General features: G+C 44.1%; 2 protein-coding genes across 9 annotated transcripts; one reads left to right on the forward strand and one right to left on the reverse strand.

Annotated features, from left to right (window-relative positions):
* The first annotated feature begins 43,057 nt into the window (after positions 1-43,057).
* Positions 43,058-124,288, forward strand: HIC2 (HIC ZBTB transcriptional repressor 2). 8 transcript variants are annotated; one of them, XM_083803564.1, is made up of 5 exons: positions 43,058-43,517; positions 84,602-84,671; positions 108,586-108,724; positions 111,600-111,692; positions 114,937-124,288. In XM_083803564.1, exon 5 carries the CDS (start codon positions 114,973-114,975, stop codon positions 116,683-116,685), a length of 1,713 nt encoding a protein of 570 aa, XP_083659690.1. In that variant the 5' UTR covers positions 43,058-43,517; positions 84,602-84,671; positions 108,586-108,724; positions 111,600-111,692; positions 114,937-114,972; the 3' UTR covers positions 116,686-124,288. The 8 variants fall into 8 exon arrangements, with proteins under 8 accessions (XP_083659690.1, XP_083659691.1, XP_083659686.1 ...); XM_083803560.1 differs by lacking the exon at positions 111,600-111,692 and adding an exon at positions 62,422-65,089 and having other exon boundaries at positions 43,059-43,517; XM_083803561.1 differs by lacking the exon at positions 111,600-111,692 and having other exon boundaries at positions 43,059-43,517.
* On the reverse strand, positions 45,944-183,402 carry LOC310883384 (uncharacterized protein). Its single transcript, XM_083803585.1, has 7 exons — positions 183,366-183,402; positions 177,099-178,327; positions 133,268-133,429; positions 131,107-131,264; positions 101,252-101,354; positions 71,267-71,354; positions 45,944-62,504 (listed from the first exon to the last, which is right to left on the reverse strand). Exons 3-7 carry the CDS (start codon positions 133,338-133,340, stop codon positions 62,489-62,491), a joined length of 438 nt encoding a protein of 145 aa, XP_083659711.1. The 5' UTR covers positions 133,341-133,429; positions 177,099-178,327; positions 183,366-183,402; the 3' UTR covers positions 45,944-62,488.
* Positions 183,403-208,136: the final 24,734 nt, after the last annotated feature.

Here is a 208,136-nt window from a genome sequence, read left to right on the forward strand (position 1 = left end):
AAAATGCTTAGGAGAAGGGAACAAGGGAATGACAAAACAACAAGGTCAGAGCAGTCCATAGTGGAGCAGGCACACCCCTGAAGGGACTGCAACCTGTGGAGCTCCACAATAAGCTCCAGGATGTCCTCAGCAAGCTCTGCTGGGACACCAATGATAGCCAGGCCACCCATGGTCACCAGTCCAAAACAGCTGCAGCTGGAGTGTCCTCAAACACATCCTGGCATGGTTGGAGGGCGAGCTGCCTGTCTACCATGAGGGCCGGGGGAAGGTGAGCAAGCAGCTGGGGGAAGGCCTGGCTGCTGGCCACAGCCAGCCCACCACAGGTGGACAGAGGGGCCTTGACCCTTCTGACTTCCTAAAAGCCTTCTCACAGTAGTAAGACAGTAATTTTAAAAATATAATTGTAACAAAGAGGGACACAGCTTAAAAGAAAAGCAAAAACAAGTGTTTGGATAGAGATTAAAAATGTGATCACTACAGAAAACTAGTATGATTGGTATCCATGAAAAGACTTCAGCCAATCTGTACATTTAACACTACATGCGGCAGAAGAGACCACAATGAAAATCAATTTCACTTCAACTTTTAAACATTAAGGTAATATTGCTTTTCTTTTCTTGTTTCTTTTTTAAATAAAAAAAGAGAGGAAGACGTTAGTCCTAAAAAAAAGGAAAAAAGGAGTTTTCATCTCTTATTAGCCATATGCATACCATCTAAATTGTTGTTGCCTCCACACCAGGTAGAAGTTGTAGCAACAGACATGAACTACTACTTCTCAGGTCTTCTGCAAGATTACACTCGCAGTTGCCTGTTTCCTCTCCCTCTGATTCTAAGCAGTTCCACAACCAGCAGCAAGCAGAATATTGCAGCAGGAGACAAGCCACAGAGGCACATAAGTTAGTACAGAGCCCTTTCATAGTAGAATCCATGTGACTTAGACTCATGACATTTTCATACAAATCCTGTTCATCTGAGATCTTCATATGAAGAAAGACACTGCTTTCTTCAACCAGTAAAAGAAAATCCCACACAGTTGTTCTCACTAAACTGTTTATCTGGAGTGAACTTAGGAAATGTGTATTTATTTTATTTTAAAAATAATGTATACAGTGTCTCTATTTTTATATGTAGAAGCCCAAAAAATGAACATATCTTGTTCCAATTGAACTGAGTAGTTTTTTTCAGCAACTTCCAAAGTATACAATTAATGCACAAATTCTTGTCCATCTCTAGATAGAAACACAGACTCTGTACCAGAAATGTCTTAATTGATACCTCACAGAGGAGTGACTGGCAGAGACAGTCTTCTAAGACGTGAATGAAATACCCATGCACACCATAAATGCTCCCATACTCAAAAAAAGTTATCCTTAGCTCAGATTTCAAAATGCAGGGTTCTGTTCAATTAGCACTGAGGTATCCAGTTTTACAATGAGTCCATCCATATGGACAAGTCCAAGTTACATCCAGAATCAGGGTTACCTTTTGTGCACTCAATATAAAATGTTCCCTCCCCTGTCGCATAACTGATTAAAGCATTTTTTCTGTAGATAATTGTTTGCTTGAAACATTACATTATTTTACTTGTTAAGGCTTAAAAATGCACTAGAAATAAGGCAAGTATTTATATATGAAAGAAGTATGACTGGATCTGGCTATATATGTTGTAAAGGGTGACTCAGCTAAATTACATTTAGGATATTTAAAATATGTAAGTATTAACATATTTAAAGAAAATTCTTTATATTTAAGATAATTTATTTAGAACAGTGGAAGGCTTACAAACATACTGTTTAAAAAAAAAAGTCTCTTCCCATATTTCACTTTTTAAGATACAAATTTGTTTAGTTTTTGGATGTTGGAGATGGCTTGTTTTTAAGTAAGCCTTTATAACAACAAAGCACTCTTTTCAGCATTTGCTCTTGTCCTTCACTGAATGGCATTTTCAAAATTATAACTTTACTAAAGTTATTTAGCCCTTCTGTTGTATTTCATTCCACGACTAACTGATAAATTAATCTCTTTGACGAGCTGGGGATCCTGTGATTGGGGGGAGAAGAAAAAACCCACAGTATTCCTTTCCAACATTCAGTCATTTCCTAGACTTCTGTAACTGAAAAACAAATGATAATGAAACACTTGCTTCTAAAGCAGAATTAGCCATGCAGAAAGCAATTTAAAATGACTGACTTCAGAAATAGCGATTAAAGCCATGAGATGGCAGCAGAGCCCAAGAAACAAGTACCTATGGACAGCGTTACAGTGGGGATGTCTGCATTATCACTTGTCCTAAATGACTTTCCTAAATGGCTCTGCTGTTACTTACAATAAGAAGTCGAGAGAACGCTAATCAAAACACCTTCATTCATGCGTTACATTACTTCTTGTATTTCTCACAGCTGCAATAATTTGATCAGTGACCAGATCTTTATTTTAAGTAAATGACTTCTCCCCCCTTCCCCAAATTTATGCACATCCTTATATCTGCCTCCACTTCGGAAAAGCCTGTTTAAAAAACAAGGGTGAATTTTTAACCAAATCTGAATTTCTAGCGTTCATTGCTCTGGCACAAATGAGTTTAGGAATACTCCATTACAGAAATGTAATTGTACTTAAAAGCATATATTTTTTAAAGATATGCAATATTACAAAGAAAGGTCTAAATTTGAACATAATGGAAGGGAGCAGATTGCAAGACTCAAGGCACTTAAAGGAAAAGTTAAGAAGCTCTTTTACATCAAATAAACTGCAGAGATTGTTTCCAACTCTTAAAATACTTTAAATTAAAGTATTAAAATACTTTAATACTTCCTCCCATATCCTGTCACTCTAAAGTATGTTTCATAGCGACTGAAAAAGGTTTAAATACCACTGCCCTATATGGGGAAAAAAAGGGGCAGATAGATAATCTTTTATCACAGTAACTGTTAGTAAAGATAGTATGAAATCAAGCAACATAGAACGGGCTGAGGGAGCTATCAGAAGTCTGTCTCTCTAGTTATATAGCTACAAGTTTGGGAAACAACAGAAAAATTAATAATCCAGTGGTCTAGAACAAGCACAGGTCCCAGAGATTGGGCCTGATGAAGTCAGGGGTGCAGGACAAGATCAGGGACAGTTTGTGGATGGATTCTGTCTCGTTTGCAGGGAAGCCATGGGTGTAGCAGGACGCAGTGTATTTAACAGCACCTGCTGGGAAGGAGGGAGGACATCGTACAGTTGCTGAAAGCCTGGATCAGCCATACCCTTATGGATCACCAGCCACAGGTCAGGTTAGCTCTCAGCTTGCAACAGCCAGCAGGAAAGTGAGTCGGGCACTACTGCTGAGTAGTAGCTATGAACTGGGCTGCCTGCCATCGTGGGGGGCACAGCCTGGGTCCTTAGATGGAGCTCACACTGAGCGGTGCTGAGCCAGGCTGAAACAGAGAGCAAAATGCAGCAATAGGTATAGCACTGGGTTTTCCTGGGGCGTCATGAATACCACTAGGTACAGCTGTCCTAGATATCACCACCTGCACGTGACTTGCAAATTCACTGAAATATTAGACAGCTGAAGGACAAAGGTGATGTGTATCATTTGGCAATGGACTTTGAAGGTGCTGAAAGGTTGACTGGCAGGTCTTATGCCCTAGAAGGTGTTGTTTTAATTAAAATAGCTGAAATTTCTACGAGATGCACAAAGCCAGACTAGTCAAAAGGACTGAAGATACTATAAAAACAACTGCACATTCACAGGGAGATGGCATTAGATGACTGATTATTATTTTAATGTCCAATTTCTATGTTTAAGTAGGCCCATGCACACCTAATTTAATATTAAATATATATTCATTCACATCCAGGGTTTAATTTGAAGAACTATTGAGGGGTAACATTTAAGTGAACCATCCTCCAGAAGCAGAACTTAGATTTTAATAAAACAGCATTGAAAGAAGGTGTCATCTCTCAGCAACCACGTTTTCCAACAACAAAAAAAATCAGAGGTAATGGTCCAGACTCCTAAGTTGAGGCTTTGCCTATACTTGTGCCCCCAAAACTAGATTCCTTTACTGCCCAGGCTGTGAGCTTCTGAGTGCAGGGTCAGGCATGGGTGAAATTCAGCCCTACAGGCACACAGGTATGCAACATGACTGGTGGATGAGTGGCACTGGCAGACACGCACAGAAGCCCACAGAGTGGTTCACATGTCAATCCTGTAAAATGCAGCCAAAAACATGATGCATCACTCCAGAAGTATTTCCTCTAAGAAATACTTTTTTAGAGCAAAGCTGACACAGGCTGGGCACAAACACTTGCCCTTCACAAGAAACGCTTACAACATTCATATATTCTCAGCTCAGTTACTTCTGCACATATTTGATGGAACAGATCCTGTAGAACAATGCCACGAGGCCAAGTCTAGTTTTATTAGATTTCAGTATTTCAAAATAAAACAACACCCTAATATTATTTTAAGCAATGAAGAGCAGGAGTGGCATCCACTTTAAGGGGATATATTTTGCTACGACTTTTACCCCTGACCTTTTCCTGCACAACATGTTTCACCCTCATGGCCCAAACACAACTGGTGCTAGCGACTCAAGCTGTCACATCCATGTGAAAGGAGGAAGCAGAGCTGGCATTATGCAACTTGCTGCTTATTCACAGAGTGAATGTGACTGAAGACAAATCCATAAAGTATGTGGCAGCCTCAAGGACTGCATCCTTCAAAACACACTAGTTGATTAGTTCCCCTCCATATGACCAAAAGCATGCTCTTAGTGTTAAATAATCAGCACAGTACGGTTTTTAACAACTTATCTGTGAAATATGGGGACCAAAAAGTTGTCTTTTTTTTTAAAATCTAACGTTATTCATCCCATAAGAAAATTCTTAATGGTTTGAAAAATCAAATCACAAAGTAGGAAGACTGAGTTTTAAATTAAACTTACCACACATTACTTATCATCTCTAAAAAGGCAGGCAGATGAAAAGAAGTATGGCAAATGCAAAAATACATATTTTCAGCAGCATTTCTTTACATGTTGTATTGCAAAATAGCCCTCCAAATTCTAACAGAAATCACCATGACTTACCTTACCCTAGTAAAGAAAAATAGAGTCTAGAGAAAACACTGCTTCCATGGCTTATAGCTTTTAGAAATTACCTGCCAAGTGTGTAATTTTAAAGTGATTGTCTTCCATTAGAGCTACAATAAACAGCATGGTGGAAAATTCAATCTGATTAGCTTTTCTAATGAGCTGCAGGAGGTTGCAGAGGCCAGAGGAGAAGAATCTTAAACATTTCATCACTGATTACAAACCTGCCTCTGAATTAATCAGATAATGAAGTGCATGGATTTAAGGAACCTAATGCTGATCAACAAATTATCAGTGATCCTTGTAGATTTTTGGCAGGCTAAACTCCATTTTTTCCCTAAGATTTCCTAAATCACTAAGGTTATAAAAAGTACGTGCTCTGTATGTAGCTTTTTCTGCAGTGACCAGCAGATGTAAACTTTGTAATTTACAAAGCTATTTCATTTACTCACAACCTGTTCAATTTCCTTTTGGTCTCCAGGAGGGCTGTTGGTATCACAGGTGAAATTTAATTGAGACAGCAGCACTTAAAAAGATAAGATAAATCCCAAGCACTTTTAAGTACAGTTTCACTGGAAAAAGGGAGCTCTTACTCTGTAAAAGAGAGCAGAAAGGGTTTTAGGTATTGCTACTACACATTGTGCAAATCCAGATTTCTAAACAGAGACTAGCCCTGTCAGTAGAACTACTCACCACAGCGAGCATTCAAACTATGCTCATGCTGACCTGCTGTTGTCTGCTCTGCATTCTTCTCCAGCCATTTCTTTCCCCTCCATGTTGCTGGAGTTTAATCGTGCACTTCCATTTTGCAACAGAAAAACTGGCTGTAGTACCCCAAAGCAGTTGTATCTAGTGAGGCAAAAGAACACAACAAATCAGTGCCATTGGTACTCAGTGGTTAAATTTCAGGAACCCCAGTGCTCCCTGTAAGCACGTGTTAACACCTCATGGTACGTACTTCTTGTGAGAAGGGGACCTTGAGCTAGGTCTGAGGCACAGGGAGAAACGGATTCACCTGCTGTTTCTTCTGAGTTGTGGAATACTCTGCTCTTGGGATTTCTTTTCGTTTTCTGCTTAGTCACCAACTTAATACTCACTGAAAGATCAAAGCCATTACCGTTAAAATCTAATATACTGCTCTTGGCTACTGCCAAAATCAGGGTATGGACTAGATAGACCTTTGCTCTGATCCACTATGGCAGGTCTTATGTTCTTATTATGACTTAAAATTTACTTTCCCCAAAGGGATGTGCTTGTAGAAGTCCATCTGTCAAGTGATTCATGAGAAGTGGACATAAAAGAGAACTGAATATGACTAACTGAATGCATTAAAAAATTTAAACAAGTATTCCTGGCAAATGAATACTTGAAAGATCTTACATAAAAACACTGAGCAAGAACTTGAATTTGTCACTGCTCTAGTATCTGTTTTGCATTTTAAATAGTTGCACCTTTAATGAAACATGTTTTTAACATTATGTATTGCCCTTTTCTTATATAAACATATGTGGCTTTTCTTTTCTGTCTCAGTTGTTTTGGATTAAAGAAGAAGAGGCAATTACAGGAATATCAAAGAAAGAGACAGAAGCAATCGCATGGATCAAATTATTATCTCATTGAAATCCAGGGGCCTGTTACTTTGCGAGTTCAGTCAGACCAGGATTAATCCTCGTTGCTCGGAACAGTGGCAAATTTGTTTTAATTTCTGCGCATCACTCATCTGTGCCCAATATGACCTATCCTGCAAGGTTAGATTTTTGGTATTTTTCTGAATAGCTTTTAACATTGCTAGCTCTGGAAAACAAAGATAACCTGTATAAAAATGCCAAAACTCTTTTGTAAAGTAGATTTTATAAGAAATTTCATTTCTTATTTCAGACTTCAAATGTTCAGAGTTACTGTGAAAGTAGAGGTGATTGATCGATTACTTCTTGAAAGTACGTTTTACTATAACACTTGTTATTGAGGAGTAGGAATAAGCTCAGTTTTATGGGAATAACCATTTTATACATTATTCCTCACATCAGTGTGTATGCTTTCAAGTAGTGTTGTAAATAGGTGTTGCACGTGTTGTCAATTAGGTGTCTCTATGATTCTGATAGGGCATAATCCAAACAGGTCAGCCAAGCCAATAGAAATGGGACTGCATCTAGAGATGGAATGGCATAACACTGACACTCATATTAAACAATCTCATTTTTCTTCCAACAGCAGACAAGGCATTGCTCAGTGTGGTTTTGAGGGTGACACGTTGTCTCTAAAATGTCTTTTTCTAAGCACAATTTTGAACATCAACTGTCTCATTGCTTTGGAGTTTTCATGACAGGCTTCATTTATAATGTTAGAAAACAGGATGCTGGAGCACCAGCAAGCTTTTAAAAACATCTAAACCAACAGGAATTCTGTTGGGTGCCATCTTAAGTGAAATGGAAAGATGGCAACATCTAAAAATAAAGATGAAAACTATCTTTAAGCTATGATCAGTGGTGATTCTTGAGACATAAGAAAGGGTTTTCCATATCCCACCTACCTGTACGAGCAGACAACAAAACAGAGTTGGGGAAACAGGGGAATAAAAATAACAATTATCTCATACCTGGCAAATAACTAGTTTAGTTTAAAAATGTTCCCCCTCTGGGATTCCACATCCTCCCTAGATAACCTGTTCCATTGCTTCGCTGTCCATATACTCAGAAAGGAAGCCCTACTATTTGACCTAATGTACCTGCTGAAAATTAGCCAAGTATCTTTTGTTTTGTGTTAGTAACCTAAACAGTGACTGATTGACACTTTAAGATATCAAATTAAAATGCCATTTACATTTTTGGACAATTGTGGTTTCCCTCATCACTTTCTAAACTCAGAAAATACATTTCTTTCAACCTTGCCTCCTGGGTCATGCTTCTTAAACCTCTTATCACTTTAGCTCTCCCTCTCTCTCTCCTCTCTCCCCAGTTTTGCTCTTTTCAAACTGCAGAGTCCAGAACTAGAAACAGCAACCGGGCTGAACTCTCACAAGCGCTAAACCAGGCAGAGCAAGCACCCTTTATTTCCATATGTGCCTTTTTGTAGACACATTCAGTCTGTGATAGATGACAACCCTTCATGCCATCCAGCTACCTATGCACTACACTCCTGTTCATTTATCTCACAGAGAACTAAAGTATTGCCACAAGTAACCAAGAGGAAAAATCATTCTAGATTTTAAACTTAAATGTCTGAGAGCTAGCACATCACCATGTGTCCTGACCTTGAGCAAGCTCAGCATTATGCCAGCTGTACACTACAGTAAGCGTAAGAAAGCCGTCCAGAGAAGTCTGTTTACTAGAGCAGTATGATGGGTCAAAGAAAGTTCTTGGCAGGCTACATAAGCTCACGGGTCAGATACTATGCAGTCCTGTTTTATGTCTTGTCTTTTTTGTAGGAAATTCTTGGAAAGTTCTTCAATAACAAAATTTCTGCTGCTCTTCTACATGTTGTTCCAATCTCTGAAGACCTACAGACCGAAAATCTAAGGTGCATGCTTTTGTTTACAAATGCTTGAAAATTCATGCATTTGCTATTGAAAATTACTGCCAGTAATTCCCATTTATTTAACAAAATATAACATTTCCACATGGCTCCCAAATTCCTGTACCTCAAGGTCCTTCATGGCAAACAGTAAAAATTGGATAGAAAGTCTGTAAATTATGGACACATACAGAGTGTACCTGTAAGGGTACCTTTAAATGATAGAAGATAGGCAGAACCCTAGTGGGGTTCAATGTAGATTCTCTATATGATTCTTTATATGAAGCTCAGGATGAAGGTAAGTCTTTAAATTAATTTTTCTTTTAAACTTTCTCCATTTTTGTAAAGACCTGTAAAAAGCAACATTGTAAGTAGTAGTTGCTAGTAGGAGAAAACCAAAGTTTTAAACTGTACAGGAGCAGGAATAACTTTCAGGTCAGCAGTGTATTCTAATGATTTTTTTTTTAATGTCCATATACTTTTAAAGTTGTGCAAACTTTTTTTTTTTTTTTGGGGGGGGGGTGGGGGGAGAAGAAAATGACTTTTGCATTTTCAAATACATGGCAGCAGCTATATGAGGTTAGAGCAATGCAATGTAAGGCCAGCTCCAGCAGTCCTTACTCAGCTCCTGCTCGTTGAAGCAAGATCCACTGATCCTGAACGAATGTAAACCGGACAATGACTTCAGGCCATGGCATTCACACAGGGCTTCATCCAGAGGCTTCAAACATCAACACATCTGTTAAGGCTATCAAAGAATGAGTCTTTGGTATGAATTTCCTTCATTAAGAATCTAAGAGTGCCCCTAATAAAATTAGTGGAAATTTGCCTTCTGTCTTTAGAGAAAGCATTTTGGGGCATTCAGCTGAAATTCACAAGCAAAAGTTATTGCCACACAAGCGGGTTAGAACTTGGGTGAAGCTTTAAATATGCAATGAGAAGAAACTGGGATGCTCTTTGGACAATGTAAGAGCAGTTTTTCATAACAATAAATGCATGGAGATGGCCAAATTCACTGCTGTCATCAACTGCTCTGACTGTCTTCATTTAAATGAATTTCTCTCCCTTTACTCCAAACTGACTACATCGCCTGGCCAAACACTTTTGAAAGCTTCCAGACTATCTAGTGACACAGCTAGACTCGCTAGATTAACTGCACGTACAAATTTGAGTGACCCAACTGCCACATGTTCACTAATCACTCGTGCCTGCTGGCAGCCCGGACCTGTGGCTGCTTTTTCAGTCCTGCAGAACAGTGAAGGCTGCAAGTCAAATCCGCTTTAGCTGAGCAAAGTGACTCGTATGCCATTTTTTGAATATATAGCTCTATAAATCTCAGTATGGCCTTTTGAACTGTATATTACTATAGAACTGTGGGAAACCCCTTTTGGGAGAGAAGTGGCACAGTTGATATTTATCACTACAAAGTCTATTGCAACACACTGTCTCTTTCCTTTGAAATAAAAGCTTTTGAATTACAGATGATCAAATATATTCACACCCCAAGCGAAACCAGAATATTTCTGGCTTTTTGCCAGTATCGGCTAGGGCGTGAAATATTTGACATTTTGCATTATTTTTTTGCAGTAATAAAAGCACTTTCTCAGCTGAAATCTCCTCTGCCATCTAGCAAGTGCCACTGGGCTGCAGCTAGTTTAGATGCATGAGAGTGAATCTGTCGGTCCCATGACTGCAGAGAACAGCAATCCCAGGCACTGTGCTACATGACTGCTTATAGATGCCACCACGGTACTATCATTGACCACATCTAGAAGTTGACAGATTAGCAACATGCAATACATTGGGATATCAATTAATAAAGGTAATTACATTAATCTCTGCATGTGACCAGTGAAACAAGGCCGCTGTGCTGTCTATGTGGAATGTGGCTGAGCTGGCGCTGAGAGAGGCATCTTACCTCAGCATTTCCAAAATCTCTAGCTCTGTAACCTGAATGTTGCATTAACTTATCTTCCCCTTTCATGTATTGACATTTCTTTCCTTTGGGGAAGGAGGCACAAGATTTTAACAAACTGAGAAAGAGGATGTTAACCTTTTAGAGGGATCAGTCGCAGAGTGAGTTCTCAGTTCACGTCTAACGCTCAGTGATTTCAGTGTTGCTGCTAATGTGTGTTTTTGTTTCAGTTCAATGGTGCTAAAGAGGAGTAAGTATTCCTCTCGACAGAAAGGAGGTGTCCCCTTATTAAAACCTGCTTGCACCGTCAGGGGAAGAGAGGCTGGCAAATCAGTGAGGCCTCGCGGCACAGAGCCTGACAGATTTCAGCCTGCTCAGCTGCCCAGCTCCTGCTGAGCTGCAGCGAGGGAGCGGCTCGCACCGCCTCTGCAGGACCTAGAGGAGAAAGCAGAGCTGTCAGTACTGCCTCCAATGTCTCAACCCAATTGTCTTCGCTGTAATTAAACAGAAATAGAGAAGAACAAAAATTGCTTTTTCCTGCTACAGCAGTCACTTCTAACAGTCGATTTGTCTCTGAGCAGAGATCTCTTACTTGGGGCTTCATGTGACAGACAGGATCCTGCCGCCTCTGAGTCTTCATTTCCAACAGAGAATGCGTCCAGGTACAAGGCTTAGACTCTCACTTGGGGCTCATTTGAGGGCTGCCACCTTGGGCCTGATATAGAAAGGTATCAAGGCCCCTCATGATGCAGACAGGAATCCAAGACCCTTAAGTCATTTAAGCCTCTAAAGCCATGATCTGGAGTTTTGTGCTTAAACTGCTTAGAAGTTTATTAATCCCTTCTGGACAGCTATCCTCTTCCATTGGTACTTAAATGCCATTGTGAATCAGGAATGGTTTCATTCCTCAAATTCCCTCTTTCTTGAAAGGAGAAAATAACTTTTTTTTTTTTTTTTAACCAGTTGCCACCTCCAGCCATCGATGTTTGGCACAGCCTCAGGATGCTATGGGAGCTCTCCAGTGTGCACAGTGCCCGTGTGCATGTGACGCACAAGCGGGAACAAAAGGCCTGGTGAAGCCTGTACGCACCCCACACTGCCTCAAATGCTAAAAGCCACTTTTAGGAGACAATTTACAGAAAAATAAAAAAGTTTACAAACTGCTTTACGAGACAGTTAAATGGTTCTTGAGGGGGGGTCTTTATAATTGAATTATGAGAACAAAAGGAATCTGAAGAGCAGGCAGAGGCCTTAAGGCCCAACATGCTTGACCTCATTTGGTTTAATTGCACTGCTGGCTCTCTCACTACAACCTTCACTTGGAGAACAGTCTCTGGAAATCATTTAAACTCTTTGCTTCAGTTGCCTTTGTTAGTGATTTAGTCAATAATTTTATTACCTCTTCGGTAAGATAGCTCTGAGTGCCCCAGTCTTTAATTAAAAGCCTCTTAGGTTTGACTCTTAGCAATATGACCGTATCTATCCGAGATCTTTATCAGAACCTCCTATAAATTTTATAACTTCCTCCGAGTCATCCTGGAGATGCTGTTTTCCATTGTGAATAAACCTGGCTCCCCCTGCGCTGCCCATGTGTCCAGAGCGTGGCGCGGAGCTGAGGGCGAGCTGAGCCCTGTGGGTCCCCTCTGGCAGCAGAGCAGCGCCAGTGGGAGGGTGGCCAGGGCCACGCACGTCACTTGGCATGGAGATCGAAGAAGTGTCTGCAACCGGGGCCAAGTGGGGCCAGCAGAGGTACTGCAGCACTGCTGAATCGGGATTTGGTCCTTCCCCTGCCACCTCTCTCCTTTCCTGCTGGTGGTTATGACAGTATCGATGCCACAGTCCCCGAGATTCTTCCCTCTCTTTGTACATCATGATTGTTAAATTTTGAGCAAGCCCTTCCTGGAAGCCTTAGCCTTCAGACTGACTTTTTGTTTCTATCCACCCTCCACTAACTTCTTTATTTTTAATACTGAGGTTATTTTTTAAAATGAGTTCCTGTTTTTCAGGGTGGTTTCTGTTCATACGGTGATTCTCCTGAATCACAAACTCGGTGCAACATTTCCAACTCCAAGTGATCTGAAGTGAACGCTTGCAAAACTGGAAGCAGTCATTACCCCTCTGAACATGACCACAGTGGTGTTCAGTTCACTGGGAGCAGAGCAAGGGGCAGTAATGATTACTGAACCACTAAAACTCCAGGTAACCTGATTCTGTCAAGGCTCGGTCCTGCTGTGGCAGGGCTGTGGAGGGTGGCCTCCCTGGGAGCACGTTTTGGAAACACGTGGGTCTGATCCTGGCCAGTGTCATGCTCTGAATCTTTGTACAAAGTGGGTCGACTGTGCTCCTTAGCAGATCTGTTCAGCCCCAACTGTAAGAATGGAGAGAGTTAGACAGAGACAGCAGCAGTGGGTCCATCCCAGCCATCTCAGGTAAAGCTGCCGCGGAGAATATGCCAGGAGGTGGCACTTTTTCCCCCCGTCCAGAGGATGCTTCCAGCCTCCTTCCAGTGCAGGACTGGTCTTGGCAGACCCGCAGAAGGGCTCACGCATGCTGCAGCTCTCAACAGCTCACTCCTTTGGCTTCTTGCTGCTTGCTCAGCAGTTCCCTATGCAGGTTCTCTAGGGCTGGGGGAAGGCTTCCTGAACCTCCTACCCCACAGAGAATTTGAGAACAATCTGCTTTATAACGACCCAAGTTCAGCCAGCCCTCCCATAAAGAAATGCCTGAGCGTTGGTGCCAGCTGTAGTGCTGTCCTCTAGCTCCAGGCTCAGTCGCAACCTTCCTGCCTCAGTTTCCCTTTCTGCAAAATTAGGGTAATTGTGCTGGACACCTCACGGGGGAGCAGAGGGGGCTCAAAGAGATTAATGAGCTCTTTGTAAAGTGCTTTGAATATGGATACAGCTATGGATAGTAAGTGCTAACTATCAATTATTAAGTGGGAGTCGGGTTTCAGGAGCTTTATAACAGGGAAAGGTTAAGCAAGTGTAATAGCAGAAGACATGTAATGAAGCTCAGCACTGCCCTGTAGCACCGGCTATGAAAAGCTAATATCCACAGGAAAAATTCCAGTTCTGCGGCCTATGCAGAGTATTTTGCTCTGCTGCTATAATGATGACACTTAGAATTAGACCGACATAACCTAGAGAGCTCTGGGGACTCATCATCTCTGAGATTTCACTTAATTATTGGCAAACTCTGTCATTTAGTATCCCGAGCAGGCTGCGCTATGTATAACCAACACATCTAATTTGATTTCATCTTGAATTGCTCCTATGAGTGGTCTTGAATGGAACCGCATCTGGTATCTTGGCAACGTCTCTTCTTCTCTTGGAGAGCGCTGTCCTTGAATCTATAAAATGGATCTCTTACGGCGGGGGGTGCACGTGTGTGTGCGTGTGTGCGTGTGTTGGGGGGGATAAACCCTTTGAGAGCACACAAAGGGAGGCTTTGCTTACATGCACATTTGATGTGTTCAGGTTTTTAATATTTTTTTTCCAGATAAATTATATCCATGAATCTTTGTGTGAATCTTTTTCGAACTAGGGTCGTGGATTTAAGAAGCACTCAGGTTACTTCATCCTTAACTGTGGCTTTCAAGAAGGAATTGGTTGTTGGTTAAATGCACAAAACACTATTACTTTCCCCTATTTGCAATACACGATTATTGGGGAGGGTGGGGGGATCAAGTGTACATTTCAAGGAGGAAGAAATAGCCAGCATAAAAGTCTAGTCAGAAACGGATTTTTCTGTGCGCTGAGGCTCAGGATTTTGCCATGTGGGACACGAGGACCACTCGAGGATTCTCACTGCCTCAGGATTTCTCTGTCCAGTCTGCTCTTCCCCCTGGCAGCTGGCTTGTGGGGAAGAAAACTCACCCCAACTTCCACATGCAGCAGAAAAATGGGAAACAACTCACAACTCATTACCTTCTTCAGCGTTTCAGGTCTTGGGGAAAGCTCAGGTAAATAGCCTTTGGGTAAACGGCAATGGTAATGGGTAAGTGGTATTGAGAAAGTGAAGATGTGCCTTCCACTACTCTTGTTCTACATGGGGGAAATGTGCAAACAGAGCATACACATTTATGTGTGACTTTATTTCAGTAACTTCTCTCAGTTTCTATTATTCCTTGATAAAATGCCATTTTTTATGAACCACTGGAACTTCACCTGCCACTTAAAACTTGTCCTCCTCTCTGCCATACTATACTTAAATCACTGGAGTTATTCCAGACACTGCAGTATCCTACTCATCAATAAGAATCAATTCTGCAAAGCTGAAGTCACAAGACTTTTTTCCATTTGTTTCCAGATATGGAGGATTTTATCACATTTGCAATCTAAACAGCTATGGGGAATCCTCTCCCTTTGTGTCATAAATTGAACATATTTAGGATCATACTTTGGAAGTAGTATGGCACTTTCAGCTCTGAAAAACAGAGTACATCAGGGAAGCTCAGGTTCTTGTTATTTCAGGTATGAAATAATTCAGGTTTATTTTTATGCTCTACAACTCAGAAACTATCTGACTACTTTTTTTTCAGTCTTCTCTTGGTCTTTCCCAGGCTATCAAATTAAAGTTTTAGTTGGACTAAAATTTAGATTGGAATCATGAACATTATCAGCTACTTGGTAACTTGATGAAGTACTTGCATACTTGATAAACTGATATTCTTTAAACTTTTTTTTTTTTTAACAGAAGGATCTTTTTCTATTCCAAAGAAAGCTGTAGTTATTTCTTGCATTAAAGACAGAATTTTATCAGAATCTAGGATGGCACAAACTGCCTATGTGCAACAGATACTAACTATTTACCCCTCTATCCTTCTTTGTCAATTCTTTTTAGCAGAGTAAGAATGCATTAACACACGCATTTGTGAATACACTGTGTTTGAGTGGTCAGTGTGCATTCATCAGCTCTAATAAAATGCTCAGTGCTTCCTGGATGTACAGGATATGAATCAGTTAATGTGAAGAAGATGACCACATAGCATCATCATTACAGAACCGTATTAGCATTCTGCTGCCTGTGGAGCAGCTGTGGCAGTGTGTTACTACTCTGCACATTTCAACAGACTCAGCCAAAAAGAGGTAGACGAATACAATCCTCTGCTCAGGCACATAGAAGCTGATCGTGAAAAGGTGTGATCTTTGTTTGGCATTTTCTTCTGGAATTATATCCCTTACTTACAGGGCTTCTTTCTGACTGTTCTTCCTAACAGCAACATGCTTTGAAGCACAGAGCAATTGCTATTGTTATTTGCATTGCAGGTTTGATTGGATAGAGGAACTTTGTATGACATTCCAAATAAACGGAGAAAATAAAAAAAAAATAGAATAAAAAATAAATAAAAGAAAATAAAAATGATAGTGACATCATGATGTTCCGGGTGATTAATAAGGGAAGCAATGTTTGGAATCAGGGTGGAGTTGGTAATATTGCTGGGCGATCTGTAAGTAAGCCCTGCTGCAGCACAGTTCCTGCAGCCTGAGAGCTGTGTGGGGGACACTTCCTCTGGTGCATTGATCCCACTACATTTCAACAAAGTTGAATTAACTGGTAAAGAAAATGTTTATAAGCATCTATGAAAATAAACGATGTCAAGATAAAACTAATCAGAACAAGTGGACTTGCACCTATTTTGAAGATGTGGCTTTAAATTTTCTTTGATAACATTTGCTCAACGTTGGCCTTTCTTCAATTTAAAGAATAAAATCCAATTTTTGGTTGTTTTTGTATTTAAACCATTCTGCTGGCACTCTGCAATGGTATAGGTTGAAAAAAAAAAAAGCCAGGGCAGTCTTTTGATTAAAAAAATTGATGACTGCCAGACTAGACAATTTCTCAAGGTCTCTGCCAGCCTTATGTTTCTCTCATTTGTCATCAGGTCTGGAAAAGTCTCTGCTCTCACTCGTATCCATGTAGCTGCACCTCTTCCTTTTAGCCAAAGCAGTGGTGGTTCACAGAAGCAGCTTGCCAAGAGTCAAAAAAGGAATTAGTGATCACGTCTGCACAGAAATCAGACTTCTGGTTTTCCACTGCATAACCAGAGAGCCTGGCCTCCGATGGATCTGCTCAGCTGTCAGATCTGTCCCCCAGGGAGATACAGTCTCTGCAGACCTCAGCACCTGAGCCTTCCAGTCAAACGTTGAATTTGCAAACAATGTTTTTTAGGAATTCCTTTAAAATTCCTTCAGCTTCCTTCCAGTCTCTTTCTCACTCCTGTCTGTTCACACAGCCACGCATCCCTTGCACACTTTCCAGCCTCATAGGAAAGCTGCTCTGCTCTCCAGGCCAGCGTTCACATCCCTTCCTTCCAAACAGCTTCTGGAGGCACAGCAGAAGTGAGCACATGTGCAGAGGTGGGGTGAAGAACCGGAGACAGGTTGTGCTTGTGGGAAGAGCAAACTGCCTGAAGAAGGGGACCCAGATTGTGCTGGCTTTGCCATAAAGCAGAGCATTAACGGGAGTCTGTGAAAGCTCTCTGAGTAGAATTTAACACAGAATGACCACAAAAGGCCAGGAATGTTTCAGACACCCTCCTGCCTGCCATCAGCAGGTGTTAAATGCCAGGGCATGTGAGACACTTATGGCCATGAGACTGCAGAGTTCCCTTCGCTATTTAAATCAAACCTGCAATGACCCCTCAGGATCTGCATTCCACAGAAAACGAGGCTTTTGCAGTCATGTTGTCTGCCTGTTCCTTGTCCCAGTAATGTTTGGAATGGATGACAAGTTTCAAGGAGAACTGTTTCAAAGATATTAAGTGCCTACATTTCATGAAAGTGAGTGTCTGGACAGAATTTGAAAGTTTTTGCCATAAAAAGTTCCTGTGCCTCATAACGAAGATCTGGAAGAAGATGTGTGGTTGCCCATCCTGCTCTGAGTTTCATTCAAATTTATCTACATTCTCCTCTGTGAGTAGTTTTTAAGTCTGAATCTGTTCTTGAAAACCTCTAGCAAGGGGATGCCTCAGCATCCCCTGGCAAACCCAGAGCTGCCACCCAAGGCTTTGCCTTCTTCCACACGCTGCTGCCTCATCAGCTTGCTATGAAAGACAGTTTTAGAGAAAGTGAAATGAAGAAGCTTAAAAGGATGTAGAAAAAGGAAAATACTCCTGAGAAACAACACTAGATATCAGCTCTGTATACTGAGACAACTGCTACAGACCACAGCAGCTGCCTATAGAGGCAGTCCCTTCCAAAACTTAACAGAATATTTGGAGAAACCAGTCCCAATAGTCCCGTAAGCACAGGCCAAAACACAGCAGTGCCAGATGTTGCCTATTTGTTGCAGACAACGTTTTGTATCACAACTCTCACTTAGGAGCAGGGGATGGAAAATGCAGCCCTACTACTTATCTTTGGTAGCCTCCGCTCCTTGTGTCACTTCATTTTTGGTACAAGACTACTCTACATACCATATGCTCTTGTGAGAGGCAGGGACCTGGAGCTAAATGTATATAAATACCACCAAGACACATCCCTTAGCCTTGAAAATGAGTGAGGAGGTATTACTCCATTTTGAAGTGCAGCGAGGTAAGAGCACACAGCCAAATGCCAGCTCCATTAACAGCTCAGCAGAAAGCACACGAGTGCGCGCAGCACAAAGGCACTCAGCCTGCCGTGCAGCCACCTCCCGCGCACTCGCAGCGCACAAGACCCCAGCCCTGCAGAAGCTCAGCGTGTTGCTGACCCATACATTTGCCTCGAGTCCCAGGCCAGCCCCAGCTCAGTTTGGGAACCCAGCAGAGGGCAGTCCTAAACAAGAGCCAGGAGGAGATGTCCTGGGCGGCTGCGGTAAACCTGCGTTGGGATCCTCTTCTTGCTGTTTTTCATGCAAAGACCAGCCAGCTTCCTTTCTATTCATGCAGGGGCATTCAGCAAGGGAGGAAATCCTGACAGAAAATGAGCTTTCTGGGAAAAAAAGCAGAGACATTCATTGGCACATTGCTCCTCTGATGCGTGTTTGGTTTGCCAGGGGAAAAAGTGACAGCTTTCCGCGTCCTCCAGCTCACGGCCGTGGCTCCAGCTGCAGTATTTCTGCCAGGTTTGCTGGCAGTGCCTGAGAGCTGGGGATTATATTTCAGTATTTATTAGAAATAAAGCCAGAATATAGGGAATGGTAAAAAATCTTGTAATTGGGAGAGGGCAAATGAGGAATCTGCAGATTTTGCTTTCCTTCACACCTCTGTGCGATCTCAGCGTTGCTGGTCCATCTTCCCTTCTCTCTGCCACACTGCCAGCCCAGCTCCCATTGCCCTTTCACCCCTGCCATAGCGCAAAGGAGGGTTACAAATCCATCACTGCTCACGGAAAGCATTCAGCAGGGCTGCTCAGTCACCCTCTGCTTGGGTTGCTCTGTCTCTCAGCAATAGCTCGTGCATTTTGATTGCAAGCTCCATGGGCCATAGCTGCCCATAAATAATTAGGAAATACTGAGGGATTTAGTTCTGGCTTTCCCATTTTCAAAGCTGTCCTTTTCTCTGCTTTCAGTATCATATTTTATTTACTCTACGCTGAATATTCTGTCCCTGGACCTTCCACGTTTCCAGGAAAGTTACTTCAGGGTTTTGCCAAACACGCTGGGGTCGGACAGACAGGACAGGGAGGCAGTCGGGCATTTACACCTTCCCAGCACCTATCACGGCTCTGGAGTGTGCCAGCTCACAATAAATCTTCCCGCTGCTTGCCAGGGAGCTAACTGCTTCTCCGCATGCAAAATTGCAACAATGATGTAAGGAAGACTTAGTCAAACATTTTGGGAAAAAGGCCACCGTTTAGAAGGTAATCACAAAGAATCAGGGAGGGTAGGAGCTGGCAGATGGGTGTGGGACAGTGGGTGGGAGCAAGCGCTGACTTCTGAACCCCTTCTGAACAACGCCACAGCCCAGCCCTGTGCAGGTTGTGCTGCAGGATGGCGGACGCAGGCACAATCTCTGTTCTGCCCTGATGATATAACGCCTGCAAGAAGAGATGAAAAACTCCTCTTGCCCTCACTCACAGGAGGGAAGTGACAAGTATGAAACAAACCCCCGACTTTGGGAAATAAAGGCACTAAAATCAGCTCTACATGGGCTCCTTTGCTTCGGGTTTCAGCCAAACCCACCTCTTTCTATCAATAGGCTCAGTTCCCGTGTAAGTGACAGAAATGTCTGTTGGACCAGGAGCTCGGGTCACGGCTCAGCCTCAAACACAAAAGCTTGTCCATCTATCGCGGGGTGTTTAAGTTCTCAGGTTTTGAATTCTTGTGGGTGACTCAAGGAAATAAATCTGATTTAGTGGCATTTAAAAAAATTATTGCTTGTAAGAGACACAGACAGATCGCAAACAAAGGGCTGGTTCCTGCTCCTGGTGCAGACATGGAGCTGAGGCACCAGAGTTCACTCCTGACTGCTGCAGGACAAAGAACGAAGTAAGAGCCAGCTGGAAGGCCAAAAGCGAGCACCGACTTGCTACCAGACCCTTGTGATTACCTCTGAGGGGAGAAACGCAGCTTGTAAAAAAAATTATAAGAGGATAACTGCACCTTCTCCTTCATGAAAATGAGCGAATTCCAGAGTGTTTCTTCCTCTGCCTGCTATGCGATTTGCTTCAGCTTCATTTCACGTGCTGTCTCACACAATAGCCTCCGGGGATTCTCAGGAAAAAAAAAATTTAGCTGCCTCACCTTCTATGCCCAACTCCTGCCTTCCTTCAAGAAAATTATTTGCTGCTTTCCTAACAAACCAGCTTCGGTTGTCACTGTAGTTAAGGTTATGTCAACACTTCTATTATAAACTCCTCTTGTCAGGAATTTACAAGTCGGCTGTAAAAATTCCCTTTGCACTTAATTCTGGCGTAGATGAAAAAGCCCCAGGAGCACATTAAAAAAAATCAACATTTATGTATTAGATTTTAACACATTCCAAGAAATGAAAATTTCCATGTTAGTGCAGACACCATATCATCAGACAAAGATGTACACCAATGGCTCCAGTCAGCATGTGAATCCTCTGCTGAAATAAGTCACCTTGGAACGCGCTGCATGCCAGGGTTGCAAATGCAGAAATGTCGCTTTGAGAGGTACCACTGGAACAAGAAGACAAGTCCCTCCCAAAAAAGTCACCTAATTATACTGCAGTAACTGAAATGCAATCCATTCCATTTATTGAGGGATATATACTGTCTCTCGTACTGAGGAGCCGAGTTTAATGTATGAAGGTTTCACAGGAGTTGAGGAAGGATTATTTTCATCTGTCTAAAATATTTATCTCACCTTCATCCGCATCTGAGTTCCTCATAATCACCAGCACATTTAGCTTTTCTGGTGCATTACTGCCGTTTATTTTCATTTCAGAGACCGAACAGCGATATGGAGCGAGGTTAAATGATGTGCCCAAGGTCGCAGAGGACAAGCCTCTGAACTGGGAAAGGAACTCACATCCATGACTGGGATCCACTCTGGTAGACTCTCCATCCTCTCGTGTCTTACAAAGAAGTAAGAGCAATTTATTGTCCTTAATACAGCTCTGAGCCTGCAGTTTCTTCCGTCTTCCCTGGCTACTGCTTGGCGGGATTTAATAGCAGCTAGCTTCTCCCTCTCCCTCCGCTTCCACCCTTGATTTTTAGGGTTTAAAGAAAAGCCTTGAAAAGATCTGGATTTGGCTATGGGGATGTCTAGAGCTCACGCATGGGCTCTGCAAATCTTTTGCCTATTGGAAGTTTTGTTGTTTACAGGTTGAAAGGGAGACAGGCCAGGATTTGCTGTGTTCAGAGGTATGTACTTTCACATTTTATCCACTCCCATGTAGAAACGGAGGATTACATGGCACTAAACTAAACTCTGTATGTCTTGAGGAAAAAAAAGGGGAAGGTCAGGAGAAGGAATAATAAGATAAATGTGTTGCCAGCGCAGTCTTCAGTCAATTTTCAAATGTTAGAGGAAATCAGCAACCAAAAGGGGTTATAAACAATCCAGTCAGAACTAGTACACCTTCAGTACAACCACATTTTAAAAGTATGATTCCATCTCTGTAAACTATTTTACATATTTAATTTATGCAAATACCGACTCCCATGAATATGACTTACCTTTGCAAAGTTATGCTCACGTTTGCAGCATTGCAAGCCACAGTTTAAACAAAGGCTCAGATCTCTATCTTTTACCTTCTTTTAACAGCATTGATACATGCACAAGGATCACTGCTTACTACAGTGACAACCAAGGAGGACAAGAAGTAACCCTGTGACAAAAGTCCAGTTTTGAGCTTGTGATGGTGTAAGTCTGGAGGGAAAATCACTGAATTTTGTGTAACAGAATCAATCCCAAGAAGCGCAAAAGGCATTTACAAAGCAAGATTTTCTGTAATATGGTCCATTGGCTTTTGATAATAAAAAACACATTGTAAATGGCCAAGAAATTAATCTTTAAAAGGCAGCTGTAACCCATGTGTATTAACTATTTTTTCAAAGACATTTCCTCTGGATTTTTGTTACCTTCTTTAATACATGTTTCCAGCCAGCAGAGATGTTATGCTCTGTGGGTGAAATATAATATGCATTTTTAAAACATTTATAAATATGTATACACCCTATGGACTCACATGGCACTGTAGGAGCTGGGTTCTGGTCTGCCTTGAAATGAAGGCAGTCTTTAAAAAATAATTACAAGTATAGTAAGGTGTACGTTCAACACAATGCATGGGGATTTAGCCAAATAAATTTCATTAGCACTAATGAGAGGTGTGCAGCTAAAGCCCTGCATATCAAGACATAATGCATAAAGAAAAGCCTGTCTAATGATGTAGTTACTTATTAAACCAGAACAGCTCTGAAGGGCATGCATGTTTATCTATTTTTATTTATTCATTTTCGAAAGAAATGAAATGCATACACACACATACACACACACAAGCGCATCAATATTCTATGCAACAGAGTATTTCTAAATTTTGATATATTATTATATTGAAAAATCATTTAAGTGATTCTTCAGCCATTATTATTTTCTGCAACAGTCATGATTAAAATGTCCCTTGAGGACATAAACCAGAAACATGCAAATAATTTGACTATGTGCTATGGCACTTTTGTGCTAGAATAAACAGGTGTGATAATAAAGGCGTTGGTGGCATATTTTAGTTGAGTTGAGACTGTGACACGTACTACTCAAAGCTGGGAAATTCTCAGTTCACCTACCTTGTTTTCTCAGCTATCACTTTCGTCTTTATAAAACTTCTTTCCTTTTCTCAACAGCAGGGCATGCAGAGGGCACACAGTCTGTGTTAAGGGAAAGCCTCGTATTTAGTGCATGTATGTAGGTCAGTAACTGGGTATTTTTCATCAGAGTTTTGTTAATTTCTCGACATGAAAAGATGTGTTTTTATTTTGGTTGTACTATCTGAAGTAATTGTTTATTTTCTTCTCTAGATGGCAGGTAGGTTCCTTTGCTGAATAGATACAACGTGCATTTGCTGCCAAGTTCAGGGTCCGAAGATGCTGCTCTGATGTATCATTTCAACACTTCGATGCCATCTACTAGATCATTGTGTTATGGGGCCAAGTTAGGGCCAGCAGGGTAAAGGCAATTTATAACCCACATAGTGACATCAATCTAACCTAGCAACCTCCCTAGCAACACTGCCAAAGCATCACAATGTGGCCCCTATAGCTCAGATGATATGAAGATAGTAGCATTGTTAGGGTGGGAGGTTGCCGCTTTGGCCTAGCAACAAATAACAGCCTGACCTTGGGATCTATTGAAAGCTGAGAAGCCAAGCAGAACAGAGGGAGAACCACCAAATGAAAACCCACGGGTCCCTGCCTGTTTCTTTTATGTAACCTAAACAAATTCTTCAGAGAAAAATATGGCTATGCTTCCAGACATGGTGCATGCATATATATTCAACATTGCTTTTCCACATGGCTGCTTACGAGCTGTACAGCTTTTACGCTGTGGTTTGGAAATCATAAAATCCGGGTGCAGGCAAATGACAAGTATAGAAATCACTACAGCCAGTTCAAAGTGGTGGCAAATGGGTTGCATGTTGCTGTTGAAGTGCACTGATGTGTGAGGGCTCAATGCACGCAGGTATGGCACATGGTAATCCATGGGCTACAAGCACACCAGGGTTTAGGCTCACTCAAGAAACCTAGCTGGAGCCAGCTTATATGCAGTGTTTTGTCACTGAAAATAATGAAATGGATATAAATCACATCCCCCCCCTTCTCTTTCTTCTTGTTACTCATTCAGATGAGCCCCCTATACATATCATTGTGCCAGTTCACCACAAGCAGCTGCTGAAGCAAGGTAACATTTCTCTCCCTTATCCATATCAAGTGCAGGGCATCCTCTAAATACACTCTGGAGCTATAAGGAGTTGCACCTGACCTGCTTGATGTTTCCAGTTCCTAACCATAATCGTATACTTCTGGTGTTTGTAATTGAATACCACTTACAGCATCTTGACAGTTACAGCGATTCAAAGGCAACTGAGAGAAACAAATGGAAAGTGTAGAAAAAGTAAGTGATGTGTTCGTTTCTGTGCAGGTGGCACTGAATCAGTATATGGTGATGGAGGTTAACTCGTGCTGAGCCTCCAGCCACTGTTTGGTCTTGCTTAAAAAAATCTGTAATAATATTAGCCCAACAGTTCCTGTGAATCATAAACTATGTCATTTCAAAGCTATCCTGTACAGTGACTGCTTCTAAGACCAACCAGTGGGGATAATTCACCTCCCCCTCCCGGTTTGCTGGCTTTAAGCTACCAGCTGGCCAGTGCAGAGAAGCTCAAATTGCAAGCTGCCTTCACCCTGTTTAGCATTCAAGATAAACAGATGACTTTGGTTTTCAGCAAGAAAATATTGCAGTGGAACTATTTTATTTTCAAAAATGTAATTTCTTTTGTTAAATTAAACGTTTGCACACATGCATGCGTCTATGTGCATGCGTGTATGCATTAGACACGCACGTATTTATATATAATTATATATATTTAAAAGGGGATTTTTTTAGTTTTTTAATACCTTCTCTTTTGTGATTTGTTTCCCCATTGTATAACACTTGGTATCACTTTCAGTTTATAACTTCTCTTGAGAGAGTAGCCACAAGCCACAAATAGTCAATTGTATACCAGCAGCAGACTTTAACAAAGGGACTGATAGAGCTGAACTGGAAATGGTATGTCTATACTGCAGTCACTGCTACAGTAACCTCAACCATCATTTTGGTAACACGAAATTGGGCAATTTATCTTACAAAAACATAGTGTAAGTTTCATAATAAAACATAGCATCTATTAAATCCTTTTTTATTTTCTGTTGAGACCATGACAAATTCAGACATTGTACAAAATGCATGGAAGTTTGTTCCTTACGCACGTTTCTTAAATTGAAAGGTCTATGTGCATTGAAAAATAGTGGGCACTAGAAGAAACCTCTCATGTTTTAGTGCCACTTCATCCATTCCATACTTCTTCAGACTGAAACTGGCCAGCTGGATTTTTCAAATACCTTGAATTTCCCCTAACTGCCCTTGTTGCAGATGTGTGTATGCAAACGGTAAAGCAGAAAGGGTGCAGTGGTAAACAAAGCAGTATGCCTACCTCCCCATGGTGCAGTGCTGCTGGGATTCCCACAGACACAGAGCAAAATGAAATTTCAGCTCCCTGAAGGGCTTCCCAGCCCGTCTGCTCTGCCTCCTCCCGCTGCCGTCCCTGCGGCATGGTCTCCTCAGAGGGCAACTTCCAGGCTGTGAGAGAATGGGAGAGGAGAATGGGAACATGGATGAATTCTTACAGACCGACCATATGACTTTCTCCATGTGTTTCCCACTAAGCTTCTTGGTAAACAGTGGTAATCTCTCCCTAGCCCTAATGCTGGCCACAGCTTTCCCCATGGGTCTAGTGGCAGCTCCCCAGCAGTAAATGAGCCTTCCCCCCGCCCTTTTCCATCCCATTTCCTTCCCCTCTTTGAACCACACTTCCTGAGGCAGGGCAGGGTCACGTGTGGAAGTTTCTCCTCCATGCAGGGCTGCCAGAGGGTGAACGGTCACTCCTGGCTGTGTGTCTTTTCCTTGGTACAGTGTTTTGCCACTTTGAGGAACACCGTGTGAAGTACACTTGCACAAATAATGGAAGAGCAGCTCATTTCCTCCTCCTCCTGCGCCACACCAGCACCTGCTTTAAACCCCCTGACGTGGCACCCTGACCTCTCGCCAGTCCCAGCCACAGTATTCAAAAGCTCCCGCTCCGAGCCTCCTCTGCCCTGCCATGGCGAATTCAGCCAGAGCAAGAGCCCGGTGTAACGAGGAACCAGGAGGAGATTCGACAGGACCCAAAGCCAGGAAAACAGCTTGATCCCTGCTTAAAAAATTCATTGTGATTTGTCTTTTTTCCGGTTCTGAGACTGAGTAATTGAGGCAAGTCCAGAGTCAGTCCCAGGTACTTAGAGGATGAGACAAAAGGCTCTTCATGAATGTTTCACGAACAGGCAATGCTTTCAGATGACAGAGGTTAGGACTGCCTTGCATGGCTTTGTGGATGTGTGTACACTTAACATTCTTAATAGCCATGTTATTTAAAAATAAAATCAATCATTAAAAATAAATACACCTTACTAAATACTTACAATTCCTGTCCTTTCCCCTACAGCTCATGCATAACTAGCATTGAAGCTGGGCCACCGCAACTGAGAGAAGTGAATGATTCTTCAGACAAGATACAAACACGCTCTGCTAAAAGCAGACAGATCTGAGCATTAATGCGCACGTGGGGCTGGGGGGAGATGATAGCAAACTTGGGTTTGGATCCGGGCTTCATTTCACCTGCAAAAGGGAGGATGATGGATGCAGAATCTGGGACCCAGTTTACATAGAGTTATCTGTGTTTGATGCAAATTTAGGGTCCTCTTTGGTGTAAATCATGGTAAACCTCATACACAAGCACTTGAGAAAGCACAGGCTCACTCAAACCCATTCATTCTTGCACAGGAGGGAAAAAGAAGTGGCCCTGCATTTGTGAGAGGAATGTAGCTATATATAAGGATCTCCAGTGCCTGTGGTTAATGCCAAGGTCAGCTCCAGCTGACACCCGTGCCTGAGGCTGTGGGGGAAGGGGCTGCTGTACTCCGCAGCGGAGCCACAAGATGTCAGGAGACTGCTGCTGTGCTGCTGCTGTGCTGTGCTGAGCTGAGCTGAGCTGAGCTGCTGCTGCTGCTATGCTGAGCTGCTGCTCTGTTGAGCTGCTTTGCTGCTGCTGCTGTACTGAGCTGCTGTGTTGAGCTGCTGCTACGCTGAGCTGCTGCTCTGGTGCTGTGCTGAGCTGCTGCTGCTCTGGTGCTGCACTACTCTGCTGCTGCTGCTCTGCTGCACTGCTGCTGCGCTGGCACTAGGGTCTGGGAGCAGCCTGCAAGCTCCTGCTGTCATGTTTTTGGTCGAGCTTTCTTCTCTGCTGGGCTATCCAGCCTCCTTCCTGCGCCCCTTCATTTCTTGATGAAAAGGTGTGACCAAGAAAATGAAGAACCCTCTACCTTTTGATAGCTTTTCCCAAGTCCCTATTCTACAGCTTGCTAACTCCCTCGCTGTATATCTACATGCAGCTTCCTCTGTTCTATCTGACTTTATCTGGTTGAGCGTGTTCATGTTCTCCACAGGGTTACTGGCAGTTACAGCATGCTATGAGGTCACTGATTCACCTCCTTGTTTTCAGAACCCGCCCTACAGCCCCCCGACATAAAACTGAAAGCTGGTCGTATGTGAGAAAACAGCAGTTTGCAAGTACGCTCGCAATAAAAGGGTAAACAAGATCTTACATGGGACTGTGCCTGGGCTTGCATCCGAACACATTGTGCTCTACCTTTAATAGAGAAGGATGCTTATAAAATGCATTTCATACTCGCTGCATGCGCTCCTCCAGTGAACACCCTGATAACCAGACACTAACCTGGGTGCTATGAGCAAATCCTGCAGGAAACTGCTGGAGGAATAAATCCTTTTCCTGCACTTAAAGCACACCCCCGTGCTAGTTCCTGCATGTCAGACAGCCAGACCACAGCTGCGCACACTTCTAAAGCAGCAATGCTTGTTCCACATGGTTTAGTTCAAGCAGGTGGTATTTAGGGTGTATATGACTGCTGAGAAATTGCACCTACATGCAATTCCTTAAAACATTCCTTCAGATCCAGCCTGGTGCAGAGCCAGTATCTATCTGATGGACTGACTGAGTGCTGTCCAAAGGGGAGCAAGTGATCCCCATTTTGTTGCTCCTGCCAGACCAAAACCAAAATGGTGGCCCAAGGAGAGGTGAAGCATCCCTCTCCCCCTCACAGGCACACTGCCACTTACCTGCCTATACTTGCAGAACTGAAATTCTTTTATGGAGAAGCAATTTTTTTTTTCCAAGTGCAAAACTGTTGTAAGTAGAAGGTACGTGTCGCCAAGATCTGCACAGTGTACAAACTGAACTGGGAATTTCAGGGGCCAGAGCTTTATGTGGTTGTTACTCTCATCCCCTTGCTTTGGCTGTAAGCCATTGCTCGTCTGAATTGGGAACTGTCTGTGAGCCCTTGCTGCCTGCAAGTGTAACAGAAACACAAGCCACTTACCTGCAGGGAAGAGTCAGTCCCTTCTTCCACACTAGAAACTTTATCTCCCTGTATGGTAACTGCTGCAAAAGCTCAATTGCTTTAGACAATCTCCACTGTTAAGATAACTTTCTAGTACACCTTACGTCTGATTACCCAAATGGTAATCACACACCAGTGTACCTCCAGTGACTTCAAGGAGACCTGCTAGCCTATGTTATATGGTAGCACTGCTGGTGCCAGGAAAGGATGAATCAGTGTCACTGAGGTACCCCATTCCGTTCATGAGTTCATGATCTCATGATCTCAACTGTATCTGAGTCCCTCAGCTTCTGGACACTGGACAGATGCAGTGAAGTCTCTCTTTTGACACTAAGCAGCATCTCATAAGACCTAAGAAAATCAGAAGATGCTAGAGAAAAATGAAAAGTATTAATTTTGTTAGGGTGATAGCTCATTTGACAGAGCAACTTGAAGAAATACAACACAAAAACCAGCTTGACTAGCTCTGGATTGAAGAAGAGTCATTGCCAGGGATGTCAAGGTGACACGCAGAAATGGATGTTAGATAACTCGAATGCAAAGCACAGGTACTGGCCTACAAGATATTTTCATGCACTGAACACTGCAACATTCAGCTTGGTAGCGACTGGAAATTTTCATTTCACAGATTTTGACTTGCTATGTGAAATGACATGAAAACCACCAAGTTTATGTTCACATAAAAAGAAAGAAAAAAAAAACACCAAAAAACAAGCACAGATGGCACCGTGTCTTTCTGGCTGCGTCAGCAGGTTGAATAAGGATTAAGCAGGTAAGAAGGGTGAAATGCAGGCCCCATGTCTGCCACTCATACAGCTCTGCTGCTAGAACTGATTTCAGCAGCACTGCTATCCTCTCCGTCCTGTCCTGTCTGCTACACGCTCACGCTCTCTGTCAGGCCTGAAGCTCATTAGTGGAGCAGCACGGGATGCTCGCTTTGTCACTCTGCATTTGGTGCCTTGTAACTAGAAAATTTGTTTTCAGCCCTGTTAAGCAAGCAACTCACTAGCAATTCAACTAGGAACATGAGTTATTTGGGAAATAGAAAAGTTACAAGCTCTTCCTCCGCTTTCAGCCACACTGAATGCATTTGGTGCAAGGATGAGAGAAGGCAGGGAGTTAATGAGTGATGGGTGCTGAAGTTAAGTGGAGAAGGAGGATGTTTACAGGTCTGATCCTACTACCCTGCAGGTCAAGTTTTATGTTCAACTTACTGCTGTAACTGTGAATTCTGAACTGAGCACTGATGTGTGAGAATGTACAAGTTCTGCAGGACAAGGCTGTAAAATTCACAGTATTTACCAAATTCTGGATTTGTTATTGTAATTGAATAACTGTATTTTATGAAGAAGTAGAGCATGCAGACTTATTCTTACTGCTGCAAATTATAGGAACATCAGAGAAGCAAGAATTACAGCCCTCTGCCTCTTTTAGGGATGGTGCACACTTGCTTCACGTAGAGCTCGACTGTTCTGTCATAGGCATTTCTTCTGTGTGATTGCAATGTAGACCAAACTCAGTTAACAAAAATTGTATGGCATTAGTTTTGTCGCTGTGATACCAGACTGGTGACGAAAATACTAATGTATTTGGCATTTGGAGTTGGCATGCATCGGGAAATTATGGCACTTTCATTTTATCTTAACAGCTTATTTCCCAGAACTGTAGGGAGAAAGCTGCTAGATACCAAAACTGCTAGTTACTGCACTCTTGTACTTTAAAAACAATTCTTAAAGAAAGCAAAGATAATGCTAACGAGAGCTGCTAGGCAAAATTCTGGAGCATAATCTAATGGGATTTTTTTGTTGCTGTTATAAATTAAGTTTTTGATTCTGTATATCCTGACTCCCTATTCATTAAGTCTACAGTTTATATCCTGTGCTACATTTTAGTTTCTTCCAAGAGAAACTGCTTGGAGTTTTGTAAACTTACAGTTTGTTACTGAGTCAAGTAAGAAAGGTTAAATCTTAATAACCCTGACAATTAACTAACTTCCTCTATTTCACGTAAGACCTTCCTTCCACTAAGCTGAGCCCTCACCTTACCAAGCACATCCCAGGCATTGCAGTACCTTGTTATCAAGACTGTCTTTTCCATGCAAATGTCTTACAAACTGACTTCCAGCTCGAAGCAAAATTTCTTGTGACTACATGGTGGTGTTATCTTGTCTGAACTGAAAACTGCAGGCTGACTACTTGCAGGGTTGTGAGCAGGGAAAAAATTGTATTAGTTTCAGTCGAGTTTATTTCTATGTCCAGAGTAAGACAAGCAAAAGATGCAGCAGATTAGAGCAGCTGAATGAAACTTCCCTATAAATATTTGCAATTATTTTCAAGAAAAATATTTTTATTACCCAGTAATATCTTGCTTCATATATGATACCAAACATTTGAATAAGCGAACTTTCGCACTGGTTAGAATGAGTTAGCACTTTTTTACTTTCTGGGAAAGTTTTTTTTTGCAAAACCACCAGACTCAGGCTGAGCATTAGCATGACAGATCTTTTTAGAAATAAATATTAAAAGAACCTGTGTTCCACGAGCCCAGCCCTTTCGCATGGAAACAAGGACAGCAATGTATTAGGACCGCTGCATGGTGTAGTGTGGTTTTGCGCCTCGTGTTGGTGGAAAAAACAAGTCAACAGCAGCCCAATTTGTAAACCAATTACTGCTTCTGGAACTGATGGTCTCACGCTGCTAACTGGGGGTCTAACAGGATCAGGTGTTTGACTGCAGCAATGACCAGACAAGGACAAATTAAGTGCTATCCTGAACTGCAAAGGAAATATTACATTTCTTGCTCTATGTTAGCAACACCGAAGTTTTCATTTAGACTTCAAAGGCTTACACAGAGGCCAGAGTAGCATGTTGCTCTGCGGTGAGTTTACATCAAAAAGCAACAATGCTGGATTGAAAAGAAAACAAAAAGCCACTGAATTTGCTCTCGCATCGAAAAGACCACAAACTCTGTGAGCATTTGGCAGCGGTCATGTGACAGCCTTCCCCTGCCTCTGTATGGTGGATTATCGGCAAAACTATTCGGACACACACACATGACCTCACAAAAATGTGCAGTAGCGAAAATACACTTTTTCTCAAGCCAGAAAGGGAACAATCTTTTTTCGTAACAGAGACCTTGCTCTTGTGCTAGTGATTGGATTAGGTAATGACTAATTAGATGAGGTCATCACTTTCTATGTCACATATATACAGTATTTATGGAGAATTTGCTCATTCTAATTAACAAAGTAGGAATAGTTTCTCGACAAACTTCATTTTCCTGAAACTAAGAGCCTTGAATTTGTTCCACTTTTGATCTTTCTTCGGTGGCTATGTTTGCTTTACATTAAAATAACTTCTAACATTCCCATTAAGGATAATCCCTCCAGCAGCCACAGTATGACATTTCTATATTAATCTTTTAAGCATTTTAGAAAAGCAAGGTTTCATGTTTTAATAATCACAGTGTTTTTCTCCAAGGAGTTGTAAAAATTTATGGGGCCTTTCTATCCTATTTGACTTCTACATCTTTAGAGTTTGGTGCTAATGGCCCATTCAGCCTGCTTACTCTTTGACTCCTTTTTTATTTCTTTTTCATCTTCTTACAAAAGAAAAATTGCTTCCGTGCCTTACGCTGTTGCAGATGCTATTCAAGTGGTAAGTAATTTCAACCAACTAGCTGAAGAAAACCCACAGTTTACCCTCATCTCGGAATCACTTGGGGGTCTCCACTGTAGACTCGTGCATATAAACCCTTTAATTCTTAATTAAGAACAAAATATAGCCATTTGTTTAAAGCAGCAAAAGCAGAAACAGCAATATACATACATACATTTTAACAGGTTACCGACCTATTAAAAAGTTATTTTTCTGCTTTAAGATTTTATCCTATTCTTGCTTTTTTTAGCAGAAAAATAAAAGAGACAGGTGAAGTATTTATACTTATTATAATTTTAACATGGCCATAAAAGTGGCTATGCAGTGCCCCTGGAAGCATTCTTGTCCCAAACCAGTCACACTTTGTTCTACGCAGAGCCAGAAAAGCCACTGAGACTAATAAAAATCCAGCCACGCAATCACAGTAACAAAACCAGCAAATTCCTCGCCGTGTCACCTACACCTCCCTTACTGCTCACCGTTGCATGTTCTGAGAACCAACAAGTCTCAGCCCATTTGGACAAAGCAATTTTCAAAGTGGAGAGAAAACAATATGCCCTCTTTAGGTTATGTTTGCCTCTGTTGATTTCTGTTGCTGAAATCCCTGCAGAAGAGATGCAGCGTCTCAATTAGGCAAGTCTCACAGCACTGGTGGTTATGAAGAACAAAGCCAATACACTCTGTTCCAACGCAGGTGGAAGGCATTTAGCAGGATCAATTTCTTGTGAGATGCTTTGCTCAAGAAACAGGTTGATGTGCTTCACACGAATGGCATTACCATCAGAAGAGTCCCAAACAGGGTCTTAGCCTTTACTGAAGCCACCACGAGCCAGGTCTCACCTGACTGCCCCGTAGAGAACCAAGGGGATCAGGAAGCTTTGCAGCACTTTATATAGCAACAGTTTACCCATTTCATGGTGCAGTCCCACTCCGGCCATGCAAAGATACTGGGACAGAGAGGATAAAGAACAGAGCAGTCAGCAGCACTTTGGAGTGAGTTTGCTAATGAAGGAGACAGAAGTTTCATGGGCTGGGAACACTCACCAGGAAAGCTGCAGTAACTACAGAGGAGTGGGAAAATGTAGTTTCAGTTGCATATTCAGGACTGTAATCAAAGAGATAAGTGCCAAGAAAATCTGCAGCATCCAGAAACTGTCAGGGTTGTCTTGCCACAGCTTCCTCAGTGATCTTATCCTAAGACAAGTGTTTCATAACAGATTGAATGATAGCTAGAATGCACGTATAAGAATATACAAGGAAGATGCAAGTCTTTTTTGCACCAGAAAGCTCCGTGCCATCCTCAGAAAAAAGATCCTGTCAATCAGCCCTGCCAGAGTCAGCAGTGCCCCAGCGCCCCGCAGCCCAGCAGGCAGATGGGGCTTCCTGCACCACAGCCTCTGTGATTTACTGCGTGCACACAAAGCGAGTAGCAGGAGTGCGTCTGTATGATCCGCAGAGGCGCGGGTTGCTCAGCTAAGCAGGGGAGTGGGATGCAGAAATGCCTGTGCTCCAACCAGATTCTGACACGGCCTCCTGTGGCCCAAGGCATGTCATGCTGCTTCTCAGCCTCTGGGCAAGTTCCCAATTCCTAAAGCAAACCCCGAGCACTTTCAGATGTGCTGTTAGAGGCTCCAGGAGAAGGGGGGGAGCTGGCAGAAGTGCCCAGCTGTTCCACTCCAGCTCCCCTTCGTTCTGCGTGCCCCACATCCAGCCCCAGGGGGGAGCACCGCCGAGTCACTTGGTATGCAGCAAGGTGTGAGCCATCCTTTGTCTCCTGCCTCTGGGAGAGCAAATGCAGCGGATTTGCTCTGCTGGATGGAAAGGGCAGCAGCGTTGCTCATCTGTTTCACAACCACACACTTTTTCTGGTCCTTTGCTACTGCAGAATTTTCTTTTGGCTTGTGTTTGCACAAGCACTTGGAACAAAGATTTGCCACTTCATTTCTCTAATTGTACAGCTAAGACTGTGAAATTTCCTGCTCCGTATCCTTCTCTAGTGTTTGTAAAGCCGCTGAAAAATGTAATGTCCTAAATGCTGCATTTTTACTGACAATCTAAAGGTATATTTCAGCAAATAGTGTTGATGATAGATACTGTTTTGCTCTCCACATAAAATTCAATCTTCAGCGGACTTTTGGGATAAGTAGGCTATTACCAGGCAACATGTTGCACGGTTTGCAAACTTTACATCAAGGAATGGAGGCAGCAGCACAATTCAGAACATCAGATTTATCACCAGAAGTTAAGCAAAAGATGAAAATCTTTTGCTGTTATTCAGCCCAGAGTTCTGCTGGGGATCTCCTTGGCATGTTATTGCTGCATGGGTGGTACTCGGTGGCCACTGCAGAGTCTTTGGTTTTCCCAGTCCATGATATTTATAGTTCCCTGTCCCTGCACCATCCTGTCACCCATCACTGGTTAGGGCAGGCTAAAAGCCGCTGTAAATGACAGTCTGGCCCAGAGGCAATAAAATAGCACCTGCAACTCCCATTTTTATCTGGGTTTCTCGTATGTTGCTTTATACATGCATTGTCCTTAAGCTAAAATGGTGTGAGAACATTGCAGAGATAATGTGCCTTCACAGAAACAAAAGGAAAAAACAGTACAAGTAGTAAAAAGAGGAAGGAGAAGCACAGAATTTGCCTTCCAATATATAATACCTAAACTGGTATTATAGCTAGAAATCCACAAGAAACCTCACTCAGCCATTGGTGCTGATACAGATAAGAATGAAACTAAATTTCCCCAAACATTCATAACCACTTTCCTGTCTGCTCCTGAAAAAAAAAAAGAAAAGAAAACCCACCACCAATCTCTTGTTCTTTGTCCTCTGAACTGTAGTCACCTTGCATTACACGGCATGAAATGACTAGCCAGGCTCCCCATTGTCATCGGAGTTAATCACAGAAGATGAATATGAACTGACCAACAGTGTTTATAACCTTGTTTAACAATGTCAGGCACTGGGCTGGATTCTTCCCTTCCTTTCACCCATATCATTCCAGTGGCTCCAGTGTAGTTATTCCTGATTTACACCAGCACCAGTGAAGTCAGACTCTAACAGAAAGGCATTTTCAAGAAAGAAAAATCCAACAACATGTTTGAAATATAAAAAAGAATGAGAAATACCAAAATGCAGTGAATTTCTTATTTTTTTGTTTCCACTCGGGTGCACACAAAAGCCGCTTTCCATGAAAACAACATAGCATGTGCTAGAGTAAGACAGGCTGGCCTCTGAAGCAGATCCCCTGCCTGCATAAAGCAAAATATATTTCACCCATATCTTTTCACTAGCATTCATAAACACTTATGCAAAATCATAGCAAATACTGTCCACATTGGTACCAAACCAGAAAACATTTCTCTGGTGGTAGAGGAACTTTTATCTTCGATCACCAGTGCCCTGCTGGCACTGGAGCATATTTATTTTTTTAGCATTCAGTGACCTTTGGAACCAGTAACTACAGAGGGCTGCCAAGCTGCCCATGGGCTCTTCCATGCCAGTCTTTATCTGTTTGAGAAGAGGTAAACAGGGCAGGTAGCAGCACCCTGCAGGGACCATGCCCCAAGTGCACGTGTGTGTGTGTACCATGTGCGTGTGCCTGGGGGGGACACACACTGATTCTGGGGCCACTGATACTCAGTTTATATACACCCATGTGTGTGCATGTAATCAAGGGGACTGCACCAATCTATAATGGACAGGCAGAAGTAACACTTTGTCTCTCATATGTAATTGCTACTGTATAATATAAAAAGAGGTATTTGCGTGTCCATTGGCTTTAAGGAACAGTCTTCACCTGGGTACAACATATCCTAATATTCTGGTCTCCACTTTACATGGAAATGAGCCTTTTTGTTGTCTTTGTCTCTTGTCATTATCTTCTCCACCACATTAATTACAAACACTGCTGTGAACTGACCAAACGTGGAGTTCTTCCTGGCTTTACATTTTACACCAGGGCAGTGCTAGCTTTGGGGAGTTTGCATTGCCCAACTGCTTCAAAGCAATTCCATTTTTTCCTGCTAAGCTCCCAGCTGGAGAGGCACGTGTTGTCCTGAGCTTGCTACTCCCATGTAAAGTCCCAGCAGTGACAGTTCACCTAGATGTGACTCTCTGAAAAAATGCCAAGTTGGGGAGGGAGGAAAAGGTGACTTTTGGTTAGACCTCCCCCAACTAAATCAAGCTAAAACTGCCTATGCCCTTTGCTTAAGTGCCACTGCTTGAGAAACAATCTCACTACGTGTGGCAAACATGTAACCTCAGAGGCATTCGGCTAAAACCAGTCCTTCTGATGTCCCCTGGTCACCAACTGGCAACAAAGCTCCACTTCGACACCAATCTGGCAACCTGTAGAGTTTGCCCTCTATTACATTTTGCTTCTATAAGCACTGCTATTATTGGAACTGCTTACTTGACCATATTGTGTGCTTTACCTCCGTCTGACAATAAGTCATTCTTCCAGCCTGCAGCATTAATTACTTATGCATACTGTACACACTGCCATTCAAAGCACACACACAAAGAAAGAAAAAAGATTTTTTGTACAGACAAGTTTGCTGTTATGTTGTGGGCTTTTTTTTTTTTTTCTGATTTGTATCAAATGTTAGGACAAGAACAGATTTTTATGCTACCTGTACCTTGAAAATCAATACCACGAATACTTAGAAATACCATTTAACAAACACTGGCTGGCTCTGTGGGTTATTACAAACCATACAAGATATAGCTTAGTATGTCTTTGCTACCCAAAAGAAAGACCATCAAAACATCACTTAAATAGGTAATTATGAATGTGTGTGTACATGTGTATGTACACACTCACATGTATACTTATATGTAAACTCAAAAAAAATAAAGTGGGACCACAACTGGTCAAAATATACACACGCTTTTGATGATAAACACTTTCCTATCTATTCCTACTCCTATTTCCATGCTAGCTTTAGAAAGCTAGCATCTCTTATTATTACGCTGGGCATCCTGATAAATGAATACCTGTCTTAATCCCTGTGATGAGATCCTACACAACACCAGACACAAAGGTCCAGCAGCACCTTGTATAATGGCAGCGGTGCCTTTCTATTGCTGCTGGAAGAGTTTCATCTGGGATCATCACATTTATCACTTCTGTTACTGCCTCACATACCAATGGTTCACAGTCATCCACTGACAAACTAATGCATTCAGCTCCTTCCTTTTTTTTTTCTTTTTTTTTTTTCTGTAGTCAGTTTTCTTCCTTGAAGAGAATTTATTTTCTTCATCCTTCTGTATAGGATTCTTTACAGCTAATAGACTGTCACTTTCACAAAACAGTTCCTCTTATCCTAAATTAGGAACCCAGAAGACGTGGGATAGACCACCATCCCTGAGGTATCTCCCTCTCTTCTTTGAGTGCAGAAGAAACCCTGATGACCATCTTGGAGAAGATTCCTAATTTTTGATGGCTAAAGGTGAAGCACACCCCAAATGTATGTTTGTTTTTTGCATGGAATTGTATCCAATTTCCTTTGCTCGTTGCTTTCAACATCTTACAGCTCACTGTCCATGACATTATGATCCTTTTAATGTCAGTGCCTCTTGATTTCATAGCATCAGAATTTTTTTTAGCACACTCCAGCTTAAATGACAATAGATCATTATAGTAAATATTAAACAAGTTCTGTCTTGAATCACCAGTAATCTCTCTATCCCAATAGTAATCTATTGGCACCTCTCCCTCAGACAATTCCTTATGCCTTTTACTGTTCTTGTACTAATCCCCATCTTCACCATCTTAATTAATAACTTCCCGTGTGGCGTCATATCAAATACTTGACTAAAATCCATATAGATTAAATCTACTACATTTCCTCTTGCTTAGAAGATCAGTTATCTCAGCAAAGAAATAGCTCAGGATACTCCAGCAAAATCAGCTTTGTGGTTGCATTTTATCCTATTTATCATCTCTTTCGCTCTCCTGTTGTTGGGTTATTTTGTGTGTGTGTGGTTTTTTTTTTTTAGCTAATTGTATTTTCCTTCAAAACTCTTCTGAAAGTTTGAAATGGTCTCAAAGTCAAGCTAACGAGCTCAGTGGCTACTTAGTTAATTTTTTATTACTTTTTAAAATAAAAGCATTATATATATGCACTATTTTTAAAACATGCAAGAATCACCTTCATCTCAAAAATATATTTTAAAACTTTGCTATCAATCTGTTGTTTCTCTGGAATTCTGGGATGGAAATGACCTTCTCTCCCTCACTTGAATAGGTGGAGCTCTTTTATATTTACTTTCACATTTATTGTGATAATTTCTATTTTCATCCCCTCATTCCAATTAATCACGGTGGTTTTGCTCCCTTCTTGAAATCCATTCTTTCTCCTAAAAGCTATGGCAAAGCTTTCATTTAGATTATGTGTGCAAAAGTTATCTTTGCTCTTTTCCTTGTCCGCACACTTCATAGTAGCACCTGTTCTTTTTTCTGTTGTTCCCTGTTTATTTACATGGTTAAATAAATGTTTCCTTTTTCTTTTAATTTCCTTTAGACATCTACTTCAGTGTTATTTTCAGCAAATCTCCCTTTATTCTTAAGACCTATAAGTCGCGTTTTTGTTCATCAGATGTTTTCCTTATTTTTTAACACTCTCCCATAGTCTAGTGAAATTATGCCATTGCACAGACTGCCTTAACTAACAGGGTAGACACAGTTAAATACAGATGTTTTGTAGATAGGTACAAAGTGAGCATTTAGCAATGAAATTCATGGGCCAACAGAAATCAAAGATCTTGTTATAATGGAAGCAATGTTTTTATCTGATTAGAGCAGCAAAAAACCTTGCATCAGCCCCACGTATGCCAGAATGCCTAGCAAAAAGCTTCAGCTTGTAGCAATAAAAATATTGTATGTTCCTTCTCTTCCAAGGAAATTAAAACTTTCTATCACTAAGAATACAACAGAAGCAGAAGGGTACAAAATGGTACTTTGTAAAAGCACTAGATGACTAGCCTTATTTTTCAAGATGTTCCCTTCAGGGTTTTGTTATTTTTGTTTTCTTTTTTTTAAAATGGCTTTCTAACCCCATGACTTTGAAAAGAACCCTTAAAATGCAAACCAATGCAGAGCTGAGTGAATCTGTGATTAGTTGCAGCATAAAAATAGTTCAGAACTGGGGATCTTTGTAGTTATTTTTGATACTAAGATTTCAGATTACATTTAGAGATTTTGATTTGCCTTGATTATCTGTAAGTTTCCTAAAAGACTGTAGTTTGCTTTTCAGCTGCCTTAGAATAAACCTGTGGAAAAATTCATCATAGAATTTGTGTACTATTAAGTTTTGAATTAGTAACAACAGAAACAGACATGAGAAATTAAGGCATCACTATAGAAAGGTCAAAATGAAATGTTCTTTGTGTCCATCCACCAACTGCAGCCAAAAGACCAAAGAAAGCAGTGGGGGAACCAACTCACCCAGCGAACTATATAGGGGCTTCACTGAGGATAGTATATTCACACATAGAAGCATCTGCAGCTAAGGAATGAAAGATTTTCACAACACATCTCAGCATAAAATTCTAGTCTCCTCCATGGACACTTTGAAGTCTGCTGGAAAAGACTTTCCAGACCTGTATGTCAGACTGCAGAGAGATATTTCTATTGAGGAGACAGGAAAATACCTTCATTTCATGAGCTATCACCATCTGTTCTGTTACCATTCAAGCAGAAGTCAAAAACTTCTCCCAGATCACTGAAATGCCTCCAAGGACGCCTAGTTTTGGCTCCTATCTGACATTCCGGTCCCCAGCATTTTTAGGCACTGTCACAACTACCCCGCTGCAGAGGCAGTAACTGCAAACCACTGCTCAGAAGCATTTTTATTACTGGAGCTAAATCCTTTTTTATTCTTGAGGAGCAGGCTGGCTAGCCCTCGCCTTTGCTTTGCTTTGAGACATACCGCCGGGTTGCCATTCTCTGCCCCGTGTGTTTTCCCGAGTTCCCTGGATCACCGTTTTCTTCCTTTTCGCTTCAACTTTTCCGCTCAGCGTTAGCCACCGGTTTACTACTGTAAACAACTGTTTTGCCTGCTAGATGGCACTGGACATCCACTAGCGTCGGGACTGAAGGCAGGTGGCACTGAAGAGCTGTAAGGGCACACGGCCACACTTTGGTCATTACTCTATTTACTTTCTGCAGTGGAATTTTCTTTGCTCAGATTTCTTCATTCCCCATCCACAGCACTGACTTGCCACTGTATCAATTCTACCCACGTCCTCTTCCTGTTTTACGAGGAGTATAAACTTGCTATTAGCACAGCTACAAAGGACGGGAGGTGCTCCTGAATCCATCAGTTGGTCAAAAATGATTAAAAACAAACCGAAGACCTGAAATTCTTCTGGGTTTCTGCCACCGCCTTGATTTGAATCCAAGTATTTTGCCAGCAAGAACTTGGGGGTGCATAATATTAATTACACTTTTATGCCTGACAGCAGCATTACAAAGCTATTTGTGAATAGATACTGAGGGCTAACACACGAGGATGGCATGACGTTTCCGTGTTCTTTGAATTCTGTTCTGAATTCATTTTATGCTGTTACGACAAAAATCTTTTCTTTGTAGCTACCATAGACACATAGAATTCAATATATTCATCAAGGCACTGGACTGGGAAGTTGAAGCTGTTATTTGTAGCTGCAGAGCACCCAGCACAATCCACTAGTGAGTCCTGACTGTGCCCTTTTAAAATAATGTTTAAAAAAATACAGAAAAGACAATTTTGGAAACAAAAGTTAAGCACATGCATCTGGCTGGAACCAAAGTACTTTCAAACAAAGATACTTTCTTCAAAGTATCCATGAGCTCAAAACATCCTTCCTGATATGCTCGTTGTGCCACCTCGTCTACAAACAGGAGGCCACCATTGCCTTTTAGTCTGGTCTTTCACCTGTGAATGCCGTTCTCCGTGCCGCAGTAGGCATTTGCTTTTCACATACATGGGCACAGGTTTCACCCGGTGCTAGGCATGCCCACAGTGGGTGTGATTTCCTGGAACTTGAGGGTGTACCCTCTGTTTGGATGGCAAGTTCCCTGGCTGAGGTTGCTTGGAGACACTGTAGGTATCATGGTATCTCCCTTGCATGCCTGTAGATGTTTTCCAGGTAGGTGTGGTCATACTTCTACTTGGCTCATCAGATTCTCCGCAGATGTCCATGGTTCTAGTGACAGCGCCAGGTCTAGCTTTCTCATTAATTCTTTTTCAACCTTATAATTATCACGTATATATGAAGCTGAACGCAGTGTTGCATCCTACCATATCATTTCCAGGTGCCAGACACCTAATTTCTCTTTTTTTTTTTTTTTGTCTTCACTGAGACATTTCCTCCATTTCCTTAGGGATGCTCATGAATTGATTGTCCCCAAACCTTGAAAGGATTCAAATAAAAGTAAAGCTTTTTGCACACCTGCTCCGGCAAATCCTGTGGTGGGATTTTAGGATGTTTCTCCTCTTCTTCTCAACCTTCTTCACTCTGCTCACTCAGAGGTTATCATCTGCATAGCAAAGCTGGCACACAGACTGAAATGCTTATGCCTCAAGCCATTCCTGCGCAAAGCCTGGCACCTTTGTTCAGATGTCTGATGAAAGTGGGTTTGAACTAAGATGTGGGTCTGTGAACTGGCAGGGACACACAGACTGTTCTGCTGACTCTGTTTCTGGGGCGGTAAGCTTCTGGGGAAGGAAGGAAAGCTGAGGGCAGGCAGTAGCATTGTTGAGGTCTTGAAATGACACACAGATTCACAAAAGCGAGTCTTTCTAAACCCAACTGTCTAAACCAGCCTGAAATAACTCCAGGATGCATTTTGTTTCCCTGTTTAGGTAACACGGCACAAGGACTTCTGTTTATTTGCCTACCAATTCCTCTTGCACAGCATGAAGCAAATGGCTACCTACACCTCCCTGGCTATTTGCAAGGCCGCTTAGCTTTAAAATACAGCTAGGAGCAGCACCACCAATCTTAAATTAACTTTCCCGGTGGGGGAAGAGTCTTGAATTGATCCTTATCTACTTCACTGGGTCTTGTGCTGACAGTCAGGTTTGCTGTTCTCACTGCGGTTAAAGTGTTCTGCTCTTTATGGGGTGTACTGTGAACAAACCACCAGTCCAGACCTTTCTGATACGGCTGTTGTGATCTGTCTTATCTTTATTTGCTCCTCGAGCCACTTTGGTAGGGCTGAAGAAACCATCTCCTGCAAAAACACTTTGAACTCTGGATGAGCAACTAAAAAATGTCTTTATTATAGGGGAAGGAGAGGTTAGGCTGCAGCTGGGATACAGCTGAGGTGTACGCAAGCTGCAGAGATCTGCACAGGAAGTGGCCGAGAGCCGCTGGTGTTGGAGCTGTTAGGGAATTCTTAGAGCTGTGCTAAATGGTAGGCTCAGCTTCACTAATGAATCACCTTGCTCAGGCTGCAGGGAGTTTTGGTTATGCGTGGCAGGGATGGCACACAAGAAAAAAGAATGTCATTTCACACTTGCAGCTAGTACAGTGATTCTTACATGGGATGGAGGAAGAACTCTTGTGCATAATTACTATAAAAATGTTTATATGCATTGCTCCTGTATTACAGATTAACTAGCTACTGTCTTTATAACACTGAAGGGGAGAAGAGGAACAAAGGTACAGTTCAGATTTCTGCACAGTTGTACTTTGTGGCAATGGTCAGTAAGATTAAAATGATATCAGTTCACTTAACATTTTACAAAACAGCATTTTGAGCTGCCAAGCTGTGCACATGCTTGGTGTAAGCATCTGAATAGCCTGTGCTTGCTCAGTGTGATTACTGATGTGCTTAAAGTTAAGCGTGCATGAAAGTCTTTGCAGAACCAGGGATGCAAAATACAAATAACTTTTTCCCTCAATATACTTCTAATAGGTAAACTAACCAAAAACCCAAAACTTCAGATTTCTACTGATTCTATAGGTGCAAAGGCCATGTCTTCATCTGTGTCACGGATGGTACGAAACGCACTGTCAGTCCTTAACAAATAGACAGGAGTGATAAAAAGCTAATATGCAAATTGCGTTACACATGAGCATGCTTTCTTAATTTGTGCATAAAGCTCATTTAGGATTCTGATACATGTGCAAGTTATAATCTATATAATTTCCCTTAACACACACTCGAGACCTCATCGGTGATGCGGGAAATAATCTTAATAAATGCCTTTTTTCGCTGCTCAAAATCTGGGTGGGAGCCGCAGTATTTGTGCTGCCGGGAGTCAGTGGTCGGGCTCGGGGCTGGGTGTTGGGGTGTGGGTGGCAGGGAAGGGGGGCGGCTCGGGGTGGGGGAAGCCCTGGTCCCTCAGTGGGAATTACCCAGCTCCCGTCCCTCTCCCAGCCCTGCCGCTGCAACATTTATTGCAAAAGCAGGAAATTGCTTATTACTAAACTAGCTGGCAAGGGAGCGGGAGCCGATGCTGTTCCACACTGGCACAGCACTTGCTTAGCTGCTGCTTTCCCTGCCTCTCCTTGTTCCGCTCTTTCTTCTTCTTCTTCCCCCTCTTTCTCTCTCCTCTCTCTCTCTCTCCTCTTCTTTTTTTCATTTTGGCTTCTATTCAAATGTGGGTCAGGGGTGAGCGGCTCCCAACGTCACAAGCTTGCAAGATGGCGCTGGGAGGAAGGCTGTGAGATGAGGAACAGGCTGGTATAAACCGAGAGGACAGGAGAGGGAGAGGAGAGGGGCAGGGGAAGCCAAGCTGCTGCTCCAGATGCAATAAGAAGGTAACGCGGAGCGGGGCGCGGGCGCGGCCGGGGGCGCGGGGCCGCGCGTCCCGTTGGGGCCGGGGGCTGCCGGGCTCCGCGGTGCAGCCCAGCCCCGCTCCCCCGCTCTTTATCCGCCACCCTCTTTCTGTGCCCGGCTGCACCGGGGCCACCCGGCAGAGCCGCCGGGGGGTGGCCCCTCGGTCCCTTTGCCCTGCGCTAGCTGGGCGGCAGTGGCCCGAAAGCAAAAAGAGGATTTTCTGTGCTCTGTGCCGTGCCCCCCCCCCCGGCTCCCCCCGGCTCTCCCAACGCGCTGCCCCCGGAGCTTTGGGGTCGGGGCGTGCAGACGGTGCGGTGGCCGCGGCGCCTGGCTGGGGATCGCCGCTGCTGGCTATTTGGTTGGAGCGGCTGGAAACTTTCCCCCTCCTCCCGTGCCATTTGTGTGTGGGGGTGTGTGTGTGTGTGCACGGGGGTGCGCTGCCCCTTCCCCGGCGGCGGGGGGCTCGGGGCGGGGGGGCCGCAGCTGCCGCCTGCCCGCCGGGGGTGCCCGGCAGCCCCGGAGCTGCCTTTTCCCCATCCCCACTCATGCCTTGCAAGTGAGCTGTAATTTTTGTGTCTTTATTTTTTTAATTCCCCCGAAAGGAGGGAACGGAGCCTCGGGGTGCGGGGAGGGGGGGGGGCGTGTTTGTGCTGGGGATCCGGCCGTATTGTGGAGGAAAGGGCAGGGAAGGGGCTCCCGGGACTCGCATCGCCTCCTTCCCCCTCCCCTGTCCCTCGGCGGGGCTGCAAGGCGACGGAGCCAGGCCGGCATCCCCCAGCCAAACCCCCTGCCCCTGCCCCACCGGGCACCCCCTGGCCTTGCCGGCACCGCGGTGAACTTTTGCCCCGGCTCCCCCCTTTCCCCGCCGGCCCCCTCGGCCGGTCGGGGTGGCGGAGGGAAGGAGCCTCCGGCCCCGCTCTCGCTGCCCGTCGCTGCGGGTCTCTGGCTTTTGTTACGGCACCGGCTGGGATGCAATGGACGGAGCGCAGGAGCGCGCACCCTGCCCGCCCGGCTTTGTGCCCCGGAGGAAATGCACGCCCCCCGCCCCGCCAGCCAGGGCGCAGAGCTGTTCCAAAAAAATAAATTAAAAAAAATTAAAAAAAATAAATAAAAATGGTACGTCCGGGCTGGCAGCGCTGTGGCCGGGGCTCGCTCCGCGGTGACGCCGGAGCCGCGCTGCCCGGTCCCGTGTGAACGCGGCGCGGAGCGGGGCGCAGCCCGGCCAGGCTCCGCATCCCCGGGCGTGCCGGTGGCGGGGCGAGCCGGGCTTTTTGTTGGTGCTGATGTTGTTGTTGGTCTGCTGGCGTTTAAGAGAAAAGCGAAGCCTTGGGCGGGGAGACGAGGGGGGGGGGGGGGGGGGAGGGCGAGGGGTGCGCGGCCCCCTGCGCGGTGCGCGGCCCGGCTGCGAGCCCCGCGGTGCCCGCAGCGCCCTGCTCGCTCCCGGCCCCTTTTGTATGGGGCGAGAGCCGGCGGCGAGAAGTCAATAATTGACCCGGGCTTGGCCGCGGCCCAGGTGGCAGTGGGCACAGCGGCGAGCGGGCGGCTCTCGGCGCGCCCCCCGCGCCCCCCGTTATCGCGGCCGCCAGCTGCGCTCCGCCCGGCCCCGCTGCGCGATCGGGCGCGGGGCTTTGGGTGCCCTGCAAACTTTTCCGCCGCCAAACCCGCAGCTTTTGGAGAACTCGGCTCGCCCCCGGCGGGCCGCCAGGCTTGTAACTTCACGCTCGGTATCCGCGAGTCGGGAGGGTGTATGTAGCTCGGCAGCAAATTAATGAATTGTCTGAGGAAGCGAGGGGTTTAGCGGTGGGTGCTGCGACCGCCCTGGATGGTGCTTAGCTGTTAGAGTGGGTCTGAGGGAGCAGCCAGAAGGCAGAGGGAAGAGCATCAGAATTGCTTTCTGCTAATAAATTGTCCTTTGACCGAAACTGGTTTAAATTTATTGCGGAATGCTGTTTATATTTGAATGGCTTCCATGTTTTTCCACAAATTAAAGGGGAAAACAATATGCAATAGTCACTTTCGTTGGAAAATGTCAGAACTGCGAGCAGATGTTTGCTATGCTTGATAAATACAGTGTATAAACAACTAGTATTTCAGGATGACTTATTACTATTTTTTATGACTCAGAACTATTGTATATGCTACAGCAGCTCTGTAGAGAAAGCTGTAAATGGCTCCTTAGGATTTCACAGCAAATCTACATGGAGAAAATGACATATGGAAAGAAAATTGACTTATTTCCACAACTGCAAGTGGCCTCCTTTTTGCGCCTTTTCATTAGCAATCTAATCCTAAAAGCATTAGGAGCAATTATTTGCAGTGGTGCCTGACATTCTAGGTCTAATTATTTAAATCAGTTTAACTTTTGATGGTTGACCCATCAGGTCAAATCTGTGTGCCCTTTGTTATATTTATTAAAAAAAAAAAAAAAAGGAGGGGAGGGGGGTCTTCAAACTTGCCACCTGCCACTGACATATCATTTTAGCTCTGGAGGAGATCACCATTAAGAATAAGCAACCTCTTACATTTGTTACTTTCCATTCTAACACGGGTAAGGAAACCCTACATGAGCGCCGTGCTCTTTTGCATCTAAAATGCATTGCTTAATCACGGCAGACTTGTGTGGCTGGAGGGGTGCAAGCAGGAGGAATGGGAGAATCTGAGGATACAGCAGGTTTTTCTTATGTCACGCTTCCTAATCTATGTGAAATGCAGATGAGGCACAGATACATAAAAGGGATGATTTTTCAGTGTTTGGGGAAAATGCTTCTGCCAAGGAGCTGGGTGAGCTCTAAATCTTTAATGCATAAAGACATACCTCATGTTAGTATTCACATACGTTGCTGGGCAGAATGACTTATGGATGTATAGATAGTAATAAGTATGGCAAGATGCTTCAAGCACTTGGTATCACGTGGTGCGTCCTAGTGTCAGTGCTGAATTGTTTGGCAGAAGCCAATGTGTGACAAGGGGTGGGGGAGAGAGAAAGAGAGAAAGAGGAGGTTGGAGGCCTTATTCCGGAAGGGTACACGATCAGTTCACTTTGGTTAGCTGTTTAGAACGACTGGAACGGAACCTAATGTTAGTCAGTTTGGCTGTGTCATGGATTGAAACTCCCTAAAACGGCTAATGTAGCCCCAAATTGGTGGTCGCAGTACAAAATCTGAAGTTGTAAACAGTAGATCATGCAATGAGAGTTCTTATTTTCTAGCACCTTTACAGCTCACAGTAACTAAGAACTGTCAAACATAAACTGCATGTTGTGCATTCCTTTGACCTTGTATAGAAAATAGTGCACGGCTACACGGCTATTTTTTGAGCTCTCGCTACCTTCTTTGATGACAGATGTAGGGAAACAGGATAATGTTTGAAAACTGAAGTACATTTGCCTTTGTATCAGAACTCCTGTATGTGCTAACTGCAGTGTTTAACCCTCATATCCAGTCTGATTAATGCACCATAGCTTGAAAGACAGAAGGTATTGGCATTAGGAGGTTGTCATGTTTCTTCTACAGAAAACCAACCTTCCAGCCCCCTACCCAAATCATCCTGATCAAGTGTAATAACAGAGCTGCTGTCCCTGACAGTATCAGTGGAAGAATGTTGCCACAAAGTGGCATTTCAGTGTAGCAGCAAATGTGGTCTTGGAATAAAATAGAAGACATTTGTGACATAGCCACTGTATTGGCTACACGGTGACGGGCAAAGCTCAGTGGGAAGGTGAACCATTCCAGCATCAGTGGACATGCCTACCCTGCTGGGCTTGGAGAAAAATTAACAGGGCTCAGCTGTGGAATTATAACAGAATCCTGACCCAACCATAATATCTTTTAAAAATAAAGATGATTTCTCCTCTGGTTTGGTGTGGATTGAACCACTAAGGCTGCTTAAATTGGTTTTAATCTTGCTGTAGTATCAGGGACAAGGACAATGTATTGTAATAGTGATTTCAGTTTGCTGCGCTGCAGCTCACTGGCAAAGCAACTGTATTGGTTTGTTTAGTTTTTTTTTTTTTTTTTTTAATCAGCTGTTACAGTGTGCTTACTCCTCTCAAAACCAGCAGAAACAATGTAAAAAAACGTTCCTGAGAGTTGTATTTTCTTGTTCAGTTAGCATCTCCAGCTTCCAACAGAATGCCAATTTTATGCTGGGTTTCTTTCCTTGAAGTGTGTGAGTATTACAAGCTAGCTGTCCAAACATGTAAGTTACTCACACTTCTTGTTTGTAATTCCTGGAAAGAAAATTCACCCTCCAGTGCTGGCTCCCGCAAAACAAGGAAGAAACGAAATGGTGAGGTCAATCCCGAATTTTAAGCTGATATAAAAGGGATTGTTACAGTAGCTGTATGAAGGCAGCTACAACGCCGCAATAGCTGTACCTGCTGTAAGTGACAGGTGGGAGAAGTTTTGTTCTTTTTCATCTGTGTCTGGATGACGGCCCAGTGCTGGCCACAAACTGCAATCCAGGATTAATCCTCACATAGTGTTTTCTTTCTATATATCAGATTTCTCATTTTGTTAATAAGCACAGCCTAGCATGCACTTCAAGTCAGCTGTTCTGGAGTGGAAGCAACAGGGTTGTGCATTATTGAAATGACGGCTCTCAGGCTTTCCTAGAGACCGTTTTGTCTAACCAGGGCAGGGCGGAGGGTGATCCTTGTAATCACAAATCCTAAACAGGGATTCTAGTTACTGATTTTATTTAATGGAAAGGGGTGGGGAATGTAGTTTATCCAGGATTACGTATGTACTCTATCACATTTTCTTATATGCACACTGCAGGATTTGGAGAGGCTAAAGAGTGATCTTTTACACTGAAAACCTGAAGTGGACGTTCAGAAATGGACATATTGTGGGAAATGGTTGTTAGCAATAGGCTTCCTTAAGTGTGGGCTTATTGCTAATGTAGAGAGGACAAAACTGCTTGGTTCTTCTCCAGAACATACACTGCAACATGCGCAGATAGCTAAGCTGGGAGATGAAGGGTCCCAGTCTTCAGCAGACAATTGGAAGAGTTTATAGAAGTGTAGGGAGCTTCCAGCTCAAAACAGTCATCAGGGGCTGCTTTCCTAATAAAAATGGCCCTGAAAATAGAATATACTTGCTTCTTTTGTAAAACTTTCTGAGAGATCTATGCGGGAACTAGGAACAATTCCCTCCTGTCCTTGCAGTTTTAGATACTGGATGGAAAAACTTGCCAGTGGTGTTCTCACTCAGGTTCTGGATGGGAGGTAGAAAGCATTTCGCTTCAGTATGCTGGCCCGAGGCATTAGCTGTCCTTCAGTCTCTTGGGTAAAGGAAGAGGGGGTAGCTTTCAATAATATATGTTTGCCCTATCCGCTCCCTTCCCCCGCTGAACCAAACAATATGCAAGATGAAATTGTCTTCAGTTCAGTCTTTTGCCATGGGTTTTAAATGAGACACAACAAACTAACTGGGGAAGAAGCCTCAGATGGCACACAACCTTGCTACGTTCTTGACACTGGGCTAGACCCATTTATACATGGACTAGTTTAAGATGACAGAGGTGTACAGCAGATTTCTTCTGATAAATGTGTGAACATTCCCTATTGTATAAGAATGGATTCAGTGTGTGGATTCAGTTTTCTGGGAGTCACATAAAGATGCGGCCATGTAGGACTCCACTTACAGTGTTTCCATCTGCTGTCAAGATGCCAGCAGTCCGTTTGACAGTTTGGAGGTCTTCTCTTGTCCAATAAAGAACAGAATAGAGTGATTTGCATTGCCAATTTTAACTGCAAATTGACACCAGCCAACAAGAAACCTTATTTTAAAGCTTGCTTGCTTTCCTATACAGTAGATACTCTCCAGTGGAAAGACTGGATCTCACTGGTTTGTATCTATTAAAACATGTGGACATGCAACTAAACATACCATTAAAGTAAATTTGGCATTGTTTTCTGTTAAGCAGGAAGACAGGGCTTAACACATTCAAGTTATGATTTAACATGCAAATCAGAAGTGAAATTAATTTACTGTGTTATTGTTTCTGATAAATATATCAAGCAACTTCTATAGCATTGATTTTAATTAATGCTATAACTGAGTATTTTGAAGTGCTGAATTAAAAATAATATTTGGAAAATGCTTTCTTATCAAAATACTTTCTGACGACCTCCTAAGATTCCTTCCTATGTGATTTATTCTGTGATTCTTATTCAGCTCCATTTTAAATGCAAAGCAAATGAAATGTTCTTTGAGCAAAAGGGAATTCATTATTTTCTAGCTATGCGGCTTTTTTACGAGTTTAGAACTAGCAGATACTAGTCTCTAACACTTAGTTTTAATTCGGAAGGAAGCAAGCTTTCCTGCCCTTCTGCCCTTCCCCAAATCTCAATTGCTTTCTCCAGTCTGAAAGAACTAGTTATTGAACGAAAACTAAAACTGGAAGAAAACATCCCCTCTGTCCCTTTACAAGCGGGTACTGATGCAAAAGGTTAGTTAAGTGCCCAGAATTTGATGAAACAATAAAGTAGTGGCTTTCTCTTTTTGGGATTTGACTTTCCTCAGAACTTCACTAGCAAACACATACAATTGAAGACCATCATTTTTTTAAACAAGAGCTATTTAAAAGTATGTTTGAAATTATGCCAGTGTATAGTGAGACTTGAACTCGGGCTGTTTTTATATAATGTTCTTTCCTCCACCTCTGGAAGGGTGAGTTGCTTTGTTGTTTTTCTTAGTTTCTGTTCACCCTTATAAAGTATATAAAGTATTCAGAATGGTCCTCATGTGGAACTTTTTGCATCAAACTTCTTGAGTCCTTGAAAAAGGCTCTTTGTTCATTTTCTAGGCAGTTCAAATGCTCTTTGATAATGTGATATTAATGAAATGATCATGCTCAGTCTTCAAAGAAAAACGTGGATGTCCTCCTAGGCAGGAAAATATCTACCAAAGTTGTATATAGCAGGGAATCCACTAAAAAATACAAATGTGCATGTACATCTATGAAGCGTACACAGCCAGGACTGAAGTACCAAAACACTAAATAAAAGGAATTTGGGGGTGATAATGATAGCTGTCTTGTACTTCTTCAGATATCATCAGACTGGTATTTGGCTGAGAGTGTTATAAAAGCAAAGGAACTTGAGACTTGAGAAATATTTTACCCTGAAAACTTGGTTTTAGGTACTTACTGTTATGAATTGGTGCAGTGCTTGAATGTATGTACACATTTAATTCTTCTGGGTGAGCTGTGGTCTAGGGAACTCTGGGTTCAGTTTGTATCACTGATTTAAATTTTCCATGCTATGGTCATAAAGGAAGTTAAGCAACTTAAGTTTTCTGCATGTTTAAAGTATGGAGAATACAATGTTCTTGGTTTGTCTTGTGTATTTATCTTATAAATACTCATCATATTTAAACGTTTGCACAACGGGACCCTGACCTTAGCAGGGGCTGTAAATGCTGTCATCGTACACATAATTCTAATCAAGCTTCAAAACGGTAAAGTTGCCAAAGGACTAACACTACAGTATTCTGCAAAACTCATAGTGGGCAAGAAAGAATAGAAAAGATTTTGCTCTCCTGTCTTTCAGATACGCTACATTTCTTTTTCTTACTGTACTTTCTCAAACAATGTTTCAAAAATTGTTATGAAAATTGAAACATTCCAGGTATAGCATTCCCCTGCAGTGAAAACTGTTTAATTGTTTTTTTTTGTTGTTTTTTTTTTTGGGAGGTCTGTTTTGCACCGCCAGTCTCTTCCTGGAAATAAATAAGTTGCTCTAAATAATCCCTTTCAGGATGTGCTGAGCAGCAGCTTTTATTTTTTTGTCTTTCCTCCTTGGGTTGCAGGGTGCAGTGCCAGCATACAGCATGACGCAACAGTCTTGGAAATTCTTGGAAAAGCACTTCCGCTTGCTCTAGGTAAAAATTGTGTTGGCAGCAAAACTGACTCTGCTGTTTACAAGTTGGCAGCATTCTTAAGTGAACTCCAAAAAGAGCACTTTAATGTATGTGGTTCTGCATACCCATCCAAGATGCAGAGGTGTTTGAGACTGTTGGCCTGTTATTATGGGTGGTGCCTCTGGAAAGGGAATGTCTTGAGTATTTCCCCAAGTGTGGACTTCTTTTTAGTAGCTGTAGACAGCTGGCTTATCTCAGTTTTTCTGGGTCTTCCAGTTTCTGGTTGTTCATTTTAAGTGATGGGTGTAATTGCCATAGTGATATTACTTAGCTCCTAAGTGAGGGAAAAAGTCACCTGAGTGAGGGGAGAGGACTGTTAGCCATTATCTTCATTCTGACAATGAGTATTACTATGTTTAAAACAAAGACGTGAGTATGAGAACCTGTTTGGTACTGATTTGCCGTTTGATTCTGGAAAAATCATTTCATGTCTGTATGTCTCCATTGCTACTTGTGTAAGGGCATGATATTTTGAAGATGGGCTGAATTTCCATTAACATTTAATCATCGGTAAATAACAGTAGTAGCCGCTATTGTCTAATATTTCACCCTGCTAATGGTACATGAGGATATCATGCTGAATCCTGTGCTAATAATTCAGTGACTTGTAAGAGGAAGCAAATGCACAGAACACCAGCACACTTAATTGTGCTGCAGTAGTGGAAACCACGCTGTTATTTAAAAGCTGTGTGAAGGTATTACTAACAACAGAGGACAGCTATGGAAGACAAATATATTTAAGGGTCTTGCTGGAAGAGTGATCATTGGAATATGGAATTAAAGTATTTACCTAACTAGCAAAGACATCCTTTCCACCCTAGGATCTCAAAATGCTTTCCTAATTGGTAAACTATACTTTACAGTTCTACCTCTGGTATCTTCCTATAACGATGCTATGCCCAATATTTTTGAGATATTTTTTATGACTTTCTGAAAGCTGCACAAGGGTTCTCCCTTAGCAGAACAGAAGGCATGGCCATAGCCAGACAAACCAGCTTCCACTCCCAGTAGATGCAGCAAATGGCTGATTAAGCACCCCAGTTTCTCTCATTTGTAATAAACAAACAAAATCTCCCTTTCCCTTCCAAATTTTGAGGTTCACATGAAATGGGACCAGGGCTATGTGACACCAGCTGTACCATTGCAAGAGATTTATCAGTAGTTTTAAACCTAAAACCCAGAGTATCTAATACCATATGCCAGAGGCTTGGGATGTTCCCCAGCCCTGAACTGGTTGGACTAGAAAGGGGGAAAGGAGTCCAGGTGAGTCCAAGCAAATTTCCATGTGCGTCTACTCTGATATTATTCAGAATATTTGCCTATTTGTGCTTGCTTCCTCCATGGTTACACATGGACCCGTGCTACCTCTGTGTTTGTCTGCAGCAGCTTGGGTTGCATCCCCACCAAAAAGCAACCAACCAACCAACAAAACCAACAGAAAAACCCAACCAACCAAAACCCGAAGAAACAACAACAAAAGAACACAACCCACAAACAAACAAACAAACAAACCAAACCCCTCAAACAGCCCCCCTGAGCGTAGCAGGAGCACAAGGCAAACGTAGCCCTTTCGGAGGTGGAGGGGAGGCTGCTTCCCTACAGTGGCTTTGACCATCAGAAGCGGTGCGTGGGAGGGTATCTGACAGCGCTGGGGCTGTGCATTGACTGGCTGGGGTCACGTTTTTGTAAGTGAGAAGGTAGCAGCTGTCCTTTGTGGCATGCAGGACGCAGCATTTCAGGGGAAGTTGGGGATTTTTTTCCATACGAACTGCTCCGTGCTGTGCCACGCTGCTGTCCCACCCCCTCCCCCTTGTCTGCTTTCGGGGGGAAGGGGCTGGGTGCCCAGCAGGAACGCCAGCGCTGGCATGGGGAGGGAAGTCAGCCTCCAGTCGTGTGTAAGCTTAGCAGAGGCAAACCGGTCACGTTTGTTGCTTTAATTTTGGATTCCCAGTTCTTTTAAATCTTCAAGGACGAAAGGATGGCAGCATCTGAAGTGGAGTCAGTATAATGCCAGGGTGCGGGATTTCTATAATTCAGTGCTTGTCTGGTTACTTTTTAGGAAAATGCTTGAAATTAAAGAAGTGGAGAGGTAATATGAACACGGTGGTTTTGCAATAAAACAAAATAATGAACAGTGCAAACTGGTTGTTGGTCAGATCACAGTCTTCAGGGGAAACTGTCTCTAATAGATGTCATTGTAAGGGTAATGCTGCACTTGGCACCAAAAATTAGATTTAATGCCATAAATGGAGATAAAGCATGTTGCAGCTGACAATATACTTCCAGACCATGTCCCTGGCTAAGAAGCTTGCAATGCAAGGCACAAATAGGTGCAGTATAGATAACTGCCTGGGGGGGGGCAGATTCTGCAAATGCTTACTCAGGCACTTCGCTTGAACCCAGTGTGACTGCTGGGGTAAGAGCTTGCACAATTCTGCCCGAGGAGCGGGGCTGGAGCCTTATAGCTGTTGGGTAAAGCAGAACTGCTCGGGGGGGTTATTTATTTTTCAAGTGCCTGGTGAGGCTGGTGTTAAGTAAAAGCCTGCTTCCGACCCTGACTTGTATGCCTGCTTATTTGCTGATATTCTTAATCACCTGTAATCTAGAATTGCAAAACTCCCGTGGATACGCTAGTGATGCCTTTGGTAAAGGTTCTCTAGCAAAAAAAAAAAAATCAACTGGATTTAAAAATCACATGCTTCTTTCAAAACGCTTAGCTACAACGTTCAGTCCTGCCAGCCTGGTGGGCTGAGGACATTTCAGAAAAGGTCAGAGGGCCACATTGAGTACTATGGGTCCAATTTCCTAGGCTGATTTGTTGCCTGAACACTTTAAAAGGAGTGGAGCACCTGCAAATCCCCTTCTGGGGATTCCCTTAAAATGTGGGGAAGCCTCCAACAGGTGTGTGGAGCTGGCATGGCCTTGGCCCTAGGTGGGGAGAGGTGTGGCTGGGACACGTCTGAACCTGCTTCTGGGCTGCAGCAGGGAGGCAGAGGCTGCAGTGGTAGCTGCTCCCAGCTCCTCTCAGTTCCCTGTGTGTAGGGAAGGGATGCTAACCTCCACAAGGCACTTCTGGAAGCTGTTTCCCCTTTCCTGCAGCCCATTGTGGGGAAGTGGGCAGTAGGACAGCATTTGACATCAGGCAAGGCAATTGCAGCTGCTTGTTCCCCCTCAGAGCGGCAGAGGGTTGGCTGCAGGGGCAGATGCTAATTGTATCAGGAAAGAAGTGGGAGGCAATAGAGCTGATTCAGATCCCTGGTTTAAAAATCCTTAGCCTGGCTGTGTGAATGCCTGATTAATATATTTTCTTCTCAGATTCATTTGCTTTGAGGTCACAGTTCAGAGGCTTGAGAGAAATTGGCCAAAACATTACAGGTCTAGCGGGACGTATGGCACATGCTCATTGCCTAGGTGCTCCTCATGTAAAAGGCTTTGAGAAAGCTAAGTCCCAGACAGACTCCAGTACTTCTGTGCCAGAGGAGGCTTTTGGCTGGGATGTTTGCTTGGGTAGGGGTTTGAATCTTTCCTTTTGGTAGGAAGCAGTTTGTTGGCTGGCACTAAAAAGTTATTCCTTCTGATGGGTCATTGGATCTTCTTTGTAAAGCTTATTTAAAAAACTTACTGTTTAGGGGATAAACAAAGCATTTCTTTTGGTTTTGTTTAAAAAAAAAAAGCATAAGCACTTATTTTGAGTAGGAAATAAAAGAATTATTATTCATATGAAGTCAGTCTCTGCAGTGAATGAACAGAAAAAAAGCCAAATTGAGAGAGTACATCAGTTCTACTGAGGGCAACGGGCTTTTAAATTCTGTTCATCCCCAGAAGTCTTAGAGAGGAATAAGTTTTCTCCCTCCTGCTTCTTGTCAGAGGATTTGGCAGAAAGAAATCTACCTCCTTCTCAATCTAGTTTTTAGAATGCATTTGCTCTTTAAGAACAAGTCAGCATGGTAATCCTGTTTCATGTTAACTGCTATGAAATATGGTGTTAACTTTTTAGCCCTATAGTGGCAGGAAATGGGATTTAAGATTTTTTTCCTTGAGTATGGAAGAGCTTAGGAGCAGGATTTCAATAATAAAATTCCTTACAATCCTCCCTCTGAGTCTATTCCCCTAGACTAATCTTCTTTCAATTCGTATCATTTGTCTATTACGCAATTTGGTGTATGACTAACCATGATAGTCTTTAAATGCAAGCTGATGCTTTAGATCCCAGTGCTGGCTTTGACTTAAGAGTCCATAGAGCCAGCTTATTTTGATTTGTACTTTGGTTTTCTAACTTGCTGGATTCTTTACTTTCTCCAGAATTCTCAGCTGTGCACATACTTGCTTTGTCCAACCATTTCTACATATTTGCCCTATCACTGTAATCAGTTCATTCTCTGGCATGTGCCCATTCCTATCTGTTTTCTCTGTCTCTTTCCACACAGACTTTGCACCATGTTCTGGGATGTCCTTCATAAACACAACAGTCATTCCTTCACTTTAAACTACTCCAGAACTTCAGAGAGTCACCAAAATAGTCTCAGACTGCATCCACACAACTGCTGGTGTGGCGTCTGTTTGTGCGTGAAGACTCTCTTTAGAAGGAGATCTGTGTTCCAAAACTCCCTGCGAACACTACTCCTACGAGAATATTTGAAAACCGCTGGGCAGAAATATTTTTTTTCCTGACTTGCGTCAAACTGAGATCCCAGTAAATAAGAAAGCATCATGCTCTTAGGGAGATGAAAGTGAGGAATATCTATTATGACTTGCACGAAAATCTTCTTCTGGCTGTTCTGTTGAAGAAGATGCCTTTCTGCTTCCCTTAGTATACCTTTCAATGTTTGATTAATTCTTCTGGAAGAGCCATATGATAAAGTTCTAAGGAATATTCCAGAAGAGAGGAACTTTGATGTTTCGCTGCTTTGTCTTGCTAGATACCAGCGGTTACACTGAAGCCTCTGGTTGTACAATTCCCACTTGTTTTTAGGCTCAAACCTCCATCATGTGTCAGTCTTGCTTTCCAGGTCTACATGCCCTTACATCTGAGGGGAACTTGTGACTGATGGAGGGTTTGATACCAAGTGCTCTCAAATCCTATTGAAATGAGTAGGTTGAGAGTGCTCATTGCGAAGATCGGGCCCAACAGCTGAGATGCAATTTGCAGATCAGATCAGTCATTCCTGCACTTGGGTCACAGAGCTTTGGAGAGAAGCAGTGTGGTCTCATTCCCTGTCAGGGACAGCTTTGAGCCTTCTCATTACATTGATTATTACTTATTAAACACAAACATAACATATGCACTCTTTCTCTCATTTAAATATATTGGTATAATAGCAGACATGAGTGTGCCTGTGTGGACTAACTGAACACATTTATACTTGGTGCTCAGTTACAGCAGCAAAAAGTAGGTTTTGGTACTTAGTGCTGAATAGCAGAGGCCAACTCATCAAGTTTTCCAGTTGCAAATATGCTATGTCTGAATTTCTTAAATAGTGTGTGTCTATAACAGGCACAGAGACATGACAGCACATGTGGAGCACATGAAGGGGAAGACACAGGACATGAATTTTTCTGCAGGTTTTAACAAAGCCAGAATTTTCTGTGCCCTCTGCTCTGCCACTCAGAATGGAAGCCCCTGGGGATTTGTTTCTAGAGTCATCTGAGAGCTGCCAGCACAAAATGAAAGCCCCAAGGGTTTCTCCAGTCATTGAAGGGGCACCCAGTGCCTGTAAATGTGAAAACGCAACTAAGCTGCACTTTGAAAGCGAGAGGACAGCAGCCTGGCACAGTCTCTGGGGAGTCACTGAACAGTTGAGACTGATGCAATGTGGAACTCATGAACTTGTGCTTAAAGTAATTTGTTTAGCCAGTATGTGACTTCCTACATGTTGGTGGCTGTTGGGCCCCACATCCCAAATGGGGCTGTCCCTCTGCCACCTTCCCCATGTCTGTGCATAAGGCAGCTTCCCTTCAGGAGGGGCAGGACACCTGATGTGACAAAAAGCCTGCTGAAAAGTCCCTGATGTGACACAAAGTCCTCCTCCATTGCAGACTTGGGCCCGTGGGATGCCTGGCTCTAATGGAGCAATGTGGGCTTTCCTCTGCTATCTTTTTAGGGGGACTGCCACCTGTGTGTGTGTGGAGACAAAGGTCTGCATGGCCTCTGTGGGGAATTTCACCAGGAGTCTGCTCCCACTTTTGGCTCCATCAGACAGATATACAGGCCTTGGATGTGAGTGATGTTGCTGCCCTCCCCAGCCGCCTCAGCATGCGGCTCACCTTGCGTGAGTGGGGCAGAGAGCGCTGCAGGAGGGCGCTGGGGGGACCATGGGCAGTGCAGGGGGTCTGGCTCCAGCCCTGGGCTGTTGGGACCCCCGGCAGCAGGGCTGCTGCGTGGCTGCGGTCACGGACAGTTGCACCTGATGTGTGGGAGCTACCTGGCACCTTGTGGATGTAGCTGCCCATTGATTTTCGTGGAATTGATTCATAGAGCTATTTAATGGAATTGATTCTTTTTACAACTTTTTCCCCTCTTAAAGACCAACTGTTTTTCTTGAGTGATGGCTACAAGTTTGTGTTTATGTATTAATATACTCACGCACCCACGGCCCTGACTGTATTCCTTCTACTCACACTGCAAAGGAAAGTTTCAATCTCAAATGCCATCTTAAATTTTAATACTATATTTGATGTATGACCTGGAATAAATTAAACGTGCTAGAACTTGTGAGATGAAATCCTAGTGGTGGGTATAACCACAAAGCAGTGTTCTATTAAGCCAAGGACTGTTGAGAATGTCTGTTGTGGTTGTGTCTGGGTTACGAGTGGCTCCCTTTGGTTTAGTGTAGGTGGATATTTTTATTCTGCCTGGCTTGTGAACAAGGGGATGAAAATTCAAAATTTACCTATGAGAAGTGTAGGACTATGCCGAGTTTTCCTTTACAAGCCCATAGGTAGGAACCACATTTTTATCCTAAAACCAATATTTTTATTGTACTTAATCTCTTTCATTGATTGTTGCTAACTGGCTTCCATTAAGAAAATCTGGTATTATGTGCCTGGAGGAATACTATGAGAAAGACTAAATATTATCATTCTTTGTCACTGTTTTGTACCTCGTAGGTCAGTTCTGCCAGTAAGTTTAACTTGCCACAAATTTCTTTTATGTTTTTAGGATTCATTCTTTTTTCCTTCCTTTCTCTCTTTCTTCTTTCAAGAAGCACCAAAATAAATTTGGGCAAGGTCCTAGCTCTTTGTGAGAATCCTGAACGGATACTGCACCACCCAAACTTCCAGATCAGAGAGACTTAAAAATGTTGCTGAGGGGTTAGGATTCTGCTAACAACTGCCTGTCAGGATACACTGAAATACATAATCTCTGAAATAGCCAGCACCCAAGTCATACAAGGTATTAATAATCCAGAAGTATCTCCTTGAATGGCAATGCCAAACCAACAGGACATCAACAATCACAGTTGTTCCGTGTGATCCCTGTATGAAATTTAGCTAAGCAATTTGGCAGCTGTACGTACTACTAACTGCAGCCCTAAGCATAGTACATTTTGGTAATCTAGTTATCACCAGAGAAGTGACAGAGATAGTACAAGCCAACACCCTGTTTGAATAGAAAAGCTCTCAGCTTCATGACTGCATATCAAAACTTCCACCCTTGCCCAGCTATCATTTGTAGCCATCTAAAAACTGATGAGAATCCAGCAGGGCCCCCTACTGTGCATTTAACTTATACTGGGAGTTTAACAGGATGGCCAAGAATAATATCATTAGCATGCTGAATGTGCAACTGCTGTAGAAGTGGGTTGTACATGTGAACAAAGCTTAGTAGGAAAACTGTAGATGGTACGTGCATGATGCAGAGCAGATAATAGCAGTTCATCCGGTTGTCTTATATCTACAACTCTAAATCCCACATGCCATTAGTTTTGGAAAAGGACTCCAAATGTAAGCAAATTGCCTTGACCCAGATTTTAAACTGGTAAAGGGACTTGAATTCACATGCACGATGATATGGGCCTTTTTGCAAAACATGGTATTTAAATGTGGCTTGCTTAGAGAGGCTTCCAACAACAATCAACCTTAACCATGTGTCCCAGAAGACAGCTAAGACTTTATTCAACATCTTAGTGATCCTAAATGGCAGTCTTTGAGAGGGAAAACTATATCATTACTTTGTAAATTAAACCTGCAGCAGTTGAATTATGCTGTAGTTTTACAGAGGTGTTTTATATACCACAGCCACATTGTAAACTAGATTTTGTTTGCTTGGAATTATACTAGTGATTTGTAGTCTCTCTGACAGATGTGTATGTGTTTCTCTCTAACCATCATATGCCCTAAGCAATTATGCGGAGTTAACAAAACCTACAGAGAAGGCAACTGCTCTTATCTGTCTTGCCCCATGCCAAGTCTTTGCCTTCCAGTCTCTGCTGGGAAATAGTAGAAATTCCAGGCATTCTTTGGAAGGGAGAGGGTTAAGTTTAAAGAGAAGGGTATCTTGTCTTTCACCACTACTGGGGTGGAAAGTTTTTAACTGTGCCTGCTTCCTAAAGGTGCTTCGTTATGGATGTGATGATACAGGTTTGACATGTCCTTGTAGGATAGCTTAGACATTAAGGATCTATACTGCCGAGGTTTTTCCTTGTCATATGGACAGATTCTGGCATCATGACTCTCAGGGTATCAGAAGAAGCATTTACGTGAGTATATGAGATTTCATAGTTGGTGGTACATATACTCCTCTATAGCAAAGACTATAGATAAAAGCATTGTTTATTTTAGGGAATGCAAAGCCCTAAAGCTTTCACTAGGTGCAGTACAAGCACAGTCTCTTCCCTGAAGATGCCACAGTCTAAATGGATAGGATAAGCAAGGTGAGAAAGGAAGCAAAGCCATGAAGAGATGCATTTGAAGCCAAGGTAGTGTGACAGATACAGAGGACTAGGAGAGGGAGAGAACCTTGAGTTCCAGTTTACCTTGCTGCTAGAACAGACTACTGTTATCATAGCACTCTTTTTTTTTTTTTTTCATCCTTATTCTTCCAACTAAATTAACTTGCCTTGCCTCAACAACTGACACAATCCCTGCAGAGTCTTCTGGTATACTTTAGCTGTTCCAGAGAACTGGACCAGCAAGCACACTAACAAGTTACTGCACACTGACGGATCACTGCTTACACTCAATATGTGAGTCTTTAACTCATGGCAGAGGAAGGTAACCAGACAAGACAGCTTTGTGCCCAGGACAAAGGCAGCCACACAAATAGAAGTTGCTTTTGGGTTTGCACAGCTACATGTCAGTCTTGCTAGTTCTGGAGATGCTTACCTTCTGTTTTGTTTCCTGGTGCTTCCCACAAGCAGGTGTTAGACAAGACAGTGCTAACGCCACATGAATCTGCCCTAGGTGTGTTCTGGGCATGCACGTGCATCTTACCTGAGCTGTGACTGAGCTGTAGCCAGCTCTCTGATTAAGTCATAATGGTGTAAGATGTTCTTGACTATTTAACTTACAAAGTGCAACATCATTCCCCAAGACCCCGTCCAACATCTGGGCACCTACCCTCAGAACACAGAGTGGAGACAGTTTTTATGGATCTTCCTTGAGACAAAGTAACAGGAAGGTAAAACAAATACAACTTCTTACCACTCCATACTGCACAGAGTGGTTTTATCAGAAAGGTCCTGTGGTTGTCTGCTCTAATCTTGCTAGTTTAAATTTCCTTGCCAGACTCCTGTCTTACCAAGCATTTGAGGGATTGCATTTCTGCAGTGCTTGGACTTGGAAAGCTGTGAGACGGAAACAAATATTCCTGCTCCAGAACATGGTAAACTGGACCAAACAGTTACTTAGTCTTTGTGAGTTGCCTTGGTAAACTTAAAGACTTCCTTGTATTAAATGATGCAATAGCAAATTCTTCTCAAAAATAAAAATAAAATGCCTGTAATCAGATAATGGTTGCTCTGGTGCTAGTGGTAACATGGCATTGAATATCTCTTGTTTGGCTTCCACAGTTCAGGGGTGAGGGGAACTGGAATGGTGTTTACTGAGCCAATAAACTTCTCACTAAACATAATTCATGGGCTCTAGCTGGCTAATAACCAGGACCTCAATGCACTAACAGTTGGCCTCATACATTTTAAAACAAAGCTTTATTTGAAGTGAAAACTTTAAGAAAAATAAACTTTAGGATTTAGTGGCCTCTAATATTATCCGCCTCCATAGGCCATGGGAGATCTCATAACCAAGGAGTGCATTTTTAAGTATTTCTATTGCAGTCTCTTTGACCAATGCTTGCTCCAAAGATTGCCTCAGCATCATTTTTTTGTTTGTTTGTTTTGAAACTTACAGGAATCCATACAGTTCTTTTAAAACAACACTATGCAGGGATATTTTCTCCCTATTTATGTTTAAAAGGAATTTCTGCTGGCCATTTGAGTGCTCCAGGCAATCAGTGGTTCTTCAGTTAAAAGAATAAGGTGAGGAGCTGAAACAAGGCTCTCTTAAGATGGCATTTTTGAAATTATTTCCATGACCTTTCTTGTAGTATTAGATTTCCTCCAGAGAGGAGAGATCTTCATCTGAACAGGTTTATTTAAACACTTGCTAGGTTATGAAGCAGAATTTTCATTCCTCACCTCATGAATGAAAACCTGTGCTTCTGCAGGTTGATTCAAGGAGTGCTTCTACTTGGGGCACTGCAGAACTTAAGATTTGGATTGGTTTCCAATCCCCATCCTTTGCATTTATGGGGAAGAGTACTGCGTTACATATTTGTTTAGTTTCTAATGAATGTGATTTAAATTCGTAAATAATCCCTAGCAGTTCTCGGAGGAGCGTGGGTGAGTGATGGTTCTGCCCTCTGGTGCACGTCTAACTTGTACTGGGAGCAATGTAGTTCATTTTTAAGGACTGGGAATTAGTTAATTTAGATTTCTGCTAATGGTTTTACCTTGTCTGGTAGACATTGCCACTTTGTGCTTCAGCTTCTTCCTTGGATGGATGGAGAAACAACGCCTGCCTGCCTCCTGTCAGATGCTTTGAAGTCTGTAGATGAAAGATATCATATGAATGCAAAGTACTTGCCAGTTAATGTCAGTAAGTCATTTTGCTTGTACCTTGATGGAAAAAGCTTTATTGTAGGCTTACAATGAATAGATTTGCATATGCACCAGCAGTTCTTTCCCTTTTACTTAAGTCTTTTGGAGAATTATATTGACTACCTCTCAGAAAGATAAAGGGAGGTTAAATAACAAGCAATAAAAGATTATTAGAGGAAATATCTTGTCATGTGATACCTTAAAGATAATACTTGTTAATATTTTGAAAAAGAAAGAAAATAACAACTATGCACCTAGTCCACCAAGAGTTCCTGCTAAATACTATCTCCTCTTTCACGGATTATTTTCTGATGCAGAGCCAAACCTAGTTCCATCAATGCAGAGAGAAGTTCTATTATTGTACACTGATTTGATAAGATAATATAATTAGTGTCTTGGACCATTGATGCAGACCTCTACTGTCCAAAAACAACATTAGGTTATTAAATCAATTCTCCTATTTGTTACAGTAATAAGCTAAAATAGCATTATTTAGATACCACTTGTCTAAACTTAGATAAGTCATTCAACTGTATCTGTGTTTGCTTATCCACATTCTTCTAGTGCTTTTAAAAACCAACACAAATTCAATAGGTAGGTGTAGGCTTTGGATTTCCTGGTTTTTATTATTTGGTGTGGCAAGGTCTTTGCTGTCGTCTATTTGTATCTTGTCTGTTTAGCTCTGCCTCCCCATGAGCAGATGGGCAGTAAGGAAACGAGGGCTCCAGTGGATAAATGCATCATCAGCTGCTTTCAAGAGTACCCATGAAGCAGGCTACAAGTGAGATAGTGCCTGGGCAGCCAATCTGAACAGGTACCTACCAGCAATTTCTGCTAACACACAGACTGGGAGACCTGGGTTTGACGGTTAAACTGGCAGAGAGCCAAAATCAACAGATTGAAGAATATTCAGGTAGAAAGGCAGGGCTAAGTTTCCCCAGACTACAGTTGGCTTGAGGGACTTGGAAGCCCTCTGGCTCCTAGACATTCTAGGAAGAATGGGCCTTGCAAAATGCCCATTTCAAGTATAAATGCTATCCCAAAACTCCTAGTTCATAAGCTGCTACAAGTATTTATAATTCTACAGGAGATGTGCTGTCTTATTCAGAGGTTGCAGAGAATAGGTTTTGTAGGTAAATTTTGATGGGCTCTTTTTAGCTGTAGAGACACAGATTATACAAGACAGTCTGATCTAGCCTGATGTTGAGGGACTATTGTGTCTAGTGAGATGTCTGTTTTTTTGTTTTTTTTTTTAATATTGCATTCTATATTAACTTGGGCTGCAGACCACAATTTTGCTGTGGCCCCCTGTTCTGTAACACATTTATTTGCATGGGAACATCCTGCTTCTTGTATGTGTGAGGACTTCCAGGGTGAGAGCCGAACCCTGATCAGCTTTGATCCCAGTTCTGCAGTGGAACACAGAATTCTTTGAAAATGTAAAGAGCCAAGCTCTGCTGCTGTGTGCTCCCAGCATGCTGCTGGCAGGAGAGCGCAGGGCCAGATGGAGAAGGAAGGCTATTTAACGGGCCGTGTGTTATTGGAACTTGCCATCTAACATTCCTCGCTTTCCCCAGTGTGTTCTCCCCCTTCCAGGGTGGAATGCAGTAATTGCCATACCAGAAAGAAGCCATGATCTGTCTGTCTAGTCTGGCATCCTCTCTCCAAGAGAGGCAAACACCAGATGCTTGAGGGAAAGGTACAAGAACTCCTAAAACAAACAACTAAGCAATAACTTGCCTATAGAGGAAGTTAGTGGTTGGCTTATGCCCGAAGGCGAGAGAGTTCCTAGCCTTTCCATGAGTGTTCTGTGTAGCTGGGTATTCTTCTTCACGTACAACACACTTGCAGTTAATCCTTTCTTGCTGACTCCATGCCTGTTTGGACTGGGGACCAAGGCACATCGCAGGTCAGCTGCACTGCTGTGCACTGTGCTGCAGTGGTTCTCAGTCTTCAACTTTCTGTGGGACAGGGAAAGCGAGATGTGATGTTGTTCCTTGGTGCATCACTGACATCATTGCCTACAGAGCAGTGCTCACTCTGGGCAGCTGCCATTCACACCTCCTTTTTCTTTTCTTTCTTTTGCCAGCTTTGTTTGCTGACCTGTTTTCAGTCATCTGCCATCACTAGCCCTGCGTCTTGTGCTAAAGGCATGAACTGTGTTTGCCAATGTGCTTTTTCGTAGGGCTCAGTTTTGCATATCTCTGTCCTCTGTCTCAGTCCTTTCGACCTCTGTACAGCAGTCTTTGCACACTGTACGTGGCCTTATGCTGTGTCTCATCTCTTCCTGCATGCTAGGCCTGGTTAACGTAGTAGATGTCCCTGGTCTTTCAGTAGATTTTCCTGGAGAGGGTCCTGAGAGAGCGTGTTCCAGGTGGTATTACCAAATGATGGGATTTACCCTGTCCAGTAAAGTGGGATCGGATCTCTCTCCTACTCCTCCCTTCTAAACACAGGAGCAGGAGGGTGGTTCCACTGGTGCAGAATCAAGGCCGCCAGTAAAGGACCACTGAGCCTCTACTGCAAGGCAAGGTAAGAACTAGCATCCAGTTCCCTCCCTCCTGGTGTTCTCCAGTGGCTAAATCTTTCATCACAAGCTGCAAATACGGACAGCATGTCCTGCTGCACAGGAACATTGCTGGTAACTGGTGTGAAATAGCCTCCAGCAACTGAAAGCAAGAGGGAGAGAGGCCTGCCTAGAAATGAGAAAGACCTCAAGCAATATCTTCATTCTCTGGTGCTGATGTGGAAGTCAGTATTATGCAGGACCTGTGTTCACCTCAGGGATGAGGAAGGGGAGAGTGCTTTTTTAATTATGTATTGCTAATTCTTTCCCAACCAGCCAGCCTGGGATTTCCTTGCATTCTGAGGTGATGCTTTCATCTGTCTCCTGTTAAACAATCTTTACTTGCTTGAGAAGTCGGTTTCCCCTCCTGTAGAAGACTGCATCAGAGCCAGAGTGTTGCTTACTTAACATTTATAATCAAAATTCTTTATCCCTTTTTTTTTTTCCTTCTCCCACTCAAAAAGAGGAGCGTGTATTTCTGTGGAGGAAGATCTTTGGGGTTCGGCCTATTTAGCACCCATATTACCAGGTGCTCTCGCCTCAAGCAGTTGGTCAGTCTCCCTGTTGCTAGCTGGACTTCTGTAGTTCTTTTATAAAAATACAAGAGACATTATTATATAGATGTGACTAGCAGGGAAAGAATCGTTTATCCTGGTTCTGATTTCCCCTGAGATGTCCCAGCAGTTTTAAGTAAACTGCAGTAGAAAAGTTAAGTCTCTTTTCCTAAGTGGCAGCTAGAAATTTACCATTGCTTGCCACTTCTCATCTGTGAAATGATCTTTGCTGAACACTTAGGATGAAAAAATGTTGTGGCCATGCAGCTGAATTGTGGTGTTGTATGGCCATGCACGAAACTATCTACAAAAGGTTTGGATTGCTTAGGTAACCTGGAAACATACCAGTTGCTTACAAACAGCACAACAATGTTGCCCTAAAGCTTGAGAACTATCTGGTAGGTAGGTAGATTTAGGTCATGGAAATGGTGGAAGTCAAATCTAGATGTAGGTCCATAAGCAGCCTGTTGTACAGATGTGGCTGGGGTCTGGTGTCTGTCATTTCACTGCATGAAGTAATACCATGAGTGTTTCTCATGCGCTGCTGTCTTTTCCCAATTTTTATGATATCAATGTCCTTTTTCCTCACTTTTGCCTGCTAATGCTTTTATTCTTAACAACACATGTGCTCTGGTACATTGAAACACAAGGCAAATGTAGAGCCAGAATTCTGTTTCGTTGATGTTTTTTATTTTTAATGCAGCTTGAGATTTGTAGATATTAATAATTAGTAAAGTCAAATTTATAATTTTAGTTGGCTTGTTTTTAAGTGTGGGTGAGAATTAACTTCAGCATGGAAGTGGGGGGACTTCCTATGCCACATTCAACTCCAACATAACGTGTAACTTCATCCTTTGTTCAGCTCATTAATCCTGCATGGGCACTCTTAGAATTAAAATGCTCTTAATTCAGTAAAATGAGATAAACCAAATCATGGTTCCTTTTCAAACTGAATGAGTGTGCCTGCACAGAGATGTGGTTTAGCTCATTCACTTTAAATTTACAACTTTAGTTAATCTGAATTAAGTTTCCCAAGTCCTGCGTGTAAGACCTCTTTATTTAGAAAGAGCTGCTCTTGTGGAAAGAGGGATGGACTCAGCCCTGTCCTGAGGCATTCGGGCGTGCAGCTAGCTTTTTCAGGGAGAGTTTCTGGGCATTAGCAAATTGTCTACCACATCCTTTTCTTCTCCTCCCAGAACGCCTCTGTGCCACCTCCTAATACTAAAGTTTCTGAGCCATTACTCTGAATACTTGCTCTGTTCTTATTTGCTGTGCAGCTGGAGAAACAATATTTCAGCAACTTACATTATTTAAGAACAGGGAAAATCAAACTCATTGTAAAACCAGCCACGAACATACCCTTTGATTTGAAAGTCCTGGCTAGTGGACACTTACTGCCCACTCCAGATACAGAAAGCAAGAAGCAAAATGTGGCATCTCTGTACAATAGTAAAGGTTTGCATTTAGATGTGAAAGCCAAACAATTAGCACAACTATTTTTTTTGGGTTGGACTTGAGCTCGGGGATTTGCTTCTGGGCATACATGCTTTTCTGCTTGGAAGTGATCTTGTGGCCGTGTTACACTTTTCTTATGAAAGGACAAACTGGTCACATGGGTCAAGTATGTCCATTTAGGACAAACACTGCTTAATGAAATTTGCTGCTTGCCAGATGCAAGGAGTGTTGGACCATGTGAACTCTGCCTGCAAGTTTCACTCAGTTCTGTTTATTGCACTGTTTTCCAACTCTTGCCCTAATGGGAAGTTGTTCATAGAATCCTTGCATTGTTTCATGGGTTGCTGTTTTTGCCAAAAAATCAACTGGGGAGGATCAGTTGGCTTCCTCTAAACTTTTTTCAGTTGGAATTTCCAGTACATTGATCATGGATGTTATGAATAATGGGGAGGAGATAAAAGAGCAAAAATTATTTTCTTTCACTCCAAATTTGAGCTGGAGTACAGAGGTAGGCAAACACAAGGGAGGTGGTTTTCTACGGATCAGTTGAAGAATTCATGTTCCTTCTAACTGGCAAAGTCATACCTGAAATGCTGAAGTCTCCAGAAGCCCCAAAAGCATCATGCACTGTGCGTCTGTACTATAAATAAACTTTTAAAAACCTAATTTAAAAACACCTCTGGCAAAGCACATGCTTAACTGAAACTCAGTTGGTGGAGGTTGACTCAGGGGTGTAGGAAGGAGGTGGGGAAAGAGCAAGTGGGAGGAAATAAATGGAACCTGCTGTCAGAGAAAAGCCACTTGTTTGTAATTTTTAGGCTGTCCAAGCTCTTGGCGTCTCAGCTTTGGGAGATCCCTAGTGACTTTCTGGATATTTGCCCTTGGCAGGCATATGTATGTGTGAACTGAGAATTCGAGTATTAACAAAGCTGAATGAGCAGGTTTATTCAACCTACTAGAAAAGGATCAGATGTCTTGGAATTATGGTTGACTCTCTGGTTCTAGGAATCCAAATGCCTCTTGCTGACAGTTTCCAATCAATTAGACAAAATAATTTCAACAAACCCTCTTAATGAATTTTCATACATTCAACCTGCAATTTAGATATCTGCATCCCTTTATTTTAAATGGACAATACTTTTGATCTGCACAGAACCAGAGGCTGTTTGGGAAGATGGAGCTCTCTTAGGGTAAATTTCCCTGATAGTATCTGTGTAGGTATGTAATCCGCATTGCTGCTGACTCAAGGCAGGGCTGGCTTACTTGCTTGCTTGTTTTTCAAAGATGTATGAAAACATGATGCATCTTTGAGGAGGGAAAATAGGTCTTTTACACCTGAGCCTTTTAATGTCAGCCACTCAGGGGTTAAACCCATTGCCCAGTTCTGAGGAAGCCTGTTCCAAGGAAGGCATTGACTGGAATAAGGTTTTGCTGCAAACACAAGCTGATGTGCTTGCAGCAAAGATTGCAGGCTTATCAGTAAAGATAAACACGCAAAGGCTTCTAAAACTGTGTGTCCCTGCCACTTGTTTGGGATCCTTTTTCAGAGACAAAGAGAAAATACAAGATCTTCTCCCAGATAGATGCTACTGCGAAGCGGGCAGCCAGCAGGCTGTAGAAACAGAGACCATGTATTACTGCATGGTTTGGAACAGGTACAGGAGATATTAGTTTACCTGATTCAAAATAGTACTTGAGACTTTGCAGTATCATGTGGGGTTGGCTCTTCCCACTCAATCATCAGCCTTTTGCAGAGTGTCCAAATACTGGACAATGCTGCGTTTTGTTGTCCTCACTTAGTTACTTCCCATGGCTAATTTCTGCATGCGGCTTTCTGCTGCTGAGCAATCTCCAGACTTTACTACCCATTTGTTTGCCATTTCCCACAAATACTTTGAATGTTCTTTTATTTTAATCCTGGTGCTGAGAGGAGGGGAATGGAGATAGTTTCTTTAACAGACTGGAATAAAAATGCACAGGATCTGCTATAGAATTTCTGGGCACAGAACAGATCTTGAGTTGCCTGCAAAGGCAGCCCCAATGATAATATTAGGCGTTATTATGGAGTGGCCTTATATATATTTATTTCTCCCTTTTCCTACTTGTATCACCAACACTGCAAAACAGCAGATGCAGAAATCAAGCAACTTGCCTCTTCAGGTCAAATTCAAAAAGTCTGCATTTTAAAATACAGAAATTATTCCAGATGGGTGAGGACTGGCACTTTGTTTCTCTCCAGGAAAGTCTGTGCCATTCTGAAATCTCAGCCTGGGTTCCTCTGTTTTGCCACAGAGTCTGATTGACACCTACATGTGTGTGGCCCTTTTATACAGGGGAGGACTTAAGTTTGAAAATCCGGACATTTTTGGACTGTGACAACAGTTGGTATGGTGTTTCAATTCATATTTTAGTTTTAAAAAATTAGATTGATTATTTAAAAAGAGATTGTAGCCACATTGCAAAAATCAGAGAGGTGAACAGTTTGTAAGTTTTATAATTTAAAAGCTTCTCTCAATAGAGTGATTCTTTGAATTTGAAAAGAGGGATTTGTACTATTTTAAAAAATTCTCTTCAACTTGCAATGTGATAGATAAAGCTAGTTCTGAGAATGTGAAAATGTGGGCTCCATGTGCTAAAGCTATTTGAAAAGAGGTGTGAGTGAAGGGGCCGAGGTTGGTGTGAACGTCAGACTTCCTGCCTTCTGCACTTTCTGTGTCGCAGCTGTAGCACGTTCATAGTGTGGCACTTTTTTTAAAAAGGGACTCTGAACTTACCCAGCCTTTCAGGAAAAGACTAGCTGCAGCCAGAAATTCTGGTCCATTGCAGGATGACAAGAGGAAGAGCTTTGTTACTAGCTTGTGTTTGATCTTAGCTGCTTTTTTTTTTTTTGCTCTCAGTAGCATGCTAATGATACCTGTGGGAGGTGAAAAACGGGTGAATTCCTGCTAGGGTGCGGACAAGTTCGCAGTTTAGTTCTTGTCCTCTTCTTCCCCTCTGGTAAAAATTTTGGGGGCTGTCCCAGATACATAAAAAGGAACTTTTTCATAGAATAGTTTTCTGTCTTACATCTGCTGAGGACTCTGAATCAGAAAGACAGTAAGCAGTTGACTCAGTTTGTTTTGTCTCCTCTCCCCCTTTCTTATGTTTAAAATGATGAGTATTTATGGGAAATGACTGGCTTGAAAGCCTAGGACAAGTCTGAGCTGCCCATAAGCCATTCCTTTGCTACAGTTCAGGTTTGCTGTGTTTATTTTAAACTTTAAAGCTGAAATGCCAAGTGCATCCTGAATTCTCATTCTGCTTCAAATGCCAGTTGCCAGTTTTACATTTCTTATACGTGATTCTCAATGTATTACTCCACTCTTGGTATCAGAGAACCCAGCGAGGGTGGGTAAGCTGCACCCCGGTCAGAAGAACAGGGTAATGGTGAAACAGAAGGGTGCCAAATGTGGAGGCAAATATGCTCCAGTTTCTGCTGCTGCCCAGGAGAGGGTCTGTAAGTCTGTGATAAGGAATGGAAAGAGACCGAAAGGGATGGGTGGGCCCCCAGAGAAGGCGATCTGGATGCCAAAATATCTTGCTCCAGCTTTGCACAGAACAGTGTGCAACTGCTTCAGAGGGAGGGCTAGCTGTGGTTTGTGGTTTAGGGAGTCGACACAAATAGTCTCTGGACCCTTTTTACGGGCCTGCAAAGCTGTGTTCTGCCCGGTGAAATGGAGCTTACCCTCCTTGGTGTAATCCTTTCTTGCTTAGCAGGTTCAAGGCAGTGTTCAGAGCAAGAAGTCATGGCTGTCTGTCAGAAAGGCTCCCAGCTTAAGAAATGGGGTTTAGCATCCTATGTAGTTTATGCTATGCTAGAGTTAGATTATGCTGGACATGTCTGTAATTAAACACTTGGATTTGGGTTTCTGTTTTTAAACTACTGTTGTAAACCAGCAGTAAGTACCATGGCAGACAACCCATGAAGATGTTTCTGTGCCCAAGAACCACATGGTAGGCTAGGCTATTTTTTTCTTCTCTCAGTAAGTGAACTGTGTAACTTTTTTTGTGGACAGAAAATACAGAACAGTGTGTTGACCTTCATTGCTGATCAAACTTCAGTTGCACCCAGATATAACTGATAGCAGGCCTTACCTGGATTTACTTTCTCTCAATGCACGTAGCTGGTCACAGGGAGGGGAACTGAAATGCTTCAGTGTAATAATACATACAGCATAAATGCCTGGATGGAATAAAGAGAAACAAAGCACATCAGTGGGGAAAAAGCACTACAGATCTTTCAAATTCAATGACAGAAAATTTCAGTAGTTCAAATATTTCATTTTGTATGCAAGGCTGATGCTGTACCCTGTAAAATTCATCCAGACAGGGGGAGATTGCTGATACCTGATACTAAAATACCAGCATGCCCATTGCCCAGTACTATGCTCCTCATACCTGGCAAAGCATTGGTTATGCTAATCTCTCAGTCTGCTTCCCTTCCAATTGAGTGTTTTTCTATAGGGATGACCAGAGGGAATCTTAGTGATACTACAAAGAAGCCTGTTTGCTTAAGAGGGCATATGTATATCTTTTAACAGTTTGGTTGTGTACCTCCTTTGTGGGAGGATCCCTGATCTTATACAGAGAGGGACAAGTGCTAATTAACTTAATTCTGGGAACAGGAGGTGGTATGACCTTTTCCAAAGTGATTCTTTTGGGATAGAGTTTATGGAGAGGTATTTGCTAGATCAGTGCCTGAATTTCCTATAAAAACACTGTTTGTTCCCTGGTGTGGCTGAGGGAAGAAATTAACCTCCTGTCCTGCTGGTTTGGGTTCACAGTTCCTTGCCTAAAGATTGTTGGCAAGATTTATCCATCTTATCTTTTAGCACTGAACACAGCAAGTAGATCCAAGTTTTTAAACTTACTTTGGCCTCCACTCACCATATGTTGTGAACATCCAGTCTTTTACTGGTACCCCAGGAGGAAATTCATTTCTGGAGCTTTTTTCTTTTTTTCTTTGTAACTATCAAGATGTTGTCTGTCCTGCACATCTTAAAATTTTCTCCCCCTTTCACCAAAGAAGTGTTAAGGATCCTTAATGCCATCTCTTTGCTGCACCCCCTCTGAGCCGCTCAGGGACACAATTACAAATGCCTTGAGGGTGCCAATGCTGTTTGATTTTCATTCTTGCTACCAGCACTAAGCGATCAGTTCCAGTGGCCTCAGCACAGACAAAACCAGAGGCAGCTACAGCATTGCCTTAGCACTAACTGAAAAAAGCAGTAGTTACAAGACGTGGCTGAGATCAGCTGGACCGAGGGCCTTTGGTCTGAGCGCTGAGGAACTGAAACGCAGCCCCCACAAAGCAGGCAAGACCCTCTGGCTCACCACGTCCCTGGCTGCTGAGCAGTGTGCAGAAAGCTGGCCACGGGGTCTTACTACATTGAGAGAGGTAAGGAGGCAGCCGATGAGACTGGATTTTCCTTACAGAAAGAAAGATCTTTGGTTCCTGCCCCCTGTTGTCTTCTAATGTTTCAAAAAAAAACAACAAAAAAGCAACTCTTCCTCATTCCCCACCACCACCCCCACCACCAAAAAAACACCCACAGGTTTGCTGGACCCTAAGAGAAACAAACGTAAGTACCTCTTTGGAAAACACTCCTGAGGCCTGCGGCCATCCGGCATTCCTGAGGAGGCTGCGAGCCTCCTGAGCCTCCCAGTGCCCGCCGGGCAGGGCAGCGCGTCCCGGGGGCTCCGGGGCTGCCCCCGTCACTGTGCCAGCAAACCCACTTAGCACTGTGATTAAAGGCTCCGACCTCTCCTAAGTCTTTGGGCTACTCATGCTCGGGAGATGACGGCTTAGTTTTCCGCCACAGTCGTTCGAAGGTCTGTCCCATGCCTGAAGTGTGGGGGACTCGTCCATATCCTACTAACACCGCGAAGCAGATGCCTTGTCCTCATCTCACGTCTTGCCACGGTATGGCCACTACAGCACGAAGTCATTTGGTAATGCAGCTGGGTAGGGGGGATTTATTTTGATCAGAATGAGGTGAAAATCTCTATTTCCCAGTTGGTTTGACCCCTATTTACAGAGATCTATTGGTATGTGTATGTAGAATAAAGATCTACATGAGTGGAAATGTGCCCTGCTAATATTAAAAGGTACACTGTGGAATTTTGCCTAAGGATAAGATGTAATTTTAATTGAAAGCTGCTGTAACTTGATAGGGAATATCCACAACAGTCTTGAGGATCTACTTTAAAAAATAGTTAAACACAGAGCCAACTCCCATCACTCTGTCTCAGAGCTATGTGCCCTCTTTGATCCATCCATGGTGCTTACGATTCCTCAGAGACACGCACACTGCCAGTAGTCAGAGCTCATTAATATTTATATGATTCCTTCCATCTTAAGGTGTGCGCTTTGCGATTATTAATTAAAACAATTTCACCAAACCCTAGAATTTAGCTCCATTTTTATAGCTTACAGAACTGAGACCCAGAAAGTTTGTGTGTCCTTGCATGAAGACAGAACGAGATCAGGAATGAGGAAGCTCGCAAGCACGGACTCCTATTAGGCTGCATTTATTTATCTTTCCTTCTCCAATAATTGAGAAGGCAGCACAGGTCTCCTCTGGCACTAAGACACGCTATGTGTCTGTATAACCTGGGCAGTGCTGAGAGGGTGAGTGAAGGGAATCTACTCTTTTATTTTGGTTCTTCACACGGCATTTGGTTGCTTTTTAAAAACCTCTTTAAGAACACAACCTGGGAATAACTTGCCAGCCTTGCAGAAAAGCGAATGTGTTAAACCTTTCCCCAGCACGCTGTGTTTTAGTTCCAGGGTAGGAGCAGACAGAAGGGATGGTGGGTTATAATCCAAGCCAGACGTGGGCTCTCTCCTTGCCGTCCTTCCTGGTACATATGGAATGAAGGAGCTGGGCCGAGCGTGAGACTGATAACGGAAGGGAGGGAGGGCTTGCCACGCGATTAGACCAGTTCACTGTAAACACCTAGGTTGCACAAGTAGCTCAAACTTTGATCTTTTTTGTTGTGGAAAAGAAATCTGAGACCGTGAAACCTGCCTTCAGTCACAAACAAGGAGGTGGACATTACTCAGACCCAACTTTGGAAATGTAAATACAGGTAAATGTGATCAAAACGGGAAAAGCACTATTTTTTTCCCTATCCTTGTCTCCCTGGCATAGTCTGCTTTCAGCAGGGGCTCCTACTCTGACTTGTCTAGCTCTGTTTGTGAATGCAGGCCCCAGTCCCACACCTGAAACGCCCAAATCCAAATGCTCCCAAATACTGTCTGGGATAAGGTTTAAGCCACAGGTGCAATTAAGCTTTTAAGTGGTAAGCCTATTTGGTTAGGGGCACACCTAGAGCCTACAACAAGCTGAGAGAAAAACGATCAGTCTTTCAAACTGACAGGCGGTTCCCGAAATACTGCTGGAAGGGTTAAGAAGAAGCTACAACATTCGTAATTCTCCTGGTATTTATTGTAACGAGTCTCTGAACAAGTTCTCTGTGGATGCATCTGGCTGCCCTAGTGAGGTGGGACTTGCTTTTAATTACAAATCTGGTAATGGATTGTCAAAATGATGGTGTTGCTAAGGCCCTGGGCACACTTTTCTTCACCCTCTCTTCTTTTCCCCCCACCCCCTCCTTCCCAAATCTGCCTGAGCAAACACTGGAGCAAAAGGAGAAGTTTCACAAGAGTGTAGGCTGTTAGCCTGTGGCCTCTTTTCCTATTGGCATTTGGAGCTCTGATTAGATTTTTAGAGGAAAAATGTCACAGCAGGTTGAACAGTAAGATACTGACGAATATTTTAGACACACATATTCAGAGACATTCAATGAGCATATGAAAAATTCTGGGTGTAACACTCGGGCTGATCCTCACCATTCTGATTTCTTTGCACCATGTCGTAGCGCTGCCCTTACGATCACTGAGACAACATCAGAGACCTTTGCTTTGCATAGCCTTGAGTTCTTGGGCAAGGATTGAAGCGTGGAACATCAGGACGTGTTAGCGAACACGTCCTAATTAGCCTCTGCCTTGGCTACCACAAGCTAGCTTAAAGGCTGTGAGCCTTGCCTCCACGATGCCTCTCGAGCATGTTCTATAATACAGCATTTTATCCGAGTCTAGACAAAGTCTACGTTGGGGGTAACGGGTTACGTTGTCTAGTCAACTAATCACTCCTTTTAGTGGGAAAACTGCTTTCCTTCAGGATTGTTTCTGTGCCTGCTTTTTCCCCATTGCTTTCTCTTTTCTCCTCCTTCCCTCTGCATACCTTCCCTGCAGCAACTCCAGTTCCATCTGCTGTAATGTAAGCGTTAACTGTTTAATTGCTGATTAGGGAAATCTCATCACGTGGCCTTTGGAACGACACTGGAGTGGGAAGAGAGGGGTGGGGGACAGAGGAAGGAGACGTGTGAGTTCCCACTTCTCTCTCACAGGCTGACCTGCGAGGGCATTAGTCATTTTTGACACACGAGGGTGTTTAACGTCTCCTCGATCTGATGGGTAGAACTGGTGAATGGGATTTGGATGTAACTGAGTCCTCGTCATCTTTTGCTGCTGAACTTGCTATTTGACCTTGAGAGAGTTAGGCCTGGCCTTTCATCCCTTAAGTGGATAAAGGGCAAGTACTGCAGCTTCGTTCTTGGATTCTTGAATGCAGAAGACATACTCATGCGAAGGACTAGCGCTTTTCCTGTATAATAAAATGCTGTGTTTTCTCCATTTTTTTTTCATGGTTTTGCATCAAGTTGCAGAGAGTGAGATGATAAGCTGGAGGAGATCTGCAGTTCTCAAAACAGTGAAAGCCCTTTTAGCTCTATGTTCCCAAGCAACCATATGGGGGGCTTTTACCCAACTAACTTACTTCATTGTGCGATGCGCGTTCAGCTGGTGTGCCCCTTCTCTCCCTCTGGCACCAGCTATTCTAAGCATTCTCATGTTATCAGCATTTTGGCGCCTCTTGCACTTGCAGCACCTAGTTGCCACAGCAGCTGTGGCGTGCAGAATAATACTTGAGAAAATTTGGCAGACTCCTGGGGGACCGTGGGCGACGGAGGAGAGGAGGTGTGCAGGTGGACTCTGCTACCCACGTAGTCAGTCTCTGCTCTGAAAACTTTTTGTGACTAGACGTAACAGCCAGTTTCTCACGTGGTTTTGCAGGACTGTAGGAATTGCTTGGAGATATGAATTGGACCTTTTCCTTTCTGTCATGAAAGGACTGAAATATTTTGATAATTGGCAAACTAATGAATTTGCCATTATAGCAGACGAGAAAGTGGTATTTTTAGCAATTAGCAAAGAAAAGCGTTTTAGTCAATCTGAAACTATCTTCTCATTTGTATGGGGATTTTATTGCTAGCAGATGTTTAATTTCCGTAAGCAATTAATATTTTGGAAAGCTGAAAAATTATTTATACACATGTAGAAAAAGACTTGTATTTCACTTCAGTCAGAGAGTAAGCACTCACACAGTGCAAGCTCAAAGACCCCACAAAGACCAGAACTGGCATTCTTCATACTTTCAAGGAGCAGATGGGTCTACATATAGGAGAGCACAAAGGAGAGAGTAAGTGTATATATGGCAGGGAATGGAAATTAAGGAAAATATACCTTTGAGGAGAGGGACAATAAAATGCCAATATACTTAAAATGCTGTCTGCCTTCATCACAAAAAATCCCCTCCTCTTTTTCCCCATTCCCACCCCAAAAGAAGTCCAAATCCATTTAGAAAACACCCTTACAGATCACATGGCAGCTGGCAGAGGCTGCCTGCCCTTCTGCTGAAGACAGCTTAAACTCCTGAAACAAAGCAAACTGGGCTGAAATTCTAGGCATTAAAACCCAGAGCAGCTGCCTCCCTGACATCCTGGGTCGGACTCTCATTTCAGTTTCGCTTCTGCTAGATCTTAGGTAATATCATTGCTACGGTGTAACTGAAATCAGGGTCTGCTCATCCTGACGTTGGTCACCCGTTGGTAATCCATTTGTTATCTCTGCTGCATTTGTGGGAGCACACTCACCCGCTCCCTGTAGGCTGCAGTAATTTATTTGGCCTATTTTACGTCTGATGGTCACTTGAAACTGTACCTCTTGCCTGTCAGCAGCTGTAGTTGTTTTGCTAAGTGACTATCTAAAGTGAGACTTCCTTGTGCAAATGTGTATTTTAGACACTGTCACCAGAAATCCAGTGGTCCTCTTCTCTCCCGACCCCTCCCGTCCCCTTCAGCTGTTTAAATTTCAGGACACATGGCTTACACGAACGTATGCTCGGGGTTTGCAAAACGGCTTGGATGACAGGAGAAATCGGATCACACAATGCACGTTCAGAGCCCAGCCACCAATTGGTACAGCAGGAGCCTGCAACTCCCTCACGCTCGTTATTGTCTCAGCGTTAACATCTAGCAGTGTGCCTTTCTCACGTCCCCCCCTTAAAAATGGTAACGCAACTGAAAGGAGCAGGCGGAGGAATGTCACCACCTCCCTCTGAGTGGCTGGGCTGTCAGCCTGCGCTCTCTGTGGTACCCCCAAGGGCTGTGGGTATCGGGGTGGGGAAGGGCCTGCACACCTCATTGTGCCTTCTTGCTTACGCTGGAGAATCTCCAGCTTATCCTGCCAGTGCAGTGACTGCATGTGGAGGAGGGGGAGAGGTTGTGTTGCAACCTCTGAGAAAATTAGTTGTCTCTATTTTATCTTTTGCAGCTGCAGCACTTTTTTTTCCCCTCATCACCCGCCCGCCCCCCATGCGAGTGGTATGTCTGAACCATATCCTTCAAAACCAGTTTTCTAAGCAGATTAGATGGGTAGCAGAGACAGCTATGCAATCAGGCAAAAATGTGCACTCAAGCCTCCACTTTTTGCAGTGGCCGGAGCAGTAAGTGTCTACCACCTGGATTTTTTTTCTTTATTCTCTCCCTTTCCTGTTATTCCAGTGCTGCACTCTGTTACTGTTGTAGGCTAAAGCAAAATGCTCATTCGGGATCTTAATTATATCACAAATAGGGAGAGGAAGGAAGCTGGGTTCCATGCTGATGTTCATTAACGTGCAATTAAAGCACACCCCCTGGCTGGCATGCTGCACCATGCAAAGTGACATTTGCTCCCTGTGACTGCGTTGAGGGGTAAGCTGGGGATTACCTCGGGTCTTCCAACACCAGCTTGCCCCTGACTGGTCTGGAAAACCAGCGTCTAAGTTTACTGCCCCTCTGAATTCATTCTGCTCTCGTGGACTGCAGCTGCAAATGAATTTGGTTTCTTGCTGCCCCGTATCTTTCGGTGCTCCCTGTCGGCCTCGTTGCATGCTAGGAATCTGACAATAATGGTCTTCACCTGCTTGGAGATATCATGAGAACTCTTAAGCATTGGTATTGGTTTCACGTCTGGTCTCTTACAGGACAACGAGCTGAATTTAGGGCTAAGCTCTTCAGACAAGTTTGGAAACCTTGCAGCTTGTTCGGTGTGGGTGGAAAATGGGGATAGGTTAGTGGGCTGAGCGGCAGACCTTAGGAAAAGAGTTGAGTAAGCTTTGGCTTTCTTCCATGAGAGGAAACAGAGCAAAGTGTCCCAGGAGCCATTTGTTGCTTCTCTGGAGGACAGGAAGGAACCCAAAGCAAAGTGATCCAGAAATGGTTTTCACTGCGAGTCTGGAGGAACACAGTGCTTAAGAGAAGGAGGGAGAGAAGACAAAATATTAAACCAGAGAAGTTTGGGATTCAGGTTTGGGGGAAGAAGAGGGAAGAGAAAATAAACCCTTTATTTCCCATATAAGGCACAGGAAAGAGAGAAAAGAGAAACTAACTTGAAGACTTTAGTGTGCTTTATGAGGTAAGAAATAAAAGATCAGAAGCCCAGACAAATGAAGTTGTATTTGAAATATTGATAGAAAAATGAGCTTTAACGTGTTGGCACAATGCACTTGTTTATCTTCTGCTGATTCCCCAAAAGTGAAGAATTAATTTGAGAAGATGTAGAAATTATACACAGAAGGAAGATCCAATCTTACTGGCAGAAAGGGGGTGAAAAAGTGGGTGGAAAGCTGGTTGGATGTGTCAGCCACAAAAGCAGTGAGATACGATCATAAAGAATTCAGGTTTTAAAACACAAGGAAATCATGCAGAGATACCTTTCTCATTGACTCAAAAGCAGCGTCTTTGGGTGCACAGCACTGCCAAATGCACCCCTGTTACAGGGGCAATTTTCAGTAAGTTCCCACCAAAGCCATGCGCCATCTGTTTGTATTGCTCAGAGAAAAGGTTCGTCTCCTTATTCCCTTTCTATTAGATGTGACAGATTAATGTCTTTGAGGGCAGATCACTGTTAGGCTAAATCTTTCTCTGGTTATGATTCCTTATAACTATAAAACAGTCACAAGGTTATGGGGTTTAAAAAGAGAGGTTTATTACAGTTTCCAACACTAAAACTACAGGCTAAGTGTCTCTCTTTTTTTTTTTTTAAAGTAAATCAAAACCATGCATCCACATGCACTCTCTACCTCCTCTCGGATACACAGAACTAGGGGTAAAAACACACACTGCAAGACAACCATTACAGATTCTGCAGGAAAAATGCTAAATTAACTTTCTGTGAAGGTGCACTAAACCTCATTGAATCCTCTCGCCTTGTTTTAAGAACAGTTTGGTGAGCACGAGCTGGTGGCACCCCTTAGGTTTGGGGCAGATCTCAAAGCCTTCGGCAGCTCCACCAGCACTCGCCTCTACCTAACCAATGCAAAAGCCACGGCCATGCCTCGGCTGGAAGCGAGATTCAGACATCTGTTGCAAAACCTCAACCTCCATCCTTGTCAGACCCTCTCTAAACCAGACGTTATACTTGGTCAATTAACTCAATCCTCCAGTCCTTGGGTCACACCAGGAGCTGTGTAGGAGGTGGAGGGGTGCTGGTATTGCTGCGATTTAAGTTCCCTGCTGGGGAAATTTCTGTAAGAGTGAGCTTCGTTCACGGCATTGCTTTTAAGACAGCGCGTTCAAGTGCCCAAAGGAAGGTGCTGCTGTGGTTGGTCTGAGCCTGATCTGAGTTTTCCTTTGTAGTGGCTTTTTCAGGGAAAAATAGTTTCTTTGAATTAGAAACTGGTTTTTTTTCCTCTTAGAAAAGCCCAATTCTAGACTTATGTTCACCTGTAAAACTAATAAGCTTGCTCTTTACCAGAAATATTACATTGACGGGTGTATGCTATGTGACAGGTCTATGCTATGCACAGGTGCTCAGAGAGCAGCACTGTGATGTACCTGTCCTCCCCTGGACTCTAAGGGCCCTGGATTTCCCGTACAGCTCTCCCTGAGACAACACTGTGCCATGGGGCACCTCTGTGCTACAGGATCTGCCTTCCAGCCAGGGAGACAGACCCAGAAGCCACTGTGAGAATAAAAGCAGTTCAATAGTGTACTGACTCAAAGCAAAATTTCTTGGGTCAGGTCACCAAAACAAAATGAACCAACCTTGGTTTCAGAAATGTCAAAATATTCCATTTCAAATAAGACAAAATGCACTGATGTTCATGAATAGGTTTCTCTTCTTTTTTTTTTTTTTTTTTTTTACTTATGAATTTCCATCTACGAAGAGTCTCTAATTTCAGTTTTTCTCCCTAATTTGGGATGAGAGCAAATGTTGAAATACTGGAATTTCTTCCTTCCTGGGGAGGAGGCAGCTGATGAATATGAGCAGCCAGTTTGAGGGTTAGGACCGCTGACTGTGAAGACTTGCACATTGGAGCGGTGAAGGTGATGGTGGGGCAGATACAGAGAGGTGATGGAGGGGAGCGGGCAGGCAGAAGGCAGGCAGTAAGAGACAGGAACGAGAAGCAGCAATGAGGGCAATAACAGAAGAGAACGGAGAGAGCAGAAATTTCTATGCAGGTCCCTGGGCCCTAGGAGCTGCTGCATTTTTGTACTCTTGTGCTGCTGGCCATGCCTAGCACAGCACCTCCTGTTTTGCTGGGTGACCAGCAGAAATGCAAGCTGGTGCTGCACCAAGGGCTCCGTCAGGGAGAGCTTGAGGCTTATCTGAGAGAGGGCAGAGTGGGGTGAGGTGGAGACCTGAGGTTCACCCCAGCGCACAACCAGGCTGTGCTGTGCAGTTTCACTTCTGCTCACTGCGCGGTTGAGCTCTACCACGTTAATCGAACAGGGGTGAAAGCAGGGCTAGAATTTGAACATTTCTCACGGCACGGAAGCCCTCGCGAGCTAGAGAATCTCTGTGCCACTAATTTTTTTTATTTTATTTTTCCAAATAGGAAGAACAGGAATATTCCTCTGTGGTGTGACTGGGAAGAAGCACTAGTTACTGTTCCTAACACACTGCACAGTGTTTACAGTGTTTAGTATGCTGATGCTTTTATTATTTAACAAGTTTCTTAACTTTTTTTTTTTTTAAGTATACCAAATTGATACACTCCATCCATCAGCAATGCCCTCCAGGAATGAGTAGTTAATTAGAGAGCAGGACTTGTGAAAAGACAAACCTGGGTTATGCACAGAACAGGTTTCTCCAGTATTTATTGCCTACATTACTGGCCAAGCTTCCTTGTAAGTAATAGTCAAATAGTCGGCCTGGGTCCTTTTGTGAATGGCTTGAGTCTGTGTGGTCTTCCTTTGTTAGAACAGCTCATGGGTTCTGAAAGCTCCTGCACCCCCTGTTCTGAACAGCAGAGCCTGGTGGCACCAGCTGCTTCTGCCTGGAACAAACATTTGCATGTGACATTAAAAAAAAAAAGAGCCACTTTAAAAAATGTATTTGCTTTTCCTTATCCCCTCATTTTTCAGCCCTCCTTAGAACTCTGGAAATATTTAAAAGATGAATATATTTAGCTTTTGCTACAAGCATCTTTTAAACAAGTAAAGCTTGAAGAGGAAAGAGAAATCTTTCCTTCAGAAATAAAGCAGCAGCCAGTGTTTGGAAATATTTTAACAATAGACCATATGGGAGTCCCAAACTATTAAGCTTTATTATTCAGAAGGCGGAAAATGTGGTTTGATATTCAATTGATATACAGCATAAATGAGAGCCACAAACTCGGCTCCCTTGAGCTGGGATTCAGATGTTCTCTTGAATATAATAACTAACGCTTTGGCCTAGTTCCACAGAATGCATCCAGCCTGCTGATCACAAGCCAAGAAACTGTAGGCTTTTTTTTTTTCCTTCCCCTCTCTTCTCCGAAGTACTTTCCTCTCCTGCCAGCGTGAGCTTTTGGCCTGAATATAAATCTCCTGATATTAGATGTGTATAGAAAATGGGGAGGATGCTAGTAGTGCACAGCAGTGGAGCTGTGTGTGTGTGCATGTGCGTTTGTTTTCCTCTGCTTTAATGATAATAAGGTTTTCCCTCTGTGATATACTGTCAGGGGATTATGTTGGTCATCCTAGGTGGGAGATTCTTTGTTCCTGTTTCACTGTTTGTTTCTTATTGCTGTGGGAGCAGGTGAACATCTTTTGGGGTTACTGTGAAGTAGTGCCAGAGACCATGAGAGTGTGGAATTTGTTGGATAGAGAGACTGGAAGTGGTTTCAGTTTCTTTCTTTTTTTTTTTTTCCTGATCTGACTTGCATATATTTATAATTGCCCTTTCCCATTAGCATCATGTCTCTCTTAAATTTCTGTCCTATAGGGAAAAGAGACTATAGAAGTTGCTTATAAAATAATACATATGTGGACTATGATTGCCTATGTGCAAAGGGAGACCGAAAGTTACGCAGATACCGCGACCAAGTAATTGCAGGCTGGGTCACCTGCTATTTTTTGACATAGGATCCCTGATTCACTCAGTGTACGGGATGGACCAGCTCTGTCAGTGTGGATGTGGGAGGTGTGGGATGAACAAGGAATTGCAGGGATATAAAAAAATGGTCTTGTGGATCAGCAGTTGAATGCTGCCCTGAAATACTGAGTGCTCTGCCTGTCTTTGTCAGAGAGTTCCTTGAGATGCCAGTGTTGTCCTTGCAAATGGCTGAACTCTGGCCACTGACACCTTCTACCTGGGTACGGGCCTCTGGCATAGGAAATTGTGCAGAGGGTCAAAGTGGAAAGTGCTGTTTATCCCTGGAGTTGGTGCGTAAAGTGACAACAGCATGAGAGTGGACCCAAGAGCAGGGACTTCTCCTTGGGCAATAAGGCAGGAAAGCTTCCTCCTGAGGCCACAGTTCCCAGGAGAGGTGCCAATGTGCTGGGGCCCCGCTTACAGAACAATACCTAGCACCAGTTGGAGAACTGGCTGTGATGCTTGACAGCTGGGCAAACCGAATCATACTCTAACAGCCTAGATGCAGGCTTAACAGAGTATGTTCTGTTTCTGTTCCTTCCCTGTACATGTAATGGTTTTGAATATGTTTCAAGTGGTAGATGTTCTCAGAATTTCGTGCTGTAGGACTTCATGAGTATCTCTGAGCGACACTCTACCCAATTTTGTAGCTGTTGTCCTTGCTATGTTGGGTCCTCTCTTTTCCAGCCTCTCAGAATCTGTTATCAAGCAAAGAGTTCTCTATGGATCTGCGATTTCCCCTGAGTTGGCTGGAAGGCTCCAGCATTAAGCTATTTGGCACTTTTCTCTATAAGTGTGATGAGCCCAAGGAAAAGTCTTTCACTTTACGTTTAAGTCCAGGAATGCCTGTAACACAGAACACTAGAGAGAATATAAATTATGCAGTCTGAATGTGAAGTTCAGTTTTGGCTTCTGTCTTTCTTCCATTTCTCTTCTCAGTTGTTCATGATAGCTGAAATTTTCCATGTTTTTGTCTCAACCCACACACAAATTTTTTCCTTTGGGGAAAACTGGAGCAAAATCAATTTTAGTGCAATTTTTCAAGCCTCTTTGACTTGCACCTACATCTGTTTGGTGTGGGGGAGTGGAATTTTATCATAAAACGTTTGATTTATTTAATGTATTCAATAAGCATCCAAGATGTGCCAGGTACTTTCTCAGCCCTTTTTGGATGAGAAATCTTGCAAGCTAAGAACTTAATAAACAAAGAAGCTACAGAACTCAAAATTTCCCTGCTGTTAAAGTGTCCATATATCTAAGGAATAAACCAAGTTTGAACAAAGCAGACCCAAAGACTTCTAAGTTACAAAATGTCACATGCGGTACTGATGAGACCTAACATTATAGGAACAACTATTATTTAAACCTATTTCTTGATCCTGTAAGCTGCCCAAGTTACAACAAAGTCAGCTGAGATGGGCCCACACAGCAGCTCTACTCTCATTGCAACTAGGAGTCTGTTTTTATTGACAAACCCATCACAATGACTGTATGATAATGTGCTAACTAAGGGCACATTTACACAGGGTCACTGATTCAGACCAAGGTAAGTTACAAATCTGAGCAGAAGAGCTGTTCCCAGTTAACTTCATCCTAATGAAGAGGTGATTGGGAATAAGGAATAGCTGTTCTGGAATAATCCCTTTTTAAGACAAACCCTTACTCTTTCTATAATTGTATTCTAGGAAGCTATTCTGTACTGAATCAGCATGGGATAGAGTGCCTAGAAGACGTTCAGACCAAGCACAGCTAGCGGTGAGTGGGGCAATATGCGCTGGGATGCCCTATTGCAACTATTACGAGTGAGCAGAAGAATAGCAAAATGGGTTGCCTGTGCATCTTTCTAGATGGCAACTGAGAGTATTGTAACAAAATCACTGTGCAAAGGCCTTTCACTTAGCAGGGATGAAATATTAGCTACCTGTCACTGTCTCAGCATTAACCCCACGTTACGGACAGAAAACATGTTTCAGCTCGTAACTGATCACAACTGCATTAAACGCTGGGGTGTGGAAAGGACTTGTATGCTTTTTTCCTTGTGTGTATTTATAGTTTTATGTGGGGAGCAATCAATTTATCAAACCTGTCTGATTATTCAATAGTGGGGAAAGACAGTTGTTCAGAAGAAAACTATTGTTTCTAAGAAGGACAGAAAATAATATTAGATTTAAAAAATGCACAGTTTTTTTAAGGAGAACCTATACCAACAAACTAATTAAAAAAAAAGAAAAAAAAACACAATAACTTATAATGCCAAAGAAAATTTTCTTTTAACACAAAATTTTGTGCTTGACCTTGCTAAGGAGGATGGGCTGGAATAGAGATGGTGCTCTTGTACTTTAATGCATTGTAGTTGTGATATAGTTGCTGTTAATTCATAATTCTCTTTTGGACTTCTGGAATTTGTCCCTTCCCATAAAATGGAAGGTGGCAGGCTGGAGTGGAGAAGCTCCAACTGCAGCCCTTTGGATGGTAATCCACCCTGACTTTCTTAAGCCTCCTACTTAAACCATTATCTTAATGAATCACCACTGCTGCTATCTTCAGTGTTACACAGGAACATGCAAATTTTAAACAGCCTGGGGGAAAGACCTTTTTGTCTGTAAAGTGCTCTGATACTTGCATTTAGATGTTGCCATGATAGGTACCTTGGATACTACTTTCTGCCTAACTCCATGGATAGATCATGGGCTCTGTGTATCACCAGTGCATGCTGCTAGGCGGCTCTCAGGGCTTGCCTCTGAGAGGAGATGGATGGGATTCTGCCACTGACTGTAAGAAGCAGCTTTAGCTCTGGCAGATGAAGCCAGATCGCTGTGCAGGTTTGTCATTTATTTAACTGCCCGTTGGCTGTCCTTTTGTTTAGTTGCAAGATGATGAATAGTTAAGGGACTGGGGATGGGGGTCCTTCATCAGCTCTGCAGCTGCCATTGTAACTTTGAAGCAAGTTTCTCCACCTCTATACTCAACTTTTTTTCCCAGCACAAATAAATATGCCATGCAAATGTTCATATACCAACTAAATTTTCTCCCAGATAGATGAAGGAGGGAAGGAAATTTGATACAGCAGGAAAATTGCAAGAAAATCTTAAGAACATTTCTTTGAAGAAAAACTGAACATAGCAAAGCCACTGCAAAATATCTCCATGACTTTCATTGTTGTGTTGTCCAAATGTTTTACTTGAAGAGTCAGCTTGGCTAGGCATTGAGCTTTCCCTCTGCCAGCTCCTCTAGATGACCACTTGAGAAATGCTTACTTGTAGACAATGGCTATGGAAAGGGAGCAAAATGTACAGCTGCTTCAGATGGCAAATCCTTATGGCTATTTTCAATATACATTGAAAGACTTGATTTGTTTATCCATGAAACTAAGAACAGGGGAAGCCATTTTATGCAAATGTCCTGGATGGTAAGAAGCATTCATCTCAAGTTGCAAACTAAATTCACCCATGGTCCTCTTTTTGTGGCTTAGAAGAGCCCATTCCCTTCCAGCAGTAATAGTTCTGCTTCTGGAACAGTGACACCAGGTGAACAGAGATTCTAGAGTCTTTACTGGAAGAGGACCCTATTAACAGAACTCACATGCATTTTCTGCAATAACATGATGAATTGTCAAGTCCTGCTGGGAGAGTCACACCCACAAGAGGCCAGAACATCTATCTCCAGGAGGGCATCCTCATTCTTCTCAGCCAAATCTTCTCCAAAACCAGTTGAGCTGGAACTAGATGTTTTTCAGCTATGAAGAAATGTGTTTTCTTGGCTCATGCTAAAGCTAAATAACATGTCCTTAATCAGTTACCAAAGAATGGGGATGTGAGCAAACTGCACATAGTGACTTTTTGCAGATGAAAGCCTGGACAGAAGTCCAAGATGAGGCAGGAGATGTTTCCTTACCTGTTTGTGCACACCTTCCTAGATAGCAGCAAGTAACTAGTCCTGTGACTCAAACTTCGGAAAATCCCTACAAAGAGTAGAAAGTTCAGAAAAAATACCAGAAGTGGTATGTGTGTCTGCGTGTGTATAAACACATGTATGTCTTTCAAAACAGAGAGAACTGAGGTGACTAACATTTGAGCCTGAGTGCAAAACTTAAATGCAACTTTATCTCATTCCAGCCTTCGAAAGCAATGGTGATGGGTGTGGGCTGGTCTCTGTCTGACTTTCTGAATTGTGTCTGTCAGAGATCCAGCAAGGGATTTGCAGGAATTTCTCATCCCATTGAGTAAAAGTGATGGTCTGTCCCACATTAATTTCCTTCAGAAGAAGAAGGAAAGGGACTCTTCTCCCCAGTACTTAACACACCCAATGTTATTTTTGCAGGCACTGTATGCAAAACATTCAGAAAATGAGATACCCAGAAGGAAAGTTTAGATCTCAATTTGTTCAACTGGCTGACAATACTCACCTAGCTTCCGCATGCTATCTGACGCTTCTGGGCACTAGTAGAATTCTGTCCATGTGCAAAGGTTGTCATTTCAACCATTTGCTCATTTAGATTGAGAGGTTTCTAACTATGGAAGTAAAGTGTGTTTCTGCTATTATTTTGTTAAGGTGTCTTGAGCTATCTTTGTTAACTGCATGTTCACAGCAGCCTGTGTTTGCTCAAATTACCTGCTCAGTTTTCTGATCAGCTATGCTGAGATACAGTGTTCCTGCTCGTAACTTTGTTTTGTGTTACCTTTCTCATGGTCCATTACAATGCTTCCCAGAAATTCTGAAGCTGGGGTCAAATGAACTGTTCTGATGTTTCTCCCAGCATTCACAAATTTGGCAGGATTTGAGCTGCTACTAAGAAGCATGGAGAAATCGCAGCTGAGCACAGTGACTGACAGAGCTGTCGTGAACAAGTGATGCATGTGGCATTACACAAGATTTTGATCTGCAAGCATATCTATCATTAATTTTAAGGGCTTTAGGAACCATGTAGAAGAGAGGGGAGATAAGCCAAGCAATTAAATGGAGCAGCTATATTTGGTGAAGCATGCCTCTTGGGATTAGCGGCGACTCATGAGGCAGTGTAGTGAGCTGTGTGCATTATGGTGCCAAGTCCGACTGATCCTTGCAGGACACTAATTAATATGGGAACACCTGGGAAACTTCTTAAAACTGGGGCATTTGCTGGGATGAGCTTATGGAAGTTTCCTGGGTTGGTCAGTATAGATTTTAGTGTACCCATGCTTCTTCCTGCCTGCCGGGGAGAACCACGTACTTTCTGCTTCTCTGGCTTGTGGGACTTCCTCCTGGGTGTGCAGGTGAAAGAAGAAACTGTGAGCTTTGAGGATCTGCAAACTGACATGCTCGTGGGAAAAGGGGAGAGTGGCAGGGATTTGAAAGCTGTGAGTTTCATAAGAGACGAGTCATACTGGAAGAAATGGCTCTTTCTTGGGAGCAAGGAAACGAACAGAGGAGTGGGAGATGGAAGAGAAGGGACCGCAGGTACCGCTCTGACCAGCGCGAGGGTGTTTGTGGCTTGTTCTGCTGCTGTGCTTTGACTCAGAGCACACTGCTCTGCTCCAGCTCTAAGCCCGGGGTAGCTGCAGTACCGAGCACTCTGCAGGCCAGGAAATGGGGGAGGGAGGGAGTGTCATTTCGGTGTTTTAGTAGATATTTGACAGTACGGGAGGAACTTACATTGTGAGCTAAGTATACATCGATGAAACAACCTGCAACTTTGCACCAAAGGTGAGCTTAAATTAGGAAGAAAAAAAAATAAGTTTTAGCATTTTGTGTTACTATTTGTTTTTAAGCAAGGTAAAGAAGGCAAGGTTTGTTGGAAGGTCTTATATAAAGCCAACTAACATAGCAGCAAAATCAGTTAAGGACTTGGGCTCAGAAGCTTTTTCTGGGTCTAAATGGGGAAAAAAATAACACATGTAGATCATGTTTCATGTTTTAGCCTGTGGTGACAGAATGAGCTCGGTTTTGTGCTGTCCTTTCCCGGGGTCCTGGGACCACCTGATAGCCACCTGAGTCCCCAGGGGAGCGCCAAGCAACCACCCTGTGTGCAGCCTTGGTCTCCTGCTGGGATGAATCCAGCAGTTCACAGGTAGCCAGAATGCCAGCATGTGTGGAGGGGCGGTGGTGGCAATTGTAAAAATCCACCTCCGCATAGTAATTTAATTCTTTAAGACAAAGAAGGCTTAATGCGAGCTGAGGAAAGTTAGTAAGCACCTCAGCTGTGGTCTCTCTGCAGATGATGACAAGGTTCTTCCCTCATGGTTCTGGAATGCCATTCTCCTCTCTCTTCATGCTGGAACAGTATTTTACAAATTACTTCTGCCTACTTTAAGCGCCACGTATTAAAAAAAGAAACAAAACAAAACTTAACCACAAACAAATCCTTATTTTTACTAGCTTGAATTGGGTAAAAAGTTTACAGATCTGTGGTGGCACTTGTTTGGAGATGAAAATGTTCACTCGCCATCCCAGCAGGCTGTTTTAGAGCACTCTCTGAAGCGAGTCCCCAAAATCTTACAGAGAGCCCATGGGCCAGCTGGGAGGAAACACTACACTCCCTGAGCAATCAACAAACTCTCTGGATGTTTACCCAAGCTGGTAAACCAAACAGAAACCATCGGTATGCTGCTGTGTAAATTCGTGGTGTGTCAGTGCCCTAAACACTATGCAGTTCTGACTGCCACCTCTCCAAGGCAGTGGTGGACCAGGGACAGTCCGGAGATCATCAAAGACGGGTCTCAAGTCAGTCAACAGGATTTCTCTCCTCACCATAGAAAGGAGATGACTTATTACAGAAATTGCAGCTGTTCTGTGCTGTCATGAATGGGGAGGGGAAGGGGAGGAGGGAGGGATTCTTCACAGTTCTTGTGTTGTCGTAACTAAACTGAATCAAATCAGGCAAAGACGGCACACACTGTCAAGCAGCAGTTACCACGTGAAACACATTGCCAAAGGGTGTTATGGATAGTAAAAGTCTAAACAGATGCAAAAATCGATGAAGGGCAGATAAGTTCTTATTAAAAGTGATGGCCTGGATGCAACCTCGGGATCAGAAAATCTTTAACAATTGCAGAGGGTATAAGAAGGGAAAAGACTGCCTGTACTCTACCCTATTTCACTGCCTCTTTTTTTCCCCACTGTTCTGGCTACTCCTGAAGAACAGATAGAAAGCTAGACCTTTGCTCTATTGTAATATGGCTATTTTTATAGTTCAAAAGTAGAAGGGAAACTAGCTACAGTGCAGTGCAGGGAACTGGTTTTGTCTTGCAGCCTACAAGTACTGCATAGCACACTGAAATAAAGAGAATTAAGAGCCAAATGCCTCCTTAATACCTTAAAAATCTGTTATGAAATGCTTCTGTAGCCTGCTTACTTCATTAAAACTCTGACTTAGCAAAAAGCTGACCGTCTTAATGAAGCAGTGAGTCACTACAATGTTTCTAGTTATTTTTCCCACCTCTTTGTTTCCTGCCAGGCAGTCAGCTTGCCTGATAATGCACCTAACGAGCTGGCTTAGGCATTTGAGCTCAAGTAGTAGTGACACCTTGGGCTGGAAGCTGAGGATGCTTTGGGAGCACAGCAGGGAGAGCAGCAGCAGCAAGCTGAGCAGGAGATACTAAAATCTCTTGCATACGTATAAAAGCAGGAGAGTCTAATACAGAGCAGGGCGTCTAGTTGTGACTGCAGTGGCAACAGTCAGTTGGTATTTGGGAGGTGAAAAAATCAGTTTTACATTTTGCTAGACGACCATACTGTAATACAGCAGTGCCTCCTGGCAGGGAAAGCAATGTAATGTAAAGCAATTCAGCGTGGTAGAGCAGTTGGAGCACTGTCAGAAGCTGAGTAGCTTGGAATGCTTCCACGTGAACCTGGGAGCAAGCGAGCTCACTGCAGCATGGCATTCCCCGGCCGAGGAGGAGTACGGACTGCAGCACGGGCGTCAACAGCACATCTTACACACAGAGCGGGCCAGCTCTGTGGAGGACGGCACTAGGAGGCTTTTCAAGGCAAAATAGCGAGAGTTTCTCTCTCCTCTTGGACTTCGTCTCTTCTTGGATGTTTGGTGGTTTCTCTTCAATGTTATGGAGCCCTTCTGAGTTTGCATGCCAGGCACCCCTGGGGCAAATGAGTTTGTACCTGTCAGCTGTCATTGCCTGCCACACCCGAGTACTCAAGGGCACAGGGTTGCCAAAGGTTTAGCAAAAAGTGAGGACTCCACAATACAGGCTGCAGGAAAGCTGCTGTCTCTGACCTGACTGGACAAACAAGGGAGTAATGACTTTAAAAAAAAAAAAAAAAACAGTTTATATTTCCAGAGGGCTTTGGAGCATGGCATTGGCTTTTATTCCAATTTTTAGTTGTTGGATAAACTTAGCAAACTTACTTGTGGTTTTTAAGCCTCCCCCCTTTCCCTGTCCCCAGCATTCTCTTTCCCTTCAAATCCTCTGCCCGACTCCATGTATTGCTACTATAAACTGCTCTGGACGATGGGTCTGGCTTCTTACTTGGAGCCTCTGGATGCTATTAACAAGTAATTGCTGGGGAAGCTTGTTTAAACATCAAAACAGAACATTATTTTTTAAATTGCCCTTTGAGGTGGCAGAAATGCTACTGAAAGATTACTTTCCTTTAATACTGGATAAGGGACTTTATTAAGTAAGGGAAATGGCATTCCCACTAGTGTATGTCGAAGAAGGGACATGCAGCTGTACTCCCTCTGCTTGCCCCTAGCTCCATACCAGCAAACCAAACGATGTTTAGACAGAGGAGCAAGGAAGTTTTATGATTCTACCTTTTCAACACATCAGGATTTTTTCAAAACTCTGTAAAAACTCAACAAGTCATTCTCCATGCTTGCTCCTTAGCCACCACTGAAATCCAGCAGTACTGGTCAATTACCCCTGGAGATTCTCTCGTTGCCAAGCTCCACATAGGAGGGCTGTTCAGCAAGACATAGACCAGGGCACTCTGTCTAATACATGCTTCTCTTGCTGTAATCACAGCAGCTGGATTACTGCTAACCTGCAGTCATGGATGAGCTCCACCATTCAGAAACGGGGCTCGCTACACGCATGCTGCATCTCTCAGGGTTAGGAGTGCTGTCAGATCGGCTGAAGCACAAGAGGTCTCGTTCAAGCTGTGACTGAGGTGTGCTCCGGCCATGGCACTGAGTCACTGGGAGCCTACCAGGAGCCCCTGGCTGATCAGGTGAACCCCGCATTTCTTTCACATACTGAAAGCTGTTAGCAAAGGCTTCCTCATGAGATCAGTGTCTTCTGACTTCAGGAACAAGTGGTTCACTTTGCTTTGACATTTATGCAGTTGCAGGGACACAGTAAATGTATTGACTTTTTAATCTGGTTTTGCCGAGGCATTTCTTTTCATTTCAGTCTACTTAATGCGGTAAAGGATTTCATTCAAAGCTGAGAAACCAATGAAAGCTTAAGAGAACTGGGATGCTTGTTTTCTTTTTCTAAGTTGGTGAATAAGGACTAGGTATAATGGGAGGCAAATATCAGCTAGCTCTACATTTTGAAGGACAAGGAAACAAGAATTCAGTTTTACATCATCAGCTACACCTCACTTCTCCTTAATAAATCAGTTTGTTTTAAATGTTAAACATGTTCTGACTTAAATGTTTAGTATGCCTGATAAGGAAATGAGGTCAGAAAATTCTCAAATTATTTTTTTGAGTTTTCAGGCAGTATAGTTCAAATGAAAAAAATAAAATGTCTAATAAATGTCATTGGCTGTTTATTAAAATAATAAAAAAGAGGAAAAATGTCAGTTGGATAAATACCTGTAAAATAAAATAAATGTTTCAACTGGAGATAGTGCATCCCTCCAGTTAGCAAAAAAATAATACCAAATTGAGACCAGGCTACATTTAGATGTAAATCAAAATGGCTTAGCAGTTACCAGCCACTGATCATCCTTTACAGAAATAACGTGACTGTAAATGTAAAACAAGATTAGAATTGGTAGCTTTAAATGACTTTGTTTTCAATCTACCCTTCCCTCACCATTGGACACTATTTGAAAAAGCAGTAAGTAAAAGCACCTTAACTGCTGGCATGGCATTGCCACGGCTTTTCCTGTATCTGCTGTGATGTGACAGATAAAGGAACTCTCTCTCTGTGTTCATGGAGTAAGTCAATAACCTTAAACTCTGGTCCCCTTCTTCTCCCCTTCCTCTTTCTCTCATCTCCACTACCACCCCCAAATATCAAAATGGGCAACTGGATTTTAAATTTGTCATGTGTACATACTTCTCAAGGTGTGTGAACTGCCTCTGGAGATAAGTGCATCTGGCCTCCTGTTTTCCTGTCTTCTCTATGTTTGATACAAACTTCAAGAGAGCCCTAGAGAGGTTTTTCTTATTTTACTACTGGTCACATGTTTGGTACTGTAACTTCTGAAAATTAAAATTAATTATGACCTTAGAGGCAGACAGTCCAATGGTGAAATAGCTTGTAATTTATTTGAACTCTGAAATTCTGCTGGTTAAAACTGTGTAAAACTTTCCAATAATTTGTTTATATATTTCAAGAAAAAACACCTTAATTATTAGTCTGGTTCCTCAATAAAAAAGGATAGCTATCTAGTTAATCATTGCTATGCACTAGATCACTAATTTTCTTCTTAATGAGTGGGATTTTTGCCATTTTCCCCTGTAAAACTTCTTCAATTATATAATGCCAGCATTTGGTTTAAAGGGATGCTGTCTAGGATTTTCTGCCCCAAGACAGGCATGTCATGAAATAGCTGTAGGTTGGTGAAGAACCTCTCTTGGATTAAACGCTCGCAAGTACTGACAAGAGTGGGAGTTGAGCATTTGGATGGAGGCCTGTACAGAGGCTCATGGACAGCTCTGTTCGCAGCTACTCCTACCTGAAGTGAGCTATTTTGTTGCTCTCTCACCAAGAAATTCAAACTTCCTGAGCCTTTAGAGAAACTGAGTGCTGCTGCCTCCCCATGGGAACACAGCTTTTACCTAGCTGTATGTAGAGCTTGCTGATAAGAAAGCTTGGTTTTCTCAAAGTCTGAATTTTTATCTGTAGAAAAATGATGTGAATGATTGCACTCCTGTTCAAAATACGGGGAATTTCTTTAATGGTTTCTTAATTATTTGCTTCTGCATTAGATGCATCATTAAAAATGAATGTTTCTCAATACATCTTGTATACTGCACAGATATAAAATACAGCTGGGCCTCCATTTGTCTGCTGGGGACACAGACCTGCCCTTGTGATTTGGTTTCAAGTTGCTTGAGAAAGACATGGCAGCGTATATTCTAAGATCTCATGACAGATGTGAAGAGTTAAGTGCTCTTACCAGGCTGGCTGCTAACTGGGCAGGAAGTCAGTAACACTGTGATCGCCAAAGTAGAAATAAAAATGTAAAGATGTTAAATCTTGGCTATGGGAAACTGCTCAACATTTAAACTCCTCTTGTCTGAGAACATGGGGTGGCATTTGTAACAGATGCTTGTCTAGTAATCAAAGCCCCGGTGTAATAAATAGTTGGTTTAAGAGTAAGAGTTCACCTGGCGGTTAATGCTGCTTTTTATGGCTATGGACTTGAGACCTCCTGAAAATGAGAAATGGCAGTAGTAAGAACTGTACATGTTTCTAGGGGTAGATGGATTTGGGGGTCTTGGGGTTCTGCTTATTTGTCTAAGAATGAAGTATCATGGCATGGCCTTATTCTGGGATTCATTGGACCAGGGATGGCCAGTGGGCTGAAGAGATGACTGGGACGTAGAGTATGTGAGAATTTCTCTTTGCTTCCAACCTGTGCTGGACTGATGAGTTGGGTACACTGAACCCTCTGTGTCACCCAGCCCTCAAGGCATTCTGGTGGCCTGAAAAAGTTCTACCTACGCCACTTCTGAGGAACGTTTAGTTTGGCACTGCCTCCACCGCTGCCAGCTGCTCGCATGGCCTGGGGCCATTTATCGTAGGGATGAGCAGACAAACCTGATGTGTGCTCAAACCTGGAAATCTGAATTAATTAACCAGTGGAATAATTTATGGATGTGGTAGATTCCTCTTAAATTAGACTTTTCATTAAGATCGGTGCGTGCACTCTCACTCGTGCACTCTCTCCTATAAGCTGCTGCCTGAATATAAGAATCCCCTGCTGGAAAACGAAGGAAGAATAAGGCAGGAGGGTCCTACACGGCTCTGCAGGCCTCCGCCTCCAAGCCCATGACTGCTGGTCAGCAGCTTCTTGCCTCCATCAGCTCTCAGTCTCCTTGTCAAGTACTGCACGATGCCCTTCATGAGATGGGTGGCATGGGAGCAGTTCTTCATGCTGAATACTTCTGTGTTGTGACGCAGAGCTATAGCAAAACCAAGTAGCTCTTCTCTTTTTATTATCTGTGCCAAGCATAAAGACGTGATACAGAAACTGCTGTTAATGCATTTGCTGCCCCCAGAATTTTCTTGTTGGCTTTTGCAGCCACCTAGGCCAGCAAGGCCTAGTGACGAATTAGGCTGAAATTGCCAAGGGGTGTCTCTTCCTGCACTGACTTGAAGAGATGTGTGAGGCTCACTCTCCTTTGTCCTTCCTTCATCCTGTGCTAGCCATATCTGTCTTGTGCCCTGTCAGCATTTTCTGCTTAGGAATGGCTGAGTGGACTTTGCTTTGTTAGCCATGCATCTTTTTTTAGTTAAAGGAGATCTCCAGAGTGTCTGTTTGGCATAAATCAGTTGAGAATTTGCTGTTAGTAAGTGCAGAGAAGGGAAAAAAGAGAATTCTTGGAGCCCTCTGCTCACCGTCACTTGGCAGTGCCTCGTCATTGCTCTTGGAGGAGTCTCTTGCTCGTTCCCGAATTGATCCAGCCCCTCGAGCACAAATGCCGTGAAGCTGCAGGCCCGGGGTCGCTGTCTGTCTCCGGAAAGTCACATGGCAAGGGCCCTGCGTGGTATGGAGAGCGGCTCCCCCCGTGCGAGGAGTTACAAGATACCGCTGGGGGTAGCTCCAGCTGGTATGCACTGGTACTAATATAATCCCCCAGGACTGTGTCCATGAGACACAAGTGTGACATGTGAGGTATTTAAGGAGACACACCTGTTCTAGGCACAGGCCCGGGCACTGCATGCTTTGGAAATGGGAGGTTTTGGTGGAGCAGGAAAGACTCCTATTTCATCCACAGGAGGGCTTTCCTTTCTTCTTTCTCTTCCAGCCTCATGTTATTTTATAATTTCCTAATATCACGCAATCTTGTGGCCTCCTAGCACTGGGCTGTTTCAAAGGCCAGGCTAGCGTTTTGCATTTGAACTTTTTTTTACCTTTGTGTGATTCCAGAGTGATTAGTACGCGAGAACAGCTTCTGGACTGAGTGATGGTTTGGGTGTAACTGCTCCCAAGAAAGGGCAGAGAATTCGGAGAATGTCATCTATGTGTGGGGCTGGGTTTTTGAGTCCTTTAGATGATTCAGATTTTATGTTGTGTTTACCTGTATTTTTATTATAAGACCACTGTCTTGCAATTCAGAGCAGTAAAACACGTAAGTGATATCAATTTACCAAACTTTGTACAAAAATATGTCATCCCTTTGCTTTGAAACCTTTGGGTGTCTTTCTCCCTCTTCTCCCCTACTGCCCCCCATCCCCAAAACTGTGAATGGCTACTTTCCACGGAGAAGAAAAAGCCAGCAAATGCAAAATAAATCTCATGGTTGTGTAGTATAAAGAAATTAAATGGCTTAGATTTTTATCTCTCTTTTTAAAGTTAATTTGACATTTATTTGGCAGAAGTTTTTCATCATTGAAAAGGGGATGTATTAAGGCGGAGAAAAAAAAGTTGCAGAGTTTGCCATATGACTTGATTCTATCTGTTGTTTTGGGGTTTTTTGGTCTTTCAAGTAGAATGGAATTTTTCTATCAAACTTCTTTTCATGTGCTTTTTTTTTTGGATGTCAGTATGGAATCTCCTAGTTTGCCTTGGTCCCACACTGTATGACATTTCTCTTTATGGATTCCTGCTCTTGGTGGTGTTATAACTGCTTGTTGGTGTGGGACAGCTTCTAGGATTGGGGCCAAGATTTCTCCTGTACCTGATTGTTGTGTGAGAATAGTAGCAACTGAATGGTCTTTCCCTCCCATCCTTTTTAATAGACTTTGCCAATGAATATCTAATATTTAGTTGTTTTTAGAAGTAATAATGGCTGGCAGAAATACAGGAGAGATGGTGAGAGGTACGTTTTATTTCAGGACTTGGTTAGTTTTGGCTGTTACGTATTGAGGTGGGAGGTGGTTATTATCCCCTTCTATAAAAGCTCTGAATTCTGAGCAAGGTGGTGGAATAACCAGACCCTGAGGGGACAACAAATCCTCCTTTTCATATATGAAATGTTGTTGGCAAGGGAGAAGACCCCGGGACTGGAGATTCCTCAGCTCCAGCCTCACCTGGCCCATGGGGCAGTCCCAGAGTGAGCAGGTCACTGACCCTTATGGCACAAGGACATCTGGAATCTTGTTAATCCTCTTCTGAAAGGTGGCTGCAGTGTGCCTAGAGCCTCCCTGGCTGCACGGGTGAGCAGAACTGCTGACCAAAACCCACGGTTCTCTTCAGTCCCTGTATGCTGGCATTCCCAGTTCGGCCAGCCCCAAAGCCTCAAGTCCGTTTTCTTCCTTGTGGGCAGATACTGGTTTCAGTCTTGTGCAGAAACATTTTTGTATGGATTAATGTGAAAATACCTTTGATCATGACACTAAGAAGCAGAATATCTCATTGTAAAGGAAGCATTATCCTCGGCTGGGTGTGGTGCCCCCCAGACTTGGCCGAGCTCTGTATCTCTGCACATCACTACATTTTGCTGCACGGACACAGCCTAGGGTAGACACGGCCTCGCTATCCTTGCTAGCTGGTAATGGTGGGCTCTCTCCCACCCCTGTCCCCACTGGATTCCCACAGAGTTAATCAACTTCCAACCAAAAATTGGAGAGACTTATTCTGTTTTCTCTCGTTTTTTTTTTTTTGTTGTTGTTTTTGGTTCCTTAACTGCGCCCCACTGCAAAATGTCCCTGCTCAGTTGTTTCCAAATGCTAGCATCTCTAGGGAAGGGGTTATAAATTGCTAATTTAAAGCCTGCAACAGGATAATTAACTAACCAGTTTGATGTAAATGGCTTAATGGGGCTTTACTAGCCCCTTTGAACTTAAAGTAGCACTAAAAAGTAAACTGTAAATACCTTCAAGGAAAGTACTGGCATGCTTGAATGTGGGGCTGCTTCATTTTAAGGAGCAAGCCTGTTCAACTTGCCAGGAATCTGGTGTCCTGTGTGACAGCAGACATGTCAAGGGGGTGAGGGGACCGACCAGGCACTCCTTTGGGAAGGCTCTGCAACTGCTCTAGTTCTTCAGGAAGTGCATAAACTCTGATATATCAGGCTTTCAAACCTGCCCTGCCTGCTTTGGAAAATGTAAATCACAACCTCAGTTTAAATGCAACTGTAATGAATTTCATCAGGATTGAAGAAAAAAAAAAAAAACCCTGAGGGGGAGGCAGCTACTAGAGTCCACCCTAATTTTCCTGGAGTTGTATTTGCATTAAGGTCTTTTGGCAAGTCCAGGCAGAAATGCGTACTACATTTTGTTTCAGAAGACCTTATTACCCACTAAATCTGCTGAGACAACGTACTGCAGCCCTGCAGCAGCTTTCAGTTTCTGATGCATCTTGGGGACTTTTGGGAGAACCTCTAAATGTTCATCCTTGCTGGGCTGCTACAAAATTCCACGGGAGGAAGCCAGCAAATATTAAGCATCTAGAAATAAAGATTATTATAAAGGAGAAGCATCTCTCATTGCTAGGCATTGATCTTGCTTCTGACTGGAGTGTCAGAGAGGAGAACTTCAGGCCCAAAGGCAGGCAGGAGTATTCACCTCTGTTCTTCTCTTTGATGGGAGAGAAGCTCCTCCTGGTCCAGAGTGCTGCTCTGATCCATCTTTTCATTGCACATGCACCATGCAGTGCCAGCAAAAATTGTCACCACCTTCCTTGTCTTCATTGTTCCTCTGTCTCCCCACCATATTCCACCCATTGCCAGCAGCCTTCCTGGACAGGGGAGGATGTTTTGGAGTTTGAAGCATGATCCTCAATTAGTTTTGTGACCTCTGACATACGGGATTTGGCTTTACAGCCAGTTTTGCTGATGAGTGTTCCTGGTCCTTGGCTGTGCTTTCCTGCCTGCTCAGCTGCGCTACAGTGGAAGACCGTGGGGTATATGGCTGAGCCAGAGCAGGCTCGATGCAGGACAAGGGCAAGACCTAACCTTTTCAGTGGCATCCTTGATTTGGATGGGCTAAAACAGTGCCTCATCATTTATAGTTAAGGATTTATTATTTTTTTTTCCTGAGCTGCAAAATGAGGAAATAATGTGTCTTTGCCACTGGCAATGTTAATGCTGGTTTTAAAAAAACAAAGGTGAAAGTAGGGTGGACAATGATACAGGAGTGCTACATCTTATCCTAAAAAGTATGCCTGACACAGGATTCAGCTCTATGCTCTGATTCTGCAGGGGTCAATGGGCCTGTTACATGCAAAGACCAAAATGCTCTGCTGTCCTTTGGAGGAAGAGGTGTGACATGGCACGTCTTTGCCCCTACACGCTGCCTGAAGCCGTGGCACTACCTGCGTGCTGCGTGTGGGTGGGAGCAGTGCGGGGTTGGTTGTGTTAGCAGGGATCTGACAGCAGAGCGTGCCCAGCTGCCTGTGCTAGGCTGTAGCTGTTAATCCTTTGCTTTTATGAGCACTAACCTAGATCACATATTTAAAAAAAAATAAATTAAAAATGCATGTGCTACTGGAGAGAGAGACTTGCAAGCAGGAGAGCCCTGTACACACGCAGTGCTGACGGCTGGAGACTCCCTAAAGAAACGCCAGAACACCTTAGCATGCCAGCACTGATATCTTGGCATCTGACTGGGAAATGCAAATCCTCAATCTTAATCCATCATTCCCACACGCTGACTTGTATCCAAGGGGAGCTTCTGTGAAGCTTGTTATTCCCATATAACTTCAGCTATTTCTTTACTTCCCAGCACCACCCCACCATGTGTCCAACTGAGCGTGGTGTATTCCAGGCCTTTTATGGCAGATCTTTTGGATTTGTTTCTCTCATGGGAAGGCAAAAGGGCATCTAGTGAGCGTGTGTGGCAGGAGGAGCAAACCCTGTGTTTGGAGGGGGGGGTGTTATCATGAAGCTTTTCTAATTTTTACCTCCCTGGCAAACTGTTCTTTAGGTTTTTAGATTCCTTGGTCAGTTCTTTAAATAATATGATCAATTAAAAAATAAATGAACAAAAAAGCTTTTTCAGATGAGGAAAATAAAAATTCAGTTAAAGAAAAAGTGGATTGTAATAATCATCCTGTCTTTCAAATGAGAGACAGTCTGAGTTGGGGATTCTTTCTGAAGTTCTGGTGTGCTTACACAGCTTCTGATAACCATATTTTTGTCTCTTACGATGGAAGTTTTATACAAATAGTAAAAGAATACATATAGGGAGAAAAAAAGCTAGGAAGCCTAAGAATTTTTACTGCACCTTTGCTACATTCATCCCATTGCAAGACCAAACTCATCAGCTATTTTGGGGCATCTCAGTAAATTTCAGCACATTTTTTAGGCCTGTCTGGAGCTCTGCGTATATTCCAGTGACCTGGTCTCTTTTGAAGGGGAAGAAGTAGAATTTTCAAGATGGCAAAGCAGAAATTATTTTCTCAGCAATTTCACTATTTGTTATGAACAATTGTCTTTAAAAATAAAACAAAACCAATCACAATTAACTCCCTTCCAATACACCTTTTGTTTCAAAACTCACCAAACCTGACACCCCTATTTGATATGTTGGTTCAAGAGTAACAGGGGAAATGTGAGCAGTAAACCCTGGCCCAGCACTTTCAGTGACTGCTGCTAGAGAGAGAACAAATCATGTGTAACAGTGCTTTCTTGACCCTTCCTCTGTTTTTAGAAACACAAAAAATTTCATCAGCACTTTCTGGCTACTACAAATAATAGAAAGTTGTGTGAAAATTAGAACATAATGAAGACAAATTTTAGAGTGGTGTCTGCTGCAGGGTCTTGGGTGTGTTTGCTGAATTGCCTCCTACTTAGAGAGGCGTTGGAAAATCCAAGTCCTTTCCCAACATGTCAAAACCAACTTTTTCAAAGGATGCAGTAGTAGTGCCAAAGCACCTTGCCTGTTTGAAAGCAAATCCATAGCATTGGAACGCTCTCTGCTTGGGCCAGCACTCTCACATGCAGCTGGGCTGTATTAAATCAATTTGATGAATTACCATGTAACTTTTTTCTTCAGGCAAGTCCCTGCTATTTTTCCCCTGCACAAGATGAAAAGGGTTTTTATATTACATACCTTGTTTTAAGACTTTGATTGGAGTGGGTCTGTGTATGCAATGACTGGTCCTGGAAGGATCTGGGGATCTGGGATTATTGTCAGGCTTCTTACGTTGAGGTACCTGAGGGAGAAAGAGCATAAAAGCCATGTTAGCATCACAGTGGCCTGCCTACAAATGAACATAGTCTCTTTTAGACAACAGATGTATTTCATGATGGAGGATCCTTATGGTAAGAAGGATGCCACAAATTCAAGTTCTTTACAGGAGATGATTGTTGTTTGGGGATTTTGGAGTGCTTTCCCTGCTGCTAGAAAAGGTGTCTGCCAAGAAAAGGCTTGGAGAAGGGATCAGATTAACCCCAGATGGATTGATCTGGTGAGTCAGGGAAAGTTGGATGGCATCAGAACACCCCTATGTCTTATAAGGAAGATGAAACATACCTCTTCTCAAATTCATGAGCTTAAGGACACGTGTTTTGGAGCACCTGCACTGTGGCATAACAGTGCTACAATTTATTTAGCCCTCCTCCAGGACAGAACTGCATGTGGCTGAATAATGTGCAGCCAAGGGCCTGGGACTGAAAGCAGCTAGATACTAGATACAGGTGTTTGGGAATGCACAATGCCAAAAGAGAGGTTTTAGTCCAAATATATCTTCATTAAACATACTTTCTGCATCACCTGGAAGTCTCTTGATGCTGTTACATTAGCAAGCTCTGCTGGAAGTGGTAAGGATATAAGAATTTTATGTTTTCCTTCCAGTCCAAGGTGTAGCATTGGTGTTTGTTGTGGGTGTTAGCAGTAGTTTGTACATATATTACTCCTTTGGCCAGATTCTGATCATATTTATGGAGCTGTAAAACTGCTGAGTTGTTTCATCTGTGTAACGGAGGTTTCAGTCCCTCTGGCTGTTTTGGTTTTTCTGTTTTGGTTCTGTTTTTTTTTTTTTTTTTTCTTTAACCACTTTTCTTGCTGAGAGGGTAGAGCTCTGTGGGAAGTGATCCAGCAAACTTTTAAAATAGCCTTTTAGCGTGTGTTTTTTTTTTTTTTTACTCTTGCTCAAGGTTTTAAATATGTGAATTCTCCCTGTGAATTCTCATCTGAGTGCCTATGAAACCTGCCAGTCAAGCCTGAATCTTGCAGGAGGTGCGGCCACGTTTGTGTTCTCAGAGCTCTCTGGCACAGACACCTGGTACACCTGCGTCTCCTGCTAGTTTCAGTACTGTCACAACTTCACCACTCGTGCCTGTTTCTCTTGTACCTCCTGTTTTTCCCAAGGTTATCTGCTATAAATAGAATCTGCTCCAGCTTTTCACTCCCCCACACCCATCTTGAGGAGAATAATTACCAAATGAGATGGTTTTAATAGTGCTGAAAGAAGGAGGGTGATCCATTCTGCTGTGCTCTTTGAGGCTTTTTTCTGACAGGAAATAAATGCACAAATGGCTTAGCAGTTTCCTTAGGTGACAACTGCAAAGTGAGTAGCTTTCGAAATACTTAAGCCTGAGTATTTAAACATTTGATAAACCATGGGTTATCTGAAGAATAAAATTCTTTTAACTGTTTTGGAGCTGACAGAATTCCATGCCAAGGTCTCAGTCTGAGTATAAAATGTAGTTGTTTCCTTAATTGTTGCTAGGCTGGTGGAGATAACTGTGGTATCTATTGTTCACCTGTCCAGAAACCAAAGCCGTGCTCAACCCAGGCTAGCAGAGATGCTTTGGGTGATGCAGCTTGCTTTCAGCAAGCGATGCAGCAGCCAGAGGGTGCAAACATGTAGAGCGTTCGTAAACCATAAACCTTCTTAAAATGAAAAGAAAAAAAAACACAGACTGCATGTAAGGGTTTACGGTGATGATGCCAACTTTACTGTGCTTTAAACTATGCTCACAGCAGCCCAGACTATCATAGTAAATCAAGAGAAACGAAAGAGAAGCTGTCTATAGGCTATATGAAGCAACTGGTGAGCAATCACTCAGATGCTGGGGTGCCCTGCACAGAACAAGTGCCTACAGATACAAATGCTGTGCGAAGGAACCATTAGTGACACGCAGATACATGCTGGCAAATTAGGCTGTAGGATGATAAGACTTTCCTACAACTTTTAAAATCATCCTTGTCGTGATCACCTCACCATAAAATATGAATTTCTCCAGCGCAAATAAAAGCATAGCGCATCTCCCAAATAATCTCTTAAAACCAAAACAGACCGGTAAGAGTAAACCAAGTCGAACGACCAGCCTCGTCCTACAGTCCTACCACCCAGAGCTCAGAATGAAACGAGACTGGCGGTACTTGTTCAGGTTTCACAGCCACCTCTTTGCTCTACTCTGACAATTATTTATTACCGCTAACATTGTACTTTGTAAACTTATACAGTGCTTTATGAAGTAAGACGTTTCCTATTTTAAAGATGTTATAATCTTGTGTGTTGGTAAGGGGTGCAGGTTATCCCTTGGATGTTCATAAACAGCATTAGCACTAAGAGTTTTATTAGTGCTGGGTCCTTGCAAGCGTGTGGCTCTTTCTTGTTCTTAACGACACTTTCCCAGTCAAGTGCTGGAATAAGGATTTTGACACCTTTATCTTCCAGGCTGGAACAGTGTGGGCATGCTTTTGTTTTGCTTGTAGTGAAAGAGCAAAATCCAAGTAGAGCTCCAGTGGAGTGACTGTTGCTCTGTATGGGTTTAATCCACTGCCTTTTGATGCCTCTCTGAGACGAATCTCGAGTTTGGATGATGGCAGCAGAGAGCCAGTTTGTGAGATCTGAGCGTGTGTGTGTGTTCGTGCGCGTGTTTTAAATAAACAAACAATGGAACAGCAACTTCAACAAATTGTGAGTGGTGCTAATTTGTTGTAGCGCTGTCTTGCCTTCTGGCAGTGTTGATTTAGGAGAAACTGAGCAGACTGGAAGGGATGCGGGAGATGCTGGTTCTTTTGCTGCGGGGTGTGCATATGGTTCAGCATAAAGCGCTTCGGGGGTCCCGTTCTGAAGATGCATAGGCTACAAATTCCCCTTTCAAACAAAATCTTGGGCAAAACTACCTTCTCCTCTGCCTTGCCCCTCCCCTTTCACTTTTTTTAAATGGAGACATGTTTCGAGTCTTGATTCATGACAAGAGTCTATAATTTGTGTGTTTTGAGAACTGCCAGAAAATCCTTGACCTTGACAAGAATAGTGTGTAGGGCAGGAAAGGAGTAAGATACTTTGCTTTGGATTGTAGCAAAGTTTTCAACATCCCATGACCTTGCTGGGCAGCTTTTCATAACCCTCCTGGGGTTGTAATCACTGAAGCTGAGAAGCCTTCTGACAGAGAAGGCTGGCCAAATGTGCCTGAGATATCTGCAGCCCTGGACCACAGTTGTGCAGTGCTGCAGGGTAAGGATGGCAGGATGCGAGCCTCGCTGGGAAGAGATGGATTTGGAAGCATATGTGGAGTGACCTCCCTGTAGCCAGTGAGCCAAATGTAGAGAAAATTTGAAGTCTCAAGTGAAGAAAAGAGAGGAGCAAAACAGTTGAAATGAGAATTTGGGGTACCAGTAGTGTTTGAAGACAGTCAGAGAAAGAAACGTGAATTTTTAAAATGAGTAAAATCACACAAACCATTCCTGCAATGCCGTAAGCTCTGCTTTCCCCTTAGGATATCTTCATCTTGGACAGATTTGGCTGCAATGCAAATAGTTGGCAAGACCTTGAGTCTGTGTAAGGCTGCCTGCTTTTACAAGTGATAGTGGCTTTCTGGCATCTTCTTGTTTGCCAGGCTCAGAGTTGCAGAAACACTGCGGTGGTTACAATGCACCCAATACCTCAGTGTTCAGGATGATCAGTTAAGCATATGATTTGGAGGGGTGTTGGAGGGGCAGTACAGCACAGGGTCTGGATTCCACCAGGATTAATTCTTAAACAGTGCTTTGCTTGAAAGACTTCACAGGAGTGGAGCATACAGGAAGAATTTGAGGCCAGGTTAGTGCTTGGAGGCAAAGATTTCTCTGGAAGTACAGGCCTGAGCACATGGTCAGTTCTTGGCAAAAAAAAAGAAAAAAATGGTGGATACAATGCAAAAGGTGCCATATTTGAGGCATTGCTTATTTGTGTTAAGGAGAACTGCTGCTGCAGCCACAGGTATGGATGAGATAAGGCAATGAAATTTGATCTTGTAGAAAAAATGGGATGGCAAAGTTTGTTTCTCTACTCACTGGCACCTGGCATATGGTGAGAGAGATGACATTTTGGTCCAAGACTGTGACTGCCCACGTCCTCCCTGCACCCCTCAGCATGGAGCTTAGTGGAAATGTAAACTACTGCACCACGTTCACAGCATTAGCAGTATTCTGTATGCAGATGCTCCTGCGCAGACTGCTGCTCTCTGCAGAAAAGTTTGCTGAGTCCACACAAGAAATAAAAATAAGCAGGCCAATTGAGAGGATCTTTATCAAACCCTCTCCCATTTCTTCTAGTACTCTGAGGCCTTGTTTGCTCTAACAAACCCTGTAACTAAGGGGTCTGAGTCACAACAGCTCGTGGATTTAACACTCCCAGCTGTCTGCTTCATCCCTGTCCTGGAGATCCCTCCCCAGTCGCCGGGACAGCTGAAAGCCATGCATTTGCTCCAGAACTGCTGCATTTCACAACCCAGCTATCAGCTTGTACCTGCGCTGACTCAGAGCCCTAAAGCTGTGCTGCAACTGGGAGGCTGCTGTAAGACAGTCTCAGCTGGAAAAGGGTCACAGCGTTCCTTCCCCACCACGCTGCGTGCTCTTGCCCCCAGAGCAATGTCCGGCATGAAGCTGCCACCCCATGCACCCCCTGCCAACTGTAGCCCACCACAGCGAGGAACAGGCCCTGTGCTTTTAGGACCAGAAGCATCTTCTCACTCCATGTAATTCATAGGGTTGTTGATTTTGCCTAACACTCTCTAGGATTAGCTGGGAGGTAGCAGCAGTCCTTTAGTCATGTCCTAAATTCTTGCATTGTAAAGGGAGAATATATCAAGGCTCAAAGGTAGCTGGGAAACTGGAATTTTGCATACCAAAGGGCCCCTACCTGGTGGGTGGGTAGGGGTTCCCTTCCTCCTCTGAGGACTGAGCTACTCCACTGGCTGTGTGGGTATTTTAGTGCAATAAGGAGTCCTTAGATTAGTGTGGGGCATCAAAGCTGCCTGTACCACTTGCAATGCAGTACCAAGCTGGAGCTGAGCCTGCTCAGTTGGTGCAGGGCTGCAGGAGGGCCCGACATCTATTGCTGCTCCCTGGCTTCTGAGCCTTTATTTGTGTCACTGCTGTGCTGAGATCAACTGTGCTTTGCAGACATGCAAGGGTTTGTAGTGCCTGGCTCTGCCTGACAAGATCTCCGATGTCCATGCCTCTGTTTTTCTCCCATCTGAAGGATTTGGGCAGTCTTCATGTCAATGGTGAAAATAGATGTACAGTATACAAAAGCTCTGTTTAGGAATTGGCAGGAAGCTTTATTTCTGACTGCAGCGTGATGTTCTAGCAGTAGGAAACACCTTTGTGTTAAGCAGTTCTCTGCTAATCTCTGCCCTAGAGGGGAAACACAACTATGGAGAAGAGCTTCTTGCTTCACAGTAGCAAGAAGTAAATTGCTGTAATCTGGGTGTAAATCTGCTCTTGAGCTACTGTCTCGAAACCAGTCCAAAAAATACCTCAATGCAGCATTGAGCCTTTCTTAAGCTGAGTATTGCTGAGGATTTTGCAGAGTCCTGATGCTGGCGGATGAAGTGCATTGCTTTTAGGGAGTCTAGAGGGTGTGATCTGTTGGAGAGGGGAGCTCCAGCTCCCCGGGGCTCAGGCCCTTTATGTCTAAAGCTGCAGGCCATTTAAATGTGCGTTGGCCTGTTTGTGCTGGCAGTGGCCTGTTGTCCGTAGTTCAGCAAATGCTCTTGGATCAGCGTAGCCCAGGTCAGTAAGCAAACACTTGCTTACATTTCATTTCTTCATTGTATTGACAAGATTTAAAAATCTACAGTCCATAGCAGTCAAAACAGGACAATCTGAATACAAAAGCCCTGTTAGCTCATTGTGGAAGGGATTTAGTTACAGAACTGTGGGGTAAGAACTCAGGTGGGAATAATGGGAACATGCTGTCCTGGGCCTGAGCCCAGCAGATGTCGAGGAAGAATGAAGATCTCCTTACGTTCGGTGTCCTTTTCGTGAAGACACTTCCTAGCTGCCAGGCCACTGTCCTCCCTTCCATTCACTGTCATCCAGATAGATTTCTTATTGTAAGCATTTTTCATTCGGCCTTTTGTCTTTTAAGGTTGAACTGATAATCGATATTCTTCTAACCTTTTACGTGTAAGATTTCTATCTCCAACAGCGCAGCTGGAGACATGCAGCCATCAAGAGCTGTGCAAAAGCTTCACTTTGCCAGGAGGGTCTAAAAACCTATTTTAAATCCCTGAACAGCCACAGGCTTATTTCTAGTGGGTTGTTTCTTTTTCCCACTGGGGGAGCAGCATCAGTTGTAGAGAGAGACCTGTACTTAGCCATCTGCCCTGCAAGTATCCTCCTTGATAACTGCCAGAGCTGATTACAGGAACTCCTGGAGGAGGATATGCACTGCAGAGGATATCCTAGGTTTGACAAGCTGAGTGTGTCTGTGGGACTTGCCTTTTCTTGGCATGCAAAGGATGTTGTTGTTTTTACCTTTGGGCAGGGAAGGGTGGAATTACACCTTAAGTTGTGTGACTCTCGTATGAGCTGCAGTTCACCATGAATCAGCTTCATCTCCAGTCTCCAAGAATGGAGACTTAAATTATGAGTGAAGCATTATTATAAACAGGAGTGGGTACACAATATTCCCTTTTCCCTCCTCCCTCCTTGCTCCACAGATGTAACAAAAGTCAAAGGACTTGGCCTGGCTCAATTACAACCGCAGGCTACCAGGGGCTTGGGAAGAGGGACAGGGAAAAGGACCCACTGCAGAGGATCAGCATTTATGTGTTTCTTTCATTGCCTGTATGCGGGGGACAAGACGATGAAGCTCTGGCACCATGTTCTTCTTGTTGTAGAAGCATTTCTAAATGATGATATTTAGTTGCCTGTGTTTGTGGGCAGAAGGAAGCTGGTGCAGACACCCTGGGATCTGCTGTTCCTGGATCTGTGTCACCTGGTCCCCCCGCAGCTCAGTGCCGTTGGAGTCGCGAATGGAGATGGCCAGAGCAAGTCACCAAGAAACTTGCAGAGGCCTTCTGCTGTGTTCACTGCAGTTCAGCAGCTCTGGGGAGATGGGTGGAGGGGAGGTTGTTCTAGCACTTACATTTTTAAGGCAGGTGGCCATTTTAAAATGTACGTTTCAATTTTGATTGCAGTTTTTTAATTGCATTTAACAGCGCCTGGTTCTCCATTCTGCATCCGTGCAGCCACGTTCTATTGATGGCCTGTTGTGATTTCAATGGAACATCATGGGATGTACCTGGCACGTCGGGCAGCACTGGATGGAGGTGCCTTTAGCCCAATGTACCTGGCATGGTAAGCGGCAACCAAGTGGTTAATCTGCATTCTACTGCTCGTAGTCTCAGCTTGTATAGCAAGGTGTTCCTGCTTTGCTGCAGCCTTGCAATGACTGGAAATCACTTTGCTCTCCTGATGTTAGTGCTTTCATGCACATAGGGCCCCTACCCCTTTCACCCATGGCGATTCCCCTTCCCTGTACAGTTTGCCATGCAGTAGGGAAGGGACTAGCCATGTCAGGCTCTGCTTGCTCTTCTAGGACAGGAAAGAGAAGGGACTGGGGACATCATCTGACTCTTTATCTTCTCTCCTTTTTGGGCCAGGAGCTGGGAGCAGTTGAGCATGTATTGCCCACGTACCAAACGTCCAAACGTTGCCGCACAAGGGTACCAAACAGGTGCTTGTGTCCATAAGCAAAACTACTCCATTTCTGTGGGAGTCCTGCAAGAGCTGCTTCAGGGAGCCGGGAGGGCAGTTCTGCCTGGCACTAATTGGAATGTAACAAACTAAATAAGGGCCACTTTAAGTTTGCTGATCTGGTATCCTCTGTGAAATAATCCTCCATTCTCCTCCTTTCCATGTCCACAATTGCAACAACAGCTGTGCATCCTGCTCTGCCTTGCATGTCGCTTTCTCTCCCTTGCCCAGCTCTGCAGACCTCTTCCCGAGTAACTTGACATGTTGTTCTTACCTATTTTGAAGTGTGAGATATTTCTGTGTGAAAACAAGGGTGCTGCATCCTGTTTTCTGCTTGAGATCACCCCAAAGAGCTTTTGCTGCTCCACTGCCAATGATGAAAAAGTGCACGTTCTTGCCTCTGCTTCCACATTCTGCTGTCTGCCTGCTCGCAGGGGATGGGGATAGGGAACCATGTGGGCTAACACAGCTCGTGCATTCCTCTGTCTGCCTCTGCTGCTCTGGAATGTGAATACGTTTACAAGGCATGGGCTAATGACCTGCCAACTGCAGCTCCTAGGGGGAAGGTTAGCAGCCATGAAAGACCACCTCACTGATACCTCAGGAGAGTCATGGAAATAAGTTCTGTTGGGATGTGGGGAGAGGAAGACCAGATGAGCCAGTGAGCAAAAGGAAAGCTCTTCCCACTGGGGTCTTCCACGCAGTGTTCTAAAAGAGTTAGTTCCTCTGAAACTGAAGGGTGAAAAAGTGATCTGTTTCAGATTCACCCAGATCCAGTAGTACATGGACACAGTATTTTTAATGTTAGAAGTAAATTGGTGGGAAGACCAACATAGAAAATGAGTGATTTTGTTTTGTCTTGTTCTTCCCCATGCTCACTACTGCAGTGTCTGCTCAGTGCAGCAGAACTGCTTGGAAAGGCAGAGATATAAGTAAGCAGGCCACTATCTTGTCCTAAGTATATTATAACATGCACAATAGGCTAGTGCTTTAATGGCATCTAATTTGATACATCACATCTAATCTGTTTGTTGGTTTTTATCTGCAGTACGGTTAGTGCACTGCTCAGGTGCTCGGTGTCTAGCCTTCTCATCCATCCACAAATCCTCTACGTGAAATGAGTGATTCCTTAGATCTGTTTTTGATTGATTCTTTGCTTCACTGGTGTTGCTTCTTAAAAGGTAAACAATATTCATATGCTGCAATCTATAACACAGAGGTGAAATCAAATAGCATCTCCTGCCAGAGGTTGCTAAGATAACACATTTAGCATTCATTCCGGAATTACTTTTATGAAGAGATGTAGCAATATTAAAGAGAATCAAATCTGTAATGAATATGTAGATTTTATGCTACTTAACGGGGTGAAGGCATTCCTCTTCTCCTGCATTTGGCAATCTAATTTTAGTGATTTCCAGAGTCCTTATGGAAATTGAGCGCAAATTACGTATTTCCTGCTTTGTAGTGAGAGCAGCAAAGCTCCTGGAGCAGCTGTTACGTTCTGCACCATCTTCATACACCGTGTGCTCCAGACTGGGCACAGCAACTCACAGCTACCAAGCTCCCTGGGCACAATTGCTTGTGGAAATGCTATCAGCTCTTAGCTTGCGTAGCTTTGTTTGATGTGTGGCATCTGCTTGCAGCATTACTGTATTCTGTGATTTGTGCCCTGTATTTCCCACACCTTTGCATGTGCTGTGTCTCAGTGTCATGGATATGGTGGAGGTAGTGGAGAGCCTCAGCCTTGCTTCCTTCCTCACTTGCACAAGAATATCTAGGCAGGTTCACTGCTCTGAAAACTGTGTGCCTTGAATGACTAGGAAGCAACCTAAATCTGAAAAAACATCTCGAATGCTAATTGAACAAAGCCTTCTGTGATTGTTTTAAATGCAAAGGAATGAAATTTTGCACACCAACTTCAATGCTAATAGACTGTGGCCCCCAGTAAGATATTTACATATTCTTTAGGTTTGTTTGGTTTTGGTTTTGTCTTTTTTTTTTTTATCCTGAAATGCATCTGAGCCTCTTCTTAGCCAGGGCTCCTCTGAATGGGGAGTTTATTTTTCATATTTACATGTAGAAAAAAGAAAAGGAAGGGTTCTTAAAATGATACTGAAATACATGAAATATAAACCACTGCAATTTTTCAGGGACTTCTGGGGCTTTTGTTGTTGTTATTGGTGGTGGTAGCCACATGTTCAGGGTTTGTTAAGAGCCATTCTCTGCAAACTAATGGATAGCAAGGCTTTGTAAGGTTGCACCTGCCATTTGTTTGGGAAGATCTGCTAACTTTTATGCTGGACTTAACCTTGTAGTTATCTTTGGTCCCATGCTTTCAGCTAGAAGTGAGATCTTAGGAATGCCATAGATTAAGGAATAATGCCTGCTTCTCTCTTTGCTAACAAGATTTCCAACACCCCCCTCTTTCCCTACCCCAAAAATGCATCATTGCTAAGAAGTGTTTATATCTGGTCAGCTCTGGAAGACATCTTGGAATGGATTTCTTTGTGCTCAGGACTACACAAGACACAGAAGCCAGGGTGATGCTATAAAGCTTTTGCTAACAAAGGTACGCCAGTAAAAGGGTGTGTTCTCTGACCCACGTTGCTGTCCCGGTAAAAGCACTCAGTGGGCAATTCCTGGGAAACTTTTAAACATGGGGCTCTAAACTAGGCTGAAGGTTTTCCTGCCTTATTCTATTACATTCATTTTGTTGGGGTTGATAAATCCATGTTTGACTTCAGCTAACAAATTCAAGTATGATAGGCAGTGTTGTAGTACTTATAGCTGACCACTGCTTTTAAAACCTCCTAAAGGTAATAACCGACCCCATACTTATGTCCTACTTTGAGTACTTTTGTAAAATTCGACAGGTGAGATAAATAGAAGTAATTTAAACAACTTGTACTGTGCTAATTTTTCTGCTGCAGAATGTCCTGAGACTTAATAATAACATTATCTTCCTCATAAAGGTCAGTAAAAAGCAAAACTATAATTCTGCATCGGCTTCCAGGGCTTTCCCTGCAGGCTCATTACCTGGCTTCAAGATCATTTAAAGCAGAAAGAGAAACCAGAAGTAAAAATCCAAACCCATTTCCTGTCAGTAGCAGCAGCAATCCTTGACTTTTTGCAAAGGCTTAGACAAGCACATATACAGAGATTTCTAGGCCACTGCTTCAAATGCCACATGAATGGGAAATTAGCTCACTTTTAGACTTTTAGTTCAGTAACATACTTTTTTTTTTTTTAGTCTGTTTAGGAAAAAAATACTGGGTATGCTGTTTCCTTTCCCTTCCTGCATTTCTTTTTCACGGAACACTTAAAAATTATATTGAGGGATTTTGTGTGCTATATGCATGGAGAAGCACCATTCTATCTGCAGTGAAATAGTGTAGTAATAGGCTGTCTCTTGAGCATGATGCGTATATAGAGAGAGAGATGCTGCGTTACGTTGCAAGCCGTGTTTTTGTCCTTCCCTATCGATATATCTTGGTGACCCAGAAGTAAGTGCTTTTACTGGCCTGGTTAGATAAAAGTGGGTATTTGGTGCCTCTCTTGTTGCTTCCTCCTTTTAATCAGCAATTCTGGAAGCAAGCCACTAAAGCCAGACACATTGCCTGCGTGCTGCAACTCTGATGTAGCTAATTACAGCAAAACTCGTTTTTAAAGTGCTCAACACTGCTGAGTGCTGGTAATCCCTGTCTCTGTCGTGTTTTTGTGATGCTGCAGAACGAGTTTCTATGGCAGAAACACTACAGAGAGAGAAGAACTAACTGGCTAATACCATGGCAAGCCTGCATTTCTTTCTTTGGCTGCAACCCTTTTTAAAGCCGGCTACCTCAGGGAACAGTATTAATGTGCCAAAGGGACAGTGGCGAATGCCCCATCTACTGTGGTTCTCATCCACTGCTGGAACGGATGCGAACAGAACAGAAAAGCAGAGCAGTCATTTTAGCTGTGGGTCAAGGTGAAAAGCCCCTGAGATCGATGCGGGTACTGAACTAAGTGCCGGTGCACTGAACTGGGGCCACGAAATTGTACCAAATGCCTAACCGAATTTCAGGCTAGCCAAGTGAAGAAATGTGTCCTGTGGAAGAAGGGAGGCACATCCTTGGCAGATCTTTTGGTAACCACAAAAGTACCATGCTAGCGAGTCAGCAGTATGGGAGGAAAAACCGCATTAGTTTACTTTTCTGTAGCTTTTTTCATAAAGAAAAATCTTTTTGTTGTACAGAAATGGATGATGTAAATTTACCACCTTTCTGCCAAATGAAATATTTCTATTTATCACCAGTCAGTAAGAATCACGTTTGAAGAAGGCTTATTTTTACTAAGGAGAGTATCACTCATATTTCTTTTTCTCAAGTACACATACTTGACCCTGAGAGAAGATAATTCAGTCTAATGCTTCATCATTTGAAGTCTGATGGGACAGAATGTGGTAATGGGGCTCACAAGCAATAAAAACATTAACTCAAGATGATTTTAAGACAAAACTTAAGCTCTTCATTTCTATGGATGTATGGCCAGCAGAAATCTGTTTCAATAATAACATGAAATGGGAAAGGAATGAAGAAGAGGAAGGCTAAAGGTAGCTGGTTTGTGTCTGGTATTTAATTCCTATGTTTGAAACTCAGCAATTGCTTTAAAACAACTTTAAACTAACAGATAAAAGTCTATTACAAATAATAGCTGGCACTTTCAAACAAAAATCTCAACAACAAAGTAAAAAAGAAAAAGATCTTGGATTTCTGACCGCAGCCCCAACTTTAAATTCTAGTTTTTATGTGCTTTACTATCTACCAAATTTGCAGTTGCAGTTAGTTAATTCTGATCCTTCTCAAAGTAGATGTTTCCTAAGTGTCATACTGGTGGGAAAGTCAATATAAATATCCAAACTAAAACACATCATAAATACTGTTTGTGAAATACATGAACTACACAGAGGGAACCACAATCTTTCTCTCTTCTCAGTATTTCAGGGTAGAGAGACTGTGACTTGAGACAGGTTATTTGACTTTATCAGTTTAAACAAAATTCCTCCAAAACTAAGGGAGGGGAATTGACTTAAGAAAACAGTTTCAGATTGCCGAAGACTTTTGGTGGCATTTAGCTAGCTCAACACCCTGAATTTCAGCCAGTTCAGGGTTGATTCTAGCCCTTAAGGTTAGTGGATTGGGATGTGGATGTTGCCAGGGGGCTGGTTTTTAAAGCAGCCTTTCATACTCTTAAGGAGATTTCCCATTCGCACCTCAGTGTGATTAATTCCATCTCCTACAGATTTAGTTGCTACATGTCATTTTCTCAATCCCAGAGCCACCGGGTTTTGTAAGACTTCAACATGTAAAAGCCAGGAAACAAACTACATGGTAAAGCAGGGAAGCTGCAGCTTGTGCTAATTATTTTGCATGCTCAGATATGCAAATGGCAGAGAGGTAGATGCTTCTTTTTTCTTCCCTTTTTCTATCTCCCCATTCACCCTTCAGATTTGCACCAGGGAAGGGAAACAGCTTTCCTCTCTACCTAACTATTGTTTTCTCGCTGGTATCTTTTGAATACTAATTCCAGCCAATGATGATTTCTTTTGTAAAAAGATACTCGCAAATCTGGTTTTTGAGACTTGAAATCTTCGCATGAGAACCACTTCTCTGTACTCCAAGCAGGATCACAGCTTGCAAGGCTGGATCGTACCCAGGCCTCCCTAGTCAGTGTCAAGCCGAACACAGCCTGCACCGTGTTAAGCCAGTTTATTAAATGTCGACTTGTTCAAGTGGAAACAGCAGGTTCACACTTCTCGTCCTCCTGTTTTGCAGGTGGTAAAGTGAAGGTGAAAGGAAGAGAAGGTGGAGATGGAACTGCCAAATCATGCCAAACAACTGCTACTGCAGCTGAACCAGCAACGAGCCAAAGGTTTCCTCTGTGATGTGATCATTGTGGTAGAAAATGCCCTGTTTCGTGCCCATAAGAACATCCTGGCAGCCAGCAGCATGTATTTCAAATCCCTTGTCCTGCATGACAACCTGATTAACTTAGACACGGACATGGTGAACCCCACCGTGTTCCGTCAGATCTTGGACTTTATTTATACTGGTAAGCTCTTAACGACTGACCAGCCCGGTGAACAGAACTTTAATGCTCTCCTCACCGCAGCAAGCTACCTCCAACTGCACGACCTGGCAGCTCTCTGCAGAAAGAAGCTGAAGCGGAACAGCAAGTCCTTTGCTGGCAAGGCCGGTGGCCTTGGGGTCGGGAGATCTGCCAGGAGTCAGAGACTTTCCACCGCTTCGGTCATCCAAGCTCGCTATTCAGGGTCAAATGAGGGGATGAAGGGCTCGCACTCAAAGGAGCTGTCAAAGGGAAAGCTCTCCGATGACGAGGTCTTCATCAGCAGCTCCAACCAAGAGAACTGTCACTCCTTAAGCAGGGGAGCCAGTAAGAACGGCGGTGGGGGCGGCAGTGCAAACGGGAGCACCGGCGACCAGGAGCTAGGCCTCGATCTGTCCAAAAAAAGCCCGTCGCTCCCTGTTGCAGCCTCCCATGATGACACGCAGCACAGCGAAAGCCAGCATGGCTCTCCCCAATCTGCCTCAGCCCCCGCAGCCAACAGTGCCTCATCATTCGACGAGTCCGGAGTCGGAGCCCCTCACAGCATGGCGGACAGCAGCGACCCCATGGAGATGGATCTGAGCGAGGAGTGCCACCACTCGCTGACGGAGGGCAGCCAGCGCAAGGGCCTCCGGCACTCGTCCCGCAAGAAGGAGTGGATCAAGAAAGACAGCGCCTTTGACCGAAAGGAGGGGAGCAAAGACAGGGACGAGGGCGAAGGGCTGCCCAACGGTATCCTGCTGGGGCCCTTGTCCAAATCTGTGGAGCGGAGCTTGGCCGGCGCCTATGGCGCAGACCTGCCCTACGCGTGTAAGGAGGAGGTGGAAAACGGGAAGGAGAACAGCGATGACAGCGGCCAGAGTGAGAGCGAGAGCGGCGGGCACACCAGTGCCAACTACGTCTACCGGCAGGAGGGGTTTGAGCCAGTGGCCTACGGTGACAACCTGTATGTCTGCATCCCCTGTGGCAAAGGCTTCCCCAGCTCCGAGCAGCTGAACGCCCACGTGGAGACGCACACCGAGGAAGACCTTTACATCAAGGAGGAAGGTACGTACGGCAGCAAGGATGAAGCTGAGGATTTGTCCAACCCCAACCAGTCCTACGCCGCGGAGTCCCGGCCCTTCAAGTGTTCGGTGTGTGAGAAGAGCTACAAGGATCCAGCTACGCTGCGACAGCATGAGAAGACTCACTGGCTGACACGGCCCTTCCCTTGCAACATCTGCGGCAAGATGTTCACGCAGCGGGGCACCATGACACGGCACATGCGCAGCCACTTGGGGCTCAAGCCCTTTGCTTGCGAGGAATGCGGGATGCGCTTTACCCGGCAGTACCGACTGACAGAGCATATGCGTGTCCACTCAGGAGAAAAACCTTACGAATGTCAACTGTGTGGTGGGAAATTCACCCAGCAGCGCAATCTGATCAGCCACCTGCGAATGCATACCTCTCCCACATAAGCCAAAGACTCCAGAATGAGCTTCGAGCCCATCCGCAGTGATTTACCTTTCTGTAGACTTGCTGCTTAAAAAAAAAGAAAAAAGAAAAAAAAAAAACAAAAAAGGGGGCAGCTCCCCACACTCTGTTCAGTCATGGGAGGCCTAAACAAATGTAGCTTTAACATTTAAAAAAAAAAAAAGTTCCTTTTTTCCCTTTTTTTAAAAAAAGAAAGGTCCACAGCCAAGCTGATGCATTTAGTCCAACTCTCCCTCCAAATCTTGGTGATCTGGCAAGAAATGCCACTTCTTTTTGAGCATGTTGACTTCTTTGCCATATTGATTACCTGCAGCGGGAAGGAGGACTGTGGGGGAACTTTTGACCTCCACTGGCTGCCTCCTCCCTGCCTCGTTCCTTTGTGTTGCTGTTACCCTACTCACGTCCTCTTTTCACATCCAACTCAGTAGGGGCATTTCTTGCCATTAAAGAAAAAAAGTACATCTTTTCAGCGGTCTGAGCGGCTGTGAATAACACAGCATTGCCCTCACGAGCACGGCAGCTGTGTCTGTGGACCATCTCACAGGGTCGGCAGCCCCTTCGGATACGGTGGGAAAGCCACAGCAGTGGTGGGACCCACCAGCTGTCCCCATGGGCTGCCCGTGGTGGGGAGAGCAGCCTACCGAGGCGTGCACCGCCAGGGTGCTTCACTTCAAGAAATGGTGATGCTTCCCTCACCGTCCCTCCCTCCTTTCGTTTTGATCTTTATCCCTGGCACGCATAACCACATGCCACCTTTTCCCACAAAACACACAAACCTCTTCTGCCTTACCCATGACTGAACAGGGACTGGATGCCCTGGGAATTTCCTTCAGTGAGCAGGGGGTCGTCTTTACTTTTCTAGTAGTTTCGTATGAATATTCTTTGCTTAGAGGTACTTGTTTTATTAAAGGAAAAACCATTGTAACGTTTATGTGAATGTTTGAACTGGAAGGTCTGAGGTTAATTCTAGGGTGGGTGGGTGGGGAGGGGGTTTGATGTAGGCTGGACTTGCTACAAGTTCCTTAGGTACTTTTTTATTATTTTTTATTTTATTTTTTGTGTGTGTGTATGTTTTTAGCTTTCCTCCCTCACTAAAGAGCGAGTCTGTGTGGACAGACTTGTTACCTTTGCTACCTCTTGAATTCATGAGAACAATAAGATGGTTAGTGAAAGATTAGGCATTTTTTTCTCTTATTGTAAGTAATTAAATGTATAAAAGTAGAAGCTAAATTAAAGTTAAGGGATTTTTACCACCCTGTCCTTCCATCGAAAGTCAGATAGAGAAATGTTAACGCAAAGCTTGGCCAAAGACAAAGCAAAAAATATGCAGCTCCAGAAGCTGTGCTGGCTGCTTGGATTGGCTTGCTGGCAGTCTCTTGGCTGGTTGTAGTAACTTTTAGATAAAAGAAGAAAACTTCTCTGAGCTTTCTGGGCCCTTTCCAGCTTTGTTTATTGACTCTGGATACTTTGGGGAGAGGAAAATGTCCCCCTCATCTTCCACTCCCCCAGCACATCTGGGTCAGTCTGCAAACACCTGGCAGGACAGAGGGTGAGGGCATAGCAGCCTATAATTTACTAGAATCCAGAGTGCAATAAGGTGGGGGAGAGGAGGAAAAAGCAAACCAAAGTGTTTCATATCCTCCCTTTTAGACAATTTAACACACGCACACAAAAAGAAAGAAAAATGAAAAGAAAAAGAAACAAAATGTTCTTGCAACATCTGCATAAGACATCACAGCCAACAGCTGCTATTGGTTTAGGAGAGAAGACAGAGAACGTAGCCCACCGATTCTTGGCCCCCTTGACTTTGTTGGCGTGACCTTGTGGAAAGCTATGGCTTATTTCAAGCCTCCCGTGACTGTGGTGGTAAAAATTCACAGCCAGTAGAATCATCCCTTCTGAATTGAGTAAGGTTTACACTTGTGTTTTTTTCATATTTTTTTTCTGCTCAAACCAGTATAGTCTCTATGCGTAGGGTTTACCAAACCTCACATTTTGTCTTTTTTAAAAAACAAAAAACAAAACCAATTTTTTTAAGTTTTGACCAAAAAAGAAAAAAGAAAAAAAAAGGAAAAAGTGAGCATGTTTAACTAAAACAAAGAAATATAAGCTTCATTTTCTGTTTTTTTGTTTTGTTTTGTTTTGTTTTGTTTTTTAAGGTAGACTAGTCCAAAAGAAGTTTTTGGGTCAATTGAATGAACTGAGGAAACTGGAATCCAGGCTCCAAGCAATAGAGAACCAAACTGCGCCTTGGCCTGGTGTCACGTTACAGGGAACACGCTCGCCCCTCTCCTGCCCGCTCCGCTGTGCTTCTGCTCGTGCCATTGTCTGCCTGCTCCGGCCCCGCTGCGAGCTGGGGGCATGAGGGGAGCTTGGCCTTCTTTTTTCTCATTGTGCTGAGATGCACTGTTTTCTTTTGTGGGGTTAGGTGGGTTTTTAGTGTCTTTAGCACTTCCACGTTTTGAATATATATTGAATTCTTCTCCCCTCGATTCCCTGCCAACCCCCTGAGAACGTCCCCGGAGTCGTCTCGGGCTTAGACAGGGAAAGCCTTGCCATCTTCCTTTTTCTCGGAGCAAGTCTCAGCAGGGCTCAGGGACAGCCATGCAAGATTAGTTCCTAGGCACTTTGGCCCTGCCTTTCCCTTCCCTCCAGCAGCCCGCAAGCTGAGCTGGATCCCAGGCTGCCTCCCGAGCACAGCTCCCCTTGCCTGGCTCCGGACCAGTGGAGCCCAGCTTGCCGGAACGATTTTTAGCTGTTTTGGTGAGCACTGCGCAGCTGGCGCTGAGCTCTGCCCCCCGCTGTGGCTTTCGGCTGCCACTGCCCCCCTTGACTTGTTGCCCTGCGGTGGCTCTGGCGCTGGGGACAGCGGGCGGGCGCCTGAGCAGAGCCCCCCTGGGAGCAGCCGGAGCTGCGGCTGCCTGGGCCCGAGCAGCCAAGGGGAAGCACAGCCGGACCCGCGGTGGGCCACAACCTGCTCCCCTCGGTTAATTCCATTTTTACAGCATGTGTATGGGTAATGCAGCCTCTCCTAACCCCTCCACCCCCCTAGGCCCCCACTTCATTTGTTTTTTTTAAGCCTTGAGAATCATTGTGAAGATTCAGGACCCAATGCTATTTGAATTTTACTTTCTTTCTTTTTTTTTTTTTTTTCTGGAGCGTTTTTTAAAACTTTATCCCCCTCCCCCAGCACTTAAACAATACGACATAAAGTCTGTGTACAGCGAGAGTATTGTACAAAAGGAAATTTTGTTCTTTTTTTTCAAGTAGCTGTGTAAAGTTGTGTTCCATAGATTGAGTATAAACAACATTTTCCAAATTGTGACAGTAATAATGAATAACTAATAATACTCAAAACTTCAGGGACTGTTTAAGGCCTGCTTGGGGCCTGAACACTCAACTGCATTTGTACGACATAGTATTGTATCAAACATTTTTCTGTATTTTAATGAGAAAGCAAAACACTAGTTTCATATTTAAGATTTTAAGAGTTTTAGGGTGGGGGGGAGGGAGTTGCATTTTTTTTTTAATTTTATTTTAAATTTTTTTTGAAATACACAAAGAGCCTCAAGAGGAATAAAACAATTTAAAAACAACAAAAAAAGAAAAAAAAAAGAAAAAAAGAGGCCTGGCAGCTTAAGTATATGCTTTAGTCACTTAGTTCCAGAATGTTTTCGGAATAACAGGAAAAAAAAAAAGATAAAATAGCAAAAGTTGTATAAAAAATAAAGAAGCTCATACCCAAATTCACAAAACTATTTTTTAAACCAAAGCACATTTGAATGAGTATGGAACCTCACTTGGCTCAGAAAAGTACTAATATATTTATCTCATTGTTTACATAAACTTTTACAGTTTCAGACCTCAACAGATCTAGGGGCCAGTCAAAATTAATCTTTGCTTTTTCCATTGGTTTGTCTGAAGGCTATTGCAGCATTCCCCAAACCGAGAGGGGAAACCTGCGACACAGCCTGCATTCCAGCACTGCTCGGGGAGGGCGATCAGAAATATGGCACGGAGATTTAGGATTTTGTCTTCAACCCTAGAGGGGCATCACAGAAGAGACCCAGGCAGTAGTGCGGAGGCACTCCTGGGAGTGTCTCCGTCTGGGCAAGCAGGAGGTGCTTTGGGCTAGGGCCACAATGCGAAGCTGTGCCGCTGGCCACCGCAGTGGGGGCTGCCCAGGCCCTCAGTCTGCAGGTGCAACAGAGAGGCAAATATTGGTATTTGGCCTAAACCAGCTGAGCTCTTCCTCAGAGGAGTATGAGTGGGTAAACAGAGGGTAGAGAGAGATGCAAGAAGCTCTGGAGATCAGAGAAGGGTGTTGGCAGAAGATGGTGGGAGCCGCTGTACCCAGCACATCTCCTTAACGCTAGTCATGGGTGAGCTGGGCTGAACTGTTTTCCGGTCCTTACTGCTAAATGTCCAAAACCAAATACCTGGCAAAAAAAAAAAAAAAAGCCCAGCTCTGTGCATCTAGGGGAGTTAGCAGGAGCCACAGAGACCACAGAAGACACCAAAGAGCTATTGGCACGCAGCTTCTGTGAGGCTCTGTGGCTGCTGACGTGGCAGAGTACGCACAACTCTGAACCGCCCCGCCGCGCCGGGCAGGGGCTGCGCAGAGGCAGCCGACGTCCACGCGAGGATGAGGTGGTGACTTGGGTAGCTTTAAGGGTCTGGGGTGAGGGCGAGAGCGCAGGCACGTAGCCTCCTGCTTCTGTCCAGAGCTGTGCTGGGGCCTGCGCTACACTGTTCGGACTGTCCGAGCCACCTTTTAGTTGAACAGCTGGATGGATTCACTCCAGACCTTACAGTCATGCGCAAAGAGACCGACCAAAACCCGCAAGGCTTTCTAGGTGAAACCTAAGCTTGATTTGCATGTTAGAACAGTCTAAAGATGACCAATGAAGATGGTTTGCTAAACTACCGCTGAAGCCAAAAAAAAAAGGATTTTTTTTTTTTTTTAAATTCCCCATCATTAGTCTTGACCCTTTGTAGCTTTTACCTTCTACACCAAAGCCACCTCAAACATTTGAGGGGGGGGGCTGATGGAAAATGAAATATTAATTTTGCCTGGTCTTAATATCTAACAAAGATGGTGCAAACACTATTTGACAGTGTTGTTTTTGTATCAATATGTATGTGCAGTAATGAATGTATTTATTTCTCAGATTCTGTATGCACAGTTTTGCAATGTAATTCAGAAAGTTGCAAACACAAAGATGTGTCCGCAGGGTCTTCTCTACAGGATTTCAAAAAAATGAAAAAAATATATTAAAAAAAAAAAAAGAATCTCAGAGACTCTCAGCATAGCCATAAACCATAACCTGTGAAGACAATACAAAGACTGGACTTTTGTAGCTTTGCATAGAAGAGGAATTTATGTTTTGCTGTATTTAAATGTTTCCAGTTACAGTGTCACTCTTTTAAGATTCCTGTTTTGTTTTTTTTTTTCCTCTCTCTCGTGTGTGTGGAAAGCATTGTTTTCAAGCAGTGCAGGTTCAAAGTCTGGGTTAGCAGTATTTTACCGTGTCGCTTCAGTTCCGAAAAGCAGGAATATGGGTCTTGACCAGGGAAACATCCAGCGCACTCAGTCAAACAAAATGAATTCTGGGGTAAATGCTGGCAAAATTCAGAGAATGTAAAAGTTATCAGAGGAACAGGTGTGTGCTTCCGATTGCAACTTGTGACTGAGGGGAGTCTACGTCCTGAAGGTCAGGACAAAGCTCCTTTACCAAACCCCCTCTCTTCCTCCTTTTACTGTTTACTGTAGAAGCAATAAGGATCTCAAAGGTGGGGAGGCGATGCCCAAGGTAGCTAGAGGAAGCTTCGTGCCAAACTCAGCAGCATTTGTGCCATTTTGTGACGGGCCTCGCAAACAATACTGAAGCATCAGATTCCCTACCACGTGAGGTGGTAAGAGTCCCTGGGAAAAGCTGTACTTTACAAAGCCTCTCATTCCAGTATTGCTAGAGTTAGCAGTTATGGACCTGCAATGACCTTAAAAATTAGCATGAAGAAAGGGATGTTTGTTGATTGCCGGGTATATGCCGAATCCAGAAGCCTTTCCAATCAGCTGTACTGGAGTTAAGGGAAAAGTAAATCAAAAACAAAGCAAAAAAATCCTCCCTACAGTTTAAATGGGTTTGAGGAGCTAAATGGTAAACATCTAGCTCTCTCTAGCCAGCAGAAATGCTCATCACTGAGATGGCATGTTTGATTAAACACTTATTTAAGCAGGAGTTTAAATTCTAAATGAGCTCTGACCTGTGATCCTGGAATATTTAATTGGTCTTCTAGCATTTTTTCTTGTTGTTGTTGTTTTTGTTTAAACTTAATGATTTTCTCAACATCAACAAAGTCTCTTCATTTACTGTAACTCCCTTTTTTTTCCACAGGCTTACTCTTTCACTCCAGAACTGGTCACATTCTTGAAAAACAAAATTTGGAGGTTGCTTTCAGTAGCTAGAAACTGCTTTTGCAATATTTTAAGTCCCATGGGACCTTATTGTCCTCTTTTTAGTGCAGGAGATAAGGAGGCAAGCAGTCAATTTTCAGCCCCTTTCCACTCCTTGTATTTGCATTTTTTTCAGGGTAGGGGAAGAAAGCAATTTTACCTTTGATGATTTCCCATGACACTCACTAAATTTGCTACTTTCCTTGTAAAAGCAAAAGCTATAGGATCCTCTGTGAGGCAGTTCCAGCTCTGCTGTAGAGTTCCCAGCTGGACCTCTTAGGAAGGCTTCTTCATTTCAGCCCTAGTTCATCTCTGTGCCACAATGTAACAACTATTTATTCTGCTTTCCTTCTTTTAACTAACATGACTCAAAAATACTGAAACATAAATTTAGAGAGAGAAATTAATTTGTTGTTTAGCTGTTCCACCTCACTGCTGTCTCTTCTCCTTGAAGCCCAGTGGCTTCAAAATATAGAGACAAACGGATCGGTGTTTTCTGAACAGAGAAGACCCCGTGGGATGCTGTAGGGAAGGTTTAAAACAATCCTTTGTGCTACAAAATTTGCTGGCAGTTATGGGACACACCTCATAGTGCTTGCTTTTCCTGAAGAGTGGGATGTTTTTTAAACTTTCTCGTTCACAAATTATCAATCGAAGCACCTGGACAACTGTTGCTCTAACTTCCACAAGAGTTGAGGATAACTGGCTGAGGATAACTTTTCTAATGAGGACAGGACCTTGTTTTGGCTGGCTGGATATTTTCCCCCACTTTATTTTAATACTTTAAATACAACTAAAAAGGGGATGTTCCATCTCTCTCTCTCTCTCTTTTTAATTTTAAGCCTTAATTGTCAGTCAGTCTAGGTGCCCTGGATGTTTCCTGGGGAGGGGGAGAAGAGGGCAGGGCAAGGTAAAGGCCGACATTCCTGCTGCAATGTTCTGTTCATTTCCTTCAAGAGCTTGAATTCAGGTCAGAGCCACACAGAGTTGTGGCTTCAACTCAAGTGTCATATAAAAAGATACAGAAATTATAATATGATCTCAGCATTCAGAAATTTGCAGTCTTAATGTACAGTGATGAGAAACTGTTATTTTATGATCTTTTCATTAAAAGCTTGATTGAAAAATTACATCTTTTGCTCTAGAGTTCACCTTGTTCCTACAGCTGACTGTGTCCACGTTTTCTCCTCCCTCATTTGTTCTTGCCCAGGGATTTGAACCAGTTGCTTCACAAAGAACCACCACTGCCCCACACATACGCAGCCTAACTAGCCACACAGCTTCTCATTTTATGCACCTACTGCTCATAAACCAGAATGTGTTGCTTGTTAGAATATAAGAAGGGATGAATAACACGGGCCAGGCTGGCATACAGGAAACGTGCAGGCAAAGGACAGCGGTGGTATCCTAATTTTACCTTTCTTGTCATCACCCTGAGCAACCTGAGGCTGTTTCTGAACAGTCACTCTTGCTTTGCTCTGCTCATGTCCTAATGACAGTTTGAAAGCAGTCTTTGTCAGAGACAGAAGATGGTAGATGCACCTCCTGATCTGCAGATGCCTTCAGCCTGTTTGGGCTGCACGTCTAACTCCGTAGGCCCATCTCCAAGGAGCAGAGAAGCATCTGAAGCAGAAAAATTTCCTAAAAGAAATTAAGGTTCTCCATCCACATGTGGTGCACATAAACCATGGAAATGCTTCCAGGGAAGATGACTATAAGTAATGACAAAAGCACTTGCTTCAGATTTCACCCTCTCAAATGCTAAAAACCAGACATTTTTCCTCGGACAGGTGAAGTGTGAACCTAGTGAAATTAATTAACATTTCTTTGGTCCATGTTTTCACAGCATTTTCTAGTTCCCAGGCCACCTTTCTGGATCTAAATATGCTTTGATATAATATATATTTAATGAAGACAAATTAAGTATCTGCACCATAATGCAAAAACCAAGCCTAATATTATGCAGCATTTCCCTTTGTCACACTGCGCATCACAACATTTGTGCTGTTTCTCCCAGAGCCTGTTGGAACGTCTTAATATTCAGCAGAGTAATCCTGGTGTTGAATTCCTGTATTTTGTTCTTCCTCTTCTTCTTTTTAAGCACAATGCTGACTATATTTTAAAGTGACTGACTGAAGGAGCTTCAAGTTTAGTCAGTTTTCTGACAGGTTGCAAAGTCAGCAGCACTGGTAGGAATATCATTTTTATTTGTCCTTGGAGATGTGTTTTACCCGGCAAGGTTAAACAGAAGGACAAAAATGAACAGAAAAACAGATGAAGAGCTACAGAAAACCAGCGGTTATTATTCAACAGCTCAGATGTGGTAATGAGCCTGTACTCTTCTCCCAGCTACCGGTGACTTTTTTTCCTTTTTTTTTTTTTTCTTTTTTCTTCCCCCTTTTTCCCCTCCCTAATTTCTTGTGGAAGTTTTTGCTTCCTGGCACCCATTTCTTTGTGGCATAAGTGGTTTCCAGCATAGTTAATAGATTGCATGTTCTATTTTACTTTCTTTGCCGCGGTCAGCTCCTTTTCATCTCATAAGATCCTGTGACAACTATACAAAACTCTTTGTATAATAACTCAAAACTGAAATGCAGCTGCCTCTGTGGTGGAACACTGAAATATGTACAAGCGAAGTGCCCAGCGCAGGATGTAAAGGATACCAGATATGTCTGGAATGCCTGGGAATTTGTACTTTTCATCCCTCCGCTTTCATTGCTCCCATTTATTGGTTGGTAGGACTTCTTTTCTCCCAAACCCACACTTGCTTTCTCTCCACTGCCTTTCTCCTTCTTGAGGAGTACACAGACATTGAGTAAAACCTTTGAACGATAGGTTTGGTTTTTGCTTTTTTGCAGGGAATACAATTTCATCAGAATTGGAACTCTTCTATGGGAACAAAACTTACATTTTTTTTGTTAAATGAAATTTTGTTTCAGCCACTGTTGAAATCCAATTTTGACCCTGCTGAGTAGACACAGATGCAGAATGTTTGTTTCATAAGAATTCTGATGACAGATATCATACTAAGAAGTTAAAAGGGAAGGACATTTTTTTTTAATAAAGAATAAGTTCAGGTCAATATAAGCCAAAAGACTAACACCTCATTTTGCAAATTGTTTCTAAAATATGCCTTCATCCTCTTTTGTATTGAAAATAAACTCTGAAACACTGTTTTTTTATCTGCAAGCAATGCCAAATTTTCAACAGCTCTTAGAATGCTGAAGCTATTACCACCTATTAATTCTGTGTATCTGCCTGGGTTTTGTTTGTTTGGATGTATTACAAAGTTGCCCAGGTTTAAACAAATTGATTTTGCGTGCACTTGTGCAAAGCCTGCTATGTACCAAGCGTAGTGTGACCTGGCTTAAGTCTGCAATAGCTAAAATTATGCATTTGCCTTAGCAAAACTCATTGTTCTTTGTCTACAAAGAATTTGTTATAGGAACAAAACCCTAAGCATGTCATTTTTCTAATTTTCTTCTCTTCTGAGAGAGGAATTCTTTCAAAATCTATTACATATACTCTCAGACCATGACATGTGAAAAGTATCTAAGAAAAGGCTTTCTTCTGCTGGGGTAAGAGTCGTGGGCTGGGCCTCTTGCACAGTGGGAGTTGCCTCCAGCAGCACCCCTTAAGCTGCACCTTGAGAATCCAACTGAAAGGGCTCCCACTGGTACCAGCAGAGCTGGTAGGTCCCTCACTCCTTTCATCTGGTGTATATATAGTCTTCAGCTCCCCACGCAGGACCACCGGATACTTTATGGCAGGATGAAAACTGCCTAAAACTCCAATAATTCAATGGTTGCATCCATTCTGAAGTCTAGTCCCTAGCCTGCAAATGTAATGCTGTTTTCATCCTTCTTTGCAGGACAGTTTGTGTCCCATCATGGCCTGCTTCTGGTCACAGTGCTGCTTCTTGGTATTGGTTTCCTTAAGATTGTGTTCTTCCAGCATTTGAAGCCAACACCCATCCCACCTCACACTTTGAGGTACATGTATTCCAAAACTTGGCACAGAGAGCCAGAAATACTCCCAAGTTTGCAATCTGGGACAAAACCACTTTCCACTGCACTCCTCTGGGCGCTGCTCTTGCCTCAGTTCTAGTTTCCTCCCTCCTCCAGGTCATCACAACACATCTTCATTCTTTCCCTTCATGGGCTCTGTAGCAGTTTGGTTTTTTTTCTCCTCTGCAGCTGTGCTGTGTCTTATTGATGAACACGATTGAAAACTGCTGCAGAGCAAGGTCTGAATCCATATGTTTCAGCTCGGTCGGTTGAGCCAGTTCTAAGAAAGCACGATCTCCCTGCAATTACAGCGCGTCCATGGCTCCAATACTATATAGCGAAAAACATTCATCATACTGTTTTCTGCTGTTCCAGGTGCTAAGAAGAGAGGCCAATGTAGCTGGTATGTGTCAGCCAAGGAGGTGATTGATGGTCCTGCCCACATCCTTTGCTTTCTGCCTTCTTACCATTTTGCCCCTTCTCTTAGTTTCTTGCTCAGTTACAGAGAGGAGCACTGGTAGAAGAGGGATGTTGCAGGGCTCTCTCAGCAGGAGATCGTAATGATTTTTTTTTGGATAATTTGGCTTTGAAGCAAAAGCCTAACTCTCCATCTCTGTTCTTGTCCATCCCCTCCTTCTTGAAGTCAATAATTAGATTTTAAAAAGAAAAAAACAGCCCCACACCCCTCTTCCCTGGCTTCAAATTCAGCTGCCACATTAAAGCTACAGGCTCATTTACTTTTGGTTAGAGAGTTTGAATTTAACACAAATCAAGAACTCATCCAGAAGCCTAACCTGAAGCAACCAGCAGTAAAGGCTAGGGAAAACATGGCAAGGCCCTCCCTTGATTTCAGGGGGTGGTGATAGTTGCTAGCTCTGCGGTTTTTTTGGTCAGCCTCCCTGCAGAACGTGTGTGCGTTGTTTCGTTGTTTGGTGTGCACCCACTCACCAGGATGGGCACGGAGGATTCAGATGCAGGAACCTGGCCAGAGTACGTAACCACAGCCCTTGCTGTGGCCACCTAGTGAGCACTTTATGAGCACCAGGAATCAAGCTCCACACCAGTCAGGTCGCTTTTCTGTAGCCTTACAGCTCTGTGTGCCTTTACTGTAACTGGTTTGGCCACTCAAATGCCATCTGGGCTAGCTGGACAGATCTGACTGCAGCGCAGTGGAGAGGGCAGCATCACCACGTGGCACTTGTCACCTCTCACTCAAGTCTAAAACATGCAGAACTAAGATCTGAATTTCCAGCCTTCTTGTCGTCAGAGGCTCCCACCACCCTACTGCCTGGCACCAGCCTCCTGCCAACTCCAGCTGGTCCCCTTGCCACAACAGCAGCCAAAGGCCAGCCAGGGAAGATTGCACAACCAGGCCTTGATCTGTATTTTCCACTGCTCAGCCAGCAAACCCCTCCTTTTTTCCAGCCCAGCTGTTTTCCATCTCTGCTCAGGAAGCATGCCCTGTTTTTGATTCCTGGGTCTTGCTTTATGAAGCAATCATGGGCAGGCTGTCTGGGTGGAACGGGTCACAAAGTGGCTGCGGGATAACTCTGGATTCTGAAGCCAACACAGAACAAAGGGGAGCTTTGCCAAGGCTCAGGTGAGCCTGGGGTCAGCACACAGACAGGCTACTGACGCAAGCACGAAGGCAGGGTTTTCTTTCTCTGGGCCATGGGGTTTGAACTCCCCCCTCCCTTTTCCTCTCTTGCCTGCCTGCCACAGCCTTTTCCCTGCTAGATCCACATTTCAGTAACAACAGACGGGTGCATGGGTGATGGTGTCACTTTTTTCTGCATCTTACTCATGCAGAACTCCTGACCAAGGTAGCTGTGTCTTCTTATGCCACCAGCCTTGTGTGACTCGGTTAACAAGCTGCCAGTCTGTCCCCCCCAAGGCATCCTGGTTGACTGTATCACGACACGCAGCTGCAGCTGGGTAACCTGTAGCCCTGCCATTGCAGGCACCTAGCCCACGGCACAAGCAGAGGATGGTGGGGTGACAGACCATGGGTGGAGGCCCGGGATGAAGCACAGGCCCGGATGTGCTCCATTCAGGAACACCAGCAACAAAAACCACCCTGGCATTGCTCATCTTGGCTCTCTCCCCAAAACACTACAAATTAGCCAGCTCCCTGCTTGTATCAAGCTGGAAATTAAGTGGCTTCCTTAAGGGTTAAGGCATTAATGTTAACACCATCTGTATTAACTAAAAATAATGTGTGTGCAAAAAGGTCTGAGCTACAGCTGTTACAGGAGTCATACCTTGACTTTTCCAAGTCCTTTACATGTGAAGTGTGGTCCTTTGCTGTAAAGGCCTGTAAAGTGTCAGTTCTCACATGTCTTTAGGCTGGAATTGGTTGAAGGGGCAGTTACAACGAACAGCCTTGGAGCACACAAGAATTTGCTCTAGAACAGGCTTTGAGATCACTAAGGGCAGAACAACCTTTTTCTCTGTCTTCCCAGAAAGCGCTAACAGCAACTTCTAAGGCAAAGCTGTTGAGCACTGCAACCAAGCTGCCTGGCTGTGCATCTAGGTAGAGGCAACAGACAGAAAAAGAGAAGGAAAGAAGTGTTCCACCTCCTTTTCTTTAACAGATTTACACTCGATCAGTTCCTGGTCACTCTAACTGGTTTAAGTGTCCACACAAGTGACTTACTGCCATATGAGGAAGGATTCAAAAATCAGCTAATTGAATCAGTGCTGTCATCACACAAGCCACAGCCTGCAGCAGCAGTCGACATTTGGGCAGCAACTAGGGAATCTGCTGCTACAGCTCCTGCCTTGCTTCTAGTGGGAGTCTTTGTTTCAGGGCTGGGGGCATGGGTGGGAACTGGAAGAAGGGAAGGGAAGGAAAGCAAGCAGGCTTGGATGTCTCTAGCAGCACACTGCAGTCCTGCCCAAAAGACAGATGCAGCCTGCTCTTCCAGTCTCAGGTTGCTTCTGAGCAGAGCGTGCCACTCACGCCAGGTTGTGCAATAGCAGTTTAGGATGTGTACAAATACTGGCAGTGGGAGAGATGTCAATTCTTGGTGTAAACTCTGACCTAGCCTGGCTTCAAGCCACTGATCGCAGTGGATAGGTCTATATGTGCCAGAGCTTGTCACACGCTCCCTGTGCACTCTACCCTTCCTGACAAGGTCCGTCAGGCTCCTCCTGTGCTTTACTTCATATGTGTACACAGAACGCTGTTTACGAGCACTCTTGTCCTCTTTCTTTCCTTTGAAGGCAGCAAAGGTGAGGGGGATCTCCATTATTTCAGAGAGCATTTAGGTTAATCTCCTGAACTCCTAACAAGATGGATATTTTCCAAGCCTCTTGAACACTGTGAACACTTTCTGCAGAGACATATTAATTTCCCTTGATTGAGTTCAAGTGCCTACCTACTCTCATTACACTTTTGCCCTGCACGGTACTGTTCTTCAAACTACTGCAGTACAGAAGGCCTCTGATCAAAAAGTCCTGATCAGTTCCTGATCCACAGCACAACTGCAATACAAGTAAAACAACAGTTTTCAGAAGGATCACCCTTCTGTCAGCATCAGCCCAATAGTGACTGATGCGTGGTCTGTGGGGCACATCTTCCCAGCAACATGGCCCTTTCACACCCTAGGAACCAGTGAGACAACATTCTTGAGCAACAAAGGGAAGCATGACACAGTGGCACATAAAATGAACTTGTTAAACTTCTCCCCTGCCATCTTCTTTCTGCTGGGCTCTGATTTAGCCTTATCTCCAATGCCAGTACCTTGCTTTTACCTTCATCCATATTTTCTTAATTCAATGTTACAGTTTCAGTTTGTTTTGCGTGAGGCACAGTTAAAAAAGATTACAGAATAGAAAGACCCGCTTTGTTTTGATGCCAAAGGTCAATTTTTTTCATTTCTTTTTTTCCCTTTCTCTTTTCTTTTGAGTTTTTTTAGTCTAAACAAGAGATGACATACCTTTTGAAAAGCAGCTTTCCTGTGGTTGCTTGTGCCCTGAAAATGCATGCACCTGGAAATTTCAGTGCTTGAGAGAAGCTGTAGAAGATCAGTCCGTAAATGTTCTTGCTGCACTTGGGGAGCTAGAAGATGGTCCGGATTCCATGCTTCAGTCTTCCCTAGAAATGACAACAGAGAAAGCGTCAACACTGAAATGTAAGAGCAGACTAAAAGGCCAGGCTTCTTCTTCTTTAACAACGTATCTGAAAGAGTCTTCCTCCACCTCTCAGTAGAGTTGACTCTACTGAGACATTCAGAAAGGTGATGCTTTGACAACCTCATCTCAAATTATGCAGTGTACTAGCATAGGTAAGAGATCTTTTAATACTGCAGTGATGTTACCTGGCCAGCAGCACAAGGCAAAGTTTCTCCAAGTCTTCTTAACAAATAGACCTAGTCCTAAATGCTTCTTTAGTGGCTTCTTCCACCTGCCTCATTAAGCTTGGAGAAATGACAGAATTAAAGTGCATTTTTTTAATATGAAGCAAAGCCTGACCCTGTCTGCTGCTGGAGAGCACTAAGTTCTTCAGACAGCATAGGAGTGCTTGAAGGAAGGATCTGCAAACATATACGAAAAGATTTGCAAGCAATCTCTGAAGTCTGTTACAAAAGCCAGAAAAGTTTAAGCTGTGCTGCCCTACAAAGGGCAGAACTCTGTTTTGGGCAGAACTTGGTAAAATCCCATCTAAACCAGGACTGTCTGTGTCACTTATGCTGATGGAATTGAACATGTATGAACCATGGAGTGAGAGAAAAAATTTCAGAAAGGGTCTTTTACATCTACATGCCTTTGATCAGTCACTTAGTCTTCTGTACCTTGGTACCTGCTATAGCCAAAGCACTCCCCAAGGCAGTCGAGGGGCTGGCTGGTTTCAAAGTGTGCAAAGCAATAACAAAAGTTAGCAAATCTATGTCAGGTTGCTCTACGCCTTATCCAATCAAGATCAGAAAATCTCCAAGGATGGAGCTTTCACAGCCTTGCTGGGTGACCTGTTATAGTGCTTAATCCACTCTTACTGCAAAAGCTTTTTCCTTATATCCAATTTGATGGGTAATTCAGTGGGCTGAGAGGTTTGTCTAAAATACCAGCCTTATGTTTTCCTCCCTAACTTGACATGTGGGGGCTCCAGACCATGAGGAAAGTCCCACAGTGCCCCCAATACAGAGGGAGCCTGCAGTGTAATTATGTGTGGGTGCACAGGCTGCAAGGCCCCAGGGTCTGGAGATGAGGACAGACAAAAGAACTGCTAACTGGCTGGGCCTTGTCTTTGTTCCCAAGGCCTGTACAAACCATGCTGCCAACCATGTGTGGTGTGCATATTAGATAATAGTTAGAAACGTTCTTCCTCCAGAGGGATGTTCTGTGCTCATGGTCTCTGCTGCTATGCAGCTAGCCAGCTCTCCTTCCTCTTCCTTAACTTTGTGAGCCTGGGACTGAGCAGAAGTCAGCCCATGTAAGGGCTTCAAGGGGCTACAAGTGCGAGGCTGCTTCTGCAGGACACAATCCTGAGCGGCAAGCATGATACAGCACAGAGCAGGAGAGACATGAGAAGCTCTGTAATGCTGAAAGCAACATATTCTCCTCTTCTGCTCTAGGCCAGCTGAAACTCAGTGGCTTTATTTGCTTTTACAATTTAAGTTATAGGGAAATCCACATTCAGAAAGTAGCAGTTGGAAGAATTCAGCTAGTGTCACCATAACTGTATCTACTATGCTTTTAAGAGTAGGTAGGGCCTTACTTTCTTCTGATAAATGGGTGAAGGGAAAGGCCAGGGATTGGACGTGTATTCAGATGCTGCAGTTTATTCTCCTGGCTTTAAAAGGCTTAGTTATAGTAGGGCTGAGAGCCAAATACAACTCTGTCTTGAGCTATTCCTTCTCCTCCCCCACTAAAGAATGATCTTTAAGGTCTATACCCTCATCTCCACCCAAAACGACTGCCCTGATTTATTTTATGCTTTTTGTTGTTGTTGTTGTTTCCTTTTAAAAAACTTCTAAGCTAAGCCTTTGTTTGCCAAGCTTTCAGCCTGGAGCAAAATTTTACAGTCGAATTATAACCTTCTCTCCTTCCCCTTGAAAAGAGGTGTTTTTCTGGATATGCTGCTGTCCCACCCATACTCACCTAGCTGCGGGGAGGCAGGGGAGATGACAAGCTTTTTACAGATCGGCATCTCGGAGTTCAGTGTCACAGGCATGGGCACACATCTGGTTAAACCATTTCCCTTATATCTTGGCTCAAAATCCTTGGCCAAGACATCTCATGGCAGCAGCCGTGTCCAGGGAGCTGAGAGGGAGGGAATAAAGGAGACAAAGTGGTTAGGTTTCTCAGAAAGGGAATGGCTGTGGGCTGGAATATAACAAAATGCCAGGACTGGAGAGTCTGCTCTCTCAGCATTTTACAGGGCTTTTGACTCACGGCAGCACGATGCCAGCCCACACTTGAAAAGCCCCCTCTAAAGCGCAAGGGTGAAAAAAGCAGGAGGCTGCTGAGGCCAGCGCCTTCCACAGAAGGAAGGAATGGGTGATGGTCTGAAAAGGCACTATAACCTGGAGCCTCAGACAGTTTTGGACACTTCTCAGGGGTTTCAGTTTCCCCACTTAGACCCCAGTAAAACCTGAAAATCCCTGCTCAGCTGCCAATGAATTCCCAACGCTGATTCGAACCCAGGCAGGCTCTGGAGAAGACATTTCAAAGCACGCAGCGTCATCTCCCCAACTGCCTGCTTTACCAGTAGGATCCAGTCCCCTGTGCTTACTCACAGCATGCCTAGAAGTGTTATCTGTGGTCTAGGATGGGGTGTAGGAGCAAAAATAGGAGGGAAGTAAGGCATATTTGGTAGGGAATTCCCTGTGGATGTGTCAGACCAGGACGATAAGTCCTTCACTAGATTAGAGATGTTTCTTGTACATGAACTGGTGCCCAAATTTCTCTGGGTTAAGATCTTTTATTATTTTTATCAGCACTCTTTCCCCCTCCCACATGATCAGTTAACAAGAAAGGTTGCCTCTCCTCACTCCAGGCAGGCTGCCTGCCTGTCTACCACACTCCCTCTCCTCAAGCATTGCTCCATGTCAAGGAGCCACCCTAATGTGTAACCTGACATTTTCAAACACGCTGATATTGGCAGCAAGTTACGTGATATGCTAGGCTTTAAACCACTCTGCACAGGTCTTCTAGAAAGGCTACTGACTTTGAAGGAGAAGGACCAGCATTCAGCATACCAAAAAGGCCACTCCTGGTGCTGAGCACCTCTGCAAGGATGGGAGCTGGACCCAGGACTAACTCTGAGCTTGAAACGTGAACTCTGTGAACTTCAGGTGTGAGCAGCCATTAGAAGGTTCAGAGGTAAGAAAACCACAGGGCAAAATGCATCTCTGTTTCTTTCCCCTGTGAGTTAGAATATAAGTGAGGGAGAGTGAGAGGAGCTCCTTCCTACGTGCAAGCTCTCACCTGCATGCTAACTCCCACTGGTGCAGGGAGTCACAGAAATGGGGGACAGAAAGGGACCTTCTGCTTGCTCCAAGGCAGGACAGTTCAGTCTGCAGTCCGAGACTGAAATTTTTATACCCTGCTTTAAAAACTGCCTTTGTAGACCCCACAGCCACTGTTGCACTTTATTCCAGGGCTTCATTAGCCTTAGTGCTAGGAAGATTTTTCCTAACGTCTTGCTGTAGTTAAAAACCTTGACATTTTGTCCTATATGCCCTGGATATGGAGAACAAATTATACCCATCCTCCTTGCATTACTTGTATTGTCCCTCCAGCCCTTTACTACTTCATGATGTTATCGCATTGCTCCTTCATTCTCCTTGTCTAAGAGCCTCGGGCTCTCTCCGTTCTGCTCATCTAGACCTCCTCAATCCTCTTCTCATACCTTCAGGCAAATGCCAAGCTTGCTACCTCAGCAGAGGATGGCACAGGCCCACACTTTGGGGGCAGGGACTGAAGTGCAGTTACATGACAGATTGCCTTAAATAATAATGCTAGCTTAAAAATTTCCCCTTTCCATTGTCTCTGCTGTGCTGCAGCTCATCCCTTTCCTCTCTGAAATTATCAATTAGTCTGCAGGCTATGCTCCAGTACAGCCTGGAAAAATATACCCTAAAAAAGAAGTGTGGAGAGTTGTTGTTAACCGGGATATTTTCAGGGACCTACTGAGAATTTTTGAAGTTGGTTTCACCTCCCAAGCAGCTTACCAAACTACCCTTTAACAAGTATTTTGCCAATGTAGTTACAGAATCACAAGTTTGGAGGCATCCCTGGAGATTGTTTGTCCAACCCCCCTGTTCAAGCCAAGCTCAACTACACCAGGCTGCCCAGGACCTCTCCAGTTGGGCTTTGAAGACCTCCAGGGATGGAGCTTCTGCAACCTCTTTGGACAACCTCTTCCTGTGTTCAGTCACCCTTATGGTAGAAATCACTGAGAAGACTCTGGCCTCATCCTCTTTATTCCTACCCACCAAGTGTTTGCATGTATTGGCTAATCAGGTCCACATGGAAAAACCTGCTCTTTTCTTGCCTCCACACTTCCTTTTCCCACTAATACTTGCTTCAGTCGGTGAAGCAGATTCCAGTTTTAGGGAGCTGCCAGGGTGAAAGTTGTAGCTAACAACCGCCCAGGGGAGCCCAAGTGTTTGGTTGCTCCTGTTCTGGTCAAACCTACATGACCAAGCCTGTGGTACCAATGCTTACTGTATTTTGCAGTGACAGAGAAACAAGGATGCAGCACCACAGATGTCAAAGCCAGCATCAGAAGACAAGTATGAAGAAGTGCTCTGCTGATCTTCTGTATTACAATCTTGACATTAATTAAAACAGGCAAAAATAAGCCACCGTCATGTCCATAAGCCTGCAGGGTGCTAAATACATAAAAGACCATGTGTAAGGAATCTCATGATGTCTGCCTGAATCTGCAGACAGCCTGAGAAGCACAAACAGCCTCCACTTATCTCAACGTAAGATAACTCAGAACCACAGATCTGGAAGGGGTAGGAATGGGTAACACAGCAGCAGCCTGGTATCCTTCCCGAAATACAGCCTTTCTTACCCAGCCTCCACACCACCATCCCAGCTTTTCCAGGGAAGGAGTGCATGGTAGCATGGAGACAGAGATAAGGAAACTGCTCCTCCCTGCACTCTCAATGCCTCCGTGGTGTGCCAAGATCCCAAATTGCACTAATTTGACCTTGCCAGACTTGTCAAGGAAACAATTACCTGGGTCTCTGCCCTTGGGACTTTACATTCAAAGACTCCAACCCTTCCAAGATGTATGCATTTGCGTGGCTCCTAGCTGCGCATACCAACATCATACGAATGAGTTACAGGCAAAGAAGAAAGGCTGGGACATGCATATTCTTGGGAGGTTAGCTGGAGAGCAGAAGACAATCACACACCTTTTTTCTCTGTATCAGGTGGAAAATGTTACAAACCATGGAAACTTGCAGCCTTCCCCCTCATCTGGAGTCTGCTTTTTCCCCAGAATATTTATGTTTTCCTACATTTCCCCTCAGTAATGATCTAATCAAGCAGAATTCTTTTGGTATTAATCAGAAGAGCAGGGGGACACTTTTGTGGTTACTATTATCAATGGGGATGTCAGGAAGACTTTGACAGGATTACCCTTGGAATTTGCCATTTATTAACCAGGCCATTAGCTAACATGGCAGGGCTGGGGTGGGGCTCCTTTGGCTTTGCACAAGGGAGATGGCTTGTTTGAGGGTGGGGAGGCTGAGGGTGGTGGAGTTCTGTCTCCATCTGATTCAGAGATCTCAAACAGCTGCCCTGGCAGCCCTGAGATATCTCTCCTCATCTGTACGTCTTTCTTTGCTTTCATCATCTCTTCCCATTATTGGGAAACCGTCACAAATCAAGCTACACACTGAGCTAGGAGAGCTTGCACCACCAAGTGTAGGCTTGTGGTCCTGACCCAGGGAAGATGGGAATGACACCCTGCTCTTACAGGGTGTTCTGCTATGGGAGGCCAGAGATAAGTGCTCCGAGCCCTCAGGCCAGGGCTCCAGGAAAGAGAAGCTGGGTTTAGAGGCATTATACTTGCAGCTGGGATACAAAGTATGCACACGCAAAAATCTAGCCAAGTCAGGCAACAAAATGAAAAATTGGTTTTCTCTCCTTGAAATTTAGTGCTGCTGTTCACCCTGCACAGACAGAAGGTTAAATGTGGTAGGTAACGGATGAACCCAATCAAAGATAAAAAAGGAAACACAGGTAAAAATATAGCTGCAACCCCCCCCCCCAAAAAAAAAAATAAAAAAAAAATCCCGTATTCCAGTGGCACCAAGCATTGTTTACTGTGGTTCAGACTACTAGATGGCCCTGGCCCACTGGTCTGACCCTGCAGGGCAATTTTTGTGCTGTTTCAAACCCCCAAATCACAAAGACGTTGACTGAGAGCTTTTAGCAGCTCCCAAAGTTTGTGCACTGCAGTGCCTGTCACTGCATTCACATATCCCACAGCACATATTTGTCAGGAGTAACGCAGTGGAGTAATGGGACAAACTAGGTCCTTGTAGAGTGTTCAGACACTCTGAAAAAGAAGCATTGCTCTTCTAGGCCCAAACATTGAATATGGAAAGGCAAAAATGTTGGCATTCATTTCTAAATCCTGTCCTGGCTGGTCAGCTAAAGAAAGAATTAATGCTAGAATCTAAAATGCTGCAGGAACAAAAGCACATCCAATCCATACAGCTTCCTCTGCTTCGATACACACAGAGAACATATTTATGCAATTCCATCCACTTCAAACATTGCACTTATGCATAGAAAGGCCTGCAAAGCAGGCCCTTGAAATCTATGTAGAATTTGTAAAATGGGGCTCCTAGATCATAAACCAAGGTCTTGCATCAGCCCTTTACCATTTATTCAGCAGGAATAGAATGAACTGAAAATTCAGCAGCTAGTCCATAATTTCTCACGTTGCGTATGGAAAAACCCATCAACTCATGTCTCAAAATCCAGGTGTGAAATTCCTTCTTCCCAATTTGTTCCAGCAATTGCTCTAACAAGGGAACATCCCAGAAAAGGTACTTCTTCACTAGGTACTTTCACAAGTCTGGCTTCCAAACCCAAATTCACTATACCGTCTTCCCAATGCCATCTTCTTCACCTTAAGCAGAGCACTTAGTGCTTGGTTAAGAGAGAAGGCTATGGGTTCTCCTTGAGGCAGCTAGCTTCTTCAGAGAGGTCCACCCAAAAGATAAATGAAAAGCCAAAAAAATGTCAACATAAAATAGAGACTCAACCTAACAAAACTGCTGCTGATATTTGGGAGCACAAACCACATGCCTCTTGCCTGAACAATTTCCAAACCATAAATGGTGTTTAATGTGGAAAAAGTCATAAATGTACAAAAGTTACTTCTAAAACCAAAAACACAGAGTTTCTTACTTATGGCTTTGATGAATGAAGTGTTTTCTATTCTGGCGTCACGCTTGGCACTCTAAAGAGCCTTTCTGCTAGGTGGAAATTAATGGCACTGCGTGTCAGTGTGACCACTGGCTTTGCAGCAGATTGGAGAGTGCTCTTCCAGATCCTAACATGGGCTACTTCTGTTGACTACTCAGCAAAATGGAGTACGTTCTCCTTCCATCAGAGGTATATCACAAGAAAGAGTTGTGAAACAATACTAAAAGGACTTAAAATGTTGCTGTCCGTTATGTTCTTCTGTGCTCTCCATTCTTAATTGTCTTTCAGCTATACATTCTTTACTGTCTGTCCAACCCAACAAGAGATAATGCATGAATAAATCACACAGATCACAAGCAGCTCTCATAAACAAAGCAGATAAAGGTATTTCTAAAGGACACAGAAGTAAAAGAAAGGATGCTCTGCTGTCCTCTCCATTGCTGTTGATCTGCAGACATTTCCAAGTATGTTCCAAAACTATAGTTAAAATTAAGTTTTTAAAGTAAACAGCTTATACCGGGTGCCAAGATTGCTTTAAGGCCAAAACAGAAAACACTGCTTGTCTGGCACACGCGTCACTTTCCAAGCAGGAAATCCAACAAAGCATATAACACAACAGACATCATTTGATAGTCTCAACTAAGACGCCCACTTGGCACTGGCAGTAACCAGTCTTCCATCAACCGGATCCAAAACTGATGCTTGCCTAACTTGTTATCATGCAAAACATTAATGGGAGTATCTTCCTCTTTTGAAGTCCATTGGAACTGGAAATGTGGGCTGAAAATGCCTGGTACACAACCACGCAGAACATCTGAGAAACAGCCTTCCAAGATAGAAGCACAGCGAATAACACCGGAAAGCAGAGCTTCCCAGCCTTTTCTGTGCTGTGAGTCACATCTACGCACAGTGCTGGGAAAACCTTACGGGAGGTCCAGCCACTGGGAATACAGGGAAGCAAAGCTAATAAATATTTTATATATTTGTTTGAGTAGCTGGAAGAGGTCAGCGAGCCTGGAGCTGCCCTGTCAGCTCTCTGAAGGCAACTAGTGGCTAGTCAGCAGGCCGCAGTTTTGAGTACTGCTATCTAAGCCCTTTTCTTTTTTTCTCACTGCCATTTACTTTTCACGTTATGTAATCCCAAACTTTGTCTTTTCAAAGGATCTTTTCCTCTTTATGCATCAGTGTGAGGCATGGGGTCACATCTTGACCTGGGGTGAGAGAGAGCTATATTAACACCTTCACTTACAAAAAGCAGTGACTTAAAAAAGCTGAGAGGGGTAGTATAAAAGCTGCTACAAGACTGCATGTATTTCTGCTCATAAACATACTTACGAACCCCAACACCAGATACTCAAGACAAACAGCCTTACTATCAACACCTGAAAATTCATAGTTTTCCTAGGCAAACGGGGGCTGTTGAAAGAAACACATAGCTGAAAATAATACATCATCATCACCACGATTTGTTTAAGCATATTCCTCTGTGATGTCCTGAAGCCTTGCCCCTACTCAGAGAAAAAGCATGCTACCTACCACTGGATCTTTTCGAGCAGGTCCTGATAGCTGTTTTCATCATTTCTAATAGCCAGTGACTCAGTTTTCCTTTCCTCCTCTTGCACCTCACTCAGTGAATTAAACTGGCTGTCAATGGCTCAAGGCCAAGTCTGGCCCTTTCTGACAACTCGCTTTAGTTTTGCTGTTCAAGCACTTCTTCCGGGACAGGTGCCCAGTAAGTGCTTTAGAAACCAGTGTTTACTATTCCTGATCGGAAGAATTGCTGGAAAAATACTGTAACATCCATGACTTCTTTTTTTTAATCGCTGTTATTACAGACGTGCAGTTTTGGCACGCCAGCATTTTAAATTCACCTTTCTTAGGGCCCAGCCTGCTCTAGGTTGCCATTCTCTGCACTCGCCCAATGGAGTGCACATTGCCATTGCCTTGGGTCTACTCCTGCCCAGATCCATGGCAGTGTTATTCCTGGGACAGTCACGTTGGGAAATGGTTAGTAACATGCTCCTTAAAGCCAAGTGGTTAGAACCGAAGTATTTCAGAGGAAGTGTGTTCCTTAACATACCCACTGTAGCACAGCTGGTCTTTCCTTATGGCCGGAACTGGGAAGACACACATCCTTTGTGTCTCAGCAGACACCTAAATCCTGAACAGCCAACAGAGTTGACTGTGTACCCTAACAGCTCATGAAGTTCTCTCTCTCTCACTCCTTTTCACTCTCAGTTTATTTCACTATTGACTTAAAACAAGTTTTCTCCCCAACATAAACAACTTGTACATCCGATCAGTGACTGCTGCAGCTAGGGCAGGGTCCATACACACTGTGAGGTGTCAAACACCAGATGCGGCAGGAATTAGCTTGAGATCCACGTGAACGATGTGGCATTCTTCATCAGTGACAGTTTTGTTTTACTCTCTTGCTCATTATCAAATGCTGCTCCTGCTTCTCATCCTCTCACAATGGGTCTATGTCTTTGGACCTTTTGTACGCCCCCCAGCAACCCAGGCATGGCTCCCATGCTCATACCTGGTGCTTGCTTGTCATCACCTTTCCTGTTTTTCCTATTGTCTTCCCAAAAGGCTGATGAGACACTCTTTTCTTTGCTTTTTGTTAGCTATAATACTTGTCTTCCTCCCACTTACTCGAAACTCACCACCATAACAATCCAACATGCCACCACTGTCCGTGTCACAGCAACAACCTCTGAGCACTCATTCCTGGAGCTGCTATGGAAACACAAGTATTGCTGAAAGAGTTTTCTGGGCATCTCACGGCTCCTCACCTGCAGCCCAGGGGTTAGGGATGAAGAATTCAGTGGTCAGTTGTCCAAATGGATGAAGATCCTCACCACTGTAACACTGCACCCTCTTTCTCGTTTAAATTTACTGATCTTTGGCTTTAAGCCACTGAATGTAACACACCTATTTTGTCCTGGTTGGACAATTTCATTATCAAAGCTGCACTCTCTAAGCAAGTACTAACAGATTACTGTAGCATTCTTTTCAGTAAACCAAACATATTGTTAAATGGGTGCTAAGATTGATTCTGGGTTATCAAATGCAGAAGTCTCCAGCTCAAAACACTTAGACCAGGGACAACAGGCACTGATACACCTTTGAGTCAATGGAAACACGGGGATTATTTCCACCAGCACTGGTGAGAGCACTGCCAGTTTATACAGCAATAAAGAAACACTCCTGAACCCCAAATTCCTGTAAAGAAGGAAATGATCCTTACACTGGGCTTGAAGCTTTCTAGTGAAGAGGCACAAAACTTTGTCCTGTTGCCACACAGACTTTGTTTGGTGACTAAGTATTCCTGAGTATCTTGTTAACATGCCCAACAATCTTGAAAGCTGACCCTTTGCAATAAGAAGTGTGACAAAGAAACAAGCTCTTGAACAGAAAAAAAAAGAGGCTGCGTGCCCCAAGCACTGTAACCCGAATAAAGGTGCTTTCTGCAGGAACAAAGATGCTTGTACACCGGTGCCTGCTACAATTGCTGCTCCTTGAGTCAGTGGGGAAAGTGCAAGACGGCAACACTGCTGGGAATTGGGCAGCACGGGAGTTTGAAGCAGAGAGGCTGGTCTGCGTAGCCTCTCGATTTCACAACAGTTCCTGAAAATTTCTGAGTTCCAGGAGAGCTGCCCGACTTCCTCTGAGCCGCTGCCTCCGAGCTGCATTCGCAACACTGGCGGCCTGTGTATTTCAGGAATGTGAAAAACTGGCACAGTGAGGTCTGTGATTCAGCCAAGATGATGTGTTGGGACATGACTGAAGTTAATTAAAAGGAGCTTAAGACAGACAGACAAAAAAAAGAGTTTGCAAGACTTCTTAAAGAGCCAATTAATTATTATTTGTGGCTGCACACGCCAGCTGGGCCACAACATGGAATCTCCCCAGCCCTTACCACTCACCTCAGAGCCTTCATACAAAGCCAAAGAAAACCCAAATGCAGGTCAGCTTTCGGGAGCTCTGGGCCAGTATCTTCACACCGTAGCTGGGTAAAACTTTACTGAAATCAGCAGAATGGCATCATTTACACCCACAGATTTAGGGTAGGTTTTAATGGTGAACACAGAAGCAAGAAATGAGCATCTCCACTGACATGTAAAAAAGCATGGGCTACTCCAGAGCAGGATCACCTAGTGACATTCATTGTCTTTGTGCACGCAGACCGGAAAAAGGAAGGACGGTCTCTGCCTGGAGAGAGGGTGGGGGAAGAGGATAAATGTGAATAATTTCATCCTCTCTCTACTGCATGATAGTGATCATTTTCAGAGCTGCATGAGGCACCCACATGAAAAGAGGCATAGTTTCACACAACACACTTCCAGACTAGTTTCCCATAAGGAACTCAGTGCATCCTTAGCAATTTCCTAAGACCCTAAATTCCTCTGACTTTCCAGAGACTCCACATCAGTAACTCTAAATTCTAAGTCCTGACTCTACAGCCCTGAATCCTTCATCACCTCCCCAAGACAGCAAAGCAATGGTGACACAGACCAGTGTGTAGCAACCTCCTCGCTTCCAGTTGTGCACATTGAGCACCGTCCCAGAGACAGCTGAGCAAAGGCAGGAGCGAGCCTCGCCACAGACCTGCCTTGCTGGGCACCTAGAGCCCCGTGCCCTGCACAAAGGCAGAGCCACGCAGAGCGAGCAGGCTGCCTGACCAAAATTTGCACTTTTCATCCTCCCGAGGAACGGACCCTCCTACGCCCTGCCAGTAACCGCCGAGTATGTTTAACAGGAGGCTGCAAATTTTAACAAAGGGGACTTTTCACTTTGGCTCGCTGTCATTTCAGTGGCTTACGGTGACTAGAGCTCGCAAGGCTGCAGCGTGCGTGTGACTGGCACAGCTGCTCCCCCCAGACAGGGCGAGGAGCCTCCTACCGCTGCAGGCCCCACACCTGCTCCCGCAGCCCTACCTGCACGTCTACCTTGGCAGCCCCTGTGGCATTTGCTGGGGTGGGGGTGGGAAGACCATGGTGTCATTTACACACAGGTTGAGCAAACCAGGTGCAATCAGTTTGGGTTTGGCTGAAGAATCCTCCACCCTGTGCAAGCTATTTAACCCCTGCAGTGCTGAAGCTTTCTGCATGCCCAGGGCAACGAGAGCGTGAGTCTGCAGAGAAGGAATCACTAGGTCAGTCGTCATTCCCAGATTCCCAAAGGCACCCACAGGAGGGTCTGGTCATATTAAAGACCTGCTGCCTAAAGACAATAGCCAAAAGCTCCAACTACTGTACTCGGGAAATTATTTTAACCTAAGCAATGAAAACACACAGTAAATACTGTGAAACCAACTGTCACTCGGATGTGGTTCCATTGCCCTTGTGCTGCCTGGCCTGGGACACGTTCAAACAGTGCTTGAAAACCGTCTGAGGAGCTCAGCATGGGCACCAACGTGTTCCAAGTGCAAGGGGCAAGAAGACTGCAACTTGCACATTCCTCTCCGGAGGCTGCAGTAGTGCTTCTGGTGCTGTCCTGGTGTGGTGCTGAGAGGGGAAGGCCAGTGTGGGGAGCCTTGGGGGCGGCTTCAAGACCCAGTGCTTGGTCATGCTCCATGCAGGTTGTGTGCAGAAAGCGACCTGAAGGAGCATCCCATTCACACAGCTTTGCAAATGAGCCACCTACTGCATGCAGGAACAGAGACACTGGAGCATCAGTAGATAAACTGTGGCACTTCTGAGCTGCACGTACCCCAAAAGCACTTCCCGTGTAGCTAATGACTTACAGTGAGGGGTGCTACGGGGCCTGCTGGGCAGCCCAAGCCCTCAGCACAGGGAGCAGGGCGGCAGTACCACTGGACCATCCTTGGACACGGCTGCATGTTCAGTCCAGCTCCATCCTGCATCAAGGCAAAACCACCAGGACCCACAGTCACCTCTGGCCTGCAAATCACTCCCTGGAACACCAACCTCTTGCCTTCCCACCCACCAAGCCCTCTGGCTGCTGGGGTATACCTCCCGTGGCTCTCTAAACAGGGAGGCTTTGGTATGCAGTTTGTAGGGGCTGGACAATGATCCACCCCTGAGCTTGGTGTCCATAAAGTCCACTAAGGGCTGCTCACTCCCAGTCTGTTACACTGCTCAAAATTAATACTACCATGACAAAAGCTTATGATGGAAACCCCTATGGGAAATTGCTGACTGCAGATCACTCAGGCTGAGAGGAACGTGTTTGCAGAAAGCCCTGAAAAGGTGGATTTTATTTGAGTTTCTATCTCCAGTTGTTCTTCTAACCCTTTCACAAAGGCTTGACGAAGCAGGGGAGGGACTTGGGGGGAACTCCTGATTGAAAGTAGCTTAACACCTTGCTGGATCCTCGCCAAACACGGTTTTACGTTAAGAACTCCAAACTAGCAGGGAAAACGTTTCTCTCGACCCCTGGGGGGTCAGTGAGAGACCCAAGCACAGACGCAAGGCAGAGCTCAGATCTGACACAAAAAGACAGGGTTGCTCACCTCATTCAGGGACCGAAGCCCCGAGAAAGGGGCACAGCTTCCAGGAGGGGACAAAGCCTGCAAACCCCACAACAAAGGCTACTTTTCAGCAGCACATAAAAGAAGGAGGGCCTGGCTCTGCCCTTCCAGCCAGACCCCACCCCTCGCAGCGTGGAGGCCTTCGCCGGAGCGCCAGCCAAATCTAATCAAGTCTGACAGACAAGACAAGGCGGACAGCCACTTGCCTTAGGCACCCCCCCCTCCTCACCCACAGGCCTCCCCCTGATCCACAGGGGTGCTGCCTCGCTGGGAGAGCCCACGCCAGCCCCACGGCACCTCTGCCCATGAGGCCACCTGCCCCGAGCCACCTCCGGGCCCTCACCCACTGAAGCGAGGCGTGCGCCCAGCCGCGGCCCCACCAGCCCCGGGGAGGACGCAGCATCCCCCTGCCTCCCGCCAGCCCGGCGTGGCCCTGGGACCTTCGCTGCCACCAGTGCGACAGCTCTGCTCGTGCAGGGCGAGCGGCGGCTCATGGCTGCAGTGAAGCTCTTGGGTGCAGGTCCCTCCTGGCCTGCAGCCACAGCTGAGGTTCCCTGCCCTTAGCGTGCCCAATGCCAGGCACCCACCGGTGGGTGGCACGTAGCCGGGGGATTCTTGGCCCCCTGAATCCTTAGGGTTTCATGCAAAGCCTGGTGTTGATTAAAGTAAACAGGAACTGGGCCAGATCCTCAACAATACAAGTTTCCCTTCAGACAGAAAGAAAATAAATGCAAAGCTTTAAAAGAGTTCGTTTAAGCATTGTTGGGACAAACAAGCCAGTGTAGATGGTAAAGAACAGCTTAAAGCAGTCAGACCTGTCCTATAATAGCAGGGAAGGCTGAATATTTCCTAAAATTGCCCCTCCTGCATTACCTACTCCACTCCTCAGGTCAGGGCTCAGTATGCTCCAGAGCAGGGAGGAGGTGGGGGGGAGAATTTACAAAGGAAAGCTGAATAAGCATTGCTTGAAAGGGAGGAGGCAGGAATTCACCAAAGAGAGGAGGAGGAGGAGGGGGAGACAGCACGGGCTGTTTTTAGTACTGGCACCACCTTAGTCTGCAGCGGCCAGGAAACTGGTTGGAAGCCCCATGACTTGAGCAAGACACCCAGACCCGGGAGCCAGAAGAGGAAGGGACTTGGCAGAAATTCCCCTGCAAAGCAAGGAATCATTTCTGCAGCAGAATAGTCAGCTTGGCCTCTCCGCAAGAAAACCCTGCCAGATACCTGATCATGCCACCAGAATATTAGCACTCTGCTCCCCTGCTCTAATATAGCCATGGCTCTTCCTCACCCACTTCTGTCTTCCATTTGGTCTCTTTTAGTCAGCTCCCTCAGTCCTGGTCTTCCTGTGCTGCCCTGGGGCCATCACAGTGAGAGCAGCCCGGCTCCCACCCCCTGGCTTCCAGCTGCCCACCCTCATTCCTCCCACACTTGCCCTTTGGGCACTGTTGTCACTTCCCTGTCTCACCCCCTCCTTCAAGAGGCCGCAGCTCACAGCACATGGAAAAATACTGCCCTGGACTTGCTAGGGTTAAAGACAGAGAGGCCAAGCATCAAAGAGCTAACTCAGGGAAGCTTTGGCACCAGCAGGAAGCTGAGATAACCTGGCTGCTGTACTGCTAAACTGCTGCAGTTTATCTTTACCCTTCCTCTCTGGGACCAGCTGTGTACAGCACACACCATGGCGCGGTGGTACAAAGCCCTGGACAGCTGGAATGTTTGCAGAGAAACGCAGCAGATATGGCACTAATATAGCACCACATTAATTCTCTTACTTGCAATACAGGAGGCGGCTCAATACCGGGCAGCTGGAGTGCCTGGCACCCACACCATCACGGTGGCGTTGAACTACTCCTATCGATACTGCAGAAACCATTTGTGTCAAGGGCTGGTGGTGCCAGCATACACCATAAAGGCAGTCTGAGAGGTTTACACATGTGCCAGCTACAACTTCAAGAAGAGAATACCACTTCAAATAGAGATAAAACACCTAAAAGCTTCACTATACAAAAGACAGCCATGTTGTGATTTTCTGAATGTGTCTCTTTCAAATTCATAAAAAAATGAAGCAGGACAATTTTAACCTTTTAAGACATTTCCCAGGGCAAAACAACACACTGAATAATTTCCCTTCACTATATCCCATGGAAATAAAAATATCCCTTTTAGAAAAAGCTGTAATCAGCTGCTTAGTGCATGTGTATACTTCTCCCCAGCAGGCAGAAAAGATAAATCTACACTGGAGTAGCAGTCCTGTTTTAACATGTCATCTAATAAGGCTGTCGATTCTAGTCCAGCTACGAATATTTGTTGGTAGAGGAATAAAATGCTAGCTGAAAGTTTAGAGCTAAAACATAACTACCCTGGAAACTTCTTGTTAATGAACAAATGACTGTGTAAAATGTACACTAGCATTTACAATTGTATTTTAATTATCCTCTCTGTTGAAAAGAAGCATAAACATACCCAAATCCACTTGGAAGAGCTCTATGGGGAATTCTAAAAAATGAGACAGAAGAAAGCAAAGTTCACTTTGGACCTGATGCTTGCCACACTGTTTGAAGTTACACAGAAACAGCCCCTCCAGCAACTGTTCTGGTTCCAGACCTTCTGTCCAATAACTCCTGCTGCAGACCAGACCCTGCATTCCTCCCCTTTGAAAAGAAATGCTTGCACGGGGAAGGCCTTGTGCCCACACCACGAGCTGGGTAACACCAGCAGGCACTGAGGGATCTACATTAAATGGGTTTGATCGTGGCTAAAGGGAATGGCTGATAAGCAGGAAAGTAAGTTCAAATTTGTGTTGTTGGCTACTTTAAATGAGAACAGGTCCCTGTCTTTGGGTCTATGCCTAGTTTTTGCTAGCTAGCTGGGTTCTCATCCTGTCTTTCCACATGCTCATGCTGGCTGTGAGTATAAGGCTCCTGAAAGGCACCAGATGTTTGGGGGATTGTTTGTTTGTTTGAACTCCCCTTGCAAAAACAACAATTAAAGAAGGGAAGAAGATTGGATGACTTTAGATTTACTTTCCAGCAGGGCGTGACTAAAGCAGGGAGGTAGCTTAGTAAATGCACTCAGGGAGGACTATAGGAAGGAACAGAAAAGTATGGAGAAACTCAACAAAAAAGGAGCAAGAAGGATAGATGTTTCCAGACACGAGTAGGGTGAAAAAAGGCCTTGTGGACACAACCTAGAAGGGAAGAGCCAGGAGTTTAATCCCTAGGCACAGTCTAAAAAGAACCCAGCAAACTGACAGCTGAAATAATAGGTGAGAAAAGTGAGGGCAGGAGACAGATCAGGAAGCTGGGCTCACTTTGTGATGAGCAGCCCAAACATTGTGCTGGAACCTGGTTTGGTTAGTCTCTGCTGTGTTACTGAAGATTCCTCTCTGTCCTTCTAGAAGTTCATAGCATTCAGGAACCTTCTTCTACAGTGAACTTGTCGTACCTGCATGGAAGAGCACTGCAAGCAAGGTGAGCCACAGAGCAGCTATTGGAGGTAAAACAGAAAAGGTGTGAAGATGAATATGAGGAAAGTGTCAAAGGAATCCAAATTGATCCTGGGCTGTGGGACAGGGACAATCCAAGGAGGAAAGGATACTGTAGACAAAAGGAAAGCCCTGGAAGGAGAAAACAGAAGTTCTTTGAACTGAAATTCTGCTTTACTTTAAAACACACACATTGCAACAGAGATGTGCACACGCACGCACACACACAAACAAGTCAAGTATCCACATGTACACAGTTGGTTCTGGATATTCCTTCTTTCTTTAATTGGTCCCAGGTGAGGCATCAACAATCACATCTGGAAATTTTTATACAAATGGCAGGAAAGCCAATGACTCGGGTCACAAATATTTCACGCTCTCTCTTTGCCAGAAACACAGGACAAATGTGGTTTAAATCTGCCTCCCTATAAATACACACACTCACACTTGCAAGATTCTCCGCTATGGCTAATACTTCTGTATGCAAAAGCAGAGCTGGTCAGCATGCCTCCCATCTCACTCAGCCTGGACGTGGTCAGAATGGAGAACCTGGATGCTGGGTGACAATCATGGCCCAGGTCAGCTTCTCATTAGGAGAAGGCTCACAAGATGGCAAAGACAACCAAACTGACTGTAGATACTAAGCACAGAATCAAATTACATGGATGAGCACTTTTAAAGGCTGCTGCAGCCTCAGCCTTCCAGACCCAGATTCTCCGCGAGACCACAGCAGAGGCACACCCAGCTTCTGCCTGATGTGCAAGCTCGGCGTAGCTCTCAAAAGCTCACCTTTCAAGGAAAATAGTCGCCAGTCATCCTTCAGTGCCCTACCTTTCTTGCCTCAGCTGCTAACAGGCTTGCTGAAGAAAGGTGGTGGTGGCAGTAGCTATGCTGTCTATCCACTCATATTCAAGAAGAGATTGTTCTGGTTCTTGCCCATGATACACCAGTTCATTTAACTATTCGACCTGGTGTGCACTGATGCTGCAAAATGTTATACCAGTTCAACACATCTCGGTAGCATGGACATCACTCTGAGGCATCAACGTCAGGACTCAGATCAAGCCTTAACATTAGCACTGTTTCCTAACAGTGTATTCAGCTCTATTTTAGGATGAAGTCTCAGAGAATGCACAATATCCCCCACACTGTCAGCATATGAGCATTACAGCTGCAAAAGATGGACACAGCTTCCTTGCTATCTGTGATATCAGTGTTCCCAGGGCTGAAGAGATGTTCTTCTCTTTTCTTTGGCATTAGCTGATTCTTAGAAGAACCACAACATCCTTGGTTCTTTGCTCTTCTGAGATGTCCTGCTAGCATAAATGCTGCTGTTGGTCCTTTGCAATAAATGCTGATTTAGAAAAGGTCTCCTGGGTGCAATGGAGCGTGCAAGGAAGGCAGAATTGGGCAGGAGCAGTTTACACACTTCTAATGAGGCAACTCTGATCCTATCTATGGTAACTTTGTGCCGCTCCAGGGATAAAGAGACTGCAGAAGTGACTTAACTATATGCCAGAGGGAATCTCCTACTACTCCAAGCAATCCATTTGGCAGTTTTTCATTCCTTCTGCCCTCAGCATAGTGGATATGACAGTAGCTATTTACAGAGCTCTGCCAGCCCCTGGGTAGGAAGATATAAGTGCCACTGCACTGTGCTGTACACCTACAGCAGCCTAGAGCCTGCAACTCCAGCATGATGAAGCTGCTTAACAGACAGAGCAAAATATTTTCCCTCACCGAGGAGACTGCCCACAGCTAAAGACACAGCTTTACCTACCTCTGAATGCCCACTGTTATGCTTCATGCCATCAGATTCTGTAATGGACAAGAGTCAACAGCACCCAGTTACTGCATCTCTTGTTTTTTTGTGCTTCAACAGTGGCATTTAGCTAGGGCACCTGGCCATGTTTTCCCTCATGTAAAGCTTTAAACCAAGCTGGCGAGTTCCACCTATGTTCAAGCAAGAGTTGGCCATGCAAGCAGAAGAGAAGAGCAAGATGCACATTCCCTTAAAGTCTGTGGAATTCTAAAGGAAAAGCATTTAAAATTGACAGAGGTCACTATTTTTCATGCAACGTTTAACACATACAATTTAACTCTAGTCTCACTGCTGCAAGGAACAGCTGAATAGCTTGTTATTTTTTATTTTTTTAGCAGACAGGCTAGAACATGTGATGCTGCTGGTACCTGTCCTTGTCACTCTAGTCCAGACCATGTACTGCCTTAACAAACTGTTACCTTGTTAGTCTCAGTTGTTTCGGAGTTTTCCTTGGGAATTCCTACAAGGCTCACTACTGGAAACAGAACACTGAACTGATCGACGAATTCATCGTGGATGGTTCATGTTGCTCTCTTCTGGAACTTTGGGAGTTTCCCTGAAGCCCAGACCAGGCTAGCCAGCATCACGGCAGGACAGAGGTAACGCAGATGACTAAAAGAAACTGAACCAAGTAGGAGCACAAATGTTTGGAATCCTCATTCAGAGTGCTGACAGACACCGCCGTGCTCTGATTTATTCTCTGTAGCCTTTTTAAGGGCACACATTAAAATGACCTCCCCACGTGTCTCCACCAGTGCTCATCTGGTATGCCACAGGTGTGAGGCTGTTGCTGCTCTTAACATCTTTTAAACGTTCCACCAGATGAAGAGATGAATTCCCTTTGTTCCTCAGAGATTCAGTTTCTTTCATTTCCTGCATAAGGATGCAGTCCACACTTCCATTGGAGGGAACAGATGATGTAGGCCTAGAGGGTAAGGGTGTATTTGCATGGGACGGGTTATCAGGTGTTTTTGCACAATTAATCATATATGCCCAGTGGGCTGTACAAGGCTGGTAACAGCAATACATTTCTGAGGCTGTGCTCTGTTTTGCAAGAGCTCATGAGAAGGAACCATCCTTTCAAATCCCTTTGCTCTCAAGCCCATGGACACAGCCCCCTTAAAACCAAAGCTGAAAGAAAGGACCCTGATTCGACCTATTTGCATATGTGATTATGTAAATCAACCTACTGCATCTTATCCCATGGCAGCAGACCTGCCACACTATGCTGCAGAAGAGCCTCCAGGTCTGTGCCACAGTGGAGAAGAAGATTGGATTATAGAAAGGGACATATATGTGAAAACAGGTCCTAGCTGCATATTCACAGCTCATCAGCAGGCACATGGGAAAAGTCGGCTTTAACCCTTCATGGTCAGAGGTGGGGGAGAGGAAAGCGGTGCAGCAACCACAGAGAATGCTTAGATGGAACACAGCAACCTTTGTTTGAACGTGCTTAAGGATAAACAGCAGAAGTATTCTGCAACCATGCAGGCAGGCAGCAGCCTGCTGTGTGCAAGAGCATTAATGATCTAAAGCCACCAGCTACAGCAGGAAGTCACCAGAAATCCAAATGGTGAAAGACATCCAGCCCAGGGATCATCACAGGATGAAATGCCTCACTTACATGCCACTGTCACTTTGCGATGCGGGTGCACTGCCTGCTTGTGCCTCACCAATGTGTACACTGGGCACTACACACCACTGCCCTGCAGCCCACTGCTGCCTAGGCTGTCATCTGCCTCCAGGCCTCCACCCTTCCAGCTGCCATCCTAAATACGAAGCATCCAAACCAATGCTAGCTGCACTGCCTAGGTGTCTGGGACTTGTCACAGCCCAATACCTCCTTGCTTTTATTACAGATCTGCCTACCTAGTGCCCAACCACCTCCTGGAGTGGAGCATGGGCCCCTTGGGGTGCTACCAGAAGGCAGCTCTTACCAGTGGTAGGCTCACATCAGTGCAGCAGCAGTGCTAGGGTTAACGCATCCCCTGTGCGGCGCATCTGAGCATCTGTAGGAAGTGGAACATTTTTAATGCTGTGAGGAAACTGCTGCGTGGACGACAGAGGCAAAGAGACCGGGCCCCATCTCCATCAAGAGGAAATAGAAGCAGTGTTCAGGGATGCATGGAAAGTGCTGAGTAGTCACAAGACATATTTTGCAAGCTCTAAATAATCTCTTACTAGGGCTAATAGGGCACCTCCCACAAAAGTATGAAAAATAACAGAAGGAAAAAGAATTGCCACTTCTGGAGACCATGGGCCACGTGAACCAGCCATCTCCCAGGGAAGGATTTCAAACTGACAATAACTTCAGGGCTCCAAGAAACGTCCCAAAGCAAAAGTTAGAAAGTATCTGGATTTCTCTTTGTTTTGAGTTTAAACTCAGGCTGGTTTTGGCCAAGAGTCCCTCAACTTTTAAAGCCAACCTGGCCCAACCTAAAGTTTCCAAAGCAGGGCAAATAAAGTGGATCTGGCTGAGTTTCCTTTGGAGGGAGGGATTTTGCACGTTTGACACAAACTCAAAGCAAAAAGCATTTTGGGGGAGTTGGTTTTGTTTCATTCATTTTGCCAGGGCTAGGCACACAAGGGGGGATTTTAGCAATACTATAGGTTGACCAAAGCCACTAACATCTCTTCAAACAATGCTGTTTTTACCTACCCTGGGTCAGTAACCCTCATCCACCCTTTGTACACATACAGAAAAGCATGCTGCTGTGCAGAAGCTGGTACTGGCTAACTCTACCTCATCTTCCTACTGCACGCAGAACCCAGGTGAGAATAAACAATGCTGAGTCAAAACCAAACTTAGCAAAGCGGCAGTGCTACGTGTAGCCCTAGCAGTCCCAGAAGGCCTCACTTCAAATATCCATGGTTTGAAATGTAAAAAATAAAATTTCTTCACTTACAGGATTCCACATCCTTCTAACCCAATCTTTCAGCTTTGATGCCCCTCAAAGGCAAGAACAAATGTATAAAACTAGGGCATCTGTGCTGTAACTGTGCTCTAATCCTGCAGTTTAGATGCCAGCTTCCTCTTCTGTGGTAGAAGGCCCTCTGCAGAGTCATTCTCTGAAACCATCAAGCAACCTTGAGTTTCTCTTCATTATTTCAGAGTTAAACCAGGGGTTAGCCACAGAGTTTCTTGCACCCCAGCTGCACTGCTCTAGCCACGGCACTGTATTGATTCTGTAGTTAGAAGGATGACACCATTAGAACAACATCCATATAGCTCCAGCGAAAAATATTCTGGCAACTTGTGAGACAATTACTAAGCTCCCATTCATTTGTGTTTGTTTCCTCACAGTGGAATCCAGGGTATGTGGTGGTGGAGTCCAAAGCCCCAGAGACTTGCACATGACTGGCAGCCATGGCCACTCCAGAGAAGAGCAATAAAGCAATGAGAAAGAAGGAATCCAGCTGTGGGAAGGAACATTCGTATGGACAAACCCATCCTGCTGAGCACTGCAAGGAGGAGCAGGGTGCTGAGTTCAATGCATCCTTAGGGACGGAGTCCGGAAGCAATGGGAAGGACTCTTGGATGTGCTCAACAACAGCAGTACGAGCTAGCTATTGGCAAGGACCCTCACTGGCAGCATTCACATACTATGTTTCTCTTTCCCCTTTCCTGAACACCGACAGCAGGCCTCTGCCACTAGAAGGTATCAAGCCTATATATGCATGGACCTACTGTGTTGCCTGTAAGTGAATCCCACTGTTTTTGTGCAGTCAGGAACTGAGAGACAGGTGGGAATGCTGCTGTACCCTACAGAGACAGCTGCACCAGCTGGAAAGGTAACTGCTGAATGCTGGAGGCCACTTTTTCCAGGGGTGAGACTGAGGCAGTCTAACAAGACCGAGAACTTCTTGCCCCTAATAGCTGGGCACTCCTCTACTCTCTGTTCTTCCATGTGTCCTTCCCTTGGAGTCCTGTGGCACCAGATAAACCAGCCCAAGGTCGAAGCACGTTTGAAAGGCAGCTGTTGTAACACCCATAGTGCCCTGGCCCCAGTGAGAGCATCGCTGACACGAGGCATCCGGCATCAGCCAGCCCAGAGGTTAGGCTCCAGCAGCGTCTTCCCATCCCCGGCTGGCTGTCTCCCATGTGGCGACGCATAGCACTATTCACCCGACTATTGGCCCAGCCCAGAACTGTTTTTATTAGAAAACACTAAGGCAAGCCTTTCCAAGCCTCAGAAGAATCATCTTGTAAAGATCTGGCCTTGAGATGCCAAATGATTGCTGCTTTGGCGGAGTCTGCACATTCATTTTTTATTGGTCACAAACGCTTTCCAGATGCTGGCATGCTGGCTGCAGATTGCAACTCTGGGGACTTGGCTCCCAGCCCTAGTCACTTTGTTAAACTCTTGACCTGCTGTGGGTTAAAAGAAGCGGGGAATGGGACTGAGTCACCATGAGGGCATTGCTAAGAGAGAGTGCGCACTGCACAGCAGAGACCCATTTCAGCAGCTTTCTGTGCTCAGCTGGCATGGAAAACATTTAAGGTGGTCCACAGCAATCCAGCTCCGCTGCCAAAGATGGTGAGAACTGCAGCACGACACCAGCCTGGGGCTTAGTAGCGGGGACGGAGAGGCTGTCCCGCAGCTGGATTTTCCACACTACAGCCCATACACTTTCCATCTTTTTTTCCTCTGCACAAGTGGATTTCCCATCCCTGCTCCAAGACTAAAGCGATCCTCTGAGCCAGAGCCATGTGCAACATCAGACTGAAAGCTGAAGCCAGGAAACCTTCCTTGGACTCAGGTTTCATGACAAGCCTGAAGCTTGTTCATCGAGGAGGTTTGCAAATCTTTGGGGAAAAAAAGACTTTCTGGATTCTGAGTTGTTACAGGATGTCCCAAATAAGGGAAAAAAGAGAAGTGAACAAGCAGGAGGAAGCACAATTTTGATAGAGCTGTTTGATACTTTCCTGATTGGAAAAAATTCCCTTTGAAAAACACAGCTGTTAAAAGGAATTGTTGTCACCCCCCACACACATCATAGGGGATTTTTTTTTAATTTAACATTTAGCATTTTTTGATATATTTCTCAACAGAAATTCTTCTGCAGTTGATGCCTTTCTTTAATCTCAGTTTTCAAGAGGAAAAGGTTCTCTCAAAACCTCAGTTCAAAGAGAACTCTATGAATTGAAACAAAGTTTTTCATTCAGCCTTGAAACATCACATCCAGGCAAAAAAAGTGTTTCAGAGGAAACACCTCTGTTCAGAACTTCTGGACAGAAAGGAAAATGGGTCTTGTCTAGTTCTGCTGACCCAAGCTGTGGCTCACAGCTCTGCCCTCCCCATGTGTGGGCACCCAGCCGTGGGGCTTCGAGGAGCAGGTTCCTCTGCCCAGGACATCACTTCAAACCTCTGTAACAAAATGCTGCCTAAAGCACAGCCCTGACAAGCTCCTGGTGTCTCTGCGAGGAGCAGGCAATGAACAACACTGCACTGGATGCCAGGCAGGACAGCAGACAGACACTGGTGCAAGGCTGTAGACTCACGGCAATGAATCAGCTCCTCCAGCCCTCCCAAAACAAGGTGGTGGTGGCAGCTGCTCTTGATGCCTGGGCTGTTGTCTGCTGCTGCTTCACCTGCGGGGAAACTGTGAGCAGAGGTCAGACTTCCTCCCATCCACCCTTGTAGCTGGAGTTGGAGAGCTGCAAGACACAGACAGAGGATGCTGAGGGATGTCTAGGTGTCTCGCTGCTCTTTCACTTGTTAACCTTTAACCTTTCTTCATACCTGCATGGGAGCTTGGTGTTGTCCACAGGCAGTTTGTTACCCTAGGGTTGGTAGGGCCTCAGGGTCTTGACCAAAACAGGGAGAAGACAGCGGGCCAGTGCTTCTCAAGCCTCCAGTAGTCACTCAAGAGACAGAAGCCACAGGCAGAGGGTTCAGCAAGTAAGCTGCAATCTGTCTCTTTGTACTCATTCTCCTCAGCAGAGGCCTGCTCACAGCTCTCCTGCCCACGTTTGCAGGCAATGCACGATCCGTTCAGCATACAGAAAGCACAGCGCTCCTGAGGGAGCACGGGGAGAAGGTTTTATCCCATGGAGCTGGTCCAGTGATGCTAATTAAATCATCACATTAGAGCTGGGGGCTTTCTTGAGTAAGTGTTGCCACTTGAGCTGAATCGCACCTCAGAGCACGGCCAGGTGTGCTGCCTAGCCTCCAGAGAGCCCTGCCAAACTCATTTCACTTGTGATGCTAAGGCCAATTCCAGCACAGTCTCCAGAGATTAATAAAACAGTGGAGCAATCCAGAGTAAACCCCAAACCTTTTAGGTTCAGCCAAGTGGAAATCCAGCCTGACTCCCCACCCAAAAACAAACAACTGAGAAAAAGAGAGAAAGTTTTACATAATAATCTATCCAATGTTACAGCAGACAGGGTTTCTCCGAGGACATTATGTAATGTCTCGTAAGAGCTTTTAGCTGAATTATCAGGTGACTTTCACAATTACTAAAGCGAAAAACAGAAAAACAGGTGAGCAGTGGGTGTGAGAATACACATCTGCCTGTTGTGCATTAGCAGCAGGAGAAGTAATTCAGAATCAATGAGATGTCACTGGAGATAAGCTCATGCTACAGACCTCAGATGTGGAGCTGACGAGCTGCAAAAGCGATAGCTGTTCAGACCTCATGTTCTGGTCCAGGCCTGTCTTCTCTAGCACTAAGGAGGGCCCTTGTAGAGGGGCAGGCTCCCCAGGGTGAGTTTTGCTGCCTCCTTGTATCTTTAGGCCTTTGCACCAGGAAGCCCTGTTGTGGGACTGATCGTCTGTGCCACAAAAGCACAAAGGAGAGCTCTCGGCTATTTCCTCTCTCATCCTCCAAGATGGGAATGATGAAAACACTCTCGATGAACTCACACTGCATATATGCTGAGGTTTACTTGCATGCTATTCTCTCCTCCACCCCTTCTGCTGAGGGCTGTGGGGACCCAGGACGGAGGGAGGACACGCGCAAACACTGACAGTACATCAGACACAACCCCTGTGACAGCTTACCAAGTTCTATATTAAACTCATTTCCAAGGAAGAGGGGTGAAAAAAAAAAAACAACAAAAAGCATCACTTCTTCTTGGGAGTTTGTTCCAGAATCTCTCTCCTCTTATGGTTGGGAACCTTCTAATTACCAGCCTAAAGTTACCAGTGGCTAGATGACACCCATCTGTTCCTGTGCCAGTGTTGCCTTTAGTTGAAGCAGTTGCTCTCCCTCCTTGGCATTTGCCTCCCGTTTTCTTCCTGTCCTGGTGTATTTATAGAATTTCTCTCAGCCTTGCACTTTGTCAGACTAAACTTTTTATGGAGGGAAGATTTATCTAATGGGTTTCACATTTGCTTTTGCTATAGATTGGTCGGTATTTGTCCAGTTTCGATGTCTGAGCGTGGAGCTTTGCTTTTGCATTAGCACTGTCCTTTTAGCGTGGCACTGAAGAGGTACCTAATACATTCATCAAATGAATGAATGCTCTATTACTATGCAGAGTGCTTTGCAACAGAATAAACACTCTCAGGAAGATAAATCTATGAAGTGCTATCAAAACAGTAGTGATTACTGAAGCAACAGGTAGATATTAGCACACAGAAGGCAACAGAAGAACAAGGTGGATGGTATTGAGAGCTGTTTGAAAGAGAAAAGAAAAGGCACTTGGCCAAATGAAGAAGAATTAACTTCCAGACATGCGGAGAGACCTAGTACTGCTCTTCAGCAAGCCCCTAGGCAACAAACCAATGGTGGATGGCAGCAGAACAAACTTTTCCTACAGAAGAGGAAAAAGCAAATGTTGCCAACATTTTTATACTAAAATTTCTTTTCAGTACGCAGTTCTGGTAATATCAGAGTAATTCTGCACACGGAATCATAAAATTATACCACAGCAAACTTAAATCCTTAATATCCTCTCACTTGCACCATAATCAAATTGCTAGTATCATAACCATACTGTGGTAAAACCAGCCAGACCAGCAGAGGGGAATGCCTCTTGGGTGAGTACATGCAAGTCTCACATGATGGTGGGATGAGATAGGAAGGCTTTGTCCTGTCTGCCTTTAGGTTCCATAGTGCTTTTCAGTATAGCACAACAGCTTAGATGCACACTGTCCTCTCTCCTGTGAGTGCAACCCAGAACTACACGTGTGAACCCAAGCCAGTGTATGCAGCTGGCTTAAATACATCTCTGCGAACAGCATTCCCAGCAAAGATTGCCTTAGACTGTATTTTCTGGCTAAATTACTGCTCACATTTTGAAGTAGTTTCAACTGGAGACATTTTTAAGCCTACATTTTGTACACGGGTATAAATCAAACAATTCCTCCGACAGTTGAGGGAATTATTCCAGATTTCACCAGGACAGCTGATACAAAAATCTCATATTTTGTGTCCCTCCCAAACTCGGCTGCGAAGTCCTGTTGTTTAACTAATTTTTGTGTTGCAACCCAGAGCAGCTGCATCAGACTAGAGAGTGAGTAGCTCTTGGAGTTAATCTGTTACACTGTGATGCTTCCTACAGAGAGAACGGTGCCCAACAAGACCTTAGCCCATTACAATTTAAAGTAAGTGCAACTGATTAACTAGAACTCTGGGAATCATCCAGGAAGCTTTAAAAACACATTCATATTTCTCTTAAACACATTTAGTGCCTTTTTTTTGCAGATTTAAAGACTTTTCCTACCCACTGCAACAAGCCACCAGCAACACCTACTGTTTAATTGATAGGTGTCCTACAGACAGCTCTTCTGCTCCCCCTAGCACTTGTTCCTATTACTGCTCATTATTTACTGCATTGCCAGTTACTGCTAATTTGACAATGTTCCGATTGCAAAGCTGGGTTTCACCCTCCCACATGAAACCTGTGGGAAGGGAGGATGGATAAAAGGAGAGCCATGAGAAGATTTCCCTGAATCGACCTGAGATCAGCTGGTTTCAGCTTACCCCACGTACTGGTCCTCACTACTCCTGCACTCACAAGGAGCTGCAAGAGCTCGCTTATCCCAGGGCCCACCACAGGCCAGAAGGGCTCCTTGGCTTTGCCTCCGTTCTGGGACCTCATTCTTGTTGCACTCCTTTTTGCACGTACCCAACATGCAACGAGAATAGAAAAAATAATAAATCCTAGCAGTCCTTCCATGAAATTATTCTAATTTTAATTCTGTTATGTATAATTACTACTATCTTAACACGTTTGCAGGACATGCTGATGCTAACGCACAGATCCAGTAGATGTCAAACCTCACCTCTAGTGCCTCTGTGCAAACAGATCAGAGTTCCTTTCTGAACAGTCACTCAGACACAGCTCTAGCCCAAGCTGTAGATAGAGCAGTGAGCTGCTGTGCGCACGCGGCATGCTGCCTCCATTTCAGGGCATTTGCAGCACCAACATGAGCACCTGGCATCAGGAGTCTCATTCCTCGCTGACGTCCTCTGTGATTCACCATCTATTCTCACATTCTCACCTGACTCTTTGTAAGCGTATCTCCAGTAATGAATCAATAAACGTACACATACACATACACATCCATACTCTAATAGCCCAAACCTCTACCTAACTTTGTCATGCTGGTAAGCTTCAAGAAGGGAAGAGTGGGTTTGAGGTCCCTTAGCAAGGGACAAAGACTGATGTTGATACCCAGAGCCTCATCCTCAGCTAAAGTAAGACTAGGCTCTAAGAAGGACAAGTGAAAGACAAGAGTTCTACGGAGCAATCTTTGGAAAGAAAACTTCAATTCTCCAATGGACAGACAGACCATTTAGGTTCCCTGGGGTTAAGGCAGGAAAAGGTTCCCCAGAACACACTCTGGGGTAAGAGAGATAGGAATATGACTAATTCAAGCACATCGTACCTCCTTCCCTCTGGAAATTAAGGAAGAAATATTGACTGGCAGGGAGCTGCCAGCAGTTTGGGACTGGGATTCGGTCTCCAGGTGTTCCCGACTCTCATCTCTTTGCTGACTAGCAGATCAATTTCTGTCTTAAACATTTCCCCCTTTCTTTCTCTATCACTCAGTTCTTCCCCTAAGTGTAAAATGAGTCAACTGGTTAGCAAAACAAGAAAAAGAAGATATGTTTATTAGAAGCTGGATAGAGTAAATATCTATCTTCTATTGCAGGGATTGGCACAGATTCCTACCCATAAAGATAAGCCTCCACAGCCTTAGCTCTAGGAGGTTAGATCTTCCTCCAGGCATGATAGGCCTCAATCCAGTGGATAGTACAAAGAGAACAGGGATTTCCCCAATATTGGTACATATTATGGTAAGTTCCACCTTCAGGCAATATATAATGGATGAATTATAAACCCTTGAAACCTTGTTTTCTAGTACAAACATTGGTAGATCCCTGAAACAGTCATATTGATATAACAATTAGACTGGATAGCATTGTTTGCTAGCTGCAGTAATATACCACAATAAACTATAATCTACCATGATATTATAATAGTGTACTGTGATTACAGCTAAAACAAATATTATGCTGAACTGTGTGCATGACACTTTCACATTCTTCTACTCAGCCACACCTAAGGCAACTGCTTTAGCACATAGAAAAATCTTTGCTTAATTTCAAGTTTCACAACTGCAGAGAATGCCAAAACAAATTGAAGTCCACAGGCAGAACAAAAGGAAACGGAAAGTTATGAGACCAGCATGCTTCAAAAAGAAAAAGGGAAAACACTGGCAAAGGCGATAACTGGCAAAAGGAATCACTTTGCAGAACCTGAAGGAAGGGAACGCTGGGAAGGTCACAGAGCAGCTCGCTTAAAATGGTCACAGAAACATTTGATTTCCATTTACTATTATAGTAGTAACAAAATAAACTACACGTGTGCAGTGACAAACTATTTGGTCATATTTGTTTAATGCATATACATCTGAAGAACACAGTAAGTAAACATCCAAACCAGAACTATGCTGCTGTTCCTGCTCTAAGAGCAAGAAACATCGTTGCTGGTCTATGGTCTGCCGTATCCTGCGGAGAGATGTTCAGACTATTGCTCAACCACTTCTAATGTCATTTGGTGCTTCAAGAAACATGGTGAGAAAGTTTAAAGAGCCATAAATAAAAGTCTCTTACACCTAGATCGTCACTCAGGTGTCTTGATTGATAGCAATTACTAATGGTGCTTCATAACTGCCAACAGCTGTACAGTTTAGAAACAGTGATGTGGTAGATACCTGAAAGCAGGAAGATAAATCCATATTCAGGTAGAAATGAAAACATTTCCATTTGCTAACCTTAAAATGCACACACATGCACACACAAACGTGCACACACACCCTACTTTATCGTAGTGCTTTCCAAACACGGTGCTGCTGTACAGTGTCTCGGAGCTTTGGGTGATTGCTCTGAATGCTTTAGGATTCCTTTTTCTACTCTCCAACCTAACGTAAGAGTCTTATTTTTTTGGCTTTTACCCCTGCCTGATTTTGTTCAGCAACAGTCAATTTTATTGTTTGCAGTTATATGTACAGCAGACTTTTCAAAATGGTGTTGAATATTTATGGTAACCTAATAGTTGCAGTGAGCAGGCTGGACAGGTCTTCCTGGCCTTCAGAAAGGACAGAATATGCCATCTCTTGGTTCCGCTCCTAACCCTTCCTCGGACAGCCTTTTCATTTGCCTATTTCAGCACTGGATCCACCCAAGACATGAAAGGCTCAGCAACCATCATGCAAACTAGCAGGGGTTTGTGCAGAAGTTTTACATACAGGCAGAGCTACAGTTAATGTGGTTTTGGTCAGCCCCATAAACCCAGCATCTCCAACCTTTCAAGCAGTGATGACTCTTCGTCTACCACACCACACTGTCACAGGTGACCCAAAGTTGTAAACAATTTTCATCCATCCTAGCCTCACCCTATTCTGACTAGAAGCACGTGAAACACTGCTAGTTCAAGTCACAAGAATCTGAAAATTAGGGTGTTCGTATCAGAACTGGTGTGCACTTACACACTTAGCCTGGAATATTACAAGCACAGTTTGCCCTGAAATCACCCAGTAAGCACTCATGCCCGAGTGATAGCTTTCTGCTGCATTCACAGCGCTGTATTACAGGTGTGGAAGTGTCAGCGGAGCACGAACTCTGCATCCATCCTTTGGAGTTACGGGAGCGGGACAGATCTATCAGTGCTGTGCTTCAAGCTGCTGCAGATAGGCAGAACCACCACCAAAGTGGTTCTGGTATCTCCGCACTGTGTTTTAGTCACCCTGATTTAAGAAGAGGAAAAAAAAAGATCGGGGGCTGGTGTTTTATGAAAGCTGAGATTCTCCCCCTCTGCGTGATACCATCTGCCACATCAGAGAAAGCCCAATAGCCGTGGGCTTCCCATCCAGCTCTGGCTCCTCTATGGCAAAGCTGCAAACAAACTCTAAATTAGGCAATGACTTCAGGTAAAAGCAGAATTACCACACACTTGTCAAGCAGCCAATTCAAAGCAGCCAGACCTGAGGAGGAGGCTGAAAGTTTGATGGCTTTGCTGGCTTGATTGGCTGCCATGATGCCCAGGATGACCGATGACACTTTCTTGGGCAGGAGCCATCTCCTGCAGGGCCCACACCCTGATCAGAGCCTGCTCTCCTTCAGAGCAGCTGGCTCCTGCAGCGGGTTCACTGCCTAGATGTTTGCTTCTTCCTGACTCCTGAAACAGGTCCTACTTGTACGGGGGCTTGGTGTGTCTCTGGTATTTATAATTACACATTTATTGAGCTTGTGCAATCTAAACTCCAGCTTCAGGCCAAAAGTTCATTGCTAGAGGGGTTCAATAAAGAATTTCCTCCTGAGAATGGAGCATTACATCACTTGCCAAGTGTGTCAGGCGGTTTTCCAGCCTCCTGTTGGGTCACGCCCATTCTGACTGCTCTAGTGCCTGGGTACTGTACATGCCTGCCCTTACCCTTATGCTCCATTGGGCTAATCGTGGCTATACCCCAGACGGCAGAAAACTGAGTGAGGTTGTCACACAGCCCCTGCTGCCACAGCCTTGGAACCCAGAACAGCTGAAGGAGTCCCGAGAGGTCAATGCATAAGGATGAAATCAAGCTTCCAAGCAGCAGACAGCCAATGTTTAATATTTTGCAGGTATACCCCTAAAATATCAGACCATTCTTTGCAAATCTCATCACACAAGCAGTCAGTGGTGACAACGACATTTTTTCTGATGGAATGCTTAACCACCTCCCAGCCACGCCGCTTATCATGCTAGAGACAGTGCATACATTATAGAAAGTGACGGTTCCTGCCCCAAAGAGTTCAGGCTCTGTTTAGCACGAGATCATGTTCCTTTCGCTTTATTCTTGTAGCATCATGAAGAGCTGAATCCTTAATAGTACATTATCATCTCCCACTTAAAGGAATACAAATACTGGTCCTTCCACGTGCCATTAAAGGATCATTGCCTGCCTCTTCACACGCACACGCCTGAAGATGCTGAAGTTAAGAAAACAGCTCATTTCCAATTCCCCTATGGGATATTGCATCATGCTGCCATGCGGATCAGCAGAATAATCCTACCGCACACATAAACTAGAACTCTTACACAGACGGTTTTAGTTTATTATGGAGCCTGATAGCACTGTTGGTAGAAGAAGTAGGGGAATGAGGCTCATATTGTTATCTATATCAAGGTTCATGTGAGTAGAAATGCTCTTTCTTAGCCTTGATAAATCAGCTTCCTCAAGGACCTCACTGCACTAAGCCTTACACTGCTCACAACGTGACAATTCTGCAGGTGGGGAAACAGAGGCAAGAAGTCAGAGGCGGCTTTTCAGGGGATCACGCAGAGAGTGAAAGCTGCACCAAGAGCAGGCACCTGTTGCTAGTCTGTAACCTCCCCTTGCTGAACACCGGGCTGAATTTCCTCCACCCCAGCTGGGAGCACTGGTGAATGGGTTGATGATGAGAAGCAAGTTACAGGAAGACATGGATTTTAGTAGGTGAGCAGACTGGAGCAGACAGATTCATGTTATTTAACGGGTCACTTGGGGAGGAAAATTGGGAAACATAAATACAACCCTATTCAGCAAAACTTAACTAGCAGATAAACCAGGCCCTAATTGTAGACAGATATATTGCTATAGATAAAAGGTCCTTTTTCTCCCATGGAATCTAACAGCTCTGTACCCCCCAGCATTCAGGGATCTGTATTCAGAAAGGAGCGAGGAACATGCAAATATGATTTGGGGATATACAAACAGCACAGTCTGGTGATTTCTTTCCAAGCTGAGGCTGCCAGAATCAGCATAACTTCCCCAGCTCCAACCCTGATGCAAGAGCACCCTCAACTCTACCAATTTGGATGGAAACCATGCAAACTAAGAACCTTGCTGTATTCGACTCTTTGTTACGGGTTACTCTGACACTGAGGCTTTGAATTAAGCCAAGGATCTTGTGTTGTTCTGATGTCCCTGGAGCTGAAAGCCCAGAATAACGCATTTTTTTCATTCCCCATGTCACACAGCCTGGAGCCAGCCTCGTGTCTGGGATAACGGCCAGTGATGTTTCTGAATGGTTTCCAGACCCTGCCAGAGGTTTGCGCCCAACAGATCCCAGTAGCAGGCACACATTTCCTTGTGATTTGAGACTGGCTTACCATGGCTAAGGTGGGCAGCACGACCTGCCATATTAGCCCCCTAACACGGGTATGTCAGCCATGTCATACATCCCTCTGGTCTAAAGAAACTGATCACCAAAATGCTCTGCCCATCTTTAAACCTAATCACTATGGCACAGCCCATGGAAAACCCCATGAAATCCAAGGCAGCATTTGCAGGGACAGACATGTATGTAAACCCAGGAGAAAACGGGGACTGGAAAGAGCCTCCAAATAAAAATCCCATTGTTGCTGACCAATAACTGTGCCAGACCACCTTAAATGGACACTGTGCCCATCTGCTCTTCCTCCCTCCTCCCCCACACCTCCTCCCTCAGGGTTGTAAACCATCCTGCAATATTTAAAGTAGCATTGTTCACCTCCCTCCTGAAGCCCCTGGACCATTTGAGTGGCTATATATTCTCTGTGCTGTTTGTTATTCCTGAGGACATGCACATTGCTGAACATACTAATAAAAATTTCATAAAAGAGGTTGCCAAAGGGGTGTGTATAAGGGATTCGCAAAGCGCGCACACACACAATCTCCATTCACCATTAAGAAAGGTCTGCAGCAGGCAAGAGCAAGTACCCCCGTACAACAGAAAGAAATGCCCTTGCTACTGCACGGGACCATGCAGCCTTTGGTAACAGAGCAAAGATCCGTATCATCCAGTAATTCAATGTAGCAAACACTGAAGTGTTCCTTTGCAATTCCCAGCAAGTTAAGCGAGAGGCAGAAGGAACCAGCAAGCAAATGCCTGTTCGAGGTATGCCAGTGCAGCAGTGCTGCGTGTGCATGTTAGCGTCCTGCCTCCTACTCACCCACCCAGGGCCTGCCTGCACCGTCGCTGAGTGGAGATTAACACAACAGGGAGACACTGGGACTAGAAATGTGTTTAGGTATGGTGGTTTACGGTTGGTTTTTTTTTGGTAGCTGTAGTGCTGGACTGTCAGCTCTAGAGACCGACATGTGGAGCCCGCGTGCTGCCTGCTGCAGGAGATGTGAGCATCTTCCCTCCGATGGGTCCCTCTGGGACCGCTGGGCTCCCCTCCGGGGGCATCTCCCAACACCTGGTTTTGGGATGTGGAGGTCTGAGACTTTCCCAGTTTGCTTCCTTTAAAGGCGACCAACCATGCTGAGGTCTCTGTGGCTTCTTATTGCTAACTACTTTAGGTTAAGATTGTTGGTTTTTACTTTACAATGTTCATTATCTGTGGCCTGGGACTCAGTGGAGAAGCAGTGGGGCTGGTACTTAACTCTAAGGCTGTACAGATTTTATAAGGAGCTAAATAACAGTTTCACTGAGGAAAACCTTTACCCTCACAGACTGTCCTGCCTCAAGGCTAATCAGAAATAGGTTTCATACAACCAGAGCTATCTAGAAAGCTAAGGTGCTAAAGAATGCTTTCTGGTGATCTGTTTGATAACTTTCTCCCTTCACATCTTTCCCTAGGGGATCAATGTTCTGCTTAGCAGAGTTAACACTCATTTCCAACAACTCTGAGAATGTCAGCTGAGATTTTCTGTGCAAGACATGGGGTTTTAAGCGGCTTTTAAAATTCTTCAATCTAGTCTGTGTGCAGCATTCAGTGGATGCAGTGCTCCTACCTCTGAGCAACTTCTGTGTCAGTGAAGTCACACACGTTTTATCTGAGATCCATCTCTGCCTCCTGGATGGAAGGCATGGTATAAGTGTATGTCATTATAATCAAATACAACCAGCAAAGAAATAAAAACCCACAAGATCTGCAAATGCATGTTTTGACTGTGCTAAAGAGGTAGAGCATTTATAGAATTGTAAATCAGGACCTAGTGAAGTCAGGCTCTTTGTTAAGCCATACGTTAGGAAATTAGTGCAACACAGGCTGTTGCCCTCACAGCGAGCAGCAGCGCATGCGGAATGGTTACAGCACAGTGCTCAGTTACACGTTAGGGATGTTTTTGTTGTAACACATATTTACAGGCTTCGTGATCTGTCTTGTAAATACATATTAAGGAAATGTAAGCAGTCAACTTTCAGTGCCGGGCCTCAAATATTTGCCAGCTCTACCTCAGATAAACAGGCACAGACTGCACAGGATGTAGAGCTTTGTTTGTAGTTGCTGCTATAGGAAATACCCAGAGTGCAGGAGTAATTTAAGCAAGCAGCAAGCTTAAAGGAACCAATTGTCTTAACGCTTAGGAAAAAGGACTTACACACAGAAAGTCATACTGCCCAGGGATGAAGCCTACTGCGTTCTCTGAAATACATTTACGCAGACGTGGACGTTTGGGTGGGCTGGTGGCCTCGTAGCCTGAGTGTCCACAGAATGTCTTCTGTAACGTGAGGAAAGTATTTACACTGTTTTCCACCCAAGACTAATGCATGATGTACTGATGTACCATAACAAGCATTAATAATTATTATACAGGCAAACAGATGTATACTGTGTGAAGTGACTTGGCTAGAATTTTACTAATGTGCAAGAACACATTCACTAAGAAAAAAATATTTTCCAGATTACAATCTATGTGCTGAATATTCCATATACATTCACCAGCCCAGCAAGCTCCATGTGTGTATAAACACAAAACGTACAGATGTTCACTGTAATTTGCCTCAGTGAACATCGTGTCTGTTTAATCCATTTTGAAGGTCAAACATATTTTAATATTTCTGCAAATGCCTTTGGAACCAACTTAATTAAACACCGCAGTTAAATTGGGCAGTAGGGTTTCCTCAAAAATGCTTACAGCAACCAGCCTGAACAACTAGCTACAGGCTTAGACCGATCCCGCTGGAGGACTGGAGCTGGGGTGCCTGTGCTCTGCCAGACCTGCGCTGCCTCTCAGCAGATCCACCTGGGTGCTGGTGATGCACTCCTGGCACCGCGCGGCACAACTGGTGATGGGGAGCAAGAGCAGAAGGCCCCGAGGCAGAGCGTGACAAAAGGAAAAGTGAGAGCTGGAAATAAAGAAAGTGAATCAATGAGGATGTTTAGCGCTGGTCTAAACCTAAGCGCAGCTCATCTACAAAATATCTGAGAATCCCTGTCAAGAGCACCACGTGAGCATTAAGGCAAAGGACTGGTGTTCCCGGGAAGGTATCTAAAGGCTGGGACTGGAACCCAGTTATTCTCAGAAGACACTGCCTTCACATGAGATACACACACACAGATACACGCTCATCTCATGGTATGCATATGTACAGCACAGATGCCCTGCTTCTCCACACGAGTGCTCGTGCAAGACACCTTTTGCATGTCAGCAGGACTTTATGCAGGCTTCTCACATGAAATGTACATCTTATTTTCACACGTCAGCTCAGCAGCGTGTATGAACACCAGATTGCAGGCACATGTGCACATGCATGTGTTCTTGTGAAATTCTCTGGCAGAAAAGCAAGCTTTAGGAAAATGTTCTGTCAGACATTATGTTGACAGATGTAGATGCAATGCCTCTTCCAACTTACAGAAACCAGCCCAGACATCATCTTTCCATACACAAAGCCAAAACTGAAGTGTTAAAAATTCAGCATTGACATCACATCCAATGTTTTAATTGTTATCACTTGACCCTTTAGTCCACGCTTGTTCAAGGCAGCTTCTTTTTTATTAATATCTCAGCACACTGTGCGACACAACTTCAGTGTGTCCTAATTTAATTTTAATTAGTGCCGACTTTTGCTTTCCTCACTAATGAAACAGTGCTCATTACGAAGTGTAATTGAAGACCCCTAGAGGGAGGGGCGCCTGGAGACCTCATTGTGTTGGTACCCGGCATCCTGCCCAATAAAATTCCCTTCTGAACGAATGCAGTTTTATCATTAATTCATACAGCAGGGGGGCTAACTAGCTGCCAGCCGCTGAGTTCATACTGCTCTTAGGAAGAGCCCAGAGTCTGTTTGTTTTCTCCAAAGAAACAATTCCAATTTTCTAATGACTAAAACACTTATATCGTAAATCCTTTGCTCTTGTTGTTAAAAGTATCTTTGAACACGGGCTGTTATGAAAGTACGTCTCTTCATTAGAAGCAGACTATTCATGAACTTTTGTGTGTGTGTGCTTTTAATTGAGCTTGAATGATATAAATATTGAGTTGTGGTTGAATCCTTTCAAAAAAAAAAAAAAAAAGAGAGAGAGAGAAGGAAACGTGCTCAGTTTACTAACAGTCTGAGATGACCCTAGCAATTCCAGTGAGAAACAAACTCAGAACAGCCCAGGCAGGTGGTTAAAAGACCACCTTCGGATGCACACACGGAGTGCCAACTGGGAAGATGTCTGTATGCCCAAAGCAGCCCCCGAGTCTCGCTTTCTTTGCTCTATAGGTGTGTAATCTCTGTGACTGCAGCAAAAAAATTCTTTAGACAACTGCATGCATCGTGGTTGTGGCAGACTCAGGACCTTTTGTAATTTTGGCCTCAAAAGTTTCCCCTCTCACAGTTGCTGGAGACAGAACTGCCACTAAGTTCTCTACGAATAATGACAGCATACCTACGGAGACTTATTCAGTACAGTTATTGCATCTTAAATTCACCTCCTGCTTCAATGCAAGCTAAGGCTGGAGCACGTCAAGCCTCTATAATAACAGGACAGAGTAAAATGGGGCCTCCAGGCTTATCAGAGCTATCGCCATCCTGAAAATTGGTAATGGCAAAGTTCTGCTGGCACAGCACATGCCTTGAATCTGGGCCTGCGGTGGTACCACGTCTGGCAAGAGCTGAGGATACGCTTGCTAACAGATACACAAATCTGTCCAGGAAGGGGATACAGATTTACATACAAATCTCATCTCATTTTGGACTAAAAATTTCACTTCACCAGTATGGGATTAGGTCTGTAACAAGGTTTTAGCTAGCATTTGCTGGGATTAGAGACACTTATCTAGTGATAACCCAAACGGTGTTTGTGTGAAAAAGGCACCTCCTGCGAATGGATTGCTGAAAAATACAGAGCCTTTTTGCCAGCACTGATCCTAAGAAATTGCCAATTGGGATTTTCCCCAAAACCTGCAGCAAGCATACATATACCTTTTCTAGAGCAGTGGGGATTCAAATGTCTTTTCCCTCCATGGCTACAAACAATGCCACAGCTTGTATTCTAATAAACAACTGAAGAGTGAGACACCAGAATGACTTGCACAGTCTCTTGGGATTTTGGTCCCTGTGAGCATAAAATAAAAATAAAAAATAAAAATCTGTGGATCAAGCCCCGATGCTGCTATAGGTAATAGCAAAATTACCTTTTCTGTTTCTGATCTGAAAATGCTTCTCAGGGCTAAGGTTTCCCAGTCAAATTTGGTGCATGCATGCTGATTTGCAGCATCCTCTGCTAGCCCATTCCTGGACAACAGTTACCAAAGGAGAATTGTTTCCAAATTTTTGTTGTCCCAGCTGAGTGCCCAGATATTCTCTAGGGCTGAGACATAACTTAGTATCCTGTGAACCTGGCCAGACTGTATAGGGCACTCAAAACATGAAGGAAAATGGTGTGTTGACACAAACCTAGTCCATTTCCCTAGACTCAAATTAATGACTCTTCATTAACTCTCCTCAGATGGCCCTGTATAAAACAGCAGCAAAGATCCATGAACTATTGTGCATTTAGATGACTCCGTTTCCAGCTTAGTTCTGGAGCTGAACCACAATTTAATTGCATCTCATAACAGTAAAAACCTCTGTTCTTGCATCCTTTTTAAGCTCAGGCTTTGGTGATAAGAAAGTTGGGGGAGACCCAGGGAAGGGATTTTGCCTACTGACTCACAGCACCCATCGCCAGCAAAATATCATTAGCAAAACTCAGTCCCTTTAATAATGAAGTGCCTGATAGACACCGCTGCTGTGGTCCTGCTATTAATCTTGTCCTGACGCTGCTACATTAGGGGATGTAAACTATCTTTTCTCTCTACTCATTATGGAAACTGTGCAATTCACATCCTCCCAGGAGTGCTCCAATTAGCCAAGCCTGCATCTCACTCGGCTTTCCATCAACTCGCTGCATTATGCTGCGCTGGAAAAGCTAACCTCCTACCACAGGCATGCACAGAAACAGCCTGTGGTAGCATATCGCTGCTGACTCTTCAGATACATTCTCTCTAAAGTTGCAGGTTTTGGTCTCATCAGCAATTCCTGAATCTACACAAGAAAAGTGAAACCAACAATAAAATATTTTAAAGCAGCTATGAGACACACATATGATTCTTGATTGTAGCAGAACTATGTCTATTAACTGGGGAAAAAAAGCAAAGGTGATCTTAACCAGGTTACTTTTACCCATCAAGCACAATTTTGTACTGTCCAGCACTACATGAACAATGAGACAACTGAACGACAGGTTTTACAGTCTGAGTAATCCTTTGATGGCACAGTCAAATATCACATAGTTAATTCATTGTTTTGTGCATCTGCCAGTGTTTTCAGCTCACCTCCTGGACTTTCCTACCTTGTACTTAGTATATCTACCCCAGTGCCAGTGTTTTACATGAACAAGTGGGTTCTAAGAAGCGATTGGACTTGCTTTATTTTCTTTTTCACTTTAAAAGCAAATGATTTCTGCACTGTTTCCATAGTTAGCTTCATTTTGGGTAGCGAGCATAAGATTACTCTGACTCTCTTAGGTGAGATCATGTAGGGTTTATGGGTTTTGCTTCACAAGTGAATTATCCTCTCCATGGGAACTGAAGCCTGCTTCATCAGAGGATGGCTCCAGTGGCCTGCAACGCCTCTCTAAGGCTCTGCTCCCACCTCTTGGTCTGCATGCAGCAGACAAATGATGATGCTAATTCCCTGGTGCAAGCCCTGCTACTGCCTGTCTGATCTGCTAGCGTAACTACAATTACAGTTGCTCCCTAACTCAGTGCTGCTTGTTGAGAGCTGGCATGGGAAGGCAGAGGCTTATTGTTGCTTTGTGTGCCTCACCTGTAGCCAGAACAGAGCATGCAAAGTAACCCAAAGCTTCTGGCTAACCCAAAGCTTCTGCACTTGGTTGTTGCCAACACTTCAGGGCTTTGGGGGGACGGTAGAACACAGTAATTAAGATTTCATCCTTTAGAAGTTAGATTCACCTGTCCTGGAAGTAGGAAGGAACAACTGCTTATGCAAATTGGTGCAGAGCTGCTGATTACAGAGCCTGCAGCTCCCTAGGCACTGCGTGCTCCCAGCTGCACGCTGACCGTGGAGCTGGGTCAGCGCCAGCAGCGCACTGCACACCAGTGCACGCTGCAGCACGGCCGGGCAAGCAGAAAGCATTTTTCAGAGGATGCTTCACAGACTGAGCAGCCCACAGACACTATTGAACACGCACTGTTGTGTACTCCAGAAAGATAGGAAGGTGTGTGTGTGATAACTTACTAATTTTAAACAGCTCTCCTGCAACATGTAGCATTTTAAGCAAGTTCTAATCCTGAGACTGTTTCATATATCCCAACTATGGCTGGTGATAGAGCCCAGGTCTGAGATTTTGGGATGGAATAGCCATAAATAGGATTTTGTATGACCCCAGCTCTCCTTAGCTTGAAATACAAACTATGTATATGTGCATTAGCGAAATGGCACATTCCACTGCGAGGGGAGTGAACCACTCCGGAGGTGACATTGGGCAGGGGTTACATGTGTACGGAGCAGCCAGCTGATGTGTGAATCCATTACTGTTATCAGCAATGCATTCAAATGACCTACTTTTTAACAATGTCACAATGGCCCCACAGAAGAATTCAGTAAACCGCTGGCATGCAATTCTCCGCCTAGAGTGACAGAATAACAACCCTGCAGAAACACAGCACGTTAATCCTCCTCAGGTATATGTTTTTCCTTGCAATGCTATCAAAGAAAGGTGGAAGAAGCCAAGAAAGATCTTCTCAATGGTCTGAGTGCTCTCTTCCAGCACTGAGTCACGAAGATCGCTGTGCAAGCTGCTGCTGTAAATGGCAAGTGCCAGAGATCCCAACTTCTCATACAAGCTGAGAATGCAGGAGCTCATTCAGCAGCACCTCAGAGGCACAGACAGCTCGTCACTGCTCCCTTCCTTTGCTAGGCATTGTGCCTTTACATTTCTATGACTAAACTTTCTGCATAAACAGCGACTGCCTTGTTCTCAAGTCAGAAGAGCCTGCTGCAAAACGTACTACAGATCTCCATTCTCATGAGTAGATGTTATTGTTCGTCCTTGTGTTCCTTACACGTTCTCATTTGGGACTGAAAAAATGAAACTGCTTTCACCTGTAGCAACGTATAAATGCAGGTACATGTTTTTCAGCATATCTTGATCTAATGCCTACAACACAAGTCCCATATTTAATTGAACCCATTCAAAAATATTAACTCATAGCTTTTTATCTTAAAAGTAGAACAACTGTACTGACTATAAAAAGATAATAGTAAAACAGTAGTCCTATTACAAGTGCATTGCAAATGCATTAAGGATATGCTGAAAAGACATCTATAAATCTTCAGTGTTGCTGAAAAGACATCTATAAATCTTCAGTGTTCGCCAGAGACGCGCTTAAGTAATTAAGTAACTCAGCTGAAACAATCCCACCGACTTCAACAGCACGATTTTAATCCAGGTCTTACTGAGATGAGGTCCTGCACGCATCTCTCACAGATGAGCTGGAGTTATAGGCAATCCCAATCATCTTCCAGCCCGATCTGTAGAAATGTGACACCTGCCTGCTCTTCTAAATGTACCACAAGACACACTTGGGAGACAGCAGGCTATTAGGGTTACTGAGAGGGGCTGCTCCAAGCTGCCCTTATACTCCTGGCCAGCAGGGAACTGAGCGCCTAGCAAAGATACAGCACCTCTGAACTGAGGTCAAGGAAAGGCATGAAAATACAAGAGAAGGAGCTGATTCAAAATCTGCTTATCTCGGATAATACCATGTTGGGAAGCATCTCTCCTCCCAGCGTTTTAAGGAACAGGGAGCATTTGGGAATCAAAATCAGTCTGTCCATTGCTCATCTGGGGCCAGGGAAGGGATACAGACTGCAGCACGATGGTAAGGCAGCAATTTATGTGCCTCTCCACTGTCCTGAACACATCTCCACATCAGCTCCAAGTAGGACAAATTGCTCTACAGCTACATTGGGCTGAGACACCTTTGGCCAACAAGCACTAATCATTAAAAAAAAACAAAGGAAAAAAAAAAATGATATTTTCTTCTTTATAGGGGGGATAAAAAAAAAAAGCCTGAGCATAGGATACAGAAAAGCCCTACATCCTCATAACTTCCCTTGAAGGTATCTGTGTGCTACTTGAAATCCCCAGGCAGATTTCATGTCATAGGGCATGCACAAAAAGCAAGTAGAGCCAATAGCAGCAGGAGAAACTAAATGACTAGCTTTAGCTTAATAAATATGAATATTCAAACAAACACAACAGAGACCCCCAAGAATGTCTGTGCACACGTGCATCTCCACGGCCACACACATCCGTACCACCCCTCGCATTAGTAGGAAACCGTCTCCATTTGTCTTTTTCTCTCTGTTGTTCTTCTTAGGATTTCAAATACAGCTTAGCAAATGGCCATTCCAGGCCACAGCAACCACCTACAGTGCGATGTTTTTCTACTTAAAGCCATTAAAATGTAACACATGCAAGATGGGCACTGACACTTGCAAAAGCTGGTGAAGGAGAGAAAGAAGCTTTCCAGACCTGCATAACCCTGCAGTCGCAAGCAAGAGGACAGCAGCATGGGAAACCCTGTCACTCTGTAATTAGGCACAGACTATGCCGTGTATTAGCAGGACAATAGCACCAACTTGCTTTGGCTATCTAAGTGCAAGGCCCCATGGCTGCAATTGGAGCAGAAAAGCAAACTGTCTGAAATCAGACTACAGAGGTCTTGAGGCTTAGAAGCAGCCCTCCAAATTCTTCATCCATCAGGCATAAGAGCAGCTTTCTTCCATAACCAGAGCACGCAAAGCACTAAACCCTGCAAACCACTTGCACCACATGAAACCTTTTTACACAGCCTGCTAAAGACCCTCCTCAAGGCAGTGAACTCATTGCAGAGGCTGGAACATTCATGAGGGCTTTTTTCATCTCTACCAGGAGCAGGGACCACTCCAGCAATCGAATTTCTTTGCCTGTCGGTGCTCAGAGCAGGCCAGCCCCTGCAGCCACCAGCCAGAGCCCAGACTGGCTTATCCTGGTGCTGGTTCCTGCCAGCCAGAAGCTGCTGCAGAGGTGCCCGTCACCAACACCGGTGCTTCTGAAGCACACCATGTTGTATCTATATGAAGCGTCTGCTTTGCAGGCTGTCGTGTGCTCCTCCAGCCAGATGGTCAGGGCTGCCCATGAACAAGAGTTTGGGAGTCTGTCTTCACCACGCTGCTCAGATCCGAATTAGCCAACTAAGGTTGCAAGGCCAATTACAGAGGGATTTTTCCACAAGTTTCTTCAAATTAAATCACGAGCAAGAAATGCAGCTTAGTCCTTCAAAAGCCACAATTTGCTAAGGCCCTGAGGGCTTCTTGGCAAGTTCTTCATAGCTTCGTTCAAATATTATCTACTTCTCTGTGTTGCCAAATTTCAGGATAAACCTCCCTTCCGCAGATCCCTTAATGTGTGCCGGGTAGTGAGGCTGCAGTCTGCACACCTAGGTGTACAAACCAGACCAGACAGCTCAGTTCTCCCCCTCTGGGCCACTGGAGCTGCCCACGTCACAGGTGGAGAAGACAGAGACTTCTTATGATCAGAGGGGGGAGCTGGGATAAGTGGGTGCCCACAGATCAATGTTCAAATGACAAACCTTGCTGGCCTCTAAGAGCACTGCCGTTCTCCATGTAGTTCTTTCTTGTTGCCATCACCCACTAACGCTAGTTCCAAATTAAAATCACTTCTCTGTGTTCTGCATAACAAGGTCCTCCCTTTATCAGAAGGAAGAGATGACCTTGGGCTTTCATTTACAATGCTCTCCACACAACTCTAATGTTCCTGAGATTCCAGGGCTTGTTTCACGGCAGGAACTTTGGTGTTTCTTACATGTCTTGCATCTTTCTGGGACCCTGGAAATGCCAAGGTGTCAGGAAACTCTGGAATCCTAATTCTTTAGCATATAATTCCAACCTTTCACAATACACCATTTCCCCAAACTTTCCCTTCCCAGAAGCACCACGCACTTTCCAGTTTAGTGCTACTTAAGTTCTATAATGCAACCCCAAGTTTTTTGAATTACAACCTAAGTTAACTGGAATAAACACACAATTCATGAACTCTTTCACTCTTATAAATGTTACCCAAAAGGATTTTCTTCTTTCCATTTCAAAATGGGTCATTTAAATTCAATTTCATTAAGTTGCATCCCTAACTCCTTACTCCTGTAGGATTGTATAATTGATCTGCATTGCATTTGCACCATATCCAGTCAGGAATATGTTAGCAAGCATTAAGTAAAAACACTTCAGTTCTCAAATTCCTCGTTGTGCTCCCTTTGCTTTTGTAGTAACTATAATCACTCTGCATGAAAAGGAGACTGAAATGCCCATTTTGCACGATGGGACTTGCTCTGGCATGAGACAGCTTTGGAGATGATCCAAGCGCAGACCAAGAGACAGCTTTGAAGATGACACAAAACAGTGATGCTGTATTAGAAGTAGCTGTATCTTCTTTTTGGTAAATCCTACTATTATTTTTTTTTTTTTTGACAAATCAAGGCTGCTTCCGTCTGTGAAATCATCACTGCACAAGAGTGTCAGAACAGCTATGAAATAATGTGCAACCCCAAAACATATGCATGCACCCACCTAGCACAGTGACATCCATGGAATGTGCATTTACTCTTTGCTCAAACTATTTTCCAAATGATGAAAGATTTAAAGTTTCTAATTTTTTCCTTTCCCTTGATGAAGGATTTTCACTTTCTCAACCCCCCAGGGAAGCAGAGTCACAGCAACAGCAGCAGGGCACTGTAAATCTTTGAAACTAATAATTATTAAACACATAAATCTATTTAATGCATAGAGCTCCCAAACACGCTGACTGGATAATATGTAAGAGAGAGAGGGAGAGAGAAAGAAAGGAAGATGGAAAGTCTAAGTGAAGGAAGCTATCCACCATCAAGGAATCCACACATCCGCAAAAGAGCCTTGCCATCTTTCCAAACACAAGGCTGGAATTGTATTTCAGTGCTAAGGCTTCACCTGCCAAAACAGTTACCTGGCATGAGCCTTGGGAAATCCTGGGCTTCCAGCTTTTCATTCCATGCTACCAGCAGCTCCAATGGTCGCTGGTGTTGAACTGTAACCCCAAACTAGGGAACCGGACCTTCTGAGTTCTTTTAACGACCACAGCTCCCCACCCATGCCAAGCCCTCAGCAGACTTAGGCCCCCGAATAGGAAATAAAGCTGAAGGAAATCTCCCTGAGCTTCACTGCAGCTGGTTCCCTCCTTATTGCTAAGTACCTAGACAAAGCTGTGCTAACCTGTGCCCCTTCCTCAGACTTGATTTTCAACCTAGCCAAAGAGGGTCGCTTCCCCCTCACAGAAAAATGGCATAGATGCTGAGTGTGAGATTCAAGGCAGGCGGTTTTGAGTTTCAGAGTTTGCCTCCACCAATACTCTCAGGAAAAATGGGAAACAAGTGCAGCATCCTCCATCAGGAAGCAGCTTCTGTGCTAGGCATAATGTAATGCTCTGGTAATGTGACCAAAGAACAAGCGCCCTGCAGCAGCCATGGGAGAATTAAAATCTCATTCACTGCTGACCTGAGGCTAGAAGGAAGGGTAATGGACCTTTACAGGTTGCATCTACCCATTACAGTTCCCCTTTTCAGTCCCAGCAGCTTCCCCAGCCTCGCTGCTTTTGCACATTTAGCTCCAGTAGCCTTTTGCGAGAGAATGCAGCTTTAGCATTTCTAACACATCTGTCTTAGCTGGCATACCCTTGGCTTCCGGCAGGCAGCTGCTGATTTAAGCAAGCACCTTTCCTTTGCAGTAGGCAAAATGGAGCCTGCTGTGATGGCAGCAGCTCTCTTCTACCCCAGAAGGCTTGGAAGCACCACTTCTGCAGATCTCATCTCCTACCCTCAAAACAAACAAACGAAACCAAAGCAAAACAAAAACCCACAGCACACCTATAGGAGCAACCTTCCTGACTACAGCTGGAGACTGGGAAGAGCAGGGAGTCTCAAATGAGGCAGTTCTGGACACTGTGGGCATGTCCTGCTTGTGACTCACATTCTGCCGCAAAAAAAATAAGGTGTGATTACTCTGTCTGTTTTCAGTTAGGAGTAAGGTACCGCCAGGTTCTCACAGGGTCTGTGGCCACCACACTTGCAAAATGACACATCCCACCACTGCGTTCGGGCTTCTCTCCATAATCCACGTGCACCCCGTTCGTGCCAGGTACGCAAGTTCAGAGCAGAGTCCATTGTTAAATGGGTTTCCCTAAAAACAAGACATCTTTGTTTTATATGAAGAAGTCTGGTATTTTCTCAGAGTAAAAACTTCAAATTCTGGTTTTACAACAGGAATTACTGGGAAATTTATAAATATCTATCACTACATGGCTGATATAGATAAATTAAAATTCAGATCCATTAAGAAATGCGGTATGTTCTCTATCATGTTCCAAGTGATGCTAACTGAATACATAGGGAAAAAAAATAATAATGCATAAAATCTAACGTACCTTAAAATCTGTTTAATTTTCATCACAAGCACTATGACATTTCTATCACAGTAACAAATTTGTATCACTGAAAAGGACAGTTAGCTATTTTCGGATGGTTTTCCATTCCTTACTTTATTCAGATTCTTTTAAAGTTTTGTCTCAATTCTGAATTCCCTGGTCACGTAATGCCCACTGGAATGATACATACAACAGACCCTTGCAATGTTTTACCCTTCAGTCACTGATAGGTATTCTCAGCTTCAGCTCCATTTTAGTACAGACTTTTCCTGTGACTGTGATTCTGAATGCAGATCCAAATTTTGCATCTGAGGACTGCCTACTGCTATTTGCAATAGAAATACCAAGAACAAAAGATGCTCCAAGCAGAAATGCACTAAGGGGGAAGTAATCCATGGGACTTTAGTAAATCTTAGAAAAGGCAGTGTAGGAATGTGACACTGAGGTCTACAATATCAAAATTCAATGTTTGATATGGAATTTGAGCAGAAGGTTGGACAAGATGGTCTCTTCCAACCCACATTATCTTATGATGTATGAGTATCTCATATTTTGACCACTAGAGAATTTGTCTCTCTCTCCTCCTACCAGTCTTCCCATCTCAACAGAACAGAAACCAATAAAATATTCCATGTTGCTCTCAATCACTCCACTGGAGAAGTGCTAGATAGTCCGGACCAGGCACTCCTCCTGCCTCTAATGGAAACATGCTGACTGCAAGTGACTGCACTTTGAACAGGCAGATCAAACACTGTGAGTGACAGGTTAAGAAAATGAAACAATCATCTCCATATTTTGTTGTATGATTTTTTTCTCTGAGAAAATATGAAAGTGAAGTGTGGTGGACAGGTCCAAGGAGACTGAAATTAATCTGCTTTTGAAGTTGTTTGTGCATGGTAAGAATAAACGTGAAAATAATTTCTGAACAGATCTCCTATTTTGCAAACTAGTGGAATTTGCTGAAACAAGACCACCAGCTGCTTTGCTTATAGTATTTTGCACTGGATTCCAATACATTCATTTCCTTCTAATAGCTACTGACTCTATTCCGTACTAAAGATGGACCTCAGCCAGTGCTCCAGATCCAAACATCCCTTTACCCTAATGGTACTCCAAGTTGGAGGCTACATTTTTCAGCATGGAAAGTATGAAGAATCAAACAAAACCATCAAGTCAGTGACCTCTACCTTCTGAGTGCGTGCAACTGAGATCTTGGTTAGAATCTTTAAAAATAAATCACGAACTTCCTGTGTACGAATGGCCAAGATAAGAAAGACATTTGATAGGAGTTTTTAAAAAGCATTTTAATGTTTATTTTTGAACAAACATTTCTTGGAAGTTTGAAAAAGTTCAGATACTTTTTTCCAAACCATCCGTTACTTACAGGCTGGTTTCCTGAGAAAACAAGTCTTGTGCAATCCTGCTCTATTACATGCTTGTGCAAGTCTCCCCATTAATAACTGGGTGATTTATTAATACCCCTATACTACAGATTGTCTACCAGTTGTAACTCATTGGCCAAAGTCAACCAAATTTGACATGTAAAGATCTCAGAGATACTCAGATCTGGTTTTAGCAAGAACTAGCTTTGCTAATTCTGCATTGTTTTGCACCGAATTGCTCTTTTTGCAAAAATCTTTTTTCTGATTCAAGTTGAGACTGTCCAAGAAAATACCTAGAACTGGTAAGACTGACAGTCCACTACTCTTCGTTGAGCCAGGGAGGCTATCTAACTTCTGATGTAAATGCAACTTACCAATCAAACTCTTGATGTCCATCGTCCTCTACTAATGAGCTCAGAAGAGAACAGTGAGAATGATAAGAGCTTAAAAAAATGTTCTGCAAGCAAAAATTGTTGTTCTGCATCTGCTTAGTTTAGACTCTTGAGGAATAAGAAAACTCCATGAAGAAGTATAACAGAAGTCCTCAAACACAGAAAAGGACATGGCAGTGGGAGGAAGCCATTTATTCTCTATGTCCATGGCAGATGTAATAAAAACAGATGCAAAATGAACCCAGGACGGTCCAGGTAAGACAACAAGAGGCCACTTCTTATGGTAAGGAATAACAAAGCAGCTGTCTGGGAAGGTGCAGAAGCTCTGTCACTGGAGATCCTTAAGGACAGGCTGGAGATCTCCCAGGAGCGAGCACCAGGACAGAAGAGCCCGCCCTGATTGAGAAGAATAACTTTATCTTTTGAGATCCCTTCCAGCTCAATTTGTCTATGGTTCTGTAGGAAGTAAAGTGGGTTGGGCAAAGGAAAGAAAGAAAGAGCAGAAAGGGGGAAATAGAACAGCCAAGGTGTTTAGAGAGACAACCGAATAAAAAGCGCTCCCTCATGCTATGTGCAACCACAGCTGCTGGCCAGAGCGCTTATTTCAGTGCAGAATGTGAAGTGCAGAGCAAGTGCAAGGCCAGGGTGTTTGTTGCCATCCCCTGTTTGTGCCAAAAAGTTTCCAAGGTTCATCTGTCTGTACAGCATTGGGAAATCTTGAGAGCCTCTGCCATCCTTTGTCTGACACCTGTCACTATGTCCCAACACCACCCACCCTTCCCAGCTTCAGAGGTGGCCTCCTGGCAAGCGACTGGAATCTCCAGCTGTAACAAGCAGAAAACAGAGACACAGCTCGGGACCTACAGAGACAGAATTTTATGTGCTAGTTCCACCAGACCCCGCTCACATCTCCGTGCTGTAACCCTGTAACGCTCTGCCCTCCAGACTCCCCATCAGGCACCTGGGCACAGTATGTCCTGGTTGGAGTTACAGATGTGAGCCCAAACTCTGGAGATGCCTTTGGGATTTCTGGAGTGAGAGGGCCCTGTAAATGCTCCAGGAGCATTTTTTGAACATCAAGATGCTGCCACCTAATGGCAAGACAGGACGAGCAGCAGTTGGGTGAAATGCCAACGACCATTTGCAACACTTGCAAAGGTCTGGGTTTTCTTTGCAGACCTTGAGAAGCCTTGAATTTAGCCTAACTCCGTAGGAAATCCCATTCACTCTCCACCCACTGATGCACCTTCAAGTGCATCATGGATCCCTGAATACCATCCTCCCCACACCACTGTTTACTATTCATGTAGTAAGTCATTGTTATTGCCTCCAGCCCTGTCCCTTCCACGCATCCTAGTCAGTAAAACTTCCCTCGGTGTGTCACATACACATTAAATATCCATCCCCATGATCCACGCATGATCGATCTCCCCATCCCACATTACAGTCATGATTAACCTTCTCCCACTACGTCACATATTCAATACACCTCCTTTACCTCCTTCACTCAGACAAAATGAATCTCCTTAGTATTGTCAATAATAATTTTCTTTATATCCTGCATAACAACATGAGGCAACCTGACAGAGCACTCAGGCAATAATTCAATCTTAGCTTCCCACCAACGTTCATTAAACTGAATATAACTTCACCAGAGCTGCCACTGAATTATACCCTCATATCCTTGTGGGAATTGTATATTATTCCCCGGGGAATAGCAGCAATGCAGCTGAAGATGAAATAATTCGTTTTAAAAACCCCAGGATTGTATCTGATAGCACATCATTTCTTCATCTCATTACTCATTTTGCATTAGTAATTAGCAGAGGTTATTTCCTCCCCCCTCCTTCCCCCCTTTTTGCTTCATTTCATGTCTGATAACATTAGTCCATGGGAGATAAGACGCTGTAAGATTTTAATACAGCTGAAATGATTGGGATCTTCACTAGAGGCAGGCAAACCCTAGGAAATCCAAATTCAATTTGGCAAACAACAAAAGCCACTCCCCCCTGTATTTTGGCATCTGTCCCTTCCCCTAGAGAACAAGCCTCCCCTGGGCCTACTGTGCAACTGGATGGTGTGAGGGTCAGGCGGTCCCTGTGCTACCATCTCAGGCAGCCCTGCACTTGGGCTGCACTGCCCACTTCTGAAAAGCTGTGATTCACTCAAGCTTCATGATAAGCACAAGATGCTTCCAAGTCCACCATGGTTTCTCGCAAGGACTTTGGAAGCTGCTCTGTGGTGCTGCTGTGCAGGGGATGGGGAGAGTTTCCTTTGTGCCACAGAAGCCACAGATGAGACTGTACCTGTAAATGACCAAAATAAATCGAATTACGCAATTAAAGGTTTCTTCCTGCCCCGTGCAGCCTCCTCCACTCTTCTGGGCCTTTGGGGAGTTTCCTTTAGCCAGCACATGTGCCCCCATTCCTTATTTCCTACAACAATGGAACTGCTTCGGCAAGATGGCTACTGGTCACAAAGCAATGAGAGCCACTCTCTGACACGCGGGCATCGGCCCCTGTCACAGAACTGCTTCACGATCTTCTCCAAAGCAAACGGGGATAAAGAGCCCATCTATGTCTCCGCCGGGCTGCAAGCAGCAACCGCCAGGCTCTGCCTTCTGCTTTTTTTTCATGGGCTGTTTGTTCCTGCGGCGTTTGGGGACAGAGCCCAAACATTCCCCCTGCCCCCCCACGTCAGTCTCCCGCTCGTGCACACGTTGCCTGCTGTTAAACCTTACCCTGCTGAATACCATGTGTTTGATATTAATTACATGTCCGAGCCCCATGAAAGTCATTGAAATTTAATGAGATGCAGGGATGGAACCACTGAGCCAATGGCATTCATTAAGAGTTGCCATGGAGATCAGTTTGCCAGGCTTGACCCACATTAAGTGCCACTGGTCACCTCCCAAATAGACAAAAACATGAAATTGGAGGAAAAAAAAAAAAGAGCCAATTCCTGAGGGGTCTGAGCACTATGGGCTCTGACCGCCTTCATTCCGTGCAGCTGGGGCTCACCAGTGCAGCGTGTGGCTCGTGGTCTGTCAGGGAACAGGGTTTTAACAGAAACTGGGGGGTGCTCCTCAGTGGCATCTGCAGAAAACAGAAAAAACAGCGACTCACTAATAAAAAGAAGCCGGTGAGCTCTTCACATTTCCCTTCTGCTCCTTACAAGTGGCTTAGCTGAGCAGGGCTGTCTTTGAAACACATTGTGTTCTTCCAAAATAATGCTGTTCCTGGCGGATGGTGGTATTGTGGTTCTGAGACCACAGAGATGGGATGAGAGAATGAGAGACAGGGAGCAAAGAAAGGATGTTGTAACTTGTCATGGAAATATTAAGATGGAGAAATTTAGAAATAGAAGGCTTCAGCAAAAACCAAGGATGCCTTCTGATAAGGGCCCTGCACAGGAGTTTGGGAGAGGTGACATTACTTTCTGGCTTAGCCGGGGTCTCTGTACAGCCTTGGCCACATCTCTTAGCCTCTCCCCTTTCCCACTTAGCCCTGTGCAAAACCAGGGTCACAACACGTAATTTTTCCCCACCCTTTTCTAGTGAGATAGAAACCAAATCAAAGTAGAAAGTGTCCTGCCCACATGCTTTTCAAGTGCTTAGTGAGGGGGGTTGGGGGGTGCCTGACCTCAGACAGCTCTTTGTAGTCTCTCAGTATAAACAGTAATAATCAAACAGAATTAATTAACCAGCTCACCAATCTGTCTACTTTTCAGTCCATCAATAACCTGTGAGAATCAGGCTCAGATGCAACTGCAGGAGAAGCCAGGTGGTGGTGGGGAGGGCTGCCTGCATGGCTTTGATACCCGGGCAGCGTCTTCACCTCCCAGGTAAAGCTGGTGCCAGTACAGCACGGCCCCCCTACACGGAGCTTGCTGCAGGTGATAGGGTACTGCAGCAGCAGAGCTACCTCTGGGTTCCCAAACATCTTTTAATACTTTATTTTTCAACTTTAGCCCAAGCACTTGCCTACAAGCAAATGCACACAACTGTCACATCCCTAGTTCTAGAAACAAACGTGCAAGAACAGGATAGTTTATGCCAGGTTTCAATGAAATGAAAAATGCACTCATCACAAAGGCAAAAATGTAAGTTACAATTTATAAGGCAACTAAGCCCTAAGCACAAGGGCCATCCTTTGAAGCACAACCCAAAAACCCACAGAAATTGCAACAAACTTATCTGAGTACATCTGGTTCACCTAACCCATCTGCAGCCCTGGGAAAGAACCCCATTGCCAAAAATGGCTGAAACCTTATCCTTATAGCCTACAGGGGTTCAGATAATTATATCTGACATGAAAACTTGTAGCACATACAAAAAAAAAAACTGGAGGGGGAAGAAAAGGTCAACTGTATAAAGATGCAATCACTGTAGAAGGGGCCAAGTTACAGCATGGTGAGCTGTTTAAACAGCCAAGATAAATAAGACACAATTAGGGTTACATTGGCTCACCCTTTTGAGATCCCATATGTGGGCGTATGAACCTTAGAAAAAAGGGGCCAAGTTATCAAGACTTGCTGCTTATTTAACTTGGCCCATTCCGAGGCTCTGCTTGTACTAACTTCATCCCATTTTTGCAGCAAACATCCCATTTCCAATATTTTTGTACTTGTTAAGAGCTTTGTGATCACATATCTCTTTTTTTTTATTGTTTTCATTAGAAAGAGAAAAGTGCTGAGAAAGGGAAGAGAATCTGAACTCAGGGCTTCCTACACCAAAGTCAGCAAACCTTATCCCTTTGTGCCAGTCAGCCTAGGGTCTTTGGTCAAAAATGAAAGCACAAGAATTTCCAGTGTGTTTAATTACCAACCACAGGGAGCCTGGTACAGCCCCGCAGGGGGAATAACAGCATACTGAAACTGGCAAAGGAAAACGGACTGAAAACATTCTGTGGAAGGGCCACGGAGTTGAAGCCCACTTCTGGAAGGATGCAGAATTTCATGGGAATGTGATGTTGGCACTTAAAGCTTGGCTCCTGCAGAGCTGCCCAGCCCCGTGCCTTGAGATCAGCATTCCCCAGCCTCTGCAGATATTCAGAGCTGGATTTTTACATAGTTACCACATTGAAAGGTGCCCGTGCACAGCAGTAAGGTTAATACAGACCACTTACAGCTGTACCCAGTTCAAGGCACTATAAAAACAGTCAAGCTCTAGTTATGTATTTCCGTAGTTGTTAACATCATGGTATTTGACATCCTTCTTGCTATCTTACCAATACCACCACTGACAAAAGACAGGAGGCTGACTCCATCTCTTACTTTCACCCCAGTGCCACTCCACAGAGGCACAGGAACCATGTCTGGAAACCTTTGAAGTGTCCTCATTAACATGTGAAACAGCACCCAGTTACCTGATGGTGGGAGGACAGTGGTGACAACCATTTGGGGCACAGATCACAGAGCAGGAGGGTGACCATAGCAATATAATGTAAATACGTGAGCTATGTCCTAGCTGCAGGGGAGAAGAGGGAAGAATCAGTAGTGCAAATCTTTCGCTTAGGGTATCGGATTTGACAAGTCTGTTAAGGCCCTGCACCTAGCATCGGGATGAGATTGCCTTGCTACAGGCACACAGCAAGTCTGCCAAGAGCAGCCCCACAATGACTGCAGCAACATGCTACTGTGGAGCCCTGGAGGGTAAGCAATATCACAGGTGTTCTCTTTTTGGTAACTCAAATCCACTCAATCACTCCAGTACTGATAGCTCTCTAATATTTCCATACACATTAGGACAGACAAACTCATTGGAAAACGTACTGAGGAGTATTCATCTTACTGTGGCACAGGGAGCTGTGGATGCAGAGATCCTCGCAGTGTGGACGATGGGGAGCAGCGCAGCACCGTTAGCTCAGCTGCAGTTCTGCAGTGCGGTTATCTAGAACAGCCGAGGAGGACGCTAAGAAAAAGGGTGCCATGAACTCTGCAGCAAAGACAAAGTGTAAAGACTGATCTGGACGGAGCACCATAGACAGAATCACACCACAGATGCCCTGGCCCTGTCACTGCCACAGCAGCACTCTGCAGGACAACACAGCCCCTCCTCGGGCTGTCAGGTCAGTGAGCTCCTGCAAATGTCCCTGCAGAACTGGAGCCCCAGAACAACACTGCTTGAGTTTCTGTGCAGCGCTTCAAATTATTAGAGCTTGGTGGAAGTACTGCTAAATGCACGTTTTTTAACTGCATGCTGCCTTTCAGCGAGGTTCATTGATTTATAAAGATGGCTATATTTTATGGAAGAGCAAGTCTGCCTCTCTCTAGAATTCACTCTGTCACCTTACTCTGCTCGGTGGTCTTGCTCCTTTACCAGGTCTGTGTCCCTGCACCCCATTTCAAGCAGCTGCCCCCCAGTGCACTCTAGGGGGCACCAGAGGCCTCCCAGAGCGCCCTACAGGCTCCAAGGGCCTCGCCCTGTAATTTAATGCCCCCGGGGAGACCTCACAGGGCTCTCCAGTGAGTTCTAGCACCTCCCAAAACTTTCCAAGGCTCTTCAGAGGCCTCCCAGGATCCCCAGTGCCTCTGGTATCCCCTGCAGGCTCCCCAGGAGCCCCAGTGCATTCTAGAGAGCACTAGAGGGCTCCCAGTGCAACCTAGAGTCTTCCAGGAGCTCCTGGTGGAGTCTAGCAGAACCTGAAAGTCTCCCAGTGCCTACAAGCGTACTCCAATGCCACACGGAGACCTCAAAGAGCTCTCCAATGTGCTCGAGGGCACACAAGAGGGCTCCCAGAGCACGCTAACACCAGCTAGATGCCTCACAGGGCTCTCCACTGCCCTCTAGGGCACCGTAAATGCCTCCCAGTTCACACGAGAGGCCGCCAGTTGCCCTCCTCTCCGCTCTAGATCCTCTTCAGGGCCACCCAGTGCACTCTCAGATGCCCTAGGAGCCTCCACGTGCAGCCTAGAGACCTCCCAGTGCTCCCCAGTGCACTCTAGGGCACACTCCAGGACTCCCAGGGCCCCGCCGTGTAGTCTAGCACCAGTTAGCAGCCTTGCAAGGCTCTCCAGTGTCCTCCAGAGCACCCTAAAGGCCTTCCAGTGCTCCCTGCATGCCTTCCATGAATCTCCAATCTAACCTAGAGACTCTGTATGTCTACAAGGGCCTCCAGTCCGCTCCAGCACCCCTGAAAGCCTCAAAATGGCCCCTAGTGTAGTCTAGCATCCACTAGAGCCCTCCCAGTGCAGCCTACAAGCATGCTGAGATATTGCAGTGCACTCTAGTGTCCCCTGGATGCCTCGCAGGGCCTCCCAGTGCCATCTAGTACTTCCAAATGTCTCTCAGCACGACCCAGATTGCTAAGGGATACTGTACAGACAAACCAGGGACGCCCAGTGTACTTTAGCGAGAACTAGAGGCACCCACTGTGCCCTAGAGACACTCAAGAAATCCCAGTGTAGCGTGGAAAACACTGAAATGATCCTAAGGATTGCCACAGTGCTGTAACACTACTCACAACAGCACTCTGCGCTTTCATTCTCTCCAAACCCTAACCATAAGAATTACCCTAACCCAACATGCACCTCACCAAAGTCTTCCATGAAATAGTGCTCACGACAGAAGCCTTTCGGTAGACCTCAACTTCCAAAGATAATGAGATTCTACATGCTTTATGTGGGGAGAACCTGAACTTATCAGTTACTAGTTACATGTGGATGATGACAAGTCAGATCCTGCAAACCAGTAATAAAAATTAACTTCTGCAAACTCTAGAACAGCCAAGAAGACTGGAAGCCAATGTAGGATGATGCATTTGAAGATACCCTGTTTTGACCAGCAATGAAACAGAGAAAATACAAACAAACAAACAAGAAAACCAACCTGGTTTTCAAGAAGAGCTGAAAACAAGTTTAGGAGGGCAATTCCTGTTCAGATCAGTTCTATAAAACTACAACCTGTAGGTCTCCAGCACTGACACTAAAAGACAACGATCAGAGCAACTTCTCACCAGATTTCAGTGCCCTGAGGTACTGACAGATGCACAGGTACCTCCCAGAAACTATTAACCCTATTCATTGGTGTCACATGGAGCACCTTAGGGTTTACGAAGGAAGTAAATGCCCGCATGGCTTGTGGTTCCCCACATCTCTAAAAGCAAGTCACCCACCATTAAGCAGTAACACTACTGCTCTTGTCCCAGGCTTTGCATGGGGCTCGGTGTGCACTAGAAAGCTTGGCTGCTCTGTTAGAACAAGGCACCTACGAACTTCCCCAGCCAGGCAGACCTTGTCTTTAAATGCATTCTATGCAGATTTCGCTATTCTTGTAGGGAAAATGGGACGGTCACCTCTGGCAGCACTGCCCAGAGGCACTGATATGCAGAAGCACATTATGCTTTTTCCCTTCTTTGCAACACCACGCCGCCCCTCCCCTTGCCTTTTCAGCCAAACAGCCGCACGCCAAATACCTGGAAGGAGCTTGCAGGGGCTGCTGTCTCACACAGAAGCGGAACACCACCCAGCAGCTGCAGGTCAGTGCCTGGAGGCAGGAGCTGAGAGTGGCTGCTCACTGCAGCAGCTGATGGCTGAATCTTGCCTCCTGCAAGGCAATCCCCCTGACTCTTCCTGAGCTCAGACAGCATCTTCATTTCCTATTGCCCAGCTTGGAAAACTGCCTACTAACAACCTACCTATCACTGTATCTACCTTTATATTACAACTTTTACTCCTGCAACCATGCAAAAATGTCACAGTCTAACCACTTTTAGATAAATTATTAAAGTTTCAAGCCAGGTGTAAGTCAAACTATTTAAAAGAAACCCAGAAATAGATACTTCCACAATCAGTGTTTTAACAGTGTAACACATCCTTATCTGATGGTTTATGCAAACATACTACACACCAGTATAGCTCCAATACTTCCTGGAATACGTTACTTATCTGGAATATTTGCAAACAACTTGCCGCAACTGTTGACTTTGAGTGTTCTTTATTGGAACGCTGGTGTGAGTAACTGTCTAAATCATATTTCTATCTTTGCTGCTTGCCTAGATGCCTCCTCAAATAAAAATCAGCCTTCAGAGTAGCTGCTGAGTGTTTCAACATTAATACTTGCCTATGTCCAGAGTTAACACAATTATCTGCAAGGGTCCCTTTTTCCCAACACCTCTATAAATTAAACTGTGTTAGAGCACCCAGGGAAAGCCAACAGAGGAAGTCAGAGATATCGTGGGGATGATGTTCTGATATCTTATGCTGAATTCTGCGCTGAAACTGAGACAGAGCAGTGAAAGCCATCAATTATCCACTGGTGGCTTTTGTCAGCAGCCACTGAGCTCTATCTGGCACATGACAGTCCTCTCACTAGTTAACTCAGGCTTCTTGTCTTATTGAAGCTGTGCGCTAAAATGATGATTTACACTGTTTAAAGACAAACCAGAGCGCATACACTCACACAAACCAATACACAAGCAAGCCTGCCCCATTCCATCCTGGCAACAGTAGACTTAAACCTAACCACAAGACCAGCACCTGACAGCCATGAGGACCTAAGGGTAAAACCCAACTGTTGCTTTACACTTTTAATTGGCTGGTAATGCATTTGTTGCATCAGCCTGCTGTCTCTCATTGTGTACTCAAAATTGCAATTGCTTCAGGGCAGAGGCCATCATTTTTTTGTATGTTTATACAGTGCCTATAGCAACAATACAATAGCAACTGGAAATCAAATAATTAAGCTGTTATAGTAATAATGACAGGGCTGAGTACCAGTGATTCTGGCTGTGTCAAAGCTGCATAAATCCCTTTAACACTTGCACAGATTTTCTAACCTCCCTTGTCTAACTTTTGGGGGCAGAAAACAGGGAAATAAACCAATGCACCTAGGGCTAACAGTCCTAGGTAGGTCAATACATTGCTGCTAGTTGGGGTGACATGATGGGGCAGTCAGGGAAGCAAATACGTATGACTGCTTCGAAATTCCTATTCTGAATGCCATGGGTTAAATTTCCTCTAACACACAGAGGGTTAGAACTGAATAAAAAAAAAAAAAAGGAATGGGATTTTGTTTTCATGAATGGGTGCACTTGTAACAGAGAAACTTCTCAGATCTACAGACTAAGTCAGATTTGGCACACTCATCCCTTCCACTACACACAGAATAGCATTCCTTTCAATGTAGTTCAAACTTCAGAACTTCCTTTGGAGCCTGGTGCAATTCAGTTAGTTAAAATCAACAGCACAGGGCTCCACAAAGCTGTCTTACACAAACCTGAGTGCAAAAACACTTGGTTTTTAGACCAAGAACATGAACAGTCGGTGAGGCAAATGCAGCCACGTGTTCAGCTCTGGCTCTACTACTGGCGCATCACTCCCATTAATAAAAGATCCCTCGGTCTACGTTACCACAGGACTGTGACCCTGCCCTGAACTGATTACCGTCTGAGTTAATGACAGGCGCAACAGGTGGGTGGAACAGAAGGAGACAGAAAAGGAGACCAGGCAGTGAATAAAACGAGAGCATTTTGCATTTTAAGCAGTTATCCCGTTTCTCTACACCCTCAGATTGACAGGGACCCTTTCTGCAGTCCTTCTGCAGAGTTCATCCATGGGACCTATTTGTTGTTTGTATGACAACTTCTACAGCCACATTAGAGAACCACCTGCTGTGATGCTTGGCACTGCAAGAGATTTGGACTCATACCCTGCCAGGCTACAGCATTTTAAAACACACCAGATAGGGCACCAGACCCCAACCACGTTTCCACCTGGCCTAAAAACTGCAGTCAGAGACTAAAGTCCTACCATCTATAGATGTCACACGGATGCACTACACTTCTGGGCTCTGAAATCTTGAAATTTCACCAGACAGGCGGGGAACAAGGCATACAGTTGAGGTGCTAAAAGCAATAGAACAGACCAGGAAAGGACTTTGGAAAGACCTCGAGTCTCTTGTGTACTAGCTCCAGGTTTCACCAAGACAGCACACTACCACTGCCTTGCCCACATTTTGTCTTGCAGAGCACAAAGTTAAGACTGTATTGTTACTGCTTCCTCCAGCCAGTCCAGACTGTGTGTTGTCAGTGAATGCCTCTAGCAAACCAGAAAAGGGGACAGATCATCTCCTGTATGAAGCACCAGGAAAAAAAAAAAAATACCAGTTTTCAGGCTTGTGTTTAGCTTTTCCATAGCTGGTCACCTACAGAAGAACCAAACTCCAAGGAAGAATCGGCAGCTGATGTGACCCTGAAATCAAAAGAGCAAACAATCAAAAGGCTCAAAGAAAGACTTTCTGTTGGAGGTCACATACAGGGCCCAGTACTCATCCAATTAAACTCTAGCATATGCATTATTTATGGGATCATTAGTGAGTCAGCGGCTGCTGGCCACCCCGGCCCATCCACAGTGCAAACAGTCCCTAAACAGGATGCACCAGGACACACAAAGCCCATGCGTCACTCTGGGAAGGTGACAGGACCCTGGACCCAGGTTTAGTAGGCAGCTTTGCTTTCTGTTCTGTGACCCCCAGCCTCCCATGCAGCCACTCACACTTCTAGCAGTGGTGACCATTTCCAAGCCTGGAAGAAATCTGAGACCTCAAGAGAGGCACTAGCCCTTGGCTCCCTCCATTCAGGGAGGCAAAGCAAGTGACAGAGTTGCAGAGGCAAAAATTATTTCCCATTGAAAAATCCATCATCAGTCCCACACCCCACTCATGAGGCTCTGTGCAACATTTGCTCTGGAAGGAACTGCAAGGTCAGATAGGAAGTGTGAGAACAAAATTGCTGTTCTTCCTTGGAGGAGCAAGCAACAAAATCCTGTGGCCTGCCACGGTGGCTGCAGATGAAGCTGGCTCACCCCTGCCACTCAGAGCTGTTTTAGCAGCTGTGAATTTAACAAGAGCAACATTAAAATAACTACATTAATTTATAAAAGCAGGCAGGCTAAGTCATATTTCTGTCACAGAGCACACACCACCAGAAGATTCCCTGATGCTGCAGCAAACCAATGCAATCTTACATCACGATGCACTCTTCGCTCTGCAGCACGTACAACAAGGCTGTGCTGGACGTGAATAACAGCAGGGTTTGATTTTTCTTCCTAGAGCTGAAGGAAGTTTTGTTACAGGCTTTGGTGGTAATAAGATCAAGTACTAAATCCATAAGTAACCACTTATGTTGTTTGCATCCACTTGCCTGTTCATGTCGTATAATCAGCATTACATATCTCGTGATCATGCTGTCACTGCAACATCTTGCAGCACACTGCTCTTCCTAACAGCTCAGACTGAAATGAGGGCATTCACTTCGGAGGATGTTGCACAAAACTGCACTACGATATCACTTCCATATTCTATTGCATGGCTGAGATTTTTAACATTGAAATACTGGACCACTGCAGTTAATGAAAGGCTCACATTACAGTTGTTTAGACTCCTTCAAAAACCTCAGCAACCTATGGGAATCTATGGATTCCTCCCCTGTCCGACAACTGCCGCTAGAGCGTACTGGATGTATTAACAAACACAACAAAACAAGGTCAGATGCCGTTAATCACACCAGTTTAAACCCAGAGTCACTCTGATAAAATCGATCGGATTATTGATATTTACAACAGCATACAGGAGAGCAGAATTTGACCTCTAATCCTTATCACATGGGTTGCTGCCCTGCAGCAAAATGCAGGTCCTAGTAATCTGTTCAGGTGCCATCGGTGTAGTGTGCTGTAACTACTCTGCATCTAGCGCGTTAGTAAAACAAACAAACACAGAGCAATTAATGCTTATATCCAAGGCAAGCACTATCCTCTATAAAATACAACGTGCACAAAAACACTGCAGTATATTGCATGAATTAGCTGTTTGTGTCAACTGAAGCTGCAAGCTCCAGATAGCCTCCTTGCAATCTACTACCAGCTTTACTCTGCCTGACTCTCAATATTCACTGGACCCAACTCTGTTCTTCTCATCTCAGGTATAAGATGCTCATTTCTCCCTTGCTGAGAGGTCCCTCTGCATTATACTCGTGCCCATGACTGCAGAACCAGACCTGCTAATATGAATGGAAGTTGTGGAAAACAGTCTTCTACCTTTTAGCCCTCTTTCTACTGATGTTAAATGATTAGCTTTCTGAAATGTTCTTAAATATATATAGGCCTCATCTGTACCAAAACAATTTATTTTTTATAATGACTACAGACAGCACTTTCTTGCCTTTTTCCACAAAAAGAATAATTTGTCAAAAACTGGAGTCCTTTTTTGCATCATGACTCAGAGAGAAAAAAAAAAAAAAAAGTATATCAAAGCCATAAAGGTTTTCTTAAAAAAGTACATTCTTCTAAAGACACTAAGCTCTGCTCTAGATACCTGTGGATTCTGACTGTGCCCATACCAGTCCAAAGACAGCAGCAGCACATGTTCAATCAGAACATACTTTAAAGCTATTCTATGCCCCAGTCAAAAGGCATACATGGTGTAAATCATAATCCCAAAGACTGACACTAAAATTGCCTTAGATGTCTCACAACTGGATATAGCTAAGCTTTTACATATTAATTCGGCTTTAAAAGCTCTGCTTTTCTGGTATTCAAACTGCAAGCACGATGCAGGGGGATGACTTTTTTGCAGGTAGGTGGGCTCTTTTTCCATCCTGGACCGCTGCTGAGTTAAAGGCTTACAGACCACAGCAAGCTTGCCTCTGACACTATTAGAAAATGATGCCATCTTAAAATAGCACAAAGGCATGTCTCAAAGAAAATAGCATGGTTTCCTTCCACATGCTAGCCTATGTGTGTCATTCTCGTTTTACATGGACAAGCATAATGATAACATTATAGCATCCTTATGTATCTATAGCTCCAAAAGGTGTACCTAAATGCTGCCACTACGTGGCTAGAGTAACTTCTTTGTAACTGTCTCCTTTTCAGCCCTTGCTCGCCATAAATGAATTACTTCCTATACAAGATGATGCTCATTTAGCTTATATGTGAGAGGCCTGTGTTTTGAATGAAATCCTTCCATAGATTTAGATGTTGGGGAAGGCTGCTCTGTGCCAATACAGATTTGTTGCACTAATGATTGGATAAAAGCTTCCAGCTACTTAGGTATTTATTATAACATATGACAAATTAACATCAACATTCAAACAAGTTCAAAAAAAAATAACTTCCCCTTTAAAGCACAGTCAGTTTTCCCTCCCATTCCAAATTCAGCCCAGCCAAGCATCAGGTAGGGTGGCTGCAGGCAGGCGGCCAGATGAGCACCGCTCCACCCACACGAGCCGCAGCAGTTTCTCCCTGGTCTGGAGCGACAGAAACTCTGTTCAGCAGCTCAGGGCTTCATGCACTTTGGCATTTCAGTGCTTCAAAATCACGATTTTATTTTTTGTTTGTTTTCTTTTTTGTTAAGCAATCCCTAGCAAAGATCTAAATGTGAGGAGCTTCACAGCAGGCAAATTACAGAACAACCTGCCCAGAGGGAAAGTTCCTTCCTAACTGGCACAAGCCAGAGTTTTATGCCTCGACATACAGGGTTCTTACAGATTTATTGTTTTATTTCACTTTAGCCTCTTTAAGGCAACTGTTCAAGTTCTCACCAAAGACACAAGGAGGGGATCTCAAGCTCATGAATGCAGGTTCAGCATTCAATCAATTCCCACAGTGAGTCAGATGCCCAGCCCGTTTCTTCTGCCTTGGAAAATTCTTTTAAATTCTTCTCTGGATTCTGCTTAACTCCTGGCCCAGTGCTACATTTGGTGCGATGTCCTGAAGCAGGTAACAGACCATGTTCTTTAGACATTAATTTTTTTTTCCTTTCAAAGTTATCAAACATCTCCTTCCTCTTCTACTATAACATTCATAAAGGGAGTTCCTTACCATCATCATGTTAGTCTTCGTTTCACTTGCTTCTAGGATAACTCTCCATCATTCCCTCACTCTTCAAAGTAAATAAACTTTTTGTGTGGAAGCTACCTCGTATTTCTAGGAATAATCACTTACTCCTGAACACTTTCTATTTCAGTAATGCTTTTTTGCACTCAGAGTGACTGAGAAAAGAACCAGACTCCCAGGTGGAAAGGTACACTGCATGTACATTACATCTGATGCTGGAGAGGAAACATTCCACATCTTAACCAGGAGCAGCTCCGGCTGCTGAGACTGCTGACGGTCTAAAATCAAGTTGTCAACCTTTTCCATGCTCCAGATTCTACATATTTTCCAGTGATTGTCCCACGCTTTGTATAGCAACTCAAAGCACGCTGACAACAGGCTCACTTACCTTAGCCACACTTAGAAGAGCCTCCAGAGCACAGATCATAAATCAGTAAATCAATGGCCTTAAAAAGAGGTGCGAGTTCCTCGTGCAGCTCACCAAGGTGTTAGCACCACAGCGCAGCAACACGCACATCAGCACCAGCCTGACAGAACGATCACCCACGGAAACGTCAATTTTGCAATTACAAAAAGATTTTGGGAGCACAGCTGGAATGGTCTGTGTTTTCCAGCCTGCCCTCTGACACTGGAGTCCTGTTTTGGAGCAGGGAGTTTAGAGAAATTGTTTCCTTTCCTATGGCCCTGCTTAGCATTAATATATGTAAATTTTTATGCAAATACCTGACATTTAAAGGTAAAATCTCCAACCTATATAATAAGTACAGACACTTCAAAAGAAAATAAGTTTTTAAAGACCTCTAATTAAGAGATAACAGAGAGAGCATAGAACTATCACAGTTAATGCCCTAGGTAAGTTAAGATGGATACCGAAGCTGAGATGGGATAAGATTTTCCTTTTAAAGTTCTGATTCAGCAAGATTCTTAAGCATATAATTTAAAACACATAAATAAAGCTGGTTAAGAAATACTTGTTACTTCTCTAGAGAAAATTCTGGAAGAGTTTTTCATTTCCATTAAAATATTTTGTTTTGCTAACCATTAAACATACGTTTTCAAAATTGAAAAATTTCTTCCCAAAAACTAAATTTCATTTTTCCCTTCAAAAGGGAGGAGACAGTGACATTTTCTGTGTATCAAAATTCAGTGCAAAAATCAGTGCATTTTTCCTCCGCAAGCTCTTCCATGAACCTGAAGTTTACCTATACCTGAATACTCTGCGGAAACAAAGGCCTGACAGGGCACCCTCAGACAGGCAGGTTAGGGCTGGGCCCTGCAGCATCTGCTCCTGACCCTGCCGCCTCCAGCACCCCGTCCCAAGGCACTCAGTGACTGCCCAACGCCGCAGCCCAGCCCTCGTGCTGGGTCCCAGCTGCTGCTCACCTCCAGTTCATTTGTGCCTGACCTAAGCTGCGCTGCGTTGCAGGGGCTTGCTCTCCTCACTGGTGAGCGCTGAGCTGCTATCCCATGTTAGATGTCACAGATGAATAGGAGGCAGACAATGGGAGCAAACTAGGGCCAGCCCAGCCTTGAATAACTTACATTCGTCTAGAAGAATGGGTAAAGCCATGGGCAAATCATCACGTAATATCTTAAAAGAATGATGATGGGCTGTGCCAAAGGCAAGAGCGTGACTGGTCCCGCTCCCAGCAGCAGGGGTGAGCCTGTCCCTTTCCTGGGGTACCAGGACCCAGCACTAGGTGCTCATAGCGCACTCAGGCATGGTGGCTTCAGCCAGGTCTCTTACCTCCGAACCTGCCAAGTTGCTCAGCTTTGCTTTGCACTCAGACAGTGAACTGGGCAATTCCCTCCTCAAGATGAAGGGTAGGAATATGAAAAATGTACACAAAATTAATCTAGGCCAATTACAACCTGAGGATGGGGGTAGGGAGGAGGATTTATTCATTTTCATGACAATAGCCACAGAGAAAAGAAACCGTCTCCTGCCTCCCCCCCAGGGACCTGAATTGAATTCCCAAGGCTGCCAATCAGATCAAGAATTTAACAGCATTTATTCTGTGGGGAGGCTGTCTGGAGCCAGCACATCAGCATCTGGATGCTGCCCTCAGCCTACGCAAGCACAGCAGCCAGAATCATGAATTTGCCTGGCTTGCCATGTAATGAGAGCTTCTGGACATGTGCACAAAGAAACGGCTTCTCTCTCATTTATGGCAACATAAAGCTGGAGAGTCAGGGAAGCCCATATTATTTCACTAAAACCACAGGACACCAGCTTCAGACCAGAAATCACTGGCATTTGGGCACGGTGTGTTGGTGTAAACCCCATTCTCACAAACCGGGACCTTGACTCACTCTTGATGACTGGCAACTCACTGGTTTAAGCGGTTCCTATTTGGAACGGTGGTTTTCTAGGAACTATGCCAGTGCAGGCAGAGAAAGAGACCCAGCACTATGAGGCTGGCTCTTCTACTGGGATGGATTGCAAAGAGTTAAGTTGTGGCTTACGTTACTTTTAGCCCACTGCTTGCAAAATTTATTCACGTTTCAGGCTGTAGAGAACATGAACCACTCAGAGTGCCAGGATGACAATAAGCTTTTAGGGTCAATTATTGTACAGATGTGTCCCAGTTCAGTTGCCACTGATTTCAGTGATAATTCCACATACATGTTTCTATATATTTAGCCTATACAAGTTAGTTGCAGCCAAGTCCATCATCTACAGTATTTTTTCCTAAATATCCCTGAGTTGTTATATTTATTACTACAAAGTTTGCACAGCTGCTTCTACAGAAACAAACAGGACCATATGGGTGTTTCTGACACTAGCAATTCAATCTTTCCCTCCCCACAGTTTCCTTTCTTCCAGTTCTGTTAAATGCTCAAAAGAAAAATCATGGTGCGAAGAATGCCGAGCCCCTCTTTGTTCTTTCCTGGAACATTTATAGTACTGCCATTTCTTAGATGTTGCTTAAAGCACGGCACAACCAATGCAAGACACCATTATTCTACTGAAAATCCTTAAAAGACTGAGAACCATCTTTTACTGGTAGAGAAACAGGAGAGCCAGAGGAAAGGATCTTCCACCACAGACACAAGAACTAGTTTCAGAACACCAAACATGAGTTCTAGCAGGCTCTAGGAGACAATTAGTTATCAAGAACTGACAAATCCAGCACACAGTGAATTACACAAAGGCATCACTGGCACTGCCCCAGCTTTCCAGTGCACCAGTACTAAACCCGAATACTAGAGGGCTTCATACTCCACCGACGCGCAGAAATTTTTAGCTACTACCAAGGACTCCATTGCGGTAGTACTAGTGATGGCAACAGATGTCATAGCTTGGTACGCTGAATATTTCCCTATATTAAGTTCAACTTATTTTGATATTATGTGTGTATCCATTGCAAATTGAGCATCTTTCTTTCTTTTTGAAAGAAAATGTTTCTGTACAGAAAGGAAGAGTTGATGTGGGGAGTAGCAAGGTTTCATTGAGAGCACCATGGAAAAGGTTATGCAAATAACTGCCAGAAAAGCAGTCTGTATTTTAGTGCAACTTACAGACTGATCCAAACTGAGAACTCTATATTATTGTTATTCACCCATTTAAGGTCCTATTTTCACTTCAGTTTCCATAGTAACCTGTTGTCCTAAATCTGCAGCACTTATAGCCTTTTAGTGTCATGGGTTCTTTCTTTACAGCTCTAATTACACCATCATCCATAAGGGGAAATGGCTGGGATGCTTTTCCCGCCACAGAAACATTCAGGAAGTGCTGCTCTACAGACAGAGGGAATATAAAACCTAATCATAAACCTTCAGACATCATCCTTTTTGGACAATTCCCCTATGTCACAGCTGTATGCTTTATTGTTTAGTTTTGAACATGGGCCATGGTTGAAATAAGGATGGAATTCGCAGAGGAAAAAAACACAGATTTTAACGTTTGGGTTAGCTTTTCCCTTTCCTCTCTTTTCTGGGCTACGGTAAAGAATAATTAAACATGACTGAAGAAACTGGAAAATACTTGTAAATTAACTACCCTGGTGTCACATGGATATTAGATATATATAAGCCTGAACGAGGCTGTCAAGCCATATGGTCCAGAAAGACCTCCCACTGCCAAACGAATGAAGCTCATGTGCCCTTTTGTTCACTTAATTCTGCCCTCAGGTCTGCATACAATTTTCTCCTCAGCATATGAGGGGTTAACGTTCCCACCTATGAATTCCTGATAGACTCAATAAGACTTTTCCAGTGTGCTAATATGAAACACACAGAGACCTTTGTCTTCCTACATGCTGGTAAAATGCTTGTTGTACTATGCAGATTATTATTGTTATTATTATTTCTGGCACTGTCACTTCTAGCTATGGTGCTTCAAAGCAATGATATTAAAACCATAAAGGCAGGCAGCCCTTTGGAAATGAGGAATTGGAACAGCAACGTCAAGAACTTTTTATAGCACCCCTTACTGAAACATCTGGAGGAAACATCATCTAATGGTTAGTGAAGATAGCTACAAACATAGGAGTCCTGGCTTTTGTTTCTAGGTCTGTCACTGTCACTTACTGAACATAACCTTGCAGAAGTACCTTAAAAATTACATAAAAATAGTACCTACGATACTCTGCTTTTTTATGACAGGTAAAGAAGTTGTCTCAGATCTGCTGAAACAAACAAAATATGTGTCTACACTCAGACAGTTTTGTGCTATCACTCCAGTGGTACAAAGATGTTTAAGGACACAGTCAGTCATCACCACCCAGAACCAGCGCCTACCTCCTCCAGCTGCTTGCCTACTTCTCACGTCTCTTTCATCCTCCCTACAGCAGTTGTGTTTCCACTGATTTGCCAAAGAACCACTTCTAGTAAGCACTCCTCATTTTCTTCAGGCGGAGCCAACAGGTTTGCTCTAGCCAGTTTAAGTGCACAGAGCATGTGCTTAAGACACACTCAGCTTTGCCAGGGGCTCTTCCAGTGATCAGTGGAGAGAATAATATTGGTTGGTGATGGTAACATCTTTTACTAGCACAGCTGAGGCTGCAAGACAATGTTTGCCACTAATCTGACTGTGATGCAAGTGTTTTCATTAGGGGAAGAGAATAACATTAACAAATTCACATCTGTATTTGTTAATATACCCTTATATCTGCATAATTTTATATAGCCTAGAGGCTGTCCCAGTGCTTTTGACACTCCTCCTTACCAATAGAACCTGAATTAGCCAAAGAACCCTACTCCTTACCAACAGAATGTATGCAGATACAAAAGTGGTGCATAGATCAAGTTTTGAAGACCCTGTTTTGTTGTGAGACATCTCATTGCTCCACTCCCCAAAATGCTCAAACTGAGGTGAGTTGGACATCCCACAGACAAGCCTCCTCATGGATTAATCCATGATGATATATATGGTGAGAACAAAGTGGCTACTTAGAGTATTACCAGGTATTTACAGTAAACCTAAAAAAGGATATGGTAGGGAAGAAGTTTATTGCTCTCTTAGGTAATCTTAGGTTTGAAACTGGAAGAAAATAATTAAACTGAATTTTTCCCTTTAACTAAGTTTAAAAACTCAAACCCTCTCCCTCTGCAAACACTGAAAAGTCCTCTTGGTAAACCCTGACTCAACAATAGCATCTCCAACATGCGCTGAGTGTCACAGTGTTTCCAGTAAGGCCTTTTGACATTACTTACTCTGCATAAACATTATCTCAGAAAATTGAGAGCCCCATAAAGCCAGAGTTTCTCTATCAGACCTCTTACCTAGCAGCAGCTGGAACTGCTCTGCCAAACAGCATCACAGAGGTCCAGCCAACACCATGTGCTGTAGCTGCAACACTGAAGCTCTGTCTTCTTTTATTGTATTTAGGTTTGCCCTGCTCTGATTGTGCTTCCTTCAAGTGAGAAGTGCGTCTTATTAGTAAAGGAGAAAAAAGATCTTCAGTGGCTTTTGTGACATCAAAAATACTATCATGTACGGGGAGATAGCAGCATTGCTTAATGGCTCCACAATGAACAGAAAAAGACCTTGATCTCCAAATCTATTTCACCTGGCATTTCTATTAAAATGATAAAAAAGTATTAAACTGTTCTTGAAGACAATGGTAATGGTGGGGTGGTAGGTGGAGAGGACACAGAACACAACACTGTCTTTTTGCTATATTCACCATGTGGTGTGGTTCTCACTTAAAGTCTCCCTATCACCCCATAAATCCCAAGCTAAAATATCAGGAACATAAAAATTATGGCATTCTGACCATCCAGACACTCCTCAGAGCAAACATAGCAAAAAAATAAAAAATAAAATAAAATTCTAATGAATATTCATTTGGACATATGAATCACTCTTTTAACCATTGCTGCGTTCATGCCGTAATTTGTGTGAATAACTTCTGCTGATGCAGACAATCATGGAAAGCATCTTTGGAAGCCACTTGCACAAGTCTTTACAGAAACAGATTAACAAAACTAATCTCAGCAAAATCTTCACTATAGCTATTTTTAAGGTTAGGGAACGTAAAACATTAGTCATTTAACCACTGACAGCCAACACAGTTACCAAGTGCAGGCAGCTGTTTGAAAGAAAGCCTACAACAATCCAAAATGCCCACTCTCTACCCTCCAAAATGCCACAGAAATCTGACAAACTTTGACTAATGAGCAAATGCAAGAAGAAAAATCCATATAAGGAGCAAGGCTACATTCGTAAGGTAAGTTACATTTCTGTTTGGTATTCTACATCCCGACTCCCTCGAGAAGCAAGGAGGTGCTGGGATTTACCAACATTTCCTGAACACATAACGCTTCTGAACCAAAAACACATAACGCTTCTGAACCTCACTAACCCCACCAGCTATGGCTGTTTATCCCCATGAGCAGTCTGATACAACTTTAGTCTCATCAAACTGGTACCTCTTCCAAGTGTTTGCAGATGTTTTCCAGCTGCATCAGAGGCTGCCATTATGACTTTGTTGTTACCAACACTTGAAAGGTTTCCTTTAAAAATAGTTCAGTGCCATTTAAATTTCAACACTGGGGGGTGAGGCAGAGCCTGCGTCCAGCCTTCACAGCCTTCTCTGCCAGTTGTCTGCACACAAAACACGAGCAGCTCTCACATAGGACGAGCAGGATGTGGGAACCAAATCACTGCTTGGGCACTAGCAGTCCTTGCAGAGCTATTTCCAAAACATGCCTTGGGAGAAAAAGAGGTCACCAATTTGCTTGTTTCCAACTAGTATGTGCTTCGAGATTCAAGAAGCCTGTGTCATGCAGTACACTGAGGTACATTACATGGGGACATGGCGCTGGCTGGAAGCTACTCAGGAACAAAAGAACACACGCATGTTTTACATCTCGGGAAAAGCAGGAATGCAGCAGTAACCGTTCATGCAGCAAAGATGGCGTTATACACAAACCCCCCGCTACAGATACTGGCATTAAGCTCAAGCTATAGGAAAAGGAAGTATTAGAAGGAACCTCTTGTTTCTTCTTGCCAGAGGTGATTGTTAACATCAACTCTATCCTCCTCAGAGGCCCGTGAGCCCCTTTTTCACTGATGCTGGGTGAGGAGGTTAACTCCACAATTAGCAGAAGCACAGGAGGCTCCTCTCTGCTGCCACAGGCAGCACTTCAAATTGAGCCTGTGCTCTGCACTGGCAGGGATGCTCAGCATCACGGATCTTCATACTACATTCATCAGCGATGCCCACAAAGGCTCAGTCATCCCTTTATTTACTGTCTCATTTGCTGATCTGTCACACTCAGAGAACGTGACCCTGGGTGGGTGTGAAGGACACATGGGTGTGGCTGAGCGCTTAAGAAAAACATCTGAGCTCACAAGAGAAACCCAGCAGCTCCAAGATGGAGTTTTTCCTTCCGTGTTCTAGTTAATTATGGCTTACCTCACTTCTCCCCATCAGAAATCCCCTTTGTCCTTTGCACTACCATACTATTAAGTGTAGCATGCTCAGCCCTGACAGGTGACAAATGAAGCGTAAGTTGGTTCACCACACTGACCCTTCTTGGCAGGGTTTACCGGGCTGGGACTGACCTTTTCTTGCAGGCTAAGCAAATTTCCCTTCTCTGATATTCTGCTCACGGGGTGCTGCTTTGTGGCTATGCACTGGAGTAGAAGCTTCTCACTTCCGACTGGGGGTTTAGGAGTCCTCTCTTGGCACATCAGTCAAAATCATCAGGAGAGAGCAAATTTGGCAGAATGCGGGGGAATATTCTTTTGATAACCAAACTATAACAATCAGATTTTACAATCAGATCAGACGCAGAAGAAAGGGGACAAGGGAAAATCAGAACACTGCTGTAGTGCTGTATTACTGGCAGGCAGCTTGTTGACCAGTGGCCTAGACCAAGCCCACACTTTGAAAATGTACAGTGCAATTCCAGTTTGCTGCAATGCCACCCATCCCTTCTGAGCAAAGGTATTGTTCCCCCCATGAAATACCAAATTTTCTGTACAGATTTCAGCAAATACAAGCTTTCCAACAGAACCAGTCAGCAACAGTCTGCTTTCAAGACAGCTTGCAAAGAAGGAAGCAGGACAGGTGACTTGTGACCATAGCAAAAACAAACCACAAAGACATCCCATACAGTAGATGCACACAAAGCTGAGCTCTGCGCATGAAAATGCTCCCCAGAGGAGTCAAAGAATCAAAGCAAAGGAACAGTGATACAGATAGCCTGACTTTTCAAGCACACCAGAGGCCAGAAAACAAGTCCCTCTCTACCCTAGAGACCAAAATAGAAGAGATCTAATAAAGAATTCAAATTCCACGCTCATATAATCCAATAAGCTACAGTTACACCAAAACACATCTTTAGTGAACATCCATGAATGGGAGAGGAAAGGGCTCCCAAGTCCTAGGCACTGATGCCTTCCTTCCCTCCTTCATGTTAACACGTCACCTCCTGCGCAGCAGATCTAAAGGTTTGCTCTTGGCATCAAATTGGCACAAAAAAAAAAAAAAAAGCACACAGAAAAGGCAGAACAGCATCTTGTTGATAGCAGAACAGTGTAGAATGCACACTGGACTGGCTTGCCATGGTGGAAGTTGGTTAAGATACATAAGTGAGAAAGATGAGAAAGGGAGAAAGGGTAGAGGCTGGGAAAGAGAAAGGGAAGAGAAGAAAAACATCCTCTTCAAGGCTGCTGCCGAAGTTAGTCCCTGTCTGTATCCTCCCACAATACTTCTCCATATCCTGTTTTCATCTTCTTTATTCTCTTCCTTCCCCATGTCTCCTCAGTCTCGCTCATCATTTCTGAATCCCTCTTGTTCTGTCTGGGGCTCCCTCAGCTGTTTCTGCTCCCCTAGGTGCATCTCTTCCATCATCTCCCTGACAAGTCTGCCAAGAAGGTAAATGACCTTTACGTTGCCATTGTACAGCAGCAGCAGCTGTACAGAGCATTATGAGTGCGAGGCAGAATGACCCTGATGCTCACATACAGCTACCTGCTTGGTTACAGATGCCATATAAAGAGCGTCTCTCCTGGACACTGGTATTGGCACCAGCCAGGAACACTTGCTCCTTTGACACCCTAAGGTACGACTGTCCCTTTCTCCTTCCAAGCTCAGACAAGCAGACAGGAAGAGATGTAGGGGGAAACTCTGTCCTAGCTTGAGGAGGGCAGATCCAGACTTACAATCCTTTCTTTGACGGACTAACTTCAGTGATCAGGGAGACCAAGTTTTGGTGACATGCATCCCTGAAGCATTTACTTTTATACAAGTCTCCCCACTGCAGTCAGTGAGTAAGGAGCCCTAAGTCTCCACGAAACACAGCAGGGGATGGTAACACCAGAAAGGGTCATTTCTTCTGGCAGAAACTAGCGCAAGGAAGTACTGTTCAACGGGTCCAAAGCCAAAAGAAGAGGACCCTTGGCTCCTCTGACACATTTGTTTATACAGATGCTTCTGGGGAATCCTAATGTTGTTCAGTGATCTGTACATAAGCAGTTGAACTGAAGTTCATAAATACATCAACCTTGTGTTGATAGAATTCCACCCTTTATGATTTTTCCTTTCTGTGCAGTCTCCTGACACTAGGCCCTCTTCTGCCATACAAGCCATGTGCTAATTCCTCTTTCCTCTGCCTAAGAAAATAATATTCCTTATGACGTGCTTTGCTTAAATCTATCCAGATCATGTCAGATGATGATCCATGACAATCAAGTTTTCTTATTACAGAAACACATGAAATTAGTTGAACACATGAAGACTGTATAAAACTGGTTGACTTGAGTGCTCCTGCATAGCCCTGGGATGTCACACGTGTGCTCATGTCAGCAGCATTCACACACCTGATGCCTCTTTTCACAGCAGTGGAAAGCAAAGCACTTGCACAAAATCCTGGCAAGGCATGATGAAGAATTCTGAAGTCTGGTGAAAAAGCACTTTATCTTCTCTTTAAGTAATCATTACAGAGGGGAGCACAGCTCAATGCAGCCATTACAATTCTAAGAAGGGGAATTAACTTATTGGAAAAGGTTGGGCAGTAACCCAGACACATGACCCCCATATGGAATAAAGCCAGAAGGGGTCATCAACTCTTTTAAACTCCTTGCTTTATGCAATATGAAATCACTTACTGTTGATGCAAAACATGACAGTACTTGCACAGGTTATTCAAGAAAAATCCATTACCTTGATGTGCCACATACATACAGCTGCAACAGAGCAGTGTGTGAGCACGTTCACACCAATTGTACAGTGAATTTCAGAAATGGGAATATAGAAATAGAAATGGGAAGGAAACGGTGAATTGCTGTATATGATGTTTTACATGGTGTGTTATCAGTTGATTTATGTAGCAAGAGTCCCACAGAGTTAGTTCATGATAAATTCATGAGGCATGTACTTTTGATCTCACAGTGCTCTTCTCATGTCTTGCCGTTTTCAGCTCCCTCTTTAACCAGCTTCCAGAGGTAGTTTTCTATCTCACATGGTAAATGGGTACTACGGATAATAAGGACCAGCCTGCAACAGTTGCCTCTTCTGACATGCCATGCTCCAGAAGGGAAAAGATGCCGCAAGTCAGAAGTCTGGGAGATGTTAGTGCAAGCAGGCTGACTGAGGGGGTTAAGTCTCTCCTACCATAATCAGCATGTGTCTCCAAATGCATAGGGAAGAACTGACAGTGACCAGCTCTCAATCAGCTGGCCTAAAACACAGATTTCTGTACTGTATGTGTGCAACTACAGCACTCCCAGGTTCACACATACCTTACTAAAAGGATGGTGTTCCCTGATACGTTGGGTAAGATGAAAATTCTTTCAGGGAAAAGACAGTATGAGAGAAAATACAGATTTAGAAGGTGCATCATTTTCTGTGCCAGGCCCCAGCCGTCACAAACTCTGTAGTCTGAATTTGCCCCGAGTCTATAGCTATACTGCACGAGTATGGCTAGACCTAAGGAGTAACGGGAAAAAGTCTTTGAACAGGCACCTTTCAGATCAGCACTGAAGACAAACTAGAGCTCACTGTGGCATTCCCCAGTTATCTGCCTCAGTTCTGCTCTCCCTGAAGCCAGCAGCCATCTCAGTGAGCACTGCACATGAGCCCATGGAAGCAGGAAGATAACTTTTCTAAAATCCTTTACTGCTTTATAGTTTGCAACTGTTAAAAATCCAGAAACAATGTTCAAAGGCTAGTTTCAGGTGACAAAGGCTTCCTTAGGTTACTTTTTACTGGGAGATCTACCTACTCAAAGAGCCAGGATTGCATGGTTACAGTGGCACGACAAGAATAACTACCTGACAAAGGGATGCAACCTACAGAGCAGCCCCAGCTGACATCTACAAATCAGAATCTGCTTCTGTACCTTGGCACATAGTGACCTGTGGAAACACAGACACTTTTCAGAACAGACAGAGCACTTGCTAACAAAACACAATTGGAAGGAGGACAGAGTCTTAGGAAGACGTTTGGCAGTTGAACCAATTGCTAGTCTGAAGGACTGCGATGAAGGCACATTCCAGAGTCACAAGACTGTGACAACCACAAGGTAGGGAGGAATTGCACAAGGAAAGCAAACCAGATTGCGGCATGTGTAGCAAACCAGATGTATCACAGAATGATCTGTCTTAGTTCACCCATCTGTAAGATTTTACAGCTGGAAAATGCAGAGTAGATAGGACCTGCGTGAGCTAAGTAAAGACTGTGTGCTAAGCTTGAGCTTTCTTTTCAACAAGGAGATGTTACTGTACCTCAAACACCTGGTGCACCACAATTTACAGAGGTCCTCTGCTGCCCAGATAGATACTCAGCTCCGATCTACTGGGTGGTAGGAGAACCCCTGTACTTTTAAACATCCTCACTAACTGTTGCACTTTGGGAGACACAATAATTAGTGTAATTGGCTGATTCAGCCTCTAATAATGAACAATGCACTCATTAACCTAATTAACCCTACCCAGCACAACAACCATCACAAACAATGGTGTGTTGAGCACCTGATGTGGCATACTCCCAGCGTGCTGACCTGAAGATAACTCCCAGTGGTAAGACCCTCTCTTAGCTTGGAGATGGGGCGTGCTGCCACCTGGGCAGGTGTCAGCCGTGCGCTCAGCTTTCTTCAGTGCATTCGCAGGGCAAGAAAGGAGTTTCCCTTCCCACAAGGTTTTGCCTGGAAGGGACTAGTGCATTTAATTAAGCACGATATATCAACCCCCCACAACCACGCACACACAAACACTACTTCTCCACCCTCCTCCTCCCTGGAAGAGTCTCAGGTGGGATTCACTCGTCTGTTTTTGCTGCTGCTTAATTCAGCCAGGCTAGTAAATAATTCAGCAGGCACTCAGCCAACAAACAAACTGGCAGGCAGCACAAATGGCCAGAAAGGGAGATGGGAGAATGAGAGAGAGAGACCAAGAGGGTGCAAATGGGAGAGCGATAGCCTTTGCTGGAGCTCCTTTTCTACAGGCAAGACTTCAAGCAAGAAGCAGCACTTACTTGTTCATTCCCTGCAGTTATACTCTCATC

The sequence above is a fragment of the Anser anser genome, assembly GCF_964211835.1.
Source record: "Anser anser genome assembly, chromosome: 18".
NCBI lineage: Eukaryota > Metazoa > Chordata > Aves > Anseriformes > Anatidae > Anser > Anser anser.

Excerpts from the sequence above, each read along its gene's own strand:
- HIC2 (XM_083803564.1), top strand. The coding sequence starts at position 114,973 with ATGGAACTGCCAAATCATGCCAAACAACTGCTACTGCAGCTGAACCAG.
- LOC310883384 (XM_083803585.1), bottom strand. The coding sequence starts at position 133,340 with ATGCCTGTGACACTGAACTCCGAGATGCCGATCTGTAAAAAGCTTGTC. Across the intron at positions 131,265-133,267 it reads CCCTGCCTCCCCGCAGCTAG|GGAAGACTGAAGCATGGAAT; the intron begins GTGAGTATGGGT and ends TGTCATTTCTAG. Across the intron at positions 101,355-131,106 it reads GGAAAGCTGCTTTTCAAAAG|GTACCTCAACGTAAGAAGCC; the intron begins GTATGTCATCTC and ends TTTCTCCCTCAG.